The 288,358-nt window shown below is 44.7% G+C and overlaps 3 protein-coding genes across 13 annotated transcripts; 2 read left to right on the forward strand and 1 right to left on the reverse strand.

Moving 5' to 3' along the window:
* Positions 1–43,063: 43,063 nt before the first annotated feature.
* On the forward strand, positions 43,064–115,934 carry LOC116990119 (RNA-binding protein 4B-like). 3 transcript variants are annotated; one of them, XR_004416422.1, is made up of 5 exons: positions 43,064–43,346; positions 54,262–54,568; positions 89,613–89,735; positions 114,009–114,127; positions 115,742–115,934. XR_004416422.1 is itself a non-coding variant. In XM_033047651.1 (4 exons), exons 1-3 carry the CDS (start codon positions 43,242–43,244, stop codon positions 63,496–63,498), a joined length of 1,155 nt encoding a protein of 384 aa, XP_032903542.1. In that variant the 5' UTR covers positions 43,064–43,241; the 3' UTR covers positions 63,499–63,504; positions 67,302–67,614. The 3 variants fall into 3 exon arrangements, 2 of the variants coding, with proteins under 2 accessions (XP_032903542.1, XP_032903543.1); XM_033047651.1 differs by lacking the exons at positions 89,613–89,735; positions 114,009–114,127; positions 115,742–115,934 and adding exons at positions 62,756–63,504; positions 67,302–67,614; XM_033047652.1 differs by lacking the exons at positions 89,613–89,735; positions 114,009–114,127; positions 115,742–115,934 and adding an exon at positions 67,302–67,614.
* Positions 115,935–120,821: 4,887 nt separating this feature from the next.
* On the reverse strand, positions 120,822–185,030 carry LOC116990120 (signaling lymphocytic activation molecule-like). 6 transcript variants are annotated; one of them, XM_033047655.1, is made up of 6 exons: positions 184,935–185,030; positions 135,082–135,411; positions 134,161–134,451; positions 130,506–130,625; positions 126,679–126,752; positions 120,822–121,604 (listed from the first exon to the last, which is right to left on the reverse strand). In XM_033047655.1, exons 1-6 carry the CDS (start codon positions 184,999–185,001, stop codon positions 121,479–121,481), a joined length of 1,008 nt encoding a protein of 335 aa, XP_032903546.1. In that variant the 5' UTR covers positions 185,002–185,030; the 3' UTR covers positions 120,822–121,478. The 6 variants fall into 6 exon arrangements, 4 of the variants coding, with proteins under 4 accessions (XP_032903546.1, XP_032903545.1, XP_032903548.1 ...); XM_033047654.1 differs by having other exon boundaries at positions 120,822–121,610; XR_004416423.1 differs by having other exon boundaries at positions 121,546–121,610; positions 130,502–130,625.
* A 28,619-nt stretch (positions 185,031–213,649) lies between these two features.
* LOC116990121 (signaling lymphocytic activation molecule-like) lies at positions 213,650–236,299 on the forward strand. 4 transcript variants are annotated; one of them, XR_004416425.1, is made up of 6 exons: positions 213,650–213,803; positions 223,204–223,533; positions 224,162–224,452; positions 229,206–229,329; positions 233,962–234,035; positions 236,270–236,286. XR_004416425.1 is itself a non-coding variant. In XM_033047659.1 (6 exons), exons 1-6 carry the CDS (start codon positions 213,689–213,691, stop codon positions 236,273–236,275), a joined length of 936 nt encoding a protein of 311 aa, XP_032903550.1. In that variant the 5' UTR covers positions 213,650–213,688; the 3' UTR covers positions 236,276–236,299. The 4 variants fall into 4 exon arrangements, 3 of the variants coding, with proteins under 3 accessions (XP_032903550.1, XP_032903551.1, XP_032903549.1); XM_033047659.1 differs by having other exon boundaries at positions 229,206–229,325; positions 236,270–236,299; XM_033047660.1 differs by lacking the exon at positions 236,270–236,286 and having other exon boundaries at positions 233,962–234,063.
* Positions 236,300–288,358: the final 52,059 nt, after the last annotated feature.

Genomic DNA, 288,358 nt, shown 5'->3' on the forward strand with positions numbered 1-288,358 from the left:
TTGTGAAGAACGCGTCTGACACACTAAACGTAATCAGAGAGGGCAACAATAACGTGAGTTAGGCGGTTACTGTGCAACTGTAGAAGGTGTTGGTGGGCCACTTCCGAATAACGATTTAATACGTGAACAGGCTGCGAAAACAAAGGAATTGCGTTTCGATGATGCTGTTAACCCCAATTTACTTTCGATATTTGACCTTACAGAAGAAAAGTTACGTGAGTTGAAATCAGGTAAAATCACTCAACATTAATTTGACAATGTTCACTTGGAAATAAATTTCTGGAATAGGAGAAAAGGCAACTTATTTTAATTCTTTACAACGTAAATGAACAACTAATATTAATTGCCATCGCGGTCAGTGGATATTTCCGGACCTTGTGTTGTTTCTGTCATTTATTTCTAGTTACTGACACAAAAGATCCAGGATAACGCGATTCGTGACCTGTCTCCTTGCAGTTACATAGAAATATAGAAACATAGAAAATAGGTGCAGGAGGAGGTCATTCGGCCCTTCGAGCCAGCACCGCCGTTCATTGTGATCATGGCTGATCGTCCCCTATCAATAACCCGTGCCTGCCTTCTCCCCATATCTCTTGACTCCACTAGCCCCTAGAGCTTTATCTAACTCTCTCTTAAATCCATCCAGTGACTTGGCCTCCACTGCCCTCTGTGGCAGAGAATTCCATAAATTCACAACTCTCTGGGTGAAAACGTTTTTTTCTCACCTCAGTCTTAAATGACCTCCCCTTTATTCTAAGACTGTGGCCCCTGGTTCTGGACTCGCCCAGCATTGGGAACATTTTTCCCTGCATCTAGCTTGTCAGGTCCTTTTATAATTTTATATGTTTCTATAAGATCCCCCTCATCCTTCTAAACTCCAGTGAATACAAGCCTAGTCTTTTCAATCTTTCCTCATATGACAGTCCCGCCATTCCAGGGATCGATCTCGTGAAGCTACGCTGCACTGCCTCAATCACAAGGATGTCCTTCCTCAAATTAGTTCTCGCTATTGTTGCAGTCACTGTAGATAGCTCAGCGATATCATACATTTTTCAGCAATATCATACACTTTATGCTTTTGCTGCTGTTGAACCTGTCATTTTATTCGGATGGGGAGACTATTTGGAACATCACTCGTTTCAAAGCGTAGCAATATATTGTCGATATAATTTTCAAGCCGAAATTATGGCTATGGTCATGAAGGTCGCTATATCTGTAATGTTGTATGAAGGAACTGCAAATGCTGATTTAAACCGAAGAGAGACACAAAAAGCTGAAGTCACTCAGCGGGCCAGTCAGCATCTCTGGATAGAAGGAATGGGTGACGTTTCGGGTCGAGACCTGAAACATGGAAACATAGAAAATAGGTGCAGGAGTAGGCCATTCGACCCTTCGAGCCTGCACCGCCATTCAATATGATCATGGCTGATCATCCAACTCAGAAGAAGGGACTCGACCGGAAACGTCACTCATTCCTTCTCTGCAGAGTTGCTACCTGTCCCGTTGAGTTACTCCAGCTTTTTGTGTCTATCTTTAATGTTGTATATTTGCTTGAAGCCTATCAACATGGATTTGGATTTTTTATTTCGAGTTATTTAAATGCCACTAAACTAAAATATATTTACCCATTATGCAACACGGTCAGCCTAAATGTAAATCATGCATTCAAAAATGATAATTTAACGCAAGTTTTGGGAATTTTATTGTTCCGATTAATTTCGTTGATTTACGGGTTTTTTTTTAACGGGTTCGGGCTTAGTTAGTTCATCGGTCACAGAAGTCAAATGCCATCTTGACTGGCCACAATAATGAGTACATTTCAATGGGTCGACTGGGCTTGTATTCACTGGAATTTAGAAGAATGAGACGGGATCCTATATAGAAACATAGCAAATTCTTAAGGGATTGGACAGGGTAGATGTAGGGAAAACGTTCCCGACGTTGAGGGAGTCCAGAACCAGGGGTCACAGATTAAGAATAAGGTGCAGGCCATTTAGGATTGAGATGAGGATTTTTTTTTTCACCCAGAGAGTTGTGAATCTGTGCAATTCTCTGCCACAGAGGGCAGTGCAGACCAATCACTGGATGTTTTCAATACAGAGTTGGATTTATCTCTAATGCCACTGTCCCACTTCGGAAACCTGAACAGAAACCTCTGGAGACTTTGCGCCCCACCCAAGGTTTCCGTGCGGTTCCCGGAGGTTTTCGTCAGTCTCCCCACCTGCTTCCACTACCTGCAACCTCCGGCAACCACCTGCAACCTCCGGGAACCGCACGGAAACCTTGGGTGGGGCGTAAAGTCTCCAGAGGTTTCCGTTCAGGTTTCCGAAATGGGACAGGGGCATTAGGGCTAACGGAATCAAGAGATATGGGGGGAAAGCAGGAACGGGTTACTGATTTTGGATGATCAGCCATGATCATCGTGAATGGCGGTGCTGGCTCGAAGGGCCGAATGGCCTATTCCTGCACCTATTTTCTCTCTTTCTTTGCCTCTAATCTGTAACCACTTGGTTGTGCTTCGCACCATACAGAATATGATGTTCAACTGCCGCAGAGCATCCCTACCAGCGGTGCATTTTTCTCATCTGAAACCGAGTTATATTTTCCATTTTGTTTTATTATAAATACAAAATGTATACATTTCTATTTTCAAAAATTAAAAGTAATGAATCATCTCTAAGTAATGCGTATTCAGTGACATCAAATGTCAATGCCTCTATGTTTTCCATTATAGACGTGCCAAAAAGCGATATCTACATAATATGTGTATTTATTTTATCAAATCGGAATACTCCATATTCTGCTTGACAGGTGGAGATTAATTACAAGCCGCTGAAATAACAGGCGAATAATTTAAACATTAAATTTGATCAATTGTATAATTTCTGTTTAAAAGATTTTGAAATATTCAATGTGTAATATCTTTGTAGAGCACGAGACACTGCAAATTATTCGACAGGACCTTGGTAAGAAATTTATGGTGGCGTACGTGCGTACATTTTCACGTTAAATGTGATTTATTTTCATTTTTTGGCATCTCCTTTCTATTTTTGATGCAGGTAAAATTCAATCAAACCTGTAAACCGAGCTGTAGTTTATATCTTTGATGTGTTGGGAAACTAGTACTGAAATCAAGAGTCAACATTATGTCCTAAAACGTAACAACGCAATTCTTACTTGCAGCAGCACAACAGATACGTAAACTCTTCGTGCAGGAAAGAACTGCAGATTCTGGTTTCAATCGAAGATAGACACTAAATGCTGGAGCAACAGCGGGACAGGCAGCATCTCTGCGTTACTCTAGCAGTTTGTGTCTATCTTACGTAAACACAGTATTCTGTAAGCAACGTTTATCACGTAAACAAAAACAGGATGTTCAATAGATCTATGTTCAATTTATATATATATGGCTTTCTGGAGCGCTAGCATGGGTGTTGCGGGACGAAGGGATTGGTTTCCACATATACACACGCACTCACACACGCACTCACACAGACACACAGACACACAGACACACAGACACACTCAGCACCAATACTAAAATCCCAAGTAACTTCAGAACGTGATCAGCATACTGAATCCTGTTACTAACCATATACTCTATGTAAGAAGTTTGAAAATAAGAATACAGGTGTGTCTAAACCGAATGATTCAGTCGTTGAAAGCCATTTTTATTCTGAAACACTCCTCTACAGCTGCTGCTACAGCAAAAACGTGCTTTAAATAACTTTCAACAAACACACTCACCACATACATGGCACTAAGCTCTCTTGAATTACTCAAACGGTTCAGGGCTGCCTTTCTATTCACTCGACTCTCCTTGCGCATGTAAAGCAACTGACCCATGTGCATTGGTGCATCTGCCGTTAAAAATTAATTGTGCCACGCTGCATTCTTAAATTAAGCGGCATTTATCTCGGACTAGTGTCCTGCGATATTTGACAGTTATCTGACATTCGCATGATATATTATCGTTTAACTAACAAATGTATTTTCTTCGTTTTTCCTACTGTAAGCACAACTACTGCGTACATCAAATAAAGGTGATGTTATAGCGTATTCGCGTTTTATCACTTGTCTTCCGTACGTTCAAATTTATTTTAAACGAACGACAAAAATTGCGCTTTGTCACAAATTAGGCAAGTAAAGCAAAATACAGTTTGCAGTATCATATTTTACATTATAACGCGATGACTTACTATTTGAGCAATTCTGCAAACGGCAACCAGTTGCGGAAAAGGTTAGTGGCATCCTCACAGCCCTTGTGTTATCTTAATCTGACGGGAGGTTAAGTGCGGATAAACAAGGGCAGGAGAGGCAAATGACTAGAATTAATGGAGACCCAGTTGAAATATCGGAATGTAGTGAAGGGCCTGTCCCACGAGCATGCGACTCCGTGCGGCAAGCGCGACCTAGCGTGGTCGCTTGAGCAGTACGGCCTCGCGGGGCCGGTCGTACTTCGATCGCTGGAGCCGTATGGAGTTGTGCGGAGCAGGTCCCGACATCGCGCGGGGCTCCAGAAAACTGACCGTGTTGAAAGATTCCACGCGGCAAAGGCCTGTCGGCCCGCAGTCGCCCCGACGTCGTACGTCACGCGCGAACTTCCCGCGGACTTCGCTCGCACTTCACGTCACTCACTCGACCACCGCGCAACCCCCGCTTCTGGTTAGGTCGCGCTTGCCGCATGGAGTCGCATGCTCGTGGGACAGGCCCTTTAGGTCGCGCTTGCCGCATGCAGCCGCATGCTCGTGGGACAGGCCCTTTAGGTCGCGCTTGCCGCATGCAGTCCCATGCTCGTGGGACAGGCCCTTGAGGAAATGTCAGAACGCGTTTTGAGCACAGGAATGAACCTATAGACATAACATGATGTAAAACATTCCGCTTAGTAGGATGAGGAATTTCACTAAGCTTTTAGACGCATTTAATTGCGTTTAGCTGTATGCAATCATTTGCTGTCAAAGAACAACGATCTAAAGGTTCATTCAGTGTTGGGTAAAAATGATGCAGTATGTTTTTGTCATCACATATTTCAGGAGAATGACAGGACTCGATTACTGGTGCATTGTTATTTTTGATATTTACAAATCCCCGGTGTTCAACTTAACAATGGCCGACTGTATTTCTACACACACACACAGCGGGATCAACGTTCCCCACTGTGAGGGAAGGCAATAAAGGTCCAGCCCGCTTCCTCTTGCTCACCCGTGGTCGGGTGAATGGAGGACTATCAAACCAATTCATGTTTTAAACGTATTATGCCCCTGTCCCACTTAGGAAACCTGAACGGAAACCTCGGGATACTTTGCGCCCCACCTAATGTTTTCGTGCGGTTCCCGGAGGTTTTTGTCAGTCTCCCTGCCTGCTTCCACTACCTGCAACCGCCGGCAACCACCTGCAACCTCCGTGAACTGCACGGAAACCTTGGGTGGGGCGCAAAGCCTCCAGAGGTTTCCGTTCAGGTTTCCTAAGTGGGACAGGGGCACGCTTCTCGTAGTTTGCTTGCACACATGACTTAGTTCTGGCTTTTGTTTTAGAATTACAGCAAGGAAACAGGCCGTTCGGTCCACCGAATCCTCACCAACAAACCATTACACGTACACCAGTTCTATCCTACTGACGAGAGACACTTTGCACAAGCCAATTAATCCTCAAACCTATACGTCTTTTAAATGCCGGAGTAAATCCACACGGTCACAGGGAGGACATGCACACTCCGTACAGACAGCACTCAGAGTCAGGATCGAAGCCGTGTCTCTGGTGCTGGAAGGCTGCAATTCTACCCATGTACCACGGTTTCTATTCGTACTTTTAGCGTCGCTTAAAGAGTGATCGGAAATTTAGATTGATTTTCACTGCTGCTGTTAAATATACCAACCTAAATATATACCAACATAAATTTTTAGGTTGGTATAATATTCTGCTGAAATGAAAGATACGTGTTCTACTGATTAGGTTGTGTTATCAAACTTGGAACCGGAAAAAACTAAGCAAAGAGGAATAAAATCAAACGGCAAATAGCTAACTGTGAAACAACTAATTATAATCTCTGTGCTATGTGAATTCTCACTTGTGAAATTTAACAAAGATTCGTTACCTTTTTAAATATGATTTTTCATTTTTCCTGCATTGGACAGAGAACGACAAACTTCGCAGAGATATCGGTAAGCATTAATTTTAGAAGAGAAGTTGTTATATAATCCTGTTCTGAGATTAGTGTAACACGAAGGTCGTGAACAACACTGAAGGCTGCAATTAAAATCATTTGTTCATTGAATATATGTTTCTTGTTGAGCCGGTATTTACCATTTGCTTCAAGTCTCATATTATAGTCAGTCGGAGAAATGTCTAAACGTATGTGTTTTCCCTTGCACGTAGGAACAGCGATACTAAAGAACCTATCTGGCGGTACTGGTGAGTAACAAAAACAATATTTAACATGGACAGTGGTCTTTTGGTTGGGGTGTCTATCATATCGCTGAAAACAATCAGTATCCATGTACCTGTCCAAATGTTTTTTAAATGTTACTGCATCTGCCAGAACTACTACTTGGCAGCTCCTTCAAAATACCCTCCACCCCAGGTGAGAAAATGTTACCGCTCAGATTCCAACTTAATCTTTTCCCATCTGACTTTAACCCCCTGCGTTGAAAATCCAGATTTCCCGTCTCTGCCAAAAGGCTGTGCACATCATCCTATCTGTGCACTTCAAGCTGTGAGATCATCGCCCAGTCACCCGCTCTCTGAAGATTGAACTTCCAGTTAGTCAACCTTTCTCAACCTCAACCTAGCTCAGGCAGTTGAATCCTGGAACATACTGGTAAATGTTCTTGCAGCCTAGCGACCAAAACTAAACATAACACTCCAAGTGCAGCCTCACGAACGTCATGTAAAACTACATCTTGATGTCCTAACTTCTGTACCTATAATTCCTTGATTGATGAAGGCCAGCGTGCGAACGACCTCTTCATGCACTCATAGAAACATAGAAACATAGAAATTAGGTGCAGGAGTAGGCCAGTCGGCCCTTCGAGCCTGCACCGCCATTCAATATGATCATGGCTGATCATCCAACTCAGTATCCCGTACCTGCCTTCTCTCCATACCTTCTGATCCCCTTAGCCACAAGGGCCACATCTAACTCCCTCTTAAATATAGCCAATGCACTGGCCTCGACTACCCTCTGTGGCAGACAGTTCCAGAGATTCACCACTCTCTGTGTGAAAAAAGTTCTTCTCATCTCGGTTTTAAAGGATTTCCCCCTTATCCTTAAGCTGTGACCCCTTGTCCTGGACTTCCCCAACATCGGGAGCAATCTTCCTGCATCTAGCCTGTCCAACCCCTTAAGAATTTTGTAAGTTTCTATAAGATCCCCTCTCAATCTCCTAAATTCTAGAGAGTATAAACCAAGTCTATCCAGTCTTTCTTCATAAGACAGTCCTGACATCACAGGAATCAGTCCGGTGAACCTTCTCTGCACTCCCTCTATGGCAATAATGTCCTTCCTCAGATTTGGAGACCAAAACTGTACGCAATACTCCAGGTGTGGTCTCACCAAGACCCCGCACAACTGCAGTAGAACCTCCCTGCTCCTATACTCAAATCCTTTTGCTATGAAAGCTAACATACCATTCGCTTTCTTCACTGCCTGCTGCACCTGCATGCCCACTTTCAATGACTGGTGTACCATGACACCCAGGTCTCGCTGCATCTCCCCTTTTCCTAGTCGGCCACCATTTAGATAATAGTCTGCTTTCCTGTTTTTGCCACCAAAATGGATAACCTCACATTTATCCACATTATACTGCATCTGCCAAACATTTGCCCACTCACCCAGCCTATCCAAGTCACCTTGCAGTCTCCTAGCATCCTCCTCACAGCTAACACTGCCCCTCAGCTTAGTGTCATCCGCAAACTTGGAGATATTGCCGTCAATTCCCTCATCCAGATCATTAATATATATTGTAAATAGCTGGGGTCCCAGCACTGAGCCTTGCGGTACCCCACTAGTCACTGCCTGCCATTGTGAAAAGGACCCGTTTACTCCTACTCTTTGCTTCCTGTTTGCCAGCCAATTCTCTATCCACATCAATACTGAACCCCCAATGCCGTGTGCTTTAAGTTTGTATACTAATCTCTTATGTGGGACCTTGTCGAAAGCCTTCTGGAAGTCCAGATACACCACATCCACTGGTTCTCCCCTATCCACGCTACTAGTTACATCCTCGAAACATTCTATAAGATTCGTCAGACATGATTTACCTTTTGTAAATCCATGCTGACTTTGTCCAATGATTTCACCACTTTCCAAATGTGCTGCTATCCCATCTTTAATAACTGACTCTAGCAGTTTCCCCACTACCGATGTTAGACTAACTGGTCTGTAATTCCCCGTTTTCTCTCTCCCTCCCTTCTTAAAAAGTGGGGTTACGTTTGCTACCCGCCAATCCTCAGGAATTACTCCAGAATCTAAAGAGTTTTTGAAAGATTATTACTAATGCATCCACTATTTCTGGAGCTACTTCCTTAAGTACTCTGGGATGCAGCCTATCTGGCCCTGGGGATTTATCGGCCTTTAATCCATTCAATTTACCCAACACCACTTCCAGGCTAACCTGGATTTCACTCAATTCCTCCAACTCCTTTGACCCGCGGTCCCCTGCTATTTCCGGCAGATTATTTATGTCTTCCTTAGTGAAGACGGAACCAAAGTAGTTATTCAATTGGTACGCCATATCCTTGTTCCCCATGATCAACTCACCTGTTTCTGACTGCAAGGGACCTACATTTGTTTTAACTAATCACTTTCTTTTCACATATCTATAAAAACTTTTGCAGTCAGTTTTTATGTTCCCTGCCAGTTTTCTTTCATAATCTATTTTTCCTTTCCTAATTAAGCCCTTTGTCCTCCTCTGCTGGTCTCTGAATTTCTCCCAGTCCTCCGGTATGCTGCTTTTTCTGGCTAATTTGTACGCATCATCCTTCGCTTTGATACTATCCCTGATTTCCCTTGTTATCCACGGATGCACTACCTTCCCTGATTTATTCTTTTGCCAAACTGGGATGAACAATTTTTGTAGTTCATCCATGCAGTCTTTAAATGTCTTCCATTGCATATCCACCGTCAACCCTTTTAGAATTAATTGCCAGTCAATCTTGGCCAATTCACGTCTCATACCCTCAAAGTTACCTTTCTTTAAGTTCAGAACCATTGTTTCTGAATTAACAATGTCACTCTCCATCCTAATGAAGAACTCAACCATATTATGGTCACTCTTGCCCAAGGGGGCACGTACAACAAGACTGCTAACTAACCCTTCCTCATTACTCAATACCCAGTCTAAAATAGCCTGCTCTCTCGTTGGTTCCTCTACATGTTGATTTAGATAACTATCCCGCATACATTCCAAAAAATCCTCTTCCTCAGCACCCCTGCCAATTTGATTCACCCAATCTATATGTAGATTGAAGTCACCCATTATAACGGGTTTGCCTTTGTCGCACGCATTTCTAATTTCCTGTTTGATACCATCTCCAACTTCACTACTACTGTTAGGTGGCCTGTACACAACACCCACCAGCGTTTTCTGCCCCTTAGTGTTTCGCAGCTCTACCCATACCGATTCCACATCCTCCAAACTAATGTCCTTCCTTTCCATTGCGTTAATCTCCTCTCTAATCAGCAACGCTACCCCACCTCCTTTTCCTTTCTCTCTATCCCTCCTGAATATTGAATATCCCTGGATGTTCAGCTCCCAGCCTTGGTCATCCTGGAGCCATGTCTCCGTGATCCCAACTATATCATAGTCATTAAAGTCAAAATTTACCATTCCGGATACTCTCGATGACACTTTCACGGAGGTATGTGCTTGCACTCAGAGCTGGCGCTGCTCGAAATCGCTACCCAGTGCCCTGCTGTTCACTGTGAAGATCTCACCCTGGTTTGAATTTCCAACAGCATCACGTCATCCTCATCTGAATTAAACTCCATTTTCGATTCCTCGGCCAACTTGCCGAGCTGATCAAGATCCCGCTGTAAAATAGGGCTCCGGGTAGTATTGTATACAGGACTACAGGTAAATAGTTCCTTGCAAAGTACCTTCGCAGGTGGATAGGGTGGCCAAGCAGGCTTTTAGAACATTGGCCATCATCATTCAGCGAGTTGAGTTGAGACGTTGCGAGGTTATGTTGAAGTTATATCAGAAGTTGGAGGTCATATTTAGTGTAATGTGTTCAGGTTTTGGCACCGTATAATAAGAAATATGCTGCCAAGCTGGAAAGGGTGTACAGACAATTTACGAGGATGTTGCCAGGACTCAATTGACTAAGTTACAAGGAGAGCAAGTTAGGATTTTATTCTTTGGAGCGCATGGCGTATGATGTTGGTTTTGTAGAGGTGTACAAAATCATGCGAGGAATAGATCGAGTAGGCACATAATTTACCCAGAGTAGGAGTATTTCGAACCAGAGGATATACGTTTAAGATGGCCGGGGGGGAGGGGGGGTGGAGGGGGTGGGGGTGAACATTGTAGGAACCTGAGGGATAAGCATTTGGGGCGGCTAATCATTTAAACTGTTTTGGGAACGGATTATGTTTGAAATGGTCTTTGTATATTACAATCTTACGAGTGACAGTCACAGAGTATTGCTAGTTTGTTTATGAATATATTTTACTTTACTTGTAGGAATATATACGACTGGTGAGTACAAAAGCTTTCTTTAATAATTTTCCTGGGAACCAAATTTATTCCGTCAACTGTGAACTTGCGTTTCCCCCAACACGTGGTACAATTTCAGTAATCGACTAATAATCGGAATAAAATTGTCATCGGTATCGAATGCATATCGAGAGCCAGAAATGTCATGGTGTTTCAGAATAGACGGTAGGCAATAGAGAATAGATGCAGGAGTAGGCCATTCTAATTCTCTCTTGAAAGCATCCATAGAATCGACCCCCACTGCCTTCTGAGGTAGAGAATTCCACAGATTCACAACTCTCTGGGTGAAAAAGGTTTTCCTCATCTCCGTTCTAAATGGCGTACTCCTTATTCTTAAACTGTGTCCCCTGGTTCTGGACTCCCCAAACATCGGGAACATGTTTCCTACCTCTAGCGTGTCCAATCCGTGAATCCATTAATTAATTATTTATTTAATTATCTATCTATCTATCTATCTATCTATCTATCTATCTATCTATCTATCTATCTATCTATCTATCTATCTATCTATCTATCTATCTATCTATCTATCTATCTATCTATCTATCTATCTATCTATCTATCTATCTATCTATCTATCTGTCTGTTTGTCTGTCTGTCTGTCTGTCTGTCTGTCTGTCTGTCTGTCTATCTATCTATCTATCTATCTATCTATCTATCTATCTATCTATCTATCTATCTATCTATCTGTCTATCTGTCTATCGACCTATCTATCTATCTATCTATCTATCTATCTATCTATCTATCTATCTATCTATCTATCTATCTATCTATCTATCTATCTATCTATCTATCTATCTATCTATCTATCTATCTATCTTATATCTATCTATACATAAATAAAACTCTGATCATGTGCTCTTCCGGTTTTTCAACGAGAGAGTTGTGACTCTTTGGAATCCTCTAGATTGATGTCTGTGGAGGCCAATTCACTGGATATATTCAAGAGCGAGTTGGATATAGGTTTTAGGGCTAACGGAATCAAGGGACATCGGGAGAAAGCAGGAACGGGGTACCGATTCTGCATCATCAGCCATGATCATATTGAATGGCAGTGCTAGCTCGAAGACAGCCCTGTCATTTCCATTCTCTCTATCCTTCCCCACCCAAGTCGCACCAGCTTCTCGTTCTCACCCAACAATCAGCTAGCAATGGCCTGTTCCCTTATCAGCGTTACATTATTTTGCATATCTTTAATTTGTTCTTCGTTATCTCTCCACGTCATCGTCTATATCTCTCCTTTCCCTTATCACTAACCAGTCTGATGAAGGGTCTCGACACGAAACGTCACCCATTCCTTCTCTCCAGAGATGCTGCCTGTCCCGCTGAGTTACTCCAGCTTTTAAAAAAATCTATTTTTCGCTTTAAGCCAGCATCTGCAATTCCCTCCTACAAGTTACTTCCCATGCCGTCCGTTATTCATGACACGATATAGCCTTACACTTGCAAAACGAAGTATTAGGATTTTGTTTCCGCTGCATGGAAAATGATGGAAACTCACGACTCCCCCACTCTGACACTCAGCACAAGAGCTCCACAAGGCTGTGTGCTGACCCCCTCCTCTAATCTCTCTACACCTATGACTGTATACCGACCCACAGCATTAACACTATTATTAAATTTGCAGACGACGCGACGGTGGCGGGGCTGATCACTGCGGGTGCTGAGTCAGCTAACGGGGAGGGGTTATAGTGGTTAATAGGCTGTTGCTCATAAAACCACTTAGCATTCAAAGCCAAGAACACAAAAGAGCTCATCAGCGACCAGAAAGTAGCAGGGTGACCATCCCCCACTGCACATCAACGGAAAAAGAGTGGACAGAGACTCCAGTTTCATGTTCCTGGGTACCCACATCTCAGCAGTGGTCAACTAACATGAGCTACCTGGTAAAGAAGGCACAACAACGGCCTTCATCCCTACGGTCACTCAGGAAAGTCAACCTGCCACAACAGCTGCTGGTGCCATTCTACCGTTGCTCCATACAGCGCGGCCTGACACAAGGCATCAGTTCAGCGGCTGACAAGAAGGCTCTACAGACAGTCATCAACACAGTCCAGAATGTTTCCAACACACATCCGCCTGCCCGGGAAGAGACCTCTAGCTCTCGTTGCCTGCGAAAGGCATCACGCATCCTAATGGGCTCATCTCATCCAACACATCACTTGTTTGCCCATCTGCCCTCAGGAAAGCATCAAATTACAGGTCCATCAAATCACACACCACAAGGTTAATCAACTGTTTCTACTCCAAGGCCATCACAACTGAACTCTGCACTGAATACAAACCAACGCATAGCCAATATTTTTGTACGGCTATAACACGATACTGTGGAATGTTGCACATTATGACTTGACGACGTTTTTCATGCCGTTTTTCCTGTTTTCATTGACGTTATTTATTCATCTGATACGTTGGAGCTCCGCTCGGGTAGTGCGCCGGAATTTTCGTTGTATGTATTTACAAAGACAATAAAATGTATTGTAAAGTATTATTACAGAATCTACAATGAATTGGCTCGCATTCAGCAATCCTTAACAGACAAATGAATGTTATAATCCCAAGTCACTTCTACAATTGGGGAACAGCAGGTCGTGTATCTTGTAAACTAAATGATCATTTATTTGCCTAATCGCCTGAATTTAATGCAGGTGGATTTCTCAATTAACCATGAATTTTGGTCAAATGGACAGGGCTGTGCAGCGCTCGGCATCGTGTCTGATAGTACCCCACACTTTTCCTTATTTGCTACACACAAAATGCAATTGGTGTTTGTGACTGTCTCTGGGCTCAAATGTCCTGTGTCTTTTGATTGTATTAATGTGCTTCCTTACAAAAAAGAAACAGACAAACTCAAGGCAGAACAGGAGGAAACAGGTATGCATGCTTTCACGGATTTTACCATGAAGGGCGACACGGTGGCACAGCGGTAGAGTTGATGCCTGACAGCGCCAGTTATCCTGACGACGGGTTCTGTCTGTGTGGAGTTTGCAAGTTCTCACCCATGGTGAGTCATGACCGAGGGGGGGGGGTGCTTTATTATTATTATAAGCTCCGCCTACTACTACACCATTCATATTATCGCAACCCGACATGGTGTTGTTAGTTGGTGATGCAGCACGGTAGAATTGATATGCTGCTGAGTGTTGTAAATGTTACTCAATAAATACTCTTGTACCAGATCCGTGAGTATGTTTGATTCACTCAACAATTAAACCTCTAAGACGCCTAACGCGTTCTTGTTTATATAGAAACATAGAAACATAGAAAATAGGTGCAAGCGTAGGCCATTCGGCCCTTTGAGCCTGCACCGTCATTCAATATGATAATGGCTGATCACCCAACTCAGTATCCTGTACCTGCCTTCTCTCCATACCCCCTGATACTTTTAGCCACAAGGGTCACATCTAACTCCCTCTTAAATATAGCCAATGAACTGGCCTCAACTGCCTTCTGTGGCAGAGAGTTCCACAGATTCACCTGGAAGCTCGGCTTGCATGAAACATGACCAGGCAGAAAAATAGTCTTCTCTCCCCTCTTAGAAGTCTAAACCTAGGATGAAATAAAATCTTCACATTAAATAATCTGTGTGAAAACTGTTTTTCTCATCTCGGTCCTAAAAGATTTCCCCCTTATCCTTAAACTGTGACCCCTTGTTCTGGACTTCCCCAACATCGGGTACAATCTTCCTGCATCTAGTCTGTCCAACCCTTTAAGAATGCTGTAAATTTCTATAAGATCCCCCCCTCAATCTTCTAAATTCTAGCGAGTACAAGCCGAGTCTATCCAGTCTTTCTTCATATGAAAGTCCTGACATCCCAGTAATCAGTCTGGTGAACCTTCTCTGTACTCCCTCTATGGCAAGAATGCCTTTCCTCAGATTAGGAGACCAAAACTGTACGCAATACTCCAGGTGTGGTCTCATCAAGACCCTGTACAATTGTTTGAATTGTATACTGTTTAGGAAAGAACTGCAGATGCTGGTTCAAATCGAAGGTGGACACAAAAAGCTGGAGTGACTCAGCGGGACAGGCAGCGTCTCTGACGGTTCGTCTGACCCGAAACATCACCCATTCCTTCTCTCCAGAGATGCTGCCCGTCCCGCTGAGTTACTCCAGCATTTTGTGCCCACTTTGTTTTTATACTCGCTTCTCTATATCTACCAGGATTCTCTACGTAAATCAACCGCTCTTTTTTGTTTTGGCTACGTTGGCATTAAAAGGGAAAAACAAGTTTAATGTCAGCAATTGTTTACTAATTGTTTAAATCTATTCTATGGGGTGGAGAATGGGGATAGGAGTGAGAGAGAGCAGCCATGTTTGAATGACGGAGTAGACTGGATGGGCCGAGTGGCCTAATCGTTCCTGTCACATGAACTTATGACCCTATTTCCGTGTTTGCAGCTGAGAAGTTGGAGAGGAAAGAAGCAGGTAAGCTAGAATTAGATCGCGTCAAAGCCATTCTTCATCACTAGACTTTGGTAGAATTGTCTGCATGTTAGGTGCTTTCAATATTCATTTTCCAACAATAATTATAACTTAATGGTCATTAGAAATGCTGAAACATCTGGAAAAAGAGGGTGAGTAAAAGTAACCAGTTGGTTATATTGAGAAACAAAACATATTTCAAAGTGCCTGTCAACCTAATCGAGGTAAAGAGGTAAAGAATCGGGTTATGGAACTTTGCAGAGTTAATTTGAAAAAAAGTACAAGATCTATAAAAAAGGGCGCCTCGCCAAGGTTAATGCTTACGGCCCATGGTTATCTCCCACCAGGTTTGTTTTTGACACTGAAGAATCAAAATTGCTTGAAAATCGCGATTTGGAAAGCAGCCCATACAGCCGGGCAGGGTGACCAGAACACTCATTCAGCAGTAATCCCAACTTTATAATTCAAGCCGCCGGCAAGGAGTGGGGGAGATGCAGGGGATGCATTTGTAGTCTGGCAGAAGGATCCCTGAAGCGTGTCCCCAACTATGCATGGATGCCGCCTGGCTCACGGAGTTCCTATGGCATTTTGTGTCTTTCTATGAAGTGTCTTCATGTGCTCCGCTCTGTGCACATGAAGGAAATATTGCTTAATATGACAATCAATTTGACATATGGCAGTCACCACAAGACGAATTGTGAATCCGTTGGCTTCCCTGGAACTATTTGATTTATTTACATGCGAATGTCAGAAGTCTTGGAATGTCCTAACATTATACTCTATTAATTTTCAACATCTCGCTTCATTTCATTAATAAAAAATGTTGTTTCTTGACCATTGTGATTTGTCTAAACCGTGCTATTTTCTGTTTATCGTTTCAATTTTATATTTTGTCACATATTATTCAGAAACACGCTTAAAAGAATCAAATTCTGGTTAGTGCATTGGTCTAATTTATTTACGATCTTATTAGTTGAGGCCAGTTCATTGGCTATATTTAAGAGGGAGTTAGATGTGGCCCTTGTGGCTAGAGGGATCGGGGTATCGAGAGAAGGCAGGTACAGGATACTGAGTTGGATCATCAGCCATGATCATATTGAATGGCGGTGCAGGCTCGAAGGGCCGAATGGCCTCTACTCCTGCACCTATTTTCTATGTTTCTATGTTTTCCTCATCTCGGTCCTAAAAGATGTCCCCCTTATCCTTAAACTATGACCCCTTGTTCTGGACTTCCCCAACATCGGAAACAACCTTCCTGCATCTAGCCTGTCCAACCCCTTAAGAATTTGGTAAGTTTCTATAAGATCCCCCCTCAATCTTCTAAATTCTAGCGAGTACAAACCGATTTGTGTTTATTGTATGTTTTGTTATTTATTATTATTGTGTATGACTGCAGGCAACGAAATTTCGTTCAGACCGAAAGGTCTGAATGACAATAAAAGGAATCAAATCAAATCAAATCAAATTTTCATACTCGGGAATTGGCATCCTGTTCCCTATTGATTTTCCATTGACTTAACTGAAAAGCTGTGATCGAAGACAGTCTAAAGCCCATAACTTTCTTAAAAATTAAGAGAACTGTAATAAATCTCTACTCCTGCGCCTATTTTCTATGTTTCTAAAATCAAGTTTCTCCCCCAACAACTCAGGTAACATAAATCTGGATCTTGCAGTGAAGGACTCCTTCCTGATTCAATATATTGTTCGCTACTGTCTATGGCAAATGTTTGGCAATTTAGCAAAGTAAATATTGCGTAATCGTGCGCGCACACTTGCATTTGTACTCGCACGTTGAAGTGATTAAGGAGTGGAAACGTTTTTGTTCTTAATTATGCATAGCAAGAGGGATTTTTAAAGAAATCATCCCCTTGTAATGGGCTGGGATACAAAGCTGAAGAAACTATTAACGGTCACTGGTGATGGTTATGTGGAAAGATTGAAAAGATTAGGCTTATATTCACTGGAGTTTAGAAGGATGACGGGATATCTTATAGAAACATATAAAATTATAAAAGGACTGGTCAAGCTAGATGCAGGAAAAATGTTCCAATGTTGGGCGAGTCCAGAACCAGGGGCCACACAGTCTTAGAATAAAGGGGAGGTCATTTAAGACTGAGGTGAGAAAAAATGTTTTCACCCAGAGAGTTGTGAATTTATGGAATTCCCTGCCACAGAGGGCAATGGAGGCCAAGTCACTGGATGGGTTTAAGAGAGAGTTAGATAGAGTTCTAGGGGCTAGTGGAGTCAAGGGATATAGGGAGAAGGCAGGCACGGGTTATTGATAGGGGACAATCAGCCCTGATCACAATGAATGGCGGTGCTGGCTCGAAGGGCCGAATGGCCTCCTCCTGCACCTATTTTCTATGTTTCTGTGTTTCTAAAAGGGACTTTTAAAGAAATCATTCCCTCGTAATGCTCTGGGAAACAAAGCTGAATACATTATTAACGGTTACTGGTGATGGTATATAATGCTTTGTTACTTTTAGGGTGTGGGCTTTCTCGTGTAACAAAGTGAGGACTGAGATACAATTGCAAAATACTTTTGATCTTGGCTGCTATTGGCGTCTTTTTGAGTGTCTGTTTTCAGACGACAGAGAGATCTAAGACTAAATTACTTTTTAATTGCAGAAAATGATAAATTGGTACTAATTCGCACGAACGTCGGTAAGTAGTGAACAGTGTTTACTCGGGGGAAATACACGTGGAATGGTATTAATTGCGCAAAACTCAAAACGAAATAAAGCATTTCATGCTGTTCTCCAACGATGTGCTTCATTTAGGAATTTAAAAAAACACTAAATGCTTCTGTGTATTGTATATGTAACCTCTGCAAATAGCTACGCGTGAGAGTAATGCCCCTGTCCCACTTAGGAAATCTGAACGGAAACCTCTGGAGACTTTGCGCCCCACCCAAGATTTCCGTGCGGTTCCCGGAGGTTGCAGGTGGTTGCCGGAGGTTGCAGGTCGTGTAAGCAGGTAGGGAGACTGACAAAAAACCTCCGGGGAACGCACGGAAACCTTGGATGGGGCGCAAGGGCTCCAGAGGTTTCCGTTCAGGTTTCCTAAGTGGGACAGGGGAGAACCGACCAATATATATATAATGAAGGTAGACACAAATGGTGAGTCAACATCTATGGACGAAGGAATAGGCGACGTTTTGGGTCGAGACCCTTCTGTCGCCTATTCCTTCGCTCCATAGATGCTGCCTCACCCGCTGAGTTTCTTCAGCATTTTTGTCTACCTTCGATTTTTCCAGCATCTGCAGTACTTTCTTAAATATAAATAACGATGCACTTTAGAATGTAACACTGTCGCGATATCTAGGCGGGGACATCCATACAAGGCTGCAAAACGCCAGCCAGTCCTTCTGCCCAGAGATGCTGCTTGTCCCGCTGAGTTACTCCAGCATTTTGTGCCTATTCCCTCGTGGTAGCTTAGCTGAAATGATACGACTCAGCGCGTAGTCTGTGAAATCAGTATTTTCCACGATCTTTCACATTTCAATATCAAAGGAAGCCGAGGGGTGACTATTTTGCACGAAGTATGGTGGGTCTATTGAACGAGCTGCCGGAGGAGGTACTTGAGTCAAGTGCCGCCGCAACGTTTAAGAAACACATAGACAGTGACATGGATAGAATAGGTTTAGAGTGGATAGACTCGGCTTGTACTCGCTAGAATTTAGAAGATTGAGGGGTGATCTTATAGAAACGTACACAATTCTTAAGGGGTTGGACTGACTAGATGCAGGAAGATTGTTGCCGATGTTGGGGAAGTCCAGAACAAGGGGTCACAGTTTAAGGATAAGGTCTTTTGGGTCCGAGATGAGAAACACTTTTTTCACACAGAGAGTGGTGAATCTCTGGAATTCTCTGCCACAGAAGGTAGTTGAGGCCAGTTCATTGGCTATATTTAAGAGGGAGTTAGATGTGGCCCTTGTGGCTAAGGGGATCAGGGGGTATGGAGAGAAGGCAGGCACAGGATACTGAGTTGGATGATCAGCCATGATCATATTGAATGGCGGTGCAGGCTCGAAGGGCCGAATGGCCTACTCCTGCACCTATTTTCTATGTTTCTAGAGGGATGTGGGCCAAAAGCAAACAGGTGGGATGGCTGTAGATAGGACGCGTTCGGTGAGGGCAGTTTAGGACGAAGGGCCTGTTTCCACATTGTACGAATCTATGACTCTCAAACATTCATCTTCAACTTCGAAGCATTTTGGGCGGCTGGTCATTTAAACAGTTTTGGGAACAGCTTATGTTTGAAATGTTACAGCCACTGGATATGGCCAGTTTGTTTATGAATATATTTTAATTTATTTGTAGACATATGTACGACTGGTGAGTACAAAAGCTTTCTTTAACAATTTGCCTGGGAACCAAATTTATTCCGTCGGCTGTGAACGTGCGTTTCCCACAACACGTGGTCGGGATAAAATTGTCATCAGTATCGAATGCATATCGAGAGCCAGAAATGTTACAATGTTTAGAGTAGACAATAGACAATAGAGAATAGGTACAGGAGTAGGCCATTCAGCCCTTCGAGCCAGCACCGCCATTCACTGTGATCATGGCTGATCATTCACATTCAGATCCCCGTTCCTGCCTTCTATCGCTTGACTTATCTAGTGAGTCCGCTATCTTTAAGAGCTCTATCCAACTCTCTCTTGAAAGCATTCAGATAATCGGCCTCCACCGCCTTCTGAGGCAGAGAATTCCACAGATTCACAATTCTTTGGGTGAAAGCGGTTTTACTGATCTCCGTTCTATGTGGCCTACCACTTATTCTTAAACTGTGCTCCCTGGTTCCGGATTCCCCCAATATCGGGAGCATGCCTCCTGCCTCTAGCGTGTCCAATCCCTTAATAATCTTACATGTTTCAATAAGATCTCATTCTCCTAAATTCCAATGTATACAAGCCGAATCGCTCTATTCTCTCAGCATGTGACATTCCCAGCATCCCGGGAATTAACCTCGTGAACCTACGCTGCACTCCCTCAAAAGCAAGAATATCTTTCATCAAATTTGGAGACCAAAACTGCACACAATACTCCAGGTGTGGTCTCACCAGGGCCCTGTACAACTGCAGAAGGACCTCTTTGCTCCGATACTCAACTCCTCTTCTTATGAAGGCCAACATCCCATTAGCTTTCTTCACTGCCTGCTGTACCTGCATGCTTACTATCAATGACTGGTGTACAAGGACCCACAGATCTTGTTGTAATGTTGTAATTATCTACAATAATTTGGCTTGCACTCAATAATCCATAACAGATAAAGGATTATCGTTATAACCGTGTATCTTGTTCACCAAATGATCTTTAATTCCCTAATAGTCTGAATTTAATGCAGGTGGATTTATCAAATTGACGATGAATTTTGGTCAAATGAACAGGGCTGTGTAACGCTTGGCATGGTGTCTGATTATACCCTAATGCCGCTGTCCCACTTAGGAAACCTGAACGGAAACCTCTGGAGACTTTGCGCCCCACCCAAGGTTTCCATGCGGTTTCTGGAGGTTGCAGGTGGTTGCCGGAGGTTGCGGGTAGTGGAAGCAGTTAGGGAGACTGACAAAAACCTCCGGGAACCGCACGGAAACTTTGGGTGGGGCGCAAAGTCTCCAGAGGTTTCCATTCAGGTTTCCTAAGTGGGACAGGGGCATAACTTTTGCTGATTTGCAATATACAAAATTCAACTGGTGTTTGTGACTTTGTTTTTGGGCTCAGGCGTCCTATGCCTTTTGATTGTATTAATGTGCTTCCTTTTTTTTTAAATAAAAGAAACAAACAAACTCAAGGCAGAACTGGAGAAAACAGGTACGCATGATGTCACGGATTTTACCAGAATGGGCGACACGGTGGCACAGCGGTAGAGTTGCTGCCCGACAGCGCCAGAGATCCTGACGACGGGTTCTGTCTGTGCGGAGTTTGCACGTTCTGCACGTGGGATTTCTGCGGGTCCTCCAGTTTCCCACCGCACTCAAAACACGTGCAAATTTAGGTTATTTGGATTTGGTTAAAAAACAAATGTAAATTGTCCCTTGTGTGCAGGATAATGTTAGTGTGCAGGGATCATTAGTCGGCGCGGACTCGGTAGGCCGATAGGCCTGTTTCCACGTTGCACCTCTAAACTAAACAAATCAATGCCGCATGCATATGCTTTATCCCAATACAGGAATTAATGCCACACTCATAGGTGGAGAATGGCTTGCAGATGGAATGGAGCTTACATTTATTTAGCACTAGTGGCATACGAGCAAAGAGCGCTGCTTCTTTCCGAGCTGTATTTCTATATTGTTTATGGCATACCATTCTGGGGAGGGAAAATAACAGATAAGAAGGATTGGTGTTGGAACTGGCAGTACTTATTTTATTACTGTGCCAACGGGAGTCATGCGGCAATCTGTACTGAAGAACACAACACTAAATGTTTGAAAATTATCTCCTAAGCAGTTTGTGGTACTTTCCGTGAGCACATGACCAAAATTATTCTGCCTGGTCGATTAAACCTCCAAGACGCCTAACACGTTCTTGTTTTTTATACTGTTCAGGAAAGTACTGCAGATGCTGGTTTAACTCAGCGGGACAGGCAGCAACTCTGGAGAGAAGGAATGGGTGACGTTTCGTCTGATCAGTCTGAAGCAGGCTCTCGACCCGAAACGTCATCCATTCCTTCTCTCCGGAGATGCTGCCTGTCCTGCTGAGTTACTCCAGCATTTTGTGTCTACCTTGTTTTTATACTACTCGCTCCTCTATATCTATCAGGATTCTCTGCGTAAAGCAACAACTCTTTGCTTTGGCTATTATGGCATTAAAACGGAAAAACAAGTTAGTGTCGGCAGATTATTACGATGTTTTTGTTTAAATCTATCCTATTCTATGGGGTGGAGAATGGGGTTGGGAGGGAGAGTTAGATCAGCCATGAATGAATGACGGAGTAGACATGACGGGCCGAATGCTACATCTTGGCAGGCCAAATCAAAATAGGACGTACATGGTAAATTGTAGCGAATTGAGGAATGCAGTTGAACAGAGGGATCTAGGAATAACTGTGCATAATTCCCTGAAGTTGGAATCTCATGTAGATAGGGTGGTAAAGAAAGCTTTTGGTGTGCTGGCCTTTATAAATCAGAGCATTAAGTATAGAAGTTGGGATGTAATGTTAAAATTGTACAAGGCATTGGTGAGGCCAATTCTGGAGTATGGTGTACAATTTTGGTCGCCTAATTGTAGGAAGGATGTCAACGAAATAGAGAGAGTACAGAGGATATTTACTAGAATGTTGCCTGGGTTTCAGCAACTAAGTTACAGAGAAAGGTTGAACAAGTTAGGTCTTTATTCTTTGGAACGCAGAGGGTTAAGGGGGGACATGATAGAGGTCTTTAAAATGATGAGAGGGATAGACAGAGTTGACGTGAATAAGCTTTTCCCATTGAGAGTAGGGAAGATTCAAACAAGAGGACGTGACTTGAGAATTAAGGGACAGAAGTTCAGGGGTAATATGAGGGGGAACTTCTTTACTCAGGGAGTGGTAGCTGTGTGGAATGAGCTTCCAGTGAAAGTGGTGGAGGCAGGTTCGATTTTATAATTTAAAAATAAATTGGATAGGTATATGGACGGGAAAGGAATGGAGGGTTATGGTCTGAGTGCAAGTAGATGGGACTTGGGGAGAATAAGTGTTCGGCACGGTCTTGAAGGGCCGAGATGGCCTGTTTCCGTGCTGTAACTGTTATAGGGTTATATGGTTATATGGAATGGCCTAATCCTACCTCTGAAACATGACCTAATGACCTGCTTCCCGTTATTCTAGCTGAGAAGTTGCAGAAGAAAGAAGCAGGTAAGCTAGAATTAGATCGAATCAAACCATTCTTCATCATTATATTTTGGTAAACTTTTCTGCATGTTAAGCACTTTCAATATTCATTTTCCAACAATAATTATAACTTGGTGATCAATAGAAATGCTGAAACATCTGGAAAACGATGGTGAGTAAATGCAACCAGTTCGTCCTACTGAGAAAGAAAACACATTTTAAAGTGCCTGTCAACATAATCTAGGTAAAGAGGTGGAATCGGGTTATGAAACTTTTTGCAGAGTTTTTTTTTTAAAGTACAAGGTCTAGTCAAAGGGCGCCTCACCCAAGATTAATAAGTACGGTCCATGGTTACTTCCCACCAGGTTTGTTTTTGACACTGAAGAATCAAGGTTACTCGAAAACCGCGATTTGAAAAGCAGCCCAGGGTGACCAGAACTCTTATTCAGCAACATTCCCAACATTATAATTCATGCAGACGGCAAGGGAGGGGGGGGGGGGGGTTGCCTTTGTTGTCTGGCAGGCTACACCTGCGTCTGAAGAAGGAACCCCTGAAATGTGTCCCCAACTATGCATGCTCTCCACGGATGCCGCCTGACCATTGAGTTCCACTGGCATTCTGTATCTTTCTATAAAGTGGCTTCATGTGTTCCGTTCTGTGCACAAGAGGGAAAGACTGCTTAGCATGAAAATCAATTTGACATATGGCAGTCGCGACAAAGGCACGTCAAATTGTGAACCCGTTGGTTTCCCTAGGACAATGGTTCCCAACCTCTCTTAGCTCATGGCCCCCTTGGGATCTTTTAATTTTTCTGTGCCCCCCCCCTCCTGACATTATTAACGGAAAAAAAGTACTTCAATATTATAATACCTTCCATAAAAATATCAGTGTCTATTAATTGCACATATATTCTCTTTTATTCTATTCCACAAACATCACAAATATTTCAACTACATATATTTAAATTTATTAGAACTGAAATTTAGGAGGGAACGGGGTGGTAGCTCTGTGGCCCCCTTCATTGAACCTGTGGCCCCCTAAATCCCAATTGTTTTCTGCGCCCCCCCCCCCCCCCCCCCTACCTGAAATTTGCCATGGCCCCTTTTTGGCCATATGGCCCCAGGTTGGGAATCACTGCCCTAGGACTACTCGATTTATTTACAAGCGAACGTCAGTCGTCCTGGAATATCATAATTAACATAAGAGACAGTTCCTAACATTATAGTGTGTTAATTTTCAACATTTAATTACTAAAAACTGCAGGTTCATGATTATTGTGATTTTGCTGAACCTCGTGTTATTTTCTGGTGATCGTTTCAATTTTTATATCTTGTGACTTATAATATTCAGAAACCCGTTTAAAAGAATCGAAGTCTGGTTAGTCCATTCCTCTTTTTTTACGCTCCCCCCCCCCCCCAAAAAAGGACTGGACAAGCTAAAAGAAACAAACAAACCCAAGGCAGAACTGGAGAAAACAGGTACGCATGATGTCACGGATTTTACCAGAATGGGCGACACGGTGGCACAGCGGTAGAGTTGCTGCCCGACAGCGCCAGAGCTCCTGACGACGGGTTCTGTCTGTGCGGAGTTTGCACGTTCTGCGCGTGGGATTTCTGCGGGTCCTCCAGTTTCCCACCGCACTCAAAACACGTGCAAATTTAGGTTATTTGGATTTGGTTAAAAAACAAATGTAAATTGTCCCTTGTGTGCAGGATAATGTTAGTGTGCAGGGATCATTAGTCGGCGCGGACTCGGTAGGCCGATAGGCCTGTTTCCACGTTGCACCTCTAAACTAAACAAATCAATGCCGCATGCATATGCTTTATCCCAATACAGGAATTAATGCCACACTCATAGGTGGAGAATGGCTTGCAGATGGAATGGAGCTTACATTTATTTAGCACTAGTGGCATACGAGCAAAGAGCGCTGCTTCTTTCCGAGCTGTATTTCTATATTGTTTATGGCATACCATTCTGGGGAGGGAAAATAACAGATAAGAAGGATTGGTGTTGGAACTGGCAGTACTTATTTTATTACTGTACCAACGGGAGTCATGCGGCAATCTGTACTGAAGAACACAACACTAAATGTTTGAAAATTATCTCCTAAGCAGTTTGTGGTACTTTCCGTGAGCACATGACCAAAATTATTCTGCCTGGTCGATTAAACCTCCAAGACGCCTAACACGTTCTTGTTTTTTATACTGTTCAGGAAAGAACTGCAGATGCTGGTTTAACTCAGCGGGACAGGCAGCAACTCTGGAGAGAAGGAATGGGTGACGTTTCGTCTGATCAGTCTGAAGCAGGCTCTCGACCCGAAACGTCATCCATTCCTTCTCTCCGGAGATGCTGCCTGTCCTGCTGAGTTACTCCAGCATTTTGTGTCTACCTTGTTTTTATACTACTCGCTCCTCTATATCTATCAGGATTCTCTGCGTAAAGCAACAACTCTTTGCTTTGGCTATTATGGCATTAAAACGGAAAAACAAGTTAGTGTCGGCAGATTATTACGATGTTTTTGTTTAAATCTATCCTATTCTATGGGGTGGAGAATGGGGTTGGGAGGGAGAGTTAGATCAGTCATGAATGAATGACGGAGTAGACATGACGGGCCGAATGCTACATCTTGGCAGGCCAAATCAAAATAGGACGTACATGGTAAATTGTAGCGAATTGAGAAATGCAGTTGAACAGAGGGATCTAGGAATAACTGTGCATAATTCCCTGAAGTTGGAATCTCATGTAGATAGGGTGGTAAAGAAAGCGTTTGGTGTGCTGGCCTTTATAAATCAGAGCATTAAGTATAGAAGTTGGGATGTAATGTTAAAATTGTACAAGGCATTGGTGAGGCCAATTCTGGAGTATGGTGTACAATTTTGGTCGCCTAATTGTAGGAAGGATGTCAACGAAATAGAGAGAGTACAGAGGATATTTACTAGAATGTTGCCTGGGTTTCAGCAACTAAGTTACAGAGAAAGGTTGAACAAGTTAGGTCTTTATTCTTTGGAGCGCAGAGGGTTAAGGGGGGACATGATAGAGGTCTTTAAAATGATGAGAGGGATAGACAGAGTTGACGTGAATAAGCTTTTCCCATTGAGAGTAGGGAAGATTCAAACAAGAGGACATGACTTGAGAATTAAGGGACAGAAGTTTAGGTGTAATATGAGGGGGAACTTCTTTACTCATGGAGTGGTAGCTGTGTGGAATGAGCTTCCAGTGGAAGTGGTGGAGGCAGGTTCGATTTTATAATTTAAAAATAAATTGGATAGGTATATGGACGGGAAAGGAATGGAGGGTTATGGTCTGAGTGCGGGTAGATGGGACTAGGGGAGAATAAGTGTTCGGCACGGACTTGAAGGGCCGAGATGGCCTGTTTCCGTGCTGTAATTGTTATATGATTATATGGTTATATGGAATGGCCTAATCCTTCCTCTGAAACATGACCTAATGACCTGCTTTCCGTTATTCTAGCTGAGAAGTTGCAGAATAAAGAAGCTGGTAAGCTAGAATTAGATGGAGTCAAACCATTCTTCATCATTATATTTTGGTAAACTTTTCTGCATGTTAAGCACTTTCAATATTTATTTTCCAACAATAATTATAACTTGGTGATCAATAGAAATGCTGAAACATCTGGAAAACGATGGTGAGTAAATGCAACCAGTTCGTCCTACTGAGAAAGAAAACACATTTTAAAGTGCCTGTCAACATAATCTAGGTAAAGAGTTGGAATCGGGTTATGAAACTTTTTGCAGAGTTTTTTTTTTTAAAGTGCAAGGTCTATTCAAAGGGCGCCTCACCCAAGATTAATATTTACGGTCCATGGTTACTTCCCACCAGGTTTGTTTTTGACACTGAAGAATCAAGGTTACTCGAAAACCGCGATTTGAAAAGCAGCCCAGGGTGACCAGAACTCTTATTCAGCAACATTCCCAACATTATAATTCATGCAGACGGCAAGGGGGGGAGGGGGGGGGCTTGCCTTTGTTGTCTGGCAGGCTACACCTGCGTCTGAAGAAGGATCCCCTGAAATGTGTCCCCAACTATGCATGCTCTCCACGGATGCCGCCTGACCATTGAGTTCCACTGGCATTCTGTATCTTTCTATAAGGTGGCTTCATGTGTTCCGCTCTGTGCTCAAGAGGGAAAGACTGCTTAGCATGAAAATCAATTTGACATATGGCAGTCGCGACAAAGGCACGTCAAATTGTGAACCAGTTGGTTTCCCTAGGACAATGGTTCCCAACCTCTTTTAGCTCATGGCCCCCTTGGGATCTTTTAATTTTTCTGTGCCCCCCCCCCTGACATTATTAACGGAAAAAAGTACTTCAATATTATAATACCTTCCATAAAAATATCAGTGTCTATTAATTGCACATATATTCTCTTTTATTCTATTCCACAAACATCACAAATATTTCAACTACATATATTTAAATTTATTAGAACTGAAATTTAGGAGGGAACAGGGTGGTAGCTCTGTGGCCCCCTTCATTGAACCTGTGGCTACCTAAATCCCAATTGTTTTCTGCGCCCCCCCCCCCTGAAATTTGCCATGGCCCCAGGTTGGGAATCACTGCCCTAGGACTACTTGATTTATTTACAAGCGAACGTCAGTAGTCCTGGAATATCATAATTAACATAAGAGACAGTTCCTAACATTATAGTGTGTTAATTTTCAACATTTAGCGACATTTAATTACTAAAAACTGCAGGTTCATGATTATTGTGATTTGGCTGAACCTCGTGTTATTTTCTGGTGATCGTTTCAATTTTTATATCTTGTGACTTATAATATTCAGAAACACGTTTAAAAGAATCGAAGTCTGGTTAGTCCATTCCTCTTTTTTTACGCTCCCCCCCCCCCCCCCCCCCCCCCAAAGGGGCCACAGTCTTATAATAAAGGAGAGGTAATTTAAGACTGAGGTGAGAAAAAACTTTTTCACCCAGAGAGTTGTGAATTTGTGGAATTCCCTGCCACAGAGGGCAGTGGAGGCCAAATCACTGGATGGATTTAAGAGAGAGTTAGATAGAGCTCTAGGGGCTAGTGGAGTCAAGGGATATGGGGAGAAGGCAGGCACGGGTTATTGATAGGGGACGATCAGCCATGATCACAATGAATGGCGGTGCTGGCTCGAAGGGCCGACTGGCCTCCTCCTGCACCTGTTTTCTATGTTTCTATGACTCCTGATTCAAAATATTTATTTCGCTACTGTCTACTCCAGGGCAATTGTTTCGCAATTTCGCAGAGTAAATATTGCGTACATGCGCGCACACATACATATGTACTCGCACATTGAAGTAATTAAGGAGTGAAAAAGTACATTTAAATTATGAATAGCAAGGGGGAAGTTTTTCTTAAAAAATCATTGCCATTGTCCCTCTTAGTTTTACTATATGTTGTCACTTGCACAGGGACATTTATTAAACTTCGTCTTGTAATGCTCTGGGAAATAATTGTTGGCGAATTTATAACCTCTATGAACCATTTCAGTCCGGTTTTCGCCACAATCACAGCACTGAAACAGCCTTGGTAAAAATTACAAATGATCTCCTTCTCGCAGCTGACACCGGCCACTTATCCATCCTGATCCTCCTCGACCTCACAACAGCCTTTGACACCATCTCCCACACAATTCTTCTGGGACGTCTATCTGCCACCGGCATCAACAACAATGCACTGCTTTGGTTCAGGTCCTATCTACACAACAGAAAACAGTTCATCCAGGGAAATAAAGTCACATCCACAACTGCCACAGGTGTTCCTCGAGGATCGGTGCTGGGGCCACTGCTTTTTATCATCTATATTCAACCTCTTGGCAATATTCTCCGTCATTTTGGAATCAATTTTCACTGCTACGCCGATGATACACAACTTTACCTCTCCACAAAACCAAACACCTCCCTTCCCCCAACTGCCCTCACCACCTGTCTTCAAGCTATCAGCAACTGGATGTCACTCAACCTTCTAAAACTCAATCGAAATAAAACAGAAATCATGCTAATTGGCTCAAAGTCCACACTCTCCAAAACCCACCCGTTCACCATTTCAGTTGATGGCTCACCCATACCCACCTCCTCCCATGTCAAAAGTCTCGGCGTCATTCTGGACAGTACACTTTCCTTTGGCCCCCACATCAGCAATATCACACGCTCTGCATACTTTCATCTCCGCAACATCTCCAGACTCCGCCCCTCCCTCTCCAAAGACAATACAAAAGTCCTCATCCACGCTCTGGTCACATCCCGCATCGATTACTGCAACGCCCTCCTCACTTGCACCTCCAATAAACTTCTTCATCGCCTCCAATACATTCAGAACTCTGCAGCCCGGATCATCACCTGCACCAGATCATCGGATCACATCACACCCATCCTCACTCAGCTCCACTGGCTCCCTGTGCACCACCGGATTAACTACAAGATTTTACTGCTGACCTTCAAAGCCCTACACCACCTTGCTCCCCAATACCTCTCTGACCTGCTGCTACCATACACTTCTTCCCGGTCACTTCGTTCCTCCTCAGCTGCAATTTTAACTGTCCCTACATTTAGACTCAGCACCATGGGTGCCAGAGCCTTCAGCTGCTCTGCCCCACATCTCTGGAACACTCTCCCACCTCCCATCCGTCACCTGGACACTATCGATCAATTCAAATCACAACTCAAAACACACCTGTTTAGATTAGCATACCCGGCATAACTTCCACCATGTTCACCCTGATTTTAATGACTTAAAATGTTTTGTGTATTTTTTGTTTTTAATCAACTTGATTTTATTATTGATAAATGTATTGTGATTTTATGTCCTGTAAGGTGTCCTTGGGTGTCCAGAAAGGCGCCAGCAAATAAAATGCATTATTATTATTATCATTATTATTATTATTTATTAACGGTCAATGGTGATGTTATATCATGCTTTGTTACTGTAGGGGTGTGGGATTTCTCGTGTAATTAAGAGAAAACATAGAATCATAAAAATAGGTGCAGGAGTAGGCCATTCAGCCTTTCGAGCCTGCACCGCCATTCAATATAATCATGACTGATCATCCAACTCTCCATACCCCCTGATCCTTTAAGCCACAAGGGCCACTTCTAACTCCCTCTTAAATATAGCCAATGAACTGGCCTCAACTACCTTCTGTGGCAGAGAATTCCACAGACTCACCACTCTCTGTGTGAAAAATGTTTTTCTCATCTCGGTCCTAAAAGACTTCCCCCTTATCCTTAAACTGTGACCCCTTGTTCTGGACTTCCCCAACATCGGGAACAATCTTCCTGCATCTAGCCTGTCCAACCCCTTAAGAATTTTGTAAGTTTGTAAAAGATCCCCCCTCAATCTTCTAAATTCTACGAGTACAAGCCGAGTCTATCCGATCTGGGAGATAATCTCCAAACTAAGAGATAACTGCAAAATACCTTTGATCTTCGCTGCCGATGGTGTCTATTTGATGCAGCTGTCTGTGTTCAGACGACAGGGAGATCTGAGACGAAATTACTTTTTTAATTTCAGAATTAGAGAAATTTGTAGTAATTCGCACGGATGTCGGTAAGGTGTGAAACATGTTTACTTGGGATAATGCAAATGGAATTGTATTAACTGTGCAAAACGCAAAACGAAATAAAGGATTTCATGCTGTTCTCTAACGATGTGCTTCATTTAGGAATGCAAACAAATCGCTGAATACGTTTGTGTACTGTCTGCGTAACCTCTGCAAATAACTACGCGTGAGAGTAACCCTGTCCCACTTTGGAAACCTGAACGGAAACCTCAGGAGACTTTGCGCCCCACCCAAGGTTTCCGTGCGGTTCCCGGAGGTTCCGGGGTTTTTTGTCAGTCTCCCTACCTGCTTCCACTACCTGCAACTTCCGGCAACCATCTGCAACCTCCGGGAACCGCACGGAAACCTTGAGTGGTGCGCAAAGTCTCCAGGGGTTTCCGTTCAGGTTTCCTAGGCGGGAGAAAGATTAATATAAATAATGAAGGTAGACAAAAATGCTGGAGAAACTCAGCGGGTGAGGCAGCACCTATGAAGCGAAGGAAATAGGCAACGTTTCGGGTCGAGACCCTTCTTCAGACTGATGTGAGGGTGGGGGCGGGCAGAAGAATGGAAGGGGTGGAGACAGTGGGCTGAGGGAGAGCTGAGAAGGGGAGGAGAACGTGAGGACTACCTGAAATTAGAGAAGTCAATGTTCATACCGCTGGGGTGCAGACTGCCCAAGCGAAATATGAGGTGCTGCTCCTCCAATTTACGGTGGTCCTCACTCTGGCCATGGAGGAGGCCCAGGACAGAAAGGTCGGATTCGGAATGGGAGGGGGAGTTGAAGTGCTGAGCCACCGGGAGATCAGGTGTCACACACAAATCTGGGGTTCGAAGTGATCGCCAAGCCTACGCTTGGTCTCACCGATGTACTGCTCTACATAGAAAATACTGCTCTACGTTGATGAAACCAAGCGTCGGCCTGGCGATCGCCTCGCCCAGCACCTCCGCCCGGTTCGCAATGACCTGCTTCCTGTAAGGACTCTATCCCCCCCACTCTCAATTCCTCCGTCTACGCCGCATCTACGCACAGGATGAGGTGTTCCAAACCAGGGCATCTGAGATGTCCCCATTTTTTAGGCAACTGCGGTTCCCCTCTTCGACTATAGATGAGGTTCTCACCAGGGTCTCTTCTATATCCCGTAACTCCACTATCATTCCCCATCCCCACACTCGTATCAAGGGCAGAGTCTCCCTTGTCCTCACCTTCAACCCTACCAGCCGTCATATACAACAGATAATCCTCCGACATTTTCACCACCTCCAACGGGATCACACCATTGGCCACATCTTCCCATCTCCTCCTTCCCATCTCCTCCCCTTTCGTATTTCTACAGAGACCGCTCCCTCTGTAACTCCCTGGTCAATTCGTCCCTTCCCATCCAAACCACCCCCTCCCCTGGTACTTTCGCTTGCAACCGTAGGAAATGCTACACTTGTCGCTTTGCCTCCCCCCTTGACTCCACCCAAGGACCTAAGCAGTCTTTCCAGATGAATGGTTCGACTGCCCCAGCCACGGGATATTAAAGAGGGAAGAAGATTAGGCTTTATTGCCTTCCATCACATTGAGGAATGTGGGGAATCCGCTGTGGTGGATGTTTATGTTAACTTTTATGTTGTTGCGTGTCTTGTTGCTTGTTTTAGAATGGCTGCATGGTAATTTGAGTTCCACTGTACCTTAACTGGTACATGTGACAATAAACTAATCTTTGAACCCCAGATTTGTGTGTGACTCCAATTTCTCGCATAGCTGTGAAGAGATCAAAACATTCTTAACACAGAGCTTAATAATTGCCCAATACACGTCACCGTAGCCAAGACCTGACAAGCTCAACGTATTCTGCAGGAAGTAATGGTTTTATTGGTGTCAAATATTCAGCAAAACACGTGCAAATGTTGAATGCATTAAACATTGTTAGTAATCAAATTGAGACCTTGCCAAATGTTATGCGAAGAACCTTCAACTCCGTAGTAGAACAGAACAGGCATTATTGCTTATTTTATTTGTGAAAAGATTAATAAAATATTGTTAATTGTTTGTGAGCTCCTATTGCAGTAGGTTACATAAAAGTGAAAATATCACCCAGAGTTTTTAAGAAGGAACTGCAGATGCTGGAAAATTGAAGGTACACAAAAATGCTGGAGAAATTCAGCGGGTGCAGCAGCATCTATGGAGCGAAGGGAATAGGCAACGTTTCGGGCCGAAACCCTTCTTCAGACTGATGCGGGGTGTGGGGGGAGGGGGGTGGAGAAATTATAAAGGAGGAGGAGGAGCCCGAGGGCTGAGGGAGAGATAGGAAGGGGAGGAGACAGCAAGGGCTAACAAAATTGGGAGCATTCAATGTTCATGCCCCTATGATGCAGACTCCCCAAGCGGAATATGAGGATCTGGTTTCCAATTCAATATTTATCGAGAGCAGAGGGTAGAAATAGAATTTAACTTGCGTTAATAAAATCTGATAATTAAATATAGGCAGAGATTGTATTCTATAATATAAAAAGAATCGGGAAATATAAGTGTGATTCATACACTTTTGTGATTACAATTTGCAGCTATTCAAGGCACTTATCTGAATGGACGTGCATCAATCTTTATAGCCTTTACCTGCTTTAATAGTCTTTACCTGCTGGATGTGATGCAGATCAGCAACAAGAGATGGAAGAACAAAGAAGAAGTTAAGGGGGGGGGGGGGTGAAGCAAGAAGCAAAAAAGTGGAAATATGGATTGGGCAAAAGAAAGCGGAAAATGAATGGGAAAATGATGAATGTCAAAAGAGGGTCGTGAAAATGGTAACAGGTGGAATCATCCGATGCACCTCCTGAATGACAGATTTCCAGGGTATTTCCCTTCATCCTGTATATTTACACTGTGGGCTGCTTGACAGTAATCGTGTATAGACCTTCCGCTGATTGATAGCACGCAACAAAAAACTTTTCATTCTACATTGGTACACGTGACAATAAACTAAACTAACAGACTAACTAGAAACCAACCCTTCAAATAATGTCTTAAGGTGAATAATGTAAATTATAGTATTTTGCTCTAATGAGAAATACATGAAAGTTCCGGAACTCGACATCCACGTCCTGATAGATCAATAAGTATCTCTTCCTGGTGAATTTGGGTCGCGGGAGTTGAGTTAAATTAAGTTTGGTTTATTGCCACGTGTACAGAGGTACAGTGAAAAGCTTCACTGCCTGCTGTACCTGCATACTTACTTTCATAGACTGATGAACAAGGACCCTCAGATCCCATTGTACTTCCCCTTTTCCCAACTTGACGCCATTGAGATAGTAATCTGCCTTCCTGAGTGGATAACCAAAGTGGATAACCTCACATTTATCCAGAACCAGAATCAGAATCATATTTTATTCGCCAAGTATGTTTTGCAACATACGAGGAATTTCACTGGCCAGGTCAGTCATACAATTAAAAGCAACAGACTCAAAAACACATTTTAACATGAACATCTACCACAGTGACTCTTACACATTCCTCGCTGTGATGGAAGACAAAATAAAGTTCAAGTCACTTCCTTTGTTCTTCCTCGGTCTTGACTCCCGTAGCCGGCAGCGTTCGGGCCCTCCGCGTCGAGGCGTTCAGCTCCTGCATCGGGGGGATGTCAGCTCCCCCGCGCCGGGCGATCGCACCTCGCGTCGGGGCTGGTCGAACCTTCCGCGGCGTTGGAGCTCCCGACTAGCCTCTCCCGAGATTGCGAGCCCTTGATGGTAAATCCGCAGGTCGTGGTGGGAGCGATCCCAGGCAAGGGATCCGCTCCAATGTTAAGTCCGCGCCCAGCGGTGGGGCTCACGACAGATCCGAAAAATAATCACATCTCCGGGAAGGTAACAACTTGAAAAAAAGGTTTCCCCAAACCCCTCCCCCCACATAAAACAAACCGAAGAACATAAAAACAACATTTAAACAGATGCTATAAAGAACAGAAAGGTGAAAAAACGAACAGACTGCCGACAGGTCTCCCCGGCGCCCCTGGTGGTCTCCACATTAAACTCTATCTGCCATACAGCCCACTCCCCCAACCTGTCCAAGTCACCCTGCATTCTCATAGCATCCTCCTCACAGTTCTCACTGCCACCCAGCTTTGTGTCATCTGCAAATTTGCTAATATTAATTTGAATCCCTTAATCCAAATCAGAAATTTCTCCAGCATTTTTGTCTACGTCTGACACCATGTTTTGTAATCACTGCATTACAAAGTATTAGGTGAGCCGTAAGACTTTTATTAAAACGTATGCATAGAGAATAATACATAGTGCTGCATTGGTATCAACTTACAGAGTAACGAGCTTGGGACAAGCAGGGCTGATATCGGTAACTGCATTCCTTACTGAAGTTCCGGACTGGATTACATAGCGTGGTGGAATGTGTATCATGCATAGTGTTTGTGATGAAGATTATATTGGCAGAGATTAATATGGTTAATCTGCAGTAACTCAGCGGGACAGGCAGCATCTCTGGAGAGAAGGAATGCCCTGTCATTTTGTGCCTATCTTAGGTGTAGACTAGCAACTGAAGGGTGTCGACACGTCGCCCATTATTCCTCCAGAGATGCTGCCTGTCCCTCTGAGGTGACCCAGCACATTTTGTCTATGTATTCGGTAGAATTTAGAAGATTGAGGGGGGATCTTATAGAAACTTACAAAATTCTTAAGGGGTTGGACAGGCTAGATGCAGGAAGTTTGTTCCCGATGTTGGGGAAGTCCAGAACAAGGGGTCACCGTTTAAGGATAAGGGGGAAATCTTTTAGGACCGAGATGAGAAAAACATTTTTCACACAGAGAGTGGTGAATCTGTGGAATTATCTGCCACAGAAGGTAGTTGAGGCCAGTTCATTGGCAATATTTAAGAGGGAGTTAGATGTGGCCCTTGTGGCTAAAGGGATCAGGGGGTATGGAGAGAAGGCAGGTACAGGATACTGAGTTGGATGATCAGCAATGATCATATTGAATGGCGGTGCAGGTTCGAAGGGTAGAATGGCCTACTCCTGCACATATTTTCTATGTTTCTATGTTTCAATGACATCGGTCTCCCGGCAATTCAAAAGCAAACACTCGCTCATTTTAAAGGTTACCTCTGCACCCGAAAATGATGTCCAAAAAATGATTCCCGTTCCCTGCACCAGTCCCTCAGCGAAGCATCCTGCTGTCTTATCCTTTCATTTCTCCCTTATCAAAACTATCAATTTTCACTCATTTGGACCCCGTACTTCCTTTCGGTGTCAGAAAGAGCGAAAAACATGCCTACCGTTTTGTTATGGTCGTCACTCAGAGACTCACCATCGATTAGTAAATGCTTCTTCAAATCTGTTACGAAAGATATTTTAACACGACAATCACATATTGCATCGGAAATGTGTTACAACATGACATCGTTTTAAAATTAAATCCACGAAAAACACCAAATCACGAACTAACACATCAACATTTTGGAAGATAATATGAATTTGTTTAAACGTTTGTCTATATGATGCAGTTGCTCCACTGTGAAATGAAAACGTGGACAGTTCAATAAAAGCTATTTGCAACAATTCGGAAAGTACACGCAGAGGGTTAAGAGACGGCGGACCTCTCCACCTGAAGCAGTGGTGAAAAATAGATCATTACTATATTCCAAGAGAATACAGGGCGGTGACGCATCGTTATCTAAAGTATTGGTCTTTAGTAACTTGTCAGTTTCTTTGTTGAACTAAATTAAGGCGCATGTTGCAATCAAAATCGCTTGAACCATTGGTTGGGAAGAAATACAGTTTTGGTCTCCTGACCAACAACGTGGATCCTTGCGACACATTCCTATCTCCCATCCCCTTTCGTTGGCTCCTGCTGATTGGCTCCTGCACGAAAAAGGGGCGGGTTCGATATGGTGATTGACAATGCGCAGTCCAATCAACGCGTGGATACGCCAAGCCGCGTCCAATCAGCGCTCAGTGTGCTATGAGTGACACGGCCCTAGTCCAATCGGGGCCGCGCATCCAATCAGCGCACAGGGTGCTATGAGTGACACTGTCCTTATCGAATCAGCGCACAGTGTTATATGAATGGCACGAAATGGGGCGGGTTCAAAACGGTGATTGACAACGCGCAGTCCAATCAACGCGTGGATATGCCAAGCCACGCCCAATCATAGAAACATAGAAATTAGGTGCAGGAGTAGGCCATTCGGCCCTTCGAGCCTGCACCGCCATTCAATATGATCATGGCTGATCATCCAACTCAGTATCCCATACCTGCCTTCTCTCCATACCCCCTGATCCCTTTAGCCACAAGGGCCACATCTAACTCCCTCTTAAATATAGCCAATGAACTGGCCTCAACTACCTTCTGTGGCAGAGAGTTCCACAGATTCACCACTCTCTGTGTGAAAAAAGTTCTTCTCATCTCGGTTTTAAAGGATTTCCCCCTTATCCTTAAGCTGTGACCCCTTGTCCTGGACTTCCCCAACATCGGGAGCAATCTTCCTGCATCTAGCCTGTCCAACCCCTTAAGAATTTTGTAAGTTTCTATAAGATCCCCTCTCAATCTCCTAAATTCTAGAGAGTATAAACCAAGTCTATCCAGTCTTTCTTCATAAGACAGTCCTGACATCCCAGGAATCAGTCTGGTGAACCTTCTCTGCACTCCCTCTATGGCAATAATGTCCTTCCTCAGATTTGGAGACCAAAACTGTACGCAATACTCCAGGTGTGGTCTCACCAAGACCCTGTACAACTGCAGTAGAACCTCCCTGCTCCTATACTCAAATCCTTTTGCTATGAAAGCTAACATACCATTCGCTTTCTTCACTGCCTGCTGCACCTGCATGCCCACTTTCAATGACTGGTGTACCATGACACCCAGGTCTCGCTGCATCTCCCCTTTTCCTAGTCGGCCACCATTTAGATAATAGTCTGCTTTCCTGTTTTTGCCACCAAAATGGATAACCTCACATTTATCCACCTTATACTGCATCTGCCAAACATGTGCCCACTCACCCAGCCTATCCAAGTCACCTTGCAGTCTCCTAGCATCCTCCTCACAGCTAACACTGCCCCCCAGCTTAGTGTCATCCGCAAACTTGGAGATATTGCCTTCAATTCCCTCATCCAGATCATTAATATATATTGTAAATAGCTGGGGTCCCAGCACTGAGCCTTGCGGTACACCACTAGTCACTGCCTGCCATTGTGAAAAGGACCCGTTTACTCCTACTCTTTGTTTCCTGTTTGCCAGCCAGTTCTCTATCCACATCAATACTGCACCCCCAATGCCGTGTGCTTTAAGTTTGTAAACTAATCTCTTATGTGGGACCTTGTCGAAAGCCTTCTGGAAGTCCAGATACACCACATCCACTGGTTCTCCCCTATCCACGCTACTAGTTACATCCTCGAAAAATTCTATAAGATTCGTCAGACATGATTTACCTTTTGTAAATCCAAGCTGACTTTGTCCAATGATTTCACCACTTTCCAAATGTGCTGCTATCCCATCTTTAATAACTGACTCTAGCAGTTTCCCCACTACCGATGTTAGACTAACTGGTCTGTAATTCCCCGTTTTCTCTCTCCCTCCCGTCTTAAAAAGTTGGGTTACGTTTGCTACCCACCAATCCTCAGGAACTATTCCAGAATCTAAAGAGTTTTGAAAGATTATTACTAATGCATCCACTATTTCTGGAGCTACTTCCTTAAGTACTCTGGGATGCAGCCTATCTGGCCCTGGGGATTTATCGGCCTTTAATCCATTTAATTTACCCAATACCACTTCCCGGCTAACCTGGATTTCACTCAATTCCTCCAACTCCTTTGACCCGCGGTCCCCTGCTATTTCCGGCAGATTATTTATGTCTTCCTTAGTGAAGACGGAACCAAAGTAGTTATTCAATTGGTCCGCCATATCCTTGTTCCCCATGATCAACTCACCTGTTTCTGACTGCAAGGGACCTACATTTGTTTTAACTAATCTCTTTCTTTTCACATATCTATAAAAACTTTTGCAGTCAGTTTTTATGTTCCCTGCCAGTTTTCTTTCTTAATCTATTTTTCCTTTCCTAATTACGCCCTTTGTCCTCCTCTGCTGGTCTCTGAATTTCTCCCAGTCCTCCGGTATGCTGCTTTTTCTGGCTAATTTGTACGCATCATCCTTCGCTTTGATACTATCCCTGATGTCCCTTGTTATCCACGGATGCACTACCTTCCCTGATTTATTCTTTTGCCAAACTGGGATGAACAATTTTTGTAGTTCATCCATGCAGTCTTTAAATGTCTTCCATTGCATATCCACCGTCAACCCTTTTAGAATTAATTGCCAGTCAATCTTGGCCAATTGACGTCTCATACCCTCAAAGTTACCTTTCTTTAAGTTCAGAACCATTGTTTCTGAATTAACAATGTCACTCTCCATCCTAATGAAGAACTCAACCATATTATGGTCACTCTTGCCCAAGGGGGCACGTACAACAAGACTGCTAACTAACCCTTCCTCATTACTCAATACCCAGTCTAAAATAGCCTGCTCTCTCGTTGGTTCGTCTACATGTTGATTTAGATAACTATCCCGCATACATTCCAAGAAATCCTCTTCCTCAGCACCCCTGCCAATTTGATTCACCCAATCTATATGTAGATTGAAGTCACCCATTATAACTGTTTTGCCTTTGTCGCACGCATTTCTAATTTCCTGTTTGATATCATCTCCAACTTCACTACTACTGTTAGGTGGTCTGTACACAACACCCACCAGCGTTTTCTGCCCCTTAGTGTTTCGCAGCTCTACCCATACCGATTCCACATCCTCCAAACTAATGTCCTTCCTTTCCATTGCGTTAATCTCCTCTCTAACCAGCAACGCTACCCCACCTCCTTTTCCTTTCTCTCTATCCCTCCTGAATATTAAATATCCCTGGATGATCAGCTCCCAGCCTTGGTCACCCTGGAGCCATGTCTCCGTGATCCCAACTATATCATAGTCATTAATAGCTATCTGCACATTCAACTCATCCACCTTATTACGAATGCTCCTTGCATTGAGACACAAAGCCTTCAGGCTTGTTTTTACAACACTCTTACCCCTTATACAATTATGTTGAAAAGTGGCCCTTTTTGATTCTTGCCCTGGTTTTGTCTGCCTGCCACTTTTACTTTTCACCTTGCTACCTATTGCTTCTACCCTCATTTTACACCCCTCTGTCTCTATGCTCACACATTTAAGAAACCCTTTCCCTTTAACTCCATCCTCCACTATCCCATTCGACACCCCACCCCCCTTATTCAGTTTAAAACCACCCGTGTAGCAGTGGCAAACCTGCCTGCCAGAATGCTGGTCCCACACCTGTTAAGATGCAATCCGTCCCTTTTGTACAGTTCCCCCTTACCCCAAAACAGATCCCAGTGATCTAAGAATCTAAATCCCTGCCCCGTGCACCAGTTCCTCAGCCACACGTTCAGGTCCCGTATCTCCCTGTTCCTGCTCTCGCCAACACGAGGAACTGGAAGCACACCGGAGACAACAACCCTGGAGGTCCTGCTTTTCAGCATTTTTCCGAGCTCTCTAAAGTCACGCTGCAGAATATTCATCCCCTTCTTTCCGACATCGTTTGTGCCGACATGCACTGCCACTTCCGGATGTTCACCTTCGCCCTTGAGGATTTTCTGCACTCTGTCCGTGACATCCTGGATCCTGGCACCAGGAAAGCAGCACACCATCCTCGCATCCCGTCTGTTGCCGCAGAAACCCCTGTCCGTACCTCTCACAATGGAGTCTCACACTACAATGGCGTTGCCTGCCTTAGGCCTTTTTGGTTTTGGCTCAACAGCCCTATTCGCATCACAAGCCAGTCCGCCGCCCAGTGTAAACACCTCTTCTGTCCCGACAGCTTCTAAGTGGGTGAACCTGTTCACAAGAGGTACAACACCCGGGGACGTTGGCATTCCATGCTTCCCTCCTGTTCTCACTGTCTCCCACCTTCTCTCTTCCAGTACCTTAGGTGTAACAATCATACTGTAGGACTTGTCGAGGAACAACTCCGTTTCTCAGACGAACCGGAGGTCATCCACTTGCTTCTCAAGTTCCCCAACACGGCCCTTCAGGAGCTCTACCTGGATTCACTTCTCGCATTTGTAGCAGCCAGAGGCACCAGCGGTGTCCTTGACCTCACACATACTGCAAGCATTGCACTGAATCAGCTTGCCTGACATCTCCTCCTTTCGTCCCTACCTCTCAAGCATATTGCGTGGTCTCCTCTCCTCAGCCTCCTCCCCGAAGACTCACAGGGCACTTCCCTCACTAGGCCGCTCACTCACTGCCGCTCGCTAAGAGCCATCTTGCTTAAATTGACTGATAAAATGCCTGATTTACCAATTTACAACCAAATTTCTCAGTTTTCAACTGTTTTCCCGGCACGGACTCACTTCTCTCCTCCCACTTGGGCTAGAGCCAATCAGTCGTATCTCTTGCTAACCTCCTGCTGCTGTTGCTCCCAAATCTACAGCAGTTCTGAGTCAATTCTGCCTGTCCTTGGCCTCTACTTTAACTGTTTTCACTTCTCTCCTCCCACTTGGGCTAGAGCCAATCAGTCGTATCTCTTGCTAAACTCCTGCTGTTGTTGTTGCTCCCAAACCTACAGCAGTTCTGAGTCAAGTCTGCCTGTCCTTGGCCTCTACTTTAACTGTTTTCACTTCTCTCCTCCCACTTGGGCTAGAGCCAATCAGTCATATCTCTTGCTTAGCTCCTGCTGCTGTTGCTCCCAAAGCTACAGCAGTTCTGAATAAAGTCTGCCTGTCCTTGGCCTCTACTTTAACTGTTTTCACTTCTCTCCTCCCACTTGGGCTAGAGCCAATCAGTCGTATCTCTTGCTAAACTCCTGCAGCTGTTGCTCCCAAAACTACAGCAGTTCTGAGTATAGGAGCAGGGAGGTTCTACTGCAGTTGTACAGGGTCTTGGTGAGACCACACCTGGAGTATTGCGTACAGTTTTGGTCTCCAAATCTGAGGAAGGACATTATTGCCCTAGAGGGAGTGCAGAGAAGGTTCACCAGACTGATTCCTGGGATGTCAGGACTGTCTTATGAAGAAAGACTGGATAGACTTGGTTTATACTCTCTAGAATTTAGGAGATTGAGAGGGGATCTTATAGAAACTTATAAAATTCTTAAGGGGTTGGACAGGCTAGATGCAGGAAGATTGCTCCCGATGTTGGGGAAGTCCAGCACAAGGGGTCACAGCTTAAGCATAAGGGGGAAATCCTTTAAAACCGAGATGAGAAGAACTTTTTTCACACAGAGAGTGGTGAATCTCTTGAACTCCCTGCCACAGAGGGTAGTCGAGGCCAGTTCATTGGCTATATTTAAGAGGGAGTTAGATGTGGCCCTTGTGGCTAAGGGGATCAGAGGGTATGGAGAGAAGGCAGGTATGGGATACTGAGTTGGATGATCAGCCATGATCATATTGAATGGCGGTGCAGGCTCGAAGGGCCGAATGGCCTACTCCTGCACCTAATTTCTATGTTTCTATGTTTCTTAATGATGTTGAAGCAGGCTCTTCTGTCTGTACATGCTTTGTTTGATGATGTTATGACCAAAGATCCGCTATAGGATCTTTGGTTATGGCTGTGACTATTTATATGTTCTCTGTTGTTTTTAAATTATTGTCTGTAACTGTGGAACTGTGCTGCTGCCTGTCTTGGCCAGGACTCTCTTGTAAAAGAGATTTTTAATCTCAATGAGACTTGTCCTGGTTAAATAAAGGTTAATTAAAAATAAAATGTAAAAAATCAGCGCACAGGGTGCTATGAATGGCACGAAATGGGGCGGGTTCAACACGGTGATTGACAAAGAGCGCTCCAATCAACGCGTGGATCCGCCAAGCCGCGTCCAATCAGCGCTCAGTGTGCTATGAGTGCCACTGTCCTTGTCCAATCGGAGCCGCGCGGCCAATCAGCGCTCAGTGTGCTATGAGTGACACTGTCCTTGTCCAATCAGAGACGCCCAATGAGCGCACAGTGTGCAAAGAATGGCACGAAATGGGGGGGTTCTACGGTGATTGACAATGCGCGGTCCAATCACAGCGTGGATATGCCAAGCCGCGCCCAATCAGTGCTCAGTGTGCTATGAGTGACACTGTCCTTGTCCAATCAGCACACAGGATGCGATGAGTGACACTGCCGTTGTCCATTCAGAGGCGCAGCGCCCAATCAGCGCACAGTGTGCCATGAATGACTGTCCTTGTCCAATCAGAGGCGCAGCGCCCAATCAGCGCACAGGGTGCTATGAATGGCACGAAATGGGGCGGGTTCAGCACGGTGATTGACAACGCGCAGTCCAATCAGCGCACAGGGTGCTATGAGTGACACTGTCCTGGTCCAATCAGAGGCGCCTCGCCCAATCAACGCCCAGAATGGCACACACATGGGGCGGGTTTAAAACGGTGACTGACAGCGCGCCGTCCAATCAGGGCCAGGACCCGCCAAGCCGCGCCCAATCAGCGCACAGGGCGCTGTGAGTGACACTGTCCTCGCCCAATCGTGGCCGCGTCTGCGAGTCGAGGGCGGGGCCTGTTGAGGGAGCGTGGAAGACGAGCGCCGCCATTTTCCTCGCCGCCTCGCCTCGGTTTTTGTGGAAGTCGAGCGGGAGCCGCCGGTTGTTTCCCCTCCTCGCCCTGTCCCCCCCCTCGCCAGTCCGTGTCTCTCTCCCCTCTCCTCCTGCTTCACCCGTTCTCCGTTGTCCGGCCCCGCCCCGAGCAGCGAATAAAAGCGAGGAAGATGGTGAAGATATTCGTGGGCAACTTGTCGAGGCCTACTTCCGTGGAGGAGATCCGATCCCTGTTCGAGAAGTACGGGCCGGTCAGCGAGTGCGACCTGATCAAGGTGGGACAAGGGGGACGGCGACTCGGCGAACGGTAGCAATGTTACAAATTTCTAAAAATCAAGTCTGCAATTTATCCCATCAGATGAAGCATAAAAATAAGTTTAATTTGACACCTAATTCACTTTCATATCTTCAGTATTAAATAAGTTATGGCCAGAGACGAAGACTTTTGCCTCCATCACAGTGAGGAGGTGCTTGGTGAACTCACTGTGGTGGATGTTACATAGGAACATAGACAATAATAATAATAATAATAATAATAATAATAAAAACAAATATTTATGTTGAGGCAGCATCTATGGAGCGAAGGAATGGGTGACGTTTCGGGTCGAGACCCTTCTTGAGACTGATGTGGGGGGGAGGGCCTGAAGAAGAAAGGAAGTGGCGGAGACAGTAACAATAATAATAATACATTTTATTTATGGGCGCCTTTCAAGAGTCTCAAGGACACCTTACAAAAATTTAGCAGGTAGAGGAAAAACATGTAAGGGGAATTAAATAAATAGTAGAGACATGACTAGTACACAAAGTAAAGACAGAATTCAATTTAAAAAAACACAATATGAGGCAATTAATGCACAGATGAAAAGGGACGGCACGTGGGGCTAAGGATAGGCAGAGGTGAAGAGATGGGTCTTGAGACAATAGGTGCAACATAACTACAGAAGTGATATCTAAAAATTTGGCCATTCGGCCCGTCGAAAAGTGATGGGGGAGGTATTGAACAATTTATTTTCTTCGGTATTCACCAAGGAGAAAGATATTTAAATTATGTGAGGTAAGGGGAACAAGTAGAGTAGCTATGGAAACTATGAGATTCAAAGAAGAGGAAGTACTGACACTTTTGATAAATATAAAAGTGGTTAAGTCTCCAGGTCCTGACAGGATATTCCCTAGGACATTGAGGGAAGTTAGTGTAGAAATAGCAAGGGCTATGACAGAAATATTTCAAATGTCATTAGAAACATAGAAAATAGGTGCAGGAGTAGGCCATTCGGCCCTTCGAGCCTGCACTGCCATTCAATATGATCATGGCTGATCATCCAACTCAGTATCCTGTACCTGCCTTCTCTCCATACCCACTGATCCCTTTAGCCACAAGGGCCACATCTAAATATATATAGCCAACGAACTGTGGCCTCAACTACCCTCTGTGGCAGAGAATTCCACAGATTCATCACTCTCTGTGTAAAAAATGTTTTTCTACAATACAATACAATACAATACCTTTTATTTGTCATTTGAACCTCACATGAGGTTCAAACGAAATTTGGTTCTCATCTCGATCCTAAAAGATTTCCCCTTTATTCTTAAACTGTGACCCCTTGCCATAGAGGGAGTACAGAGAAGGTTCGCCATAGCTGATTCCTGGGATGTCAGGACTTTCATATGAAGAAAGACTGGATAGACTCGGTTTATACTCTCTAGAAATTAGGAGATTGAGAGAGGATCTTATAGAAACTTACAAAATTCTTAAAGGGTTGTTGGACAGGCTAGATGCAGGAAGATTGTTCCCGGTGTTGGGGAAGTCCAGGACAAGGGGTCACAGCTTAAGGATAAAGGGGAAATCCTTTAAAACCGAGATAAGAAAAACATTTTTCACACACAGAAAGTGGTGAATCTCTGGAACTCTCTGCCACAGAGGGTAGTTGAGGCCACAGTTCATTGGCTATATTTAAGAGGGAGTTAGATGTGGCCCTTGTGACTAAGGGGATCAGAGGGTGTGGAGAGAAGGCAGGTACGGTATACTGAGTTGGATGATCAGCCATAATCTTATTGAATGGCGATGCAGGCTCGAAGGGCCGAATGGCCTACTCCTGCACCTAATTTCTGTTTCTATGTTAAGAAAATATTAACATTTTTAAATAGCCTAAGTTTCCAAATAACATTCACAAAGAATTCAAAATAAAACATGATTTTTAAATCTCATTGACATTAATTTATAGGCCAAATGGAAGGAATTTAGTGTTCAATTGCTGTAAATTAATGGCCATTTAAATCAGCTTTCGAGTGCGATCCTGTGGAACTCTGTGGAACACGCTGGTTTGGAACATTCCCATTGCGGTAGATTTGTACCCCAAATGCCCAGAAAAATACTGTGGGATTTAATGGGGCCCCAAATTAGTTACTCGCAACATTAAACTTTGTATAAAGGGATCTTAAGAAGCCCTTTTTAATGTAAAAATAAACAACCTACCTTCCGTTATCCGCTGTATGAGATCCGCCCCGTTGTCGGCGGTCGCGGGTTTAGAAGATAATTTTTAACTTACTATAACAACTAAATTAACCAATATAGTTTTAAAATAGCTCCAGCGAACCAACGTTCCAGCGATTTTTCGTCAGCAACTAAGTAGGCTGAACAACCTCGATTTGAATAGCCTAGGTAAAATTGCGTTTTAAACCACCCCCCCTCAACGGCGCCAAAATCACGTACACGGGCTGGGACAGATCTGCAGCGACGCTGAAGGTAGGTTTTGCAACATACCTACAGAAGTGATATCTGTAAAATTAGGCCATTCAGCCCATCGAAAAGTGATGGGGGAGATATTGAACAATTTATTTTCTTCGGTATTCACCAAGGAGAAAGATATTTGAATTATGTGAGGTAAGGGAAACAAGTAGAGTAGCTATGGAAACTATGAGATTCAAAGAAGAGGAAGTACTGACACTTTTGATAAATATAAAAGTTGATAAGCCTCCAGGTCCTGACAGGATATTCCCTAGGACTTTGAGGGAAGTTAGTGTAGAAATAGCAAGGGCTGTGACAGAAATATTTCAAATGTCATTAGAAACATAGAAAATAGGTGCAGGAGTAGGCCATTCGGCCCTTCGAGCCTGCACCGCCATTCAATATGATCATGGCTGATCATCCAACTCAGTATCCTGTACCTGCCTTCTCTCCATACCCCCTGATCCCTTTAGCCACAAGGGCCACATCTAACTCCAGAGTGAATATTGCGTACATGCGCGCACACATACATATGTACGTAATTAAGGAGTGAAAAAGTGCATTTAAATTATGAATAGCAAGAGGGAAGTTTTTTTAAAGGAAATCATTGCCATTGTCACTTAGTTTTACAGTATGTTGTCACTTGCACAGGGACATTTATTAAACTTCGACTTGTAATGCTCTGGGAAACATTGCTGGCGAATTTTTTAACGGTCACTGGTGATGGAATATCATGCTTTGTTACTTTAGGGGTGTGGGATTTCTCGTATAATTAAGTGAAAACATAGAAACATAGAAAATGGGTGCAGGAGTAGGCCATCCGGCCCTTCGAGCCTGCACCGCCATTCAATATGATCATGGCTGATCATCCAACTCAGTATCCCATCCCTGCCTTCTCTCCATACCCCCTGATCCCTTTAGCCACAAGGGCCACATCTAACTCCCTCTTAAATATAGCCAACGAACTGGCCTCAACTACCTTCTGCGGCAGAGAATTCCAGAGATTCACCACTTTCTGTGTGTGAAAAATGTTTTCAGGACTTTCATATGAAGAAAGACTGGATAGACTCGGTTTGTACTCGCTAGAATTTAGAAGATTGAGGGGGGATCTTATAGAAACTTACAAAATTCTTAAGGGGTTGGACAGGCTAGATGCAGGAAGATTGTTTCCGATGTTGGGGAAGTCCAGAACAAGGGGTCACAGTTTAAGGATAAGGGGGAAATCTTTTAGGACCGAGATGAAGAAAACATTTTTCACACAAAGAGTGGTGAATCTCTGGAATTCTCTGCCACAGAAGGTAGTTGAGGCCAGTTCGTTGGCTATATTTAAGAGGGAGTTAGATGTGGCCCTTGTGGCTAGAGGGATCGGGGTATGGAGAGAAGGCAGGTACAGGATACTGAGTTGGATGATCAGCCATGATCATATTGAATGGCGGTGCAGGCTCGAAGGGCCGAATGGCCTACTCCTGCACCTATTTTCTATGTTTCTATGTTTTCCTCATCTCGGTCCTAAAAGATTTCCCCCTTATCCTTAAACTGTGACCCCTTGTTCTGGACTTCCCCAACATCGGAAACAATCTTCCTGCATCTAGCCTGTCCAACCCCTTAAGAATTTTGTAAGTTTCTATAAGATATTCCCTCAATCTTCTAAATTCTAGCGAGTACAAACCGATTTGTGTTTATTGTATGTTTTGTTATTTATTATTATTGTGTATGACTGCAGGCAACGAAATTTTGTTCAGACCGGAAGGTCTGAATGACAATAAAAGGAATCAAATCAAATCAAATTTTCATACTCGGGAATTGGCATCCTGTTCCCTATTGATTTTCCATTGACTTAACAGAAAAGCTGTGATCGAGGACAGTCTAAAGCCCATAACTTTCTTAAAAATTAAGAGAACTGAAATATAATTTCAGTTATTATAGATTGAAGCATTCTGAAACAAATGTGAAACAATCTTACTTGGATGACCTGAAATTAAAGCACATAATTAGTTAGTTACCCAATTGTAGCTAATTCCAAACTTCAATTACTAGATCTAAACATCTATCCATTTCTTAAGAAGAGATTAACATTTTTAAATAGCCTGTTTCCAAATAATATTCACAAAGAATTCACAATAAAACATGATTTTTAAATCTCATTGACATTAATTTATAGGCCAAATGGAAGGAATTTAGTGTTCAATTGCTGTAAATTAATGGCCATTTAAATCAGCTTTCGAGTGCGATCCTGTGGAACTCTGTGGAACGCGCTGGTTTGGAACGTTCCCATTGCGGTAGGTTTGTACCCCAAATGCCCAGAAAAATACTGTGGGATTTAATGGGGCCCCAAATTAGTTACTCGCAACATTAAACTTTGTATAAAGGGATCTTAAGAAGCCCTTTTTAATGTAAAAATAAACAACCTACCTTCCGTTATCCGCTGTATGAGATCCGTCCCGTTGTCGGCGGTCGCGGGTTTAGAAGATAATTTTTAACTTACTATAACAACTAAATTAACCAATATAGTTTTAAAATAGCTCCAGCGAACCAACGTCCCTGCGATTTTTCGTCAGCAACTAAGTAGGCTGAACAACCTCGATTTGAATAGCCTAGGTAAAATCGCGTTTTAAACCCGCCCCCCCCCCCCCCTCAACGGCGCCAAAATCACGCACACGGGCTGGGACGGATCTGCAGCGACGCTGAAGGTAGGTTTTGCAACATACCTACAGAAGTGATATCTGTAAAATTAGGCCATTCAGCCCATCGAAAAGTGATGGGGGAGATATTGAACAATTTATTTTCTTCGGTATTCACCAAGGAGAAAGATATTTGAATTATGTGAGGTAAGGGAAACAAGTAGAGTAGCTATGGAAACTATGAGATTCAAAGAAGAGGAAGTACTGACACTTTTGATAAATATAAAAGTGGATAAATCTCCAGGTCCTGACAGGATATTCCCTAGGACATTGAGGGAAGTTAGTGTAGAAATAGCAAGGGCTGTGACAGAAATATTTCAAATGTCATTAGAAACATAGAAAATAGGTGCAGGAGTAGGCCATTCGGCCCTTCGAGCCTGCACCGCCATTCAATATCATGGCTGATCATCCAACTCAGTATCCTGTACCTGCCTTCTCTCCATACCTCTTAAATATAGCCAATGACCTGTGGCCTCAACTACCTTCTGTGGCAGAGAATTCCACAGATTCACCTCTCTTTGTGTGAAAAATGATTTTCTCATCTCAGTTCTAAAAGTCTTCTCTCTTATCCTTAAACTGTGTGTGGCTTAAACTTGTTCTGGACTTCCCCAACATCGGGAATAATCTTCCTGCATCTAACCCCTTAAGAATTTTGTAAGTTTCTATAAGATCCCCCCTCAATCTTCTAAATTCTAGCGTGTACGAGCCGAGTCTATCCAGTGTTTCTTCATATGAAAGTCCTGCCATCCCAGGAATCAGTCTGGTGAACCTTCTCTGTACTCCCTCTATGGCAAGAATGTCTTTCCTCAGATTAGGAGACCAAAACTGTACGCAATACTCCAGGTGTGGTCTCACCAAGACCCTGTACAACTGCATTAGAACCTCCCTGCTCTTATACTCAAATCCTCCTAACCCCATTCTCCCATTCTCCCGCTGCTCCCCATCATCCCTGATACCCGCACTCAACAAGAATGTGGAGGCCAAGTCAGGCTATCTCTGCCTTAAATACATCCACTGACTTGTGGCCTCCACAACCTTCTGTGGCAATGAATTCCACAGATTCACCACCCTCTGGCAAAATAAACTCCTCCTCATCTCCTTTAACGTCCTTTAATTCTGAGGCTGTGACCTCTGGTCCTAGACTCTCCCACTAGTGGAAACATCCTCTCTACATCCACTCTATGCAGGCCTTTCGCTATTCTGTACATTTCAATGAGCTCCCCCCCTCATTCTTCTAAACTCCAGCGAGTTTAAACCCTTCTAGACCCCAGTGCCGTTAATGTTAATGTGCTGGGAGTGCAGGTGGTGTAGATGGGAACTAACGAGAGAGCTATGGGCATTGAGCCGAGAGTCGGCCTGAGTGTTCAGAGGCCTTGAATCTGAGAGCATAGTTGACTGCAGAGAGGCCTCTATTGTCTACAGGAGCAGGGAGGTTTGGAATACAGAATAACTGTTTGTAGTTTGTAAGGGGTCTATTTAGCTGAGAGCCTTCCTTTCAGATACATACTGAAAGCCTTCCTTTCAGATACAACTTCAGATTTCTGAATGTTGTAATTTAATTATACTGTTTGTATGCCTCGTTGTCACCTTCCCCTCAGCCAACAATGAACCATTCTACGTTTCCTTCATCATTGTCTACGTTGATCTGTCGTCTTCGCACTTTGCCATTCCATATTTCTTGTTGCTCCTCGACTGTCAGCCTGAAGAAGAGTCTCGGCCCAAAATTTCACCAATTCCTTCTCTCCAGAGATGCTTCTTTTCCCTTGTACTCTGGAATTTGGAAGGATGAAAGGGTATCTTATTGAAACTTATGTTTAAGAAGGAACTGCAGATGCTGGAAAATCGAAGGTAGACAAAAATGCTGAAGAAACTCAGCGGGTGAGGCAGCATCTATGGAGCGAAGGAAATGGGCAACGTTTCGGGTCGAGACCCTTCTGCAGACATATAAGATTATTAAGGGTTTGGACACGCCAGAGGCAGGAAACATGTTCCCGATGTTGGGGGAGTCCAGAACCAGGGCCCACAGTTTAAGAATAAGGGGTAAGCCATTTAGAACGGAGATGTGTAAACACTTTTTCACACAGAGACTGTGAGTCTGTGGAATTCTCTGCCTCAGAGGGTGGTGGAGGCCGGTTATCTGGATGCTTTCAAGAGAGAGCTAGATAGGGCTCAAAGATAGCGGAATCAGGGGATATATCACAATGAATGGCGGAGCTGGCTCAAAAGGCCGAATGGCCTACCCCTGCACCTATTGTCTATCCTGCTGAGTTATTTGTGTCTATCTTCAATGTAAACCAGCATCTGAAGTTCCTTCCTACATGTAAATTAATCTGCTTTCATTTTTGCCCTGGCAGTTTAATCCACAACCTAAGCACTTTAAATATATATCCTTGAGTCACTTTAGTTTAGTATATTGTCACGTGTACTAAGGTATAGTGAAAAACCTTTCGTGCTTTCCTTTGCCGTTCACCTTCATTCTTTTATAGATTGAAAGTGTTAAGCAGTACAGAAGCAGACCCTCTGTCCCTGCCTATGGACAACCATGCCTATCTATACCACTCCCACTTGCCTGCAGGGATTTCACATCTATCTGTGTCCCTGAGTAAACAACAAAATGCTGTGGAACTCAGTGGGTCAGGCAGCATCTTTTGAGGGAAAGGACAGATAAGGTTTCTGTTCCCTTGCCAGATGCTGTCCTACCCAATGAGTTCCTCCAGGACTTTGTTTTCCTCAAGTTTCCAGCATCTGAAGTCTCTTATTTCTTCTTGTGTTCATTCAAGTAAATGTTGGCCTAGTTCCTTCCTCCACTACCATCCATGTCATACCACTTTCTCATCCGCTCTTTACACATTATGGGCAATGTTAGAGGCCAATTAACCATCATTTGGACATGGGAGGTAAACGGAGGACCTGAAGGAAACCCACAAGGTCACAGGGGGAACATGCAAACTCAACATAGACAAGCTCCCAAGGTCAGGATCAAAACCCGGGTCTGGCACTGAGAGGCAGCAGCTCTACCATCTGTGCCACCGTGCTGCCCCTTTGAACGTACAAACCCGTTCAAAAGATGTACAGGTTTGTAGCTTAATTGGCTTCGGTAAAATTGTAAAATACAATACAATACAATACAATTTATTGTCATTTGAGCCTCAGTGAGGCTCAAACGAAATTCTGTTTCCACAGCCATACAAACAAAGCCAATTTCCTAGACATACACACAATTTGATTCACACAAACATCATGTGTCCCTGAGTAAACAACAAAATGCTGTGGAACTCAGTGGGTCAGGCAGCATCTTTTGAGGGAAAGGACAGATAAGGTTTCTGTTCCCTTGCCAGATGCTGTCCTACCCAATGAGTTCCTCCAGGAGGCAAAGGCAAAGTCTTTTATCTCCCCTGTTCTCCATGTCTCTCCCGATATCCAAGCCCCAGGCGGGCGTTGCTAAGTCCCACGGCCATTTTAGGCCGTGCCGGGCGATTTTTCGGCCCCGCTCCCTGTCTAAAAGTCACAGTGTTGGAGCCCCCGGTGGGCGCTGGAATGTCCCACGGCCATGAAGCCGTGCTGGGCGATGTACGTCCCCGCTCCAGGTCATTCCAACCCCGCGACACGGGCTGGAGAAGTCGCGTTGCGGGAGCTCCGGGAAGCGGTCTCTCTCTCCCCCCGGACCCGCGAGCTCCCGATGTCCCAGTCCACCGGACCTGCGGCTGCGTTGCTGGAGCCTCCGAGCATGTGTTTAGGATTGGGTAAGTTTACGGGGTGATCGCTGATTGGCATGGACTTGGTGGGCCAAAGGGCCTGTTTCTGCACTGTATCTCAATTCTAGTTTGCCAACTTAGGAACATAACTTCAATATTCTTATCAGAATCACTAATGCGAATGACAAACAGCAAATGTGCTAGCACCAATCCCACTGCTCACAAGCCTCTAATCTTAAAAGCACCCCTCCACTATTGCAATGTGGAACTGTTAAGGTTCATGGATGAATGGGCCTTTTACTTGTAGGTAAAGATGTCCATGGTTTAATTGACCAATGTTTCCAATCCAGATGTCATATTAATCAATTTCCGTGATAGACAGCCTGTCCCATAAAGTGGGAAGCAATCATCCAGAATTGCTCTGACTCCGATATACGTAGCCCTCATCGCGAATATATAACAGTTAGATGTTACACAGCTCACATGTGAGGGACAACAAAGGCCAAATAACAGCATCTCCTTCAGTTTCATGTTAGCCTGATCAACCTTTCCCAGTTCTTCTCATCCCCAGGTGCACGCCCATAATCCACATATAAAATACGTCCTATTTATTGGACTCAGCGGCCAGTAACACTAACCTTGGTGCAGTATACTATGCTTAAGACGGAGTATACTTAAGGCTGTTCCTTAAGTATACTCCGTTGCTTCGTTTATCATAATAACAGGTTAACTGGGTGGGCTCTGGGGCAATTCACTAATTTAAGCCATGGTATTTCCCAAATCCTGGTCTAATTTACCTTCCATCCTAGCTTAAAAGATGCCGTATACCATCCTTTAAATATGGGTCCCTGAGTTTGCCATTATGAAGGCACCCATTAGTTGCTGTTTTATTGCGAAAATAGTGTACGGCCTGAATCTCAGTAAGGTTAAGGGGTATTGTCAAGAGGGATGTACATACACAACCAGTATATACTTATTATCACAAAGGGCAAATTCAAAACTCATAATAAAAAAATTATTTCACTAAGTTCAGTCCATTTCGGCCAACCCCAGAATAAAAAAGAAGGGTCATTAGCCCCTTGTCCTTTCTTGGTTCTCTGATCTGTTTATAGTCGATCAGATGTATCCTCCTCATGGCAGTTGATGTTATTGGTAGCACCTGCTACAGTCCCTTTCAGCACTGTCCCAATTTCTTCTGATCCCAGTACCATATCAGTTCGTAGTCTGATAGTATGGACTGATAGTATGAAGGCAGGGATGGGATACTGAGTTGGATGATCAGCCATGATCATATCGAATGGCGGTGCAGGCTCGAAGGTCCGAATGGCCTACTCCTGCACCTATTTTCTATGGTTCTATGTTTTGACTCCTCCCTGTGTTCAACAGATAGTGGCTTCATTGACTCTCATACCTGGGAATAACCCCGTCTCTAACTGGGGTTGTTCTAAACCACCAAAATAGCTGAATACCTGAACTGGTGAAAGAAACGAACCATTGATCATGAGACGAGCATTCCTTCTACCCCTTGTTTCTCCCCCAGGTCCCCAATCATTTGCTCTTTAAAATCCATCCCTATCAGTCAGTTTGTATTAACAAGAAACTGCAGCTGCTGGTTTACACCAAAGCAAGACACAATGCTGGAATAACTCAGCAGGTAAGGCAGCATTTCTGGAGAATGCTAATAGGTGATGTTTTGGTCTGGACTGAAGAAGGGTCCCAACCCGAAATGTCACCAATCCATGTTCTCCAGAGATGCTTCCTGGCCCGCAGAGTTACTCCAGCATTTTATGTCTTTCCATCAGTCTCTTACTTGCGTACCCTCATTTGACAACTCTCTAGTGCTGATTTTCACCTGTGCCAAGTGCACCGAAACATTCTGCTTTGATAAAGGTGTGTTAGAATTGAAGTTATTTGCACGCATACAAGTTTTCTGTAAGGCAATTTGTTTTTGGAAGTCTGAATCTTGATTTCCTTGCCCCATTTTGTTGCTATTTTCCAACAATGTAAAATGCAAACACGTGCAATTGTTTGTGTATAGGAGGAAGAGATTTCATTGATTTATAACCTGTACTTCCTTATCCTTCAACAGAATTATGGCTTTGTGCACATGAAGGACAGGGAGGCAGCAAAGGAGGCAATTGAGAACCTGCATCACTATAAGCTGCATGGCGTCTGCATCAATGTCGAGGCCAGCAAGGGTGGGTCCAAGTCATCCACCAAACTTCACGTAGGTAACTTAAGCAGTGGTTGCACCAGCCAGGAACTGCAGGCCAAATTCGAGGAGTACGGGACGGTCCTGGAGTGCGATATCGTTAAGGACTACGCCTTTGTGCATTTGGAGAGGAGTGAGGATGCCATGGAAGCCATCAGGGGACTCGATGGCACAGAATTCAAAGGTGAAATTCCTAGAAGTGGATTAATTACAATGCTTTATTTTATAGAGATGCACCAATTGGGTGCATATGTATGCACTGCTGCTTAAATCTGTCTAAGTACTTGGCATATCTGTGGCATGTTCTTTTGAGCCCTGTAGTGCTTCCTTTAATTACTACAGTGATGTGAAGTCTTGACTAATGCTCTTTGCTGACACAATGAAGAACAGTCTACTTTTCATTCATGTTTGAGGGCTTTCAATTTCTGCATGACGTGCTTATTCAGTAGGATTTCTTGCAGTTTTAACCTTAATTTCGATCAGAACTACAGGCTGTTGGAATATTTTGAAGCTTGTGAGTACCTCTCTCTGTGGACTTTGATAGTGTTGCTTTGTTTCAACAGCACCTATATCAGAAAGCATCATAGTCAGGTTTTCCAGTAGGAAGCATCTCTAGATTCATTGGATGTTAATATATAGCTCCCAGGGCTACACTGAATCAAGGGATATGGGGAGAAAGCAGGAACGGGCACTGATTTGGGATTATCAACCTTGATCGTATGGAATGGTGCAGGCTCAAAGAGCCAAATGGCCTACTCCACCTATTTTCTATGTTTCTCTGAAGCAGGCAGAAAATAGTTTGGTTAATTTAAGAGTGGCACGCATCCTGAAAGTTCACAACAATATATCACTGCCCAGCCCACTGCATGGTATCTCTATGTACTTTGCATTAGTTGGCTTAGTTTCCCCACTACCTTGTTGGGTCATGTCTACTCAGTGACGACTTACTGCAAGTGTGATATTTTGTGAATGTAGTGCACACGGATATTGAGAGCAAGTTAGGAGATTATTACTTTCTGAGTCCATTCGGCATAACTAATAATGCTATAGCTAAATTTGCACGGTGTAGGTTATTCCTGAATTGGGAATATTGTACTGCTTCCCACATTAACTCCTAATAGCGTCATTTAAGATTGTTAAAGATCTCAAGAAGTTATTATGTGTTGAATTCATGCAGCTGTCGTGGAAGTGATTGTATCAGTCAGATCTTTGTAGCTAGCCATGATACTCTTAATTCCCTCCTAACTGCCTGGTTGTAAGTATGCCTCTTTGCTGGTTAAATTATTCTGGCAGTTCATTGGCAAGTTAAATACATGCGCCTCTCGACCTGCCTGTGGCCAATCAGAGGTTTCAGGTGGTCTCTGCGTTTAATAGCAAATTTACGCGTGTGCAGTAGCACTTCTGTGTTTTCGATTTGTGTAATATCTGATTTGCGCAAGTGTCAGTGGGTCATAACCATTGCGTAAGTCGGGGGGCGTATGTATTGAATTATTTTCAGTAATCCTTTCCTGTGATTTTTCTCTCTTTTCATGTGTGTGCACCCCTGATTTTGTAACATTTAGACAACAGGTTGTAATTATGTTCCAGTCTTCCCCATAAACGGTTAGGAGAGGTTCTTCCACCTGAAGACACCTGTGGCAAATGGAGAAGTTTCACCTTGACTAAATAACTAAGTTCCAGAACAATAGAGGTCTCTTGTGTCACCAGAGTTCAAGAGAGAGCCATGTCTTTGCTTTTTACCAGTTTACTGAATTGAAAATTTTCCATTGGGTACCCAAGGGCGAGCAGAATGTGTTTTTTTGTGAGAATAGGAAATGGTGCTGAGGGGGTCTTTTTGAAGGATGTGAGGGGGTCTTTTTGAAATATATAAAATTCTTAAGGGATTGGACAGACTTGATGAAGGAAAACATTTCCCGATGTTGGGGGAGTCACAGTTTAAGAATAAGGGGTCGGCCATTTAGGACTGAGGAGGAAAATCTTTTTCACCCAGAAAGTTGTGAATCTGTGGTATTCTCTGCCACAGCAGGCAGTGGAGGCCAATTCACTGGCTGTTTTTAAGAGAGTTAGATTTTGCTCTTAGGGCTAACAAAATCTAGGGATTTGGGGAGAAAGCAGGAACGGGGTACTGATTTTAGATGAAAAGCCATGATCATATTGAATGGTGGTGCTGGTTCGAAGGACCGAATGGTTTACTCCTGCACCTATTTTCTGTTTTTTTAATGTAATGACTTCTCATTTCAAGTCCTTATCGCCAAAGAGCTCTTATGGGTCAGTTATGTTGCTGACTTACTTGGGAAAAGCTTGCATGCCCACCAATGATTTCACATGAATGGGTTTGAACTGGCCTGGACAACCCTCAGAAAGGTTATTTAGGTCCACCAGTGTAGAAATTGACAGGCATTTCTCTAGTTGATGCTTAATTTATACTAATTTTAGGTGGAAATTATAGCACCCATTCATAAATAGTGCGTTGATTATAGATTATATACTGTGCCCCTTAGTGTTTATCTACTTATTGTTAAGGGTCTACATGTTACCAGTGCTGTCACCATTTGTTGCTCTACCTAATTGCTCAAGAATGCTGCCTCTTTTAACTACTCCAGTACTTTCATCATGTGGTTGTTAGAAATTCTAGAATTTGTATCCAGCAATTGTATTTCCAAGTCAGGATCATATGTCGTCTGGTTCCTTATATTCTCCATGCTGGTAGAGGTCACGGGATAGGAATCAACTACTAGTTGCGTAACTGCAACGCATATTGTAGATCGTGACACATCAAAGCTTCTGTGAGCTTACAGTGGAGTGAATAAATATTAAGGGTGAGGCGGACTGGTTTTTGATCATGCAGGCTGCTCATTGTAATTATGATGGACAGTTGTTACACTTTAACATGTTGTCAGCTTGTCAGCCGAGAATGGTTCAAAGTGGTAACAGTTTATATCCCGACTAGCTTTATAAATTCCATTGGACTGGATGTAACCTGGTTTTTGGGGTTAGGACATTGTCTTACAATGTGGAAAATTGACCAGTAGATGTCAGTGTTGCAACTGTTCTGGGACAATAGGCTGCAAATATAGTTTAGTTTATTGTCACATGTACTGAGCTATAATGAAAAGCTTTTGCTACATGCTCATCAGTCAGTGGAAAGACAATACATTATTACAATTGAGCTATCCACAGTGTCCAGATACAAGATACAGGGAATAATGTTTTTGTTCAAGATAAAGTCCAGTCAAGTCCCATTAAAGATAGTCTGAGGGTCTCCATTGAGTTCAGGACTGCTCTCTGGTTGTTGTTGATAGGATGGTTCAGTTGCCTGATAACAGCTGGTAATTCCTGAATCTGGAGGTATACTTTTTCACAGCTCTGTACCTCTTGACTGATGGGAGAGGGGAGAAGAGGGAGTGACTGGGGTAAGACTCGTCCTTGATTATGCTGGTGGTCTTGCCGAGACAGCAGATGTGTAAATGGAGTTGGAGATTGGTTTGTGTGATGATCTAGGCTGCGCCCACATTTCTCTGCAATTTATTGTGGTGTTTGGATGGAGGTGTTTCAAAACATCCTGAGAAAATGCTTTCTATGGCACATCCGTACAAGTTGCTGAAAGTTGTTGGGGACATGACGAACTTCCTAATTCTGAGGTGTCATGGTGACAAGAGGATCAAAAGCAAAAGTCAAGAACAGATTATTACAGCAGAGGGGGAGGAAACATGAAAGGTAAAGTAGTTAGTCCCTGCACTAAGAGAATGTAACAATGATCCAGTTCATTTTTTCCCTCGATCAATAAAACTGATCATTATAATTATGATGGACAGTTGTTACAATCAATCAATCAACCTTTTTTGTCATCTTGCAAAGCAACAATTGTACAGTGCAAAATGAGAAGACGTTTCCCAGGGAATACCGGAGCATCGCACATAAAACTTTTAACACATAATAAAAACAATCCAGTCCCTGATAAAAGAGTACGAATAGTTAAAAAGTGCAGGTAAAAACAGTAACGTTAAAATCCAGTAAAAACAGTCATAAAATGTCCAGGGCAGCTGATTTAAGTGGCCAGTGCCAGAGTTATTAAATTGTCAGTGCAAAGCAGCAGAATCAGGTGGAGTGACTGGTTAGCAGCCTCACAGCCTGTGGAAGGAAGCTGGTTGTCCGGGCTTTGATGCTACGGTATCTCTTGCCTGATAGTAAGAGTTTTTATAGCTATATAAAAAGAAAAAGGGTGGCTAAGGTGAACGTTGGTCCATTGGAGGGTGAGACTGGAGAGTTGTTGGTGGGGAACATGGAAATGGCAAAGGCATTAAACGAGTATTTTGTATCAGTCTTCACCATAGAAGACACAAAAAATATTCCAACGCTGGATAAACAGGGGGCGGTAGGAATGGAGGAGCTAAATACTATTAAGATCACCAAGGAGGTGGTATTAGGGAAATTAATGAGACTGAAGGAGGATAAATCCCCTGGGCCTGATGGATTACATCCAAGGGTTTTGAGGGAGATAGCGGTGGGGATTGTGGATGCATTGGTGATAATTTTCCAAAACTCCCTGGAGGCAGGAACGGTCCCAGTGGATTGGAAAATGGCCAATGTAACACCTATATTTAAAAAAGGAAGTAACCAGAAGGCGGGTAACTATAGACCGGTTAATCTAACATCGGTGGTGGGTAAAATGTTAGAGACAATTATTAAAGAAACACTAACGGGGCACTTGGATAAACATGACTTCATCGGACAGAACCAGCATGGTTTTGTGAAGGGGAAGTCCTGTTTAACGAATCTGCTCGAATTCTTTGAGGAAGTAACAACCCGGGTGGATAAAGGGGAACCGGTGGATGTGGTATACTTGGACTTCCAAAAGGCTTTTGACAAGGTGCCACATAAGAGACTATTGCTAAAAATAAAAAATTATGGGATTGGGGGTAATATATTAGCATGGGTAGAGGATTGGCTAACAAATAGGAAGCAGAGAGTGGGGATAAATGGTTCATACTCGGGATGGCAACCGGTAACTAGCGGGGTTCCGCAAGGGTCGGTGCTGGGACCCCAGTTGTTCACAATTTATATAAATGATTTGGAGGAGGGAACCAAGTGTAATATATCAAAATTTGCGGACGATACAAAAATGGGAGGAAAAGTAGGGGATGAGGAGGATAGGAAGAGTCTGCAAAAGGATATAGATAAGCTAGGTGAGTGGGCAACAACTTGGCAGATGAAATTTAATACTAATAAATGTGAAGTCATTCACTTTGGGAAAAAAAATGATAGGGCAAGTTATTTTCTAAATGAGGAGGAGCTGCGTTGTAATGCAACGCAAAGGGATCTAGGGGTATTAGTACATGAATCACTAAAAGTTAGTATGCAGGTGCAGCAAGCAATCAGGAAGGCCAATGGAGTTTTGGCCTTTATTGCTAGGGGGATTGAGTATAAAAACACGGAGGTCTTGCTGCAGCTGTACACAGTATTAGTGAGACCACATTTGGAATACTGTGTACAGTTCTGGGGTCCATACTTAAGAAAGGATGTACTAGCCCTGGAGGCAGTGCAGCGAAGGTTTACAAGATTAATTCCTGCAATGAGGGGATTGACATATGAGGAAAGGTTAAGTAGGCTGGAACTCTACTCTTTGGAGTTTAGAAGAATGAGAGGCGATCTCATTGAAACATATAAGATCGTGAGGGGCCTTGATCGGGTGGATGCACCGAGGATGTTCCCAATGATCGGGGAAACTAGAACTAGAGGACATAGTTGCAGAATAAGGGGGGGCTCTTTTAAAACTGAGATGAGGAAGAACTTCTTCACCCAGAGGGTGGTTAATTTATGGAATTCACTGCCCCAGGGAGCAGTGGAAGCAGAAACTTTAAATATATTTAAGACTAAAATAGATGGTTTTTTAGCTGCCAAGGGGATAAGGGGCTACGGGGAGAGGGCAGGGATATGGACCTAGGTATGGTTAGTATAGTAAGACCTGAGTGATCTCCTGGACAAGTGTCGATCGCCTGGATTGGGGTCGGAGAGGAATTTCCCGGATTTTTTTCCCGAATTGGACCTGGGTTTTTATCCGGTTTTTTGCCTCCCCCAGGAGATCACGAGGTTCTTGGGGTGGAGAGGGGTGATAGCGGTATAAAGGGGAGGGTAGTGTCTTGTGTTCTGTGTCTTGTGTCTACTGTTTGTGGGTAAGTGTGTCTGTTTAGTGTTCAGCCATGAGCGAATGGCGGTGCGGGCTCGACGGACCTGGTGGTCTACTCTCGCACCTACTTTCTATGTTTCTATGTTTTCTATGATCCAGATGTGTGTGGAGGGGGTGCAGTTTGTATACACTTTAACATGTTGTCAAGCGGTATGGAGAGAAGGCAGGGATGGGATACTGAGTTGGATGATCAGCCATGATCATATTGAATGGCGGTGCAGGCTCGAAGGGCCGAATGGCCTACTCCTGCACCTATTTTCAATGTTTCTATGTCAGCAGAGAATGGTTGAAAGTGGTAACAGTTTAAATCCCGACGAGCTTTATAAATTCCATGCAGTACTCTTGAATAGATCTAGAAGGGTCCCAATCCAAAACGTCACCTAATCCATGTTCACCAGAGTTGCTGCCCGATCTACTGAATTACTCTAGCACTTTTTTTGAAAACTGGCATCTGCAATTCCCTGTGTCTAAAGACTGATCTGTTTGGGTACAAGACGTGATCCTTTGATTTATAGGGCTTTTTATTACCAGAGCTTAGTTACATTGCAACATAATATGGGAGTGTAAAATGTTTTTAGTATATTTTTGACCAGAACATAAAGAACGGGATGTACGATGTGAATTTTTTTTTAATGAGAATGACTTTAATGGCCTGGTCTTCTCACTTACTTTAACCCTATCAATTGCTTATCTGTACAGAGTTTGTACATTCTCCCCGTGACCTGCGTGGGTTTTCTCTTAAGATCTTCGGTTTCCTCCCACACTCTAAAGACGTACAGGTTTGTAGGTTAATTGGCTTGGTATAAATGTAGAATTATTATCCCTCAAGTGTGGGGTAGTGTTACTGTGGGGGGATTGCTGGTCTCAGTTGGCCGAAGGACCTGGTGTCGCGCTGTATCTCTGAACTAAACTAAGCTTCCACTCTGCATCCGCAGTTTTTGAATTATTCTTCTTAGATGTGTCTCCTTTTTGGAGCAACAAAAACTGGAATTGTATCTGCTTTATTATCTAGGGCAGGGGTCGGCAACCTTGTTCTGCATAGGGACCGGGACGCATGTCTGAGCTGATGGCGGGCCACATCTATCACGTGTACACATGGATCCCTCCCCAGATGGCAGGCATCAAATCATGTGTTCACAGAAGGTAGACAAAAATGCTGGAGAAACTCAGCGGGTGAGGCAGCCTCATGCAATCCTTGTATGTCTCACCTGCTGAGTTTCTCCAGCATTTTTATCTACCTTCGATTTTTCCAGCATCTGCAGTTCTTTCTTAAATGTATTCACAGAAGGTGCGCGGCCGTGCCAGCAGCTTTGCGCAGGATGCGGTACAGCCAGCTCTCGGGGAAAAGCTGGGCACACTCGGCGGACCGGATGATTGCGGGGGAAAAAATCTGTCTGCGGGCCGGATGATTTCGGCCTGGGGGCTATAGGTTGCCGACCCCTGATCTCGGGGGACAGGGCATGGAAAATACAAACAGGCAGTAGGCTCAGAAGTTCACCTGGATATTGTTAGAACTGTTTCTGTGGCGGATTGCATCTCTCTACAACTGTGATAAGCTGCCAGCAATATTTTGTTGGCTTATCTTCCAATCCACAATAATTATGTCGACAACAATGTAATTTAGGCAGCTAGTTGACTTTACTTGGTAATAAATGTGGTCAGTTAGCAAAAAACATTGAGCTGCATTAACTCCAACTAACACTATAATTTCAATATTGATAATTGATTTCATATTTTGTATCTGTTGTAATAAGTGATGCGTTACATTTTAATTGTGCTTTACCTTGTTGCAAAAAAGTTAAATCAAGACCATTGCTCATTTACAATTAGACATAATTGCATTTGGATCATATATTCTATCGTCGTTTCCTCACATGCAAGTAAGTGTATGTTTTCACACTAATTGTGATTTTTGCATTTGCTAGTTCGGAGCTATGACGGCAGCTAGTAATGTGGAAAAGCTGTGGCTAACGAAAACTAAGTCATCCCTGCTCTAGAAATAAGCTTTGCACATCCTGGCGTGGTTCAGATAGACGATGAATTTGTCCTGTGCTGTTAGTTAAGCTGTAATTTGTTTTTATTGTTTGACTAGCAAAGCAAAGATCCTCACTGAAGCTGATGTGTCAGCCAGTGCATCCGGTTAATGTTCTTCATACTGATATTGTATTGCATCTCCTTTTAAAGGCAAACGGCTGCAAGTTGAACTGTCCAAGAGTCGGCTGCGGATGCAACCTGGGATGGGCGAAAAAAACGGCTGTTTCCGGTGTGGTAAAGAAGGCCACTGGTCTAAAGAGTGTCCCAAAGATCAAGGCGGTCTCGAAAGCAGTTTTGATGGCAACTTCTCACGCGATTACCTAGATCCCTTTTCGATGACCGCGCGCCCCATAGCTGGGTATGGAGACCGCCCTCTATACGATGAGCGATACGGGGCCGCCGACTACTACGACAAGTATCGGGCAGGAGCGTACGGAGCGGTCGGCGATTCTTATGAGAGAACGGCGCAATATACGGCAATTGGCACTTCCCTGCGAGATCGTATCTCCGGTGCGGGAAGCCTATACGAGCGGCGGCCATTGTCGACTCCCACTACCTATTACGGTCGCGACAGGAGCCCTATACGACGGCAAGCGTCCATGTCTGCTGTGGGCAGTGGATATGGGTTTGAGCGCGGTGGGCTTTCTCCATCTGCGTATGACCATACGAGCACTGCCGCGAGGGATGCGTACTCTGCAGCCCGGTACTCTGCAGCCCAGTACCCTCCAGCCCAGTACCCTGCAGCCCATTACTCTGCTGCACAGTACTCTGCTGCGCAGTATTCTGCTGCTCAATACTCGGCTGCCCAGTACTCGGCTGCTCAGTACTCTGCCGCGCAGTCCTCTGCTGCTGCCGCCGCCCAGTACCCTAATGCCCAGTACCCCACATACTAACTTCAGGTGAGGATCATTTAACTTTGATAATGTCTCTGTACTTTCATTAGCTTGTGTTAAAGAGGGTTCAGAGGAGGTTTTCGAGAATGATCCCCTGGGGCGGGGGGGAGGGGTTGTGGGGTGGTTGATTGGGTTAATGTATCATGAGCATTTGGTTGCTCTGGGCCTGTCCTCGCTGGATTTTAGAGAGATGGGAGTGGGGGATCTCATCGAAACCTGCCGAATAATGAAAGACTCAAATGGAGAGGATATTTCTACTAGCGGGAGAGTCTAAGACCAGATGGCACTGACTCAAAATAAAAGGATGTGCCTTTTAGAAAGGAGAATCGGTGGAAATCACTGCCAAAGGTGATGATGGAGCTCCAGTCTTTAGATATTTGAAAACATAATTACTAATTAATAAGAGTGTCAACGGTTATGGGGAGAAAGCAGGAGAATGGGGTTGAGAAGAATAGATTGATCCAGTATGACTGAATGGCGGAGTAACCTCAATCGGCCGAATGGCCTAATTCAGCTCCTATGTCTTATGCACTTATGAAACATTACCCTCCTTTGGTAGTCCATATACATGAGTTATGATGCAATTGGTGCACACAGTCACCATGCTGCTGTTTCACAGGCTCTTGGTTTACATATTATGGCACATGCAAAGGCTGCCACCATTGTGCATGGACTGTTAAAAAGTCGGTGCGGTTTTGGTTTAGGCTGGCCTGGTGCCTTGTTTACCTTGCAAGTTCAGAGCCAGTAAGCAAAATGTTGAGAGCTGGTAATTGAGATTCCACACGTCCACAGAGGTGTTGCTGAGCACTAATTTACTGTAACTGTACGGATGACCACATTATTTACTTCCCATTGCAAGTCTGTGTTTAAAAGCATAGACCTGCTTGGTTATGTGCAGCTCTGGTATTCTCTCCATGCTGTAATCTTGGTTGATACACTGGGCTGGATTAATCAAACATGGTCACTGCAGCACTGAAGTCTAACAAACTGGATTTGGCTGTTTGGTGCCAAGTACATTCTGGTGAGAATGTCATCCGTACAGGCATAGTTAGCCATTTTATTTTGTCCAGTCCCACATTTTTACTTCTTGTCTTGACAAGAAATATTAAAGAGCATTGGCTCATTATGTAGGATGCCATGGGATTAGAAGGTGCAACATTTGGTTGTGGTAGACTGATGATAAATGCTCTGTTTTAGAAATGAAATGTGGGAGAGAAGGTAGACAGAAAAGGTTAGAGTAACTCAGTGGGACAGGCAGCATATCCGGAGAGAAGGAATGGGTGACATTTTGGGTCAAGACCCTTCCTCAGACTCAGGATTCAGGAGAGAAGGGATTGATGGGAGGAGAGGATCCAGCCTGATGTGAACTGAAGAGTTGGGGAGTGCACCAGAAAGACAGGAGTCGGGAGGCCAAACGTAAGATTTGGGGTCTGAGAAATAGAGCCATGCATTTGTGTTGTGCTACTCCAGCAACACGCTTTGATTCTAAGTTGAAGTGCTTTCTGGCGCTACCCTAGATCAGTGCAATTCACTACTTTCTCTGATTCCTTTAAAGGATTGCAGAGAATGAGAGCCAGTTAAAATATTCTGACTTTATTGCAACTGAAACTCTCATTCCAACAGTTACGGGATTGTGATTTGTTGTATTGTTGTTTAATTGTGTTTCTTCCCTCACTAGCAGAGATGTTCCAAGCCCAGTTGTAATGTTTGATTCTCTCAGGAATAAGATTAACTAACAGCATCGAAGCTGACCCTTCCCATATCTGTATGGTTCCATGCCACAGTAAAATACTCATTATTAAATATTAAAGAGAGAAATCAAGGAAACCTTTGGTGCAGTTTGGATGAGGTAGTGAAGCAAATGCCAACTGTTTTCCAAGGCAGTTTTGTTGTTGTGAAGCACGTGCGGTAAACTGCACCTCCCAAAAGCAAACAAAACGTGCTACCTTTCTAGGAATAGGGTTATGAATGATCAAGACAGTTTCCTGGAAATTTGAAATTAGATTTGGCAAAGAATGTTCACAATCTTAGTGGGGGGGGGGGGGGAGAAATCAAGTTCATTGTTTTGGTAGATTACGGTTGATGAGTCTACTTTAGTCTTTACACCAATGAGAGCAGTTGGCATCTTAACCAGTCATAATGTAAATACCCTTCAAGAGCTCATTGTACCTCGGCTTCATTCTAGCTCTTTGTGTAAAGTAATATCCTTTATAGTCATGGGTAGTTTTTAATGCATGCTGTGGTTACATTATGTATGGACATGTACATTTAGACTGGTGCATGCGAAACTGATCAGGGGGTGAATAGTGGATTAGCATCCATAATCTGTGCAACAGAGGATACACACTGTCAAATAGCATCCCAGTTTGCTCCCTGGTACAATGGTTGTGGTGGCGTCAAAGAATAAGCCCTTGAAGGTATATCTGGCAGACGGTGCTATTGTTGAATCCATTGAGTATATTGTCAGTGCTTCCATTCTCTGTATCCAGGGGCTAGGTGTTTGGCTAAGTGTCTGTGGACATGGGCAAGAAATATGTCCCACATGATTTTGTTATCATTTAGTACCTGATAACAAAATGAGTGTTCATAGTACTGTGAAGTTTCGGCTCTCCTTTCTGCTGATTAAGTGGACTTAAATTTCAGAGTGGTAGCTGATGTTAGTTAGTCCAATGTTGAATATTGTACCGAAGTAGTGCCATAACCATATAACCATATAACAATTACAGCACGGAAAAAGGTCATCTCGGCCCTTCTAGTCCGTGCCGAACACTTACTCTCACCTAGTCCCATCTACCTGGACTCAGACCATAACCCTCCATTCCTTTCCCGTCCATATACCTATCCAATTTATTTTTAAATGATAAAATCAAACCTGCATCCACCACTTCCACTGGAAGCTCATTCCACACAGCTTCCACTCTCTGAGTAAAGAAGTTCCCCCTCATGTTACCCCTAAACTTTTGTCCCTCTTGTTTGAATCTTCCCTACTCTCAATGGTAAAAGCTTATCAACGTCAACTCTGTCTATCCCTCTCATAATTTTAAAGACCTCTATCAAGTATCCCCTTAATCTTCTGCGCTCCAAAGAATAAAGACCTATTTTGTTCAATCTGCGCTCCAAAGAATAAAGACCTATCTTGTTCAAAGATAGGTCTTTGAACAAGATATTCGGTAGTGCAAAAAAATTGCGGAAATCGGCAAAATCTACGCCGAGCCTTGGCCTTATTTTTCCACTGAATGAACAAACCCTGCTCTGGAGTGGCTTTTTTCTCTACTGTTTTCTGGTGTGCAGGTATCAAGTGTTTAATAACCTTAAATTGGGAGATTGGACACTGTCTCTCACTGTACTACCTTATGACAATTTGCCCACACCCTTGGTTAGGTTTTCTAAAAAAAAAATTATTACTTTTCTGTGCAAATTATTGAACCGTTTAGTCGAAGATCTAAACAGGAAGGCATGTTGCTCAGTTAAAACAAAGTGGTTTTCCTTTTCCATACACTGGGAGGGGTGATCGTTGATGTGCTACGCAGGCCTTGAGCCTTTGGATAGCGGGTATTCGGACCGTTTTCTGGCCGTGACTGAACAGTGGTGTATGCGTACCGCACGACTGATCAAATGTCGGTAACAAGAATCAAGATGGGGTTGTGTCCCACTTGCAGTTGCCACTTGGGTATCACGAGGTTCAGACTATATTTGTTGGCAGGATTATAGAGTCTCAGTAATGTATTGTGAGTGGTATGCACCTGTGGCGGCAAGTTGAAAGGCTTGTTTTTAATCAATCTGCACTGTCCCTTCTTTCGCAGGTTTGCTTTGCATCGTGACGAGAGCCGCGGTCCCGCAGAAACTCGGGTCATATATTTTGCTTGTTGGTATTAGTGTGGAAAAATGTTAGTGCGACACTAAATCTTAAAATATCGGTGTTAATTAGCTGCTGACTCAACTGCTCGACAAATTGTGGCCAAGTTATTTTTTGAAATATTTTTAGTTTTAATTTTTCTCTCTGGGTTTCTTTTTGCGTTCAGCGGAAATTACTCTCGTAATTGTCAAGAATTTAAATCTGAAGCATTTGGATTTCCTGTAACACGATTTACAATAAACAATCAGTATTCAGCCTGAGCGTGTTGCGTCCGTGTTAATCTTTAAAACCAACTTCTAAAGGTACTCTGGTACCTTTGTCAGGTTTATTAACGCATAGCCTCAATGGATGGCATGTACGTAAGGGCCTTCCATCTGTACAAGCCTTTACGATCAATTTCTCTGGTGGTGTGCTGTTCTGTTGTCAGATTTCCATAGGTAAAGTCATGGACGATTGAGGGAGTGCAGCGTAGGTTCACGAGGTTAATTCCCGGGATGGCAGGACTGTTGTATGTTGATAGACTGGAGCGGTGGGCTTGTATACTCTTGAATTTAGAAGGATGAGATGGGATCTTATTGAAACATATAAAATTATTATGGGTTTGGACACACTAGAGGCAGGAAACATGTTCCCGATGTTGGGGGAGTCCAGAACCAGTTTAAGAATAAGGGGTAAGCCATTTAGAACGGAGATGAGGAAAACCCTTTTCACACAGGGTTGTGAACCTGTGGAGTTCTCTGCCTCAGTGGAGGCCATTCTCTGGATGCTTTCAAGAGAGAGTTGGATAGAGCTCTTAAAGATAGCCGGAGTCAAGGGATATGGGGAGAAAGCTGGAACAGGCTAGATTGTGGATGATCAGCGATGATCACAGTGAATGGCTCAAAGGGCTAAATGGCCTACTCTTGCACCTATTGTCTATTGATTAAGCCTCTATTATAGTGAATTAGACCGCTCTCTGCACCTTTCCAACCCGTTGTGCACAGCAGCATGTACCCGTTGAATTGTTGTCTGCTCTGCTTTAGCAGATTCGAGAATAATTTGCTGTAGTTCCTGCTCCTCGTCACTAGGCTGTAACCTTGAGCGTGTGTGTGACTGTTTGCCTTGTGAAGAATGGTTATAGGCAGATATGCGAGATGGAATCCATCTAGGGAAGTGAGGGCAGCGCAATTTTTTTGTTGATGATTTATAGTGTGGCTCTCATTAATTAACACAACAGGGCACTTCACTGGGTTATTCCTGAGATTACAATTAATGCTTTTTTAAGATTATTAAAAGCAAAATATGACAGATTCTAGAAATCTGCAATAAAAACAAGCCTGCTATATCGAGTAAGACAGGGAGGTTACACTTGATGGCTGGCAAACGCGCATGGTCCAAAGACTTTCAGTGGGAGGAATCTGCGCTATTTATGACAATAGACAATAGGTGCAGGAGCAGGCCATTTGGCCCGTCGAGCCAGCACCGCCATTCAATGTGATCATGGCTGATCATCCCCAATCAGTACCCCGTTCCTGCCTTCTCCCCATATCCCCTGACTCCTCTATTTTTAAGAGCCCCATCTAGCTCTCTCTTGAAAGCATCCGGAGAGCCTGCCTCCACTGTCCTCTGAGGCGGTGGAGGCAGGTTTCTTTTCCATTGTGTGGATTTCTTTTTCTTGAGTGCTTTTTTACATATTTGTAGCACGTGTGTGAAGCATGCTTGCTAGTCCTAGAACTGCAGTTGGAGTTTGGAAAATGAACGGTGGGGCATTGGGAAAGTTGCTGCCTTATTGTGTCCGATATCCGGGTTCAATTCCTGACTGTGGGTGCTGTCTGTATGGAGTTTGTACATTCTCTCCGTGACCGCTTGGGTTATCCCTGGGTGCTCGGGTTTCTTCCCATATTCCAAAGACGTACGGATTTGTAGGTTAATTGGCTTTGGTAAAGATTGAAAATTGTCCCTAGTGTGTAGCATGCTGCTAGTGTGCGGGAATTACTGGTCGGCACAGACTCAGTGTGCCAAAGGGCCTGTTTCCTCACTGTATCTCTAAACTGAACTACAATACATACAATTTATTTGTTGTTATTTGAACCTCATTGAGGTTCAAACGAAATTTGGTTTCTGCAGTCATACACACAAGTAGAAAAAACCAAGACACAGCACAATTTACACAAACATCCATCACAGCGCATCTCCTCTGCAAATGGAAGACAAAGTCTTATCTCTCCCCTGCACTCCCCATTCTCCTCCCGATGTCAGAGTCAAAGCCCCGGGCGGGCGATGGTAAATAAGTCCCGCGGCCATTAAAGCCGCGCCGGTCGATGCAAGGCCGCGCTCCGGGTCTTGATGTTGGAGCCCCCCGGCGGGCGCTAGCAAGTCCCGCTGCCATTTAAAGCCGCGCCGGGCAATGTAAGGCCCCGCTCCAGGTCATTTTCAACCCCGCAATTCGGGCGGGAGAAGACGCCGTTGCGGAAGTCCCGAAAAGCGGTCTTCCACCAGCGACCCGCGGGCTCCCGGTGTCACCGTCCACCAGACCTGCGGCTGGAGCCTCCGAATCTCCGGGGTCGGGCCGCAGCAGCGCGCCACCACAGCTCTCCAAACTCCGAACTCGGCCAGCTCCGCGATGGTGAGTAGTCCGCAGGCTCCGCGACTGGAGGCCGCTCCACGTTGCTAGGCCCCAACGACAACGGAGACCCGACAGGGAAAAGGTCGGGTCCTCCGTACAGGGAAAAGATTTTAAAAGTTTCCCCCGCCCCCGCCCCCCACACACACATACCCAGTTTTAAAAAACCCCACTATAAGCTACATTCAAAACGAGACAAAAAAAAAGACAGACAGACTGCAGAGGCCGCTGCGACGTGAGTCGTGCCGCCCACCCTGATAACGTATATCAGCTGAACCCACTAACACATTTTACACAAATTTAGCTACTTGAATGAATAAGATATGAAATATAGAACAGTGCAACACAGGAAACACAATGTTTGTACTGAACATGATGCCTGGTTGAACTGATCTCATCTGCCTTCACATTATCTATATCCCTATATTCCCCGCACTTCCATGTGCCTTTCTAAAACCCTTAAATGCCATTTGAGAAGCCCCTGCCGGTTCTGTTCCTAAAGTAGATACAAGGAACTGCTGATACTGTATTATAACAAAAAGATAGTGCTGTAGTAACTCAGCGGGTCAGGCAGCATCTTTGGAGAACGTGGACAGGCAACGTTTTGGATTGGGGCTCTTCTTGAGACTGATTGTAGTAGGAGGGGAAAGCTGGGAGATGGGTCGGAGCAGGACTGAACCTGGCAAGTGATTTGTGGACAGGCTGGTGAGGGGGATTTTGATTGGCAGATAGTTAAGGTAAAGGGGGATTGGGGAGGGGGGGGGGGAAGGGGGGAAGTTAGATTCCTAAAGTTGGAGAATGTTCGTTGCATTGTGTTGTAGGATACTCAAGTGGAATATGAGATGCTGTACTTCCAGTCTGCGTGTGCACTCACGGTAAAAATGGAAGAAAGGTTAGTATGGGATTAGGAAGGGGAGTTAAAATGGTAGCAAAAGGATGATTCAACAGGCCTTGGATCAAGCACAGGTTTTTGGCTAAGTGTTGACCTCGTCTACTCTTGGTCTTGCCAATATTAATAAGTTGCAAAGTGCAGGAAGGAAATGCAGCTGCTGGTTTACACCGAAGATAGACACAAAATACAGGAGTAACCGAGCAGGACAGGCAGCCTGGTCCTCCATTGTTCAGTGTCCTTCCCCATCCCTTACAGCGGTTCCCCCACACCGGGTCATCCTTTGTTCCTTCCCCGGCAATCTCATTCACAAGTGATCCATCCTTGTCCGCCACACCAACCTCTCCACTAACACCACCGGGTCCTCTCTGGACGCCTCCATGGTGCCGACCCAGGCCCCAGCCGTCTGCTCTGTCGACCGAGCCTTGTTCTCGAGCTAAGCTTTTTATTAAGTACAAGACGAAGTGGGACCCGTCGGGTCCTGGTCACACGGGAGGCCTGGTCCCCCAACGCAACCCATTCCCCGACGCAATATTCCACCACTCACCCGTTCCGCAACGCAATATTCTACCACATCATAGCCCCCAACTGCGCAGGAGCGGCTGATGTTTGTAAAGTTTAAAATGGCAATATAACATGTAAAATATAATTAATGCGAACACATTTCACTCTCTCTCTTTAGTCACCTATTCCCTCCTTCCCTCTCCCTCCATCCCACTCCCCCCCCCCTCTCTTCCTCTCTTTCTTTCTCCCTCTCTCTCTCTCTCTCTTTGCCTCTCTCTCTCTCGGTCTCTCTCTGTCTCTGTCTCTCCGTCTCTCTCTCTCTCTCTCTCTTTCTGTGTCTTTTTCTTTTCTCTCTCTCTCTCTATCTCTCTCTCTCTCCCTCTCCCCATCTCTCTTCCTCTCACTCTTCCCTCCTCTTTCTCTCTCTCTCTCTCTCTCTCTCTCTCTCTCTCTCGCTCTCTCCGCGACCCGGTCAAATGCCGCATGCCGGAGAGCCATTCGTGGCCGTGCCCGGTGACTGACAGCGGATGTGGCGGTGGCGGCGATGGTGCAGGAAGGGGCGTCGGCGTCTCGGCCGTGGCGATGACTGACAGGAGAGGAGACCAATCTGCGTGGCGGTGACCGACAGGAGAGGAGACCAATCAGTGCATCCGCGGTTTTTAAGGTTTTTAAACCTTAATCACTTTTAAAATATACCATCGATCTGATTCGGTCCAGGGCCTGACTTTATCTCCGGCGGCTTCTTTTGAATAATAGCGGGGGGGGGTTGACGTCACTCGCAGCGCGTGGTACAAGGTGCAAGCCGCGCGGAGCAGACCCATTGTGACATCATCAGCGAGACCATCTCATCTCATTTAGATTCAGTTTTGTCAGATTTTTGAACATAATAGCAATAACTCGAGAAATAAAGCATGAAAATTTCAGATAAGATGATTTTGAGCTCCACGGGGAAAATCTCTACCGGAATATGTTAATATTTTATCGTTACGCATCGATTTTTCGAGAAGATGTGATTATACACACAGACATCCTAGATCAGAATCGGGACGGAGCAGCCAGACTTCCGCCCAGTAGCTACCCGCCAACCACCACCTCTACCAGTTGCGCCTGCGCGGAAGGACATCGTGGCGGGCGGGCGGGGCCGGCAGAAGGAGCTGAGGTGGCGGCCTGTTTCGCTGTCCGATCCCGGCGGCCGCTCGCAGCCACCCGAGTTACTTCTGTCCTCGGCAACAATGCGGTGGCTCCGCACCCGGAGCACCGCGGCAGCGGTGAGTGAGTGAGTTGCTGGTTTGATCCCTGGCCCCCTCCTTATCAACGCTCCTGCCCTCCCCGCAACTTTATCCCTGGCGGCCCAGCCAATTTGTGCAGCCCAGGCTATGCTGACCTGGGCCAGGCTCCCCACACGCTATGAAATGAACTCTTCCCTCCCCCAGCAGCTCTGTCCTTTTACAGCTGCTTCCCACTTTACAGACGCTTCCCATCAGCTGCCAGCAATGAGGGATAGACTTGGCTATGCTTCAGTACAGCAATATCCTTCTTGATGTTGCTGTACTGAGGGATAGCCTAGTCTATCTTTCTTGGCTAACAACCTAACCTTCGGCATCCAAGACGCAGGTAAATTTCCATCCATTATTTTTGGGTAGAAAAATAGGGTCTTCATTGCCGGGAAATATGGTATGTATGTAAATGCGCACTCACAGTCTAACTAGACCCCGTCCCCCATCACGCGGGGGGAGCGGCATCACGGGAGGGCTGGTTCCCGAACGCGGCCTCATCGCTCACCTCGGAGACAGGCACCCACCGGAGAAAATCACTCGTTCCCCCAACATAACCCGTTAGCCCAAGGCAATATTCCACCACTCGCCTATAGCCCCCTCATTCCTCAACACTCACCCGTTTCCCCACAGCAACCCTTCCACCACTCACCTGTTTCCCCATGGCAACCCATTCCCCCAACGCAATCAATCCGCAAATCAATCCTTCCCACGGGTGGGTGGGGGGAGGCGGAGCAATCGCCACTTCCTGGAACCAATGAATTTACTTAACTTTTGGGCCAGCATCGGCGCTCCCTTGAGACAACCAATCCTTCCCACGTGGGGTTAGGGGGAAGCAAAAATCACTTTCTCCTTACTCCCTTTGAAGCTGCAGATCCCATTGTCTCTCTGTCTCCCTCCCTCTCCTTTTCCCCACCCCCCCCCCCCCACCCCCACCATCTCCCTCCCTCACCTATCCCCTTTCGCACTCCCCTACTAAAGACAATGATTAAATAACATTTCTCCTCCCATTCCGCACTCCGTCAACTCTCATCTCTTGTGTGTTGGCAGCAGAGATCACATTGTGGCGTCCAATTCGGTTTACGGAATCTTCACGGCAGCTTATGTAAATGAGATCCCATTGTGATTGGAGGAGTGTGAGATGCCATTGTGACATCATCACTGGAAGCTGCTAGAAAAGCCTCCCTCTCACAGTCAGTTATTCTCAAAGGTGGACAAAATTGCTGGAGAAACTCAGCGGGTGAGGCAGCATCTACGGAGCGAAGGAAATCTGCATCTGCAGTTCCTTCTTGAAATATAACATCAAATCTGAAGGGACCTTTTTACATCAACGACGGGGAAAATAGCTGAGTAAGGTTCTGCAAAAATGTTCACGCTAGCGTTTTGATGAAAACACACACACACACACACACACACACACACAGAAAAAAGACAAGACTTTTATAAGTATATTAGACCAAGTGCAGACCCTTTGGGTCTGCTCCCCAAACGCAGCCGTTCCCTACCCGTAGCCCCCAACGGGAGACGTGGTCCTCCAAATTAAGCGGCTCAGGAATCAGCAGTGCGGCTCTTTTTAAATGGCGTCTTTGAGGCGAGATGCGGGCGCCAGCAGCCGTTATGGTCGCTGGCCAGCAGGAGGCAACGAAATTTAATGAGGAGTGGATACTTGGAATGAAAAGTGAAATCTCTACCGAAATGGAAAAAATCAGGGCGTTTGTCAGGGTCGGGTGTTGTCGTGGCAACGAATCAAAGGCTGGTAGCCACAAGTCAGGCAGAAACACACAGCCAGCCGGCAGCCACAGACTTTTATATTATAATATAGAATAGATATATAGATGAAAGGCCATTGTATTAAGTTACACAGTAAGCACTGCACTAACACCAATCCCTGTTTCTTTGAAGTAAGAATTATAAATAGCCTTAATGATTTGGAGATGGACATGCATTGTTGACTTAGTATTGTGTGATAATGCGGTGGTGTTGGGTGAGATTTTCCTCCTTCAGGCTTCAACTAAATTATTGTTACCTCCCGTCAATTTAAAACACTTCAACTAGTTCACAACCCCTTCATCAATTGCCTCTGTTAGTTGATGTATTTTTAACTCTTTATGCTGCCCTCATGCTTTTTTTATTAAGAGGATCCTGTTTTTATCTGCAAGCAAGGTTAAATTTAAGATGCAAATGTTTTTTTTGGCCCATCCAACAACTGTCCATTTCCGACACTTCCCTACCATTCCTTGACCTCACCATTTCCATCGCAGGGGACATACTTCTGACCGACATACACTACAAACCAACTGACTCGCATGGCTATCTGAACTACACGTCTTCCCACCCTGCCCCCCGTAAAGACTCCATCCCCTACTCCCAATTCCTCCGCATACGCCGCATCTGCTCCCAGGATGAGACGTTCCACACCAGGGCATCGGAAATGTCGTAGTTCTTCAGGGAACGGGGATTCCCCTCCGCCACCATAGATGAGGCTCGCACCAGGGTCTCATCCATACCCCGCAACACTGCTCTCTCTCCCCATCCCTGCACTCGCAACAAGGGCAGAGTCCCACTAGTCCTCGCCTTTCACCCCACCAGCCGGCAAATACAACAAATAATCCTCCGCCACCTCCAACGTGACCCCACCACTCGCCACATCTTCCCATCTCCCCTTATGTCTGCCTTCCGCAAAGACCGCTCCCTCCGCAACTCCCTTGTCAATTCTTCCCTTCCTTCCCGTACCACCCCCTCCCCGGGCACTTTCCGTTGCAACCGCAAGAAATGCAACACCTGTCCGTTCACCTCCCCCCTCGACTCCATTCCAGGACCCAAGCAGTCGTTCCAGGTGCGACAAAGGTTCACCTGTATCTCCTCCAACCTCATCTACTGCATCCGCTGCTCTAGATGTCAGCTGATTTACATCGGGGAGACTAAGCGGAGGTTGGGCGATCGTTTCGCCGAACACCTCCGCTCAGTCCGCAATAACCTACCTGAACTCCCGGTGGCTCAGCACTTCAACTCCCCCTCCCATTCCCAATCCGACCTCTCTGTCCTGGGTCTCCTCCATTGCCAGAGTGAGCAACACCGGAAATTGGAGGAACAGCACCTCATATTCCGCCTGGGTTGCTTGCGTCCGGATGGCATGAACGTTGAATTCTCCCAGTTTTGCTAGCCCTTGCTGTCTCCTCCCCTTCCTTAACCCTCGAGCTGTCTCCTCCCATCCCCCCGCCCTCAGGCTCCTCCTCCTCCCTTTTTCCTTCCTTCTCCCCCCCACCCCCCATCAGTCTGAAGAAGGGTTTTGGCCCGAAACGTCGCCTATTTCCTTCGCTCCATAGATGCTGCTGCACCCGCTGAGTTTCTCCAGCATTTTTGTGTACCTTCGATTCTCCGGCATCTGCAGTTCCTTCTTGAACACTGTTGGATTATGCATTTTCCTTTGCTAAATGTGCATGCGTCTAAGAGCAGTTCACGATTTCTAGTGAATCAAAAGTGAAATAGAAAAGGAATAATCGTGCAAAGGAAAACACTATAATTTTGCAGGTCATTATAGTTTGCTTATTTTTCAAATCCAAAGGTGACACCCTAGTCCCCAACCCTGTTGTACAAAATCTGCCAAAAAAATATTTTTCTCCTCCAAATATATGCTGGGAATGTGTATATTCAAATTTTTTTTTCATCGTGTACTGCACAGGCACTGCCCCGTACAATTTAATTCCTGATATTTATTTTACTTTAGCCTCCATAAGTGGTATCAGCCTTGACTAGAATTTGAAAACCTAGAATTTTAAAGTAATTGTGACTCGGGAGCCAGTGGAAGTTGCTGAATGCAGAGGAGGTAGATTTAGCACAAGTGATAAAATGGCAGGACTTCTTTTTTTTTACTGTGTTCCTGCTCAAAAGATGACAGATGGCAAAGCAGAGTTGCGGGTAATGTCAAGTATGGAGGCAGAACAGAACAGATTACCATTTCCACACCAGATGAGCAGGGGCGATGTTTAGGAGATCATACTTAAAATCAAGGTAAATGATGCCTGGTGATGTTTCAGATATCGTGCTTAAAATAGCGGGGGGGGGGGGGTTGACGTCACTCGCAGCGCGTGGAACAAGGTGCAGGCCGCACGGAGCAGACCCATTGTGACATCATCAGCGAGACCATCTCATTTAGATTCAGTTTTGTCAGATTTTTTAACATAATAGCAATAACTCGAGAAATAAAGCATGAAAATTTCAGATAAGATGAATTTGAGCTCCACGGGAAAATCTCTACCGGAATATGTTAATATTTTATCGTTACGCATCGATTTTTCGAGAAGATGTGATTATACACACAGACATCCTAGATCAGAATCGGGACGGAGCAGCCAGACTTCCGCCCAGTAGCTACCCGCCAACCACCACCTCTACCAGTTGCGCCTGTGCGGAAGGACATCGTGGCGGGCGGGCGGGGCCGGCAGAAGGCGCTGAGGTGGCGGCCGGTTTCGCTGTCCGATCCCGGCGGCCGCTCGCAGCCACCCGAGTTACTTCTGTCCTCGGCAACAATGCGGTGGCTCCGCACCCGGAGCACCGCGGCAGCGGTGAGTGAGTGAGTTGCTGGTTTGATCCCTGGCCCCCTCCTTATCAACGCTCCTGCCCTCCCCGCAACTTTATCCCTGGCGGCCCAGCCAATTTGTGCAGCCCAGGCTATGCTGACCTGGGCCAGGCTCCCCACACGCTATGAAATGAACTCTTCCCTCCCCCAGCGGCGCTGTCCTTTTACAGCTGCTTCCCACTTTACAGACGCTTCCCATCAGCTGCCAGCAATGAGGGATAGACTTGGCTATGCTTCAGTACAGCAACATCGTTCTTGATGTTGCTGTGCTGAGGGATAGCCTAGTCTATCTTTCTTGGCTAACAACCTAACCTTCGGCATCCAAGACGCAGGTAAATTTCCATCCATTATTTTTGGGTAGAAAAATAGGGTCTTCATTGCCGGGAAATATGGTATATATGTAAATGCGCACTCACAGTCTAACTAGACCCCGTCCCCCATCACGCGGGGGGGGGGGGGGGGGGGAGCGGCAGCACGGGAGGGCTGGTTCCCGAACGCGGCCTCATCGCTCACCTCGGAGACAGGCGCCCACCGGAGAAAATCACTCGTTCCCCCAACATAACCCGTTAGCCCAAGGCAATATTCCACCACTCGCCTATAGCCCCCTCATTCCTCAACACTCACCCATTTCCCCACAGCAACCCTTCCACCACTCACCTGTTTCCCCATGGCAACCCATTCCCCCAACGCAATCAATCCGCAAATCAATCCTTCCCACTTGGGTGGGTGGGGGGGGAGGCGGAGCAATCGCCACTTCCTGGAACCAATTAATTGACTTAACTTTTGGGCCAGCATCGGCGCTCCCTTGAGACAACCAATCCTTCCCACGTGGGGTTGGGCGGAAGCAAAAATCACTTTCTCCTTACTCCCTTTGAAGCTGCAGATCCAATTGTCTCTCTGTCTCCCTCCCTCTCCTTTTCCCTACCCCCCCCCCCGCCCACCATCTCCATCCCTCATCTATCCTCTTTCGCACTCCCCTACTAAAGACAATGATTAAATAACATTTCTCCTCCCATTCCGCACTCCGTCATCTCTCATCTCTTGTGCGTTGGCAGCAGAGATCACATTGTGACGGCCTATTCGGTTTACGGAATCTTCACGGCAGCTTATGTAAATGAGATCCCATTGTGATTGGAGGAGTGTGAGATGCCATTGAGACATCATCACTGGAAGCTGCTAGAAAAGCCTCCCTCTCACAGTCAGTTATTCTCAAAGGTGGACAAAAATGCTGGAGAAACTCAGCGGGTGAGGCAGCATCTACGGAGCAAAGGAAATAGGCAACGTTTCGGGTCGAAACACTTCTTCAGACATCTGCAGTTCCTTCTTGAAATATAACATCAAATCTGAAGGGACCTTTTTACATCGACGACGGGGAAAATAGCTGAGTAAGGTTCTGCAAAAATGTTCACGCTAGCGTTTTGATGAAAACACACACACACACACACACACACACACACACACAGAAACAAGACAAGACTTTTATAAGTATACTAGACCAAGTGCAGACCCGTTGGGTCTGCTCCTCAAACGCAGCCGTTCCCTACCCGTAGCCCCCACGGGAGACGTGGTCCTCCAAATCAAGCGGCTCAGGAATCAGCAGTGCGGCTCTTTTTAAATGGCGTTTTTTAGGCGAGATGCGGGCGCCAGCAGCCCTTATGGTCGCTGGCCAGCAGGAGGCGACAAAATGAGTGAGTGGGGGGAGAAGGATTTGATTAAAAATGTGTACATAAACGCGACGAAATTTAATACTTGGAATGAAAAGTGAAATCTACCGAAATGGAAAAAATCAGGGCGTTTGTCAGGGTCGGGTGTTGTCGTGGCAACGAATCAAAGGCTGGTAGCCACAAGTCAGGCAGAAACACACACAGCCAGCCGGCAGCCACAGACTTTTATATTATAATATAATAGAATAGATATATAGATGAAAGGCCATTGTATTAAGTTACACAGTAAGCACTGCACTAACACCAATCCCTGTTTCTTTGAAGTAAGAATTATAAATAGCCTTAATGATTTGGAGATGGACATGCATTGTTGACTTAGTATTGTGTGATAATGCGGTGGTGTTGGGTGAGATTTTCCTCCTTCAGGCTTCAACTAAATTATTGTTACCTCCCGTCAATTTAAAACACTTCAACTAGTTCACAACCCCTTCATCAGTTGCCTCTGTTAGTTGATGTATTTTTAACTCTTTATGCTGCCCTCATGCTTTTTTTATTAAGAGGATCCTGTTTTTATCTGCAAGCAAGGTTAAATTTAAGATGCAAATTTTTTTTTTGGCCCATCCAACTGTCCATTTCCGACACTTCCCTACCATTCCTTGACCTCACCATTTCCATCGCAGGGGACATACTTCTGACCGACATACACTACAAACCAACTGACTCGCATGGCTATCTGAACTACACGTCTTCCCACCCTGCCCCCCGTAAAGACTCCATCCCCTACTCCCAATTCCTCTGCATACGCCGCATCTGCTCCCAGGATGAGACGTTCCACACCAGGGCATCGGAAATGTCGTAGTTCTTCAGGGAACGGGGATTCCCCTCCGCCACCATAGATGAGGCTCGCACCAGGGTCTCATCCATACCCCGCAACACTGCTCTCTCTCCCCATCCCTGCACTCGCAACAAGGGCAGAGTCCCACTAGTCCTCGCCTTTCACCCCACCAGCCGGCAAATACAACAAATAATCCTCCGCCACCTCCAACGTGACCCCACCACTCGCCACATCTTCCCATCTCCCCTTATGTCTGCCTTCCGCAAAGACCGCTCCCTCCGCAACTCCCTTGTCAATTCTTCCCTTCCTTCCCGTACCACCCCCTCCCCGGGCACTTTCCGTTGCAACCGCAAGAAATGCAACACCTGTCCGTTCACCTCCCCCCTCGACTCCATTCAAGGACCCAAGCAGTCGTTCCAGGTGCGACAATGGTTCACCTGCATCTCCTCCAACCTCATCTACTGCATCCGCTGCTCTAGATGTCAGCTGATTTACATCGGGGAGACTAAGCGGAGGTTGGGCGATCGTTTCGCCGAACACGTCCGCTCAGTCCGCAATAACCTACCTGAACTCCCGGTGGCTCAGCATTTCAACTCCCCCTCCCATTCCCAATCCGACCTCTCTGTCCTGGGTCTCCTCCATTGCCAGAGTGAGCAACATCGGAAATTGGAGGAACATCACCTCATATGCCGCCTGGGTTGCTTGCGTCCTGATGGCATGAACGTTGAATTCTCCCAGTTTTGCTAGCCCTTGCTGTCTCCTCCCCTTCCTTAACCCTCGATCTGTCTCCTCCCATCCCCCCGCCCTCGGGCTGCTCCTCCTCCCTTTTTCCTTCCTTCTCCCCCCCCCACCCCCCATCAGTCTGAAGAAGGGTTTCGGCCCAAAACGTCGCCTATTTCCTTCGCTCCATAGATGCTGCTGCACCCGCTGAGTTTCTCCAGCATTTTTGTGTACCTTCGATTCTCCGGCATCTGCAGTTCCTTCTTGAACACTGTTGGATTATGCATTTTCCTTTGCTAAATGTGCATGCGTCTAAGAGCAGTTCCCGATTTCTAGTGAATCAAAAGTGAAATAGAAAAGGAATGATCGTGCAAAGGAAAACACTATAATTTTGCAGGTCATTATAGTTTGCTTATTTTTCAAATCCAAAGGTGACACCCTAGTCCCCAACCCTGTTGTACAAAATCTGCCAAAATATTTTTCTCCTCCAAATATATGCTGGGAATGTGTATATTCAAAAATTTTTTCCATCGTGTACTGCACAGGCACTGCCCCTTACAATTTAATTCCTGATATTTATTTTACTTTAGCCTCCATAAGTGGTATCAGCCTTGACTAGAATTTGAAAACCTAGAATTTTAAAGTAATTGTGACTCGGGAGCCAGTGGAAGTTGCTGAATGCAGAGGAGGTAGCTTTAGCACAAGTGATAAAATGGCAGGACTTCTTTTTTTTACTGTGTTCCTGCTCAAAAGATGACAGATGGCAAAGCAGAGTTGCGGGTAATGTCAAGTATGGAGGCAGAACAGAACAGATTACCATTTCCACACCAGATAAGCAGGGGCGATGTTTAGGAGATCATACTTAAAATCAAGGTAAATGATGCCTGGTGCTGTTTCAGATATCGTGCTTAAAAACGAGATGCATTTAAGTAAAAATGTCACACAGCGTGGAAACAGGCCCTTCGGCCCAACCAAGCTGCCTCATCTACACTAGTCCCATTTGCCCCTGTTTGGCCCGTCTCTCTCTTCCCTTTGTTCTTAACATTTGAAATGTCTGTGTGATCCGGGGTTGTGTTGGCTTTCTTTTAACCTCCTTAATTTGTACCTTCTTCCAAACGCTTGGCCACAGCCTTCCCATTTTCACACATGCTACTCACATTTTCTCAGCTGACAGAATAAATATATCTTCCCGTCGCATTTGAACCTATATTTAACAAGTTATTAACTTTTTTAAAACAGCTTCAAAATATTAAACGTTTTTCAACGTTCTAAGTTTGAAGAACAAAATGCGGACTGACGTCACAATACATTCACACGCTCTGGCGTGAGGGGCACTCCAGCATTGTAACCCGCTCGAGCCAAGGTCAGGGTCGTCGATGCACGGTGGGGAGGCTGCTGCCACGGGCCAAGCCAGGCGGCTGGGTCTGAGCTTGGGCTGGAGCACAGCGAGGGCCGAGCTCGGGGCTTGGAATAGGGCCGAGACCAGTGGCGAAAAAGAAGCCGTCGGTGGAGTCCGCTGCGTTAACTCATCCTCATGGCCCTCTCGGAGGAGATCTTCTCCACCAGCTCGTCGAAACTCGTGGTGCCCAACGTGACAAACACCGTCTCCATCTCCCCCCCCCCCCCCCCCCCCCCGCGGCCCGGCCAGACGGCAGCGGCAGGCAGGTAGGCGGGCGAGCAGGACGGGGACGGGCTAAGCGGCAGGTAGGCGGGCGAGCAGGGCGGGGACGGGCTGAGCGGCAGCAGTGGGCACCGGGGCAGGGCGGGAACGGGCCTAGTGGCGGCTGAACCGGAGTGGGCAGAGGGAGGGAGAGTCGGGTTTCAGGGTGGCCGGGCGGTTTGCGCGGTGTTTGAGTAACATCACACAGCCACGATGCAAACTTGTCCAATCGTCAACGGGATCTAAACCACAGCTAGCAATGAATGACCTGTGGAGGAAGGAAATGCAGCTGCTGCTTTTTATGGAGAAGGGGAGAGGTGAGGGGGGGAATTGGGGAGGGGAGGGGAGGAGGAGAGGGGAAAGTGGGGGGATGGCCAAGGGGGCGAGTGCAGGAGCGGAGGCGAAGAGGGGGATGAGGGGAAGGGGGGGCATCAGTGGCAGCACAACGGGAACCCGCCAGTCGCGTCGGGAGTGGGGGAAGGAGGGAATGGGCAAGCGGGATCAGTGCAGGAGCGGAGGCGAAGAGGGGGATCAGTGGCATCACAATGGAAACCCGTCAGCTTCTCACTCGGCCTCTCTCTCTCGGCCTCTGCCTCTCTCTCTCTCTCTGCCTCTCTCCCTCTGCCTCTCTCCCTCTGCCTCTCTCCCTCTGCCTCTCTCCCTCTGCCTCTCTCTCTGTCTGCCTCTCTCTCTGCCTCTCTCTCTCTCTCTGCCTCTCTCTCTCTCTGTCTCTCTCTGCCTCTCTCTCTCTCTGCCTCTCTCTCTCTCTGCCTCTCTCTGTCTCTCCCCTCTCTCCCTCTCCAGGGAGTGGTGAGCATTGGGACCTATAGGTGAGTGGTGATTGTGCTCGGGGACCAGCCATCCCCTCTGACGACGCTCGCCCCCTACCCCCTACCCCCTACCCCTCCCTCTCTGCCCATCTTCCCCTCCTTCTCCCTCCCCCTCCCTCTCTGCCCTCTACCCCCTCTCCCTTTCTACCCCCTCCCTTTCTACCCCCTACCTTTCTACCCATTCCCTCTCTACCCATTCCCTCTCTACCCATTCCCTCTCTGCCCCCTCCCTCTCTGCCCCCTCCCTCTCTGCCCCCTCCCTCTCTGCCCCCTCCCTCTCTGCCTCCTCCCTCTCTGCCTCCTCCCTCTCTGCCCCCTCCCTCTCTACCCATTCCCTCTCTACCCCCTCCCTCTCTGCCCCCTCCCTCTCTGCCCCCTCCCTCTCTGCCCCCTCCCTCTCTGCCCCCTCCCTCTCTACCCATTCCCTCTCTGCCCCCTCCCTCTCTGCCCCCTCCCTCTCTGCCCCCTCCCTCTCTGCCCCCTCCTCTCTACCCCCTCCTCTCTTCCCCCTCTTCCTCTTCCCCCTTCCCCCTCTTCCTCCTTCTCCCTCCCCTTCCTCTCTAACCCCCTTCCCCTCTAACCCCACCCCCTCCCTCTCTAACCCCACTCCCTCTTTACCCCCCTCCTTCTCAAGCTGTGCCTGCGCAGTTGGGGGCTATGCGTAAGTGGATAGGGCGGGGGTTGGGGAAAAGGAGCGAATGAATAATATTAATATAATATCAAGGGGGGGGTAGTGTGTGTGTGTGTGACGCTTCAGGCCACACCCCGCAACCGTGCGTTGAGGGGACGGCACCCGACGGGTCCCACTGTCGAGTAGCGCGCTGAGACTTTCCTGCCCATTTACCTGTCCAATGTGTTGTTGGTAATTATTTAATTTGACCAGTGCTTTTCAATAAATCTTTTTTGACTTTGGGCAAGGCCACACACATTACCTCTACCTAATTTCTGCTGAAAATGGAGGAAGCAAAACGCCTGTTTGAACTGCGAAAATCTGCGGGTGAAAGTGGAAGCACGAGGAACTGCCGATGCTGGTTTACAAAAAAACAAGCACACCGAGTGCTAGAGTAACTCAACGGGTCAGGCAGCACCTCTGGAGAACATGGATAGATGACGTTTCGGTCAGGATCTTCAGACGCCTCTGAAAGGGCTCTCAAAGTTGCTGCGACGTTGTTGTTGTTGTTTGTCTGCGGTGTTACACGTATAGCTTAAACTTCATGTCCAATCCTAGATTCTCTGAGTACGTTGCGGATCTTCTGTTTGGTTTTTCGGGAAGATTTAGGAGTCAACCACGTTGCGTCATCGGAGTCAACCTAGCACACGTTGGGTAAGGACAGTGCTTTTACTTATCACAATGGTAAAATTTGTTTTGATTGAATGGCTGTAATAGTGATAATGCTATTCCCAGCTACATTAGTTTTGATTTGGGAAATTCCTCTGTCAGGGTGACTGAACTGTTGCAATTAACTGGGTTTCATTTTTAGCACATTTTACCCACATCTTTCACTCGCTGGAGTTTCTGGGGAAATTAATTTTATTTCTTAAAAATATCCTTTGACATATGTTCAGTTCCCTTCACTCTTCGTATGCTTCTGAGTAAACTGGCTGCTAATTGAGGATTATTGTAGGTTCTGCCCTGCCACTGTATGGTTGATGCAGTGTTGTCTATAAGGTTCCTTGCTGAAAGTCCAACCATCGCTTGACCCTGATGTCAGTGTTCATTTCCAGAATCTTCTCTGTACCACTTAGGAAACCTAAATGGAAACCTCTGGAGACTTTGCGCCCCACCCAAGGTTTCCGTGCAGTTCCCGGAGGTTTTTGTCAGTCTTCCTACCTGCTTCCACTACCTGCAACCTCCAGGAACCGCACGGAAACCTTGGGTGGGGCGCAAAGTCTCCAGAGATTTCCGTTCAGGTTTCCTAAGTGGGACGGGATTTTTAAGTTAAACTTAAATAATCAGTTGCCATAAGTGAAATCTAAAGTAGATCTATTCGAACTACAATCACTGCAGTAATGTGGTTCTAGACATTTATCCCACAGTAAGAAAGCAAATCGAAATGTTGTTCCAAGGCAGAGTGGCACATGACTTGGAAATGAATGTGGACATGATGGGTGTTCTTCTGCACTAGCTCCCTTGTCCTTCCAGACAGTGCCCACCAAGATTTGGAAGGTTTTGTGGGCGACATCTTTGCAAGTTGCGGCAGTCCACTCTATATGTACTAAACGCTGCAGGCTTGGTGTATGGTGAGTGAAGAGTTAAGCCACTGAATTGCACACAAGTGAGGCAAACTAGGATGATACAAGCCACACATGTTTATCTCTGCGGACATTCAACAAGTGGAGATTATTCCACCACAAAGCTAACTTGCGGCTAGGCTTTTGGTGAGATAAACGATTTCAATATAGTAAAACTCAAAGCCGGAATAACTTGTAACTTGACGCCTGCATCTCTGGGAGAAGATACATAGATACATAGAAAATAGGTGTAGGCCAAAATCCTGTAGGCCATTCGGCCCTTTGAGCCTGCACCGCCATTCAATATGATCATGGCTGATTATCCAACTCAGTATCCCGTACCTGCCTTCTCTCCATACCCCCTGATCCCTTTAGCCACAAGGGCCACATCTAACTCCCTCTTAAATATAGCCAATGAACTGGCCTCAACTACCTTCTGTGGCAGAGAGTTCCACAGATTCACCTGGAAGCTCGGCTTGCATGAAACATGGCCAGGCAGAAAAATAGTCTTCTCTCCCCTCTTGGAAGTCTAAACCTAGGATTAAATAAAATCTTCACATTAAATAATCAGTCGGATCTTTACATTTTAGTGATTGTTTTTTGGGGGGGTTTTTGCCAAGAAATCAAGCAACCTGGATTGATGGAACTGTTGGCCAAACTGATCAATATTAATCACCTAGCCTAATATTAATCACCTAATCCTGGGCCTCCTCCATTGCCAGAGTGAGGCCCAGCACAAATTGGAGGAACAACACCTCATATTTTGCTTAGGTAGTTTATACCCCAGCGGTATGAACTTTGGCTTCTCTAATTTTAGATAATCCTTGCTTTCTCCCTCCTTCCCCTCCCCTTCCCAGCTCTCCCACAAAGCCTACTGTCTCCGCCTCTTCTTTTTCCTGCCCCTCCCCCCCCCCCACATCAGCCTGAAGCTGAAGAAGGGTCTCGACCCGAAACGTTGCCTATTCCTTCTCTCCATAGATGCTGCCTCACCCGCTGAGTCTCTCCAGCATTTTTTGTCTACCTTTAATTTTTCCAGCATCTGCAGTTCTTTCTTAAATATTAATATTAATCATGGCTTATTTTGGATTGTTATCTCTTTCAAGGTTGTCCCTTCTCACTAGTCCCAGCACGCATAATTGGTTTCTGCTGCTGACTAGCGAGTGGGGAAATGCATCCTTTTTAGAGACGTTATTGTTAATTTGATTTTGATTAACAGCTTTATAGGAAGAAAAGCTAATGTTATTCATGGTCACAAGCCTCTAATTGATCGTGGGCTGTCTCAACTCGGGTGTGAGTCTAAATCCAACAGCTACATCTGGCCCTGTGATACCAGGAACATCCAATTTAGTGATTGATTTGAAGAATAGATGCACTTGTATAGGATGATGGAGGAGAACAGCTTGCTTCACCATTTCAAGGAAGTGGAGAGCCTCCAATGGTGACCGAGGAAAAATGCTTATCGGATCTGTGCAATTAATGCTATATTAAAACATTGAACGGTAGTGTGCAGGAACGGGCCCTTCACACCACAATGGTTGCAATGAACATAATGCCAAATTAAATTGATATCATCAAAAGATACTTTATTGTCACATGTGGCAAGTCACAGTGATATTCTTTGTTTTGCATCATACCCGAGGTATGCAAAGAGTCGCTACATAAAGGACGCTGACAAAATTCAGAACATATTCCATTTTAACACAAAACATTTTAACACAATCCATTTGTGGTCCCCCATGGTTCTCGGTGGTCCTCCAACGCCGGGTCTTCCTCTGTTCTCCCTCTGGGCGGTTCCGCCATGCTGGGTCCTTTGTTATAACAATGTTATACATTATCAATTGTTAATTCAACATCACCCTACAGCAGTTGATGGTTTCTCCCCACCAAGAAGGTTATAAATTCTAATCTTGGATCTGGAATATCAAGGTCAAGACTGGTATGTGGATACATCCTGAGTCAGTCTTTCGGATGAAATAACTAAAACACGGGCACCATCTGGTATCTCAATTACAGTTTAAGAATCCAATGGCATGACTTCAAAGATACATCCTGAGGCAGTCTTTCGGATGAAATAACTAAAACTCAGGCACCATCTGGTATCTCAATTACAGTTTAAGAATCCAATGGCATGACTTCAAAGATACATCCTGAGTCAGTCTTTCGGATGAAATAACTAAAACACGGGCACCATCTGCTATCTCAATTACAGTTTAAGCATCCAATGGCATGACTTCAAAGAAAAGCTTTTAGTTGGTCCCATTCTCCTGGTTTCTCCACCAGTGGCCATTCAGAATTCTCGCTGAATAGCTTTTGTACTTCAATCCAATGCATAAACTGCAATTAGCTGCTTGAAAAAGGTGGTGCAGAGGTAGATTAGCTACCTTACAGCACCAGAGACCCGGGTTCGATCCTGATTACGGGTGCTTGTCTGTATGGAGTTTGTACATTATCCCCGTGACCGCATGGGTTTTCTCCGAGATCTTCAGTTTCCTCCCGCACTCCGTAGATGTACAGATTTATAGGTTAATTAGCTTGGTATAAATGTAAGTTATCGCTATTGTGTGCATTATAGTGTTAGTGTGCGGGGATTGCTGGTCGGTGTGGAATCAGTGGGCCAAAGGACCTGTTTCAGTGCGGTATTTCTGAACTAAACTAAGTCAAAACTACTTTTAGCTTACATAATCTCTCTGCGAATCAATAATGGTTTGGCTCCATAATATGAAGGTATAGGCATTGTCCTTTTAGGAAAGTTAATGTGGGTTGGTACTGACTTAAAGGTGTGTAAGAGGAAAGGATTAGTCACGTAGACTTAATACCAGTTTAGAAACTTCTAAGCTGCTTTAAAAAAAAAAGGTGTTTTTGTTTAAAAATAAATTGCTGCTATGAATGGGGAGGGAAAAGCGACCAAAGCATAAATTTGAGCTATATCTGCAAATATTTAGTTCTAGTGGTCTATGTTGGACCTTTCATTATGCTTGTGACAAGTACTTTTCTTTCATGAAGACTGGAGCTCCATCAGGCGATGGTGTTAACCACACGGAGATTTCAATCGTTTTAGGGTTTTAGAAACCTCACCGCTCTTCCTATGCATACGTGGTGCAGCCACTTGGTTTAAAGAATTAGTCCTTTGAAGCCTAACTAGCTCTATGTAGTATGATGGAAATGGTCATAGAAACCGATGAGACTCTATTGAGTAAACGTTTCCAGGTCTGTGCAAGAGGACGGCCTCGTGCGCAGCTAGCAGAGCAAATGTGCCTTAGCTCCAATGACCTACTTTTCATTCTGACCTTCTGTACTTGGTGTAGGAAGGAACTGCAGATGCTGGTTTAACCCGAAGGTGGACGCAAAAAGCTGGAGTAACTCAGCGTGTCGGGCAGCATCTCCGGAGACTAGGAATAGGTGATGTTTCGGGTTGAGACACTTCTTCAGACTGACTCAAACTAAAACGTCACCTATTCCTTTTCTCCGGAAATGCTGCGTGATCCGCTGAGTTACTCCGCCTTTTTGTGTCTACCTTTTGTATTTGGTTTTGTTTCAGCGCTCCTGTTTCTTTACCCCTTCCCTCCCACCTGACTCCCATTTCACTGAAATGTGTGAGTCTGTAGGTTAATTGTCTGCTCTAAGTTACTGTAGAGTTTGAATGATAGGAGGTGCAGAATAAAGTGGGGTTAATGTAGAATTTATTTAAAGTGTGGATTCTGAGTTAAAGGACGTAACTGTGCTGAATAACTCTATGCACAAGTCTTGGAGAAAAGCCTGAATGCTAGTAACCTATTCTCCGTTACCTGCTCTCCTACTGATTCCTGTCTGGGGAGGTTTTTAGTTGATCTCTCTTCTATCATTAGCTAATTTTACTTGCATTCAGTCGCATGAATTGCTAATGTTATGAACTAACCTGAAACACTTTTCATGAAGAAAATAATTCATTCCTTGGTGCAGATTGAGTATAAATTAATTGGGGTAGGTGGGTGGGTGGGGGGCAGAGGAGAGAGGGGAGTTGAGGAGGTGAAAGGGGAGGGGGGTTGTTAGAGATTCCATAAAATTGGAGAGTTCAGTGTTCATACCAAACCAAACCAATGCGTGCATTGTCACTATTAGTTTAGTTCAGTTTAGGAATGTAACGCAGAAACAGGCCCTTCGGCCCACTGAGTCCGCATCGATCAGCGATCTCCGCACATTAACACTCCTACACACACACACACACACGAGGGACAATTTACACTTATTCCAATCCAATTAACCTGCAAACCGGTATGTCTTTGGAGTATGGGAGGAAACCAAAGAACACAGAGGAATCCGGCGCGAACACGGGGAGAATGTACAAAGTCTGTACAGACGCCACCCGTAGTCGGGATGGAACCCGGGTCTTCGGAGCTGTAAGGCACAACTCTACCACTGTGCCACCGTGCTTGATATGCATTATTGTCGTACGAGGTATGGGTTTGACGCTTTTTTTCATTCTCTCTCAGGACATGGGTATCACTGGCATTTAAAGGCCTTCTCTCATTGTTCTTGAGGAGAAGGAGGTGGACAGACATCTGCCTAGAGTCGCTGTGGTCCTTGTGATGAAGATTCTACCCATATGCTGTTAGGTAAGGAATTACAGGGTTTAGACCATGTGATGGTCAAAGAATGTCAATGCATTACCATGTTTAGGTGAAGTAGGACTTGGGGGATGTGGGATTCTCTTCCTTTGCTTGGGTAGTGGATGTTACTTTATATGTTGCAGTACATTTTGCAGATGACGCATGCTCTTTTTCACTTTTCCCATCATATGCCAGAGGAGGCTGGGACTATCCCAACATTTAAGAAACAGTTAGACAGGTACACGGATAGGACAGGTTTGGAAGGATATGGACCAAACGTGGGCTGGCGGGACTAGTGTTGCAGGAACATGTTGGCCAGTGTGGGCAAGTTGGACCGAAGGGCCTGTTTCCACACTGTGTCACTCTATGACTCTATCCACGATGGCAGGCCCCAATTCATTCAACCAACTTGGTGTCCAATGAGGCTGCTTTTTCACATCTGACATTAAATATAGCCTGTGTAATATGCGAGTCATTATACGCGCCATCTTGCTGTAATTTGCTATTTATATCATGGTACAAAATTCAAACATTCACGAAATTCCATTTGAAATGTTGGCTCATTCACTCACTTGACCCTTTGCAGTTGCAAATTTGGGTTTTGTCCAGTTTACTAATGCAGTTGCTTTTGCTAGCTTTAAACATTGCCAATGAAATTAGGTTTTGAAACTTGAGCTGCTCGTTCGTTCGGGGCAAAGTCTTGCATGGCAGCTGAGTGTACTTGGTTTGATAATAATGTTGACAGTACAACTGAAATGCAAACCTAGTCAAATTAACGTGGCTAACTGAATTGGCGCATTTGCTTGGCAGCTGGCAGCAGTAAAAAGCAGATGTTGTAAATCACACAATAAAACAGATAATGCTGGAAGTATTGCAGAACGGCTGCCTCACAGCGTCAGAGATCCGGGTTTGACCTGACCACGGGTGCTGTCTGTATGGTGTTTGTATGTTCTCCATGTGACAGCATGGGTTTTCGCTGGGTGCTCCGGTTTCTCCCATATTACAAATACGTACAGGTTTGTAGGTTAATTGGCTTCTGTAAATTGCCCCGTGTGTGTAGGACATAGAACTAGTACAAGGGCGATCGATGCGCTCATTGGGCCGAAGAACCTGTTTCCATCATGTGTCTCTGAACAAAAATGAACTATTCAGCAGGTCAGGCAGCATCGGTGGGGCCAGATAGTACAGAGAACAATGCAGCACAGGAACAGGCCCTTCAGCCCACAGTGTCCATGTCTAACATGTCTAACAATCTCCATTGCCTGCACTTGGATCATATACATGAATTCCCTACATATCGATGTGCCTATCCAAAAGTCTCAATGCCACAATAGTATCTGCCTACACCACCACTCCTGACAGCGCATTCCACGCACTCGCCACCTTTTTATTTTTATTTTTTATTTTTGTTAGAAGTAAGTACAATAATGTGGTACCACAGTACCTAATACCTATTGACATATCAGGAGAAGGAGCCATCTTGAGGAACTAGCCAGCAGCCGTCCGTTTTAATTCATTTTTTTAAAAAGTTTTTAGTGAGTCCTGTTTAGTGATGTCTGGAGATATGGACTTTTTAATGTGGGGGGTAGGGGTCAATTTTACTTCTAGGTCCCTACCTGGTCGGTGAGGCAGCTTTTTCTCCGGGCTGCCCGTCGACCCGTCCTCGTGGCCTACCAGCGGGCTTGGAGTGCCGTTTCCTGGCGGGGACCGCCTAGCACCTCGGCCTCGGTGGCGGCACAGCGCTGGAGCGCCATCGTGGAGCGGAGCGGGCGATGCCTTGCCTGGGTCGACGAGCTGGAGCTCCGGTGAGCTGGACCGCCGTGTTCAACACCTCCGGGCTGCGGGTCTGCGGAGCGGAGCGGGCGGCGCCGATTTCAGCATCGGGAGCGTGGGAGCTCCAAACCGGCGCGGCCTTGCCGGCTTCGGAAGCCGCGGTCTCCAGCTAGAAAGCGGCCGTTCCAGGTGGCCCAGCCGCTGAGAGGACTCTCCCAACGCCGGGGCAAGACCACCCGGTGAGAACGGCCAGGAACATCAGGCCTCCGTAGAGGCAATTGCGCTGGCCTCAATAGGCCTGACTTTGGGGTGAACTTGGGGTGGGGACTGGACGTTGTGCCTTCCCCCACAGTGGTATCCATTGTGGGGGGATGATTTATTTTGTCTGTAATGTAATCCTGTTAGTCTTTGTCCAAGATGGCTGTCGGAAGGGAGAGTGGACGCTGGCGCGCTTTAGCTGCCGCTGCTCTCTCTTCACATTGTGTTTTTGATTTTTTGTTTTTGGACTGAATTCTGTTTTTAATTTGTGTTTCTGTGATGTCTTTATTATTTATTTTCTGATTATATGTTTATATTCCTCTTAATCTATGTAAGGTGTCCTTGAGATGCCTGAAAGGCGCCCAATAAATAAATTTTATTATTATTATTATATTACATTTCATATACAACTTCTTATTTTTAATTTAATAATAAAACAGGAGTAAGGAATAAAAGAGAGATTATCATAGAGATTGGTGCGTGAGATAGTAAGGTAGCCCAAAAGAAGAGAGAACTACACGAAAATGTACCGAAGAATGGAGAAAAGAAAGAGATAGAAAAGAAGAAATAGAGAGAGAAAGAGAGAGAAACGAAGTAGAAAAAAAGGAGGTACACAAAAAAGCTGGAGAAACTCAGCGGGTGCAGCAGCATCTATGGAGCGAAGGAAATAGGCAACGTTTCGGGCCGAAACCCTTCTTCAGAAAAAAAGATGATTGAGGGAGATGTACCTATTTAATGTTCTTAGCCACCCGTCACCTGATTCTGAAACATTTGATTTCTACGGTTGTATTGAAATAATTGAAATAATTTAATTGCCACACAACCAAGGTCGGTGGTATTTGGGTTGCCAGCAGCGGTACAATAATAAATAATAATATTGCACCATATGCTTGTAAAAAGTCGATAAAAGGAGACCAAATCACTAAGAATTGGTCTGCTTTACCTGCTAGGACTCACCACTCTCTGTGTATATTTAAAAACAATTGTCCTGCACATCTATTTTAAACTTTGCACCCTTCACCTTCCAACAATAGCCTCTAGTCTGGCATTTTCACCAAGTGTAAAAGGCTCTGACTGTCAACCCTATCTATGCCTCTCGACTGGAAAAGTTAGAAAGCCAGGCGTCATGGTTTAAATGCAGATTGGGAGAGGTGGATTGGTAATTGGTTTATTATTGTCAAATATAGCGAGGAGAAATGTTTGTTTTGTGTGCTTTTTAAGCAATTCATACCGTTCACTAGTACCTCTGGTGGTCCAGAAGAGTAATTAACAGTAAAGAATACAATGTTATTTGATACTTAGTCAACTTGAAACTCAAATCGGATCAAAGTCGGAGGGGAAGCCGCAGAGAACAAAACAGGTTCGTCAGGACTATAGTGAGTACTTTGTCGGCACCGGATACATGACGACTCTTTGCGTACTTTGTGCATTGTATGCAAAAATGGAGAATTTCACTTTACCTCGGTACATGTGACAATAGATTATCATTGAATTGTTGCAAGGCTTTAATGTTGATGTTAGAGCAACATAGAACAAACTTGTTTAAATCAGAGCCATATTTTAGCGAGTCCAGAGGAGTTTCATGGACACAGCAAACATTTGCCTTGAATTACACCTAACCTGGTGTGTTTCAATTGTAAAAAGGCATTGAACATGCAATTTGCCTGATGTGGAAGTCGTTTGTGGAATATCTTGTAATATCTTACGTGCATCAATTCCTTCCAACTCTAGTTTTCTGTGGTTCTGAACACATCTACTGTCCTTAACTCAGTGAAGATCATAAGACATAAGAGTAGAATTAGGCCATTTCGCCCATCAAGTCTGCTTCTCCATTTGATCATGGCTGATGTAGTTTCCCCCCTTCAACGCCATTCTCCTGCCTTCTCTCTGTAACCTTTAACGCCTTTGCTAATCAAGAACCCATCAATCTCCGCTTTAAAAATACCCAATGATACCCGCTGTCTATGGCAACAAATTCCTCCAATCCACTAAAATTCCACTTCATCTCCATTCTAAAGATACACCATTTGATTCTGAAGCTGTGCTGTCTGGTCCGAGAATCGTACTACTGGAAGCATCCACTCTATCTAGACCTTTGTATCCTGATGTTTGTAGACTTGCCTGGTTATCAACTTGGTGAAGGCAGAGAAAACAGACAAACGGATATGTAAAGCTGTGATATGTGGGGTCAGTGCCCTTGTCACAACCTGACAAAGCAACTTGGGTTCACAACCCAAGATGGTGCCCAAGCCAGACACACTGCATGCTGGTCCCAAAAGTTACAGTGCCCCCCTAGAATGTTTGGGACAAAGACCCATCATTTATTTATTTGCCTCTGCCCTCCAAAATTTGAGATTTGTAATAGGAAAAAAAACACATGTCGCAGACTTCAAGTAGTCATTGCATGCAAAGGAGATGCAACAAAATACTAAACATGACTCCTTTCATTTGTGTGTCCCAAACATTATGGTGCCCTGAAATGGGGGGTCTATGTATAAACACTGCTGTAATTTCTACATGGTGAAACCAAAATGTATAAAAATGGCCTTTATTAAAATCTCACAATGTGTACTTTAACCACATGTGATTTGTTTCTATTACGAATCTCAAATTGTGGATTACAGAGGCAAATAAATAAATGATGGGCCTTTGTCCCAAATATTATGGAGGGCCCTGTATGTACCTGCACTCCTTAGTTTTTCTGTTCCAAAGATTGCCCAGCAGCCTACCGTTTCCAGCGAAAGTCCTGCCCTAATTTGACCTACCAAACTACAACGGCTCGCATTTCCCTGAATTAAACCCACTCCGTGGCCCATTGATCAAGATCCTATTGTAATCTTAAAACTTTGGCACTGCCCACATTCACACCACTTGAATTCACACCATCATCCAAATCATTAAGATAAATAACAAACAATAGCGGACCTAGCACCCCACTTACAGGTGTCCAGCCTAGAAAACAACCCACCATTAACACCTTCTTGTCTTCCACCTTCAACCCAATTTACTGTCCAGTTGATGTGCTTGCCATTGATCCTACATGATCTCTTCTTCCAGACCAACCTACGATGTGGTACATTGTCAAAGGCTGTGCTAATGTCCACGTAGACACTGCCCTCTTCACTGTTCACCTCTTAAAAATTCAGAACAGGTTCTGGAGACATAATTTCCGATGCGTAAAGAATGTTCTGTATTTTCCCCAAAACATGATTCATTGGAACCTATATTTTGACACAGCTGTACCCTTTATATTGAGCACATGAGGAGAAATTTAACAATGCGAGAAGACATTAAGTCGAGAGAAGAAGGGTGAAGGAGGAGCACTGAAAGAGCCTCTTTACAGAGATACAACCATTGACTTTCATCCAGACCACTGGTGGTGGTGTGGAGAAATTAGACACTCGTGAAAAAGTCTATTGGTGGAAGAGGGGATTGAAAATGCAGTTGTTGTGGATAGAAAGAGACTGGACATGGGTGATGTAAAGATATGTTCACATTGAAAACACGGATATACAATGATTAAAGCAGCAGCTTTGCTAGATTAGGGATCTTTGACATTCAAGAAAACTGACACAAAATACTGGAGTAACTCATCGGGTCAGGCAGCATCCCTGAGGAACATGGATAGATGATGTTTCAGGTCGGTACCCTTCTTAACATTGATTCTGAAAACTGAATTTGCGTCATATGAATTGACTTAATTCTTAACTTAAGTCAATGTAAATATTATCTTTGTGATGACAAAATTATCAATACAGGTTATCAGATTATTCTACATCCTGGAGATGGTTACAATCCTAAAGATATTATTTAAAACATTTATTATTTTTATGGAGCAGCAGGAAGCAATTAGACAAACATTGCAAAGGAATTGATTGAATTAGGTTGTGTGCAGTGCATGTCGGAACAAAGTACAATTTGAGTCGTTCCAGGCCCCAGGCAGACTAATTCCACAAGATTTGTAATGAGACATGTATTTTGCATGAAAACAACTTCTTCACAAATTTAGATCTCTCTTCCATTGTTCCAGTGCGTTGTTGATGTGCAATGTGGAATAAACTTAAACCTGTGAGCCATGTTAACTGTCTTGACGGTACTTTCAGAGATCAGTATTATTTTTGTCTTCAGTTTTCATGTTTGGACTCGCTTCTCTGCTGCACTGGGTTGTTGCCATTCAGCTGTGGACTGTTCTTGCATCCGATATGCCAACTTCTGTCGGTTAGACAGTTCGAATCTTTTTCCTGCATGGAAATGTCGAAGCAGAAGGTCAGAGGAGGAAAGAAAAATAGAGATAGAAAATAGGTGCCGGAGGAGGCCATTTGGCCCTTCGTGCCTCCACTGCCATTCATTGTAATAATGGCTGATCATCCACAATCAGTAATCCGTGCCTGCCTTCTCCCCATATCCCTTGATTCTGCGAGCCCCTAGAGCTCTATCTAACTCTCTCTTAAATCCATCCAGTGAATTAGCCTCCACTGCCTTCTGAGGCAGAGAATTCCATAAATTCACAACTCTCTGGGTGTAAAAGTTTTTTCTCATCTCAGTTTTAAATGGCCTTCCCTTTATTATTAGACCGTGGCCCCTGGCCTGGTCTCCCCCAACATTGGGAACATTTTTCCTGCATCGAGCTTGACCAGTCCTTTTATAATTTTATACGTTTCTATAAGATACCCTCTCATCCTCCTAAATTCCAGGGAATACAAGTCCAGTCTTTCCAATCTTTCCTTATATGACTGTCCCGCCATCCCGGGGATTGACCTCGGGAACCTACGCTGCACTGCCTCAATAGCAAGGATGTCCTTCCTCAAATTATGAGACCAAAACTACACACAATACTCCAGATGAGGCCTCATCAGGGCCCTGTACAACTGCAGAAGGACCTCTTTACTCTGTACTCAAATCACTGCAGAAGGACATCTTTACTCCTATACTCAAATCCTGCAGAAGGACCTCTTTACTCAAATCCGTGGGTCTTTTTATTACACAGTGGTGAGGGCCTGGAACGCATTGCCAGGGATGGTGATGGGGTGAGATACGATAGTGGTGTTTAAGAGGCTTTTAGATGGGCAGATGGATGGAAGTGCAGGGATCAGGGGATATTGATCATGTAGTCGGAAGTAGTGGACCAAGCGCAGTTGTCTAAACACTTTAACTCCCCCTCCCCGCACTGATCTTTCTGTCCTGGGCTTCCTCCATTGTCAGAGTGATGCCCAGTGCAAAGTGTACTATGTTTACATATTCTGTTGTGCTGCAGCAAGTAAGAATTTCATTGTTCTATCTGGAACAGGGAGATACGGGACCTGAACGTGTGGCTGAGGAACTGGTGCACGGGGCAGGGATTTAGATTCTTAGATCACTGGAATCTGTTTTGGGGTAAGGGGGAACTGTACAAAAGGGACGAATTGCATCTTAACAGGTGTGGGACCAGCATTCTGGCAGGCAGGTTGGCAACTGCTACACGGGTGGTTTTAAACTGAATAAGGGGGGTGGGGTGTCGAATGGGATAGTGGAGGACGGAGTTAAAGGGAAAGGGTTTCTTAAATGTGTGAGCGTAGAGACAGAGGGGTGTAAAATGAGGGTAGAAGCAATAGGTAGCAAGGTGAAAAGTAAAAGTGGCAGGCAGGCAAATCCAGGGCAAAAATCAAAAAGGGCCACTTTTCAGCATAATAGTATAAGGGGTAAGAGTGTTGTAAAAACAAGCCTGAAGGCTTTGTGTCTCAATGCAAGGAGCATTCGTAATAAGGTGGATGAGTTAAATGTGCAGATAGCTATTAACGACTATGATATAGTTGGGATCACGGAGACATGGCTCCAGGGAGACCAAGGCTGGGAGCTCAACATCCAGGGATATTCAATATTCAGGAGGGATAGACAGAAAGGGAAAGGAGGTGGGGTAGCGTTGCTGGTTAGAGAGCAGATTAACGCAATAGAAAGGAAGGACATTAGCTTTGAGGATGTGGAATCGATATGGGTAGAGCTGCGAAACACTAAGGGGCAGAAAACGTTAGTAGGAGTTGTGTACAGGCCACCTAACAGTAGTAGTGGAGTTGGGGATGGCATCAAACAGGAAATTAGAAATGCGTGCAACAAAGGTAAAACAGTTATAATGGGTGACTTCAATCTACATATAGATTGGGTGAATCAAATTGGCAAGGGTGCTGAGGAAGAGGATTTCTTGGAATGTATGCGGGATAGTTTTCTAAACCAACATGTAGAGGAACCAACGAGAGAGCAGGCTATTCTAGACTGGGTATTGAGTAATGAGGAAGGGTTAGTTAGCAGTCTTGTTGTGCGTGGCCCCTTGGGCAAGAGTGACCATAATATGGTTGAGTTCTTCATTAGGATGGAGAGTGACATCGTTAATTCAGAAACAAGGGTCATGAACTTAAAGAAAAGTAACTTTGAGGGTATGAGACGTGAATTGGCCAAGATAGACTGGCGATTGATTCTTAATGGGTTGACGGTGGATATGCAATGGATGGCATTTAAAGACTCCATGGATGAACTACAACAATTGTTCATCCCAGTTTGGCAAAAAAATAAATCGGGGAAGGTAGTGCATCCGTGGATAACAAGGGAAATCAGGGATAGTATCAAAACAAAAGATGAAGCGTACAAATTAGCCAGAAAAAGCAGCCTACCAGAGGACTGGGAGAAATTCAGAGACCAGCAGAGGAGGACAAAGGGCTTAATTAGGAAAGGGAAAATAGATTATGAAAGAAAACTGGCAGGGAACATAAAAACTGACTGCAAAAGCTTTTATAGATATGTGAAGAGAAAAAGATTAGTTAAAACAAATGTAGGCCCCTTGCAGTCAGAAACGGGTGAATTGATCATGGGGAACAAGGACATGGCAGACCAATTGAATAACTACTTTGGTCCTGTCTTCACTAAGGAAGACATAAATAATCTGCCGGAAATAGCAGGGGACCGGGGGTCAAATGAGATGGAGGAACTAAGTGAAATCCAGGTTAGCCGGGAAGTGGTGTTAGGTAAATTGAATGGATTAAAGGCCGATAAATCCCCAGGGCCAGATAGGCTGCATCCTAGAGTACTTAAGGAAGTAGCCCCAGAAATAGTGGATGCATTAGTGATAATTTTTCAAAACTCTTTAGATTCTGGAGTAGTTCCTGAGGATTGGAGGGTAGCTAATGTAACACCACTTTTTAAAAAGGGAGGGAGAGAGAAAACGGGGAATTACAGACATGTTAGTCTAACGTCAGTAGTGGGGAAACTGCTAGAATCAGTTATTAAAGATGGGATAGCAGCACATTTGGAAAGTGGTGAAATCATTGGACAAAGTCAGCATGGATTTATGAAGGGTAAATCATGTCTGACGAATCTTATAGAATTTTTCGAGGATGTAACTAGTAGAGTGGATAAAGGAGAACCAGTGGATGTGTTATATCTGGACTTTCAGAAGGCTTTCGACAAGGTCCCACATAAGAGATTAGTATACAAACTTAAAGCATAGGGTATTGGGGGTTCAGTATTGATGTGGATATAGAACTGGCTGGCAGACAGGAAGCAAAGAGTAGGAGTAAACGGGTCCTTTTCACAATGGCAGGCAGTGACTAGTGGGGTACCACAAGGCTCAGTTCTGGGACCCCAGCTATTTACGATATATATTAATGATTTGGACGAGGGAATTGAATGCAACATCTCCAAGTTTGCGGATGACACGAAGCTGGGGGGCAGTGTTAGCTGTGAGGAGGATGCTAGGAGGCTGCAAGGTGACTTGGATAGGCTGGGTGAGTGGGCAAATGCATGGCAGATGCAGTATAATGTGGATAAATGTGAGGTTATCCACTTTGGTGGCAAAAACAGGAAAGTAGATTATTATCTGAATGGTGGCCGATTAGGAAAGGGGGAGATGCAACGAGACCTGGGTGTCATGGTACACCAGTCATTAAAAGTAGGCATGCAGGTGCAGCAGGCAGTGAAGAAGGCGAATGGTATGTTAGCATTCATAGCAAAAGGATTTGAGTATAGGAGCAGGGAGGTTCTACTGCAGTTGTACCATGCTTGTACTTGGTGAGACCAAACCTGGAGTATTGCGTACAGTTTTGGTCTCCTAATCTGAGGAAAGACACTCTTGCCATAGAGGGAGTACAGAGAAGGTTCACCAGACTGATTCCTGGGATGTCAGGACTTTCATATGAAGAAAGACTGGATAGACTCGGTTTGTACTCGCTAGAATTTAGAAGATTGAGGGGGGATCTTATAGAAACGTACAAAATTCTTAAGGGGTTGCACAGGCTAGATGCAGTAAGATTGTTCCCGATGTTGGGGTAGTCCAGAACAAGGGGTCACAGTTTAAGGATAAAGGGGAAATCTTTTAGGGCCGAGATGAGGAAAACTTTTTTCACACAGATGAATCTGTGGAATTCTCTCCCGCAGAAGGTAGTTGAGGCCAGTTCATTGGCTATATTTAAGAGGGAGTTAGATGTGGCCCTTGTGGCTAAAGGGATCAGGGGGTATGGAGAGAAGGCAGGTACAGGATACTGAGTTGGATGATCAGCCATGATCATATTGAATGGCGGTGCAGGCTCAAAGGGCCGAATGGCCTACTCCTGCACCTATTTTCTATGTTTCTATGGAACACATGACAATAAAACACTCTTGACACCTCATATTTCCCTTTGGCAACTTGCATCCCAGCGGTATGAATATTAACTTCTCTAACTTCAAGTAACCCTTGCCTTCCCTCTCTCTCTCTCTCTCTATCCCTCCCCCTTTCCCAGTTCTCTGACTAGTCTAACTGTCCTCATTTACTTTCATCTCTGTTTCATTTGTTACCTTCTCCAAGCTAACAATGATCTGTTCTACATTATCCTTGATCTTCATCCCCTTTGTCTCATTTTTACACGTACCTCCTTATCTCTATCCCCTTCTCCCCTGACTCGGTCTGAAGAAGGGTCTCGACCCAAAACGTCACTCATTCCTTCTCTCCAGAAATGCTGCCTGTCCCGCCAAGTTTCTGCAGCATTTTCTGTCTATCTTCGGTTAAAACCAATATCTGCAGTTCCTTCCAGCAGCCTGGAGTCAGATGAGATCAGTTTAACATGACATCATGTTTGGCACAAACATTGTGTGCTGAAAGATCCGTTCCCTGTGTTGTACTGTTCTATGTTCAGTCATGGTGGTCTCAATCATGATAACAAATTGCACCTTGAAGAGTCAATATCCATGCAGAATGCAAACCTTTGTCTCTTCCACAAAATGAACAATAGTTCTATCTGCTTTCAACCTTTTGTTGCAGTTTCATTAATCAAGTTTAATAATGATATTGCAAACGTTTTGCGTGTGTGGGGTAGAGTTCTAACTCGCTGCAGGCATCACATTGTGTTAAGAGACCCTCTGTTTTACATTAATATTTTCAGGGTTGTATTTAAAAAGTGATAACCTGTACTGTCAAGTTGACGTTTTCTTAGCCAGTCACTCTAACGGGGCAATTATGGAACATGCCCTTTCAACACCCTGCTTTATGTGGGTCTATTGTCTTCAGTAGATCCAAATATCAGTGGGACTTGCTGTTAAATTTGTAATGCCCGGTTCACAAATTTACCCAAGCCAGTTTTCTGCACGTCTCTCATGCACGCATGCACAAGTTTGTTTAATATTCATTTCGCGTTGAATTTTGTAAAAGCAAGTCAGTTAAGGATGGCAGCTTGCAGTGAAATGTGAAGTGTTGCATTTTTGGAAGTCTTTCATGGGCAGGACCTCCACAGTGATTGGTAGGGCTCTGGGGAATGTTGTGGAGTGGAGGGATCTAGGAGTGCAGGTGCATGGTTTCTTGAAGGTGGAGTCGCAGGTAGATAAGGTGGTCAAAAAAGGGTTTTAGCACGTTGGCCTTCATCAGTCAGAGCATTGAACATAACAGTTGGGAGGTCATGTTGCAGTTGTATAAGATGTTGGTGAGGCTGCACTTAGAGTATTGTGTTCAGTTCTGGGCACCATGTTGTAGGAAAGATGTTGTCAAGCTGGAAAGGGTAGAGAGAAGATTTACAAAGATGTTGCCAGGACTAGAGGGTCTGAGCTTTCGGGAGAGGTTGAGTAGGCAGGGACTCTATTCCTTGGAGTGCAGGAGGATGAGGAGTGATCTTATTGAGATGTATAAAATCATGAGAGGAATAGATCAGGTAGATGCACAGTCTCTTGCCCAGATTACAGGGATCGAGGACCAAAGGACATAGGTTTAAGGCAAGGGTTCCGAACCTGGGGTAAATTTCACCTACGTTTGATAATTGTTTCAAATTTTCATAAAATTTCAGTTATACTTTATATATTTCATCTTGTATCTTAACCTCTGCGTGGATGTCCTAGTCTTTGTGCCACGTTTAGTCAAATCTTATAAAGAGAATGATAAAACATTCTTGTACCTCCCCATCTTTTATTGTCTGCAAAAGCTCTCTGAAGCAATTGAAGCCTTTAAAAGGCTAAACAGCCAGCATTGGATGCCAGGCATCCCAATGAGCTCATTCCCAATGTAAAACCGTGTAGTAAACTATGAAAGCTGTGCTACAGAGATCCCCAGATGTCTTTGCCATCAAAGCTGACTAAAACATGAAATGTTCATCATCCTACACTCCTGTCTGTTACATGTGATGTTTTTCCCTTTTCTGGTAAATATTCAATTCCCTTTTGAAATTTGCAAACTCTGCTCTGTGAAATAAGGCTTCCTTATTTATTTCTGGTGATAAGGATGCATCAAGCTGTCTAGCAATAAGAAGGGATCATTGTTCACAATTCTGCCTCTGAGTTCTTATCAGTTGCAACCTCGAGTTCACAGCTGCTCTTTATCACTGATCAGCAGACATGTTTACGGGCTATGTTAATAACCAACCCGCTCCATAGTTGCTGCTGCACCCGCTGAGTTTCTCCAGCATTTTTGTGTACCTTCGAACTTCCAGCATCTGCAGTTCTTTCTTGAACCCATTAGTTCTCTGCAGGCCCCTGCAAAACTCCAGCCTCTGTCTTTGCCTGCGGTCCTGAACTCTTGGAGAGTGGTCCTGCCCTCCCATCTACCCCTTAGACCTTCGAACTATCTTACATTTGACTTTATCTTGCACTAAATGTTATACCCTTTTATCCTGTGTCTCTGCACTGTAGACCACTTGATTGCGGACTGTGACCGAGTACATTACATTACTATAGGGTGATTTCACGAAAGGTCACTTGAGCGTAGATCCGCACCCACGTGACCGAAATTTTTAACTGGAGTACATGCGTCACTTCCGGTACATGTTAGTGAATGGGAAAACACGCACTTTCACACCCGTTAAAAACATCGAAAACGGCCCGTTTTTGAGCTGCAATTTACTGAATATGGGGGTGACCGTGAGGCACAGCTACCTAAATTTACAGTCCAAAAAAAAGATAGAAACTAAGGTAAATTCAAGAGTGAGCTGAAGGTGTAAATACAGCGGAAGTTGTTATCGGACATTTGCCGTGGAGATTTAAAGATCCAAAATATCGGGAATTATCGCGTTTGCTCGCTGCATTTCATCAAAAGTAAGGCATTATTGACTTTTTATCTTTATTCATTTGTTATATGAAAAGTATTAAAAGTTAAAAATCCGTCAGTAAAATTGCAAAATCGCCCATGGTTCTCAGGTGGGTTTTAACATGCAAAATGAAAACGCTTCTGAAGCTCCATTTACCATTTAAATAATCGTAAACTATCAATGCGTTTTGAAATAAATTGATAAATGGGATAATTGTCAGCTGTTAGTTGGACAAAAGCAGGACATTTTATTATTTGCCAAAATATATTTCTCAATGTTTCTTGTTTAAAGCCTGCACAATCACCCAAACTACTTATTTATTTATTTATCATCTAATAACAGACAAGCCTGCAGCATGGAATGATGTCAACAATCCTGCTTGGGCACTCTCTGTGAGCAGGATAGACAATGTGCACAAGAATGCCATCAACTTGCAGAGCTATAGATGCTTATAATAATAATAATAATAATAATAATAATATAATATATCTTTTATTGTCATTGCACGTCAGTGCAACGAGATTTAGTGTGCAGCTCCACTGATGTACAAGAAAGGTAAATAAATACAATACATAAATAAGCAAGCTGAATTGATTGACGTGACCAATTGACGTGACGTGAGCTGCAACCAAATCTGCTTTAATACTCTCTTCTTGTTGCACGTTTGCTTGCATCTCAGTAAAATTTATTTCAAAACGCATTGATAGTTTACGATTATTTAAATGGTAAATGGAGCTTCAGAAGCGTTTTCATTTTGCATGTTAAAACCCACCTGAGAACCATGGGCGATTTTGCAATTTTACTGACGGATTTCTAACTTTTAATACTTTTCATATAACAAATGAATAAAGATAAAACGTCAATAATGCCTTACTTTTGATGAAATGCAGCGAGCAAACGCGATAATTCCCGATATTTTGGATCTTTAAATCTCCACGGCAAATGTCCGCTAGCACTTCCGCTGTATTTACACCTTCAGCTCCCTCTTGAATTTACCTTAGTCTCTAGCTTTTTTTTGGACTGTAAATTTAGGTAGCTGTGCCTCACGGTCACCCCGACTGGCACAGTAAATTGCAGCTCAAAATCGGGCCGTTTTCGATGTTTTTAACGGGTGTGAAAGTGCGTGTTTTCCCATTCACTAACATGTACCGGAAGTGACGCATGTACTCCAGTTAAAATTTTCGGTCACGTGGGTGCGGATCTACGCTCCAGTGACCTTTCGTGAAATCACCCTATAATAAAATTAACTTCCTCCACTAACTGGTTCTATCTGCCCATTGTTTTTTTTAACCTGTTTGTAGCTATGACCCACTAACCTCTGTATGTTAAGTCCCCAACTTTCCTTCTCCCACCTCACCTGATTCCACTTCACACATACCCGCCCCTGTCTCGCTGCTCCCTCTCACCTCTATATACTGGCTAATCTTCCCTCCACACACACTCTTGATGCAGGCTGACAACGTGAAAAATGTCTTTACCTCCACGAATGCTGCTTAATCTACTGAAGTAGAAACATAGAAAATAGGTGCAGGAGTAGGCCATTCGGCCATTCAATATGATCATGACTGATCACCCGGGATCAGTACCCCGTTCCTGCTTTCTTCCCACATCTTTTGATTCCCTGAGAGCTATATCAAACTCTCTCTTGAATACATCTTCCTACAGTTCCTTCAGCAGTTTGTTAAACTGTACAATCTCAACTTGTTTATCTGATCCGTAGAAAGAATCATAGACACCATTTATTAGGACTCTGCTTCACTCATTTGTTTACCAGTCGTTATTGACTTGTTGTCTTTAATTTGGCCTTCAAATTCCTTGTGGTTCTAATTGCCAAGCCTACAACCCCATGCGTTGTTTGTGCACTTCTATTTCTGGCTATTTTCCAACGAAAAATCCCTTGTTTTCACTCATTGTCCCATTGTAGATCTTTCCACTGGTAAAGCAGTGGACTTTCCCACGGTAAATCGCTGTACGTCCATTACAGTATCAGCTTTTGACCTTCTGCTCGAATCGAGGAACAGAGGACATAGGTTTAAGGTGAAAGTGAAAAGATTTAATCGGAATCTGAGGGGTACATTTTTCACATAATGTGGGTGTAATGGAACATAAGGTGGGTGTATGGAACAAGTTGCCATTGGGCTTTGTTGAGGCAGGGACTATCCCAACATTTAAGAAAGAGTTAGACAGACACATGGATGGAACAGGTTTGGAGAGATTTGGACCAAACGCGTGTCGGTGGAACAAGTGTAGCTGGGACATGTTGGCCAGTGTGGGCAAGTCGGGCCGAAGTGCCTGTTTCAACACTGTATCACACTGTGACTATCTGTTCATCGCACATTGACGTGATGCTAACATGAAGGGCCTTGAATTTACTTAGGGTCTTACAATACAATACAATACAATATTTATTGTCATTTGAACCTCAGTGAGGCTCAAACGAAACTCTGTTTCTGCAGCCATACAAACAAAACCGATTCCTACTAGACACACAACCAATTTAATTCACACAAACATCCATCACAGTGAACCTCCTCCTCACTGTGATGGAAGGCAAAGTCTTTTTTCTCCCCTGCTCTCCATTTTTCTCCCGATGTTGAAGCTCCAGGTGGGCGATGGTAAGGCCCAAGGCCATTTTAGGCCGCGCCGGGCAATGTATGGCCCCGCTCCAGGTCTAAATGTCACAAGTTGGAGCCCCCGGCGGTCGCTGGAATGTCCCGCGGCCATTGAAGCCGTGCCGGGCGATGTACGGCCCCGCTCCGGGTCGCTCCAACACCGTGACACGGGCTGGAGAGTCGCTTTGCGGGAGCTCCAGAAAGCGGTCTCCCACCCGGACCCGCAAGCTCCCGATGTCCCAGTCCACCGGACCTGCGGTTGCAGCTGGAGCCTCCTAGCTCCGTGGTCGTCCCGCAGCACCGAGCCACCACCGCTCCCCACGCTCCGAGGCCGGCCAGCCCCACGATGGTAAGTCCGCAGCTCCGCAGGCTCCGCGACTGGAGCCCCCAGGTCGTCCCGGTTGGAGGCCGCTCCACAGTGCCAGGCCCCAACGACAACGGAGACCCGACAGAGAAAAGGTCGGGTCTCCCGTGCAGGGAAGAGATTTTTTTAAGTTTCCCCCCCCCCACATAAACACAGTTAAAAACAGTATTAAAAAAAACACAACTACAGTTAACTAGACAAAAAAATAAAAATAATAGGGTTGCTATTTTAAAAATAATACATTTAACTAGACAAAAAAATAAAAAATAGGGTTACTATTTTAACAAAGCTCTATAATTGTAATCTGCGGTATTAGCATTGAGAACTTCCTCCATTTTTGCCACTAATGCCTATCGTTAACCATTTGTTGGTTCATGGATTTTGCTGCCTTTATTTGTACATGGGAAGGCCAGTGTCAAAGGCAAAGATTGCATTGAAAAAGAAAATACTTAAGTGCAAAAAATGTCATTGACTTGGTGAGCTACAAGCATTAATATTCCCCAAGGATCAGTGCCAGGACTTTTATGACCACAATTTGAAATGCAGAAAAAGAATTCTAATTTAACTTTGATATCAAAATAGGAGGTATGGGAAAGAGTCGTCGACTGGAAAAAATGCTGTCATGGTTATTATCATCTGCATAAATATGGTGAGTTATGGAGCCAATGAAAATCTTGCCTGTGGCAGAATTGCAGACATATTGACTTGGGCAGCACATCAAAACATAAATTATTTATACAATTCTACAAGACCGTGGGGAAGAAGACTGCGAAACAAAGCATTAATGTACAAAAACAATTTGAAAACAACCCCATGTTAGTACAGAGGTGGACTTATGTTCCATTGCAGAGGTGGGATTAGGGTTGTGTACAGTGTAAATCGGTATGAAAATATGGGGGACACAATTCCTTGTTGGCCACACACACACACACACGCAAGGATTCGGAGGCTTCGGCCTTGGGCCCTGTGGACGATAGTATCGGGAACTGACCTGGTTGGTGACCGACTCCAAACTCCATCTTCGGCCGCCCCGAAGCATGGGCCTTCAATCGGCCCGTTCGCGAGGCTTTTCATCGCCTGACGCGGCTTAAAACCGGTCGCGGGATCTTCCATCGCCTGGGGGGGGGGGGGCTTCAACATCGGGGGCCTCGATCGCCTCGATGCAGCAAATTGACCGCAGGGCGATCCTGTGGCCGATTTTAAGCCGCGCCGGGCGATGAAAGGCCCCGCGAACGGGCCGATTCAAGCTCCGATCTATGATCTTTGCTCCACCAGGACGTCTCCTTCCTCTAATCACCGCGCTTTATCCTCAGTCCCACTCCCCTACTTCCGCCTCTGACCGACACCTCCCTCCTCCAATCATTGCGCTGAATCATCATGTGTGTCTCCCCCCCTCTGCCTGCTGACCGACGCCTCTCTTGCCCAATCGACGCCCTAGATCATCAGTCCCATCCCCACTGTCTCGTGGAAAGCGGAGATTTTAAATAGTTTTTTCACCGAATTTCAAAATCTGGATTACAAAACATGGCGGGGGGGGGGGTTGTCTAAAGACTGCCAGAGACGCAGGTTCGATCCTGACTACGGGGGGTGCTTGTACGGAGTTTGTACGTTCTTCCCGCGACCTGCGTGGGGTTTTTCGGGACCTCCGGTTTCCTCCCACACTCTAAAGACATACAGGTTTGGAGGCCAATTGGCTTAGAAAAATTGTAAATTGCCTCTAGTGTGTGTAGGAAAGTATTAGTATGCAGGGATCACTGGTCGTTCAGGTCCTTCAGCCTACGGAGAATGTGCTGACCAGCGATCCCCGCATACTAACACTTTCCTACACACACTAGAGGCAATTTACAATTTTTCTAAGTCAATTAGCCTCCAAACCTGTATGTCTTTAGAGTGTGGGAGGAAATCGGAGATCCCGGAGAAAACCCACGCAGGTCACGGGAAGAACGTACAAACTCCGTACAGGCACCACACGTAGTCAGGATCGAACCTGCGTCTCTGGCGCTGTAAGGCAGCAGAACTACTGCTGCGCCTGTGTGTGTGACCGCAACAACCGGAAGAGGGCATGATGAGGATGGTGGGGAACCTTGATAATTAATGCTGATTTCTTGAGGCAGTACCTCATGTAGATGCTGTCCATGATAGCGTGAGCTGTACCAGTAGTGGACCAGGCTGCTTCTGTACAGTCTCTTGCATTTCAGTGCGTTGGAATTGCCATACCAAGCCACGATGCAACCAGCAAGATGCATTCTACAGTGCATCTGTGGAAGTCTGCTGATTCTTTGTAAACGTTGAAGAAATTAGGGATGCTAGCATGCCTTCTTTGCGATTCCATCTATGAGCTGGGCCCAGAACACGACATCTGAGATGTTACCACCCAAGAATTTGAAGCTGCTAAGGATAGGATAGTTGAATAGATAGAATTTAATATAGAAACGTATGAGATAATGTGTATGGGATGGAACTGCAGATTCTAGTTTGCACTGAAGATGGACACAAAATGTTGGAGTAATTCAATCAATCAATCAATCAATCAGCCTTTATTGTCATCTTGTAAAGCAACAGTTGTACAGTGCAAAATGAGAAGACGTTTCCCAGGGAATACCGGAGCATCGCACATGAAACTTAAAACATTTCACACATAATAACAGTAAAAACAATCCAGTCCCTGATGAAACTGTATAAATAGTTAAAATGCTTCCATACTTTGCAACTACGTCATTAAGCTGTTGCGGCATAATTCATTTACTAAAATGGATGATCTCAGAGACGATAGACACAAAATGTTGGAATAATTCAGCGGGACAGGCAGCATGTCTGGAGAGAAGGAATGGGTGATGTTTCAGGTTGAGACCCTTCTTATCTGAGGAAGGATCTCGACCTGAAATGCCACCCACTCGCTCTAGATGCTGCCTGTCCCGCTGAATTCTGCGGCTTTGCACTGACATTTTAATAACTCTGGCACTGGCCACTCAAATCAGCTGCCCTGGACATTTTAATGATTGTTTTTACTGTACCCCCCCCCCCAGGCCTTGCCTGAAGTGAACATTAAAGATATGGTGGTGAAACTTTAAAGCTAATACAAAACTATTCTGGTATTTGGCTCGTGATATGGGGATTTCTACTGTCGGTGCGGTTGCTTTGTTTAAAATTTGCTTCACAAATGCTCCATTGGATTTGTGAAGTGAAATCCTCTGGGTTTTTTGGGGTTTTTTTTATGTTGGAATAAAATTTATGTTTGTTCTATAAATGCATACAAATTTCCCATGGCGTTGTTAGGTTGCAAAAGGGGCCTGGCGGTGAAGTACAATAAAAACTGCTGATCAGCAATAATGCAATTAACAATTGCTGGAAAGGGGCTGGAAAGTCTACTATCCCTGTGTGCACGCATTGGAACAAGATTCATTTGCGTCATAAATGATGCATTAAACATTAGATATAAACCTGAGAGACCAGCTTTCATCAGCCAGGCATGAAAGGCTGTACCACAACGTCAATTGTTTTTCCACACCGCTGTAAGCACTCTATATTTACACCACACAAATTGACCATTTTCTCTGAGGCTGAGATCTTGAGCAAGGACAGCAGAGCACTCATCGCTACCACAGTGTACGTGACCATGACGTTTGAATCCATCAATAAGATCTAAGTGAATACAACAGCCATCTCTTTATTCCCAATTATTCATATCCCAGACTTGCCGTCTCTGGCATCTGTGCTCGCTTTGTCTAATCTTTTAAGATCATAAGTCATACGAGCAGAATTAGGCCATTCATCCCATCCAGCCTACACTGGCTTTCAATCATCATCATTCTTTATTGTCATCGTGCAAAGCAACAAATTGTACAATGCAAAATGAGAAGACATTTCTCAGGGAATACCGGAGCATCGCACATAAAAACTTCAACATTTCACACATAAATAAAAACAATCCAGTTCCTGATAAAAACAGTACGAATAGTTTTTAAAAAGTGCAGATAGAAAAGCAACATTAAAACACAATTTTAAAAAAAAGTCGTAAAATGTCCAGGGCAGCTGATTTAAGTGACCTGAGCCAGTGCCAGAGTTATTACTCAGTGCCAGTTATTAAACTGTCAGTGCAAAAGCAGCAGAATCAGGTGGAGTGACTGTTTAGCAGCCTCACAGCCTGTGGAAGGAAGCTGTTTAGCAGTCTGGTTGTCCGGGCTTTGATGCTGCGGTATGTATCTCTTTCCTGGTGGCAGGAGATCTAGATGTGTGTGGAGTGGGTGCAAGCTGTCATGGCTGACCTGTCTTTCCCTCGCAACCGCATTCTCCTACCTTCTCCCCATAACATTTCACTCCCTTACTAATCAAGAAATTGTCAATCTCAGTTTTAAAAATACCCAATGTCTGGCAGTGAATCCACAGATTCACCATAGAGAAATTCATAAAGAAATTTCTCCTCGCCTCCTTTCTAAAGGCACGTCCTTTTATTCTGAGTAATCTTTAATTTTTTTAAGTATAAAAACCTTTCCTGTACATTTCTGGTTTGCTTCATCTAATACTTTCCTTTTTCTTTCCTTTTCATACTGTTTTGCTGTGTTATATATTGTTTGATCATCTGCTGACCATCTTTATACAGAAGATAAACACAAAAAGCTGGAGTAACTCGACGGGACAGGCCGCATCTCTGGAGAGAAGGAATGGGTGACCTTTCAGGTCGAGATCCTTCTTCAGATCCTTCTTCGGGTCTCGAACCAAAACATCACCATTCCTTCTCTCCAGAGATGTTGCCTGTCCCGATACGTTACTCCAGCTTTTTGAGTCTATCTATGGTTTAAATCAGCATCTGCAGTTCCTTCCGACATGACCATCTTTGTCCGGTTGTATTCTTTTCCAACGTGACCCCACCACTCGCCACATCTTCCCATCTCCCCCCATGTCTGCCTTCCGCAAAGACCGCTCCCTCCATAACTCCCTTGTCAATTCTTCCCTTCCCTCCCGTACCAACCCCTCCCCAGGCAATTTCCCTTGCAACCGCAAGAGATGCAACACTTGTCCCTTTACCTCCCCCCTCGACTCCATTCAAGGACCCAAGCAGTCGTTCCAGGTGCGACAGAGGTTTACCTGCATCTCCTCCAACCTCATCTATTGCATCTGCTGCTCTAGATGTCAGCAGATCTATATCGGTGAGACCAAGCGTAGGTTGGGCGATCGTTTCGCCGAACACCTCCGCTCGGTCCGCAATAACCAACCTGACCTCCCGGTGGCTCAGCACTTCAACTCCCCCTCCCATTCCCCGTCCGACCTCTCTGCCCTGGGTCTCCTCCATTGCCAGAGTGAGCAACACCGGAAATTGGAGGAACAGCACCTCATATTCCGCTTGGCTAGTCTGCATCCTGGGGGCATGAACATTGAATTCTCCCAATTTTGTTAGTCCTTGCTGTCTCCTCCCCTTCCTCAGCCCTCCTGCTATCTCCTCCCATCCCCTCATCCTTTTTCCTTTCTTATCCCTGCCCCCGTACCCCCCCCCATCAGTCTGAAGAAGGGTTTCGGCCCGAAACGTTGCCTATTTCCTTCGCTCCATAGATGCTGCTGCACCCGCTGAGTTTCTCCAGCTTTTTTGTGTACCTTGTATTCTTTTTCATCCTGTTCCATAGGATCTTTGTCGTCTGGCATCATTCAGAATGGATATTGTGGGCTGAAAGGCCTGTTATAGTGATTTAATGTGTTATATTCCTCCATGTGCTGCACTATGTCCTTTCCACCTATCACCGCCAGTCTTTGTTACTGTTTCCATTCTTCTCTTTCCTCCTCCTATTCCCCACATCTGATATATTTACCAACCAACCCCGCCATACCTGTAGTCGCATGGAACAAGAATCTTGCACAGAACACCAAGTGCTGGAGTAATTCAGTACATCAGGTGGCATTGCTGTGTGATGAGGGAAACACTTTTTCTCACAGAGAGTGGTGAGTGTGGAATTCTCTGCCTCAGGGGGCGGTGGAGGCCGGTTCTCTGGATGCTTTCAAGAGAGAGCTAGATAGGGCTCTTAAAGATAGCGGTCAGGGGATATGGGGAGAAGGCAGGAACGGGGTACTGATTGGGGATGATCAGCCATGATCACATTGAACGGCGCTGCTGGTATGAATGGCCTACTCCTGCACCTATTGTCTATTGTCTATTGACATGAGGACATCTCTGCCGGTCCTCTCTGGAGAACCCTCCTTGCCTAAACCCACCTATGATCTCCAAACTCTTGTCCCATGCCTTCTCAGTCATTTCCCCTCTACCAGTAAGAAGTAGGATCCCGACCTGAAACGTCATTTGTCCATTTCCCTCCACAAATTCTGCCTGGCCTGCTGAGTTCCTCCCGCACTTTGTTTTTCTTTGCTCAAGGTTCTAGCATCTGCAGTCTCTTGTGTCACCTTACGTAAATCTGGAACTGTTGCACAGCTTCAAGGGTGGTATAGAGGCACAGAGGGCTGCACAGTGTTGTCGCGGTAGAGTTGCTTCCTTACAGCACCAGAAACCCAGGTTTGACCCTGACTAGTGGTGCTGTCTGTATAGAGTTTGTACGTTCCTCCTCAGACTGCATTGGTTTTCTCCGGGTGTTCTGTTTTCCTCCCACACTCCAAAGACGTACAGGTTTGTAGGTTAATTGGCTTCTGTAAATTGTAAATTGTCCCTAGTGTGTAGGATAGTGCTAGTGTATGGGGTGATCACTGATCATCGTGGCCTAGATGAGCCAAAGGGCCTGTTTCCACACGGTATCTTGAGTCTTCAGTCTACTCTTGAGCCTGAGAATGTTTGAAGCAAGGAGACGTAGTTACAAGTAGATAGCCATTTAAAATTAAAGTCCGTAGGAATTTCTTCTCGCAGAGGGCAGTGAATCTCTGAAATTCTGTACCCGACAGTCTTGCAGAGTTATGCCACTGTCCCACTTAGGAAGCCTGAACGGAAACCTCTGGACACTTTGCGCCCCAACCAAGGTTTCCGTGCGGTTCCCGGAGGTTTTTGTCAGTCTCCCTACCTGCTTCCACTACCTGCAACCTCCGGCAACCACCTGCAACCTCCGGGAACTGCACGGAAACCTTGGGTGGGGCGAAAGTCTCCAGAGGTTTCCGTTCAGGTTTCCTAAGTGGGACAGGGGCATAAAAACAAACTGCTGGAAGACCTCAGCAGGTCTGGCAACATCTGTGGAGGGAAATGGATGGACTACGGTTCAGATTGGGACCTTTCTTCAGATTGCTTCAGGTCCATAGAGGGTAGATCACTGGAGGTATTAAAAGAGGCCAATTAAATTTTGGAATTATTTGGGAATTGAGGGCTTGGGTTATGAATAGTCAAGGAAATTAATTCCAGGGTACATATATTCAATAGCTGGGTAGTCGTGAAGGGCCAGATGGCTTATTTGTACTATATTATTGTGTTGTGATCTTGAGTCCATCTGTTATACCATGAGGTCCCTGCAAGTGGTGTCATTGGTGTGAAAGTCCGATGCCTTAAAAGATGATCTCAATGTGTTAATTCTTGACTGGTGCAACAAAAGCTGTTCACTGTACCCCGGTAGACATGACCATAAACTGATCCAACTAAAATAAAATGTGCAGGGAATGGCGGCATATGGATCACATGCCGGCTGATGAGATTAGTTTGACTTGGGCATTGTGTTCAGCACTGATATTGTGGGCCGAAAGGCCTGGTCCTGTCCTGTAGTCTCAGTCAAAGGATAAAATATTTTAATCAACCCAATTATAGAGAATATAGCACGCTATATTTAAAAAAAAATGTTTTGCCCTACAGACTTGCTTCATCGCATGTGGTGTTTAACTTCCCGATGAGGATCAGCACCGTGCATTGGGCGGTGTTTAATCCAGTCAATCGAGTTTGGAGGGTGGTAAACCACAATATACTCCTGACAGGTAAGAATGCATCTTGATGTATTATATTTCCATACGGGCCGAGGAGGCCAATCCTCCCACAGAGTCTCAGCTGGGCAATCCCGTCAACTTAGTTAGCTTGCAACCAATGTTCTCACGAGCACCCCCGATTCTCCGCACAGCCACCTACTGTATGGGGAATATACAGTGGCCAATTAATCTACAGATGCAGTTGTTGCATCAACAGTCACAAAGGCAGAAAGGTCCATTCTTGTGTTCATTGTGGGATCGATCTGTGGCCTTGCCAGTTGGTACCTTTTGGACTTTAGACTTTCGAGATACAACATGGAAACTGGCCATTCGGCCCACAAAGTGCGAGCTGACCAGTGATCACCCTTATACACTAGCAGTAGGGACAATTTACAGGAGCCAATTAATCTACAAACCTGTACATCTTTGGAATGTAGAGGGAAACCGGAGCACCTGGAGAAAACCCAAGTGGTCACACGGAGAATGTACACACTCCGTACAAACATAGTCACAATCGAATAGCGGATCTCTGGTGCTTTAGGGGCCTGTCCCACCAGCATGAGATTGCATGCGTCTAGCGCGACCAAACGTGGTGGCTTGAGGCGTATGGCCTCGCGGGGCTGGTCCCACTTCCAACTGCGGAGCCGTCTGCATGCTCGTGGAACAGGCCCTTTAAGGCAGCAACTCTACTGATGCGTTCCTGTTATACCTTGGCATTGAGCTGTCCTTCAAATATTTTATGATGCTGCCATCTTGCTGAATCTGGTCCTGACTAGTCTTGCCTGCAGCTTACTTCACACCTTGATTATATGTAAACTTAACAGCTTTTGATTTCGGCCTTGGTTTTGTTTTTCACCGATACAACTGTGAGGTAATTGAAAATAAAAACAGCAGAAATAAAAACAGGAATGAGGCTATTCAATCCCTTGTTCCTCCTCCACGGCACAATAAGACCCTGACTGATGTTTCACTTCACTTCCACAATGGCAATCTCTTGTTTCACTTTTTTGACCATTTCTGCAAATAAATATTAACTTCCTTTGTGAAAGTAGCAATGTGGATGGATGCTTTGATTTTTGTGGTAAATGAAACGAGAATCTAGTGCTCCAAATAAGAACAAAATCTTCATACCCAGAAAGGGACATAATGAATTCTGCTCATTTAGTTGCATTAAAACAGTGTATTTTGTCTGAATTAAAAATGGAGATGGACAGTCTGAGAAACGAAAATGTCACCCAACCATGTTCTCCAGAAGTGCTGTCTCACTGGCTGAGTTACTCCAGCACTTTGTGTCTTTTTTTGGACGGAAATAATATTACCCATCTGCAAAATGAACTCTGTTTTCTCCCTGCATTGGCAGTCTCATCTGCTGTACATTTCTTACAGCTCTGATGGTATTCGCAGCTATTACATGTCCCTTTGGAGTTTTTTTCTGCTCTCTCCAAAGATTCTCATTAACCTACCAACCAGTGGTTTAAGCAGAAGGTTATCCCCACAAAAATACCCTGGGCTCACCGTAACATCCCTTTGTCCTATTCATCCCATTCCCTCACCCTCTTTGAAACCTAAAACAAGCTTACTTTCTCAAGAAGGAATTTCACCTGAAACCTCTTTCCCTTTCCATAGATGCTGCCTGACCCACTGAGGGTTTCCTGTATTTCCTGTATTCACCTATTATGACACTGGATTATAAATGGATTCAGGTGGACGTTGAAGATTGCCAATAACTGTATTTCAAAGAACATCATTGGATTCTTTTTGGACCGAGAATTATTGTTCAACCAGCATCACTCAAAATAAATTGCCAGTTTTCTCTTTACTATGTTTGTGACTTTGCTATCTGCTAATTCGCAGCTGTGTTTCCCATGTTTCAGGGATGACATGTTCCTGAGGAGTTTTTCATAGATGGATTTGTAGAGAATTTCTCCTCTTGTAGGAGAGCAATGGGTCATTCTTTCCAAGTAAGGGGTCATTTACTTTAGACAAAGACCAGGTGTTTTTTTTGAAGTAGACACAAAAAGCTGGACAGTAACGCAGTGGGGCAGGCAGCATCTCTGGAGAGAAAGAATGGGTGACGTTTTGGGTTAAGACCTTACTTCAGAGGTCTCTGAACTTTTGTTCCTCAGATTCAAGAGCTTATGATTATTTTTAAGACGGAGATAGATAGATTCGTGGTAAATTGGGGTTGGGGAAAGATTTGGGGTAGGAGTTGAGGTTAGTCTGGACTACTGCAACTCGCTTCTCCTTGGCATCAGCTCCACCTACATCAACCGACTCCAACTGGTCCAGAACGCAGCTGCCCGACTCATCACCCACACCAAATCCTGGCATCACATCACTCCAGTCCTCAAACAACTTCACTGGCTTCCCATCTCCCACCGGATCACCTACAAAATCCTGGTCCTCACCTACAAAGCCCTCCACCATCTGGCCCCCCCATATCTCACTGACCTCCTCTCCCCCTACCAACCCTCACGGTCCCTCAGATCCACATCAGCCGGTCTCCTCTCCATCCACAAGTCCAACCTCTGCAGTTTTGGGGACAGAGCCTTCTCCAGGGCAGCTCCCAGGCTCTGGAACTCCCTCCCCCAACTGATCCGCAATTCCGTGTCCCTCACCATATTCCAGCCCCGTCTCAAGACCCATCTCTTCACCTCTGCCTATCCTTAGCCCCACGTCCCCCTCCCTTTTCATCTGTGCTTGAATTGCCTCATATTGTGTTTTGAATTGAATTCTGTCTGTACTTTGTGTACTAGTCATGTCTCTACTATTTATTTCATTCCGCTTACATGTTTTTACTCTTACTTGCTAAATTTTTGTACAGTGTCCTTGAGACTCTTGAAAGACGCCCATAAATAAAATTTATTATTATTAGTCAGATCAACAGCAGAGCCGGTTCAGGGCCTGATGTCGTGGAGAGAGAAGAAAGCTGGATTTATCTCTAATAGATGCGTTTACCTGTTCGACCACATGTCAGGGCCATGTGTGTACAGCTTAATGAGTACCTATTGATCTGCCTTTTGATTGAATTCAGTGACTGAACGTCCACATAGAAGAATTCCAACATCTCAGCAAATAAATCTTTTCTTATCTCAATGAGATTGTTGATAAATGATAAATATTTTCTTATCTCAATCCATGATTCTGAAACAGTTCCAGATTCATCTGTGAATCTACATTGCAGATCACATAAGAATTTTGTAAATTTCAACGAGATCACCCCTCATTCTATTCAATTCTAAATAACATTGGCCTATTCTGCTCAACCTTGCCTTATACTGAAGCAGTCTACCAAAGCTTCGCTGCAATCTACGGATCCATGCGGTATCTCACTCGCTGCAGTGTGCAATCTGAGAAAGATCAGTTTGTTTTTCTCACTTTCTGCTTTTTATCCATTAACTGATTGTCTGTCCATATAACCTTCAATTCCTTGTGTGAAATTGTTGACCAGTTTTCTGTACGGGGCCTTGTTCAAAGCCTTCTGTAAACCAAATAAGCCACATTCATTGATTCCCCATCATCTATTGTGCCAGTCACATTCTCAATAGGTTAGTCAAGTGTAATTTTCCATGTGTATATGTGTTTACTCTGCTCAAGCATATTCCATGATGTCCTGATATATCATTATAAACTGCATTTCGTTGTCTCCACTGCATTTCGTTGTCTCTGTACTGTACACTGACAATGACAATTAAAGTTGAATCTGAATCTGAATCTAAATCCTTGCAATTTTTCAGCTATTAACACCAAGTTAATAGGTGGTCAGTTTCTCTCTCTCCTTTCTTAAATAATGGATTCATAATCAGCAGGATTCCATTCACAGAAAATCTCAATCTATAGAATTTAGAAGAACGGTAAGTGGAGCATCCGCTATTTATAGGTCACCTATTTCAAAACTTTGTGGCTCAGATTCTTAGAATTTATTGGTGGTCAGGCACGTCTAAAAGGACGGACCTACAGGAAGAGATGAGAAAGAATTACTTTAATCAGAGGATGATGAATCTGTAATTCATTGCCGCAGAAGACATGGAGGCCACGTCAATGTTTAAGCTGGAGATTGATAGGTTGATTAGTATGGGTGTCGGGTTATGGGGAGAAGGCAGGAGAATGGGGTTGAGAGGGAAAGATAGATCAACCACGATTGAATGCCAGAGTAGACCCGATGGGCCGAATGGCCTAATTATGCTCCTATGACTAATGAACACTCCTTCCGTATATGTTTTTATGAACACAATATCCTCCTTTCTCACTTGACATGGTTCGTTGGTATTTCTAGCATGCTTACCTCCGCGAAAGGATTCGCAATGTATTTGCTTTATTTCACTCAATAAATTCCACTCTCGGCTGGTGTGAGGGGACCCTATCTACCTTGACCTTTCTTTACACAAGAGTAGAAGATAGAAGAAGATCAGAGAGAGGCATTGTGATGCATGGTTGCTACTTCTTTCTGCATTTGAGTTTAGTTTATTGTCACGTGTACAGTGAAAAGCTATTTTGCGTGCGAACCAGCCAGCGAATAGACCACATTAAGATAATCAAGCCATCCGCAGTATACAGATACATGATATAAAGGGGATAACGTTTAGTGCAACATAAAGTCTGATTAAAGATCATGGGTCTTCAATGAGGTAGATGGTAACTCAGGATCGCCTGTTGGGAGGATAGTTCGGTTGCCTGATAACATTTCTTTAATCCATGGCTAACAATGCAGATGCCTAAAACTTTTTTCAATGTTCCATCATTTTTTTTTCACTGTATTGCTATATACACAGTTGCTGTATTTTGGTATTAAATCATGCCAATACTGACATTTGGCGAGGTTGTACCATTCAGGATTTAGCCTCAGACCCAATTTGATTTTGGGAATATGTATGATGATATAATTTCCTGTGCATTGTGTAGAGTTGCTCTGAAGACAATTTGGTGCTGGGAGAGCCTCCTTCTCCAAATCTGAAGGCTCAAATTTGCTACCATGGCTTTGGCTCTAAGTCGCAGACAAAATTTGACCAAACAGTCTGAAGAAGGATCTCGACCCGAAACGTCACGCATTCCTTCTCTCCAGTGATGCTGCATGTCCTGCTGAGTTACTCCAGCATTTTGTCCAAACAGTAGTTGTTCCACTAGTATTCCATCACTCCAGAGCAGTATACCGTGAAGAATTCACAGAACAGTGTTGTTTCTGGGTGCTCTTTGTACAATCGACTGAGGCACATTTTATTGAAAGCCACACTGAACTAAAATGCTTTGTTGACAGAATGAGAACACATTTGGGTTAGCAAAGAAACAGCCTCGCACAGTTAAATAGCTTTGTTTAAAAAAAAGTTTACTTCAAAATTAAATAAAATCTAACTTCATGCACATAGGCACGATAGTTGAAACAAACAGGAAATGGTGGAAATACACAGCAGTTGACAGCTTTTAATCAACACAACCACAAGACTTAACTGTAGCAGTGGTTTGCTTCACGGTGCTGTTGCTTGCTCGGTGTTCAGTGAGATCATGGCCCATCTGATTTTACCTTTACCTCTACTCTCCTTAGTTTGGAGATACAGCGTGGAAACCATTCCTTCAGCCCACTGAGTTTGAATTCAAGTTCAAGTTCACATTTATTGTCACATGCACTAATTAAGGTGCAGTGATATTTGAGTTACCCTACATAGAATATAGGTGCAGGAGGAGGCCATTCGGCCCTTCGAGCCAACACCGCCATTCATTGTGATCATAGCTGATCGTCCCCCATCAATAACCTGTGCCTGCCTTCTCCCCATATCCCTTGACTCCACTAGCCCCTAGAGCTCTATCTAACTCTCTCTTAAATCCATCCAGTGACTTAGCCTCCACTGCCCTCCGGCAGGGAATTCCATATATTCACAACTCTGGGTGAAAATGTTTTTTCTCACCTCAACCTTAAATGACCTCCCCTTTATTCTATGACTGTGGCCCTTGGTTCTGGACTCGCCCAACATTGGGAACATTTTTCCTGCATCTAGCTTGTCCAGTTCTTTTATAATTTTATATGTTTCTATAAGAAACCTCCTCATCCTAAATTCCAGTGAATACAAGCCTAGTCTTTTCAATCTTTCCTCATATGACAGTCCCGCCATCCCGGGGATCAATCTTGTGAACCTACGCTGCACTGCCTCAATCACAAGGATGTCCTTCCTCAAATTAGGAGACCAAAACTGTACACAATACTCTAGATGTGGTCTCACCAGAGCCCTATACAACTGCAGAAGAACCTCTTTACTCCTATACTGAAATCATCTTGTATGAAGGCCAACATTCCATTAGCTTTCTTCACTGCCTGCTGTACCTGCACGCCAACTTTCAGTGACCGGTGTACAAGGACGCCCAGGTCTCGCTGCACCTCCCCCTTACCTAACCTAACCCCATTGAGATAATAATCTGCCCCCTTGGTTTTGCTGCCAAAGTGGATAACCTCACATTTATCTATATTATTTCTATATTATACTTAACTATATTTATCTATATTATACTGCATCTGCCACGCATCTGCCCACTCACTCAACCTGTCCAGGTCACCCTGCAACCTCCTAACATCCTCTTCACAGTTCGCACTGCCACCCAGCTTTGTGTCAGCCGCAAACTTGCTAGTGTTGCTCCTAATTCCCTCTTCCAAATCCTAATTCTCTCTTCCAATACAGCCATACCAAGTGAAAAGCAACAATACACACAGTCACATAAAATAAAATTGAACATAATCATTCACCACAGCATAAGCCACATTCCTCACTGTGATGGAAGGTAATAAAGTTCATTCATCTTCCTCCTTTCTTCACCCGTGGTCGGGGCTGTTGAACCCTCCGCACTCGCCACTGCCGACGGTCTGATGTCCGAACCCCTCGCGTCGGGATGATCACAACTCCGGGGTCGGCACGGATTGGAACACTCCACGGCATGCTGCTCCCGAGTCGATCTCTGCTTACTGGAGACCGCAAGCTTCATGGTGTTAAAATCCACAGGCCCCGCGGTTGGAGCTCCTTCACAGGCGATCCTCAGCAATGGATCACAGGCTCCTTTGATGTTAAAGTCCACGACGGAAGCCACGGCATCACCTCCATGTCTCTATTTCACTGAGTTCCCTCCTTAGAAATTATGGTCTTGTTGTGTATTCCCAACATTTCCTACTTGAATTTCTCCCATTTGCCTTGGACTTTCAAACAATGATCTGGTTGTAAACAAGTTCCAGGTCTCTCCCCCCAACAAACAAGCCATTCGGGTCGGCTATAGGTATTGCAGCAAGCAGTTCAGCACAAAAGGCAGAGGTGCAATTCAAGGCGTAATTCAAGCTGGGGGTTAAATTTCATGTATCAGATGATAAACGGTGGGCAGAGCGCGCCTTTCACTCATTCGGTCTTGCCCCTGCAATGTCCAGATTGGGGTTGAATTTTATCTCATCGTATATCGTGGTAAGCTGTGCCTTTCGATTTTGCTCTCCTCCACTGGCATCCAGTTCACGTAAATGTCTCTGTGGCTTGAAAGGAAAGATTGTCAATGGACCGTGTGTTTAGATCTGGTGTTTATGTGACTCGGGCTTGTTACGCATGGTGCAGGGAATAGTGCAGAGGAGTACAAGGCAGTTTATAGACATGAAGAGAGATCTTGGCACTGGGAGAAAGAGTTTTGTGCTGTATACATTCTGAAATGCCTGGTAAAAGAGATGATGTGTTCTGAAGTAACATAGAAGGAATTTTCTCATGTTTAGAAACATAGAAAATAGGTGCAGGAGTAGGCCATTCGGCCCTTCGAGCCTGCACCGCCATTCAATATGATCATGGCTTTAGTGGCCTTTGTACCACAAGACATGCAGAGCAAGGGCCGCAGACTTCTGAGTGTTATGGTCATCTCTGTCTTGTGAACTCTGCAGGGAGAGCACTTTACGGTAATACAGAGTTCGCTATCATGGCTGAAGCTTTGTGCTGGAGGACGTGCCGTGGGAGAGCTGCTGTCTCAGGGTCATCGACAGCAACTACCGTCTGGTAAAACGGGCTGCTCTATACAATGTCTTGGTTAAATTTCTGAGAATCACTCGCGCACATTTTTATTCACACCAAGTGTTGCATGGAACCGCAATGGACACAGAATGCTATCGCATCTACAGCCATGGTCCAAACCACATTGAATCGAAAGATCTAAAGCTCGCCTCGCTAAATGGACAAAGCACTTTGAGCATTTTTTTAAGTACTTTTATGTTCCATGACGACTTAGCCCCTGCTTGCCTGCAGTTTCTATCAGCCCTATAAACCCTCCAGAAACCGTCATCCTTGGCCTTGCGAACACCCACAATTTAATCTTCAATCTTGGCGCATTCTATCCACTGTCAAATCAACAACTTCTGGAATTCCTTCCCTCCCTTATTGAAACACTCGCTAAAATCGAACCATCTAAGCTTTCGTTATCTTTCTTAGCTTCACCTTCAGTGACACAGTGACAGTTTTAGGTTATTAACACTATGATATTTCTTTGGACATTTCGCTACATTTCGGTTTTTAATTTTCCATACTCCACTCATCTTTTAAAGGTCTTTCTGGTAACTCTTTCATTCAGCTTGGGTAATAAAGCCTCGTATTCAGATGTTAGTGCGGTAGTAGTAATGCCCAAATAATTAGATGAGATTGAAACGGGCGCGGTTAGATTCTTGAGATCACGAACCCAGCCGAAACACTCAACGTGCAACAGAGAGAGAGAGAGTGAGAATTATGAGAGAACAATTCCCAGGGAAGCAGAAGCAGAACTAGGAGCAAACTGTCAGGAAAGTTGAACTGCAACAGAAGCTAAATAAAGAAGTGAAAAAACACATAAAAACAAATGGGGAAAGCCACAAAATGGGGAAAGCCACAGAAAGACAAATAGGAACACAACAGGGGTTAAACATTTGTGAAATGTGAGAACAATGGAGACAAAGGTAGAGCCACAAAGAATTGCGGATGTTGGAATCTTGAACAAAGCGCAAAAGTACTGGAGGAACTGGAGTGACAAAGGTATATATGCAGCAATCTCATGGGATTGGATGGAATCTTTTCTGCTGATCATAATGACGAGCAGAATCAAACTGTATAAGAGTATCTCTGGAGAAGGGTCTCAACCCGAAACGTCACCTATTCCTTTTCTCTACAGATGCTGCTTGACCCGCTGAGTTACTCCAGCATTTTGTATCCATCTTCAGTATAAAACAAACCTCTCTTGCACCCCATCTAATCTGGCCTCCAGGGATTTGTGAAATTGCTAATGAGGCTCTTCGTGAATCAGGGATGAAACAACCCTTAATGGCTTAATCACCCAAAAACTCAACAAGAACAAAAATGCCTTATTGGCTCAATCAATGGATTCTGGGATCACATCATTTTTTTCTGGATCTGGGCCTCACTGACAAAGCCACCATTCAATGCCCATCATTAATTGCCCTTGAGAAGGTAGTGGTGAACTGCCTTATTGTACAACAAATTGTCATTCGGAAACCTGCTTAAAAATTATCCACATAAAGTGAGTCGGGAATCACGGATTGCTTGGACCAGAGAAGGGCAGGAGATTTCCATCTCAACAGGGTTTTTTTGGACCAGAATGTTTTTTTATGACAATCATTACCAGCATTAGTTAGTTTTTGTTAAATATAAATTCCAGAATTTGTTCTTCCGGGACAATAATTAATTGAAAGAAAGGCAATAATCATTTTATGTCCCAACTATGTAAACTGGTTTCCCTGGTTTGCCTGTGTAGCACAATGGTTATCAATTAGTATGAAGGCAATGGATTGATGGAATAGGCTAGAGGGACTGAATGGCCCTTTGTCATTCTTATATTGCTTTAGTCATTTTATCTGCTGCAGCACGCAGTCAGAACCTGGACGTTAATATAACAATTACATCACGGAAACAAGCCATCTCGGCCCTTCTAGTCCGTGCCGAACACTTATTCTCCCCTAGTCCCATCTACCTGCACGCAGACCATAAACCTCCATTCCTTTCCCGTCCATATAACTATCCAATTTATTTTTAAATGATAAAATCGAACCTGCCTTCACCACTTCCACTGGAAGCTCATTCCACACAGCTACCACTCTCTGAGTAAAGAAGTTCCCCCTCATGTTACCCCTAAACTTCTGTCCCTTAATTCTCAAGTCATGTCCTCTTGTTTGAATCGTCCCTACTCTCAGTGGGAAAAGCTTATCCACGTCAACTCTGTCTATCCTTCTCATCATTTTAAAGACCTCTATTAAGTCCCCCCTTAACCTTCTGCGCTCCAAAGAATAAAGACCTAACTTGTTCAACCTTTCTCTGTAACTTAGTTGCTGAAACCCAGGCAACATTCTAGTAAATCTCCTCTGTAATATCTCTATTTTGTTGACATCCTTCCTATAATTAGGTGACCAAAATTGTACACCATACTCCAGAAATGGCCTCACCAATGCCTTGTACATTACATCCCAACTTCTATACTCAATGCTCTGATTTATAAAGGCCAGCACACCAAAAGCTTTCTTTACCACCCTATCTACATGAGATTCCACCTTCAGGGAACTGTGCACAGTTATTCCTAGATCCCTCTGTTCAACTGCATTCCTCAATTCACTACCATGCTCCTGTACCTTCTTCCCAATGGCAGTGGTGAGATGAGTGAGTGGCCAGGAATATGTGGGTCTTTGATAATGTTGGCTGCCTTTTTGAGGCAATGACTATGATAAATCCCTTCGATGGTGGGGAGATCAGAGCCGGTGATGGCATGGGCAGTGTTTTGCAACTTTTTGCCTGTGCTACAGCACGCAGTCAGAGCCAGTGGAACAGACCTCACAAAGGTTACGGGGGCCTCTTTACTTTAGTTACTTTAGAGATACAGCGTGGAAACAGGCCCTTCGGCCCACCGAGTCTACGCCGACAAGCGACCCCCCCATACATTAGCTCTATCCTACACACAGGAAACAATTTACAATTAGCCAGAAGCTAATAGCCGACATAACCGACAAACCTCTACGTCTATGGAGCATGGGAAGAAACCGGAGAACCTGGAAAAAACCCACGCAGTCACAGGGAGAATATGTCAACTTTATGCAGACAGCACCCATTGTCAGCGGGAGCTCTGGCGCTGTAAGGCAACAACTCTACCGCTGTGCTACCCATGTCACTCTTATGCCGGCTTTCAACAAAGACTGATCTTGGTCGGGGAACCAGTGCCAACATTAGGAAGCGAGGCTTGTGCAATGCATTGCTTTTAAAAGAAGAAACGTAAATAGATAGCATCATCCCACTATGATTTTGAAAAAGTGGACAATTGACATAATTGCAACGCCAACCCTTACTGAGACAGTGATGGTGAACCAGTAAATGCTGGTGAAATTATAGAAACGAATTGAAGGTCATCAGCAAGGCAGCTTTAAGTCAATGTACGAACAAAACATAGGGGTGGTTTAAACTCAGGAAGCAGCAGTAATCCAATACTAATGCAGCCAATAGAATAATGCAGAGACATCAGGAAAACGTACTTTGTAAAATTTACACATCAGTTCTCAGTGTAAGAAAAGATAAATAAAACAACAAATTTAGAATTATATTTCAGTGACGATGCCTGGTGCCTTCAACTTTATATACACAGCTTCAATGTGTGGATCCCAAACTCAGATTACAATTTGACTGCATCTTGTGTTTTCCGAACATGGCTCTACGTGGAACTTGTCAGCGCCTTATTTCTACATGCATATTTGTTGCTGGCAGCTGCACCAAGCATCTCTCTGTCCAGTGCCATCGATGGACTGGCAGGTCTAGGATGGCAGTCAAAGTGGAGTCATCTATAGGCTCCCTCCCAAGACGCACATCACGCTGAACTGGAAACATGTCCCTCCTCTTCCACCTTTACTGGATCTAAATCCTGCACTTACTTCCTCAACAGCACAAAGGTGCCACCTTCCGAAAGATTCTAGCAGTTAAAGGAAGCTCGCCACCAACATCTCAAGAGCACTCGGGGATGGCCAATAAACACTGGGTGGACAAAGGCTATAGATCAAAAGGAGAGAAACCAGGATTGGGGGGAAGAAGAGGCCGGATAATGGGAGAATTGGTGCGAACTGGGGTGGGAGGAAGAAAGAGAAAGAAGGGTAACCAGGATGTTATTTAAAATTAAGAGATTTCAATGTCCATGCGTTTAAGAAGGAACTGCAGATGCTGGAAAATCGAATACACAAAAATGCTGGAGAAACTCAGCGGGTGCAGCAGCAGCATCTATGGAGCGAAGGAAATAGGCAACCCTTCTTCAGACTGGTTTCGGCCCGAAACGTTGCCCATTTCCTTCGCTCCATAGATGCTTCTGCACCCGCTGAGTTTCTCCAGCATTTTTGTGTACCTTCAATGTTCATGCGTTGGGTTGTAAGCTACCCGAGTGGAATATGAGGTGCTGTTACTCCAGTTTGTGTTTGGCCTCAATCTGGCAATAGAGGAGGTCCAGGACAGAAAGGTCAGTGTGAGGATGGGTAGGGTAGGGGAGTTGAAATGGTTAGCAGACAGGAGAACCAGCAAGCTTTGTTCGGCGAAGCGCTCTTTGCAGCTTGTACCAACCTGCTCCCTGGCCTGGTTTGCTCTCCCGATCACAGCATACAGCGGTGGTTCACTTCTCCTTTCAGTGTTAGGAGCTTTAAATAAAAACAATTGCTATTGGAACCATGCTCCTTTTCCCTTTTACTAAATATTTTCTCAATACACTCTTCCCCTTGTGCTCAATTCGTCCACCTTCTGCCTTCTGTGTTCAGAATGGCATAGATGGAGTGGATGGAGAAAGGATGTTTCCACTGGTGGGTGAGTCTTGGACCTGAGGTCATAGCCTCAGAATTAAAGGAGGTGAGGGGGAACTTCTTTAGTCAGAGGGTGGTGAATCTGTGGAACTCATTGCCACAGAGGGCTGTGGAGGCCAAGTCAGTGGATATTTTTAAGGCAGATATAGACACATTTTTGATTAGAATGGGTGTCAAGGGTTGTGAGAAGGTAGGAAAATGGGATTAGGAGGCACAGATCAGCCCCGATTGAATGGTGGAGTAGTCTCGATGGGCCGAATGGCCTAATTCTACTCCTAAAACTTGTGAAAAGTCTGACTGACGAGACAGCCACAATGGGCATCCCTGCCAAGGTTCACCATATCCTCAGGCAATCATTGCCCCACCCATTGGTATTGTCATCTCGGTCCATCCATAGACCACCAGGGGAGAGGTATCCAGTTTCTGTCATTACAATCAAAGTTGCACATTGGATATTGGACAGACAGAGAATCATTTTCTCTCAACAGTGTTTATTTCTCATACGAATCAGAAGCAATAATATTCTTAAGCTGCAGCTTGACAAACACATTAGATGTAACAACACAAATAAATACCGGTATATAAAAAAATATTATTTACTTTAAGTAAACTAGTAAAAGCCTGTCTGAAACACATGTCTGAAGAAGGGTCTCGATTCAAAACGTCATCTATTCCTTTTCTCTATAGATGCTGTCTGACTGCTTAATTACTCCAGCTTTTTGCGTCTAACTTTAGTAAAAAAAACAAAGTATGTCGAGGGTCCATAGTAGTGCAAATTCCTGGTGTCGGGTGCTGAGGTCGGGTCATGCAAGGTGGTTCTTGTTCTTGGTTTCTTGGTTCTTGGTTTCTTGGTCCTCCAAAATATTCCAAATGGAATTTAAACTGGAGGTGGTGAAGGGAGGGATTAAGCCAGAAAGGGTTGAAAGGGTTCAAGAACCTGATGGTTGATGAGAAGAAGCTGTCCTTGAAACTGGAGGTAATGGTTCCCAGGCCTCTGCACCTCACATCATCAGAAATAAGCTAAGCATGGCGGAGTTCTGTTAGTCAAGGGAAAACAAAAGTGGGATTACTCTTTGCACCAGAGTCACCTCTGGGGAACATGCCAACCCAATCTAGTGAATTGACATTTACGCCACTTTGTTTGAAACTCCAGAATCTTCGCTCCAAAGGATTTGTTCATCATCCTCAATCACAATCTAAGCCCTCAGGTTCCACAGTTCGAAGAAAGCGCGGCTGGTGACGGGTACAAAACTGCCCAAAGGCGGGAATTATCTGTGATAAGACACAAAATGTTGGAGTAACTCAGCGGGTCAGGGAGGATCTCCGGCAAGAAGGAATAGGTGATGTTTCAGGTCAAGACCCTTCTTGGGCTTGTACATGCTAGAATTTAGAAGATTCTTATAGAAACTTACAAAATTCTTAAAGGGTTGGACAGGCTAGATGCAGGAAGAGTATTCCCGATGTTGGGAAAGCCCAGAACAAGGGGTCACAGTTTAAGGATAAGAGGGAAGTCTTTTAGGACCGAGATGAGAAAATAATTTTTTACACAAAGAATGATGAATCTGTGGAATTCTCTGCTACAGAAGGTAGTTGAGGCCAGTTCATTGACTATATTTAAGAGGGAGTTAGATGTGGCCCTTGTGGCTAAAGGGATCAGGGGGTATGGAGAGAAGGCAGGTATGGGATACTGAGTTGGATGATCATATTGAATGGCGGTGCAGGCTCGAAGGGCCGACTGGCCTACTCCTGCACCTATTTTCTATGTTTCTATGTTTACTCTGAAGAGGGATCTCAACCCAAAACATCAACTATTCCTTTTCTCCAGAGATGCTGCCTGGCCCGCTGAGTTACTCAAGCATTTTGTGTCCATCTCCATTGTCGACTAGCATCTGCAGTTCCTTCCTACACACCAGTGAATTATCTGTGCTGGATGTAGAGGGAGAGTTACAGCAGTGTTGTAGCAGAGAAACTAGATCAAGCGTCACACCTTTCAGCTTAGACAGCAAGAACAACAGGGAGGAAAGCAGATTTGATCAGTTGTAAAAGGTACATTCTGTTAGTGTCAACTATTGCAGAAAGAGCAGGAGATAAAACATGAAAGAGTTACTCTGAGCGTGGAAAAGAATGGTTTCACAGACCACGCGTTGAGTCTTTATACAATTTCACCCAAGCTACCATGAGACAATCGGCAGAAAATGCTGGAGAAACTCAGCGGGACAGGCAGCATCTCTGGACAAAAGGAACCCAGTCTGAAGAAGGATCTCAACCCATTCCTTCTCTCCAGAGATGCTGCCTGTCCCGCTGAGTTACTCCAGCATTTTGTGCCTCTCTTTGGTTTAAACCAGCAGCTGCAGTTCCTTCCTACACAAGAGAGCATCTCTGGAGAAAAAGGATAGATGACATTTCGAATTAGGGTCCTATCCCGAAACGTCTTCTCCAGAGATGCTGCCTGACACGCTGAGTTACTCCAGCATTTTGTGTCTATCAGCAACAGCTTACCTGGGCTTGCATTAGGTGGTATGTAAAGGAATAATCTTTCCTCATGTCCTATCCAACACGTGGGATATAGATTTTCCCGCTGAGTTGCTCCAGCACTTTGTGACTATCTTTAGTATAAACCAGCATCTGCAGTTCCTTCCTACACATTAATGCCCCTGTCCCACTTAGGAAACCTGAACGGAGACCTCTGGAGACTTTGTGCCCCACCCAAGGTTTCCGTGCAGTTTCCGGAGGTTTTTGTCAGTCTCCCTACCTGCTTCCACTACCTGCAACCACCTGTAACCTCCGGGAACCGCACGGAAACCTTGGGTGGGACGCAAAGTCTCCAGAGGTTTCCGTTCAGGTTTCCTAAGTGGGACAGGGGCATTAGGCTGCTGTTGATATGTGTGGAGCAGGCATTTGGGATCACTCAGTGGGAGAGAGGGTGCTGGGTTGGGAGATCGATGGGTAACTCAAGTAAGGTAGGGGGTAGAGAGCTTGTTCAGTGTTCAGGGTTGGTACCTGGGGAATAAAGGGGGTGAGCTGCAAGGTGAAGAAAGGGCTGAATATCAGCACCTGAAAAGGGATCCACCTGCGTTTGAACCTATACAGGAAGGTACAGTTGAAGTCAATCAGAAGAAAGACGGGCAGGTAACGTGAAAGCCTCTTGAAATGCAGCTGAAGATAGACTGGTGAAGCTGAATTATGAAGGAGATCTCAAAGACTGCAAACCATTCTAAAGTGAGTCAACATGCCAGGAATGGTGTACATTGGATGCCATAGGTATGCACATACCTGGGGTTCTTTGTGCATCACACGGAAGATCGCCTAAGGAACTGGAAGAAGAAGCACAAACTTTGCAAAGCACCATTTTGAGGTCACAGAATAACATGAAAACCACAGCACACACAATGGAACTTGTAGGCGTCTCCCTTCAAAGGCTTTCTTTGAAGATTTGTTTTGCACAGAAGGTTGGTCGGTCTCTCCGTTTGTGTTTACCAGCGGACAAGGAGCTAAAGCCAAAATACGGTGACTAACATGAGCCGCCTTGTTGTGAGGTGGCATAACCTGGGATTAGACTGCATGGTTTAAGAAGAAGAATAGTCGAGTACCTGCCTTCATCGTGGTTTGCTTCTTTCTTGCAAGACATGTAGCCAACGCCAGCTAAGATGATAGCTCCCAACCCAATTCCCGCAATAATCAAGCCAATATGGAGTGCTTGCTGTTGCTTGACACCTGAAAAAGAATCGACATTCAACTGTGTTTGCATTAGTACGTTAATGCAGAGAAATATAAAATGTACTTTGCTCAAAAATGAGAAATGCAGCTGAATGCACTGAATGAATGTTGTTATTTTTAGTGTGCTTTAAAAGTATGTGTTAATGTTCTCTGGTTTGTTTTATGTGCGGATGAGGGAGGTGGTCGGGGAATTTTTTTTTCAATCTCTTACCTTGCTGGAGATGTGATTGTTTTCCGGATCGTATCTCCGGTCGCTCTGCGGCCCAACATCATGGAGTTGGCGGCCTTGCTCGAGTGACTTTGACTTTGAGCCCCAATGCGGGGCCGTGGACTTACCATCGGAGCCTGCGATCCCTTGCGTGGAGGAGCATCGAGGAGCTCGCAGTCTCGGGTAGAGACTGATGTCAGGAAGCTCCAAAGTCGCAAGAGGTTCGACCAGCCCCGACCCAGGGTCCGATCGCCCGGCGCGGGGAAGCTGAGATCCCCCCGATGTGGGAGCTTGATCGCCCCGATGCGGAGTGCCCGACCACCAGCTACGGGAGGCAAGGTCGTCCCGACAACGGAAGGCTCGAGGCCCCCGACCGCAGGAGAACAAAGAATGGAAGAGATTGAACTTTTTTTTGCCTTCCATCACAGTGAGGAATGTGGAGGAGTCAATGTGGTGGATGTTTATGTTAAAATGGATTTTGTGTGTTTTGTTGCTTTTTATTTATATGACTGTATGGCAAATCAAATTCCTCATATGTTGCAAAACATACTTGGCTAATAAAGTATGATTATTATGATTATGATGATTACTATGAAGAAACTGTTCTTAAGGAGATCTGCAAGACAAAGATTGCAGCCTGAAGGGTCCCCACACTAAACGTCACCTATCTATGTTCTACACGGATGCTGCCTGACCCACTGGGTTTAGTTTAGTTTAGACATACAGCGGGGAAACAGGCCCTTCGACCCAATGAGTCCGCACTGACCAGCGATCCCCGCACACTAACGCTATCCCACACACACTAGGAACAATTTACAATTATACCAAGCCAATTAACCTACAAATCAATGCGTCTTTGGAATGTGGGAGGAAACTGGAGATCCTGGAGAAAACGCACTCAGGTCACAGGGAGAACATACAAACTGTGTACAGATAAGCACCCCTAGTCAGGATCGAACCTGGGTCTCTGGGGCTGTGAGGCAGCAACTCTGCTGCTAGGCCATCGTGTCGTTCCAGCATTTTGTGTCTTTCTTTGTAAACCAGAATCTGCAGCTCTTTGCTTCTACATTTTGTCTGTCAGATTATAACTGGTTTAAACAGTGTATTGAATAATTCCATATCAAAGATTCGGAAAATCCGTCCCATCACTGCTTTTATTTGTGATTATTTTTACTAATTCACCCTCCGGCTGAATAAATCCAAAAGTTTGAATTTCATTTAGACTTTACATTGGACTTTAGACATACAGCATGGAAACAGGCCCTTTGGCCCAGCAAATCAATGCAGTCCCATACACTAGCACGATCCTACACACTAAGGTTAATTTACAATTGCCATAGAGGGAGTACAGAGAAGGTTCACCAGACTGATTCCTGGGATGGCAGGACTTTCATATGAAGAAAGACTGGATAGACTCGGCTTGTACTCGCTAGAATTTAGAAGATTGAGGGGGGATCTTATAGAAACTTACAAAATTCTTAAGGCGTTGGACAGGCTAGATGCAGGAAGATTGTTCCCGATGTTGGGGAAGTCCAGAACAAGGGGTCACAGTTTAAGGATAAGGGGGAAATCTTTTAGGACCGAGATGAGAAAAACATTTTTCACACAGAGAGTGGTGAATCTGTGGAATTCTCGGCCACAGAAGGTAGTTGAGGCCAGTTCATTGGCTATATTTAAGAGGGAGTTAGATGTGGCCCTTGTGGCTAAAGGGATCAGGGGGTATGGAGAGAAGGCAGGTACGGGATACTGAGTTGGATGATCAGCCATGATCATATCGAATGGTGGTGCAGGCTCGAAGGGCCGAATGGCCTACTCCTGCACCTATTTTCTATGTTTCTATGTTACTAGCACGATCCTACACACTAGGGACAATTTACAATTAACTTAAGCCATTTAACCTATAAACTTGCACGTCTTGGGAGTGTGGGAGGAAGCCAGATCACCCAATGAAAACCCATGCGGACACAGTGAGAACGTGCAAACTCCATACAGACAGCACCGTAGTCAGGATTGAATCCGGCTCTCTGGCGCTGTAAGGCAGCAACTTACCGCTGCGCCACTGTGCCGCCATCTTTGTCCTCTTAGTTAATTTCACATGAGTTTTTTTGGTCGAGTTTAAGGCACGCGGAATTAAAATTCTGCATTTGAAGATGCACGCATTGGAAAAAGTCAGTTGGTGAATTACAGAGATACTATTTCAACCCCAGCACTGAACCCAGGAAATGATAAAGCCACTAATTTGAAAGCATGAAGTCAGTAAAAAGCAGTTCTTGATAAATTCTGCAAGCTAGCGTGACTGATTCTCATTACCAGATCTCTGAGTCTGATTGGGATATAGTCAATCCAGTGTCACCAACAATTCACCCTTCTCAGAAGCAAGACCAGGGATCGCTGGTCGATACGGACACAGTGGGCCGAAGGGCCTTTTCCGTGCTGTATCTCTAAACTAAATTAAATTAAAAATTTATTAGTTCCAAATGATAATAATTTTGTACAAAAAAATGTTCTCTCCCATCACTTGTGCCTTATGCCCAGTATCTATCCTCTAGCCATGGAAACATCTGCCAATGGTAAAATCATCTTAAAGGCTGCTGACATTTTGCCCAGTGGCATAAAATATTCAGTGCTCTTCCCAACAACGCTTTGAGCTTCATATACATTAGAGAAATTTAGTTTAGAGATACAGTGCCCTTCGGTGCACCGAGTCTGTGCCAACCAATAATCTCCGTACACTAGCACTATCCTACACTCCAGGGACAATTTACAATTTTTACCGAAGCCAAATTAACATACGAACAGGCTTTGCAGTATGAGAGGAAGCTAGAGTACCCTGGGAAAAGATACATGGTCACGGAGAAAACGTACAAACTCCATACAGACAGTGCCCGTAGTCAGGACCGAACCTGAGTCTCTAGCACTGTAAGGCAACAACTCTTCCGCTGTGCCACCAAACCACCCTGGTTGCACCAGGTTGTGAGAACCAGTTTAATTAAACATTCAACAATGGTACAATCAAGAGACAATGGTGGTAGAGAGAGGTTTCCTCAAATATAAATAGTAATTCTAGTGACATCAGTGTTGTTGAACTTGAATGATTCCTGTCCCTTACAGCCAAACACTGACTAATTCACAGATAGGATCAGTTGGAATGAAATAGCAAAGGAAACATTGTAGGTTTACACTCAAGACTTCACATTCCTGTAAACCATTGACACATTTATGACCTGACCTGATCCATCAGGAGTTTGACTTGGAAAGAAAGGAAATTAAAACCTTGAATATTACTGAATGGTGTGCTCAATGTGAAACGATAAAGCCACAAACCTTCATGGGCAGGACAGAGCTGTGTTAGATCCACGCTCCGCGTCTCCTCACTAACAGGGTTCCCCACGGTGCAGTTGTACACGCTGTTGTTGTTGGGTAGAGGTATGGATAGTGCCAGCCTTCTCTCTTCGTCAGTCAGTATGTGCGACCCATCTGCCGTGACCTTGCCATCTCCTGACCACCAAGTGTAGACTGGCTTGGTGCCGTGCTCCAGTGAACACACCAAGCTAACGTTACACACCCCGTCACTGAAGGCTTCACTGATAGTTATTATAGGTAATGACACTCGTTCTGTTTCAAAGAAAAGCACAAATACAAGCCATGGAATAATAACAACCAGAAGGTGCTAGCCATGAGTTTCCCACAAGAACATTAAGCGTAGAAGATTCTTTAGTTTAGAGATACAGTGTAGAATCAAGCTCTTCGGCCCACAGACTCTGCGCCGACCAGCGATCCCCGCACACTAGCCCTATCCCACACACACTAGGACAATTTACAAACTCTGTACAGACAAGCACCTGTAGTTTTAGTGCAAAATCCTTCCCGTGAGTTTACAAAAATGGATAGTCCAGGTTACACTTTGCCACCAAAACTAGATCACAAGTAAACTCGTTATTAGCAGAGAAAGTTTAATGTCTGTGGACCCATCATCTTACAGAGAAGTCAGATGCCTTGGAGAGACCTCCCTTAAAGAACCCATCCTAGTGCACCTCCATTAATATTTAAACAGCAATTACTGAGGATGGGTTCCCAAATAAGCAAGGACTCCAACCCATGTAATGTTTCAGTATTCACCCTGTCCGTATAACCCGCAGACTTGGGCTCACGTCGTAAGCCTTATCTTGATCTCCCCTTATATCTTTAAGTTCTTAAAGATTGTTAGTTGGAAAATGCACCGTTTATAAAATTGAAATAGATTACCATAAATCTTCAGTTCTGTCACTTGTTCATCGACAGCCTGATTCGTCCTGAAGTTCATTTCATATAGACCTTGATCGTGTTCTGTTAGGTTCTGTATTTCCAGACTACAGTCCTTCAGGTTTAACCTGATTCGCTGTTTATTACATTGTATTGGATTGTTTTGATATTTTATACATAATTGAACCTTGTCTGATGTTGGTGAACTTTGGTAATCCCAAATAAGAATTGAAATGTTTTCTCCTGAGATACATCCTGGTAACGTGACTGACTGTCCCAGTGTCCCATTCACCAAGCGACGAGTGCCTGGTTTCCCAGCAGTCTGTCCCAGACCTGAAACACAAGGACAAGATATTAGTGCCATCAGCTCTGGGGTGTTGGTGTCCATAGTTTCCCAGCCCAGCAGTGAGTTGTCCCAACCCTAATGGAGAAGGGCAGCAGGCACATGAGTATTCCACCACCCATACAGATGAGGCTCTGAATGAATAATCTTAGAAACATAGAATGTAGGTGCAGGAGTAGGCCATTCGGCCCTTCGAGCCAGCATCGCCATTGAATATGATCATGGCTGATCATCCAGAATCAGTACCTTATACCTGCTTTTTCTCCATATCCCTTGATTCCATTAGCCCTAAGAGTTGTATCTAACTCTCTTGAATACATCCATTGAATTGGCCTCCACTGCCTCTGTGGCAGAGAATTCCACTGACATACAACTCTCTGGGTGAAAATGTTTTTCCTCATCTCAGTCCTAAATGGCCTACCCCTTATTCTTAAACTGTGAACCCTGGTTTTGGACTCCCCCAACATCAGGAACATTTTTCCCGCATCCAGCCTGTCCAATCCTTTAAGAATTTTATAAGTATCTTGCATTTATCTTGCAAGGGAGAAAGCAGGCTGTCAATTCATTCTTGCCCATTCTACATTATCAAAGGGACCCCAGTTTACAGCAGACCAGTCTGGTTGGAGTGGTGGTAGATATGATAGTGGCATCTAAGGGGCTTTGAGATAGGCACATGGTGCAGGAAATGGGGGGATATGGATTACGTGCAGGCAGATGAGATTGGTTTTAACTTGGCATTATGTTCAACATGCACATAGTCGCTGAAGGGTCTGTTCCTGCTCTGCACCGTTCCATGTGGAATGATGGAGGCCTCGCAAATTTCCTACCCTCTGTAGCCCTTGTAACAAGCCATTTCTTTATCCAGATCAGAGGCAATGAAGGGCTAAGTATAAGCAGACTGGGGCCAGTGCAGAGGAAGGAACTCCAGATGCTGGTTTATACCCAAGAGACACAAAATACTGGAAGAACTGAGCGGGTCAGGCAGCATCTCCGGAGAAACGGAATAGGTGATGTTTCGGGTCAAGACTCTTCTTCGGACTGAGAGTCGGGGAGAGGCAAACTAGAGATTTGAAACGATACAAAGAATATGTGAATGAATGAAAGGCATGGAAAGAACAAATCAAAGCCATCAATGATGATCAAGGAAAGGTGGAGCCCACAGTGGTCCATTGTTGGCTGTGGAAAAGATGATAACGAGTGGATGCAAACAATGTAACTAGTAAGAGGACGAGGTTGGGGGAGAGATGAAGAGAGAGGGAATGCAAGGGTTACATGAAATTAGAGAAATCAATATATTGATACAGCTGGGATGTAAGCTGCCCAAGCGAAATACAGAGTACTTTGCCCGGAAGGATGTGTATGTTTAATCTTTATTTATTGATGAACTGAATATAGATTTCCCAGTAGCTGGGGCGGGCTTTGAATTCCCATCTCCGGATGCTAATATTAGTTTTAGAATGATAAATCACACTGCACAATCATAAGCATATGTGCAGAACACAGGGAGAGATAAAGGATAGGCTTTATGGCGTACAGAAAGGTTCACCAGACTGATTCATATGAAGAAAGACTGGATAGACTCGGCTTGTACTCGCTAGAATTTAGAAGTTTGAGGGGGGATCTTATAGAAACTTACAAAATTCTTAAGGGGTTGGACAGGTTAGATGCAGGAAGATTATACCCGATGTTGGGGAAGTCCAGAACTAGGGGTCACAGTTTAAGGATAAGAGGGAAGTCTTTTAGGACCGAGATGAGAAAATCATTTTTTACGCAGAGAGTGATGAATCTGTGGAATTCTCTGCCACAGAAGGTAGTTGAGGCCAGTTCATTGGCTATAATTAAGAGTGAGTTAGATGTGGCCCTTGTGGCTAAAGGGATCAGGGGGTATGGAGAAAAGGCAGGTACAGGATACTGAGTTGGATTATCAGCCATGATAATATTGAATGGCGGTGCAGGCTCGAAGGGCCGAATAGCCTACTCCTGCACCTATTTCCTATGTTTCCATGTTTCTATGTTTCATGACGTGGCTTCTGTTAACCCAAAAAAAAATGAAGAGGCTTTATCCAAGTTTGCTCTTGTCATCAATCCCAGGTCCTGTCAGTTTCTTTAGACTTTAGATAGACACAAAATGCTGGAATAACTCAGTGGGACAGGCAGCATCCCTGGAGAGAAGGAATGGGTGACATTTCGGGTCAATTCTACATTTTCCATGATCTTCATTCCCTTTGACCTGTTTTCACACCTTCCCGATTCCTTATCTATGTATCTCCCTCCCCTCTGACGTCAGACTGACCCGAAATGTCACCCATTCCTTCGCTCCAGGGATGCTGCCTGTCCTGCTGAGTTCCTCCAGCATTTTGTGTCTATCTTCAGTCTAAACCAGCATCTGCAGTTCCTTTCTACATCTTTAGACTGTACTTTAGACTTTAGGGATACAATGTCGAAACAAGCCCTTCTGCCCACCGAGTCTGTGCCAACCAGCAATCACCCCATACACTTGCACTATCCCACACACTAGGGACAATTTACAAATGCCAATTAACCTACAGATACATCTTTGACATGTGGGAGGAAACTGGCGCACCTGGAGAAGACCCACATGGTCACAGGAAGAACCTACAAACTCTGTAGATTTTTTAGATTCAAAACTTTATTGTCATTGTGCAGTGTACAAGTACAGAGACAACAAAATGCAGTTAGCATCTCATCCAGAAGTGCGAACACAGAATAATGGAACAGTAATATATATATATATATGTATATACAGTAGCAGTAGTGCAAATTTCGGGGGGGGGAAGATCAGTCACTGGGGGAAGGAGTGGCCGGGGAGGGGGGGGGGGGGGGGGGGGGGGGGGGGTGACTGGCAATCACCAAGGTACAGAGTTAAGTAGGGTAACAGCTGCAGGGAAGAAGCTGTTCCTGAACCTGATCTCCTAGACTGTGGAACAGCATCCTCCTTCCCATCAGAACTGCCCCCGCCCTCGACTCCTTTAAGTCAAGGCTAAAATCGTATCTATACTCCCAAGCCTTTCCTGACGTCCACTGAGTGAGGGCTACATGTATATATGTATGTAGTTTGTTTTGTTGTGCTATTCTTATAACAAATGTAAAGCACTTTGGCCAACGAGAGTTGTTTTTTAAATGTGCTATATAAATAAATGTGACTTGACTTGACTTGAACCTGCTGGTCCAGCAACGGAGAGACCTGTAGCGACTCCCGGATGGGAGGAGGGTAAACAGTCTGTGGCTGGGGTGAGAGCAGTCCTTGACGATGCTGCGCGCCCAATCGCAGACATCGCTTGCTTTGGACAGACTCAATAGAGGGGAGTGAGGAAGCGGTGATGCATTGGGCAGTTTTCACCACCCTCTGCAGTGCTTTCCGGTCGGAGACAGAGCAGTTGCCATACCATACTGTGATACAGTACAGTACAGTACATACTGTACAGGGAGCACCCCGATCAACATTTGAGGCAGCAGCTCTACCACTGTGCCAGATTTGCTTAGACGGGGAATAACATGTGAAAAGTACAGATGGGTGCTTGATGAGTCAGCGTGGACTTGGTGGGTCAAATGGCCTGTTTCCAAACTGCATGACACTATAAGGAGGAATTGCCACGGTGGTTTCTTGAGGAAACACCCTCAATTAGTAGACATTGACTAATGCAGTAAAACTGCTCCAGATGCCGAAACACTTAGCAGGGAGAGGGATAATAAGAATGTAGTCGTTATAGTTACGAAACAGGCCTTTAGAAAACGTAGACATAGAAAACATAGAAAATAGGTGCAGGATGAGGCCATTTGGCCCTTCGAGCCTGCACCGCCATTCATTGTAATCATGGCTGATCATCCACAATCAGTAACCCGTGCCTGCCTTCTCCCCATATTCCTTGATTTCGCTAGCCCATAGAGCTCTATCTTATGCCCCTGTCCTACTTAGGAAACCTGAACGGAAACCTCTGGAGACTTTGCGCCCCACCCAAGGTTTCCGTGCGGTTCCCGGAGGTTTTTGTCAGTCTCCCTGCCTGCTTCCACTACCTGCAACCTCCGGCAACCACCTGCAACCTCCAGGAACCGCACGCAAACCTTGGGTGGGGCGCAAAGTCTCCAGAGGTTTCCGTTCAGGTTTCCTAAGTGGGACAGGGGCATAAAACTCTCTTTTAAATTCATCCACTGTATTGGGCCTCTAAGAAAATTCCCCCGATTCACAAATCTCTGAGTGAAGATGTCTCATCTCAGTTTTAAACGGCCTCCGCTTTATTCTTAGACTGTGTGGCCCCTGGTTCTGGACTACCCCAACATTCGGAACATTTTTCCTGCATTTAGCTTGTCCAGTCCTTTTATAATTTTATATGTCTCTATAAGATATCCTCTCATCCTTCTAAATTCCAGTGAATACAAGCCCAGTCTTTCCAATCTTTCCTCACATGACAGTCCCGCCATCCCGGGGATTAACCTCGTGAACCTACGCTGCACTGCCTCAATAGCAAGGATGTCCTTCCTCAAATTAGGAGATCAAAACTGCACACAATACTCCAGATGTGGTCCCACCAGGGCCCTGTACAACTGCACAAGGACCTCTTTACTCCAATATACAAATCCTCTCGTTGTGAAGGCCAACATGCCATTAGCTTTCTTCACTGCAACCCTTAGGTCCAACTCGTCCATGCCGATCAAGATACCGCATCTAAGCCAGTTCCCTTGGCCCATGTCAATACAGTTATAAAGTGATACAGCGTGGAAACAGGACCTTCGACCAACTTGCCCACACCGGCCAGCGTGCCCCAGCTGCATTAGTTCCACCTGCCCGCGTTTGGCCTGTATACCTCCAAGTGTCTTTTAAATATTGTTAATAGTACCTGCCTCCTCTGATAGCTCGTTCCATACACCCTCCACCTTCTGAGTGACAAGCACCTATTAAATCTTTCCCCTCTCTCCTTAAACCTACATCCCCTGGTTCTCGATTCCCCTAGCATGGTCAGTCACAGCTTTCTCCCTCCATTCACTGCATATGAGGAGGAAAGGTTTAGAGGGACATGAGCCAAACCCAACCAGGTGGGACTAGCTTAGTGGTTGGAATTGGCTGGGTGGGCAGAAGGGCCTGCTTCCTCGCTGGATGGGGAAATGGCTCCCAGGCTCCAAGCAGTTCATGTTTCAGTTGGTAGACTGACAGACAGTATTGCAAACACTGTCGATTTGTCCACTAGTGAAGCTTTGCAGCCAAACACTTGTTTATTTTGGCCTCAAGAGGTAGAGCACACAGCACGGTGACTGGAGGGAGGAGACTGTGACTGACCAGAGGATCAAGAACCAGAGGAGATAGGTTTTGCAGGTGGACAAAGAAGGGAGAGATTGAACTTTTTTTCGCCTTCCATCACAGTGAGGAATGTGGAGGAGTCACTGTGGTGGATGTTTATGTTGAAATGCATTTTGTGTGTTCTGTTGCTTTTTATTGGTATGACTATGGCTAATCATATTCCTCGTATGTTGCAAATAAAATATGATTATGATTATGATCGTGATTAAGGTCAGAGGGGCATGATTTGACAGATACCTGTACTAGATGAGTAACATTTTCACTCAGAGACGGAGGGTGTAAGGAATTTAGATGAGAGGGTGAAACTACTGTAGTGAAACTAACAAGGGAGTTCAAATCAGATTACATTTCTTGGTATGGTTAAAGTTTGACTAACGTTGTCTATTCTGTGTCCTTTTGTATAGTCTGACCTACGGGAATGAACACATAAACAGATTGCAGGCAAAAATGTCAAGTTCTAACACAAGCAGTGACTTATCTTACTTAGAGTCCAGGCATCAAGTTTAGTTTAATTTACAAACACTGCGTGGACACAGGCCCTTCGGCCCACGGAGTCTGTGCCGACCAGCGATCACCCGTATGCTGGTTCTATCCTACACACCATATAACCATATAACACTTGGGACAATTTTATTACGGAATGTCACCCATTCCTTCGCTCCAGGGATGCTGCCTGTCCTGCTGAGTTATTTTACAAGTAACCTATAAACATCCTCTCCACTCACCCTATCCTGGTCAAATTAGTTGAGGATGGCACAGTGGCGCAGCGGTAGAGTAGCTGCCTCACACACCGCCAGAGACCCGAGTTCGATCCTGACTACGGCTGCTGTCTGTGGGGAGTTTGCACGTTCTCCCAGTGACCGTGTGGGTTTTCTCCGGGTGCTCTAGTTTCCTCCCATATTCCAAAGAGCTGAATTGTAGCTGAATTGGCTCTATAAATTGTCCCAAGTTGGTAGCATAGAACTCATGTGAGCGGGTGATTACTGGTTGGTGTGAACTCGGAGTGCAATGATGTTTAGTCATCCCTATAAAGGATATAAATTCTCATGCTTGCAGATCATTTTCATTAGTCAATTCAAAACCTTCGCTTGTGGACCCTAGTCATATTGTTAACCAGCAGATTTTACCAAAGTAGGCTCTCAGCAAGGCCGTTCTCAGGCTCTCAGCCCTGCCATAGCGAACATATCAAACGTCGAATATGCTGAACTTTGAATGCTGTTTTTCCTCTTCAGCTCATTGCAATAGTGCTAACTACTCTCCCCGTCCCACTCAAAAACACGTACTCCCACAATCCCATTAATGCCAGGGATATTACGTTACTTGGCATGCTTGCTCGGAGCTGCCTAAGTCACAGAAGGATAGGATTTCACGTTCCTTACGGGTTGGAATTAATATCAAGCTTCTTCCTGGAAATTATAGATATGTTTGTGCAGCACAGTGGCGCAGTTGCTGCCAGAGGCCCAGGTTCAATCTTGGGCAGAGACAGGTTGGGTGAGTGACTTGGACAGGTTGGGTGAGTGACTTGGACAGATTGGGTGAGTGCATGGCAGATGCAATTCAATGTGGATAAATGTGAGACTATCCACTTTGGTAGCAGAAAAAGGAAGGCAGATTATTATCTAAATGGTGTCAAGTGGGGAAAAAGGGAGCTGGGGGTCCTTGTTCATCAGTCAATGAAAGTTGATTCAAACAAGGGGACATGACTTGAGAATTAAGGGACAGAAGTTTAGGGGTAACATGAGGGGGAACTTCTTTACTCAGAGAGTGGTAGCTGTGTGGAATGAGCTTCCAGTGAAGGTGGTGGAGGCAGGTTCGATTTTATCATTTAAAAATAAATTGGATAGTTATATGGACGGGAAAGGAATGGAGGGTTATGGTCTGAGTGCAGGTAGATGGGACTAGGGGAGAATACGTGTTCGGCACGCCCTAGAAGGGCCGATATGGCTTGTTTCCTTGCTGTAATTGTTATATGGATATAAGCATGCATGTGCAGCAGGCAGTGAAGAAAGCGAATGGCATATTGGCTTTCATAACAAGAGGAGTTGAGTATAGGAGCAAAGAGGTCCTTCTGCAGTTGTATAGGGCCCTAGTGGGACAACACCTGGAGTAGTGTGTGCAGTTTTGGTCCCCTAATTTGAGGAAGGACATTCTTGCTATTGAGGGAGTGCAGTGTAGGTGTAAAGGTTTTCTGTCGGAGGCAAGGCTCTGTTGTGACTAGCACAAGAGGACACGTCCGAGTTTTGTATTATTCTGCAATCACTACCTTTTATCTTGAAGGTCAATTAACGTCAGTCGCGAGGCTCAGGTACGAGTTTCCGTTACATATATTACATTACAAAGACATCACATCTCCCTCTTTACTTTATAGACTTTACAGGCACTGGTATTTACACTATATACATATTACATGTATTACATAACGTACAAAGGCATCACATCTCCCTCTTTACTTTATATCTCCCTCTTCATTTTACAGATCTTACATCTCCCCCATTTCACTTTGTTTATCATCTCCCCTGATATCCATTTTAAACGTAAACTCTAGCAAAGGGCCTCTCTCAATTGCCTTCTGCTGCGACTGGGAGACTGGCTCCCACCTCTCGCTCTAGCTAGGCTACTGGGGACTTAGTCTGCCTATCCTTAGCCCCACGTCCTCCTCCCTTTTCATCTGTGCATTAATTGCCTCATATTGTGTTTTGAATTGAATTCTGTCTTTACTTTGAGTACTAGTCATGTCTCTACTATTTATTTCATTCCCCTTACATGTTTTTCCTCTACCTGCTAAATTTTTGTAAGGTGTCCTTGAGACTCTTGAAAGGCGCCCATAAATAAAATTTATTATTATTATTATTATTCTGGCTTCTGGGAGACGGGCTCCTCTGGCCATTTCTCACCCCTGGGAGACTGGCTCCTCTGACTAGGTTTCTCCTACTTAAAGACCCTTCTGGGAGACTACTACTGGCTTCTGGAAGACAGGCTCCCCTGTCCAGGTTTCTCCCATCTGGCCGTCTGACTACGGTCCATCCACGGCTATCCAGGGATCTTTCACACTGCTACACGGGGGTCCACAGGTCTCTATCCTGGATCAGATGCTTCGACCGTTGTACGTTCTCCCCGTGACTGCGTGGGTTTTCTCCGAGATCTTTGGTTTCCCCCACACTCCAGGTATGTAGGTAAATTGGTTTGGTAAATGTAAAAATTGTCCCTAGTGTGTGTAGGATAGTGTTAATATGCGGGGATCACTGCTCGGTGTGGACCCGGTGGGCCGAAGGGCCTGTTTCCGCGCTGTATCTCTTAACTAACCGAAAGGTCTGAATGACAAATAAAGGATTCAATTCAATTAAACTAAAAAGACCCCCGTACTAATCAAGAACCTGTCAACCTCCTCGTTAAATACACCCAATTATTTGGCCTCCACAGCCACCTGTGGCAAAGAATTCCACAGATTCACTACCCTCTGACTGAAGAACTTCCTCCTCATCCCAACAGTTGTGCAATCTAAAGTATGTAGTTTAAAAGGCACGGATAGGAAACGTTTAGAGGGAGATGGGCCACATGCAGGAAATGGGACGAGCTTAGCTCGGTATTTCAGTCAGCATGAACAGGTTGGACCGATAGGTCTGTTTCCATGCAGTATAACTCTGACCATCTATATAATATTAAAACTCTGTGTGTGTGTGTGTGTGTGTGTGTGTGTTTCTGCCTGACGTGGGTACCAGCCTTTGATTCATTGCTACGCCAACACCAGAAGCAGAAACGCCGAGATTTTCTCCATTTCGGTAGAGATTTCACTTTTCATTACAAGTATCCACTCCTGATTAAATTTTGTCGTGTTTATGTACACATTGTTAATAAAATCCTTCCCCCCCCCACTCACTCATTTTGTCGCCTCCTGCTGGCCAGCGACCATAACGGTTGCTGGCGCCCGCCTCTTGCCTCAAAGACGATATTGAAAAACAGCCGCACTGCTGAGTGCTGGAATCTTATGTTTGGGAATGGCTTGAGTTGGAGGACCACGTCTCCTGTGGGGGCTACGGGTAGGGAACGGCTGCGTTGGGGAAGCCGACCAAACGGGTCTGCACTTGGTCTAGTTCTCTATAAAACTCCACACAGAAATCGCCTGTGGTCAGCATGGAACCTGGGTAACTGGAGCTTTGAAGCAGCAGCTGTAGCTGCGGTGCTGCCAGTTCAGCATTAGCCACTGGTCATGAATGCAGAGGGAATGAGACAGACAGCTGCCTGGGGTCTGTTTTACATCAAACTGTGCTTGATCTGCTTCCTAAACAGGAAAGACTTTGATGTGATTACCTTTTAATTAAAACCAGTCTCCTGTGAAAGTGGGAGGAAGGTACTGCAGACGCTGGTTTAAACCGAATATTGACATAAAATGCTGGCGATGTTTCGGGGCGAGAACACCAATCTGAAGAAGGGTCTCGAGCCGACACGTCACCCATTCATAGAAACATAGAAACATAGAAAATAGGTGCAGGAGTAGAGGCCATTGGGCCCTTCGAGCCTGCACCGCCATTCAATATGATCATGGCTGATCATCCAACTCAGTATCCTGTACCTGCCTTCTCTCCATACCCCCTGATCCCTTTAGCCACAAGGGCCACATCTAACTCCCTCTTAAATATAGTCAATGAACTGTGTCCTCGACTACCTTCTGTGGCAGAGAATTCCACAGATTCACCACTCTCTGTGTGCAAAATGTTTTTCTCATCTCGGTCCTAAAAGATTTCCCCCTTATCCTTAAACTGTGACCCCTTGTTATGGACTTCCCAAATATCGGGAACAATCTTCCTGCATCTAGCCTGTCCAACCCCTTAAGAATTTTGTTCAAAAGGGAACTGCAGATGCTGGAATATCGAAGGTACACAAAATTGCTGGGGAAACTCAGCGGGTGCAGCAGCATCTATGGAGCGAAGGAAATAGGCGACGTTTCAGCCGTCTGAAGAAGGGTTTCGGCCCGAAACGTCGCCTATTTCCTTCGCTCCATAGATGCTGCTGCACCCGCTGAGTTTCCCCAGCAATTTTGTGTACCTTAAGAATTTTGTAAGTTTCTATAAGATCCCCCCTCAATCTTCTAAATTTTAGCGAGTACAACCAATTTCTTCTCTCCGGAGATACTGCCTGTCCTGCTGAGTTACTCCAGCATTTTGTGTCTATCTTCGGATTAAACCAGCATCTGCAGTTGCTTCTGACCAATTTCGCAGGAGACAGGTTTCACACACACTACACACTAGAGACAAACGGGAATGTGGTTCCGATACTTTGAAATACTCTCTCATTATAGCTACTGCAATTGAAAATGATGCCTCGTAAGGGAGCCAAGAGCAACGCACAAGCACAATTGTTCTCATCAGTTTTCCAGCCATCAATAATTCAAACCTCAGAAGCTAACAACACAAAAGGAGGCCATTCGGCCCATCGTACCACTGCGGATTATTAAACTCTCTTACAAGTTTTTTTAATGTAAGTTGAAGAGGTTAATCAGATAAGAAGGGGCCCAGAGGAGGCTATTGGGATGACTGGCTTTTGGGAAAGAGTGAAAAACAACTCCATATTGGGAGGTGGATGATAGTTTTTGTACATTACATCATGCAATTGGTTTTATATCTGTACGTATATAAACTCGTGGTTTCTGGTATGTCTTTGGGTGTTTCTATGTTTCTATGTTTCTATGTACTGCTGGAGATTCAGACGCCTCTGGGTCTCTAAGTCCACACCCATCAGACGTTAAATTAAAGCTTTTTATGGCCTTAAGAATTTGTACTTTATCTTTCATTTTAAGTCAACTTTTTCATTGTCTGTACATGGTTTACAGAATTGACATATAAATTGTTCCTAGTGTGTAGGATAGAACGTACGGATGTGTAAGGATGATCGCTGGTTGGCACGGACATGGTTGGCCGAAGTACCTGTTTCCATGCTGCCCCATCTAAAAACTAAAAAGTTCTAGTATCAGTTCCTTGCATCTGTAAGTGAAGGTCACTTCTGTGCAGTCACCAACCACTCCCATGCTCTTTTACCACATTACGACTAACATGGAAATCATCAGGCATTCATTTGCACATTGATTTGCATTTGTGTATAGGGGGGTTGCACGTAAGGTCACTGAGTCATAGGGCTTGACGCACGGAGCCACTCATCTGGAGGACATCCGTAACTTCCAGTATATGTTATTAATGCAAGAAACGCGAACTTTCCTACCTGTTAAAAACCACCAAAATGTTGAATGTTTGCACAATAAAAAATTGTGGGAGTCGGGGTAAGTGTGAGAGACATGTACCCAACTTTAGAATTCCTAACGTGAAGCGAAATGAAGGTATAGAGAAGCGAGAACTGAAGGGACAACAGCAGCTAAAGTGCTTGGTGAACATTGGCCCTGCAGATATCGGAATTGAAAATATTGGGAATTATCGCGTTTGCTCCCTGCATTTCATCAACAGTAAGGCATTATTTGTGCTTTTTCTTGATTCCTTTGGTATCTAAAAAGTCTCAGAAGTGATAAATCTGGCTGTAAATTTTGCTTCAGAAACTTTTTCATTTTGTATGTAAAAACCCACTTGAGAACCATGGGCGATTTAAAAAATTTACAGCCAGATTTATCACTTCTGAAACTTTTTAGATGCCAAAGGAATCTAGAAAAAACACAAATAATGCCTTAGTTGATGAAATGCAGTGAGCAAACGGCCAATGTTCACCAAGCACTCTGGCTGTTGTTGTCCCTTCAGCTCTCGCTTCTATCTACCGTAATTTCTCCTCACTTTTGGAATTGTGAAGTAGGCTAAATGTCTCACACGCTTATCCCCATTTCTATAATTATTTACAGCGCAAAAATTGACAATTTCAGCGGGTTTTAACGGGCCCGCTACGCTGGAAACAATGGTAAGTGCCTACCTGCGGTTCATCGCGTGTACTCCACTTGGAGTAGCGTAGCAACAGTACGGGTCATGGGTCGTGACCCGACTGCCGTGAAACCTCCCTATATAAAATGTTAGGCATTTCCTGCTGTGTATATCCTCCTTTAGTTTAGTTTAGTTTAAAGATACAGCGCGGAAGCAGGCCCTTCGTCCCACCGAGTCCGTGCCGTCCACGATCCCCGCACAATAACACTATCCTACACACACTAGGGACAATTTTTTATTTTTTTTTACCAAGCCAATTAACCTACAAATTAACTGTACGTCTTTGGAGTGTGGAATGAAACCGAAGATCTCAGAGAACACCCACGCATGTCAAGGGGAGAACGTACATACTCCGTACAGACAGCACCCGTAGTCAGGATCGAACCCAGGTCTCCGGCGCTGCGTTCGCTGTAAGGCAGCAATTCTACCGCTGCGCCACCATGACTGCCCATGTCCGATGCAAATGAGATATGATCTCTTAGCGGGTCAGGCAGCATCTTTGGAGAAAAAAAGGATGGGTGACGTTTCGGGTTGGAACTCTTCTGCAGAACCACCCATCCTTTTCACCTATCCTTTTTCTCCACAGATGCTACCTGACCCGCTGAGTTACTCGAGCACTTTGTGGCGAGTTTCGGTATAAACCAGCATCTGCAGTTCCTTCCGACACAGATGATATCGTGCTGCATATTAAACCGCAAAATAGAAAACAAACAGCAATGAATCTCATTGGATTTCCGAGTGCATCTAAATGGGCAACTTTAGTAGTCTCAAGAGAGGGATATGGGTCAAACACAGGCATGTGGGACTAATGTAGAAGGGCCATCTTGGTTGGCATGGGCAGGTTAGGCCAAAGGGTCTGTTTCCATGCTGTGAGACTAAGTGGCTTGTTTAAGTTTGAAACAATGACGTACTTGTACCAATAATAAAACTTGTTGCAAAAACATTGATTTTAATATCCTGCTCTGCATTCTGCGGAAGTATTTTACAAATACAGCTTGTTTTTAACTAAATAAAGGATCGGGAAACAGCTGCTGAATACTCAAACCCAACTTCAGGGCTGAATCTCTACTTCCTTAGTTGGGCATGTCCCCTACAACTCTCACCAACTTCTACAGGTGCATCATCAAAGGCATTGTGTTAGGATGCATCACAGCTTGGTTTGGCAACAGCCCCATCCAAGACGGCAAGAAAATGTAGCGAATTGTGGACGCAGCCCAGACCGTCACACAAACCAACCTCCCTTCCATTAACTGCATTTATACCTCACGCTGCCTCAGCAAAGCCAGCAGCATAATCTAGGCCAACTCGTACCCTGTCCACTCCCTCCTCCCCTCTCCCATCAGGCAAAAGGTACAGAAGTGTTAAAATGTACACCTCCAGATTCCGGGACAGTTTCTTCCCAGTTGTCATCAGGCAACTGAATCATAAAATTATAAAAGGACTGGACACGCTAGATGCAGGAAAAATGTTCCCAATGTTGGGCGAGTCCAGAACCAGGGGCCACACAGGCTTAGAATTATAATTAAGACTGAGGTAAGAAAAAACTTTTTCACCCAGAGAGTTGTGAATTTATGGAAAAATGTGGTTTAGTTTAGTTTATTGTCACGTGTACCAAAGTACAGAGAAAAGCTTTTTTTTTGGTGCTATCCAGACAGTGAATGATAACACATGATTACAATCGAGTCAGTTACAGTGTGTGGATACATAAAGGAAAAACGTTTAGTGCAAGGTAAAACCAGCAAATTCCGCTCATGGATAGTCCCAGGGTCACCAATGAGGTAGATAGGACTGAATGAATGAATGAATAAGTTTATTGGCCAAGTATTCACATACAAGGAATTTGCCTTAGTGCTCCGCTCGCAAGTGACAGTGACAGTGACAGAGAAGGCAGGGATGAGATACTAAGTTGGATGATCAGCCATGATCATATCAAACGGCGGTGCAGGCTCGAAGGGCCGAATGGCCTACTCCTGCACCTATTGTCTATGTTTCTATACAGTGACAGTTTGGAATGACACATAAAACATTAAACATTAATAATAAAACATTATTGATTAAACATGTGAATTAAATAAAATACCAGAGCAGAGTAAAATACTAGTTCAGCACTGCACTCTAGTTGTGCTAGGATAGAAACATAGAAAATAGGTGGAGGAGGCCATTCAGCCCTTTGAGCCAGCACCGCCATTCATTGTGATCATGGCTGATCGTCCCCATTCAAAAACCCGTGCCTGCCTTCTCCCCATATCCCTTGACTCCACTAGCCCCTAGAGCTCTATCTAACTCTCTCTTAAATCCCTTCCAACCCTTTCCCTTCCAGCACTGCCTGCTGTACACCAAATGCACTCTCTCCATCTGACCATTAACATCTGCCATAATGTCAATGCTGCCTTCCTGTATCATATCCCAGTCCACCCAGGAACAAAGGAGATTGTAAAAAGTGGTGGACACCGCCCAGATCAGAACATGGTCATTACTGACCTCCCCACCATGGACAAGATCTATACAAAGTGCTGCTTCATGAAGACAGCTAATTTCAAGGACTCACACCACCCTGGCAACGTTCTCACTTCACTCCTGCCATCAGGAAGAAGCTGCATGAGTCTGAAAGCCGTGACCTGCGGGATCAAGAACAGCCACTTCCCAACAACCATCAGGCTCTTGAATACAACAAATACTAATTAAACTATGAGCTGCCTTGCTTGCTCTGAGGATTTTGGCCTTTTTGCACTATGAGTCTTTAATTTATTGATTTTTTTTGTCTATTATGTGTGAGTGGTGTGCTGCGAGAATTTCATCCATCCATTTTTGGTACTTTTGACAATTAAATAGTGTTGACTCTCTTTATTTAATTTTCTTTTTCACTGGACTCAGGCACTTTGCTATTTTTGATCATTTGTTCATCTTCAGTCTTGATCTTCCAAAACTACCTTACTTAGAAACATTGAAACCCTTATCATCTATCTAAACACCAATTGACTCAGTTGTAATCCTGTTTTGTCTTTCTAATAGATACATAGATACATAGAAAATAGGTGCAGGAGTAGGCCATTCGGCCCTTCGAGCCTGCACCGCCATTCGATATGATCATGGCTGATCATCCAACTCAGTATCCCGTACCTGCCTTCTCTCCATACGCCCTGATCCCTTTAGCCACAAGGGCCACATCTAACTCCCTCTTAAATATAGCCAATGAACTGTGGCCTCAACTACCTTCTGTGGCAGAGAGTTCCAGAGATTCACCACTCTCTGTCTGAAGAAGGATCTCGGCCCAAAATGACTGGATAGCATGCAACAAAAGCTTTTCACTGTACCTTGGTAGATGTGACAATAAACTAAACAGAAACTGAAGCAGTGAAAAGCTTTTGTTGCGTGCTATTCAGTCAGCGGAAAGACAATACATGATTACAATCGAGCCATTTATTGTGTATAAGGGAATAACGTTTAGTGCAAGGTAAAGCCAGGAAAGTCCCATCAAAGATAGTCCGAGGGTCACCAATGAAGCAGATAGCAGTTTGGGACTGCTCTCTGGTTGTGGTCCTGAACTAGTGAATGAATAAATGAGAATGAATAAGAATGAATTAATCTGAATGGTTTCACATCTGGCGCACCAAGTAATGTGTATACTGTACCATCTCTTACCTCTAGTTTCCCCCTCCCTGGCTTTCAATCTGATGAAGGGTCTCATGAAGGGAGTTAGATGTGGCCCTTGTGGCTAAAGGGATCAGGGGGTATGGAGAGAAGGCAGGTACAGGATACTGAGTTGGATGATCAGCCATGATCATATTGAATGGCGGTGCAGGCTCGAAGGGCCGAATGGCCTACTCCTGCACCTATTTTCTATGTTTCTAAGTGGATACATTTAAGGTAGAGATAGATAGATTCGTGATTAGTACAGGTCTCAGAGGTTATGGGGAGAATGCTGGATAATGGGGTTAGGAGGGAGAGATAGATCAGCCATGATTGACTGGCAGAGTAGACTTGCGGGGCTGAATGGCCTTTCTGCTCCTATCACTTATGATCTTATGAAAAATGTGAGTTAATCCGGCGCTGATATTGACATTGAATAACATTCAACAGTCCAGAAAAATTGATTGATCTACCACCAGTGTGCCCGAACATCAGTTGTACTGTCCCAGAAATAAAAGCAAAGTAACACCATTCAGCTCCTCATTGAACAATACAGCACAAGAACATGCCCATGGGCCCACAATGTCCATGCCGAATATGATCTGATAACTAATCTCTAAAGGCACATGATCCATTGCAACTGAATCATCCTTTCATCAACTAGAGACTTCCCATCTGCTCCATTGAACTATCTTTAATCAGGCTTTACTAGACTTTATCTTGCAGTAAACATCGTTCCCTTTATCCTCTATCAGTACACTGTTGACAGCTTGATTGTAATCATGTACAATCTTCTCTTTGACTGGATAGCATTCACTTTACATTGGTATACGTCACAACAATAATGAACAAAAGTTTGACTTGTAAACTAACATCCGTGAGAAAAGTTAAGCAAAGCCAGATCGAATTCCTGATGCGTGGGAAAGGAAACAAGAAACAAGCAACATTTGTTTGTGTAATTCAAAAAAGCAAATGGGTCGAAGGCTGTTCTATAGGGGCGACACAGAGCCAGAGACGATTAGGGGAGATAGATCAGTCGTGAATGGCAGACAGACTTGATGGGCCGAATGGCTTATTTCTGCTTCTATCACTTATGACCTTTGGACTTCAAGTTCATATTTATTGTCACATGCACCAATTAAGGTTCAGTGATATTTGAGTTACCATATAGCCATACAAGTCAAAAGAACACAATCTATATTACTAAATCAGTCTGAAGAAGGGTTTCGGCCCGAAACGTCGCCTATTTCCTTCGCTCCATAGATGCTGCTGCACCCGCTGAGTTTCTCCAGCATTTTTGTGTACCCTATATTACTAAAAGTTTGATCTTGTCCGCATTTGGCTCATTGTGCTGTGATTTCTGAGAGAACGCCGCCACCTACGCCCGTCATTTTTGGCCACCTCGCTCAGAGCCTCCCTCCGCCTTCCTGGACCAGAAGACTTTTCCCATTGATGAAAAATCAGAGGGATAATAATGTTTTTTTTTTTAAATGCCATTCTCTCTGCTGCCCCTGCTGGAGGGAGGGGGAGGGACTATAAAACCAGGAAGTGGTGTGCCTCACTCAGTCTCTGCAAGATGGAGGAAGCCAGAGGGTCACGTCTCTCTGAGCTCTGAATAACACTGAACACTTGTCTACTCAACTGTGAGTGCCCTTAATGTGGTTTGAAAATGAAAATATGGTTGATTTGAAGTAAAAAGGCACTGCCTGCAAATGGTTGTTTGGGGGGTTTGGTTTGAAGTAAAAAGGCACTGCCTGCAAATAGTTGTTTGGGGGGGGGGGGGGGTTTGGGTTGAAGTAAAAAGACACTGCCTGCAAATGGTTGTTTGGGGGGTTTGGGTTGAAGTAAAAAGGCACTGCAGGTACCAGCCCTCCTGTGTGAACATGGGACCCAATGGATCCCACTTAGTCTAGTACACAATATAATTTAACATTAACATCCGCCACAGGGGAATCAGCATTCTTCACTGTGATGGAAGACAATACAATTCAGTCATCTTCTTCCTCTGTTCACCCGTGGTTGGGGCCTTGAACCCTCCACAGTCGCCGCTAGAGATGTGCAGGCCCTCCCGTCCGGATGATCGAAACACCGGCGTCGGGACAGATCGGACACGCTCCGCGGCTTGAAGTTCCCGAATTGGCCGCTTCGTACCGGAGACCGCGGCTTCACGATGTTAATGTCCACGGGCCCCACGGTCAGAATCCGTGCCACGCCCATGACTAGAGGCTCCACAATGTTAAAGTCGACAAGCACCCACGGTCAGAGCTCCAACACTGGTGATCCTCAGCAAAGGATCCCAGGCCCCGCGATGGTAAGTCCGCCGCGCCTGTTGCTTGAAGTTCTGGGCCGCACTAAACCAGTTGTTAGGCCACGAGTGGGCCGAATATGCGACATGGAAAAAAGTCACATCTCTGCCAAGGCAAATGACTGATAGGGTTTCCCCCTAAGCTCCCTCACCCTCCACATTAGACATACCGAGAAACATTAAAACATAGATTTAGTCACTCTAAAAATAACAAAAAATTTGGGGAAAAAACACACCAGCTGCTGCTGAGGCTGAGGTTCCCTTTCCCGTGACTTTCTGTCTGAAAAAGGGTCTCGACCCGAAATGTCATCCATTCGTTCACTCCAGAGATGCTGCCTTTCCCGCTGAGTTGCTCCAGCTTTTTGGCTCAATCTTGTGGGGGGGTCTTTACTTTCCGCAACGTTGGTTGCGGGAGGAGCCTCCCCCCCACGCGGGGAATTAGGGCTGAAGAGGGCCGGGCGAGGAGAGGGACGACGGCTCGCGGGACGACGGCTGCAACAGGGCCTTTGTGACCAACTGCAGCTGGGATTGTCAAATGGCACCTCTTGTATAGAGACTCAGTGGGCTTGTTCTGTACTTAGACACAGAATGCTGGAGTAACTCAGCGGGACAAGCAGCAACTCTGGAGAGAAGGAATGGGGGACGTTTCGGGTCTAGACCCTTCTTCAGACTAGATGGTACATGCATTCTGTACTATCCGGGAGTTTGTGCTTAAGTACGGGGATATTTTTGCTGAGCTGTATGCAAAAACTGTATGCCACTGTATCTGGTACATGTGACAATAAGGAAACCATTGAACCATGTGCAATATATGAAGAAAGAATTTCACTGTGCAGTGGCACATGTGACAAATAAAACACCGTTGAATCATTGAGGTGACGTTTTGCCTCGAGAACCTTCTGCAGACTGATTGTAGGAAGGGGGGGGGGGGGGTGGGGGAGAGGAGGAAACTCGCTTTAATCAACGCTCACATCAGCAAGCCAGGAAGTCACTCAACTGCCCTTACTACAGAAACATCAACATCCCTCTCACCGCCCCACCTCGTTGTCAACTTCCCAATCTGTTACAACAAGGTATAGAGTGATACAGTGTGGAAATTGGCCCAACTTGCCCACACCGGCCAACGTGTCCCAGCTACACAAGCCCCCCCTGCCTGCGTTTGGTCCATATCCCTCCAAACCTGTCCTATCCATGTACCTGTCTAACTATTTCTTAAACATAGGGACAGTCACAGCCTCAACTACCTCCTCTGGCAGCTCAGCTCGTTCCATACACCCACCACCCTTTGGTTGAAAATGTTACCCCTCAGATTCCTGTTAAACCTTCTCCCCTTCACCGTAAAGCAATGTCCTCTGGTCCTCAGTCTGTTACTCTGGTGAAATGTGACTCAGCTCCACCCGCTGCATTATCTTTGATAGGCAATCACCATCATTCCCACATCATCTGGCAACCATTGAGCATCACACGCTCCACACATGGAAACCATCACATGGGAACCATCACATGGGAACCATCACATGAGAACCATCACATGAGAACCATACACGTATTCTAGCCCATGGGCTTATGAGAGAGAGAGTTGCAAAATGTGGCATGGATCAGTCAGGAGGTAACGGAGTGGAGGACAGCAAATTTGAGGAACCACAGGTGGTGGGAGGAGAGAGTGAGACGGTGTCGTTTAGGCTTGTATTCAGTGAAATGGGTCGACTGGGCTTGTATTCACTGGAATTTAGAAGGATGAGAGGGTATCTTATAGAAACATATAACATTCTTAAGTGATTGGACAGGCTAGATGCAGGAAAAATGTTCCCGATTTTGGTGGAGGGAGGGGTCAGAACGAGGGGTCACAGCTTAAGTATAAGGAGTAGGCACTTTAGGACTGAGATGAGGTAAAACATCTTCCTGCAGAGAGTGGCGAATCTGTGGAATTCTCTGCCACAGAAGGTAGTTGAGGCCAGTTCATTGGCTATATTTAAGAGGGAGTTAGATGTGGCCCTTGTGGCTAAAGGGATCAGGGGGTATGGAGAGAAGGCAGGCACAGGATACTGAGTTGGATGATCAGCCATGATCATATTGAATGGCGGTGCAGGCTCGAAGGGCCGAATGGCCTACTCCTGCACCTATTTTCTATGTTTCTATGTTTCGGGCAGAGACACTTCAGACCTTATCATTGCCCCTCTTACTACTTTGAACGAGTTTAACTAATTAGGAGAATCTCCACCCTTCCCCCTCTTCCCTCCCCCAGCTGCCCCAGAATTAAGATAGCGTGTGTATGCGCTGAAAGATTGGGGGGGAAGTGCTCTGTTAAGTATGTTCAAATTACAACGATTCACTTCAACACCTGTGCAACATTGTCCCTCGCATGCCAACAAAGGATTCAGAATGCGAATGTATCTCAGCGAGTCAGGCAGCATCTCAGGGCAACATGGATAGGTTACGTTTCTGGTCGGCTTACACTATATGAGGGTATGGGACAGACAGGAGCATGAATAAAAGACCACTCAGACCTAATGTCTGCTCCATCATTTAGTAAGATTACTGTCGTTCTGTGTGAGGACCCTTCACGACCCAAAACTCACCTATCCTTTTTCTCCAGAGATGCTGCCTGACCTACTGACCCAACCGAACACCTGCTGGGCTTAATCCTGCCCTCCTCCACAATCAGCATTGGCAGTTCCTCGTTTCACTAACCCATGCAAATAATAGTTTCCGTTTTGCATATAGTTTGCTGATGGAAGGTTTGGTTAAATCAACTATTTTTATAGTCATACAGCATTGAAACAGACCCTTCGGCCCAATTTGCCCCTGCAGACCAACATTCCCCATCTACACTAGCCCCACCTACCTGGATTTGGACCATATCCCTCTAAACCTATCCTATCCATGCACCTGTCTAAATGTTTCTTAAACATTGCGATAGTGCCTGCCTCAACTCCCTCCTATGGCAGCTCGTTCCATACACACACCCCCCTTTGTGTAAAATCATTACTCCTTAGGTTACTATAAAATCTGGACATTTGGTGCTTTCCCTCACAGTGAAAAGTATTGATTCTGCTGTGTGGGGGGGTGGGGGTGGGGGGACGGACATTCATGTTGAATCCTAGTGTATTGTGTATTTTTTTATTTTTTTATTTTATATGGATGTATGGTAATCGAATTTCTTCTCTGTAAAGCACTTTGACTTCAACGTGATTTGATTTAAAAGTGCTACATAAATAAAAATTACTTACTTACTTACTAAATCTTTCCCCCCTCACCTTAAACCATGTCCTCTGGTGCTCAGTTCCCCTACTCTTGGCAAAAGACTGCGTTTATCCAATCTAATCCTCTCCTGACTTTGTACCCCTCTATAAGATCACCCCTCATCCTCCTGCACTCCAAGGAATAGAGTCCCAGCCCACTCAGGCCCTTGAGTCCTGACAACATCCTCGTAAATCATCTCTGCACCTTTGCTAGCTTGACCATAATAATAATAATAATAATATATTTTATTGTCATTGCACATAACGCAACGAGATTTGGTTTGCAGCTTCCATCCGATGTCATAACTTAAATAACTAATAACATTTAGATTTAGATACCCCGAGAACATGGTGGCCAAAACTGAAACAATACTCTAAATGTGGCCTCACCAACGTTCTATGTAACTGTAACATGACCTCCCAACTTACACGTGTAAGAACAAGCTGCAGATGGTTTTGTACTGTAGATAGACACATGGTGGAATAAGGCAGCATGTGTAGAAAATGAATAGGTGACGTTTCAAGTCTGATGAAGGGTCTCGACCCGGAACTTCACCTATTCCTTTTCTCCAGAGATGCTGTCTGACCCGCTGAGTTACTCCAGAATTTTGTGTTTATCTCCCAACTTCGATACTCACCACTCTGGCTGCCACAGAACCAAGACACTGTTTGGCAGTGCCAAGACACAAGAGTTACACAGCACGCACACACGCCTACTCAACACAGTGTACTGCCAAAGGATGTTTTGCATTTCCTTTGTAAAGTTTTATTTAAGGTAATATAATTCTTGTAAAATGGAAATGAGCAGTCTAGAAACTGTTTATTCTGTTCCTGTAATCAGTCAATGTCTGATATTCACCATGTGTCTGGTATATTGCAAATAGTTCAGTTTTGATGAGGTAAAACTGTGGTAATCCAATCCAAATCACAAAAGGCTGCAGGAACTCAGTGGGTCAGACAACATTTGTGGAGGGAATGGTCAGACAGGACCGTTCTTCAGACCGATTGGAATCGGGGAGAGAAAGTTGCCAAAGTGAGGTCGGGTGTAGCAAAAACTGGCACGTGATAGGTCTATGAAGGACAGTCCTGACCCGAAACACCACCCATGCTTTTTCACCAGAGAGGCTGCCTCACCCACTGACTTATTCCAGCACTTTGTGTCTATCTGCGGTATAAAGCAGCATCGACAGTTCCTTTCCACACGAGTGATAGGTGCATACAGGACTTTATTCCTTGGAGTGCAGGAGGATGGGGGGTGATATTATAGAGGTGTGTAAGGTCATGAGGAGAATAGATCGGTAAATGTACAGTCTTTTACCCAGAGTAGGGGAATCAAGAACCAGCGGACAAAGGTTTAAGGTGAGAAGGAAAGATTTAACAGGAACGTGAGACAACTTTTTCACACAAAAGCTGGTGGGCGTATGGAACAAGTTGCCAGAGGAGATAGTTGAGGCAGGTAACATAGAAACATAGAAAATAGGTGCAGGAGTAGGCCATTCGACCCTTTGAGCCTGCACCACCATTCAATATGATCATGGCTGATCATCCAACTCAGTATCCTGTACCTGCCTTCTCTCCATACCCCCTGATCCCTTTAGCCACAAGGGCAACATCTAACTCCCTCTTAAACATAGCCAATGAACTGTGGCCTCAACTACCTTGTGTAGCAAAGAATTCCACAGATTCACCGCTCTCTGTGTGAAAAATGTTTTTCTCATCTCGGTCCTAAAAGATTTCCCCCTTATCCTTAAACTGCGACCCCTTGGTCTGGACTTCCCCAACATCGGGAACAATCTTCCTGCATCTAGCCTGTCCAACCCCTTAAGAATTTTGTAAGTTTCTATAAGGTACTATCACATTTAAAAGTTCATAAGTGATAGCAGCAGAATTAGGCCATTCTGCCCATCAAGTCTATTCCGCCATTCAATCATGGCTGATCTATCTCTCCCTCCTAACCCATTCTCCTGCCTTCTCCCCATAACCCCTGACACCCATACTAATCAAGAATTTATCTATCTCTTCCTTGAAAATATCCATTGACTTGGCCTCCACAGCCTTCTGTGGCAATGATTCACCACACTCTGACTAAATAAATTCCTTCCCATGTAGGCAATTCTGAAAGTCACACAGGAGATGAGTAGTTAGTAATACATTTAACCTCAGAGTTGACATACCGGGAAAGCATGATAGGAAAATAGGCCAACATAACAGAGGGAAATTAAAGGGAACCTCACCGAAATCTTATGTGGGGCACAAGGTCTCCAGAGGTTTCCGTTCAGGTTTCCCATTATTACTGAGAGCGGGATGTTATTACTGAGACGGGATGTAGACCGCAGACAAGGTGACAACAGGAAACTCCCCTGGTAGATTAAACAGTCACATCTTAATTCCCAGATGCCACGTCTGGTATTCATGAATTGAGCAAGCCTGCCACATCTAAGCATCACAATTGAGTTCATCACCAAGTAAATGCCACTGTCACTTCCTTTTCCGAACATCATCATCCAGTCAATTATGGCTGGAGTTCTGTGTCCGGAGAGGTGGGGGTGAGTCATGTAGGGGGGGCAGAGTGGCGTAACGGTAGGGCTGCTGCCTTCCAGTGCATTACAGTGCCACAGACTCGGGTTCCATCCTGAGTACGAATGCGTGAGGTGGAGGAGCCATCTTGGGGAACGGCTGCTAACCGTGGCCTACCAGCGGGCTTGGAGCGCCGTTTCCTGGCGGGGACCGCCTAGCACCTGGGCCTCGGTGGCGGCACAGCGCTGGAGCACTATTGCGGAGCGGAGCGGGCGATGCCTTGCCTGGGTCGCCGCGCTGGATCGACGCGCTGGAGCTCCGGTGAGCTGTGACCGCCAAGTTCAACACCTCCGGGCTGCGGGTCTGCGGAGCGGAGCGGGCGGCGCCGATTTCAACATTGGGAGCCTGGGAGCTCCAAACCGGCGCGGCCTTGTCGGCTTCGGAAGCCGCGGTCTCCTGCTAGGAAGCGGACGTTCCAGGTGGCCCAGCCGCTGAGAGGACTCTCCCGACGCCGGGGCAAGACCACCCGGCCAGAAGGGCCAGGAACATCGGGCCTCCGTAGAGGCAATTGCGGTGGCCTCAATAGGCCTGACTTTGGGTGAACTTGGGGTTGGGGACTGGACATTGTGCCTTCCCCCACAGTGGTAACCATTGTGGGGGGATGATTTTTTTGTCTGTAATGTAATCCTGTTAGTCTTTGTCCAAGATGGCTGCCGGAAGGGAGAGTGGACGCTGGCGCGCTTTAGCTGCCGCTGCTCTCTCTTCACATTGTGTTTTTGATTTTTTGTTTTAGGACTGAATTCTGTTTTTAATTTGTGTTTCTGTGATGTCTTTATTATTTATTTTATTCTGATTATATGTTTTTTATTCCTGTTAATCTCTGTAAAGTGTCCTTGAGATTTCTGAAAGACGCCCAAAAATAAAATGTATTATTATTATTATTATTAATATTTGCCTTAACATAAGAGACAGGCCTCTGTGTGTGTGTGCGGTTTGGCCTCCCGTTCTACTTTATAACCAGGTCTCTGTAGCCCATGACACCCCTTTAGATCCAAATCCTGTCAGCCTCCACCTTGGGATTCATGCAATGATTCCACCTTCATGGCTCTCTGCGGGTGAAAATGACGAAAGGTTTGGCCCTGGGGGAGAGGAGGCTCCCAGTAACACCACCCCCTCTTCCATCTGCACCTAAACTGTGTGTCAGTGAGTGAGGTGAGTGGTTGTGGAGTGAAGGGGGGGGGGGGGGGGGAGTGCTGATAACAAAGGGGGGTCCTGGTGTGGGGGTGGGAGGAGGGGGGGGTCAGCAACTGTAGATGGGACTGTTCAGTGAACTTTGGCAACTTTCTCGGTACCAAAATGTGGCGACTCTTGTGTGCTGCCTAGGTGTGGTCTGCTGTATCATTTTACTGGGTTGTATGCAAAAACAAAGCATTTCGCTGCACCTAGGTACACGTGACAAGGTCGTTGAATCATTGAGGTTCTGGAGTGTCCACAGGAGGACAATTCTCAGGCTCATGCCCCTCTTCAGCAGCCAGTGTTGCTAGCCCAAGCATTGTAACTCCACAGGGTGTTAGGGACAAACAGGTCTCACTTCCCACCAACATCCGCAGGACTTTTTACAGGGGCACGGTGGAGTCTGTACTCATGTACTGCATGAACACGTGGTACCCCAACTGCAACTGCTCAGACAGGAAGTCTCTGCAGAGGGTAGTGAGGGGAGCAGAGAGGATCATTGGCGTCTCCCTACCCTCGGTACAAGAACTGTTCCAGAGCCGCTGCCTGGAAAAAGCACTGAGCATAGCAAAGGACAGACTGCACCCCCTCCACATACATCTAGATCTCCTGCCATCAGGAAAGAGATACTGCAACATCAAAGCCCGGACAACCAGACTGCTAAACAGCTTCCTGCCACAGGCTGTGAGGCTGCAAAACAGTCACCCCACCTGATTCTGCTGCTTTTGCACTGACAATTTAATAACTGGCACTGAGTAATAACTCTGGCACTGGCTCAGGCCACTTATATCAGCTGCCATGGACATTTTATGGCTGTTTTTACTTGTATTTTAATGTTGCTGTTTTTATCTGCACTTTTTTAAACTATTCGTACTGTTTTATCAGGAACTGGATTTTTTTGATTTTTTTAATCGTTTTTATTTTATGCGTGAAATGTTGAAGTTTTTTTATGTGCGATGCTCCGGTATTCCCTGCGAAACGTCTTCTCATTTTGCACTGTACAACTGTTGCTTTGCAAGATGACAATATAGGATGATAATAATGATAAACAAATAATGATAATAAACAAGAGGGATCTAGGAATAACTGTGCACAGTTCCCTGAAGGTGGAATCTCATGTAGATAGGGTGGTAAAAAAAGCTTTTGGTGTGCTGGCCTTTATAAATCAGAGCATTGAGTATAGAAGTTTGGATGTAATGTTAAAACTGTACAAGGCATTGGTGAGGCCAATTCTGGAGTATGGTGTACAATTTTGGTCACCTAATTATAGGGAGGATGTCAACAGGATGTCAACAAAATAGAGAGATTACAGAGGAGATTTACTAGAATGTTGCCTGGGTTTCAGCAACTAAGTTACAGAGAAAGGTTGAACAAGTTAGGTCTTTATTCTTTGGAGCGCAGAAGGTTAAGGGGGGGACTTGATAGAGGTCTTTAAAATGATGAGAGGGATAGACAGAGTTGATGTGGATAAGCTTTTCCCACTGAGAGTAGGGAAGATTCAAACAAGAGGACATGACTTGAGAATTAAGGGACAGGAGTTTGGGGGTAACATGAGGGGGATCGTCTTTACTCAGAGAGTGGTAGCTGTGTGGAATGAGCTTCCAGTGAAGGTGGTGGAGGCAGGTTCGATTTTATCATTTAAAAATAATTGGATAGGTATATGGATGGGAAAGGAATGGAGGGTTATGGTCTGAGTGCAGGTAGATGGGACTAGGGGAGAATACGTGTTTGGCACGGACTAGAAGGGCCGAGATGGCCTGTTTCCGTGCAGTAATTGTTATATGGTTACATTATAAGGAGGCAATGACTCCACCAAAGGCACTGATGTTTTCAGAGTGAAGTTTCTGTGGCACATCATCTCCAACACAGTGCATTTGACCAGCGCCACAGACAGCCAGTGCTGTCATTGATTGAATGAAGGATACAACGTGGAAACAGCCCCTTCGGCCTTCCTGTGTCTATGCCGACCATCGATCACACACTAGTTCAACGTTAACCCACTGTCACTTACGATCCCAACACACTAGGGGGCAATTAACCTACAAACCCGCACCTCTCTCTGATGAGGGAGAAACCTAATGCCCCTGTCCCACTTAGGAAACCTGAACGGAAACCTCTGGAGACTTTGCGCCCCGCCCAACCCTCGTCCAGTCCTGAAACAGTTAGTCTTTACAATTGTGTTGCACCATATGATTCCAAAAAAACGACAAATGGAGACCAACTCGTTATTAATTGGTCTGATTTATCCATTAGGAGGAATCGCATTTCCTCAAGATGAGCGGTGTCCAACATACTTGCAATCCACATTTTAAGTGTTGGTATTGATGTACCCTTCCAAAATTTAAGTATTCATTTTTTTGCTATTATTAAACCATAGTTAAAGAATAGATTTTGAGATGTGTTCAATTTATTCCCATCGTCCATTACGCCAAATATGATCATTTCAGTATTAGGTTCCATTCTTGTCTTGAATAATTTTGTAAATATTTCAAAAATATAATTCCAAAATCTATAAAGTTTTATGCAGGAAACTAAGGAGTGTGTTATAGTTGCATTTTGGGCTAGACATTTATCACAAGTGGCGAATATATTTGTATAAAATTTGTTCAATCTTGTTTATTGAATAATATAATCTAAGTACAATTTTAAATTGAATTAGATTATGTCTTACATTAATTGAACATATCAAGTATTTTCCCCATGTAACGGACTTTGCTGGCTTTACCATGCACTAAACGTTATTCCCTTATCATGCATCTATACACTGTAACTGGATCGATTGTAATCATGTGTTGTCTTTCTGCTGACTGGTTAGCGCACAACAAAAAGCGTTTCACTGTACCTCGGTACACGTGACAATAAGCATAATTAACTAAGGACACACACACACACACACACACACACACACACACACACACACACACACACACACACACACACACACACACACACACACACACACACACACACACAGAGCGTCCAAGGTCAGGATCAAACACAGGTCTCGGTCACTGTGAGGCACTGAGCGGCCTTCAACACCTTCCCTGGCAGGTCATGCTATTGCGTGCTTGGAAGGGCGTTGAGGGCAGGAAGGTGTGTGGGCGAGAAAGACAGCCGTTGATCTATCATTTAATCTGTTGATGAAGATGATTGATTATGGAGTGGTTTAGACTTTAGAGAAACCACACGAAAACAGGCCCGTCGGCCAACCGAGACTGCTCCGACCTGCGATCTCTGTACATTGGCACTATCCTACACACTACAATTTTACCACCAACAATTAACCCACAAACATGTACATCTTTGGAGAGTGGAAGGATGATGAATCTGTGGAATTCATTGCCACAGAAAGCTGCGGAGGCCAAGTCAATGGATATTGCCAACGCCCTTTGAGCCTGCACCGCCATTCAATATGATCATGGCTGATCATCCAACTCAGTATCCTGTACCAGAGAAGGCAGGTACGAGATACTGAGTTGGATGATCAGCCATGATCATATTGAATGGCGGTGCAGGCTCGAAGGGCCGAATGGCCTACTCCTGCACCTATTTTCTATGTTTCTATATTTTTCTTTCTTTTATTAATTTATTGAACATGTTAAAAAATACAAACACAAATAAACTTGTAAGCAATAAAAAAAGAAAAGAAAACACAAAGGAAAACAAACAAATAAGTAACTCAAATAATACAAATAATATCGTTCATGTTCAAAAGGGGTAAGAAGATGTTCGAAAACTTTTCTGGTCCTACCCCCTCTTATTTTCTATACATTTTCATGGAAAAACAGAATAATGGGAACAAATGGACCCAAAATGTTGAACAGTCCACAAACAAGAAATAACCAAACAGAAAAGAAAATCACTGGTCCAGCTCATAACCATTCAATCTTTTGTTTCTGAAGCGTGTTTTTAGTTTGAATAGAGTCTTACATTTTTTCAGCTCATCATGGCAGTTATTCCAGAGACTAACACCCTTTGCTGTAACACAATGGAGTTTTGCATTAGTTCTTATTGCCGGTTTTTCAAATAGATAGGTTCCTCTCAGGTTGTGTTTGCTTTCTCTCCGTTGGAACAACCCCTGGATATTACAAGGCAATTGCTGATTAGCTGCTTTGAACATAATTTGGATAGTTTTATAATCTGTCAGATCTTGACATTTTAATGTTTTTAGTCTGATAAACAATGGTTTTGTTGATTGTCTGTAGGTGGTTTTATGTATAATTCGTATTGCTCTTTTTTGGAGGATAAAGATTGGATGTGTATTTGTTTTGTGTTTCCCCCATACCTCCACACAGTAGATCATGTATGGGAGTATGAGGGAGCAGTACAACATATACAGGGAGGCTTGATTTAGTAGGTATCTGGCTTTATTCAGTATTGCAATTGATGTTGATATTTTGGCTTTAATAGAATTTATGTGAGGTTTCCAAGTTAATAGTAAGATTAAACGAGAACTTACCAGTTTGAAGTTTGATCTGTATTTTATGAGGAGTTACGATGAGGGATTACGTGAAGAAGCCTGCCAGGCGCATGCGTGTCATTCTTCAAAGCAGCGGTGTGGAATCACAGATAACTGTAATGACTAAACATAGTAAGATTAGAGAAGAGGTACCAGTTAAGTATATGATCTGGGTGGGAGCGGAGGGCACGTAATCCCTCATCGTAACTCTTCATAAAATACAGATCAAACTTCAAACTGGTAAGTTCTCGTTTAATCTTACTATTTTACTTCGGAGTCACGTGAGTGACTACGTGAAGATTTTAAAGCTCTGTGATTTCATGCCGTGGAACGAGTCCATGCATCACGTCTGCCTTGACTGTTGGGAGGATTGTGTTAACATAATTTGGACATGAATTCGACATTGAAATCATAAAATTTTTAACACAAGTTTATAACCCCTTTATATGGGTTTAAATTAATTTACAGAACTTAAATTGTTTCTGCAAATGTTCCAGGTTTCATTCCTGGTTTTACAAATAATTGGAATGTTTTTCCCCTCCAGACCATCCTGCTGCCTTGAGGATTTGGTCCATTGGTACATCCAACTGTATCGCTGCCGATGTAGCTGCAGCCCTGGTGGAAAGAGATTTTTTAAATTTTAGTATCCACCCCAGCCTGTGTTTAGCAACTGTTTCAGCCATCTTGAGATGGTCTGGACCGTCACTCTTGGTGTGGTTGCTAGTGGCTGATAAAAAATGTGCCTTTTCATTGCGTCTTAGGATATTCGTTTTCTCCATGTGTAACGACAGATGTTTTATTATACACAGACGGTCATCTGTTGGGTATGACCTAATTGTATATAGAGGCCTGCTGATCCCTTTTTCTGATCTGCTTACTATCTCATAAATATGAAACGTAATATTTTCCGTTGAGAAAGTCATGTTGTCCAGTCTTGTTTTGCAGTGACTGTATCCTCTGTGCCGTGACCAATACCATTAGCATGACCGTTTTAATGTCAGTCTGTGTAAAGACAGAACTGTTGCTGGAGACCACTCCTGAGCATCTTCAGGATTATACTCACATCCCATATGTGGGAGTATCTGGTACTCCTCATAGGCTTTGTACCAGTGGGTCAGTCCCAACAGTGTAATGGTCTGTCCCCTGTCATAGGTAAGTCGATAGGGCACTTCTGGCACAGTTGATGGCACTGTAACTGAGCCCCTCATCGTAGTGGAGGCCTGCCAGATATTCCAGAACAGATGGGATGTTCATGTCTCTGATTCCATGTTTGATACCACTGGGAACCATGGTTGTGTAGGCCAATCGGGTACTACCAATACCAGATGCAGAGTCTGTTGTATTTCCTTAATACCCGACTGATGAGGCAGGAAAGGAGGGAATGCGTAAATAAACAATTTCCCCTCCCCTCCAATGCAGAGAAAATGCATCTGTCGCCGCTGCCCCAGGGTCTGGTTCCTGTGTAACATAACTTGATAACTGGGACCTGATGTCTGCCACTGAATTTAGTCTTCCTGGTAGATAAGTGGTTGATATCCAAATATCTTTCTGGAGACACCATTGCCAATTTGTATGGCCAGATTGTCACATGATGTCGATTTGTTTCCACCCTGTGGTTAATGTATGCTACCACGGTGGTATTGGTATTGGTGGCTCCGCACCAATTGTACTGGCATCAGTTTGTAGTACCATGGAAAAGGTTACTGACAATGCTTGGATAAAAACAAGGCTAGAGTTATCTATCCACCATTTTAGTTCCATTTTAGCCTGATTGGTAGTTTCACAGATCTGTCAAAGTGACCTGCATAATTTAGAGTGCTTGTTGTTTGCTCTCTGTATGTTTTGGTAATGTAGAGGTCCAAATTGTGTGGCTGGAAAGGCAGCCATCATTATGCCAATTACTTTGGCTACCAATCTGATGGATGGTTTGCTGATGTCAGTGAGGTTTTTATAAGCCTCTATTAAATCTGTAGCCTTTCCCTTAGGCAGAGTCACCGACATGTGAACTGAGTCAATGGTGAAACCCCAGGTAGTCCATAGTAGTGGAAGACGTTAGTTTAGATTTAACTGGATGAAATCCCAGTTCCCCAAATAACATTTTTGTGGCTGTTACAGTTTGTTTGGCCAATTCCAAAGTTTTTGCACATAATGAGTATGCCATGACCATGTGTATACGTTTCCGTAGAAACGCTTGGGCTGGTGATAACCCATTTGGCAGTGCTTTATACTGCTAGAGTTGTCCCATCCAGTTGAATTTAAGTAACATCTGTGGTCACCTCGTATAGGCACTGAATAGTAAGCATCTTTTAAAATGATGCTGGCCATTGAAGTAACCTTTGGGAATTAATTGTTAAGCAGTAACAAAGGTATCTATTTTGTTAGATCTATGATGATGCGATGACCATCATCTTTTTGTTTATATCTCGGACACGAATTTTAATGGTTCGTGTTGAGTATTCTCAATTACACCTTTTATGTAAAGCTGCTTCAGTTCAGCTTGCGCTTTTGATTTCTTTCATCAGAAAGCACGAACATTCGGTTCAGTATATGTTGAACTGGAGGGCTGTACCTGTGTATAAACTCTATTGTATATCCCTGGATACTGCTTAAGATGTAGATATTGGTTGTTATCATGCTCCATGCATTCAGAAGAGAGTGTTATCTCCACCCAATCTCCGTGCCCACTGTTTGTAAGGAACCAGACCCACCTACCTCCATAGTTAGCAGTGGCAGGTTTACCTTTTTGTAGGTTCTTCGCTGTTGTAGCGCTGGGGTCTGGATTTACGGTTGGTTGGCGTTGGAGGTCCCGCATCTTCCGAGAAGGCCGGTCTGGGCCATGGCCTAAAAGACCCATGTTTTTGAGTACCGGTCCTTCGAGCTTTCACCAGTTTTGCTGGTGGGTGCGTGGGGGTGCTGGTCCTCCACACCGGCCATATCCGTGGAGTGGATATGGCCGGTGTGGAGGACATCTGGCACAGCTGATTCCATCTAGCCCACCAGCTTTGTCGCAGCCCGTTGTTTCTGCACCTGCAATCAGCATAGAAATGCAAAAAAGACCGCAGCTCTTACCTGCAGGTCCAAGTTTAAATCGTTGCTATGGGTGAGCGTCATTCTACCCCGTCTGCTGCCGTTAATGACTGGTCAAAGTCGACGGCCCATTTGAATGGTCTCCCGCCCGGCCGTGGTGTTCTGGCCGGCGCGGGACCAAAAGTCGGCACTGCTCTCCTTATAACGGGAGATAAACGTGCCTTTGGCTGCGGCTGCCGGCTGCCTGTGACTCCGCTGTCTTCCCCAGCCAGCTTCACTAGCAGCACTTGTGGACACTCCTTTGTCCAGCTTCCCCTCCTGTACAGACCTAGCGCGGGGAAACATTAGTTTTGCTCCCTCTCCCGCCCGGCCCGGTGCGGGAGCGAGTCGGGAGCGAAAGTCGGGTACAGCTAATCCCATTACGGGTGCCGATTCCGGCCGCAGCTGCTGTCCCCTGTTGCGCTTACTCCACCTGGCTTATCTCCTTTTGTCCCCTAATTTTAAAAAAGGGGACAGAGCACAAATACAACCCACTGTCTTTGTGGGTTGTTGGCTCCCATTTCGTCCACCCGTTTGGGGTGAAGTTTGGCACTCGCTCCCGTTATGGGAGATAGTGGTGCCGACGTCCGTTGCTGGCTGCCTGTTGCTTTTCAGCGGCAGCTCGGCAGCCTTCCTGCAATCAAGAAAAAGGTAAGGAAATATCTTACCTGTGTTGCTGGTTCTCAACCTGTCATTTCGGGAGGAACGTCCTTCCTCCCGCTGTGATTTCCGCAGCTCCACGGACCCATGTAGCGTCCTCGGGGCTGTTGTCCGAGTTTGTCAGACTGACGGCTCCGGAGTTGGAGCTGAAGACGCACGGACTCCCGCTAAGGGACTGTCGTGCCACTGGCCGCTGCTGGCTGTCTGCTGCTTGCAGACTCCTCCCCCGCCAGCTTTCAACAGCCTTCTGTAGAAAAAAAGGTAAGTATGGAACGAAGTTCCCTTACCTTACTGTTGCAGGTTCGAAATCCTGCCGTTCGGGAGGAACGTCCTTCCTCCCGACAATGACGAGTTGCAATGCGTGTAGCGCAATGACACGCATGTGCCTGGCGGGCTTCTTCACATAGTCACTCACGTGATTCCGAAGTAACATTTGTTGTCAATTAATACTCCAAGAAATTTTATTTCAGATACTCTTTCTATTTCTGTGCCATTTATCATGAGCTTTATCTCTGTGTTGGTTGAACGATTTCCAAATATTATGAATTTTGTTTTACTTAAATTCAATGTGAGTTTATTTTCGTCAAACCAGATCTTCATCCTGCTCAATTCCTTTTCCATACTATCCTGGAGCTGTTCCAAGTTGTCTCCACAGCAGAGTAAGTTAGTATCATCAGCGAAGAGAATAGTTTCAAGAGTTTTTGACACTTCACATATATTATTGATATACAAAATGAATAATAATATTTATTAGAATTTAGAAGATTGAGGGGGGCTCTTATAAAAACTTACAAAATTCTTAAGGGGTTGGACAGGCTAGATTCATTATATTTAAGGCAGAGATAGATGGATTCTTGATTAGTACGGGTGTCAGGGGTTAAGGGGAGAAGGCAGAGAATGGGGTTGGGAGGGAAAGATAGATCAGCCACGATTGAATGGCAGAGTAGACACGATGGGCCGAATGGCCTAATTCTGGTCCTATCACTAATGACCCTATGAACCAGAGCAGACAGAGAGACCTGGGTTCAATCCTGACTATGGCTGCTGTCTGTACGGAGTTTGTACGTTCTCCCCGTGATGGCGTTGGCTTTCTGCATGTGCTCTGGCTTCCTCCTACACTCCAAAGATGTACAGGCTTGTTGGTTGGAAATTGAAGCCATGTCATGTTATTACCCACCCAACTGTGACCATTTTATTTTATCCATGTGCAGAACAGAATGACTCTTTGTTACTTGAATTTGAATGAAATGGATATCGGTTCCACTTCCTTTGGGCTAAAGACACATGATCATTGTCAGATGATCTAAATATTTATGCTGGTGTATCATGTGGTGCAGTCAAGGGTCTTGGTCAGTTGCCAATAGTTAATTCAGTTACTAATGGGTGGGATCATACATTGCTGAGACATTGATGTACAGAGAAGGCACACAAGCTTCAGTCTGATTGATACCAGACCATGAAAGTGTGCAATGAAGATGCCTTACAGCGCCAGAGACCGGCATTCAATCCCGACTATGGGCCAGTGTGCAAACAGGCCCTTTGGCCCACCAGTCTGTGGCGACCAGCATTAATCCCGTACACTAGCACTATCCTACACACTAGGGACAGTTTACAATTAACACAAACCAATTAACCTACAATCCCGCACGTCTTCAGAGTGTGGGAGGAAACCAAAGCACCCGGAGAAAACCCACGCAGGTCACAGGGAGAACATACAAAATGACGTACAGACAGCTCCCGTAGTCAGGATCGAACCCGGGTCTCTGGTGTGGTAAAGCAGCATAGCAAAAGGATTTGAGTATAGGAGCAGCGAGGTTCTACTGCAGTTGTACAGGGTCTTGGTGAGACCACACCTGGAGTATTGCGTACAGTTTTGGTCTCCTAATCTGAGGAAAGACATTCTTGCCATAGAGGAAGTACAGAGAAGGTTCACCAGACTGATTCCTGGGATGTCAGGACTTTCATATGAAGAAAGACTGGATAGACTCGGCTTGTACACGCTAGAATTTAGAAGATTGAGGGAGGATCTTATAGAAACTTACAAAATTCTTAAGGGGTTGGACAGGCTAGATGCAGGAAGATTGTTCCCGATGTTGGGGAAGTCCAGAACAAGGGGTCACAGTTTAAGGATAAGGGGGAAATCTTTTAGGACCGAGATGAGGAAAACATTTTTTCACACAGAGAGTGGTGAATCTGTGGAATTCTCTGCCACAGGTGGTAGTTGAGGCCAGTTCATTGGCTATATTTAAGAGGGAGTTAGATGTGGCTAAAGGGATCAGGGGGTATGGAGAGAAGGCAGGTACAGGATACTGAGTTGGATGATCAGCCATGATCATATTGAATGGCGGTGCAGGCTTGAAGGGCCGAATGGCCTACTCCTGCACCTATTTTCTATGTTTCTAACTCCTACTGATGCACCTGTAGGTGATGGGGGAGTGGGTTTATGTAGTTGACAGGAGGACATAGGCCAGAGATGTAAAGAAGTCAAAAGGCTGTAAGGTAAGGAGTGAAGAGTGAAGCCAGAGGAAGGGATAGAGGTGGAAGGTGGAAGGGGTGGAGGAAGGGGTGGGATGGTGTGAGAAATGGGTACGCATCTAGTTGGAGCACAGTAAAGATAAGGAGTTACCTAAAATTGGAGAATTCAAGGTTCACACCAATGGAGTATAAGCTACACAAGCGGAATACAAGTTGCTGTTCCTCCCTTTTGCATGTGGCCTCATCCTGGCAATGGAGGAGGCCCAGGACAGACATGTGATGGAAAGAACTGCAGATGCTGGTTTTCAACCAAAGGTAGATACAAAATGTTGGAGTAGCTATAATGGGACAGGAGGCATGTCTGGAATGAAGAAGGGTCTCAACCCGAAACGTCACCCATTCCTTCTGTGGAGTTAATCCTTTTTATAAATGAATTGGGGAGATGCAGTAACAGCCGGTGGAAGCAGTGAGGGACCTTGTGAATATGTGCCTGGATATTTGAAAGAGACGGATCAAATCCACAGAAGCTGCCAAAGTACATGAGATATGAGTACATGAGGTCATGTACATGAGTACAAGAGTACGTGAGGTCTGAAGAAGGATGTTTGACCCGAAACATCATCCACTCCTTCTCTCCAGAGATGCTGCCTGTCCCGCTGAGTTATGTCCCTGTCCCACTTAGGAAACCTGAACGGAAACCTCTGGAGACTTTGTGCCCCACCCAAGGTATCCTTGCGGTTCCCGCAGGTTTTTGTCAGTCTCCCTACCTGCTTCCACTACCTGCAACCTCCGGCAACCACCTGCAACCTCCGGGAACCGCACGGAAACCTTGGGTGGGGCGCAAAGTCTCCAGAGGTTTCCGTTTTGGTTTCCTAAGCGAGACAGGGGCTTAACTCCAGCATTTTGTGTCCAGCCCAGGACAGAATGGGAATATGTAGGTTTTAAAGAGTTAAAATGGTTAGCAACAGGGAATTCGAGCAGGCAAACACTGGCTGCTGTGTGACCTACAGTGCATTAGCGACTACAGTTAGATAGTTATGAATCATCTCCAAAGCACTCAAGGCTGCTGTGAGAATCCAATTTAATACCGTTAGCTGTACTTTCCGTCTCTGAAGCTTGCTCACTGTATGAAGTACCCTGCAGTCTGGCCCGCTCAGTTACTCCAGCATTTTGTGTCTATCTTCAGTTTAAACCAACATCCGTAGTTCCTTCCTTGGTGCATTGATTAGTAAGGGTCTCAGGGGTTATGGGGAGAAGGCAGGAGAATGGGGTTGAGAGGGAAAGATAGATCGTGAAAGATTGAATGGCGGAGTAGACCTGATGGGCCAGACAGCCTAATTCTGCTCCTAGGACATAGAAACATAGGAAATAGATGCAGGAGGAGGCCATTTGGCCCTTCGAGCCAGCACCGCCATTCATTGTTCAAACAAGAGGACATGACTTAAGAATTAAGGGACAGACGTTTAGGGGTAACATGAGGGGGAACTTCTTTACTCAGAGAGTGGTAGCTGTGTGGAATGAGCTTCCAGTGGAGGTGGTGGAGGCAGGTTCGATATTATCATTTAAAAATAAATTGGATAGTTATATGGACGGGAAAGGAATGGAGGGTTATGGCCTGAGTGCAGGTAGATGGGACTAGGGGAGAATAAGTGTTCAGCATGGACTAGAAGGGCCGAGATGGCCTGTTTCCGTGCTGTATTTGTTATATGGTTATTGTGATCATGGCTGATCGTCCCCTATCAATAATCCGCGCCTGCCTTCTCCCCATATCCCTTGACTCCACTAGCCCCTAGAGCTCTATAACTCTCTCTTAAATCCATTTAAGAGAGAGTTACATGGAACGTATGAACAAAGACATCTGGTAAAGCAAACACCAAACACCATCTGTTCAGTGTGTGATTACATTGTATTTGTAGAATTCTTTGTAGGTTCATGGAGGTGTAACGATAGCCTGTGAGTCGGTTGCAAGGGAAAACATCTGCTCACAAACGGTCAGGATGTTGAGGGTGGTTTATATGACATTATATGACTGATTAACAAACGTTCATTAAATATGCAGATGGCAGGTGGTAACGATCGGCAGTGGGTAAAAACAGGGGCACGAAAGACTGAGAATGCTGGAATTTAAAAAAAGGAGATTTCCCTCAGTTGCCAACCATTTTAATTCCCTTCCCAATTCCCCAGGTTAGAGTCATTCAGTGTGGAAACAGGCCCTTCGGCCCAACTCGGCCACAGTTTAAGAATAAGGGGTAAGCCATTCAGAACGGAGGCAAGGAAACACTTCTTCACACAGAGAGTTGTGAGTCTGTGGAATTCTCTGCCTCAGAGGGCTGTGGAGGCCAGTTCTCTGGATACTTTCAAGAGAGAGCTAGATAGGGCTCTTAAAGATAGCAGAGTCAGGGGATATGGGGAGAAGGCAGGAACGGGGTACTGATTGGGGATGATCAACCGTGATCACATTGAATGGCGGTGCTGGCTCGAAGGGCCGAATGGCCTACTCCTGCACCTGTTGTCTATTTAGACTATAGAGAGATACAGCATGGAAACAGGCCATTCGGCGCACCGAGTCCACACTGACCAGTGATCACCCTGTACACCAGCACTATCCCACACACAAGGGACAATATTACAACTGACCGAATCCAATTAACCGACAAACCTGCTCATCTTTGGAGTGTGCGAGGAAACCGGAGCGCCCGGAGGAAACCCACGCGGTGTCGGGGAGAACGTGCAAACTCCGTACAGACAGCACCCAAGGTCAGGATGGTTTAGAGGTAATTTAATCTCTAGATTATCTACTGTTATTTTTCTTGCTAGGAGTTACATCCACCTTGAGACATCATACAAACTGTGAACATTAGAAACTGCAGATGGTTTACAAAGAAAAGACACAAAGTGCTGGAGTAACTAGCGGGCCAGGCAGCATCTCTGGAGAACATGGATAGGCGATATTTAGGGTCAGGACCCTTCTTCAGACGAATTATGGAGTGGGGTGTGGGGGAACGCAAGCTAGATGGGAAGAATCATAGTGTAGGAACAGGCCCTTCGGCCCAACTCGCCCACACCAGCCTCATATCCCATCTAAACTAGTTAAATCTGCATGAGTTTGGCCCATATCCCTCTAAACCTGTCCTATCCATGTACCTGTCTGTTTCTTAAACATTGCGATAGTACCAGCCTCAACTACCTCCTCCAACAGCTCCTTCCATACACCCACCATCCCTTGTGTAAAAAAGGTACCCTTCAGGTTCCTATTAAATGTTTCTCCCTCACCTTAAAAGGAGGGCCAGGATGAAACAGGGCAGTAAATAGGTGAATGGGGGGAGGTGCATTTTGATGGGCAGATGCTTGGACAACGGCCAGACGTGACCAAACAGAAGGTGTGAGACAAAAGGATTGAAGATTGCGAATTATGAAGCTAGAGGGGGGAATGTAGGTAGAGGGGAAGGGGAGAATAGTTGTGAGTTCAGGTGGGGCAATGGGGGGGGAGGGGAGAAAGGGGAGGGTGGTATGGCAGAGAAAGGGGATGAGGGTTTTATAGAGGTTACCTAAGATTGGAGAATTCAGTGCTCATACAGAATATGTGGATTTCAAATGTCGGAAACCTCACATCTTGAAGAAATGAAACTCCTCCTAACAGACAAAGCAGACCAATTCTTAATGATTTGGTCTCCATTTATCGACTTCTTACAAGCATATGATGCAACATAATCCTGGGATGTCAGGACTTTCATACGAAGAAAGACTGGATAGACTCGGTTTGTACTCGCTAGAATTTAGAAGAATGAGGGGGGATCTTATAGAAACTTACAAAATTCTTAATGGGTTGGACAGGCTAGATGCAGGAAGATTGTTCCCGATGTTGGGGAAGTCCAGAACAAGGGGTCACACAGTTTAAGGATAAGGGGGAAATCTTTTAGGATCGAGATGAGGAAAACATTTTTCACACAGAGAGTGGTGAATCTCTGGAATTCTCTGCCACAGAAGGTAATTGAGGCCAGTTCATTGGCTATATTTAAGAGGGAGTTAGATGAGGCCCTTGTGGCTAAAAGGATCAGGGGGTATGGAGAGAAGGCAGGTACAGGATACTGAGGTGGATGATCAGCCATGATCATATTGAATGGCGGTGCAGGCTCGAAGGGCCGAATGGCCTACTCCTGCACCTATTTTCTATGTATCTATGTTTCTATAACCGTAGAAATTAACTGTTTCAGGATCAGGTGAAGGGTGGTCAAGAATAATAAATAGTTCCTTCAGTCCCCTATTTTCTATCTCCTCTTTTTCTCTCTCTATTTTCTCTCTTTTCTTCTTTCCTTCACCTCACTGTCCGATATCACGCGCTTCTACTATTCTCTTTCTTTTCTTCCTTTTACTGCTAAAAAAAAAAAAAGTTGACCATAAAATGTAACATGTCAATATATATTAGGTATCTACAAGGTACCACATTATTGTACTTACTTCTAATAAAATAAAATAAAAATAAAAATATATAGCATACGAGATGGTGTTCCCCCAGTTTGCATGTGGCCTCACTCTGGTAATGGAGGAGGGACAGGACAGAAAGGTAGGTAGGGGAATGGGAAGGGGAGTTAAAATGGTTAGCAATGGGAGATCCAGGAAGCCTTAGCAGACCGAGCTCATTATTCAGAAAAACAGCGAACAAGCAGACGCTTGTTCCCGACGCTTGTTCCCGAAGCAGACGCTTGATCTCACTGATGTTCTTGGTTCTTGGTTCTTGGTTTCTTGGTCCTCCAAAATATTCCAAATGGAATTTAAACTGGAGGTGGTGAAGGGAGGGGTTAAGCCAGAAAGGGTTATTGGGAAGAAAGAGCTACTTTAAATTTAGTTGCATCTGGTTGGGTAACTATAGTTGGGTGGAGATTATTCCATGCTTTAATTGTGCGGGGGAAGAACGAATTGCTGTACACATCTGCCTTTGTAGCTGGGATCACAAATTGGATCGAATGCCCTCGTCTGCTCCTAATTGGTTTGGGTTTGGTGTAGGTCTTGTAGTCTATGTCGAGCTGACCATTTAACATTTTGTAAAAACAGGTCAAACAGTGAGCTTCACGTCTGTCTTGGAGAGGGTTCCACCCCAGAGAATTCAGAAGTTTGGTGACACTCGCTTCTCTCTCATAGGTGTTAGTAACAAATCGAGCTGCCTGTCTTTGGATTTGTTCGACGTGGCCACAATGGGATCACCGGATGCTGCAGATGAGTTGTTAGGAGGTGCACGTGAATCTCCGGAATGACTGGTGTCCCCGGATGAAATGAAAGGGAGGAGGTATAGGGACAGGTATTACATCTCCTAGGGTCTCAAGTGTAAGTACCTGAGGAGGGGGTGGGAAGGGATGAGTGAGCAAAGGAGTTGCAAAGGGAGTGGTCTCTGAGGGAGGCAGAAAGGGGTGGAGATGGGAAGATGTACTGGTGGTGGGATCACCTTGGTGGTGACGGAAATGTCAGAGGATGAAGTGCTGGATGCGGGGGCTGGTGGGGTGAAAGGCGAATACCCAGGGGAACGCAATCCTTGGTCAATCGGGGAGAGCAGAATTACGGGAGTCAGCGGATATGCGGGTGAGGGAACAATCCATGCCAGCGGAAGGGAAACCTCTTTCACTACAGAAAGAAGACTTCTCAGATGGCCAAGAATGGAAAACCTCATCTCAGGAGCAGATGGGGCAGAGACAGAGCTATTGAGAATAGGGGATTAGTGTTTTTGCAAGAGGCAGGGTGAAAAGTAGCGCAGAAACAAAGAACTGTGGATTGTAGTTTATACCAAAGATAGACACAAAGTTCTGAGCTAACACTTCAGGGCGGCCACGGTGGCACAACGGTAGAGTTTCTGCCGTACAACACTTGCAGCGCCGGAGACCTGGGTTCGATCCCGACCATGAGTGCTGTCTTACGGAGTTTTACGTTTTCTCTGAGATCCTCTGCTTTCTTTCCACACTCCAAAGACGTCTTGGTAAATGGAAAATTTGTCCTGAGTGTGTTCAGGACAGCGTTTATTGCGAGGATCACACGACCCGGTGGGCCGTGCTGTATCTCTAAACTAAACGAGAGATCAAGAAAGGGAGGCGAGGTGTCAGAGTTAGTCCAGCTGCATTAGAACGCAGGGTGGAGCTCAATGGTGACGTGAATGCAATTAACAAGTTCTCCAACACATTTCTTTTACAATGGTAGGAACAGGATACGGGTCCCGTTCCAAAAACCACCTCATCACTGTGGGAGGCTGCTATTTTTCCTGGTATTGTTCCTCATTGTTCCTCCGGAGGAGGGTGTAGGAGCCAAAAACAGTGACGTTCAGATTCAGGAGCGGACACTTCCCCACAACCCTCAGGCTATTGCACACTACAAATTCCAATAAGCTCCAAACTATTTAAATTTCTGGGCATTGCTTTTGCCTTTGCATTATTATTGTATGTGTGTGTGTGTGTGTGTGTGTGTGTGTGTGTGTGTGTGTGTGTGTGTGTGTGTGTGTGTGTGTGTGTATGTGTGTGTGTGTGTGTGTGTGTGTGTGTGTGTGTGTGTGTGTGTGTGTGTGTGTGTGTGTGTGTGTGTACATTTTATACATATATATAATATACACAAACATACCATAAATATATATCTATATATATCATAAAGATATGTATTATATATATATCATAAAGATATATATTATATAACTATATATATAACTATATATAACTATAACTATATATATATCTATATATATCTATATCTATATATATCTATATATACACATATATATATATACATACACACACACACGGAATATGAGGTGCTGTTCCTCCAATGTCCGACCTCTCTGTCCTGGGTCTCCTCCATGGCCAGAGCGAGCAACACCGGAAATTGGAGGAACAGTACCTCATATTCCGCTTGGGGAGTCTGCATCCTGGGGGCATGAACCAAAGATCTTTGGCATGAACATTGAATTCTCCCAATTTTGTTAGTCCTTGCTGTCTCCTCCCCTTCTCCAGCCCTCCTGCTGTCTCCTCCCACCCCCCAGCCTTCGGGCTCCTCCTCCTTTTTCCTTTCTTCTCCCCACCCTCCCCCCTCCACGAGAGTGCTCGTCTACAGCAGAGCGGAGGTGAAAAAATGACTGTGTGTCGGGGGATGGCTGGGGGAGGTGGGTGGCGACATGACTCGTGGAAAACTGTGTCCCTGCCTGTTGACAGCAGCTGCTTTAACCCAGAGCCGGTGGGAGGAGGTGGGGGGGGGGGGGGGGCACGAGCAACGTCATCAGCTGGCCAGCGGTTAGATTTGGGGGGAAAAAGTCAGATTTGTGAACGATTTTTGTAAAAAGACTCAGGGAATTATTTAACCAAATTTACAGATGTGGGGATTTTTGAAATCACGAGGCTAATCTCAACCGGAATGTGTAAAAAATGTGACTATTTCTGTTATGACAAGTAGAACAGGCAGTGTTATAACCACTGGGTAAAATCCCCTCACCCACGTAGCCTGTAAGCTTGTGAAATCCCCACCACAACCATCAAAGTCAGCACCCTGAAAGTGCTACAGAGTTCATCTCTTTGCTGAAACCTTCCTTGTCAATGAGACAAAAATGAAGGGCAGACACTGTCATCTTGAGCAATACACAACTGTCATCTTGAGCAATACACAAAGTGCTGGTGGAACTCAGTGGGTCAGGCAGCATCTGTGGAGAGATGTTTCGAATTTGGACCCGTCTTCAGTCTGATTGTAGTAGGGAGGAGGGGAAGTGAAAGGTGTATAAAACAGGTGGGGGCAGGACAAAGCCTGGAAGAATTGACAGGTGGATAAACACAAAATGCTGGAGTAACTGAACGGGACTGGCAGCATCTCTGAAGAGAAGGAATGTGTCTGAAAAAGGGTCTCGATCCGAAACGTCACCCATTCTTTCTCTCCTGAGATGCTGCGGCTCCACTGAGTTACTCCAGCATTTTCCGTCTGTCTTCAGTTTAAACCAGCATCTGCAGTTTCTTCCTACATGAGTGATAGGTGGATACAGGTAAAGGAGGGGTTTCTGTAGGAAGGAACTGTAGATGTGTAGGAAAGAACTGCAGATGCTGGTTTAAAACGAAGGTAGACACAAAAATGCTGGTGTAACTCAGTGGGTCAGGCAGCATCTCTGGAGAGAAGGAAGGGGTGACGTTTTGGGTCGACACTCTATTTCAGACTGACACCAGGAGAACTTCTACAAGTAACCCTTGCTGTCCCTCTCTCTTCGTCCCTCCCCATCCCAGTTCTCTGACCAGCCTTACTGTCCCTGACTATATTCCTTCTCTCCAGAGATGCTGCCTGTCCCTCTGAGTTACTCCAGCATTTTGTGTCTTTCTTTGGTTTACACCAGTATCTGCAGTTCCTTCCTACACAAGTGATAGGTGGATACAGGTGAAGGTGGGGGTTGATGGGTGGAGGTTAAAAGATTAAAAGGGGGCAAAAGTCTGTCAGTTAATGAGAGAATTTGGGTGAAATGTAAAGCCTGGGGGAATGGTGTGGGGATGGGAGATGATTGGGGAAGAGATGTGGGGACATCAGCCATTCATTTGAGGGCAGCACGGCAACGCAGGAATAGCGTTGCTACCTCACAGCGCCAGAGACCCGGGTCCGGTCCTGACCACGGGTGCTGGCAGTATGTACGAGTGTGTACTTTCTCCCCGTGACTTGCGTGGGTCACCTCCTCCAGAGGTTAATTAGTTTCTGTTTTAAAAAAAAATGTTCATTGTACCTTTATGGGTTGGGACACGATAGAGGCTGGGGGTTAATTAACAAGGTTAATTCCCGGGATGGCGGGACTGTCATATGCTGAGAGAATGGACCAGCTAGGCTTGTACACTCTGGAGGCAGGCCCGTACGAAGCTTTTCAAAAAGGGGGGTGGCATGATAGGCTTTGCGGAACCGGGGGGGGGGGATAAGCGGGGGGGGGGGGGGGGGGGGGGGGGGTGAGCGGGGTGGTGGTGGCGGGGATGAGTGGTGGGGGGGGCTGGCGGGGATGAGCAGGGGGGGTGAGCGGTAGGGATAAGCGGGGGTTGGTGGCGGGGATGAGGGGGGGGGTGGAGGGGATGAGCGGAGAGGGTGGTGGTGGAGGGGATGTGCGGAACCATGGGGGGGAGGTGGCGGGGATGAGCGGGGAGGGGGGGGGGAGAAAGCGGGGGGGGTGAGCGGGGTGGTGGGTGGCGGGGATGAGTGGTGGAGGGGATGAGCGGGGGGGGGGGTGTGGTGGAGGGGATGAGGGGGGGGTGTGGTGGCGGGGATGGGATGAGCGGGGGGGTAAGCGGGGGGGTTGTGGCGGAGGGGATGAGCGGGGGGGGGTGGTGGTGGAGGGGATGAGCGGGAGGATGGTGGTGGAGGGGATGAGCGGGGGGGGTGGTGGAGCGGATGAGCGGGGGGGGGGGGGTGGTGGAGGGAATGAGCGGGGGTTGGTGTGGTGGCGGGGATGGGATGAGCGGGGGGGGTAAGCGGGGGGGTTGTGGCAGAGGGGATGAGCGGGCGGGGTGGTGGTGGAGGGGATGAGCGGGGGTTGGTGTGGTGGCGGGGATGGGATGAGCGGGGGGGGTAAGCGGGGGGGTTGTGGCAGAGGGGATGAGCGGGGGGGGGGGGGGTGGTGGAGGGGATGAGCGGGGCGGGGGAGGGGGGGGGATGAAGGTTTGGGCCCCGCCACAGCAGCGTCTGGTGTTGGGTTACAGCCGCTCCCGCCCGGCTACGGGAGGAAGGTCTCCTGGTCGCCAGTACAATACAATTTATGAATTACCTATACTGCACTGTAACTTCTATTCCTGGTTTTATTCTATTTTAAATATTTTATTTGATTGCTTTTAATTTTGTAATTATTTTATCTGAATAATCTAATAATCGTTTTACATCTAAATGTCATTTTATATGTGTTTCTTTCCAATGCTTTTAATGTTTTACTAGACCAAGTGCAGACCCGTTGGGTCTGTTTCCCCAACGGCGTTTGCGGGGGGGGGAGGGGGGGCTGCGGCATCACACTCACATTAACCACCCCCCAAACACACAGGTGGGGGGAGGGGCGGTGAGAAGAGGGGAGGGAGGGGAGAGGAGGAGGAGGAGGAGGAAACGGGACCGATTTGGGAGGGAAAGGAGAGCGGGGTAGGGGGCGAGAGAGAGGGATGGGGAGAGAGATATGGGGAGGGGGGGTTGGGGGAGAGGGAGGGAGGGAGGGAGGGGGAGAGGGGTGGGTGGAGAGAGGGGAAAGAGTGGGGAGGGAGAGTGGAGGGGGAAGGGGAGAGGTGGAAGAGTGGGGAGGGAGGAGGAGAGGGGTAGGGGGAGTGATGGAAGAGGGACAGAGGGGTAGGAGGAAGGGGGCGGGTGGAGAGAGGGAAGGGGTGGAGTAGAGAGGGAAGGGGGGTGGGAGAGGGAGAGGGCTGAGGAGAGGGAAACATAGAAACATAGAAATTAAGTGCAGGAGTAGGCCATTCGGCCCTTCGAGCCTGCACCACCATTCAATATGATCATGGCTGATCATCCAACTCAGTATCCTGTACCTGCCTTCTCTCCATACCCCCTGATCCCTTTAGCCACAAGGTCCACATCTAACTCCCTCTTAAATATAGCCAATGAACTGTGGCCTCAACTACCTTCTGTGGCAGAGAATTCCACAGATTCACCACTCTCTGTGTAAAAAATATTTTCCTCATCTCGGTCCTAAAAGATTTCCCCCTTATCCTTAAGCTGTGACCCCTTGTTCTGGACTTCCCCAACATCTGGAACAAGGGATGGAAACGTTGGACCGGGGCGGGCAGACAACGCAATGTGCACCCTCCCCGCCCCTTCCACTGGAGTAGACGCGAGGCATCAACATCGCGCTCAATGGGTGAAGCACATATGGCAGGCTGATCCCGCCCTGGCCCACTGCGCACGCGCGGAATGACGTGTCATTTTGTGTCGCTTCCCCCACTGCGCAGGCGCATTTTGTTTATCCCCATCGGCCGGAGCCAGAGTTTGCTCCGATTTAAAAAAAACTATTTCTGGGGATTTTTTCTTACTCTGGGGGAAAAAAAGGGGGGGGGGGGTAGTGCGGGCGCACCGAGCGCACCCCCCCCCCCCCCCCCCATTCGGACGGCCATGTGAGAGTATAGAAGGATGAGGGGGATCTCATTGAAACAAGGTGCAAAGCACTTATGAAAGCATGGAACTACCAGGCAGAAGACACATGTAGCTGTGGAGCAGTACAGGCAATGTCCCACCTACTGGAGTGTGACGACGCCCCCCAGTGCAGCCCCCAGGACCTGGTTTAACCGACCCGACCAGCTGTGACCTGCGCCAGATACTGGCAGAACGACATCTGAGATTGCAACGGACTCGAAGAAGAAAGATTGAAACATATGAGATTGTTCAGGGCTTGGACACGCTAGAGGCAGGAAACATGTTCCCGATGTTGGGGGATCCCAGAACCAGGGTCCACACAGTTTAAGAATAAGGGGTAAGCCATTTAGAACGGAGATGAGGAAAAAACGTTTTCACACATAGTGTAGGTATGTTGCAAAGCCTACCTGAAGCGTCGTTGAAGATCTGCTGCTGAGGGTGTGCGCGATTTTGGCGCCGTTTAGAGGGGGCGGGTTTAAAACGCGATTTTCTCTAAGCTGTTCCAATCGAAAATGTTCAGCCTAGTTAATTATTAACGAAAAATCGCTGGAAGACCCCGTCGCAAAAGCTATTATTAGGTTTAAAGGCCTTGAATAATAGTTATAGTAGTTTAAAAATCAATCTCTAAACCCGCCACCGCCAGCAACCGCAGGGTCTCATAAAGCAAATAGCAGAAGTTAGGTTGTATATTTTTACATTAAAAAGGGCTTCTAAAGATCCATTTATACTAAGTTTAATATTGCGAGTAGCTCAATTTGGGCCCATTATATCGCGCAGTATTTTTCTCGGCATTTGGGGCACAAATCTACCGCAATGTGAACGTTCTAAACCAGCGCGTTCCACAGGGACCCACTGGAAAGCTGATTTAAATGGGCATTTATTTACAGCAATTAAACACTAAATTCCTTCCATTTGGCCTATAAATTAATGTAAATGAGATTTAAAAATCATGTTTTATTGTGAATTATTTGTGAATATTATTTGGACATTTAGGCTATTTAAAAATGTTAATCATTTATTAAGAAATGGATAGATGTTTAGATCTAGTAATTGAAGTCTGAAATTAGCTACAATTAGGTAACTAACTAATTATATGCTTTAATTTCAGGTCATCCAAGTAAGATTATTTTATATTTGTTTCAGAATGCTTCAATCTATGATAACTGAAAATTTCATTCAGTTCTCTTAATTTTTAAGAAAGTTATGGGCTTTTGACTGTTCACGATCACAGCTTTTTTGTTATGTCCATAGAAAATCAATAGGGAACAAGATGCTCATTTCCCAGTATGAAAATGGCCATAACTTTTTAAATACTTGAGATATGAAAGTGAATTAGGTGTCAAATTAAACTTATTTTTATGCTTTATCTGATGGGATAAATTACAGACTTGATTTTTAAAATCTCAAAATTTTGTAACATTGCTACATAGAGTTGTGAGTCTGTGGAATTCTCTGCCTCGGAGGGCGGTGGAGGACGGTTCTCTGGATATTTTCAAAACAGAGCTAGATAGGGCTCTTAAAGATAGTGGAGTCGTGGGATATGGGGAGAAGACAGGAACGGGGTACTGATTGAGGATGATCAGCTATGATCACATTGAATGGCGGTGCTGGCTCAGTGCTCTACTCCTGCACCTATTTGTCTATTGTGTATGGTGTGTGTGTGTGTGGGATAGCGCTGTATCTCTAAAGTCTAATGTAATCTATATAACCATATAACCATTACAGCACGGAAACAGGCCATCTCGGCCCTTCTAGTCCGTGCCGAACACTTACTCTCACCTAGTCCCATCTACCTGCAATCAGACCATAACCCTCCATTCCTTTCCCGTCCATATGCCCATCCAATTTATTTTTAAATGATAAAAATCGAACCTGCCTTCACCTTTCCACTGGAAGCTCATTCCACACAGCTACCACTCCCTGAGTAAAGAAGTTCCCCCTCATGTTACCCCTAAACCTTTGTCCCTAATTCTCAAATCATGTCCCCTTGTTTGAATCTTCCCTACTCTCAATGGGAAAAGCTTATCCACGTCAACTCTGTCTATCCCTCTCATCATTTTAAAGACCTCTATTATGTCCCCCCTTAACCTTCTGCGCCCCACCCCACCCCACACCACACCCGCATCGTCCCCTCCGCACATGTTCCGCTGAGTTTCTGAAGAAGGGTCCTGATCCGAAACGTCCATTTTATACCCAAATTCCTTTGTCTGAAGATAAGACACAAAATGCTGGAGTAACTCAGCGGGTTTCCGAAGAATGTCCCGACCCGAAACGGCACCGATCCGATTTCCCCCCAAAGTTCTCTGACCAGTCTACTGTCTGTGACTACATTCCTCTGTCTGCCTGTCCCCGCTGAGTTCATTTCGTGCCGACCGTCGTATTAAACCAACATCAGCAGTTCCTTTCTCGGCATCCTTTGTTTGAAAGAGGGAAAAAATCTCGGCCAGCCAACAACCCAGCGGAAATCAACACGTACTTAAAACACACGTCCCTCAAAGATGCGATCGGCAGCTCAAAGTATAATATCTTGATGCAGTAAAGATCCGCGATATTGCAAGTCCGGACAGAAAGCAGACATACACCAAACAGTTCAGGGTGTGAACTCACCTCCTGTGTCGCTCAACAGACAAATAATCCCGATGCCGAAGACTATTCCCAAATCCGACCTGATCATCTCTAAAAAGGTTGAAAAGGCATCGGTGCTTCTGCCCAAAGATCCTATAGCAGAGTATAAGATCTTTGCTTTTGCCAAAGATGCTACAGAGGGGCGGATCTTTGACTTTTGCAACTCTCTCTCATGCAAAGATCTGGACAAACTGAAGCCCAGGGCGTCGATATCTAGGGGGGGCTCCGCTCGCTCAGCTGCTGCGGTCGGCACGTCCTCCCCCCTGCACATGCGCGCTGCCACCGCAACTGGTCGGCGCTGGGCACTTTCTCCCTCGCTTTGAATTGTGGGGGATTTAGCCGCCATTGCTGTCCGGTCGCTGCCTAGCTGCAGCCGCTGAAAACCAACGCAGAATCACTCCCTGACCCTGGATCAGGAGTTACTCCCTGAAGTAACTCTTGCTTCTGGTTTCCTGGGCCTCCATAAATATTCTAAATGGAATTTAAACGAGGTGGTAGAGGGATGCAGAAAAATAATAAAACACAATAACAACCAATTGCATTTTATCTGTTTATGTATTGTGTATATATATATATATACACACACGCACGCACACACGCACGCACGCACGCACGCACACACACGCACACGCGCGCACGCACACGCGCGCACACGCACACGCACGCACACGCACACACACGCACACACACACGCACGCACACACACACACACGCACACACACGCACACACACACACGCACACACACACACACACACACACTCTCTCTCTTCTATACTTCCGCACTGACCAGCGATCCCCGCACACTAAAACTATCACTACCCTACACACACACTAGGGACAATTTTACATTAAGTACAAGCCAATTAACCTACAAACCTGCATTTCTTTCGGGTGTGGGAGGAAACCGAAGGTCTCGGATTTAACCCACACAGGTCACGGGGAGAACATAAAACTCCCATAGACAGAATCCCAAACAGACAGCGCCAGTAGTCGGTCTCTGGCTCTGTGAGGGGGTGTGGTTGGGTTAGGCTCAGGAATTCATAGCGGGAATCTGACTGTGATCATATTGTCACCAACAAATGCATCATGAAATTGAGATGAAAAATTAGGCAGGATAAATAGTAGGATGGGCAGGGTGTAGTCTGGACACCCAAAACACAAAATGTGATCAACATGTTAATTGTGAAATAACAACAGCAATAATAACAGAGATTTGCCAACATCACTGCTTAATTATAGGGAGCACAGATTGTTCAAATGCAGCCATTGAAGACTTTTTAACGAGTACATAGCAAATCCGCTGAGGCAGAATTCTGGTTCCGGGGAGCAGAGGCGTGCAGCCAAAACCTGCTGAGGTGGAGAGGGAAGATTTGACATTTTGAAAGCATTAAAATCCGGGATTCTCGGAGCGGGGTTTCCTCGAGAATGGCTGACCAGAACTTCTCATCAGCTGTGAACTCTGATCCCAGCGTTTAGTTTACAGATGCCATGAATAGTTAATAATGGGGATACTGTGGATAGAGTGAGCTGTTTTAAATATCTGGGAGTCCACATCTGTGAGGATCTGACATGGACATCACACGCCGCAGCACTCGTGAGTAAGGCCTTTACCACCTCAGGCAATTGAGGAAATTCAGAGTGTCTCCGTGGATCCTCCAGTGCTTCTAATCAGCGGTGGTGGAAAGCATCTTATCCGGAAATATGACAATCTGGTTTGGGAATTGCTCTGCCCAGGACACGAAGGCTCTGCAGAGAGTAGTGCGTTCGGCCGAACGCACTATGGGAACTTCACTCACCCCCCTGCAGGAACTATACATCAGGAGATGCAACTCCAGAGCCAATAAAATCATGGGAGACCCCTTCCACCCCTGCAACGGACTGTTCCAGCTGCTACGGTCAGGCAAACGCCTCCGTTGTCATGCTGTGAGAACGGAGAGGTTGAGAAGGAGTTTCTTCCCAGAGGCCATTCGGACTGTAAACTCCTATGAAAAAGTTACTTTTATAACTACTAAACAGGTTCGCTTCTTATCGGCCGATGGAAGGGAGGGAGAACTCCAGTCAAGTGAACAATGTAGACACTTGACCGTCCTCAGTCCACTTCCCTGAACAACAGAATTACATCGCATTAAATAGGTTTTTTTTGTCCTCTTAACACATTCCACAGACATTAGTCATTGTCAGAGGTACAGGAAAAGGTTTCCACAGAATGCATCACATCAAAGGCATTTTGTCACATGGTACAAGATAACATTGGCCATTTGGTTGACGACATTTTATCTTCAAAGAGATCACCCTAGCTCTTTCGCTGCTTCCTCTCCCTCGTCCCTCATAAACATTGGCCATTTGGTTTATGACATCTTACATCAAAGAGATCTCTCTAGCTCCTTCTCTGCTTGTCACTTGGAGACAATGTTATAGTATTTATTATCTCACACACCGCAACCTGAGGCAAGCCTAATTTGAGTCTAAATATAAGCTGTAAGCTAGCCCAGAAGATAATTTCATATCTTCTTATATTTTTTACAAAAATTCGGCTTCATCACCTATCTCACCAGGGACTAACTTTACTGAACGTTTTTCCTTCCGCCCACAATATTTAATATGTAAAAGAATATGTGATTCTGTATGTAGTTTGTTTGGTTGTTTGTTTGTTTGTCTTTTTGCACAAAGTCCGCGAGCATTGCCACTTTTCATTTCACTGCACATCTCGTATGTGTATGTGACGAATAAACTTGGCTTGACTTGACTTGATAAAACACAGGAGAAGAATTAGGTCACTGGACCCCAAGAAAGGGAGTTTGTGGAGTGCCTCTGAAATGAACTCTTAGAGCAAGCAGCTCATATTGAAGCCAAACAGGGAGAAGGCAATTCTGGATTTAGTGTTGTGTAATGAACCGGATTTACACAACTGGGTTTCCGGGAACACAGCATGTGTCCAGCTCAGTTAGTTTTTTTTAAATAGGAAGGAACTGCAGGTGCTGGTTTAGACCAAAGATAGACACAAAAAGCTGGAGAAACTCAGCGGGACAGGCAGAGAGAAGGAATGGGTGGATACCCTGCTTCAGACTGAGGAGATGCTGACTGTCCCGCTGAGTTACTCCAACTTTTTGTGTCTATCTTCAGTTAGTATATTGTCACTTCTACCGAGGTACAGTGAAAAGCTTTTGATGTCAAGCTGGAAAGGTACACAGAATATTTACAATGAGGCTGCTGGGACTAGATGGTCAAGTCCAGTCAAGTCAAGAGAGTTTATTGTCATGTGTCCCAGATAGGACAATGAAATTCTTGCATTGAGCTGTAGGCTGGGATTCTATTCATTGGCGCGCAGGAGGATGAGTGGTGATCTTATTGAGATGTATAGAATCATGAGAGGAATAGATCGGGTAGAAGCACAGAGACTCTTGTCAAGGGTAGGTGAATCGAGGACCAGAGGACATAGGTTTAAGGTGAAGGGGAAAAGATGAGGGGCAACATTTTCACACGAGCAGTGGTGGGTGTATGGAACAAGCTGAAAGAGGAGGTAGTTGAGGCAGGGACTATCACAACATTTAAGAAACAGACAGGTACACGGATAGGACAGGTTTGGAGGTATGTGGACCAAACGCGGGCAGGTGGGACTAGTGTAGCTGGGACAAGTTGGCCGGTGTGGGCAAGTTGGGCTGAAGGGCCTGTTTCCACATTATCACTCTATGATGCTTTGTGTGATATCCAGTCAGCAAAAAGACAATACAATGATTCCAATCGATCCATTTATAGTTTACAGATGCATGAAAAGGGAATAACGTTTAGTTAATAAAGTTAAGCCAGCAAAGTATGTTCAAGGGTAGTCCTAGGGTCAACAACGATGTAGATAGTAGTTCAGCACTGCTCTCTGATGGTGGTGGGATGGATCTGTTGTCTGATACCGCGTCTAGTCTCCAGAGAACCCCGAAGATAGACACAAAAATGCTGGAGTAACAGCGGGATAGGCAGTATCTCTGGAGAGAAGGAATGGGTGATGCTTCAGGTCGAGACCTTTCTTTGGACTCACTGTCTTCCAGCGAATACCCGGAGGCTCAATTTGGATCCATGCCTGGTGTCAAGAAGGGTGTGAGTATATATATATATACTAGACCAAGTGCAGACCCGTTGGGTCTGTTTCCCCAACGGCGTTTGCGGGGGGGGGGGGGGAAGGGGGCTGAGGCATCACACTCACATTAACCACCCCCCAAACACACAGGTGGGTGGAGGGGGGTGAGAAGAGGGGAGGGAGGGGAGAGGAGGAGGAGGAAACGGGACAGATTTGGGAGAGAAAGGAGAGCGGGGGTAGGGGGTGAGAGAGGGGGATGGGGAGAGAGATGTGGGGGAGGGGGGTATGGGGAGGGAGGGGAAGAGGGAGGGAGGGGTGGGGGAGAGAGGGGAAAGTGTGGGGAGGGAGAGTGGAGAGGGCGGGGGGAGTTTTTGAGGGGTGGGGGTGGGGGAGGGAGGGGGGTGAGGAGAGGGAAACATAGAAACATAGAAATTAAGTGCAGGGAGTAGGCCATTCGGCCCTTTGAGCCTGCACCACCATTCAATATGATCATGGCTGATCATCCAACTCAGTATCCTGTACCTGCCTTCTCTCCATACCCCCTGATCCCTTTAGCCACAAGAGCCACATCTAACTCCCTCTTAAGTTCCGATTGGACATATGTGAACATTGGGCATTGTGACATCACACGATGGAACGTTCACCAGGGGCTGGGGCTGCTTCTATGGGTGAGAAGCCAGTTTATTTTTGAAATGTTGGAGGGGGGGGGGGGAGGGATTTGATTAAAAACGTGCACTTAAACACGACGAAATGTAATGAAGAGCGGATACTTAGAAAGAAAAGTGAAATATCTACCGAAATGTAAAAGATGTCGGCGATTCTGCGTCTGGTTTCGGAGTTGCAGGAGAGAGGGGGGAGAGGAGAGATGGGGGAGGAGAGAGGGAGGGAGGAGAGGGTGGGAGAGGAGAGGGGAGAGGAGAGGGGGGGGGGAGAGGGGTGGAGAGAGGAGAGGGGGGGAGAGGAGAGGGGGAGGGGAGTGAGGAGAGGGGGGAGAGAGGAGAGGTGGGGGAGAGGGGGGGGATGGGAGGGAGAGGTGGGGAGAGAGAGGAGGAGATAGAGAGAGAGAAAGGGAGAGAGACAGGGGGGGAGAGAGCAAAAGTGAGAGATAGGGAGAGAGAGAGAGAGTTGCCTTTTTACTCAACCCAAACCCCCCAAACAACCATTTGCAGGCAGTGTTTTTTTCCTTCAAACTAACCATAACCATATTTTAATTTTCAAACCAAATTAAGGGTACTTACTCACAGCTGTGTAGACATTTGTTCAGTCATTCAGAGCTCAGACCTCCATCTTGTAGAGACTGATTGGGGCACACCACTTCCTGGTTTTATAGTCCCTCCCCCTCCCACCAGCAGGAGCAGCAGAGAGAATGGGGAATTTTGTAAAAACATCAATATATCTGTCTTTTTTCATCGACGGGAAAAATCCTCGGCACACATATGGCGGAGGGGGGCTCTGAGCAAGCAGGCCCAAAATGACGGCCGTAGGAAATCTCGGAAATCGCAGCACAGATGGCCAAACCGATCAAGAACAGACTTTTAGTAATATAGATAGATAACACACACAATTATATTTCTTCTTTTTTTTAATTTTTTTAAATTTTATTAGAAGTTAATACAGTACAAAACAGTTCAGTGGAAGCTAATTTTAGGTGCCAACTATGTCATACCATAATCCATTCTATGTACAACCTCTAGTTTTATGTTTTGAGAAGGAAGTAAGCAAGACAAGAAAAAGAAAACAATAGAAAGGGGAAAAAGAGGAAAAATAGATGGTAGAGAATAGAAAAACGTGAAGTGTGTATATAAAAAAAAGAAAAAGTAGAAAGTAGAAATAGGAGAGAAGGCCCCTTAAAAGAGAAATCTTCAAAGCTTTATTCGGAGATGTAGATCTATCCACGGCATGAACTGAAATCAGCAATCTTTACGTGATTCCAAAAAGTCGATGAAAGGAGACCAACCCCTTAAGAATTGGTCATATTTATCTATTAGTCGGAGTCTCATTTCTTCAAGGCGTGCTATGTCCATCATATTCCTAATCCACATTTTAACAGTTGGTATGGTTGTATTTTTCCAAAATTTAAGTATCAATTTCTTTCCAATTATTAACCCATAATTAAAAAAATGTTTTGGTCTTTATTTAAATTGATATCTTCTACTATTATTCCAAATATAATCCATTCCGTTTTAGGTTCTATTGTGGACTTGAAAAGCTTTGTAAATATATCAAATATATCGCTCCAGAATTTATTCAACTTTGTACATCCTACAAATGAATGTGTTATATTAGCGTTTTGAAACAAACATTTATCGCATCTGGGAGAGACGTTTGGATAAAATTTATTCAACCTCGTTTTTGAATAATATAGTCTATGTAATAATTTGAATTGAATTAAATTATGTCTTGCATTAATAGAACAATTATGTGTGTTCATCAGATACTTTTCCCATCTATCCTTCGAGATCTTTATCATTAGCTCATGTTCCCAATCTTCTCTTAGTGCTTCTGTTGAGGGTGATTCTCTATTTAATATATTATTATAAAAGTATGATATTAGTTTTTGTGAATCAGCCTTAATATTCATTGCTTCTTCTAAAGGGTCTAAAAATATAGTTTGAAATCTATGTATATATTTCTTCATAAAGTCACATATCTGTATATATTTAAAATATTGATTATCCTTCAGTTTAAATTTTAATTTTAAATGTTGAAATGATAACAGTTTGCCCAATTCATACATATCCCCTACTTTCCTAATCCCCAGTCTATCCCATTGATGATATGTTTTGTCGATGAGAGATGGTTTGAATGCGGGGTTGTTCAATAGTGGGGTTAGTACTGATAGATTATTTAATTTCAAGGATACTTTTATTTGTTTCCAAATTCTTATTGTATTGTGAATAATTGGGTTCTTCTTATATATTATACTATTCAATTTTATCGGTGAGAGCAAGATCGTTCCTATATCGTGCGGATAGCACTCCTCTTTCTCCATTCTTATCCACTCCAACTGCTGAGTGGAACTATCCAACCAGTACATTATGTTCTTAATATGCACTGCCCAGTAGTAATACATAAAGTTAGGTAATGATAAACCCACAACTTCTTTAGGTTTACACAAATGCTTTTGTTGAATTCTGTGTGCTCTGTAATCCCATATAAAATTAGTGATAGTAGAATCTAGTTTTTTGAAAAAGTATTTTGGAATATATATTGGGATCGCTTAAAACACATATATTAATTGTGGTAAGAAAGTCATTTTTGTAGCGTTAATTCCACCTATCAATGAGAGCGGGAACGTCTTCCAAAATTTAATCATATCATTCAGTTTATTTAATAGTGGCATAAAATTGGCACTAAATAATGATCTGTGTCTTCTCGTAATTTGAATACCCAGATACTTGAATTTTTCTGTTGCAATTTTGAAGGGGAATTTTAGTAAGTGTCTCGAATCCTGTGGTTTTAAAGACATAATTTCGCTTTTATTCCAATTTATTCTATATCCTGAAAAAGAGCCGAATTCCTCAATTAATGTTAATAATGTGGGTATACTCGTTTGTGTATTAAACAAATTGTGTTTAAAGTCGACTCCCATGCCAGGATCGATTTAAAAACTCTTACTGCTGAACGTCGAGGGTACTGATTCCATCAAACGGTGCCGGTGGATTCGGGATTTAAAACGATTTTATCGGTAAAAATCGGATGAAAAAGAGAAGAGGTCAGAGAGGACCCAAGAAGACTACAATCAGTCTCCAGCTCCAAAAAGCTCTGGATGAGCTTGAAACCACCCCTGAACCCCACTTTTGAAAGTTTGGAAGAGGAGCTGGAGCCTCAACAACCAACAAGCGATATGGCTGCGAGAAGTGATACAAAGGAGAAAGAAATGAAAAGCTGGGAAGAAACAGTAAGAGCTAATATTATTAAAGACATTACTAAAGATCTTCAGAAGCAATTTGCCAAAATGAACTCTACAATTCAGAACAACTTCTGCACTATGGAGGGCAATCTTTCTAAGAAAATTGATAATAGCTGCGGCGAAGTAAAAGAGCTTTATGTAGCCCTGAACCAGCAGTTTAAAGATTTGGAGTCGAGGACTGCGAAGGAATTGGAAAGTATGCAGAGAGATTATAACAACAAACATGACATCCTGCTGAAGCAATTTATTTATTTATCTATCTATTTATTTATTTATTTATTTATTTATTTATTTATTTATTTATTTATTCCGAACAAGTAAAGACATTAACGACATTAATATTAACAAAATCGAAATTATCAAACAATTGGACATTACAATCAATATTTACAAAGCAATGAGAAGAACAAAATCAAAGTTCCAATGTCCAACTCTGTGTCTGTACAAGCTCGAAAAGGAGTGAGAAGAAGAATAACTTATTAAATCTCACCCCTTTTCCCCAACACTTCTACCATATTTAAAAATCAATTCATTACTAATAATAATACTACCCTAGGCAATTTCCCGTAATACCTACAGACATATATATACATACAACTATTATGTACATACAAACTTCATAACTGAAGTACCCAAACATAAGTAAACAATAGTAAAGCAATAGATAAACACTAACCCCCACTTGTCAACCATCCCCTCCATCCCTGTACCCCTTGAGAATTATTTTTTTATATATCATTTTAAAATGATTCATGTTTGTGCATTGCTTCAATTCCCCGTTCAATTTATTCCACACTCCTACTCCACAAACCGAAATACAAAAGGTTTTTCTAGTCGTACGGACTTTTTGTTTCTTAAAGTTAAATATTCCTCTTAAATTGTAACCCCCCACACGCTCGTTAAATAATTTTTGAATGTTTCCAGGTAAATTTTTATTTTTGGCCCTAAACATTATCTGAGCTGTTTTGAATGTAACCAAATCTTCTAATTTTAATAATTTTGACTCTAAAAATAATGGATTCGTATGACCCAGATACTTAGCATTATGCATAATACGAATTGCTCTTTTTTTGCATCATGGTTAATGAGTGTATCGAATTTTTATAGTTATTACCCCAGACTTCTGCACAATAATTTAAGTAGGGTAAAATCAATGAACAATAAAGAATACGGAGTGATTTGTAATCCAGAGCTTGCTTGGCTTTGTATAATACAGAGATACTTTTTGACAATTTTAATTTACATGTTTAATATGTGATTTCCAGCTTATTTTATCGTCAATTATAACCCCAAGAAATTTATTTTCATGCACTCTTTCAACTTCCACCCCATTTATCTTTATACTTACTAGTGTATTTATTCTACAATTACCAAATAACATTATTTTAGTTTTACTCAGATTTAATGAAATTTTATTCCTATCAAACCATATTTTCAATTTACCCATTTCTTTTATTATTTTATCCAATAGCTGTTTTAAATTTTCCCCAGAACAAAAAATATTTGTATCATCTGCAAACAAAACCAGCCTCAAGACATTGGACACATTACAAATATCATTTATGTACATGATAAATAATTTTGGGCCCAGCACTGACCCCTGTGGTACACCACACACAATGTCCAAGCATGTAGAATTATGACTACCCAGATTTACAAACTGTTGCCTGTTCCTTAAGTAGCTTTTAATCCAGTCCAGTACTATTCCTCTAATTCCATACCTCTCCAATTTTTTAAATAAAATATCATGATTAATTGTATCAAATGCTTTTTTTATGTCAATAAATATCCCAGCTGCATATAATTTCTTATCAATGGCGTTTGTGATGTCTTCAATTAATTCTAGTATTGCAAGTGATGTTGATCTATTTGTTCTGAATCCATATTGACTTTCTGTGATTAATTTATTCTTTTCTACAAATTTGTCTAATCTATTATTAAACATTTTTTCTAATATTTTGGAAAATTGTGGGAGTAAGGAAACAGGTCTATAGTTTGTAAAATGATGCTTGTTCCCAGTTTTGTATATTGGTATTATTTTTGCTATTTTCATTTGAATTGGGAAAGTACCGGTTTGGAAGGATAAATTACAGATGAATGTTAAACGTTTGGAGATCCCCTCAATGACCATCTTAACTAGCGACATGTCAATGTCGTTGAAATCGGTAGACTTTTTATTTTTACATGTTTTGACAATATCCAACAGTTCTTTTTCTTCTACTGCCGTAAGAAACATAGAGCAGGGATTTCTCGCCATTAAATTCTCAGGAGTTTCTCCAGATGTCCCTGAATCGGGGATTTGTTTAGCCAGGTCTGGTCCAATATTTACAAAAAAATTATTAAAACTATTAGCTATATCTTCCATATTGTAATTTTCCTTATCCTTATCAATAAAATACTTCGGGTAATTTGTTCTCCCCGGACCATTTCTGATAATGCTATTAAGTATGCTCCATATTCTTTTTATATTGTCTTTATTGTCATCTAATTTCTTCTTATAATAATCTTTCTTGCTTTCTCTTATGATGTAAGTTAATTTATTTTTATACTTTTTATATTTATTTTCTGTATCTTTAGTTCTCTCTCTTATAAAATCTCTGTATAGGGCATTTTTTTTTTTACAAGCATTTTGTAATCCCTTTGTAATCCATGGACATTTAGTATATTTTGATTTTCTATTATATTCTTTAATTGGACAATTTTTATCATATAATGACTTAAATATTGCAATAAATGTTTCATAAACACTATCAATGTCTCTTTTTTGGTATATTATATCCCAGTTTTGTGCCAATAGATCCTTTTTTAGTGCATTGATAGCTTCCTCCGATCTCACTCGTCTATATTCTATTAATTTGTTTGGTTTGTTGTTCCTGTGGATATTATCATAAACTATAAAAACTGGCAGATGGTCACTTATATCATTAATTAATAATCCACTTACTATTTTATTTTCCACATCATTATTAAATATATTGTCAATGAGTGTAGCGCAATGGGAAGTAATTCTACTCATTCTAGTGATTTTAGGAAATAGACTCATGCTGTACATAGTATTAATAAAATCTTCTGTAAGGTTGTGTTGATTAGGATTTAGTAGGTCAATATTGAAATCTCCACATAAAAACACTGATTTACTGCTTGTTGTTGAAAACATACTCTCCATCCAGCCCCTGAAGATTTCAATATTTGACCCCGGTGCCCTATATATACAACTAATGATTACATTTTTATTTCCACCATTAATTATTTCTATAGTTATACATTCGTGCAGATTGTCAACCACAGTTGTCATATTTTCTACTACAGGTGCACAACCTTTTATCCGAAGATCCAAATAACGAAAACCTCCGAATAGCGGCCATTTTTTCGGTCCTTGAAGAAAGGTCCTTGAAAACGTTCACCGAGGGCGGCCCGCAGAGGTGACAGCGGAACCTCCGGTCGGTCCTCGAAGAAAGGGGAACTAAATCCCCATTCATAAAAGAGAAGGTGAGGGTATATTGCGCGGGAGGGTTAATAATTGACAATATGCTGCTGCCTGCCCGCTGAGTTAAAACGTTCCCACGGTAGACTCACGATACACAGTGCAGATTGTCGCTCCCTTCAGTTTCACCCCACCTACGCCCCTCTGCTTCCCGGCCATGTGTGTGACCCCTTCCCTCTCCAGCTCCCCGCCCATTGCACCGGCGCGGGGGCTTTGCACGGTCTTCACGTCGGCGATTACAGCAGGACCATGCCAGTCACCGGAGACGTCAGGACCAATTGGACACCGACCCCCAGGCCCACCGCAAGCACGGAGAACCCAGAGACCCACAGCCAGCAGCAACCCAACCCAGCCCAGCCCCACTCCAACTACAGAGGAACCTGGGTTACGGATGACGGGGCGCAGCTCGGGGCGTCGTAGGGGCCCATCGGGGAGCGGGTTCCTGTTGGTCATGACGTCTCCGGCCACCTGCCATCCTCCGGGAACTGTACCGCCCTTGCAGGAGAGTGGGGTTGTTTGCAGTTGCAGCGGGAGGGGGCAATTCACATAAACATCCATCACAGTGAGTCTCCTCCTCACTGTGATGGAAGGCAAAGACTTGTCTCTCCCCTGCTCTCCATTCCTCTCCCGAAGTCGAGGTCAAAGCCCCCGGCGGGCGCTAGCAAGTCCGCGGCAATTTACAGCCGCGCCGGGCGTTGTAAGCCCCCCCTCCAGGTCACTCTCAACCAAAGATCATAGAGGATGGTCCTCTATGATCTTTGCTCTCAACCCCGTAATTCGGGCGGGAGAAGTCGCCGTTGCCGGTGCCCCGCAAAGCAGTCTCCCACCGGGGACCCGCGAGCTCCCGGTGTCACCATCCACCGGAGTCGGGTCGCAGCAGCTCGCCCCCGCAGCTCTCCACGCTCCGAAGCTAGCTAGCTCCACGGAGGTAGGTCCGTAGGTCCACAGGCTCCACAGCTCCCACCGCCGCCCACCGACCCCCAGGCCCACTGCAAGCACGGAGATCCCAGAGACCCACAGCCAGCAGCAACTCCAGCCCAGCCCCGCTCCAACTCCAGAGGAACACGTAGGGGCAGAAGCTGATGGTGTGCAAGGTACGTCTTGTTCTTGGGGTGGCGGATGAGGTGACGCAGCTCGGGCTGTGGGCAAACTGCCACTTGTCGCCGTAGCGGCCCATCGGGGAGCGGATTCCTCTGGAGTTGGAGGGGGAGGGGGGTATTGTGCTGTTTGATCGCCCCCTGCTATCCCAGGGACAGGGAGACACAGCGGCTTTTTGGACTGGTGGGCAATCACTTCCAAAGTTCTGCCCACACAGTCAGTACACCTCTCCTACACTGCATTTCATACAAACATTTATTCTGCAAGAAAAAACGACATTGAAGACTCATACTCGCGATCGAGTAACTGCCAGGATCAAGGCGCAAACTCGCGACCTTGCGGATATGAGCCGAGCACTCTACCACTGAGCCAGCCATTAAAATCTACGCAAAAAAAATTCCATTCCGAAGACCGACAAATTCTGAATTACGAAAAGTGTCTGGTCCCAAGGCTTTCGGATAAAAGGTTGTGCACCTGTACCTTATAATTCAGAGTTGTATCCACATATAGTGCTACCCCTCCTCCCGCCTTATTTTTTCTATTGATGTAATTGAAATCATATCCGTCCATCTCAAAATCAATTCCCTTTTCCTGATTAATCCATGTTTCAGATATTGCGATGACATTGAATGGCTGTAAAAAATTTTGTAAATACTCTTTAATACTATTAAAATTCGCATAGAGGCTCCTACTATTAAAGTGTATAATCGATAATTTGCCTTTTACATTAATATTCTGATTATACTGTTCCTCTGTGTAGTAGCAGCAGATATTTTTGTCGTTGGAATTAAAGTAAAAATTATTGTCCGGGTCTATATCGTATTCCAAATCCTGTAAATTGTGATCGGTATATTCAAATGGTTGTAACTTCAGTTGTTTCTTTTCACTTATTATTTTAATTACTTGACTACCATTTCCAGATGTAAATGACTGAATTCCTTCAGTGTATGCCATAATTGCGTGTGTAACTAAATTTCACCTCACAATCCCGTTTTATGATCATTGGTATTTGTCCAGTTCTGCAATATCTCTAATAACCAGCACTTTGGCTTCCTCTGGTGTTCCATTTAATTTAATAAAGATTTTACAGTTTGCAGTCCAGGTATTTAGTATTTGTTTCTGTTTCTTAAGGTTTCGTGCTTGTCGGGCTATATCGGCATTTCGTTTTGTTAGGTGTTCATTCATAAATACTTTTGTTCCCTTCAACTGTCTTCCTTGTTTTAGGAGACTAACTTTATATTTTCTGTTGACAAACCTTATTATGATGGCTGGTTTGTCATCGCTATTTTTATCCTCTTTGGATTTTCTCCTGGGCAGGGGGTGACAAGCCTCGATGTTATCGCAGTCCAAGTGTATTCCTTTTGACTGCAGGAAGGCCGCCACCTGTTGCTCCGTGGAGCTTGTATCCATTGCCCCGGGCTCCCCCCGCTGTCGTCAGTCACCGCCCGTGCGTATGACCGGGGCTTTATACTGAGCCCGGTAATGATAACATTATTCGCTCTGGTGTACTGCTCCAGGTCCGCAACTCTGTCTCCAGGAACACCAGTCGCCGGTCCTTTTCGGCGCTCTGGATCCGGAGAGCCTTTACCTCCGCCACCAGGTCGAGGATGGCTTTCTGCTGTTGTTTGACAGCAGAAATCTCCACCGTCATAAAATCCAGCGCTCTTTTTATTTCTTCGCCTTCCTCCGTTGTTATTGCCTTCTTCGGAGGCATGGCTGCCACTGGTTAGTCCTCCTACAAATATTACACAAAACTACGAAATGCTCAGGTCCGTCGGCAGCGTTGCCACACAGCTACCGCTTCCCTGCCGCCATTTTGTCTCCCAATTAACAGACATGGAAAAATTGATGGAAGAGATGGAGGGTGAAATGGAACAGATGAGCCACAAAATAACAGGTTTAAAAAAACAACACAATATGAATTGGGAGCTAACGAATAAACTGAATGAGAAATGTCAAGATTTAGAGGCCACATCAAGAAGGCAAAACCTGAGAATAATAGGAGTTAAAGAGGGTGCGGAACACGGCTTTCAAATGCGTTATTTTATCATTAATCTACTTAAAGATGTTTTCAAACTGCCAGAAACCCCAAAGATAGATGTGGCACATCGAGTGGGTCGCTTCCAAAAACATGTTAGTGCTTCGCCAAGGCAAATTGTCGTAAAGTTCCTAGACATTTCAACTTTGGAAAATCTATTAAAGAAGAGACCCTATGGAGAAAATCTTACATTCGCTGATAATATCGTAAGATTCTACAGGGATTATCCTCGGGAAATTCTGGCAAAAAGACGCGAGTTTAAAAGGGCAAGCAGTATTTTATATGGACATTCTGAAGTTCGTTATGGCGTGATCTATCCAGCGAAAATGCTAATTACGTTTAATGCTAAGCAACGCTCATTCACGGACCCGGACTCTGCTTGCAAATATGCCCAGGAGATTTTAAACATAATTCAAGGGGGAACAGAATAATAGCCATTTTATCTGTGGAACTTGTTTTCTCTGTTTCAATTAAGACACTCGAACTGTTCAGACGCTTACCAGACAGGCTTATCTGGCAAGAATGTGTTGTTCAATAACACAGCCGGAATTAAATTTCTGAACTGAAAGCACAGATGGAGGCTCAAGGTCGCAGGCTCGTTGCCAAGTCCTTCAGCCCTGACAACTATGAGACTGTCCCCTTTTGAAATGGCCATGATATGATGCATCTGTCTGACACTATATGACCTATTATTTACAGGGTACTTAAGGAGGTGGCTCTAGAAATCGTGGAAGCATTGGTGATCATTTTCCAATGTCAAGTCAAGTCAAGTCAAGTTTATTCGTCACATACACATACGAGATGTGGAGTGAAATGAAAAGTGGCAATGCTCGCGGACTTTGTGCAAAAAGACAAACAAACAAACAACCAAACAAACTACAAACAGAATCACATATTCGTTTACATATTAAATATTGTGGGCGGAAGGAAAAACGTTCAGTAAAGTTAGTCCCTGGTGAGATAGGAGTTTACAGTCCGAATGGCCTCTGGGAAGAAACTCCTTCTCAACCTCTCTGTTCTCACATCATGGCAATGGAGGCGTTTGCCTGACCGTAGCAGCTGGAACAGTCGGTTGCAGGGGTGGAAGGGGTCTCCCATGATTTTATTGGCTCTGGAGTTGCACCTCCTGATGTATAGTTCCTGCAGGGGGGTGAGTGAAATTCCCATAGTGCATTCGGCCGAACGCACTACTCTCTGCAGAGCCTTCTTGTCCTGGGCAGAGCAATTCCCAAACCAGATGGTAATATTTCCGGACAAGATGCTTTCCACAGCCGCTGAGTAGAAGCACTGGAGGATCCTCGGAGACACTCTGAATTTCCTCAATTGCCTGAGATGGTAAAGGCGCTGCCTTGCCTTACTCACGAGTGCTGCGGCGTGTGATGTCCATGTCATATCCTCAGAGATGTGGACTCCCAGATATTTAAAACAGCTCTATAGATTCAGGATCAGTTCCTGTAGATTGAAGGGTAGCTAATGTTATCCCACTTTTGAAGAAAGGAGGGAGAGAGAAAACATGGAATTATAGACCAGTTAGCCTGACATTGGTGGTGGGGAAGTTGCTGGAGTCAATTATAAAAGATGCAATTGCAGCACATTCAGATAGCAGTAACAGGATCAGTCTGAGTCAGCATGGATTTACGAAGGGGAAATCATGCTTGACTAATCTTCTGGAAGTTTTTGAGGATGAAACGAGAAAAATGGACAAGGGAGAGGCAGTGGATGTAGTATTCCTGGACTACCAGAAAGCATTGGATAAGGTCCCACATACGAGATTTGTGGGCAAAATTAGAGCACATGGTATTGGGAGTAGAGTGCTGACATGGATAGAAAATTGGTTGGCAAACAAAGAGTAGGGATTAACGGGTCCCTTTCAGAATGGCAGGCAGTGACTAGTGGGGTACCGCAAGGCTCCGTGCTGGGACCGCAGCTATTTACAATATACATCAATGATTTGGATGAAGGGATTCAAAGTAACATGAGCAAATTTTCAGATGACACGAAGTTGGGTGGCAGTGTAAGGAGGATGCTATGAGAATGCAGGGTGACTTGGACAGGTTGGGGAGTGGGCAGATGCATGGCAGATGAAGTTTAATGCGGATAAATGTGAGGTTATCCACTTTGGTAGCAAACACAAGAAGGCAGATTATTATCTAAATGGTGTGAAGTTGGGAAAAGGAGAAGTACAACGGGATCTGGGTGTCCTTGTACATCAGTCTATGAAAGTAAGCATGCAGGTACAGCAGGCAGTGAAGAAAACGAATGGCATGTTGGCCTTTATAACAAGAGAAATCGAATATAGGAGAAAATAGCTCCTTCTGCAGTTGTACAGAGCCCTAGTGAGACCACACCTGGAGTATTGTGTGCAGTTTTGGCCCCCTAATTTGAGGAAGGACATTCTTGCTATTGAGGGAGTGCAGCTTAGGTTTACAAGGTTAATTCCTGGGATATGCTGAGATAATGGAGCAGCTGGGCTTGTACACTCTGTAGTTTAGAAGGATGAGAGGTTATCTCATTGAAACATATAAGATTGTTAAGGGCTTGGACCCACTAGAGGCAGGAAACAGGTTCCTGATGTTGGTGGAGTCCAGAACCAGGGGCCACAGTTTAAGAATAAGGAGTAAGCCATTTAGAACGGAGACAAGGTAACACTTTTTCTCTAAGAGAGTGGTGAGTCTGTGGAATTATCTGCCTCAGAGGGTGGTGGAGGCAGGTTCTCTGGCTGCTTTCAAGAGAAAGCTAGATAGGGCTCTTAAATATAGCGGAGTCAGGGGATATGGGGAGAAGGCAGGAACGGGGTACTGATTGGTGATGATCAGTCATGATCACATTGAATGGCAATGCTGGCTCGAAGGGCCAAATGGCCTACTCCTGCACCGATTGTCTATAGATAGTGTCTGCATACTCATAGAGGCTTGTGATTGCTTCCCTGAACACATTCCAATCCATGCAGTCAAAGCAGGATTGTAGGTTCTCAATGCCCTTGCTTGTTGAGGAGCACCTGTTAGGAGCAGTCAAATACGGGACAAGGACTGTCCTGTATGGGACAAACCAATTTAGCCCAATATACGGGATGTCCCGGCCAATACGGGACAGTTGGCAACCCTACTTACAACGCCAAGGACCCGGGTTGGATCCTGACCTCGGGTGCTTGTCTGTAAGGAGCTTGTACTTTCTCCTTGTGGCCACGTGGGTTGCCTGCGGGCGTTCCGGTTCCCTTCCACAGTCCAAAGATGTACAGGGTTGTATGTTAATCGGCTTCGGTAGAAAAGTGTAAATTGTCCTGTGTGTGTAGGATAGTGTTAGTGTTAGCCAGATCGCTGGCTGGCATGGACTTGGTGGGCCGAAGCAGGGCTGGCCTTAAGCCGTTGGACCAATTGCTCCTAATTTGGCCCCGCGCCTAAGGGGGGCCCTGCACTAATGTCCTGTATTTAGTACGGAAATACAGATTCTCTTTGTTAAATAAAGATCTTTTTTTTAAATTCGCCATCCGCCATCCGGATTTTTTTTTTTTAAACGAACATGGATAACAACCGCTGCACGGCAAACGATTTGTTAACTAGTACTGTTAGCACTTCTTAACAGCAAGTAGTTAACAAGTAGTTATACAATGGCAAGAGGAGGAGCCATCTTGGGGAACGGCTGCTAACCAGCAGCCGTCCGTTTAATTCACTTTTTTGTTGAAGTTTTTAGTAAGTCCTGTGCTCTGTCTGTTGGAGAAATTGACTTTTTAATGTGGGGGGTAGGGGGTAATTATACTTCTAGGTCCCTACCTGGTCGGTGAGACAGCTTTTTCTCCGGGCTGCCCCGTCGACCCATCCTCATGGCCTACCAGCGGGCGTGGAGTGCCATTTCCTGGCGGGGACCGCCCAGCACCTCGGCCTCGGTGGCGGCACAGCTTTGGAGCGCTATCGCGGAGCGGAGCGGGCGATGCCTTGCCTGGATCGCCGCGCTGGATCGACGCGCTGGAGCTCCAGTGAGCTGTGACCGCCGAGTTCAACACCTCCGGGCTGCGGGACTGCGGAGCGGAGCGGGAGGCGCCGACTTCAACATCGGGAGCCTGGGAGCTCCAAACCGGCGCGGCCTTGTCGGCTTCGGAAGCCGCGGTCTCCGGTAAGGAAGCGGCCGATCCAGGTGGCCCAGCCGCTGAGAGGACTCTCCCGACGCCGGGGCAAAACCACCCGGCCAGAACGGCCAGGAACATCGGGCCTCCGTAGAGGCAATAGCGGTGGCCTCAATAGGCCTGACTTTGGGAGAACTGGGGATGGGGACTGGACGTTGTGCCTTCCCCCACAGTGGTAACCATTGTGGGGGGATGATTTTTTTGTGTGTAAGTAAATATGTTAGTCTGTGTCCAAGATGGCTGTCGGAAGGGAGAGTGGACGCTGGCGCGCTTTAGCTGCCGCTGCTCTCTCTTCACATTGTTTTTGATTTTTTGTCTTTGGATCGAATTCTGTTTTTAATTTGTGTATTGGTGATGTCTTTATTATTTATTTTATTCCGATTATATGTTTTATTACTCTTGTTAATCTCTGTAAGGTGTCCTTGAGACTTTTGAAAGGCGCCCACAAATAAAATGTATTATTATTATTATTATTATTATTATCAATGCATCGATCAACATTCCTCAGTAAATGTAATTGTGTTTTGAATGAGTATTAATGACGCCATGTTCCTTTGAATAAAATTCACGCGGCGTCAATAATACTTGTTCAAAACACAACTACATTTACTGAGGAATGTAGATCGATGACACATTGAGAATTTCTTAAAACTCACCATCATGAGTGAGGGCCCCGGACCACGAGAAGGGGCTTCTTCCTGGTGTGCAGGTTCGTCATTCACCTACCGACCCACGTTGTGTCTCTCTGTGTTTTGCTCTCTCCCTCCCTCTCTCTCGCGCGCTCCCTCTCCCCCGCTCCCCATCTCGTCTCTCTCTAGCTCTCCCACTCCCTCTCTCTCACCCTGTCGCCTCGGCATTCCCGGAATCATAGACGTTTGGCGGTAGACAAAAATGCTGTAGAAACCCAGCGGGTGAGGCAGCCGCCTTGCCCGCTGAGTTCCTCCAACACTGTGTTTTTTTGTTTGGCTTTGAAGTTGAAGGTGGCTCAGCGGGACGGGCAGCGGCTCTGGGGAGAGAATTGCGTTTCTGGTCGAGACCCTTCTTCAGCCAATCACAAGTACTCTCACCGACGAGAGTTCAGTTCAGTCTGAAGAAGGGTCTTCCCTCCAGAGTCGCAGCGCTCCCTGTCCTGCTGAGTTACTCCAGCTTTATGTCTATCTTCAATTTCAGAGAAATACAATTTCTCACGGGGGGCTTATAACGTCTACCCCCCCCCCCCCCCCTTCCTTCCTAATCTCAGCCTCATGGACCTTAGCGTACCCCAAGTTCCTAAAACCCATTTCCACAATTGTTCATGTTGCACTTATAATGCAAAGATGTGCTTGAGGTGATTCTGTGAAACAAAAAGATAAATAGCTGGTTTCAATCCAACAGCAGCCTGAAGCACTTCAGCCTCTTAGCCCTATAACCAGCTGTTTCAGGTTTTGTGCTGCTGTTGGACTGAAACCAGCTCTTTATCTTTTTGTTTCACCCCCTGTCTATCCACATTCATTTCCCTCTCCCCACCTTCCTCCCACGGTGTCTGCTGCTTTGGTGGCAGGCACACCATCACTTTTACATTGCCAGTTAACCACTGATTTGTTTTCAAGTGGTCAGTGCAAAGTCTGCCTTCTTTAATAACTGGTATCGTTGCCAAAAGTGACTTGCTTCGTGAAAATGGGCATTTGTAAAATTAAACCCCAGTGTCCTCTGAGCTCCATGTTGCTGTATTGTTCAATATTCTTGCTAATTGTCGTATTAGCATTTCAATGTACTTCAGCATGGGCCATCCATTAGTTAGATCGCAGCGGAACATAGTATTAAATCGCAAGCGACTGCAGATGCTGCAGATCTTGAACAAAAAAAACAGACTGCTGGAGGAATGTTGAGTCACACCATTTAGTGAAGCCACCTAACAAAGGGTTGCTCTTTGGAGGCGAATAGTCGCTTCCTGAGTAACTGTGTACTCTTTTTAACTTGGCGCAGAGTTCAATGGTTACCCGTTTTCTATTGCACAAATGCATGAGTGAAGAGTCAAGTCAAGAATGGATAATTGTCATATGTACCCACAACAGAACAATTAAATTCTTATTTGCAACAGCAAAAAGGCGTGTAAACACAATACTCATAGATTGCATGAGAACGTATGAGAAACGACTAAAATCAATAACATATCCCTAATACTCGTGCAAAAAAGCTCAAGGTGCCCCATCAAATCTTATCAATCACTTGCGAATCGCATGACTGCGTCCAACTGCTGTCTGGTTCGTTGATCGGTTTGCTAGACATGAACTAGCACCTCCAGTTTAAATTCCATTTGGAATATTTTGGAGGACCAAGAAACCAAGAACTGTTTTGGGAGAGAAAAATGCTCACGGCAGACCAAACGTGTTGAACAGAAATTGGTCAGATACTGAGCTTTAAACAGTGAGAAATCATGTGAAATAATCACTGGATTTAATTTTAAATGAATGTGCCTGTTTAGTTTGGAGAAACAACCAGATTGTCCATTGAGTTCGCACCGACCAGCGATTTTTGTTTTCCTATTTAACAATTTATTTGGCGGCCAATCAATCGCTGTTTCTAAGGGGGTTACATCCAATCACCAACCAGCTTGCCTTAAAATTCCCGTCCAATCAACATATAGGTCTCCTCCCGTCCAATCAGCCGCTGTCTCCAAGGGCGTTGTGTCCAATCACATAATGCAGTTTAATGGTAATTAGTAGCTGCAGTAAAGGTTGGAAGCCAGCGGAGCTACTGACATAGAAACATAGAAAATAGGTGCAGGAGTAGAGGCCATTCGGCCCTTCGAGCCTGCACCGCCATTCAATATGATCATGGCTGATCATCCAAATCAATATCCCATCCCTGCCTTCTCTCCATACCCTCTGATCCCTTTAGCCACGCGGGCCACATCTAACTCCCTCTTAAATCTAGCCAATGAACTGGCCTCAACTACCTTCTGTGGCAGAGAATTCCACCAATTTCTGTGTAAAAAATGATTTCCTCATCTCGGTCCTAAAAGACTTCCCTCTTATCCTTAAACTAGGACCCCTTGTTCTGGACTTCCCCCAACATCGGGAACAACCTTCCTGCATCTAGCCTGTCCAACCCCTTAAGAATTTTGTAAATTTCTATAAGATCCCCCCTCAATCTTCTAAATTCTAGCGAGTACAAGCCGAGTCTATCCAGTCATTCTTCATATGAAAGTCCTGACATCCCAGGAATCAGTCTGGTGAACCTTCTCTGTACTCCCTCTATGGCAAGAATGTCTTTCCTCTGATTAGGAGACCAAAACTGTACGCGATAACTCCAAGTGTGGTCTCACCAAGACCCTGTACAACTGCAGTAGAACCTCCCTGCTCCTATACTCAAATCCTTTTGCTATGAATGCTAACATACCATTCGCTTTCTGACAGTAAAACGGGAACAGGAGAGATTCACACAGTGTATAATCCATTGCACCTTAGTGTAAAATTTCATAATATATACTAAATAAATGGGCTGGGAACCTGGGGCTCACCAAGTTTGTTCCCAATTGGGCCCCCGCACCCTCTAAGGCCGGTTAACCCCGCCCCTTCCTATCAAAGATCTTTGCTACCTATGCGCATGAACGAGAGTTGCAAAAGCCAACGATCCGCTGCACTGTAGGATCTTTGGCAAAAACACCGATGCCTTTTCAACCTTTTTTAAGATGATCAGGTCGGATTTGGGAATAGTCTTCGGCATCGGGTTTATTTGTCTGTTGAGCGACACAGGAGGTGAGTTTACACCCTGAACTGTTTGGTGTCTGTCTGCTTTCTGTCCGGACTTGCAATATCGCGGATTGTTACTGCATCAAGATATTTTACTTTGAGCTGCCGATCGCATCTTTGGGGACGTGTGTTTTAAGTGCGTGTTGATTTCCGCTGGGTTGTTGGCTGGCCGAGAATTTTTCCCTCTTTCAAACAAAGGATGCCGAGAAAGGAACTGCTGATGTTGGTTTAATAAGAAGGTCGGCACGAAATTGAATTGAATTGAATTGAATTGAATCCCTTTATTGTCGGGAAATCGGATCGGTGCCGTTTCGGGTCGGGACATTCTTCGGAAACCCGCTGAGAAACCCACAGAGGAGCCTGTCTTCCAGAAGCCAGTAGTAGTCTCCCAGAAGGGTCTTTAAGTAGGAGAAACCTAGTCAGAGGAGCCAGTCTCCCAGGGGTGAGAAATGGCCAGAGGAGCCCGTCTCCCAGAAGCCAGAATAAGTCCCCAGAAGCCTAGCTAGAGCGAGAGGTGGGAGCCAGTCTCCCAGTCGCAGCAGATGGCAATTGAGAGAGGCCCATATTATTTCTGCTTCAAATAAAGCCACAAACTAAACACATTCACCAATCAAGACATGATATATACCGCAATGACATGCAGCAAAATTATAATACAGTATCTCAACTCTTTTTACACATTGCAATGAATGCAATTTCTATTATTTCTTTCCACTTCCAGACGAAAATGTGGTTGGATTATTCAGCGTATGATCAACCTTGGTGAGACCAAGTGCAGGCTTGGTGATCGCTTCGCACAACACCTCCACTCAATTTGCAATAACCAACCTGATCTCCCGGTGGCTCAACACTTCAACTCCCCTTCCCATTCTGAATCCGACCTTTCTGTCCTGGGCCTCCCCCATGGCCAGAGTGAGGCCTACCACATATTGGAGGAGCAGCACCTCATATTTGCTTGGGTAGTTGACACCCCAGCGGTATGCACATTGGCTTCTCTAATTTCAGGTAGTCTTTGCTTTCTCCCTCCTTCCCCTCCCATTCCCAGCTCTCCCACAGCCTGCTGTCTCCGCATCTTCCTTTCTTTTTCATGTCACCCCCCTTGCCACACTTGTCGTTTTAATGAAGTTCAAGACTATGGGACTGTGCATTGTCCATAAAGTTGCTGCCTAAAAGTGCCAAAGACCCGGAATTGATCCTGAATATGGGTGCTATCAGTATGGAGTTTGCTCCTTTTCGTTGTCTCTGTACTGTACACTGACAATGACAATTAAAGTTGAATCTGAATCTGATTCCCTTTGATCACATGGGTTTTCTCCGTGTGCTCTTGTTTCCTTCCACATTGCAAAGGTGTGCAGGAACCTATTTTAGACCCAACCCAAAACGTAATTTTCTGCTTTTGTCTAGAGATTCTGTCTGACCTGTTGAGTTACTCCAGTTACTTTATTAATCCCAGGAGGGAAATTGTGTGTGTGTGGGTATATATCGCGCGCGCACACACACACACACACACACACACACACACACACACACACACACACACACACACACACACACACACACACACACCACACCCCACACACACACACACACACACACACACACACACACACACACACACACACACACACACACACACACACACACACACACACACACACCTCCCCCTCTTAAATATAGGCTATTCCACTGATTCACGACTCTGTGTAAAAAATATGCTCTCATCTCGGTCCTACAAGACTTCCCTCGTATCCTTAAACTGTGACCCCTTGTTCTGGACTTCCCCAACATCGTGAATAATCTTCCTGCATTTAGCCTGTCCAACCCCTTAAGAATTTTGTAAGTTTCTATAAGATTCCCCCTCAAACTTCTAAATTCTAGCGTGTACAAGCCGAGTCTATCCAGTCTTTCTTCATATGAAAGTCCTGACATCCCAGTAATCAGTCTGGTGAACCTTCTCTGTACTCCCTCTATGGCAAGAATGTCTTTCCTCAGATTAGGAGACCAAAACTGTACACAATACTCCAGGTGTGGTCCCACCAAGACCCTGTACAACTGCAGTAGAACCTCCCTGCTCTTATACTCAAATCCTTTTGCTATGAATGCTAACATAGCATTCGCTTTCTTCACTGCCTGCTGCACCTGCATGCCTACTTTCAATGACTGATGTACCATGACACTCAGGTCTCGTTGCATCTCCCCTTTTCCTAATCGGCCACCATTCAGATAATAGTCTACTTTCCTGTATATAAATGTACACCGTTTTGTTTTCTCGTTTATAACATTGTTTACAGAGTACTATGTTTACATATTCTGTTGTGCTGCTTCAAGTAAGGATTTCATTGTTCTAACTGGGATGTGAGAGAATAAAACACTCTTGACTCTTGACTTACTCCGCTAATGTGTGGGAAAGAACTAGTGTACGGGTGATCAGTGGTCCGCGTGGACTCGGTGGGCTGAAGGGCCTGTTTCCACACTGTATCTTTAAATTAAACTAAAAACATTAATCCAATCCAATCCAACTTTATTTGTTAAGCACTTTAAGACAACCAATGTTGACCAAAGTGCTGTACAGAAGAAAAAACAAGACATCATAAACAGACAACATAACAGAACATAACATAACAGCTCACATAAGGCGCATAAATCACATATGAAATACAACAATAAATCAAAAGACATAAAACATGAGTAAAAATAATAGCCATGCAATAAACAATCAAAATAAGAAACCAATCAAGCAAATAAAGTCGACATCTTACTGGGTATCAAAGGCCACGGAGAAGAGATGATATTTTAAGAAGAGATTTAAAAACAGACAGAGAAGAGGCCTGTTTAATGTGGAGAGGCAGATCGTTCCATAATTTGGGTGCCGACACAGCAAAGGCACGGTCCCCTCTGAGCTTCAGCTTAGTTTTAGGCCCACTCAGGAGCAGCTGATTATCTGACCTGAGAGAGTGGGCGGGTGTATAAGGGTGTAGAAGCTCAGATAGGTAGGGCGGGGCAAGACCATTTATGGATTTAAAAGCAAATAAAAGAATTTTAAAATGGATCCTAAACTGAATAGGCAACCAGTGGAGTGAGGCTAAAATGTGCGAAATGTGCTCATGTTTACGTGTGCCAGTTAAAAGACGTACAGCTGCATTCTGTACCATCTGGAGACGGGCGATGGAGGACCCACTAACCCCCACATACAGTGCATTGCAGTAATCCAGCCGAGTGGTAACAAAGGCATGGATTACCGTCTCAAAGTGCTGCCTTGACAGAATTGGCTTTATTTTGGCCAGCTGCCTCAAATGGAAAAAGCTTGATTTAACAACAGCCTTGATCTGACTGTCAAATTTAAGCTCAGGGTCCAATTTAACCCCTAGGTTTGTGATGCTTGGTTTGATATACTGGGCCAGGGAGCCCAGATCTACAGGGGGGGCCCCAGTGGTGCCATCAAAAACCATTACTTCCATCTTTTTATCATTAAATTTTAAAAGGTTCAGAGCCATCCAGGCCTTTATGTCGTTGAGACACTCAAGTAACAGTCCGACAGAGTGTTCATCCTTCTTTTTAAGAGGCACATAAATCTGACTGTCGTCTGCATAAAAGTGGAATGAAATTTCATGTTTCCTAAGTATGGAACCAAGTGGGAGCAAATAGAGAGAAAAGAGGAGAGGGCCAAGAACTGAGCCCTGTGGGACCCCACACGAGAGAGGAGCAGAGGAGGATACAGAGTCCCCAAGGCTGACACAGAAAGTTCGATCAGCCAGGTACGACCTGAACCACTCCAGTGCTATGCCCCTGATACCCACCCACTGCTTCAAACGTGAGATCAATATTTCATGGTCCACTGTTTTTTAAAACCAGAGGGAGTCTAAAGAAGGGTCTTTACACGAAACATCACCCAATTCCTTCTATCCAGAGTTGCTGGCTGCTCCATAGAGTTCCCCAGCACAATTAAAGCATGGAATAGTCTTCACCCTACCATAGTTACCCAACCAGACGCAACTCAATTTAAGGTAGCTCTTTTTTCTCCAATAACCCTTTTTTGCTAAAGTCCAAGTCAAGAGTCAAGAGTTTTATTGTCATTAGTCCCAGATAGGACAGTGAAATTCTTGCTTGCTGCAGCACAATAGAATATGTAAACATAATACAGAACAGGAGATAAAAGTTCAGTGTGTTTATTTACCATAGACCATATATACAGTGGCTTGCAAAAGTTTTCATACCCCTTGAACATTTCCACATTTTGTCACGTTACAACCACAAACGTAAATGTATTTTATTGGGATTGTATGTGATAGACCAACACAAAGTGGTGCATAATTGTGAAGTGGAAGGAAAATGATACATGGTTTTCAAATCTTTTTACAAATAAAAAACTGAAAAGTGTGGCGTGCAAAAGTATTCAGCCCCCTTTACTCTGATACCCCTAAATAAAATCCAGTGCAACCAATTGCTTTCAGAAGTCACCTAATTAGTAAATAGAGTCTACTTGTGTGTAATCTAATCTCAGTATAAATACAGCTGTTCTGTGAAGGCCTCAGAGGTTTATTAGAGAACATTAGTGAACAAACAGCACCATGAAGCCCAAGGAACACACCAGACAGGTCAGGGATAAAGTTGTGGAGAAGTTTAAAGCAGGGTTAGGTTATAAAAAATATCCCAAGCTTTGAACATCTCACGGAGCACTGTTCAATCCATCATCCGATAATGGAAAAAGTATGGCACAACTGCAAACCTACCAAGACATGGCCGTCTACCTAAACTGACAGGCCGGGCAAGGAGAGCATTGATCAGAGAAGCAGCCAAGAGGCCCATGATAACTCTGGAGGAGCTGCAGAGATCCACAGCTCAGGTGGGAGAATCTGTCCACAGGACAACTAATAGTCGTGCACTCCACAAATCGGGCCTTTATGGAAGAGTGGCAAGAAGAAAGCCATTGTTGAAAAAAAGCCATAAGAAGTCCTGTTTGCAGTTTGCCACAAGCCATGTGGGGGACACAGCAAACATGTGGAGGAAGGTGCTCTGGTCAGATGAGACCAAAATTGAAGTTTTTGGGTTAAATGCAAAACGCTATGTGTGGCGGAAAACTAACACTGCACATCACCCTGAACACACCATCCCCACTGTGAAACATGGTGGTGGCAGCATCATGCTGTGGGGATGCTTTTCTTCAGCAGGGACAGGGAAGCTGGTCAGAGTTGATGGGAAGATTGGTGGAGCCAAATACAGGGCAATCTTGGAAGAAAACCTGTTAGAGTCTGCAAAAGACTTGAGACTGGGGCGGAGGTTCACCTACTAGCAGAACAACGACCCTAAATACAGCCAGAGCTACAATGGAATGGTTTAGATCAAAGCATATTCATGTGTTAGAATGGCCCAGTCAAAGTCCAGACCTAAATCCAATTGAGAATCTCTGGCAAGACTTGAAAATTGCTGTTCACAGGCACTCTCCCTCCAATCTACTGAGCTTGAGCTATTTTGCAAAGAAGAATGGGCAAACATTTCAGTCTCTAGATGTGCAAAACTGGTAGAGACATACCCCAAAAGACTTATATAATTGCAGCTGTAATTGCAGCGAAAGGTGGTTCTACAAAGTATTGACTCAGGGGTGCTGAATACTTTTGCACGCCACACTTTTCAGTTTTTTATTTGTAAAAAAATTTGAAAACCATGTATCATTTTCCTTCCACTTCACAATTATGCACCACTTTGTGTTGGTCTATCACATAAAATCCCAATAAAATACATTTACGTTTGTGGTTGTAACGTGACAAAATGTGGAAAAGTTCAAGGGGTATGAATACTTTTGCAAGCCACTGTATATACACAATAAATAAACAGATAAAATGCAATGGCCTGTTAGTGTTCAGCCCTCTACCACCTCCAGTTTAAATTCCATTTAGAATATTTATGGAGGCCCAGGAAACCAGAAGTAAGAGTTACTTCAGGGAGTTACTCCTGATCCTGGGTCAGGATGTGATTCTGCGTTGGTTTTCAGCGGTTGCGACCGGACAGCAATGGTGGCCAGATCTCCCACAATGCAAAGGGAGGGGGAAAGTGCTCAGCGCCGACCAGATGATGTGCGGGCCGTGGTTGTGCGCATGTGCAGGGGGGGAGGGAGGTACTTGTTGGAGTTGGCGGGAGGAAGGAAATGCCGGCGGTTGTGTTGATGTGGCCGGGCCGGGTCTGGGTATCGGGGCCCTGGGCTCCGGCTTGTCCAGTTTACACCGACTCGGTTAACCCCGCCGCTTCCTAGGAGCATGAGAGCAAAGGCTCTAAGATCTTTGCATGAGAGTGAGTTGCAGAAGCACTGATGCCACAAACACCTTTGTGGAGATGATCAGGGCGGATTTGGGAATAGTCTTCGGCATCGGGTTTATTTGTCTGTTCAGCGACACAGAAAGTGAGTTCACACCCTGAACTGTTTGGTGTCTGTAGGGTTTGGGGTTGGGGTTAGGGTTGTGCCTTCCTCTACAGTGCTATCCACTGTGGGGGGATGATTTTTTTGTCTAATTGTAGTCCTGTAGGTCTGTGTCCAAGATGGCTGCGGTGAAGAGAGAGTGGACGCTGGCGAGCTTTAGCTGCCGCTGCTCCATCTCCACACTGTGTTTTTGATTTTCTGTTTTTGGATTGAATTCTGTTTTTAATTTGTGTCACTGTGATGTCTTTAATTACTTGTTTTATTCCGATTATATGTTTTTATTCCGATTACTATGTAAGGTGTCCTTGAGATGTATGAATGAAAGGCGCCCATTAAATAAAATTTATTATTATTATTATAAGGTTGGGGTTAAGGTTGGGGTTGGGGTAGGTGTAGGGGTGGGGTTGGGGTTAAGGTTGGGGTTAGGTTTAAGGTTGGGGTTAGGGTTGGGGTAGGGGTGAGGTTGGGGTAGGTGTAGGGGTGGGGTTAAGGTTGGGGTTGGGGTTAAGGTTGTGGTTAGGTTTAAGGTTGGGGTTGGGGTAGGTGTAGGGGTGGGGTTAAGGTTGGGGTTAGGGTTAAGGTTGGGGGTTAGGGTTATCGCGGATCTTTACTGCTTCAAGATATTTAAAAGTTCAGATATTTTACTTTGAGCTGCCGATCGCTTGCTTGGTTGAGCCTCTCTCTCTCTCTCTCTTTCTCTTTTTTTCACCAAACGGTTTGGAAATGAGAAAAGTCCTGCCATCCCAGGAATCAGTCTGGTGAACCTTCTCTGTACTCCCTCTATGGCAAGAATGTCATATTCAGATTAGGAGACCAAAACTGTACGCAATACTCCAGGTGTGGTCTCACCAAGACCCTGTACAACTGCAGTAGAACCTCCCTGCTCTTATATTCTTCACTGCCTGCTGCACCTGCATGCCTACTTTCAATGACTGGTGTACAATGACAGCCAGGTCTCGTTGAAAAAGCTACTTTCTTAACTACTAAACCAGGTTCGCTTCTTAATAAACAGACACCACACAAACTGTTTGGTAGACCAGTTCAAAACTTTACTTAACATCGGCCGATGGAAGGGAGGGAGAACTCCAGTCAAGTGACCAATGTAGACACTTAACTGTGCTCAGCCACCTTCTCTGAACAACAGAATTACATTGCCTTAAATAGGGCTTTTTTGTCCCCTTAGCACATTTCACAGACATTAGTCATGGTCAGAGGTACAGGAAAAGGTTTCCACAGAATGCATCACATCAAAGGCCTTTTGTTTACATGTTACAAGATAACATTGGCCATTTGGTTTACGACATTTTATCTTCCTACTTCCCTGGTTTCCTCTCGTCCTTCATAAACATTGGCCATTTGGATAATGCCATTTTATCTTCACAGAGATCACCCTAGCTCTTTCGCTGCTTCCTCGTTGTCATTTGGTCCCTCATAAACATAGGCCATTTGGTTTATGGCATCTTACTTCAAAGATGTGACTAGCTGTTTCTTTCTCTGTCATTTCCTCACTTGGGAGACAATGTTATAGGATTTATTATCTCACACACTCCTCCAACCTGGGAATGTAGATCTGGCAAGACATGGGTTAATTGCCGTCCATACATAATTAGTTAATTGCCCAGGGCCTGTAAGTGGCTTCCCCCCACTCTCCAGGGGGTGGACACAGCAGCTTTTCCTGTATCAATCTTGTTCCCAGCTGAGTTTCTCCAGCACTTTTGTCTTCCTTTGATCTGCCAGCATCTCCAGTTCCTTCCTAACACTTCCCTTTGAATTTATTCTTTAATTCGATAATATTTTTTTTTTTTTTTTTTTTAAATATCCGAAGAGGCTCTCTCCACCTGAATATTAAATTCTCCAAATATGTTCTCTTCCCCAATCTACTTTATCATCTCACCTTTCATCCCTCATTGATAGTTCCCTCAAACCCCCTTTTGTAAGTCATAAGACAAATTTTCATCTACCTAATTTCCCTCACACAGCACATGCTTCAACATCTTTTTGTTTGCTTGAAAACAGTAATCTTGCTTCATTTGCATTTTAAAAGACAACCTCTGTTATCATATCAAAACAATCTTTCCCAAAATAACTCTCAGAATCAGTAATCAATAATACATTTTCTTTTTCTCTGTAATTTTGACATTTCCAATCTCATTTTGAAAAAGCTACTTTTATAACTACTAAACCAGGTTCGCTTCTTAATAAACAGACACCACACAAACTGTTTGGTAGACCAGTTCACAACTTTACTTATTATCGGCCGATGGAAGGGAGGGAGAACTCCAGTCAAGTGACCATTACAGACACTTGACCGTCCTCCGTTCACCTCACTGAACAACAGAATTACATTGCCTTAAATAGGGTTTTTTTTGTCCCCTTAGCACATTTCACAGACATTAGTCATGGTCAGAGGTACAGGATAAGGTTTCCACAGAATGCATCACATCAAAGGCCTTTTGTTTACATAGTACAAGATAACATTGGCCATTTGGTTTACGACATTTTATCTTCACAGAGATCACCCTAGCTCTCGCTGCTTCCTCTCTGTCATTTGGTCCTTCATAAACATAGGCCATTTGGTTTATGGCATCTTACTTCAAAGATGTGACTAGCTGTTTCTTTCTCTGTCACTTCCTCACTTGGGAGACAATGTTATAGGATTTATTATCCCACACACCCGCAACCTGAGGCAAGCCTAATTTGAGACTAAATATAAGCTGTAAGCTAGCCCAGAAGCCAATTTAATATCTTCTTATATTTTAACTAAAATTCAGCTTCATCAATTTAACACTTTAATCGGGATGAGTTTTTTTTAAACTTGGTTCAAAAGATTTATAATCAACCAACATATTTATCATTCGAGTATAGCTCCGCCCCCCATTCATGCCTGTTTCTTAACGGAGCACACCATAAACTGTCCATTTGCATTTTAAAGGACAAACTTCTTAAAGCGACACACAACTTTGCTCATTGCTTCGAATTTCACACATTCCACATACAAAAAACATTGCTTTACAATCAGTACATATACAAAAACATTGTTTTACCAGCAGTATATAATTTCATCTTCAAAGACGTCTCTTTGTAATTTCCCTTTTTCTGACAAGACTTCTGTTTACCAAAATCCTGGTTACCTAACCCTAATTGGACATTGATCCAGATCATGATTAGTCAGACTCCCCGTGACTTTTCAGTCTCCCTACCTTATCCTCATTTCTCCATCAAATTTTCCTTCATCCCCAAATTTTTTTATAACAGTTGCCTGTCAGAAAAAGGATTTACCTCCGGGGTAATTTTGTTTTGCAATCCCCATTGACTCTTTCCGCCATCCCAGATGCCTGTGGGTGGTGTACACAGTGAAATTGCAGTTGAATATTAAAATGTGCACATTTTTCCTTATTAATAGTGGTTAAAATGAGGACCATTGTCTGAACTTATGACAGTAGGTAGGCCAAACCTGGGAATAACTTCTCTTAAGAACAATGTCACCATAGTTTCAGCAGTATTATTAGTGGTTGGTAGAGCTTCACTCCACCTGCTAAATAAATCTAAAATCACTAAGCAATATTTATAACACTGGGCCCTTGGCATTTCAATAAAATCAATCTGTATGCATTCAAACGATCGTGATAGCATTGGCGTCACCCCTGAGGGTATCTTAAATTTTTTTGCCTGGATTACTTTGTTGGCAAATTTTACATTCAGAGGCCTGCCACCACGTTTCCTTTGTTATCCTATCATTCCCTCCTTACCAGCATGGGTAAGACGAGTAAAAATGTCAGTAAAACAGATAAAAATGCATCAGATACACAAACTTTCCCAAGCGGGGTGAGCCAAAGACCTGCGGTGGAGTCAATGGCACAGCCCTCTTGTTTCCATAGTTGTTTTTGGTTATCAGAGGCGTCCCTCTGTAATGTACATACCTCCCTCATATCTGGCAGGACCGTTCTATTTGCTAGCATCTGTTTACCTGCTGTCACTACGCATTTGGATGTACAGGCTGCACTGTTTGGATACACTATCGGCAACTCATTGCCTTTTGCTATAGGGTCCCCAGCACCAGTGTGTGCAGTACATTTAATAATGACCAGCTGTTCTGGTAGCATCAATGCCTTAAACAAATTACGCACAGAAAGGCATTCCCGTGCTCCCAATCCTGGGGAGCTTTGTAAGGTCAGAACTTCAAGGTATAGGGATGTTACTGATGGAACTGTCCCAGGTAAAGATGCCATTGCTACTGGTAGGGCATAGTGAGGTGGACATCTCCCAAGATTATCTAACTCCTCATCTTCATTACCAAATAGGGTCGCCGTGCCAGACATGACGTCTCCTCCAGAGGATTTACCAGTACTGGGTATATTTTTTACTAACCATCACCTGTTTCTCACCTCCTGTCTGTCTTTTAATTATTTCCTCTTGTTCCTCTGCCCACTGGCATTCTAGTTGCAATACGTTCCATCCTTTCCGAGTGCTATCCTTGTTTCTTAACTATACCCCCTTCTTACATACAGCATCCATCCAACTTCAAACTCTATACTCTCCTCATGCTTCTTCACTGCTTCTGCTTCCCATGTTTTAATTCCTTTCTTCCATTTCTTTCCTGCCTTCCTTTCCCATATAAATGTCTCTACATTCCATGTTCCCCCTACTGGCCAGGCTTCATCCCCTAACCGTTTGGTCAACTTGTAACTTAACATTCTAAATTTCTTATTATACCTAGGATTCAAATAACACATATGTTGGACTGTTATCCAGAGCATTCCCCATAGATAGATAGAAAGAGAGAGAAAACAGACTTCTTAATTCCGAATCGTTCCAAATATATCAACCAGGCCGACTCGCTACTTGAGACCCCAGTCTCTCAATTTGGCTGACTTTTTAACCCTTTAATATACGACCCAAGTGTCTCAACGAAGCAGACCCGCTAACCGGGACCCCTGTTTCTCAACCTGGCAGACTTTTTAAACTTAATATACAACCCCACTTATTTCTGAACCCGACAACTCTTCAGATGTCTCAATAAGCCAGACGCACACCTCAACCACCGTATCTCAACCCGACAAATCACGGATGTCTCAACGAGGCCGATGAGCCCTTAGTAGAGAGATAAAAAAAGAGACAAAGAGAGATAGAAAGAGAAACCGCTCAAGTCCTTCTTAAAAATACATGCACAATTCTGTCTTAAAAATACATACACAATCCCTTCTCAAAAATACATACACAATTCTGTCTTAAAAATACATACACAATCCCTTCTTAAAAATACATGCACAATACTGTCTTAAAAATACATACACAATCCCTTCTTAAAAATACATGCACAATTCTGTCTTAAAAATACATACACAATCCCTTCTTAAAAAAAACATATAAAGCCCAACTGGTCTTACCTGTGTCTGTTTCGAAGAACCTCGGCAGGGAACCAATTCAATGTCTGATGAAGGATCAAAGAACTAGTGTACGGGTGATCAGTGGTCGGCGTGGGCTGAAGGGACTGTTTCCACGCTGTATATTTAAATGAAACTAAAGACACTAAAACCAGAGGGAGTCTAAAGAAGGGTCTCTACCCTTCCCTGGCCGATTAGGAAATGGGGAGATGCAACGAGACCTGCTCAGTGAAATTCTATGTTCTTATATTGCACATGGTTCAATGGTTTCCTTATTGTCACATGTACCAGATACAGTGAAATACATTTTTTGCATACGGCTCAGCAAAATATCCCAGTACTTAAGCCCAATTTCCTGGTTAGTACAGGATGTGTGTACCATCTAGTCTGAAGAAGGGTCTCGACCCTAAACGTCACCCATTCCTTCTCAGCTGACAGGCAGCATCTCTGGAGAGAAGGTTGTTGGCTGCAACGTCCCCCCCCCCCCCCCCCCTCCATTGATGAACTGTACACTGCAAGGGCCAGGAAGCGAGCGGGTAAGATCATCTCTGACCCCTCTCACCCTGGCCACAAACTCTTTGAATCACTTCCCTCTGGATGGCAACTCCGGACCGCAAAGCCGCCACAGCCAACCATAAAAACAGTTTTTTCCCACGAGCAGTCTGAAGAGGGGTTGTGACCACAGGAAAATTATGTTCATGTGGAAGGCTAGCCATAAACTTGAGTAATTGAGTAAGAAGGAAATTAATGAACCACTTTTTAATATCCTTTTTTAATATCAGCCAGATATAAAAACAGCTTTTTTTCCATGAGCAGTATCTACTCAATAACCAAAGCCTGTATCCTCCTTTTGCTCTAGTATTTGATTTCATTCACATATTTAACTATAATGTTTTATTCGTAATGTTTTAAGGTTTTATGTTTTTTTCTTAATGGTTTACTATGTCGTGTTGTTACTTGGAAGCGGAGCACCAAGCAAATTCCTTGTATGAGTAGGTACTTGGCCAATAAACCTATTCATTTATTTGGTCATTCATTCATTCCACTTTTACGCCAAAATATTGTCCAGTTGACGAGCTTGCCATTGATCCTACATGATCTCTTCTTCCAGACCAGCCTACGATGTGGTGTGTTGTCAAAGGCTCTGCTAATGTCCACGTAGACACTGCCCTCTTCACTGTTCACCTCTTAAAAACTCAGAACAAGTTCCGGAGACATAATTTCCGATGCCTAAAGAATGTTTTGTATTTTCCCCAAAAGATGATTCATTTGAACCTATATTTTGACACAGTTGTACCCTTTATATGGAGTACATGAGCAGACATTTCCCAATGTAAGAACACATTGTCGAGAGAAGAAGGGTGATGGAGGAGGACTGACAGGGCCTCTTTTCAGGAATGCAACCATTGGCTTTCATCCAGACCACTGGTGGTGGTGTGGAGAAATTAGACACTCGTGAAAAAGTCTATTGGTGGAAGAGGGGATTGGAAATGCAGTTGTTGTGGAGAGAAAGAGACTGGACATGGGTGATGTAAAGATATGTTAACATTGAAAACACGGATATACAGTGGCTTGCAAAAGTATTCATACCCCTTGAACCTTTCCACATTTTGTCACGTTACAACCACAAACGTAAATGTATTTTATTGGGATTTTATGTGATAGACCAACACAAAGTGGCGCATAATTGTGAAGTGGAAGGAAAATGATACATGGTTTTCAAATCTTTTTACAAATAAAAAAACTGAAAAGTGTGGCGTGCAAAAGTATTCAGCCCCCCTGAGTCAATACTTTGTAGAACCACCTTTCGCTGCAATTACAGCTGCAAGTCTTTTGGGGTATGTCTTTACCAGCTTTGCACATCTAGAGACTGAAATTTTTGCCCATTCTTCTTTGCAAAATAGCTCAAGCTCAGTCAGATCGGATGGAGAGCGTCTGTGAACAGCAATTTTCAAGTCTTGCCAGAGATTCTCAATTGGATTTAGGTCTGGACTTTGACTAGGCCATTCTAACACATGAATATGCTTTGATCTAAACCATTCCATTGTAGCTCTGGCTGTATATTTAGAGTCGTTGTCCTGCTGGAAGGTGAACCTCCGCCCCAGTATCAAGTCTTTTGCAGACTCTAACAGGTTTTCTTCCAAGATTGCCCTGTATTTGGCTCCATCCATCTTCCCATCAACTCTGACCAACTTCCCTGTCCCTGCTGAAGAAAAGCATCCCCACAGCATGATGCTGCCACCACCATGTTTCACAGTGGGGATGGTGTGTTCAGGGTGATGTGCAGTGTTAGTTTTCCGCCACACATAGCGTTTTGCATTTAGGCCAAAAACTTCAATTTTGGTCTCATCTGACCAGAGCACCTTCCTCCAAATGTTTGCTGTGTCCCCCACATGGCTTGTGGAAAACTGCAAACGGGACTTCTTATGGCTTTTTTTCAACAATGGCTTTCTTCTTGCCACTCTTCCATAAAGGCCCGATTTGTGGAGTGCACGACTAATAGTTGTCCTGTGGACAGATTCTCCCACCTGAGCTGTGGATCTCTGCAGCTCCTCCAGAGTTACCATGGGCCTCTTGGCTGCTTCTCTGATCAATGCTCTCCTGCCTGGCCTGTCAGTTTAGGTGGATGGCCATGTCTTGGTAGGTTTGCAGTTATGCCATACTCTTTCCATTTTCGGATGATGGATTGAACAGTGCTCCGTGAGATGTTCAAAGCTTGGGATATTTTTTTATAACCTAACCCTGCTTTAAACTTCTCCACAACTTTATCCCTGACCTGTCTGGTGTGTTCCTTGGGCTTCATGGTGCTGTTTGTTCACTAATGTTCTCTAACAAACCTCTGAGGCCTTCACAGAACAGCTGTATTTATACTGAGATTAGATTGCACACCAGTGGACTCTATTTACTAATTAGGTGACTTCTGAAGGCAATTGGTTGCACTGGATTTTATTTAGGGGTATCAGAGTAAAGGGGGCTGAATACTTTTGCACGCCACACTTTTCAGTTTTTTATTTGTAAAAAAATTTGAAAACCATGTAGCATTTTCCTTCCACTTCACAACTTTGTGTTGGTCTATCACATAAAATCCCAATAAAATACATTTACGTTTGTGGTAGTAACGTGACAAAATGTGGAAAAGTTCAAGGGGTATGAATACTTTTGCAAGCCACTGTACAATGATTAAAGCAACAGCTTTGCTGGATTAGGGATCTTGGACATTCAAGAAAACTGACACAAAATACTGGAGTAACTCATCGGGTCAGGCAGCATCCCTGGGGATCATGGATAGATGATGTTTCAGGTCGGTACCCTTCTTAACATTGATTCTGAAAACTGAATTTGCGTTATATGAATTGACTTAATTCATATCTTAAGTCAATGTAAATATCTTTGTGACTACAAAATTATCAATACAGGTTATCAAATTATTCTATATCCTGAAGATGGCTACAATCCTAAAGATAGTAGATGAATGCAAGATACATATAAAATTCTTAAAGGATTTGATGGCTAGATGCACGAAAAATGTTCCAGATGTTGGGGGAGTCCAGAACCAGGGGTCACAGTTTTAGAATAAGGGATAGGCCATTTAGGACTGTGATGAGGAAAAACCTTTTCACCTACAGAGTTGTGAGTCTGAGGAATTCTCTGCCACAGAAGGCAGTGGATTCCAATTCAATGGCTGAATTCAAGAGAGAGTTAGATATGGAATCAAGGAATATGGAGAAAAAGCAGGAACAGGGTACTGATTCTAGATGATCAGCCATGATCATATTCAATGGCGATGCTGGCTCGAAGGGCCGAATGGCCTACTTCTGCATCTAATTTCTACGTTTTTAAGATTATTCATTCAGAGCCTCATCTGTATAGGTGGTGGAATATTCATGTGCCTGCTGCCCTTGTCCATTAGGGTTGGGACAACTCACTGCTGGGCTGGGAAACTATGGACACCAACACCCCAGAGCTGATGGCACTAATATCTTGTCCTTGTGTTTCAGGTCTGGGACAGACTGCTGGGAAACCAGGCACTCGTCGCTTGGTGAATGGGACACTGGGACAGTCAGTCACGTTACCAGGATGTATCTCAGGAGAAAACCTTTCAATCCTCACTTGGGATTACCGCAGTTCACCAACAACAGGAAAGGTTCAATTATGTTCAAAAACTCAAAACAACCCAATACAATGTAACAAACAGCGAATCGGGTTAAACCTGAAGGACTGTAGTCTGGAAATACAGAACCTAACAGAACACGATCAAGGTCTGTATGAAATGAACTTCAGGACGAATCTGACTGTCCATGTACAAGTGACAGAACTGAAGATTTATGGTAATCTATTTCAATTTTATAAACGGTGCACTTTACAATCTAACAACCTGTAAGAACTTAAAGATGTACGAGGAAATGCTTACGACGTGAGCCCAAGTCTGTGGGTTATACGGGCAGGGTGATTACTGAAACATCACATGGGTTGGAGTCCTTGCTTATTTAGGAACCCATCCTCAGTATTTGCTGTTTGAATATTAATGGCAGAGCATTAGGATGGGTCCTTGAAGGGAGATCTCTCCAAGCCATCTGACGCTCCTGTAACATGAAAGGGGCACAGTCATTAAACTTTCTCTGCTCATAACGAGTTTACTTGTGATCTAGGTTTGGTGGCAAAGTGTAACCTGGACTATTCGTTTTTGTAAACTCACGGGAAGGATTTTGCACTAAAACTATAGGTACTTGTCTGTATATAGTTTGTAAATTGTCCGTAGTGTGTGTAGGATAGGGCTAGTGTGCGGGGATCGCTGGTGGGCGCGGACTCTGGGGGCCGAAGGGCTTGTTTCTACACTGTATCTCTAAACTAAACTAAATAATCTTCTACTCTTAATGTTCTTGTGGGAAACTCATGGCTAGCAGCTTCTGGTTGTTATTATTCCATGGCTTGTATTTGTGCTTTTCTTTGAAACAGAACGAGTGTCATTACCTATAATAACTATCAGTGAAGCCTTCAGTGACGGGGTGTGTAACATTAGCTTGGTGTGTTCACTGGAGCACGGCACCGAGCCAGTCTACACTTGGTGGTCAGGAGATGGCAAGGTCACGGCAGATGGGTCGCACATACTGACTGACGAAGGGAGAAGGCTGGCACTATCCATACCTCTACCCAACATCAACAGTGTGTACTACTGCACCGTGGGGAACCCTGTTAGTGAGGAGACGCGGAGCGTGGATCTAACACAGCTCTGTCCTGCCCATGAAGGTTTGTGGCTTTATGTTTTCATTCTAAACACACTATTCAGTAACAGTCAAGGCTTTTAATTTCCTTTCTTTCCGAGTCAAACTCCAGATAGATCAGGTCTGGTCATAAATGGGTCAATGGTTTACAGGAATGTGAAGTCTTGAGTGTAAACCTATGTTTCCTTTGCTATTTCATTCCAACTGATCCTATCTGTGAATTAGTCAGTGTTTGGCTCTAAGGGACGGGAATCATTCAAGTTCAACAACACTGATGTCACTCTAGAATTACTATTTATATTTGAGGAAACCTCTCTCTACCACCATTATCTCTTCATTGTACCATTGATGAATGTTTAATTAAACTGATTCTCACAACCTGGTGCAACCAGGGTGGTTTGGTGCCACAGCAGAAGAGTTGTTGCCTTAATAATAATAATAATACATTTTATCTATGGGCGCCTTTCATGAGTCAAGGACACCTTACAAAAATTTAGCAAGTAGAGGAAAAACATGTAAGCGGAATGAAATAAATAGTAGAGACCTGACTAGTACACAAATTAAAGACAGAATTCAATACAAAACACAATATGAGGCAATTCAAGCACAGATGAAAAGGGAGGGGGGACGTGTGGCTAAGGACAGGCAGAGGTGAAGAGATGGGTCTTGAGGCGGGACTGGAAGATGGTGAGGGACACGGAATAGCGGATCAGTTGGGGGAGGGAGTTCCAGAGCCTGGGAGCTGCCCTGGAGAAGGCTCTGTCCCCAAAACTGCGGAGGTTGGATTTGTGGATGGAGAGGAGACCGGCTGATGTGGATCTGAGGGACCGTGAGGGTTGGTAGGGGGAGAGGAGGTCAGTGAGATATGGGGGGGGGGGCAGATGGTGGAGGGCTTTGTAGGTGAGGACCAGGATTTTGTAGGTGATCCGGTGGGAGATGGGAAGCCAGTGAAGTTGTTTGAGGACTGGAGTGATGTGATGCCAGGATTTGGTGTGGGTGATGAGTCGGGCGGCTGCGTTCTGGACCAGTTGGAGTCGGATGATGTAGGTGGAGCTGATGCCAAGGAGAAGTGAGTTGCAGTAGTCCAGTCGGGAGGAGAGGAAGGCATGGATGAGTCTTTCAGCAGCGGGAGGTGTGAGAGAGGTGTTAGTGCTCAGTGGCTCAGGTTCGGTCCTGACTACGAGTATTGTCTGTACGGAGTTTGTACTTTTTCTCCGTGACCGTGTATCTTTTCCCCGGGTACTCTAGTTTCCTCTCATACTGTAAAGATGAACAGGGTTGTAGGTTAATTTTGCTTCGGTAAAAATTATAAATTGTCCCTGGAGTGTAGGATAGTGCTGGTGTATCGATATCATTGGTCGGCTCAGACTCGATGCGCCGAAGGGCTTGTTTCCGTGCTGTATCTCTAAACTAAACTACACTAATGTATATGAAGCTCAAAGTGTTGTTGGGAAGAGCACTAAATATTTGATGCCACTGTACAAAATGTCGGTAGCATTCATTATGATTATTTCATTGGCAGATGTTTCCAGGGCTAGAGGATAGATACTGGGCATAAGGCACAAGTGATGGGAGAGAACAAATGATTATCATTTGGAACTAATAGCTTTTTAATTTAATTTAGTTTAGAGATACAGCATGGAAAAGGCCCTTCGGCCCACTGTGTCCGCATCGACCAGCGATCCCTAGTCTTGCTTCTGAGAAGGGTGAATTGTTGGTGACACTGGATTGGCTATATCACAATCAGACTCAGAGATCTGGTAATGAGAATCTGTCATGCTAGCTTGCAGGATAGTTTCCCTTATCAAGAACTGCTTTTTACTGACTTTATGCTTTGAAATTAGTGACTTTATCATTTCCCGGGTTCAGAGCTGGGGTTGAAATAATATCTCTGTAATTCGCCAACTGACTTTTCCACCTTCAAATGCAGAATTTTAATTCCGCTTGCCTCTAACTGGAACAAAAAAACTCTCGTGAAATTAACTAAGAGGACACAGAGGGCGGCACAGTGGCGCAGCGGTAGAGTTGCTGCCTTACAGCGCCAGAGAGCCGGATTCAATTCTGACTACAGTGCTGTCTGTATGGAGTTTGCACGTTCTCACTGTGACCACATGGGTTTTCTTTGGGTGATCTGGTTTCCTCCCACACTCCCAAGTTTATGTTAAATGGCTTTAAGTTATTTGTAAATTGTCCCTAGTGTGTAGGATAATGCTAGTGTATGTGGTGATCGCTGATTGGCACAGGTTTGGTTGGCCAAAGGGCCTGTTTCCATGCTGTATGTCTAAAGTCCAATGTAAAGTCTAAATTACATTTTCTTTTGGATTTATTCAGCCGGAGGGTGAATTTGTAAAAATAATCACAAATAAAACCAGTGATGGGACGGATTTGCCGAATCTTTGATATGGAATTATTCAATATACTGTTTAAACCAGTTATTATCTGACAGACAAAATGTAGAAGCAAAGAGCTGCAGATTCTGGTTTACAAAGAAAGATACAAAGTGCTGGAACGGCACAGTGGGTGGCACGGTGGCCTAGCAGCAGAGTTGCTGCCTCACAGCCCCAGAGACCCAGGTTCGATCCTGACTACGGGTGCTTATCTGTACACAGTTTGTATGTTCTCCCTGTGACCTGAGTGCGTTTTCTCCAGGATCTCCGGTTTCCTCCCACATTCCAAAGACGCATTGGTTTGTAGGTAATTGGCTTGGTATAATTGTAACGTGTGTGGGATAGTGTTAGTGTGCGGGGGTCGCTGGTCAGTGCGGACTCATTGGGTCGAAGGGCATGTTTCCCCGCTGTATGTCTAAACTAAACTAAACCCAGTGGGTCAGGCAGCATCCGTGTAGAACATAGATAGGTGACGTTTAGTGTGGGGACCCTTCAGGCTGCAATCTTGATCTTGCAGGTCTCCTTAGGAACAGTTTCTGTCATCAAATTTCATAATCATAATAATCATACTTTATCAACCAAGTATGTTTTGCAACAAATGAGGAATTTGATTTGCCATAGAGTCATATAAATAAAAAGCAACAAAACACACAATATACATCTTAACATAAACATCCACTAGCAATGGTACAAAATTTTGAGATTTGAAAAATCAAGTCTGCAATTTATCCCATCAGATAAAGCACAGAAATAAGTTTAATTTGACACCTAATTAACTTTCATATCTTCAGTATTAAAGAAGTTATGGACATTTTCATACTCGGAAATTAGCATCTTGTTCCCTATTGATTTTCCATTGACTTAACACAAAAGCTGCGATCGAGGACAGTCAAATGGCCATAACTTTCTTAAAAATTGAGAATTGAAAGAACATTTCAGTTATTATAGATTGAAGCATTCTGAAACAAATATGAAACAATCTTACTTGGATGACCTGAAATTAAAGCATATAATTAGTTAGTTACCTAATTGTAGCTAATTACAAACTTCAATTACTAGATCTAAACATCTATCCATATCTTAAGAAAAGATTAACATTTTTAAATAGCCTAAGTGTCCAAATAACATTCACAAAGAATTCACAATAAAACATGATTTTTAAATCTAATTTACATTAATTTATAGGCCAAGTGGAAGGAATTTAGTGTTCAATTGCTGTAAATTAATGGCCATTTAAATCAGCTTTCGAGTGGGATCCTGTGGAACTCGCTGGTTTGGAACATTCCCATTGCGGTAGATTTGTACCCCCATATGCCCAGAAAAATACTGCGGGATTTAATGGGGCTATTCGCAACATAAAATTTTGTATAAAGGGATCTTAAGAAACGCTTTTTAATGTAAAAATAAACAAACTACTTTCCGTTGTCCCCTGTATAAGATCCGTCCCGTTGTCGGCGTTTAGAGGATAATTTTTAACCTACTATAATAATTAAATTAACCAATTAAGTTTAAAAATAGCTCCGGCGAAAGAATCTCCCAGCAATTTTTCATCAGCAACTAAGTAGGCTGAACAACCTCAATTTGAATAGCCTAGGGAAAATCGCGTTTTAAACCCGCCCCCCTCTCAACGGCGCCAAAATCACGCATACGGGCTGGGACAGATCTGCAGCCCCGCTCAAGGTAGGTTTTGCAACATACCTATATCCACCACAGTGACTCCTCCACATTCGTCACTTTGATGGAAGACGAAAAATAAATTAATTCTCTTCCCTTCTTTGTTCTATTGTGGTCGGGGGGCCTTAAGACTTCCGTTGTCGGGGCGATCTTGGCTCCCGTAACCAGTGGTCGGGCACTCCGTGTCGGGATGATCGAGATCCCACATCGGGGGGATCTCAGCTTCCCCGCGCCGGGCGATCGGACCCTGGGTCGTGGCTGGTCGTACCTCTTGCGACTTTGGAGCTTCCCGACATCAGTCTCTACCCGAGACTGCGAGCTCCTCGATGCTCCTCCACGCAAGGGATCGCAGGCTCCGATGGTAAGTCCACGGCCCCGCGTTGGGGCTCAAAGTCAAAGTCACTCGAGCAAGGCCGCCAGCTCCATGATGTTGGGCCGCAGAGCGAACGGAGATACGATCCGGAAAACAATCGCATCTCCGGCAAGATAAGAGATTGAAAAAAAAATTTCCCCGACCCCCTCCCTCATCCGCACATAAAACAAACCAGAGAACATTAATACATACTTTGAAAACACACTAAAAATAAGAAAAAATAGACAAAAATACAGCACACCAGTGCATTCAGCTGCATTTCTCATTTTTGAGCAAAGTACATTTTATATTTCTCTGCATTAACGTACTAATGCAAACACAGTTGAATGTTGATCCTTTTTCAGGTGTCAAGCAACAGCAAGCACTCCATATTGGCTTGATTATTGCAGGAATTGGGTTGGGAGCTATCATCTTAGCTAGCGTTGGCTACATGTGTTGGAAGAAAGAAACAAACCACGATGAAGGCAGGTACTCGACTATTCTTCTTCTTAAACCATGCAGTCTAATCCCAGGTTATGCCCCTTCACAACAAGGCGGCTCATGTTAGTCACCGTATTTTGGCTTTAGCTCCTTGTCCGCTGGTAAACACAAACGGAGAGACCGACCAACTTTCTGTGCAGATCAAATCTTCAAAGAAAGCCTTTGACGGGAGACGCCTACATGTTCCATCATGTGTGCTGGACATCATGTTATTCTGTGACCTCAAAATGGTGCTTTGCACAGTTTGTGCTTCTTCATCCAGTTCCTTAGGCGATCTTCCGTGTGATGCACAAAGTACCCCAGGTATGTGCATACCTATGGCGTCCAACGTACACCATTCCTGGTATGTTGACTCACTTTAGAATGGTTTGCAGTCTTTGAGATCTCCTTCAGAATTCAGCTTCACCAGTCTATCTTCAGCTGCATTTCAAGAGGCTTTCACATTACCTGTCCGTCTTTCTTCTGATTGACTTCAACTATACCTTCCTGTATAGGTTCAAACGCTGGTGGATCCCTTTTCAGGTGCTGATATTCAGCCCTTTCTTCAGGCCTTGCAACTCACCCCCTTTATTCTCCAGGTACCAACCCTGAACACTGAACAAGCTCTCTACCCCCCACCTTACTTGAGTTATCCATCGATCTCCCGACCCAGCACCCTCTCTCCCACTGAGTGATCCCAAATGCCCTGCTCCACACATATCAACAGCAGCCTTAATGTGTAGGAAGGAACTGCAGATACTGGTTTATACTAAAGATAGTTACAAAGTGGTGGAGCAACTCAGCGGGAAAATCTACATCCCACGTGTTGGATAGGACATGAGGAAAGATTGTTCCATTACGTACCACCCAATGCAAGCCCAGGTAAGCTGCTGCTGATAGACACAAAATGCTGGGGTAACTCAGCGGGTCAGGCAGCATCTCTGGAGAAGACGTTTCGGGATAGGACCCTAATTCGAAATGTCATCTATCCTTTTTCTCCAGAGATGCTCTCTTGTGTAGGAAGGAACCGCAGCTGCCGATTTAAACCAAAGAGAGGCACAAAATGCTGGAGAAACTCAGCGGGACAGGCAGCATCTCTGGAGAGAAGGAATGGGTTGAGGTCTTTCTTCACCCACTGACTCACATGGCTATCTGGACTACACGTCTTCCCACCCTGCCCCCTGTAAAGACTCCATCCCCTACTCCCAATTCCTCCGCCTACTCCGCATCTGCTCCCAGGATGAGACGTTCCACACCAGGGTATCGGAAATGTCCTCGTTCTTCAGGGAACGGGGATTCCCCTCCGCCACCATAGATGAGGCTCGCACCAGGATCTCATCCATACCAAGCAACACTGCTCTCTCTCCCCATCCCCGCACTCGCAACAAGGGCAGAGTCCCCCTGGTCCTCACCTTTCACCCCACCAGCCGGCAAATACAACACACAATCCTCCGCCATTTCCGCCACCTCCAACGTGACCCCACCACTCGCCACATCTTCCCAACTCCCCCCATGTCTGCCTTCCGCAAAGACCGCTCCCTCCGCAACTCCCTTGTCAATTCTTCCCTTCCCTCCCGTACCACCCCCTCCCCGGGCACTTTCCGTTGCAACCGCAAGAAATGCAACACCTGTCCCTTCACCTCCCCCCTCGACTCCATTGAAGGACCCAAGCAGTCGTTCCAGGTGCGACAAAGGTTCACCTGTATCCCCTCCAACCTCATCTACTGCATCCGCTGCTCTAGATGTCAGCTGATTTACATCGGGGAGACTAAGCGGAGGTTGGGCGATCGTTTCGCCGAATACCTCCGCTCAATCCGCAATAACCTACCTGACCTCCCGGTGGCTCAGCACTTCAACTCCCCTCCCATTCCCAATCCGACCTCTCTGTCCTGGGTCTCCTCCATTGCCGGAGTGAGCAACACCGGAAATTGGAGGAACAGCACCTCATATTCCGCCTGGGGAGTTGCGTCCGGATGGCATGAACATTGAATTCTCCCAATTTTGCTAGCCCTTGCTGTCTCCTCCTCTTCCTTAACCCTCGAGCTGTCTCCTCCCACCCTCCCATCCGCCCGCCCTCGGGCTCCTCCTCCCTTTTTCCTTCCTTCTCCCCCCCCACCCCCCATCAGTCTGAAGAAGGGTTTCGGCCCGAAACGTCGCCTATTTCCTTCGCTCCATAGATGCTGCTGCACCCGCTGAGTTTCTCCAGCAATTTTGTGTACCTGGGGTCTTTCTTCAGACTGGGTTCCTTTTGTCCAGAGATGCTGCCTGTCCCGCTGAGTTTCTCCAGCATTTTCTGCCTATTGTCTCATGGTAGCTTGGGTGAAATTGTATAAAGGCTCAACGCGTGGTCTGTGAAACCATTCTTTTCCACGCTCAGAGTAACTCTTTCATGTTTATCTCCTGCTCTTTCTGCAATAGTTGACACTAACAGAATGTACATTTTACAACTGACCAAATCTGCTTTCCTCTCTGTTGTTCTTGCTGTCTAAGCTGAAAGGTGTGACGCTTGATCTAGTTTCTCTGCTACAACACTGCTGTACCTCTCCCTCTACATCCAGCACAGATAATTCACTGGTGTGTAGGAAGGAACTGCAGATGCTAGTCGACAACGGAGATGGACACAAAATGCTTGAGTAACTCAGCGGGCCAGGCAGCATCTCTGGAAAAAAGGAATAGGTGACATTTTGGGTCGAGATTCCTCTTTAGAGTAAACATAGAAAATAGGTGCCATTCGGCCCTTCGAGCCTGCACCGCCATTCAATATGATCATGGCTGATCATCCAACTCAGTATCCCATACCTGCCTTCTCTCCATACCCCCTGATCCCTTTAGCCACAAGGGCCACATCTAACTCCCTCGTAAATATAGCCAATGAACTGGCCTCAACTACCTTCTGTAGCAGAGAATTCCACAGATTCACCACTCTGTGTGTAAAAAATGATTTTCTCATCTCGGTCCTAAAAACCCTCTTATCCTTAAACTGTGACCCCTTGTTCTGGACTTCCCCAACATCGGGAATAATCTTCCTGCATCTAGCCTGTCCAACCCTTTAAGAATTTTGTAAGTTTCTATAAGATTCCCCCTCAATCTTCTAAATTCTAGCGTGTACAAGCCCAAGAAGGGTCTTGACCTGAAATATCACCTATTCCTTCTTGCCGGAGATCATCCCTGACCCGCTGAGTTACTCCAACATTTTGTGTCTTATCACAGATAATTCCCGCCTTTGGGCAGTTTTGTACCCGTCACCAGCCGCGCTTTCTTCGAACTATGGAATCTGAGGGCTTAGATTGTGATTGAGGATGATGAACAAATCCTTTGGAGCGAAGATTCTGGAGTTTCAAACAAAATGGCGTAAATGTCAATTCACTAGATTGGGTTGGCATGTTGCCCGGAGGTGACTCTGGGTGCAAAGAGTAATCCCACTTTTGTTTTCCCTTGACTAACAGAACTCCGTCATGCTGAGCTTATTTCTGATGATGTGAGGTGCAGAGGCCTGGGAACCATTACCTCCAGTTTCAAGGACAGCTTCTTCTCATCAACCATCAAGTTCTTGAACCCTTTCAACCCTTTCTGGCTTAATCCCTTCCTTCACCACCTCCAGTTTAAATTCCATTTGGAATATTTTGGAGGACCAAGAAACCAAGAACCAAGAAACCAAGAGCAAGAAGCACCTTACATGACCCGACCTCTGCACCCGACACCAGGAATTTGCTCTACTATGGACCCTCGACATACTTTGTTTTTTTACTAAAGTTAGACGCAAAAAGCTGGAGTAACTAAGCAGTCAGACAGCATCTTTAGAGAAAAGGAATAGATGACGTTTTGAATCGAGACCCTACTTCAGACATGTGTTTCAGACAGGCTTTTACTAGTTTACTTAAAGTAAATAATATTTTTTTATATACCGGTATTTATTTGTGTTGTTACATCTAATGTGTTTGGCAAGCTGCAGCATAAGAATATTATTGCTTCTGATTCATATGAGAAATAAACACTCTTGAGAGAAAATGATTCTCTGTCTGTCCAATATCCAATGTGCAACTTTGATTGTAATGACAGAAACTGGATACCTCTCCCCTGGTGGTCTATGGATGGACCGAGATGACAATACCAATGGGTGGGGTAATGATTGCCTGAGGATATGGTGAACCTTGGCAGGGATGCCCATTGCGGCTGTCTCGTCAGTCAGACTTTTCACAAGTTTTAGGAGTAGAATTAGGCCATTTGGCCCATCGAGACTACTCCGCAATTCAATCGGGGCTGATCTGTGCCTCCTAATCCCATTTTCCTGCCTTCTCACAACCCTTGACACCCATTCTAATCAAAAATGTGTCTATATCTGCCTTAAAATTATCCATTGACTTGGCCTCCACAGCTGTCTGTGGCAATGAGTTCCACAGATTCACCACCCTCTGACTAAAGAAGTTCCCCCTCACCTCCTTTAATTCTGAGGCTATGACCTCGGGTCCAAGACACCCACCAGTGGAAACATCCTTTCTGCATCCACTCTATCTATGTCATTTTGAACAAAGAAGGCATGCCTGGTGGAAGAATTGAGCACAAGGGGAAGAGTGTATTGAGAAAATATTTAGTAAAAGGGAAAAGGAGCATGGTTCCAATAGCAATTGTTTTTATTTAAAGCTCCTAACACTGAAAGGAGAAGTGAACCACCGCTGTATGCTGTGATCGGGAGAGCAAACCAGGCCAGGGAGCAGGTTGGTACAAGCTGCAAAGACCGCTTCGCCGAACAAAGTTTGCTGGTTCTCCTGTCTGCTAACCATTTCAACTCCCTACCCTACCCATTCTCACACTGACCTTTCTGTCCTGGACCTCCTCTATTGCCAGATTGAGGCCAAACACAAACTGGAGTAACAGCACCTCATATTCCACTTGGGTAGCTTACAACCCAACGCATGAACATTGAAGGTACACACAAATGCTGGAGAAACTCAGCGGGTGCAGCAGCATCTATGGAGCGAAGGAAATAGGCAACGTTTCGGGCCGAAACCAGTCTGAAGAAAGGTTGCCTATTTCCTTCGCTCCATAGATGCTGCTGCACCCGCTGAGTTTTTCCAGCATTTTTGTGTATTCGATTTTCCAGCATCTGCAGTTCCTTCTTAAACGCATGGACATTGAAATCTCTTAATTTTAAATAACATCCTGGTTTCCCTTCTTTCTCTTTCTTGCTCCCACCCCAGTTCGCACCAATTTCTCCCATTATCCGGCCTCTTCTCCCCCCCCCCCCCCCCCCCCCCCAATCCTGGTTTCTCTCCTTTTGATCTATATATATATATAACCATATAACAATTACAGCACGGAAACAGGCCATCTTGGCCCTTCTAGTCCGTGCCGAACACGTATTCTCCCCTAGTCCCATCTACCTGCACTCAGACCATAACCCTCCATTCCTTTCCCGTCCATATACCTATCCAATTTATTTTTAAATTATAAAATCGAACCTGGCACCACCATCACTGGAAGCTCATTCCACACCGCTACCACTCTCTGAGTAAAGAAGTTCCCCTTCATGTTACCCCGAAACTTCTGTCCCTTAATTCTCAAGTCATGTCGTCTTGTTTGAATTGTCCCTACTCTCAGTGGGACAAGCTTATCCACATCAACTCTGTCTATCCCTCTCATCACTTTAAAGACCTCTATCAAGTCCCCCCTTTAACCTTCTGCGCTCCAAAGAATAAAGACCTAACTTGTTCAACCTTTCTCTGTAACTTAGTTGCTGAAACCCAGGCAACATTCTAGTAAATCTCCTCTGCACTCCAAATCTCCTCTGTATCTCTAGCCTTTGTCCACCCAGTGTTTAATGGCCATCCCCGAGTGTTCTTGAGATGTTGGTGGCGAGCTTCCTTTAACTGCTAGAATCTTTCGGAAGGTGGCCCCTTTGTGCTGTTGAGGAAGTAAGTGCAGGATTTAGATCCAGTAAAGGTGGAAGAGGAGGGACATGTTTCTAGTTCAGCGTGATGTGCGTCTTGGGAGGGAGTCTATAAATGACTCCCCTTTGACTGCCATCCTAGACCTGCCATTCCATCGATGGCACTGGACAGAGAGATGCTTGGTGCAGCTGTCTCCTTGGCTTGTACTCGCTAGAATTTAGAAGATTGAGGGGGGATCTTATAGAAACTTACAAAATTCTTAAGGGGTTGGACAGGCTAGATGCAGGAAGATCGTTCCCGATGTTGGGGAAGTCCAGAACAAGAGGTCACAGTTTAAGGGTAAAGGGGAAATCTTTTAGGACTGAGATGAGAAAAACATTTTTTACACGGTGAATCTGTGGAATTCTCTGCCGCAGAAGGTAGTTGAGGCCAGTTAATTGGCTATATTTAAGAGGGAGTTAGATGTGGCCCTTGTGGCTAAAGGGATCAGGGGGTATGGAGAGAAGGCAGGTACAGGATACTGAGTTGGATGATCAGCCATGATCATATTGAATGGTGGTGCAGGCTCGAAGGGCCGAATGCCCTACTCCTGCACCTACTTTCTATGTTTCTATGGTAGTTGCTGTCGATAACCCTGAGAAAGCAGCCCTCCCACAGATAGTCCTCCAGCACAAAGCTTCAGCTATGATAGCGAATTCTGTTTTACCGTAAAGTACTCTCCCTGCAGAGTTGAATCTATACAATTCCACAAGACAGGGATGACCATAACACTCAGAAGCCTGCAGCCCTTGCTCTGCATGTTTTGTGGTGCAAAGGCCACTAAACATGAGAAAATTCCTTCAATGTTACTTCAGAACACATCATCCCTTTTACCAGGCATTTCAGAATTTATAACCGCACAAAACTCTATCTCCCAGTGCCAAGATCTCTCTTCATGTCTATAAACTGCCTTGTACTCCAAAACTATCCTCTGCACTATTCCCTGCACCATGCGTTACAAGCTTGAGTCACATAAACACCAGATCTAAACACACGGTCCATTGACAATCTTTCCTTTCAAGCCATAGAGACATTTACGTGAACTGGATGCCAGAGGAGAGCAAAATGGAAAGGCACAACTCACCACGATATACGATGAGATAAAATTCAACCCCAATCTGGACTCTGCAGCGGCAAGACCGAATGAGGGAAAGGCGCTCTCTGCCTACGATTTATCGTCTGATGCATGAAATTTCCGTCGTGGACTTTAACATCAAAGGAGCCTGCGATCCATTACCGAGGATCGCCTGTGAAGGAGCTCCAACCACGAGGCCTGCGGACTTTAACACCATGAAGCTTGTGGTCTCCAGTATTGGAAGAGGGAATTAGGATTTGGAAGAGGGAATTAAGAGCAACACTAGCAAGTTTGCGGCTGACACAAAGCTGGGTGGCAGTGCGAACTGTGAAGAGGATGTTAGGAGGTTGCAGGGTGACCTGGACAGGTTATGTGAGTGGGCAGATGCGTGGCAGATGCAGTATAATATAGATAAATATAGATAAGTATAATATAGATATAATATAGATAAATGTGAGGTTATCCACTTTGGTGGCAAAAACAAGGGGGCAGATTATTATCTCAATGGGGTTAGGTTAGGTAAGGGGGAGGTGCAGCGAGACCTGGGTGTCCTTGTACACCGGTCACTGAAAGTTGGCGTGCAGGTACAGCAGGCAGTGAAGAAAGCTAATGGAATGTTGGCCTTCATACAAGATGATTTCAGTATAGGAGTAAAGAGGTTCTTCTGCAGTTGTATAGGGCTCTGGTGAAACCACATCTAGAGTATTGTGTACAGTTTTGGTCTCCTAATTTGAGGAAGGACATCCTTGTGATTGAGGCAGTTTACGTGGTTTACGAGATTGATCCCTGGGATGGCGGGACTGTCATATGAGGAAAGATTGAAAAGACTAGGCTTGTATTCACTGGAGTTTAGAAGGATGAGGGGGAATCTTATAGAAACATATAAAATTATAAAAGGACTGGACAAGCTAGATGCAGGAAAAATGTTCCCAATGTTGGGCGAGTCCAGAACCAGGGGCCACAGTCATAGAATAAAGGGGAGGTCATTTAAGACTGAGGTGAGAAAAAACGTTTACACCCAGAGAGTTGTGAATTTATGGAATTCCCTGCCACAGAGGGCAGTGGAGGCCAAGTCACTGGATGGATTTAAGAGAGAGTTAGATAGAGCTCTAGGGGCTAGTGGAGTCAAGGGATATGGGGAGAAGGCAGGCACGGGTTATTGATAGGGGACGATCAGCCATGATCACAATGAATGGCGGTGTTGGCTCGAAGGGCCAATGGCTTCCTGCTGCACCTATTTTCTATGTATGGTAACTCAAATATCACAGCACCTTAATTAGTGCATGGGACAATAAATGTGAACTTGAACTTGAATTCAAACTCAGTGGGCTGAAGGAATGGATGAACTACAAAAATTGTTCATCCCAGTTTGGCAAAAGAATAAATCAGGGAAGGTAGTGCATCCGTGGATAACAAGGGAAATCAGGGATAGTATCAAAGCGAAGGATGATGCGTACAAATTAGCCAGAAAAAGCAGCATACCGGAGGACTGGGAGAAATTCAGAGACCAGCAGAGGAGGACAAAGGGCTTAATTAGGAAAGGAAAAATAGATTATGAAAGAAAACTGGCAGGGAACATAAAAACTGACTGCAAAAGTTTTTATAGATATGTGAAAAGAAAGAGATTAGTTAAAACAAATGTAGGTCCCTTGCAGTCAGAAACAGGTGAGTTGATCATGGGGAACAAGGATATGGCGGACCAATTGAATAACTACTTTGGTTCCGTCTTCACTAAGGAAGACATAAATAATCTGCCGGAAATAGCAGGGGTCTTGGTGAGACCACACCTGGAGTATTGCGTACAGTTTTGGTCTCCAAATCTGAGGAAGGACATTATTGCCATAGAGGGAGTGCAGAGAAGGTTCACCAGACTGATTCCTGGGATGTCAGGACTGTCTTATGAAGAAAGACTGGATAGACTTGGTTTATACTCGCTAGAATTTAGGAGATTGAGAGGGGATCTTATAGAAACTTACAAAATTCTTAAGGGGTTGGACAGGCTAGATGCAGGAAGATTGCTCCCGATGTTGGGGAAGTCCAGGACAAGGGGTCACAGCTTAAGGATAAGGGGGAAATCCTTTAAAACCGAGGTGAGAAGAACTTTTTTCACACAGAGAGTGGTGAATCTCTGGAACTCCCTGCCACAGAGGGTAGTCGAGGCCAGTTCATTGGCTATATTTAAGAGGGAGTTAGATGTGGCTAAGGGGATCAGAGGGTATGGAGAGAAGGCAGGTACGGGATACTGAGTTGGATGATCAGCCATGATCATATTGAATGGCGGTGCAGGCTCGAAGGGCCGAATGGCCTACTCCTGCACCTAATTTCTATGTTTCTATGTATGGTAACTCAAATATCACTGCACCTTAATTAGTGCATGTGACAATAAATGGGAACTTGAACTTGAATTCAAACTCAGTGGGCTGAAGGAATGGTTTCCACGCTGTATCTCCAAACTAAGGAGAGTAGAGGTGAAGGTAAATTCAGATGGGCCATGATCTTACTGAACACCGAGCAAGCAACAGCACCGTGAAGCAAACCACTGCTACAGTTAAGTCTTGTGGTTGTGTTGGTTAAAAGCTGTCAACTGCTGTGTATTTCCACCATTTCCTGTTTGTTTCAACTATCGTGCCTATGTGCATGAAGTTAGATTTTATTTAAAAATTAAGTAAACTTTATTTAAAACAAAGCGATTTAACTGTGCGAGGCTGTTTCTTTGCCAACCCAAATGTGTTCTCATTCTGTCAACAAAGCATTTTAGTTCAGTGTGGCTTTCAATAAAATGTGCCTCAGTCGATTGTACAAAGAGCACCCAGAAACAACACTGTTCTGGGAATTCTTCACGGTATACTGCTCTGGAGTGATGGAATACCAGTGGAACAACTACTGTTTGGACAAAATGCTGGAGTAACTCAGCAGGACATCCAGCATCACTGGAGAGAAGGAATGCGTGACATTTCGGGCCGCTATCCTTCTTCAGACTGTTTACTCAAATTTAGTGTTTGGTCAAATTTTGTCTGCGACTTAGAGCCAAAGTCAAAGTAGCAAATTGTAGCCTTCAGATTTGGAGAAGGAGACTCTCCCAGCACCAAATTGTCTTCAGAGCAACTCTACACAATGCACAGGAAATTATATCATCATACATATTCCCAAAATCAAATTGGATCTGTGAGGCTAAATCTTGAATGGTACAACCTAATCAAATGTCAGTATTGGCATGATTTAACACCAAAATACAGCAACTGCATATATAACAATACAGTGAAAAATATATATATATTAAAAGAAAATCATGGAACATTGGAAAAACCATTGAAGTTTTAGGCATCTGCATTGTTAACCATGGATTAAAGAAATGTTATCAGGCAACTGAACTATCCTCCCAACAGGCGATCTTGAGCTACCATCTACCTCATTGGAGACCCATGGACTATCTTTAATCGGACTTTATGTTGCATTAAACGTTATCCCCTTTAGTCACTGAATTCAATCAAAAGGCAGATCATTAAGCTGTACAAACAAGGCCCTGACATGTGGTCGAACATGTAAACGCATCTATTAGAGATAAATCCAGCTTTCTTCTCTCCACGACACCAGGCCCTGAACCGGCTCTGCTGTTGATCTGACTAACCTCAACTTCTTCCCCAAATCTTTCCCCAACCCCAATTTACATGTATGGAAATATAAACCATGAAGATGCACTCTTACCTGTCAGGAGTATATTGTGGTTTATCACCCACCAAACTCGATTGTATGGATTAAACACCGCTCAATGCACAGTGCATTAGGAAGTTAAACACCACATGCGATGAAGCAAGTCTGTAGGGCAAAACATTTTCTAAAATATCCATATTACTAAAAGTAAGATCTTGACCGCTTTTGACTCACTGCGATGTGATTTCCGAGAGAACACCGCCACTTACGGCCGTCATTTTTGGCCATCTCGCTCAGAGCCCCCCTCTGCCGGACTGGAGCAGAGGATTTTTCCTATCGATGGAAAACCAGAGAAATATTAATGTTTTAAAACATTTTGCATGTAGTTAAAGTACACATTGTGAGATTTTAATGAAGGCCATTTTTATTCATTTTGGTTTCACCATGTAGAAATTACAGCAGTGTTTATACATAGGCCCCCCATTTCAGGGCACCATAATGTTTGGGACACACAAATGAAAGGAGTTATGTTTAGTATTTTGTTGCAAATCCTTTGCATGCAATGACTATTTGAAGTCTGCGACGTGTTTTTTTTCTATTACAAATCTCAAATTGTGGAGTGCAGAGAGAGGCAAATAAATAAATGATGAGTCTTTGTCCCAAATATTATAGGGGGGGGGGGGGGGGGGGGGGCACTGTAACTTTTGGGACCAGCATGTAGAGTGTCGGCTGGCTTGGGCACCATCTTGGGTTGTGAACCCAAGTTGCTTTGTCAGGTTGTGAAAAGGGCACTGACCCCACATATCACAGCTTTACATATCTCTTTGTCAGTTTTCTCTGCCTTCACCAAGCTGATAACCAGGCAGGTCTACAAACATTAGGATACAAAGGTCTAGATAGAGTGGATGCTTCCAGTAGTAGTAGTCTCGGACCAGACAGCACAGCCTCAGAATCAAATGGTGTATCTTTAGAATGGAGGTGAAGTGGAATTTTAGTGGATGGGAGGAATTTGTTGACATCATTGGGTATTTTTGATGCGGAGATTGATGTGTTCTTGATTAGCAAAGGCGTTAAAGGTTACAGAGAGAAGGCAGGAGAATGGCGTTGAGGGGGGGAAACCACATCAGCCATGATGAAATGGAGAAGCAGACTTGATGGGCAAAATGGCCTAATACTACTCCTATGTCTTATGATCTTCACTGAGTTAAGGACAGTAGATGTGTTCAGACTCGCATCAAACTAGAGTTGGAAGGAATTAATGCAGGTAAGATATTCCACAAACGACTTCCACGTCACGCATATTGCACGTTCAATGCCTTTTTACAATTGAAACACACCAGGTTAGGTGTAATTCAAGGCTGTGTCCATGAAACTCTGGACTCGGAAAAATAAGGCTCTGATTTAAACAAGTCAAGTCAAGTCAAGTCAAGTTTATTCGTCACATACACATACGAGATGTGCAGTGAAATGAAAAGTGGCAAATGACAAGTTAATTCAACCGTGCAACAATTCAATGGTAGTTTATTGTCACATGTAAAGTGAAATTCTTCATTGTTGCATACAATGCACAAAAAACCCAAAGAGTCGCCAAAACTCTTTAGATTCTGGAGTAGTTCCTGAGGACTGGAGGGTAGCTAATGTAACCCCACTTTTCAAAAAGGGAGGGAGAGAGAAAACAGGGAATTACAGACCAGTTAGTCTAACATCGGCGGTGGGGAAAATTCTGGAGTCAGTTATTAAAGATGGGATAGCAGCACATTTGGAAAGTGGTGAATTCATTGGACAGTCAGCATGGATTTATGAAAGGTAAATCATGTCTGACGAATCTTATAGAATTTTTCGAGGATGTAACTAGTAGATTGGATAAGGGAGAACCAGTGGATGTGTTAAATCTGGACTCTCAGAAGGCTTTCGACAAGGTCCCACATAAGAGATTAGTATACAAACTTAAAGCACATGGTATTGGGGGTTCAGTATTGATGTGGATAGAGAATGGCTGGCAGACAGGAAGCAAAGAGTAGGAGCAAATGGGTCCTTTTCAGAATGGCAGGCAGTGACTAGTGGGGTACCGCAAGGCTCAGTGCTGGGACCCCAGCTATTCACAATATATATTAATGATCTGGATGAGGGAATTGAATGCAACATCTCCACGTTTGCGGATGACACGAAGCTGGGGGGCAGTGTTAGTTGTGAAGAGGATGCTAGGAGGCTGCAAGGTGACTTGGATAGGTTGGGCGAGTGGGCAAATGCACGGCAGATGCAGTATAATGTGGATAAATGTGAGGTTATCCACGTTGGTGGCAAAAACAGGAAAGTAGACTATTATCTGAATGGTGGCCGATTAGGAAAAGGAGATGCAACGAGACCTGGGTGTCATGGTACACCAGTCATTGAAAGTAGGAATGCAGGTGCAGCAGGCAGTGAAGAAAGCAAATGGTATGTTAGCGTTCATAGCAAAAGAATTTGAGTATAGGAGCAGGGAGGTTCTACTGCAGTTGTACAGGGTCTTGGTAAGACCACGTCTGGAGTATTGCGTACAGTTTTGTTCTCCTAAACTGAGGAAAGACATTCTTGCCATAGAGGGGGTACAGAGAAGGTTCACCAGACTGATTCCTGGGATAGCAGGACTTTCATATGAAGAAAGACTGGACAGACTCGGCTTGTACACGCTAGAATTCAGAAGATTGAGGGGGGATCTTACAGGAACTTACAAAATTCTTAAGGGGTTGGACAGGCTAGATGAAGGAAGACTATTCCCGATGTTGGGGAAGTCCAGAACTAGGGGTCACAGTTTAAGGATAAGAGGGAAGTCTTTTAGGACCGAGATGAGAAAAACATTTTTTACACAGAGAGTGGTGAATCTGTGGAATTCTCTGCCACAGAAAGTAGTTGAGGCCACAGTTCATTGGCTATATTTAAGAGGGAGTTAGATGTGGCCCTTGTGGCTAAAGGGATCAGGGGGTATGGAGAGAAGGCAGGTACAGGATACTGAGTTGAATGATCAGCCATGATCATATTGAATGGCGGTGCAGGCTCGAAGGGCCGAATGGCCTACTCCTGCACCTATTTTCTATGTTTCTATGTTTCTATGTATCCGGTGCCGACAACGTACTCACTACAGTCCTGACGAAACTGATTTGTTCTCTGCGGCTTCCCCTCCGACTTTGATCCGATTTGAGTTTCAAGTTGACTAAGTATCAAATAACACTGTATTCTTTACTGTTAATTACTCTTCTGGACCACCAGAGGTACTCATGAACGGTATGAATTGCTTAAAAAGCACGCAAAACAAAAAATTTTCCTCGCTATATTTGACAATAATAAACCAATTACCAATCCACCTCTCCCAATCTGCATTTAAACCATGACGCCTGGCCTTCTAACTGTTCCAGTCGAGAGGCATAGATAGGGTTGACAGTCAGAGCCTTTTACACTTGGTGAAAATGCCAAAGACTAGAGGCCATTGTTGGAAGGTGAGAGGGGCAAAGTTTAAAGTAGATGTGCAGGACAATTGTTTTTAAATATACACAGAGGGTGGCGAGTGCGTGGAATGCGCTGCCTGGTGTGGTGATGTAGGCAGATACAATTGTGGCATTGAGACTTTTGGATAGGCACATCGATATGTAGGGAATTCATGTATATGAACCAAGTGCAGGCAATGGACATTGTTAGACATGTTAGACATGGACACTGTGGGCTGAAGGGCCTGTTCCTGTGCTGCACTGTTCTCTGTACTATCTGTCCCCACCGATGCTGCCTGACCTGCTGAATAGTTCATTTTCGTTCAGAGATACATCATGGAAACAGGTTCTTCGGCCCAATGAGCGCATCGATTGCCCTTGCACTGGTTCTATGTCCCACACACACGGGGCAATTTACAGAAGCCAATTAACCTACAAACCTGCACGTATTTGGAATATGGGTGAAACTGGAGCACCCGGAGAAAACCCACGCGGTCACATGGAGAACATACAGACAGCATACAGACAGCACCCGTGGTCAGGTCAAACCCGGGTCTCTGACGCTGTGAGGCAGTCGTTCTGCAATACATTATCTGTTATATTGTGTGATTTACAACATCTGCTTTTTACTGCCAAGCAAATGCGACAATTCAGTTAGCCACGTTAATTTGACTAGATTTGCATTTCATTTGTACTGTCAACATTATTATCAAACCAAGTACACAAACAGCCGAAGACCCGGGTTCCATCCCGACTACGGGTGGTGTCTGTACAGACTTTGTACATTCTCCCCGTGTTCGCGTGGGGTTTCTCCGCGACGTTTGGTTTCCTCCCATTCTCCAAAGACATACAGGTTTGCAGGTTAATTGGATTGGAATAAGTGTAAATTGTCCCTCGTGTGTGTGTGTGTGTGTGTGTGTGTGTGTGTGTGTGTGTGTGTGTGTAGGAGAGTGTTAATGTGCGGAGATCGCTGATCGATGCGGACTCAGTGGGCCGAAAGGCCTGTTTCTGCGTTACATTCCTAAACTGAACTAAACTAATAGTGACCATGCGTGTCAAGTGGTTTGGTTTGGTATGAACACTGAACTCTCCAATTTTATAGAACCTCTAACAACCCCCTCCCCTTTCACCTCTACAACCCCCCTCTCTCCTCTGCCCCCCACCCACCCACCCACCTAACCCCAATTAATTTATACTCAATCTGCACCAAGGAATGAATTATTTTCTTCATGAAAAGTGTTCCAGGTTAGTTCATAACATTAGCAATCCGTGGGACTGAATGTAAGTAAAATTAGCTAATGATAGAAGAGAGATCAACTAAAAACCTCCCCAGACAGGAATCAGGAGGAAGAGAGCAGGTAACGGAGAATAGGTTACTAGCATTCAGGCTTTTCTCCAAGACTTGTGCATAGAGTTATTCAGCACAGTTACGTCCTTTAACTCAGAATCCGGACTTTAAATAAATTCTACATTAACCCCACTTTATTCTGCACCTCCTATCCTTCAAACTCTACAGTAACTTAGAGCAGACAATTAACCTACACACTCACACATTTCAGTGAAATGGGAATCAGGTGGGTGGGTAAAGAAACAGGAGCGCTGAAACAAAACCAAATACAAAAGGTAGACACAAAAAGGCGGAGTAACTCAGCGGATCAGGCAGCATCTCCGGAGAAAAGGAATAGGTGGCGTTTCAGTATCTTTGGTTGGTACTGACTTAAGGGTGTGTAAGAGGAAAGGATTTGTCACGTAGAATTAATACCTATTTAGAAGCTTCTTAAAAAGCTGCTTAAAAAAAAAGGTATCTTTGTTTAAAAATAAATTGGGGGGGGGGGGGGGGGGGTGAGGGGGAAAGTGATCAAAGCATAAATTTGAGTTATATCTGCAAATATTTAGTTCTAGTGATCTATGTTGAACCTTTCATTATGCCTGTGCCAAGTACTTTTCTTTCATGATGACTGGAGCTCCATCAGGGGATGGTGTTAACCACACGGAGATTTCAATCGTTTTAGGGTTTTAGAAACCTCGCCGCTCTTCCTATGCATACGTGGTGCAGCCACTTGGTTTAAATAATTAGTCATTTGCAGCCTAACCAGCTCTATGTAGTATGATGGAAATGGCCATAGAAACCGATGAGACTTAATTGAGTAAACCTTTCCAGCTCTGTGCAAGAGGGCAGCATCGTGCGCAGCTAGACAAAAGTGCTGGAGAAACTCAGCGAGTGCAGCAGCATCTAGGGGTCGCAGCTTGCAGAGCGAATGTTCCTTAGCTCCAATGATCTACTTTTCATTCTGACCTTCTGTACTTGGTGTAGGAAGGAACTGCAGATGCTGGTTTAACCCGAAGGTCGACGCTGAAAGTTGGAGTAACTCAGCATGTCGGGCAGCATGTCAAGTCAAGTCAAGTCAAGTCAAGTTTATTTGTCACATACACATACGAGATGTGCAGTGAAATGAAAATGGCAATGCTCGCGGACTTTTGTGCAAAAGACAAACAAACAAACAAATTATAAACACAATCATAACACACATATTCTTTTACATAATAAATAATGGAAGGAAAAACGTTCAATAGAGTCAGTCCCTGGTGAGATAGGCGTTTACAGTCCGAATGGCCTCTGGGAAGAAACTCCTTCTCAACCTCTCCGTTCTCACCGCATGGCAACGGAGGCGTTTGCCTGACCGTAGCAGCTGGAACAGTCCGTCGCAGGGGTGGAAGGGGTCTCTCATGATATTGTTGGCTCTGGAGTTGCACCTCCTGATGTATAGTTCCTGCAGGGGGGCAAGTGAAGTTCCCATAGTGCGTTCGGCCGAACGCACTACTCTCTGCAGAGCCTTCTTGTCCTTGGCAGAGCAATTCCCAAACCAGATGGTAATGTTCCCGGACAAGATGCTTTCCACCATGTCCGGAGACCTCTATAATCTTTGGTACCAACCCACATTATCTTTCCTAAAAGGACAATGCCTCTACCTTCTTATTATGGGGCCAAACCATTATTGATTCGGAGAGACACTATGCAAGCTACAAGTAATTTGACTTGGGTTTTTTTTAGAGATACTGTGCCGAAACAGGCCCTTTCCCCCACCGATTCCGCACCAACCAGCAATCCCCGCACACCAACACTATCCTGCACACAATAGTGACAATTTACACTTATACCAAGCTAATTAACCTATAAACCTGGACGTCTATGGAGTGTGGGAGGAAACCGAAGATCTCGGGGAAAACGCGGTCACATTGGCAGAGTGGGGACCCGTTATTTCTTACTCTCTGCTTCCCGTCTACCAACCAGCTCCAATTACCATGTGGTCTAATATTGCACACTAATCTCTTGTGTGGGATCGGAATGGAACTGAAACACAAGCGAACTATTTAAAATTAACCATGCTGGACATTCATATATCAGGGCAGCACGGCTGCTCAGCGGTAGATTTGCTGCTGACAGCGTCAGACACGGGGGTTCGATCCTGACTACGGGTGCTGTTTGTATGGAGTGTGTAAGTTCTCCCCGTGAGCTGTGTGGGTTTTCTCCGGGCGTTCCAGTTTCCTCCCACACTACAAAGACCTACAGGTTTGTTGGATAATTGGCTTCGAATAATTGTAACTTACCCCTAGTGCGTTGGATGATGCTAGTGTACGAAGGATCGCTTGTCGGCGCGGACTCAATGGGCCGAAGGGCATGTGTTCGCGTTATATCTCTAAACTAAATTTCCAATGAAATAAAATTCAGACTGCGATTCGTGAAGCAAGTCTGCATGTAATCAGAGAAAATTATGTGGTAATTAAATAGCGATTAGACGCCCCATTCGTTTTAGATGAAATACTGGCAATTAGAGTCAAATTTAAGCAGGCAGGGGGTTGTGCGGGGCAGGATGGTAGATTTCATTTAAACAGTTAAAATCCCGATAATTCAGAATGTTATATGGGACACGAGTCATACAGCATGGAAACAGGCCCTTCGGCCCAACTTGCCCACACAGATCAACATGCCCCATCTACACTGGACACACCTTCCTGCATTTGCCCCCTATACTCAGTCTGAAGAAGGGTCTCGACCCGAAACATCACCCATCCCTTCTATCCAGAGTTGCTGCCTGTTGCTCACTGAGTTACTCCAACATTTCATGTCCCTCTAAACCAATCCTATCCATGTACATGTCTAAATGTTCCTTAAAATGTTCCTTAAACTTTGCGATCGTACCTTTGGAGGTACGCGGGGCAATTTGCATTTATACCAAGCCATTTAACCTACAAACCTGTACGTCTTCTGAGTGTGGGAGGAAACCCACGCGGCCACGGGGAGAAGGTACAAACTCCGTACAGACAGCACCCGTGGTGGGGATTTGTATAAGACGTTGGTGAGGCCGCATTTAGAGTATCGCGTTCAGTTCTGGCCACCATGTTATACAAAATATATTGTCAATCTAGAAAAGGCACAGAGAAGATTTACAAGGATTTTGCCAGGACTAGAGGGTGTGAGCTACAGGGAGAGGTTGAGCAGGCTGGGTCTCTATTCCTTGGAGCACAGGAGGATGTGGGGTGATCTTATAGAGGTGTATAAAATCATGAGAGTAATAGATCGGGTCGATGCACAGAGTCGCTTGCCCAGAATAGGGGAATTGAGGACCAGAGGACACAGGTCTCAGGAGAAGGGGGAAACGATTTAATAGAAATCTGAGGGGTAACTTTATCACATTAAGGGTGGTGGGTGTATGGTACAAGCTGCCAGAGGTGGTAGTTGAGGCAGGTACTATCTCAACGTTTAAGAAACAGTTAGACAGGTCATTGGATTTGACAGGTGTGGAGGGATGTGGATCAAACGCGAGTAGATGGGGCATGTTGGCCGGTGTGGACAAGTTGGGCCGAAGGGCCTGTTTCCACTTCTATCAAGTCTCCCCTCAAACTCCGGTGTTCCAGGAAATATTCTTGAGAGAACTCAACTCGCACGGTGCGCTGGCATCTGAAAACCCCGGCTAGTTACCAATCCTCGAGTAATCCTTTGACCTGCCCCTTGCCCGATATCTAAGGAACACCCCTGATTTTTAACCAGGTATAGACAGGACAACGCGGCGATCCCGAACACAAGTCCAAACGCGGCGGCGATCAAAATGTCACTTCCAGAGACCGAGGGGGCAATTCGCTCCGCTGTCACCGTCTGTCAGAAAGAGTTGCCGGTAAACCTCTACATTTGGTCTTTTGACCGTTGGCCAGCGTTCATATGTGTGAAACATGCCCAGAGTATTGTGAGCGGCTGGGGGGCCCTACTGGAAAATTAACTCCGTGGCGTATCGATAGAGTTGCTGCCTCACAGAGCCAGAACTAGTGATCGCTGGTCGGTGTAGACTCGACACGGGGAAAGGATGCAATAGGAATCTGGGGGGTATCTTTTTCACACAAAGGATGGTGGATGTATGGAACAAGCTGCCGGAGGAGGTAGTTGAGGTTGGAACTATCGCAACGTTTAAGAAACATTTGGACAGGTACGCGATAGGATAGGTTTAAAGGGATATGGGCCAAACGCAGGCAGGTAGGACATATTGGCCGGTGTGGGCAAGTTGGGCCGAAGGGCTTGTTTCCCAACTGGGTGATTATGACTTTGACAATCTCCTTTGAACTTTGCTCCTCTGAATGAAAAGCTGGGCCCTATAGTCTTTGACATTTCCACCCTGAAAAAATGGTTCTGACTGTCCACCTATGCCTATCATAATGTTGCATACTTCGATTAGGTCTGGTCGAATGTAGAGCGATGGACACGATTTAGTAGCGAGGACGGTGGGTGAAGGCTACACTTTGTCTCACGAAACCGCAGCGAGAGCATGAGACCTGCATGAGACCTGCACACTTGCCAGCGAGACTCACAACTAGAGAGTCAAAGATAGGTCATCTACCCACAGACAGCCCACGGGCTCAGCTTAATGCGAGTTGGTGACTTGGTCAGAGGTGAAATGCATGTGAGAGTGGGCGACCTGCCGGCGCCCGCACCTCCCCCATACACCGCCAAGCCCAGTGTCACACGGCATCGGCCTGAATGTGAGACCTCTGTTGTTTCCTCCCCAAACTTACTGCAGCCGTGCAGGCGGCCATTTGGCCCACAGGGCCGCTGCTGGCCCGTGAGGTGATGGAATCAATTAGTCGCTCTACGCGCCCACAATCTCTGGGGCGCGGGAGTTTCCCGAAACGAGAAGATGATAATGAGAACACAAAGTGCTGGAGTACCTCAACTGGTCAGGCAGCATCGCTGGAGAACATGGATAGATGAGGTCCAGCGGTTGAGTTGCTGCCTTATGTCCCTGTCCCACTCAGGATACCTGAACGGAAACCTCTGGAGACTTTGCGCCCCACCCAAGGTTTCCCAAGGTTTCCGTGCGGTTCCCGGTGGTTTTTGTCAGTCTCCCTACCTGCTTCCACTACCTGCAACCTCCGGCAACCACCTGCAACCTCCGGGACATTGAGGTATGGGAAGGTATAGAACAAAGCAGTGCCGGCATAGATCACTCGGGAAAGGTGGAGCCCACAATGGTCCATTGTTGGCTGGGGACGAGGTGATAGCGAAGGAATACAGACGGTGAAATTAGCAAGAGAAGCAGGGTGGGGGAGTGACGTTGACACAGGGAATGCAAGGCTTACCAACGCAAGTTGCATTTAAACAAGAGGAATTGAGTCGGGTCGGGATGGGTTAGGACGGGATTCTAATACCTGTTGACAAGGTCATAATGTCATGTGATAGAAAAAGAATAAGGCCATTCAGCCCATCAGGTCTACTTCGCCACTCAAACTATCTCTCCCTCCTAACACAATTCTCCTGCCTTCTCCCCATAAACCCTGACACCCGTACTAGTCAAGAATCTCTGCCTTAAAAAATATCAATTGACTTGGCCTCCACAGCCTTCTGTGGCAAAGAATTCCACAGATTCACCACCCCCTGATGAAAGAAATACCTCCTCATCTGGGTCTCTATTCCTTGGAGAGCAGGAATATGAGGGGTGATCTTATTGATGTGTGTAAAATCATGAGAGGAATAGATCGGGTAGATGTACAGAGTCTCTTGCCCAGAGTAGGGGAATCGAGGACCAGAGGAAATAGGTTTAAGGTGAAGGGGAAAAGGTTTAATAGGAATCTGAGGGGTAACTTTTTCACACAAAGGATGGTGGGTGTATGGAACAAGCTGCCAGAGGAGGCAGTTGAGGCTGGGACTATCCCAATGTGTAATAAACCCCAATGTAAAACGTGCATTGATTGGACAATTACTACTCGGAAAATTTGAGGTTTTTCCTCATATTTTAAAAATATGTGCAGGTTTTGTTCTTGACGCCGACCAACTTATAGAAATTTACAAAATTCTTAAGGGGTTGGACAGGCTAGATGCAGGAAGATTGTTCCCGATGTTGGGGAAGTCCACGACAAGGGGAGGATAAAGAGGAAATCCTTTAGGACCGAGATGAGAAAAACATTTTTCACACTGAGAGTGGTGAATCTGTGGAATTCTCTGCCGCAGAAGGTAGTTGAGGCCAGTTCATTGGCTATATTTAAGAGGGAGTTAGATGTGGCCCTTGTGGCTAAAGTGATCAGGGGGTATGGAGAGAAGGCAGGGATGGGATACTGAGTTGGATGATCAGCCATGATCATATTGAATGGCGGTGCAGGCTCGAAGGGCCGAATGGCCTACTCCTGCATCTATTTTCTATGTTTCTATGTTTCTATCTACACTAGTCCCACCTGCTTGCGTTTGACCCATGTCCCTCTGAACCTATCTAATTTTTCTTAAACGTTGGAATGATACTTATCTCATTCCATACACCTACCACAGTTTGCGTTGATAGTTGCACCCCAGGTTCCTATTAAATAATCCCCCCCCCCCCCCGAACGTCAGCCTATATCTCACCTTCTCCAAAATAAACAAAAAATCTTCTGCCCACCATCCGTCATGGCACTTACAAGGTACACGGGAGGCATGTTCTGCTGTCCAAACCCAATGCCAATTCAGGCTCACTATTCCTGGCATTAAGATGAGTTTATCTGGCGGATCTCTCTCTTGATATTCTTGTCCAGTGGCCGACAGATATACAATATAAATAATTTTGACGTCGGGGCATGGGTGTGAATTTAAATTTAAATGGGCCGTGCTGCTTTCCCCACCCACATCGCACCTCCAATTAGAGATAGAACACATACAACTGTCTCTGTTAACCTTGTCCAGCGCAGCGGTTGAGTTGCAGCGGCAGAGACCTGGGTTTGATCCTGACCTCGGGTGCTGTCTGGAGTTTGTACGTTCTCCCCGTGACATGCGTGGGTTTTCTCCGAGATCTTCAATTTACTCCCACATGCAGGTTTGTACGTGAATTGGGTTGGCATAAGTGTAAATTGTCCCTGGTATGTTTAGGATAGTGTAAATGTGCGAGGATCGCTGGTTGGTGCGGGCTGGGTGGGCCGAAGGGCCAGTTTCTGCGTTGTATCACTAAACTAATCTAAACTAAGCCGTTTATATTCGTGTTTTTTTTGTTAGACACACATCATTCCTTGATATTGGTGAATACAGTGACAGGTACTGGTTATTGGAATTCAAATATATATTTTTTAATGTTTATTTTATTAGAAGCCATTGTACAAGAATAAAGCAATCGGCATGACAATTATACAAATTTTGTACAGCTTCAGTTTTAACATTTTATAAGCTGATAAATGAATCGGAGAAAAAAAGTAAAAAGGAAAGAATGAAGAAAAAGAAGAAAGTTACAAAAAAGAGAGAGGAAAAGACCCCTGAACTGCCAAAGAAGTGAGAGGAAAAATAAAAATAAAAGGAAAAAAAACGGAGATATGTCCCACTATCCTTCCCTTCCCCCCGCTCACCCATCGGTTTAAAATGTGTCTTCAACCATTCTATTGTTGAAGAAATTCAGTGAAAGGAGACCATGTTTTGGAGAATTGATCTGATTTATCAGCCAAAACAAGTCTTATTTTTTGTAAATGTAGTGTCTCGGTCATTTCCGTGATCCACATCTTCACTGTGGGAACTGTTGTCTTTTTCCAGAATTTGAGTATTAGTTTTTTCGCAGTTATTAAGTCATAGTCAAGGAAACGTCTTTGGAATATCATTATCTTAGAGCAGCCCTCTGACATTCCTAAAATTATTAGTTTTGCATCTGACTCCAGTTTAATTTTATGTGTTTTAGAAATGATATCGAATATTCCCATCCAGAAATTTTGTATTTTTATACAGGATGCAAAGGAATGGGTTAAGGTAGCTTCTTGGAGGTGACATTTATCGCAGATAGGGGAGACAGTTGGAAAAATCTTTTTCAATTTGGCCTTTGAATAGTATAACGTATACAATATTTTGAATTGCATCAGGCAATGCCTGGCATTTAAAGAACAGTAATGTATGTATCGTAGGCTTTCCTCCCATATATCTTTTGAAATAGGTAAACCCAACTCGTCTTCCCATGCTTGCCTATAAATCTCAGAAGGTGGGGTATCAACATTTAATAGAGTGTTATAAATGTAAGATATCAACTTATTTGTATCGGCATGTCTATTCAAACTATCATCTAATATATCTGGACCCATAAAAGGACAATCTTGTGTGTACGTTTTCACATAATCTCGGATTTGAAGGTATCTAAAAAGATTGTTTGCGTTCAAGTGGTATTTCTCCTGTAGTTCTTGAAAAGAAGAGAGAGTCCCCTTCTTATAGAGGTCTCCCGCAGTGTTAATTCCCAGTTTTTTCCATTGAACAAACACCATATCTAAAGTAGACGGTTTAAACATAGAAACATAGAACATAGAAATTAGGTGCAGGAGTAGGCCATTCGGCCCTTCGAGCCTGCACCGCCATTCAATATGATCATGGCTGATCATCCAACTCAGTATCCCGTACCTGCCTTTTCTCCATACCCTCTGATCCCCTTAGCCACAAGGGCCACATAGAAACATAGAAACATAGAAATTAGGTGCAGGAGTAGGCCAGTCGGCCCTTCGAGCCTGCACCAACATTCAATATGATCATGGCTGATCATCCAACTCAGTATCCCGTACCTGCCTTCTCTCCATACCCTCTGATCCCCTTAGCCACAAGGGCCACATCTAACTCCCTCTTAAATATAGCCAATGAACTGGCCTCGACTACCCTCTGTGGCAGGGAGTTCCAGAGATTCACCACTCTCTGTGTGAAAAAAGATCTTCTCATCTCGGTTTTAAAGGATTTCCCCCTTATCCTTAAACTGTGACCCCTTGTCCTGGACTTCCCCAACATCGGGAGCAATCTTCCTGCATCTAGCCTGTCCAACCCCTTAAGAATTTTGTGAGTTTCTATAAGATCCCCTCTCAATCTCCTAAATTCTAGAGAGTATAAACCAAGTCTATCCAGTCTTTCTTCATAAGACAGTCCTGACATCCCAGGAATCAGTCTGGTGAACCTTCTCTGCACTCCCTCTATGGCAATAATGTCCTTCCTCAGATTTGGAGACCAAAACTGTACGCAATACTCCAGGTATGGTCTCACCAAGACCCTGTAACTTGGCATCATGTTAGACATGGACACTGTGGGCTGAAGGGCCTGTTCCTGTGCTGCATTGTTCTCTGTACTATCTGTCCCCACCGATGCTGCCTGACCTGCTGAATAGTTCATTTTTGTTCAGAGATACATCATGGAAACAGGTTCTTCGGCCCAATGAGTGCATCGATCGCCCTTGCACTGGTTCTATGTCCCACACACACGGGGCAATTTACAGAAGCCAATTAACATACAAACCTGCACGTATTTGGAATATGGGTGAAACTGGAGCACCCAGAGAAAACCCACGCGGTCACATGGAGAACATACAGACAGCATACAGACAGCACCCGTGGTCAGGTCAAACCCGGGTCTCTGACGCTGTGAGGCAGCCGTTCTGCAATACATTATCTGTTATATTGTGTGATTTACAACATCTGCTTTTTACTGCCAAGCAAATGCGACAATTCAGTTAGCCACGTTAATTTGACTAGATTTGCATTTCATTTGTACTGTCAACATTATTATCAAACCAAGTACACAAACAGCCGAAGATCCGGGTTCCATCCCGACTACGGGTGGTGTCTGTACAGACTTTGTACATTCTCCCCGTGTTCGCGTGGGGTTTCTCCGCGACCTTTGGTTTCCTCCCATTCTCCAAAAACGTACTGGTTTGCAGGTTAATTGGATTGGAATAAGTGTAAATTGTCCCTCGTGTGTGTGTGTGTGTGTGTGTGTGTGTGTGTGTAGGAGAGTGTTAATGTGCGGAGATCGCTGATCGATGCGGACTCAGTGGGCCGAAGGGCCTGTTTCTGCGTTACATTCCTAAACTGAACTAAACTAATAGTGACCATGCGTGTCAAGTGGTTTGGTTTGGTATGAACACTGAACTCTCCAATTTTATAGAACCTCTAACAACCCCCTCCCCTTTCACCTCTACAACTCCCCTCTCTCCTCTGCCCCACACCCACCCACCTACCCCCAATTAATTTATACTCAATCTGCACCAAGGAATGAATTATTTTCTTCATGAAAAGTGTTCCAGGTTTGTTCATAACATTAGCAATCCGTGGGACTGAATGCAAGTAAAATTAGCTAATGATAGAAGAGAGTAAACTAAAACCTCCCCAGACAGGAATCAGGAGGAAGAGAGCAGGTAACGGAGAATAGGTTACTAGCATTCAGGCTTTTCTCCAAGACTTGTGCACAGAGTTATTCAGCACAGTTACGTCCTTTAACTCAGAATCCGGACTTTAAATAAATTCTACATTAACCCCACTTTATTCTGCACCTCCTATCATTCAAACTCTACAGTAACTTAGAGCCGACAATTACCCTACAGACTCACACATTTCAGTGAAATGGGAATCAGGTGGGTGGGGGGTGGGGGGGGGGGGGGGAGGCGGGGGGGGGGGGGGGGGGGGGGGGGGGGGGGGGGGGGGGGGGTAAAGAAACAGGAGCGCTGAAACAAAACCAAATACAAAAGGTAGACACAAAAAGGCGGAGTAACTCAGCGGATCAGGCAGCATCTCCGGAGAAAAGGAATAGGTGGCGTTTCAGTATCTTTGGTTGGTACTGACTTAAGGGTGTGTAAGAGGAAAGGATTTGTCACGTAGAATTAATACCTATGTAGAAGCTTCATAAAAAGCTGCTTAAAAAAAAGTTTTTTTTGTTTTAAAATAAATTGGGGGGGGGGGGGGGGGGTGAGGGGGAAAGTTAAAAAAGCATAAATTTGAGCTATATCTGCAAATATTTAGTTCTAGTGGTCTATGTTGAACCTTTCATATGCTTGTGCCAAGTACTTTTCTTTCATGAAGACTGGAGCTCCACCAGGGGATGGTGTTAACCACACGGAGATTTCAATCGTTTTCGGGTTTTAGAAACCTCGCCGCTCTTCCTATGCATACGTGGTGCAGCCACTTGGTTTAAATAATTAGTCATTTGCAGCCTAACCAGCTCTATGTAGTATGATGGAAATGGCCATCGAAATCGATGAGACTCTATTGAGTAAACGTTTCCAGCTCTGTGCAAGAGGGCGGCATCGTGCGCAGCTAGACAAAAGTGCTGGAGAAACTCAGCGAGTGCAGCAGCATCTAGGGGCCGCAGCTTGCAGAGCGAATGTTCCTTAGCTCCAATGATCTACTTTTCATTCTGACCTTCTGTACTTGGTGTAGGAAGGAACTGCAGATGCTGGTTTAACCCGAAGGTCGGCGCAAAAAGTTGGAGTAACTCAGCATGTCGGGCAGCATGTCAAGTCAAGTCAAGTCAAGTCAAGTTTATTTGTCACATACACATACGAGATGTGCAGTGAAATGAAAATGGCAATGCTCGCGGACTTTTGTGCAAAAGACAAACAAACAAACAAATTATAAACACAATCATAACACACATATTCTTTTACATAATAAATAATGGAAGGAAAAACGTTCAGTAGAGTCAGTCCCTGGTGAGATAGGCGTTTACAGTCCGAATGGCCTCTGGGAAGAAACTCCTTCTCAACCTCTCCGTTCTCACCGCATGGCAACGGAGGCGTTTGCCTGACCGTAGCAGCTGGAATAGTCCGTTGCAGGGGTGGAAGGGGTCTCTCATGATATTGTTGGCTCTGGAGTTACACCTCCTGATGTATAGTTCCTGCAGGGGGGCAAGTGAAGTTCCCATAGTGCGTTCGGCCGAACGCACTACTCTCTGCAGAGCCTTCTTGTCCTTGGCAGAGCAATTCCCAAACCAGATGGTAATGTTCCCGGACAAGATGCTTTCCACCATGTCCGGAGACCTCTATAATCTTTCGTACCAACCCACATTATCTTTCCTAAAAGGACAATGCCTCTACCTTCTTATTATGGGGCCAAACCATTATTGATTCGGAGGGACACTATGCAAGCTACAAGTAATTTGACGGGGTTTTTTTAGAGATACTGTGCCGAAACAGGCCCTTTCCCCCACCGATTTAGCACCAACCAGCAATCCCCGCACACCAACACTATCCTGCACACAATAGTGACAATTTACACTTATACCAAGCTAATTAACCTATAAACCTGGACGTCTATGGAGTGTGGGAGGAAACCGAAGATCTCGGGGAAAACGCGGTCACATTGGCAGAGTGGGGACCCGTTATTTCTTACTCTCTGCTTCCCGTCTACCAACCAGCCCTCTATCCATGTCAATACCCTACTCCCAATTACCATGTGCTCTAATTTTGCACACTATCGGAATGGAACTGAAACACAAGTGAACTATTTAAAATTAACCATGCTGGACATTCATATATCAGGGCAGCACGGTTGCTCAGCGGTAGATTTGCTGCTGACAGCGCCAGACACGCGGGTTCGATCCTGACTACGGGTGCTGTTTGTATGGAGTTTGTAAGTTCTCCCCGTGAGCTGCGTGGGTTTTCTCCGGGCGTTCCAGTTTCCTTCCACACTCCAAACACTGGAAGGGTTGTTGGATAATTGGCTTGGAATAATTGTAACTTACCCCTAGTGCGTTGGATGATGCTAGTGTACGAAGGATCGCTTGTCGGCGCGGACTCAGTGGGCCGAAGGGCATGTGTTCGCGTTATATCTCTAAACTAAATTTCCAATGAAATAAAATTCAGACTGCGATTCGTGAAGCAAGTCTGCATGTAATCAGAGAAAATTATGTGGTAATTAAATAGCGATTAGACGCCCCATTCGTTTTAGATGAAATACTGGCAATTAGAGTCAAATTTAAGCAGGCAGGGGGTTGTGCGGGGCAGGATGGTAGATTTCATTTAAACAGTTAAAATCCCGATAATTCAGAATGTTATTTGGGACACGAGTCATACAGCATGGAAACAGGCCGTTCATTCCCAACTTGCCCACACAGATCAACATGCCCCATCTACACTAGACACACATTCATGCGTTTGCCCCCTATACTCAGTCTGAAGAAGGGTCTCGACCAGAAACATCACCCATCCCTTCTATCCAGAGCTGCTGCCTGTTACTCACTGAGTTACTCCAACATTTCATGTCCCTCTAAACCAATCCTATCCATGTACATGTCTAAATGTTTCTTAAAATGTTCCTTAAACTTTGCGATCGTACCTTTGGAGGTACAGCGCGGAAAGAGGCCCTCCGAGTCTGCACCGACCAGCGATCCCCGCACACGCGGGGCAATTTGCATTTATACCAAGCCAGTTAACCTACAAACCTGTACGTCTTCTGAGTGTGGGAGGAAACCCACGCGGCCACGGGGAGAAGGTACAAACTCCGTACAGACAGCACCCGTAGCGGGGGTTTGTATAAGACGTTGGTGAGGCCGCATTTAGAGTATCGCGTTCAGTTCTGGCCACCGTGTTATACAAAATATATTGTCAATCTAGAAAAGGCACAGAGAAGATTTACAAGGATGTTGCCAGGACTAGAGGGTGTGAGCTACGGGGAGAGGCTGAGCAGGCTGGGTCTCTATTCCTTGGAGCACAGGAGGATGTGGGGTGATCTTATAGAGGTGTATAAAATCATGAGAGTAATAGATCGGGTCGATGCAGAGTCGCTTGCCCAGAGTAGGGGAATCGAGGACCAGAGGACACAGGTCTAAGGAGAAGGGGGGAAAGATTTAATAAAAATCTGAGGGGTAACTTTATCACATTAAGGGTGGTAAATGTTTGGAAAAAAGCTGCCAGAGGTGGTAGTTGAGGCAGGGACTATCTCAACGTTTAAGAAACAGTTAGACAGGTAATTGGATTTGACAGGTGTGGAGGGATGTGGATCAAACGCGAGCAGATGGGACTAGTGTAGATGGGGCATGTTGGCCGGTGTGGACAAGTTGGGCCGAAAGGCCTGTTTCCACTTCTATCAAGTCTCCCCTCAAACTCCGGTGTTCCAGGGAATATTCTTGAGAGAACTCAACTCGCACGGTGCGCTGGCATCTGAAAACCCCGGCTAGTTACTAATCCTCGAGTAATCCTTTGACCGCCCCCTTGCCTGATATCTGAAGAACACATCTGGAAGGCGCTCTGTCACTCACCGATCCGATTTTTAACCAGGTATAGACAGGACAACGCGGCGATCTCGAACACAAGTCCAAGCGCGGCGGCGATCAAAATGTCACTTCCAGAGACCGAGGGGGCAATTCGCTCCGCTGTCACCGTCTGTCAGAAAGAGTTGCCGATAAACCTCTACATTTGGTCTGTTGACCGTTAGCTATGGTTCATATGTGTGAAACATGCCCAGAGTATTGTGAGCGGCTGGGGGGCCCTACTGGAAAATTAACTCCGTGGCGTATCGGTAGAGTTGCTGCCTCACAGACCCAGAACTAGTGATCGCTGGTCGGTGTAGACTCGACACGGGGAAAGGATGCAATAGGAATCTGGGGGGTATCTTTTTCACACAAAGGATGGTGGATGTATGGAACAAGCTGCCGGAGGAGGTAGTTGAGGTTGGGACTATCGCAACGTTTAAGAAACATTTGGACAGGTACGTGATAGGATAGGTTTAAAGGGATATGGGCCAAACGCAGGCAGGTAGGACATATTGGCTCGTATGGGCAAGTTGGGCCGAAGGGCTTGTTTCCCCACTGGGTGACTATGACTCTTTGACAAACTCCTTAGAACTTTGCTCCTCTGAATGAAAAGCTGGGCCCTATAGTCTTTGACAAAAATGGTTCTGACTGTCCACCTATGCCTATCACAATGTTGCATACTTCGATTAGGTCTGATCGAATGTAGAGCGATGGACACGATTTAGTAGCGAGGACGGTGGGTGAAGGCTACACTTTGTCTCACGAAACCGCAGCGAGAGCATGAGACCTGCACACCTGCATGAGACCTGCACACTTGCCAGCGAGACTCACAACTAGAGAGTCAAAGATAGGTCATCTACCCACAGACAGCCCACGGGCTCAGCTTAATGCAAGTTGGTGACTTGGTCAGAGGTGAAATGCCTGTGAGAGTGGGCGACCTGCCGGCGCCCGCACCTCCCCCATACACCTCCAAGCCCAGTGTCACACGGCATCGGCCTGAATGTGAGACATCTGTTGTTTCCTCCCCAAACTTACTGCAGCCGTGCAGGCGGCCATTTAGCCCACAGGGCCGTTGCTGGCCCGTGGGGTGATGGAATCAATTAGTCGCTCTACGCGCCCCCAATCTCTGGGGCGCGGGAGTTTCCCGAAACGAGAAGATGATAATGAGAACACAAAGTGCTGGAGTACCTCAACTGGTCAGGCAGCATCGCTGGAGAACATGGATAGATGAGGTGCAGCGGTAGAGTTGCTGCCTTATGTCCCTGTCCCACTTAGGAAACCTGAACGGAAACCTCTGGAGACTTTGCGCCCCCCCCCCCCCCCCCCCCCCCCCCCCCCCACCCAAGGTTTCCGTGCGGTTCCCGGAGGTTTTTGTCAGTCTCCCTACCTGCTTCCACTACCTGCAACCTCCGGCAACCACCTGCAACCTCCGGGACATTGAGGTATGGGAAGGTATAGAACAAAGCAGTGCCGGCATAGATCACTCGGGAAAGGTGGAGCCCACAATGGTCCATTGTTGGCTGGGGACGAGGTGATAGCGAAGGAATACAGACGGTGAAATTAGCAAGAGAAGCAGGGTGGGGGAGTGACGTTGACACAGGGAATGCAAGGCTTACCAACGCAGGTTGCATTTAAACAAGAGGAATTGAGTCGGGTCGGGATGGGTTAGGACGGGATTCTAATACCTGTTGACAAGGTCATAATGTCATGTGATAGAAACAGAATAAGGCCATTCAGCCCATCAGGTCTACTTCGCCACTCAAACTATCTCTCCCTCCTAATACAATTCTCCTGCCTTCTCCCCATAAACCCTGACACCCGTACTAGTCAAGAATCTCTGCCTTAAAAAATATCAATTGACTTGGCCTCCACAGCCTTCTGTGGCAAAGAATTCCACAGATTCACCACCCCCTGATGAAAGAAATACCTCCTCATCTGGGTCTCTATTCCTTGGAGAGCAGGAATATGAGGGGTGATCTTATTGATGTGTGTAAAATCATGAGAGGAATAGATCGGGTAGATGTACAGAGTCTCTTGCCCAGAGTAGGGGAATCGAGGACCAGAGGACATAGGTTTAAGGTGAAGGGGAAAAGGTTTAATAGGAATCTGAGGGGTAACTTTTTCACACAAAGGATGGTGGGTGTATGGAACAAGCTGCCAGAGGAGGCAGTTGAGGCTGGGACTATCCCAACGTTTAATAAACCCCAATGTAAAACGTGCATTGATTGGACAATTACTACTCGGAAAATTTGAGGTTTTTCTCATATTTTAAAAATATGTGCAGGTTTTGTACTTGACGCCGACCAACTTATAGAAATTTACAAAATTCTTAAGGGGTTGGACAGGCTAGATGCAGGAAGATTGTTCCCGATGTTGGGGAAGTCCAGGACAAGGGGAGGATAAAGAGGAAATCCTTTAGGACCGAGATGAGAAAAACATTTTTCACACTGAGAGTGGTGAATCTGTGGAATTCTCTGCCGCAGAAGGTAGTTGAGGCCAGTTCATTGGCTATATTTAAGAGGGAGTTAGATGTGGCCCTTGTGGCTAAAGTGATCAGGGGGTATGGAGAGAAGGCAGGGATGGGATACTGAGTTGGATGATCAGCCATGATCATATTGAATGGCGGTGCAGGCTCGAGGGGCCGAATGGCCTACTCCTGCATCTATTTTCTATGTTTCTATGTTTCTATCTACACCAGTCTCACCTGCTTGCGTTTGACCCATGTCCCTCTGAACCTATCTAATTTTTCTTAAACGTTGGAATGATACCTATCTCGTCTGGAAGCTCATTCCATACACCTACCACACTTTGCGTTAATAGTTGCACCCCAGGTTCCTATTAAATAATCCCCCCCCCCTCCCCCCCACCCGAACGTCAGCCTATATCTCACCTTCTCCAAAAATAAACAAAAAATCTTCTGCCCACCATCCGTCATGGCACTTACAAGATACACGGGAGGCATGTTCTGCTGTCCAAACCCAATGCCAATTCAGGCTCACTTTTCCTGGCATTAAGATGAGTTTATCTGGTGGATCTCTCTCTTGATATTCTTGTCCAGTGGCCGACAGATATACAATATAAATAATTTTGACGTCGGGGCATGGGTGTGAATTTAAATTTAAATGGACCGTGCTCCTTTCCCCACCCACATCGCACCTCCAATTAGAGACGGAACACATACAACTGTCTCTGTTAACCTTGTCCAGCGCAGCGGTTGAGTTGCAGCGGCAGAGACCTGGGTTTGATCCTGACCTCGGGTGCTGTCTGGAGTTTGTACGTTCTCCCCGTGACATGCGTGGGTTTTCTCCGAGATCTTCAATTTACTCCCACATGCAGGTTTGTACGTGAATTGGGTTGGCATAAGTGTAAATTGTCCCTGGTATGTTTAGGATAGTGTAAATGTGCGAGGATCGCTGGTTGGTGCGGGCTCGGTGGTCCGAAGGGCCAGTTTCTGCGTTGTATCACTAAACTAATCTAAACTAAGCCGTTTATATTCGTGTTTTTTTTGTTAGACACACATCATTCCTTGATGTTGGTGAATACAGTGACAGGTACTAACACACTCCTGGTTATTGGAATTCAACGTTTTTTTTAAATGTTTATTTTATTAGAAGCAATTGTACAAGAATAAAGCAATCGGCGTGACAATTATACACATTTTGTACAGCTTCAGTTTTAACATTTTATAAGCTGATAAATGAATCGGAGAAAAAAAGTAAAAAGGAAAGAATGAAGAAAAAGAAGAAAGTTACAAAAAAGAGAGAGGAAAAGACCCCTGAACTGCCAAAGAAGTGAGAGGAAAAATAAAAATAAAAGGAAAAAAAACGGAGATATGTCCCACTATCCTTCCCTTCCCCCCCGCTCACCCATCGGTTTAAAATTTGTCTTCAACCATTCTATTGTTGAAGAAATTCAGTGAAAGGCGACCATGTTTTGGAGAATTGATCTGATTTATCAGCCAAAACAAGCCTTATTTTTTGTAAATGTAGTGTCTCGGTCATTTCCGTGATCCACATCTTCACTGTGGGAACTGTTGTCTTTTTCCAGAATTTGAGTATTAGTTTTTTCGCAGTTATTAAGTCATAGTCAAGGAAACGTCTTTGGAATATCATTATCTTAGAGCAGCCCTCTGACATTCCTAAAATTATTAGTTTTGCATCTGACTCCAGTTTAATTTTATGTGTTTTAGAAATGATATCGAATATTCCCATCCAGAAATTTTGTATTTTTATACAGGATGCAAAGGAATGGGTTAAGGTAGCTTCTTGGAGGCGACATTTATCGCAGATAGGGGAGACAGTTGGAGAAATCTTTTTCAATTTGGCCTTTGAATAGTATAACCTATGCAATATTTTGAATTGTATCAGGCAATGCCTGGCATTTAAAGAACAGTAATGTATGTATCGTAGGCTTTCCTCCCATATATCTTTTGAAATAGGTAAACCCAACTCGTCTTCCCATGCTCGCCTCTAAATCTCAGAAGGTGGGGTATCAACATTTAATAGAGTGTTATAAATGTAAGATATCAACTTATTTGTATCGGCATGTCTATTCAAACTATCGTCTAATATATCTGGACCCATAAAAGGACAATCTTGTGCGTATGTTTTCACATAATCTCGGATTTGAAGGTATCTAAAAAGATTGTTTGCGTTCAAGTGGTATTTCTCCTGTAGTTCTTGAAAAGAAGAGAGAGTCCCCTTCTTATAGAGGTCTCCCGCAGTGTTAATTCCCAGTTTTTTCCATTGAACAAACACCATATCTAAAGTAGACGGTTTAAACATAGAAACATAGAACATAGAAATTAGGTGCAGGAGTAGGCCATTCGGCCCTTCGAGCCTGCACCGCCATTCAATATGATCATGGCTGATCATCCAACTCAGTATCCCATACCTGCCTTCTCTCCATACCCCCTGATCCCTTTAGCCACAAGGGCCACATCTAACTCCCTCTTAAATATAGCCAATGAACTGGCCTCAACTACCCTCTGGCAGAGAGTTCCAGAGATTCACCACTCTCTGTGTGAAAAAAGTTTTTCTCATCTCAGTTTTAAAGGATTTCCCCCTTATCCTTAAGCTGTGACCCCTTGTCCTGGACTTCCCCAACATCGGGAACGAGGGATTGTTTGCAATAGGCAGAAGGATAGGCAGAAGGAGCAACAAGTTTCTCAGTTTAAGACTTAATTTCAACTGTTTCCAGATACGTCGAGTACTGTGTATTATCGGATTTTGCTCATGTATTCAAATGTATTGGAGATAGGAGAATCGAGCCTATATTAAAAGGCAAACAATCTTCCCTCTCCATTTTTAACCAATTTACCTGTTGACATGTATCGTCCAACCAGATGGTTTTATTTTTTATGTTAGTCACCCAGTAGTAAAAAAGAAAATTAGGAAGAGCTAATCCTCCATTTTCTTTAGATTTGCACAAATGTCTTTTGTGTATTCTATGGGTTTTGTAATCGAAAATAAAATTTGTGATAGTAGAATCAATTTAAAACCAACTTTTAGAGAGATGTATCGGTATTGATTGAAATAAATATTGGAGTTGCGGAAGGAAGATCATCTTTATGGCATTTACTCTACCCTATAATGGAGATAGGAAGTGTTTTCCAAAATTGAATGTAGGCATTTAGTTTAGTAATTAGTGGTGGGAAGTTTGTTTTAAATAGAGAGGGGTGTTTTCTAGTCACGTAAACTCCGAGATATCTAAACTTTTCGGTGACAATTCTGAAAGGAAATTTTTGGAGTTGAGAAGGGTCTTGAGCTTTTATTGGCAACATTTCACCTTTATTCCAGTTTATTCTGTACCCTGAGAAGGAACCAAATTGTTCCATAGTGTTTAGTACGTTTGGGATACTAATTTGGGAATTAGTAATGTATAAAAGTACATCGTCTGCATATAACAAAATCTTATTAGTGGTATATTTAGTATTATATCCGTGAATGCCCTAATACTCTCAGCAAGGGGTTCTATGGCTAAAGCAAATAACAGTGGTGAAAGGGCGCATCCTTGAATGTTACCCGTGGATAAGTGAAATTTAGGTGAAAGCATTATCCTGGCTGTCGGATTAGTATATAACAGCTTCACCCATGAAATGAAGTTTTCTTCTAATTGGAATTTTTCCAACACTGTGAAAAGATAAGCCCATTCCACTTGGTCGAAAGCTTTTTCTGCATCTAGAGAAATAGTTGTTAGATCCTCGATTGTCGTTCTATGTGTACTAGTGTACTATGTGTACTAGTCATGTCTCTACTATTTATTTCATTCCCCTTACATTCAGATTCAGATTCAGATTCAGATTCAATTTTAATTGTCATTGTCAGTGTACAGTACAGAGACAACGAAATGCATTTAGCATCTCCCTGGAAGAGCGACATAGCAAATGATTTGAATAAATAATAATAAGTGATAATAAGTGTCCGGGGGGTGGGGGGGTGATTGGCAGTCACCGAGGTACGTTGTTGAGTAGAGTGACAGCCGCCGGGAAGAAGCTGTTCCTGGACCTGCTGGTTCGGCAACGGAGAGACCTGTAGCGCCTCCCGGATGGTAGGAGGGTAAACAGTCCATGGTTGGGGTGAGATCAGTCCTTGGCGATGCTGAGCGCCCTCCGCAGACAACGCTTGCTTTGGACAGACTCAATGGAGGGGAGCGAGGAACTGGTGATGCGTGGGGCAATTTTCACCACCCTCTGCAATGCCTTCCGGTCGGAGACAGAGCAGTTGCCATACCATACTGTGATGCAGTTGGTAAGGATGCTCTCGATGGTGCAGCGGTAGAAGTTCACCAGGATCTGAGGAGACAGATGGACCTTCTTCAGTCTCCTCAGGAAGAAGAGACGCTGGTGAGCCTTCTTGATCAGAGTTGAGGTATTGTGGGTCCAAGAGAGGTCATCGGAGATGTTGACTCCCAGGAACCTGAAGCTAGAAACACGTTCCACCTCCGTCCCGTTAATGTGGATGGGGGTGTGCATGCCGCCCCTGGACTTCCTGAAGTCTACAATGAGCTCCTTGGTCTTCTTGGAGTTAAGTGCCAGGTTTTTCCTCTACCTGCTAAATTTTTGTAAGGTGTCCTTGAGACTCTTGAAAGGTGCCCATAAATAAAATTTATTATTATTATTATTATTATGCGAATATATTATATCAAACAAACGTCTCAAATTATAAAAACGAATGTCGATTAGGTATAAACCCAGTTTACACCTGGAAGATATGAGACTCCACCTTGCAGGCAAATCAGACCACTTCCAAAAGACGTGGTCTGCATTTATCGACTTATTACAAGTATAAGGTGCAACAATACTTTAAAAAAGAAATGGTATCAGGTTCTGGTAAGGGGGGATGAAAAATATGATGTTGGTATATCCCTTTTGCGCGGTTTTCATAACAGAGCTTGTATTTCTATTTCTTTTTTTCTTTTCTATGGCCTATTTCTTAACTTTCTTCTCTAATTCTTTATTTAATGGGTTTTTCTTTTTGATCACTCTTTCACACTAACATGACTATCTCTCTTGCTTTACTTTCTTTATTTCTATCTTTCCTTAAAGCTTAAAAAATGAAGGGGTACAATAAATGTAATAAGATATATGTGGCTTGTACTACTGTAACTTACTGTACTTATAATAAATAAAAATATATTTTTAAAAAAAAACCCCAGTTTGGTCTGGATGTATTAGTTTACTAATAACCAAGCTTAATCTGTGTGCCAAAGTCTTAGCTAATACCTCCTGGTCTGTATATAAAAGGGCTATTGCCCTTTATGATCCAGGCTCCTCAAGGTTTTTATCTTTTTTTGGAATCAATGTAATAGTTGATTCGGCAAGAGTTTGTGGTAAAGTCCGTTCTTTAAATGCTTGAATATTTATTTATTTATTTATTTATTTGTTTATTTGTTCCGAACAAGTAAAGACATAAATAGGAATAAATAACAACAACAAAATCGAAATAGTCAAACAATTGGACATTCCAGGCAATATTTGCAAAGCAATGAAAAGCATAAAGCAAAATTTAAATGTCCAACACTTTTTCTTTACAAGCTCGAAAAGGAGTGAGAAGAAGAATAACTTATTTAATCTCACCCCTTCTCCCTAAACCCTTCTTCCATATTTAATAATTAATTAGTTAATAATAATAATACCCCAGACAATTTTTAGAGATGCATACAAACATATATATACATACAACTGATATACACTTACAAGCAATATGTATGAAGTAACCAAAAAACATAAATAAATAATAAACAAAATAATAAACAAACACTAACCCCTGTTTGTCAACCCACCCCTTCATCCCTGTACCTTGTGTAAAAAAGTTTTTTGTATGTCATTTTGAACTGGTTCATGTTTGGACATTGCTTTAACTCCACATTCAAACTGTTCCACAATCCCACTCCACAGACCGAAATACAAAAAGTTTTTCTGGTCATGCAGACTCTTTGAACCTTAAAATTAAATATTCTTCTTAAGGCCCGGGACCGTTGGAGACAGTGGAGGAGGGTCAGGGCTTTTTTACCAAATCCCGTAACGTTCCACACTCCATAGGGAGGGTTTCTGGTGGAAGCCGCTGATTGGTGGAAGCAGACTAGAGGAAGCAACTGATTGGGCGCAACCTCAGGTTAGCATTTCTGCTTTCTGGCTAAGGGTACAGTGGTTTAGTAAAGATACAGTGAGCTAAGGGTACAGTGGGTACAGTGGGCTAAAGGTACAGTGAGCTAAGGGTACAGTGGGCTAAAGGTACAGTGGGCTAAAGGTACAGTGAGCTAAGGGTACAGTGGGCTAAAGGTACAGTGGGCTAAAGGTACAGTGAGCTAAGGGTACAGTGGGCTAAAGGTACAGTGGGCTAAAGGTACAGTGCTTTAGTAAAGGTACAGTGAGCTAAGGGTACAGTGGGCTAAAGGTACAGTGGGCTAAGGGTACAGTGGGCTAAAGGTACAGTGCTTTAGTAAAGGTACAGTGGGCTAAAGGTACAGTGCTTTTTGATTATATAATAAAGGTGCAGTTTAAAGGGCAAGAGGGAGCAGCTGTTTGTGTCAGATACCTGCTGATTTCTGCCAGCGGTTTCTATTGGATTATACTGGTATCGGATCCAGGGTAAGGCGAGAGAATGACAGTCAGAGCAGTGTACTGTTCTGGATGTCAGATGTGGGAGTTCATGGTGGTGGATGGCCCTCCAGACGTCCACATCTGCACCAGGTGCAGAGAGATGGGGCTCCTAAGGGACCGTATTAGGTTCCTGGAGCAGCAGCTCGATGACCTCTGTCTGGTCAGGGAGAGTGACGAGGTCATAGAGGGGAGTTATAGGGAGGTGGTCACTCCAAAACCACGGGAGAGAGACATGTGGGTCACGCTAAGGAAGGGGAAGGGGCAGAGGCAGGAATGAGGGAGTACTCCAATGTCGGTACACCTTGCAAATAAGTACTCCTGTTTGAGTACGGATGAGGATGACAGCCTACCCGGGGGTAGCAACAGCGGACGGGCCTCCAGCACAGAGACCGGCCCTGTTGCTCCGAAAGGTAGGGAAAAAAAGAAGAGGGCGATAGTAATTGGGGACTCTATTGTTAGGGGGTCGGATAGGCGTTTCTGTGGACGCAGTCGGGAGACCAGGATGGTGGTCTGCCTCCCTGGTGCCAAGGTCTCGGACGTGTCTCAACGCATCCAAGATATCCTGAAATCAGAGGGAGAGGAGCCTGAGGTCGTGGTACATATTGGTACAAATGACATAGGTAAAAAAAGTGAAGAGGTCCTGAAGGGAGGATTTAGAGAGTTGGGAGGAGAGTTAAGGAAAAGGACCAAAAAGGTAACAATCTCAGAATTACTGCCTGTACCACGCGACAGTGAGAGTAGGAATGGAGCGAGGTGGAGGATAAATGCGTGGCTGAAAGACTGGTGCAGAGGGCAGGGATTCAAGTTTCTGGATCATTGGGACTTCTTTTGGGGAAGGTGGGACCTGTACAGAAAGGATGGGTTGCACTTGAACCCGAGGGGGACCAATATCCTGGCGGGGAAATTTGCAAAGGTCACTGGGGAGACTTTAAACTAGAATGGTTGGGGCGAGGGACTCAAATAGAGAAAGCTAGTAGACAGAATGGGAGGCAGGAAGCAGAAAAGGGAAGCACTCGGACACAAGAGGAGAAAGAAAAAAAAGGAAATAAACAGAGAAGAAGAGACGGGGGGTTTCTTAAATGTGCATATTTTAATGCTAGGAGCATTGTAAGAAAGGTGGATGAGCTTAGAGTCTGGATAGACACCTGGAAGTATGATGTTGTGGCGATCAGTGAAACATGGTTGCAGGAGGGCTGTGATTGGAAACTAAATATTCCAGGATTTCGTTGCTTCAGGATGTGATAGAATTGGAGGGGCAAGAGGTGGAGGTGTTGCATTGCTAGTCAGGGAAGATATTACAGCAGTGCTTTGGCAGGATAGATTGGAGGGCTCATCTAGGGAGGCTATTTGGGTGGAACTGAGAAGTGGGAAAGGTGTAGCAACACTTATAGGGGTGTATTATAGACCGCCAAATGGGGAACGAGAATTGGAAGAGCAAATATGTAAGGAGATAGCAGATATTAGTAGTAAGCACAAGGTAGTGATTGTGGGAGATTTCAACTTTCCACACATAGACTGGGAAACACATTCTGTAAATGGGCTGGATGGTTTGGAGTTTGTAAAATGTGTGCAGGATAGTTTTTTGCAACAATACATAGAGGTACCTACTAGAGGAGGGGCAGTGCTGGACCTCCTGTTAGGAAATGAGATGGGACAGGTGGCGGAAGTATGCGTTGGGGAGCACTTCGGGCCCAGTGATCACAATACCATTAGTTTCAATATAATTATGGAGAAGGTCAGAACTGGACCTAGGGTTGAGATTTTTGATTGGAGAAAGGCTAACTTTGATGAGATGCGAGATGATTTAAAAGGAGTGGACTGGGACATTTTGTTTTATGGGAAAGATGCAGAAGAGAAATGGTGGACATTTAAAGGGGAAATTTTAAGAGTACAGAATCTTTATGTTCCTGTTCGGTTGAAAGGAAACAGTAAAAATTGGAAAGAGCCCTGGTTTTCAAGGGAAATTGGACCTTGTTCGGAAAAAGAGGGAGTTCTACAATAATTATAGGCAGCATGGAGTAAATGAGGTGCTTGTGGAGTATAAGGAATGTAAAAAGAATCTTAAGAATCTCAAAGACCCACACCATCCTGGCCACACACTGATCTCCCTGCTACCTTCAGGTAGAAGGTACAGGAGCCTGAAGACTGCAACAACCAAGTTCAGGAATAGCTACTTCCCCTCAGCCATCAGGTTATTAAACCTGGCTCGGACAAAACTCTGATTATTAGCAACCACTTTCTGTTATTTGCACTACCAGTTTATTTATTCATGTGTGTATATATTTATATCATGGTATATGGACACATTTATCTGTTTTGTAGTAAATGCCTACTATTTTCTGTGTGCTTAAGCAAAGCAAGAATTTCATTGTCCTATACAGGGACACATGACAATAAACTCACTTGAACTTGAAGAAAGAAATTAGAAAAGCTAAAAGAAGATATGAGGTTGCTTTGGCAAGTAAGGTGAAAGTAAATCCAAAGGGTTTCTACAGCTATATTAATAGCAAAAGGATAACGAGGGATAAAATTGGTCCATTGGAGAAACAGAGGGGGCAGCTATCTGCAGAGCCAAAAGAGATGGGGGAGATATTGAACAATTTCTTTTCTTCGGTATTCACCAAGGAGAAGGATATTGAATTATGTGAGGTAAGGGAAACGAGTAAAGTAGTTATGGATACTATGAGTTTCAAAGTAAAGGAAGTACTGACACTTTTGAAAAATATAAAAGTGGATAAGTCTCCAGGTCCTGACAGGATATTCCCTAGGACATTGAGGGAAGTTAGTGTAGAAATAGCCGGGGCTATGACAGAAATATTTCAAATGTCATTAGAAACGGGAATAGTCCCCGAGGATTGGCGTACTGCGCATGTTGTTCCATTGTTTAAAAAGGGTTCTAAGAGTAAACCTAGCAATTATAGACCCTTTTAGTTTGACTTCAGTGGTGGGCAAATTAATGGAAAAGATACTTAGAGATAATATATATAAGCATCTGGATAAACAGGGTCTGATTAGGAACAGTCAACATGGATTTGTGCCTGGAAGGTCATGTTTGACTAATCTTCTTGAATTTTTTGAAGAGGTTACTAGGGAAATTGACGAGGGTAAAGCAGTGGATGTTGTCTATATGGACTTTAGTAAGGCCTTTGACAAGGTTCCTCATGGAAGGTTGGTTAAGAAGGTTAAACTGTTGGGTATAAATGCAGGAATAGCAAGATGGATTCAGCAGTGGCTGAATGGGAGAAGCCAGAGGGTAATGGTGGATGGCTGTTTGTCGGGTTGGAGGCAGGTGACTAGTGGGGTGCCTCAGGGGTCTGTGTTGGGTCCTTTGTTGTTTGTCATGTACATCAATGATCTGGATGAAGGGGTGGTAAATTGGATTAGTAAGTATGCAGATGATACCAAGATAGGGGGTGTTGTGGATAATGAAGAGGACTTCCAAAGTCTACAGAGTGATTTAGGCCATTTGGAAAAATGGGCTGAAAGATGGCAGATGGAGTTTAATGCTGATAAATGTGAGGTGTTACACCTTGGCAGGACAAATCGAAATAGGACGTACATGATAAATGGTAGGGAATTGAAGAATACAGTTGAACAGAGGGATCTGGGAATAACCGTGCATAGTTCCTTGAAGGTGGAATCTCATATAGATAGGGTGGTAAAGAAAGCTTTTGGTATGCTAGCCTTTATAAATCAGAGCATTGAGTATAGAAGCTGGGATGTAATGTTAAAATTGTACAAGGCATTGGTGAGACCAAATCTGGAGTATGGTGTACAATTTTGGTCGCCCAATTATAGGAAGGATGTCAACAAAATAGAGAGAGTACAGAGGAGATTTACTAGAATGTTGCCTGGGTTTCAACAACTAAGTTACAGAGATAGGTTGAATAAGTTAGGTCTTTATTCTCTGGAGCGCAGAAGGTTAAGGGGGGACTTGATAGAGGTCTTTAAAATGATGAGAGGGATAGACAGAGTTGATGTGATCAAGCTTTTCCCTTTGAGAATAGGGAAGATTCAAACAAGAGGACATGACTTCAGAATTAAGGGACAGAAGTTTAGGGGTAACATGAGGGGGAACTTCTTTACTCAGAGAGTGGTAGCGGTGTGGAATGAGCTTCCAGTGGAAGTGGTGGCGGCAGGTTCGTAGGTATCATTTAAAAATAAATTGGATAGGCATATGGATGAGAAGGGAATGGAGGGTTATGGTATGAGTGCAGGCACGTGGGACTAAGGGAAAAAAGTTGTTCGGCACGGACTTGTAGGGCCGAGATGGCCTGTTTCCGTGCTGTAATTGTTATATGGTTATATGTTATATGGTTAAATTATAACCCCCCACTCGCTCATTGAATAATTTTTGTATATTTCCAGGTAAGTTTTTATTTTTGGCCCTAAACATTATCTGTGCTGTTTTAAATGCAACCACATCTGCTAATTTTAATAATTTTGACTGTAAGAATAATGGATTAGTGTGATCCAGATACCTGACATTGTGAATAATACGTATTGCTCTTTTTTGCAGAATAGTTAATGAATGTAGCTAAACCCATCCGGACCCGGCATTTTCCCACTTTTCAATTATTTAATAGTCTCTACAATGTCTTTTGTTGTTATATCTGCACCTAATTCATCCCGTTCCTCCTCATTAAGGGATGGGGAGGGAGATTGCAATTCTCAAGAAAGCTTTTCATCTTTGCAGGATCGGCTGTTGTTTTTGATGAATATAGTGTTGATAGAATTTTAAGAATCTTTCATTAATATCTTTAGGCAGGGTAAGCAGCTCTCCTTTTTCTGATCTAATTTTTTGAATAGTGTGATCCTTCTCTAACATACGGAGCTGATGTGCCAGTAGTTTGTGTGGTTTATCGCCAAATTCAAATTTTTTTTGCTTAGTGTAATGAAATACCCTAATAATTTTTGCAGAAAGGATCTGGTTTAATTTAAATTTTAATGCGGCTATATTATTATGTTTTGCAGTGGTTGGGTCAATCGCATTTTCTGAGTCTAGCTGTTTAATCTGTTTTTCTAATTCCAATTGGTCAGTCCTATTTTTCTTGTTTTGAAAAGCTTGGTATGCAATAATACAGCCTCTGATATAGGCCTTGAAAGTTTCCCACAATAATGTTGCAGAAATACCACGTGTGTCGTTTGTCTCAAAGAATATTTTCATCTGTAGCTTCAGAAAGTCACAACAACTTGCCTCAGTTAGTATTTGTGGGTGGAATCTCCAAAACGATTTTTTATTATACATTCCTTCCAATTTTCAGGTGAAAGTTAACTGACAATGGTCCGAAATGATATTATTGTGATCTTTTGGGTTATAGGTGAAAGGCATAAGTTTTGCATCTATCAGGAAATAATCAATTCATGTATACGTTTTGTGAAAACCTGAATCCGGATGGATTGACAATCCTCCTTACTGAATTCAAAGATTTAGATCAGTTTAGAGATACAGCGCCGAATCTGGCCCTTCGGAGAAGTATTCAGTATTCAGTATTCAGTATTTATTTAATATCATTTTCACTGAGTACTTGCATACACAGAGGAAACGAAAAAACGTTACTCGATCAGTTTCCATTCAGTGTAGTTAATAAAAAAAAGGATACATACATAGAGCTTTAAAAACAAATTAAAATTACCATGTCTAAAAACAGAAAGTAGGCCTAGAATTTACAATAGAATAAAAACAGACATTCCGACCGACAGTGACTTTGCTTTGACAGGTGCCTAGCTGTCAAAGTATGGACGAGGTGGAATGTGTTGGTGAACGATATATGGGGAGGGGACACAGTCCGTTAACCAGTCTTATTGCCTGTGGGAAGAAGCTGTGGAGCATCCTGCTGGTTTTGCAGCTGATGCTCCTATACCTCTTCCCAGATGGCAGAATGGAGAAGATGTGGTGTGATGGGTGGTAGGGGTCTTTGATGATGGAAATGGCTCTACTGATGCTCTGCTTCTTGTATATCTCCAACAGGAAAGGGAGTGGGGCACCAATGATCCTGCTGGCTGTCTTCACTGTCCTGTTGAGTTGATTTTGTTTGTAAGCCTTGCAGCTCCCAAACCAGGAAGTGATGCCGTAGGTCAGTATGCTTTCGATGGTGCCCCTGTAGAAGGTCCTTAGATGAGCAGTAGGGAGACCTGCTTTCCTTAGTCTCCGGAGAGGGTGGAGCCGCTGCTGAGCTCTTTTGATCACTGCTGTGGTGTTGGTCGTAGAGGTCAGGTCATCCGCCAGGTGAAGTCCCAAGAACTTCACACTGCTGACCCTCTCCACAGCAGCTCCATCAATATGCAGCGGAGTGTGATGTTGTTTTCCATCCCTATTATTAAAACCACTTGCTGATCCTCCAAGTTCTGAATTTGAGTATAAATTCTACAGCCACTGTAGCGAGCATTGAACTTATGCTGCCACATCGTTGAACTATTAACTTGATGGGCTCCATTCCCAGATTCCTATTAGCCTATTAAACAATACAACAGCCTCCAAATAAGCTCTGACCAACGTTGACTAATGAGGTCGGCACGATGGCGCAGCGGTAGAGTTGCTGCCTTGCAGCGCTAGAGGCCCGCGTTCGATCCTGACCACCTGGTGCTGTCTGTAGTTCTCCCCGTGACCTGCGTGGGTTTTCCCCGGGCGCTCTGGTTCTCTTCCACATTCCAAAAACATACAGATTTGTAGGTCAATTGACTTCGGTAAAATTATAAATTGTCCCGTGTGTGTGTAGGATAGTGTTAATGTGTGGGGATCGCTGGTCGGCACGGACTTGGTGGGCCGAAGGGCCTGTTTCCGCACTGTATCTCTAAACTATACTAAACTATTATTGTTATTATTGCATTATTTTTGTTTCTTTCTATTTACATATATGCGTATTATATATGAATATGAAAAAGTAGATACAAAATACTGGACTAACTCAACGGGACAGGCAGCATCGCTGGAAAGAAGGAATGGGTGACGTTTCAGGTCAAGACCTTTCTTCAGATTGTCCTGCTGAGTTACTCCAGCATTTTGTGTTTATATTCGGTTTAAACCAGCACCTGCGGTTCCTTCATATTCACATATTCACACACACACATATAATACGCATACGTACATAAAAACAAACAATAGCAATGCAATAATAGTGTGTGTGTGTGTGTGTGTGTGTGTGTGTGTGTGTGTGTGTGTGTGTGTGTGTGTGTGTGTGTGTGTGTGTGTGTGTGTGTGTGTGTGTGTGTGTGTGTGTTTATTATATTGTTTACAGTGTACTATATTTACATATTCTGTTGTACTGCTGCAAGTAAGAATTTCATTGGTCCATCTGGGACATTTGACAATAAAACTCTCTTGGCTTTTGATTCTTGACTCTTGAGATAATGCCTGAGGGAGCAGGAAACATGAATTGTTGGTTGGTTGGTTGGTTGAAATGAAAGGTTAGATTCCATGAAAAGGAATCATACATTTGAGTTCAGAAATAACAGCATTTAAAAGATATTTTAATAGAATGATCCCGGGGATGAATGGGTCAACATATGATAGCGTTTGATGGCATTGGGCCTATACTCGCTGCAGGTTAGAAGGATGAGGGGGATATTACTGAAACTTAACGGATAGTGAAAGACCTTGATAGAGTGGATGTGGAGAGGATGTTTTCACGAGTGGGAGAGTCTAGGATCAGAGTGCGGGTGTCAGGGTCTATGGGGAGAAGGCAGGAGACCGGGCTTGAGAGGGAAAGATAGTTCGGCCAAGATTGAATGGGGGAGTAGACTCGATGGGCTGAATGGCCTAATTCTGCTCCTATGACATATGAACATGAACTATCTTTCCTCTGCCCTCTGAGTTCCGATGCGGGTCTTGTCCAGCATGTCTTTGCCTCCACAAACGCTGCACGAACTGCTGAGATCCTCTAACAGGTTATTTTTTTCTTTCTACAGATTCCAGTATCTGCTGTCTCTTGTGTCTCAATAACAACCTGCTCTTCAGAGAAGACATGGACAGGAGAGTCCCTGGGATTCACTCCCTCATCGGGATACTTTGGCTGCCGTTGAGCAACTCTGGAGGTGAGTCCATGCCTTGAGCTCGGGGTGGGGGTGGCGGTAGGTTGGAAGAAGGTGGCTACATAGAATAGTACAGCACATGAACAGGCCATTCAGCCCACAACATCCATGCTGAACATGATGCCAAATTAATGTCAACTCCTCTGCCACACATAATCCATATCTATGCATTCTTTGCATAAACCATGCCCCTTTCTAAAAGCCACTTAAACCCCACTATCGTATGTGCCTTCCACCCGCCACTTCTGGCAGCGCATTGCAGACACCCACCACCCTTGGTGTAAACATGTGGTGCCCCAGCCACCTCCCACATCCTCAAGACGTGCAGGGTTGGAGGTTAATTGCCCGCAGGGCGTATGGAGCGGATGCGAAAGTGGAATAATGTAGAACTGGTATGATCGGTTGAGTCGGTGGGCTGAGTAGCCTGTTTGCAAGCTCTGTCTGTCTGTCTGTCTGTCTGTCTGTCTGTCTGTCTGTCTGTCTGTCTGTCTTGATCCATCTACCTATCCAAGGAGTACAAAAACCTGGGAGTGCACCTGAACAGTAAACTGGATTGGTCCAGGAACGCTGAGGCACTGTACAAGAAGGGGCAGAGCCGCCTGTACTGTTTGAGAAGGCTCTGCTCCTTCAATGTCTGCAGTGAGATGCTGCAGATGTTTTACCAATCGGTGGTAGCCAGTGCCATCTTCTTCGCTGCCGTGTGCGGATGGCAACAGGATCAACAAACTCATCAGGAAGGCTGGCTCCATCGTCGGGGCGGAGTTGGAGTTGGATTCATGGAAGGTGGGCTTGGAGGGTAGGATGCACCTCAAACTGCGGAGCACCCTGGGCAATAACAGCTCACCTGCTCCGTCACACACTGGTCAACATGAGGAGCACCTTCAGCAACAGACTGGTTCCACCAAGATGCGGCACAGAACGCCACAGGAGATCCTTCTTCCCTGTCGCTATCAAACTGTACGACTCCTCCCCTTCTGTCGTGGGTAGACTGAGACTGACGACCCCCTCCCTCCCCAATCTTTGCACATCCCGAAAGCCTTTCATTTGTCACTTTATTTTCATGTTTTATGAAATTATTTTATGACTGTTGGCAAATTAATTTCCCTCCTGGGATAAATAAACTTGTATCGTTTTGTATTGTATCTATCAAAAAGCTTTTCACTGTACCTCGGTACATGTGACAATAAACTTGTCTGTCTGCATGCCTGTCTGTCTGTCTGTCTGTCTGTCTGTCTGTCTGTCTGTCTGTCTGTCTGTCTGTCTGTCTGTCTGTCTGTCTGTCTGTCTGTCTACCTGTCTATCATTCTATTTATTTAATTTATCAATCTCATCTACCCATCAAGACTGCGTTCAATCACAACCTCCAGAGATGTCTGTGTGGAGTTTGCATATCTCCCTGTGACTGACCCTTGCTAACTCCAAATTGAAGATGTCATGTGCTGCCATGGGTAGACCTGCTGCCCTTGTCCATCAGTCCAGGGGGCACCGTCGAGTATGGCTGCTCTGCCTGCAGCTGTCTGTCCTGTTCATCCAAATTTGTTTTTACTGTCCTAATAGTTTTGTTTTGGAGGTGTAATCTTTTGTGTGGGGGGTGGGGGGGGGAGGGGAGGGGGAAACTGTATTCTCGGTCTCTACCTGGTAGGAGTTGCGGGTTTCCTCTGAGCCGCATCTTCGCCCCTTCCTCGCGGCCTGGCAGCGGGCCTGGAGCGGCGTTTCCTGCCTGGACCGGTGGGCCAGAACTTCAGCTTCGGCGGCGGCAATGCCTTACCCGAGTCGCCGTGCGGTGAGCTCCGGGGCGCTGAGACCGCCGACTCTAACATCTCGGAGCTGTGGTCTGCGGAGCGTCCAGCTGCGGGCTGTGCTGACTCTGAACGCCACGGAGCCTGGGATCCATCGCCGAGATCACCAGTGTCGGAGCTCCGACCAGCGCGGCCTGCGGACTCCGGGAGCCGCGGTCTCCGGGGAGGAAGCGGCCGTTGCAGACACTCCAAACCGCGGAGAGTGTTCTCCCTCGACGCTGGAGTTCCATCGGTCCTGTTGCGGCGACTGCGGAGGCCTCAATAGGCCCAACCATGGGTGAACAGGAGGGAGATGACTGAACTTTGCTGCCTTCCCTCACAGTGGGAACCATTGTGGGGGGATGTTTTCATGTTTTATGTTCAATTCTTTAATGGTATGTTTTATTTTTGGTGTGTTGCAGGTGGCTCGGAAAACATGGCTGCTGGAGGTGAGGGTGAACGCTGGCGCGAATGGCTGTCGCTGCTCTCTCTCCGAATTACGTATCGTTGCTGTATATGTTGCTTTTGTTTCATGCTTGTTTTAACTGTAAGGTGTCCTTGAGAGTCCTGAAAGGCGCCCTATAAATAAAATGTATTATTATTATTATTATTATTATTATTATTATTATTATTATTATTATTATTATTATTATTATTATTATTATTATTATGATTATGATTATGATTATTATTATTATTATTATTATTATTATTATTATTATTATTATTATTATTATTATTATTATTATTATTATTAGGGTTGGGACAACTCACTGCTGGGCTGGGAAACTATGGACACCAACACCCCAGAGCTGATGGCACTAATATCTTGTCCTTGTGTTTCAGGTCTGGGACAGGCTGCTGGGAAACCAGGCACTCGTCGCTTGGTGAATGGGACACTGGGACAGTCAGTCACGTTACCAGGATGTATCTCAGGAGAAAACATTTCAATCCTCACTTGGGATTACCAAAGCTCACCAAAAACAGAAAAGATTCAATTATGTACGAAAACTCAAAACAATCCAATACAATGTAACAAACAGGGAATCAGGTTAAATCTGAAGGACTGTAGTCTGGAAATACAGAACCTAACAAAACATGATCAAGGTCTATATGAAATGAACTTAAGGATGACTCTAGCTGTCCACGAACATGTGACAGAACTGAAGATTTATGGTAATCTATTTCAATTTTAAAAATGATACATTTTCTATTCTAACAACCTTTAAGAACATAAAGATGTACGGGGAGCTGCTTTCAATGTGAGTCCAAGTCTATGGGTTATACGGGCAGGGTGAATACTGAAACATTACATGGGTTGGAGTCCTTGCTTGTTAAGGAACCCATCCCCAGTATTTGCTGTTTGAATATTAATGGAGGTGCATTTGGATGGGTCCTTGAATGGAGGTCTCTCCAATCCATCTGACTTTTGTGTAAGATGATAGGTCCACAGACAATAAACTTTCTCTGTTAATAACGAGTTTACTTGTGATCTAGTTTTGGTGGCAAAGTGTAACCTGGACGATTCATTTTTGTAAACTCACGGGATGGAGTTTGCACTAAAACTACAGGTGCTTGTCTGTACAGAGTTTGCAAATTGTCCGTAGTGTGTGTAGGATAGGGCTAGTGTGCGGGGATCGCTGGTGGGCGAGGACTCAGTGGGCCGAAGGGCTTGTTTCCATGCAGTATCTCTAAACTAAACTAAAGAATCTTCTACGCTTAATGTTCTTGTGGGGAAACTCATGGCTAGCAGCTTCTGGTTGTTATTATTCCATGGCTTGTATTTGTGCTTTTCTTGGAAACAGAACGAGTGTCATTACCTATAATAAATATCAGTGAAGCCTTCAGTGACGGTGTGTGTAACGTTAGCTTGGTGTGTTCACTGGAGCACGGCACTGAGCCAGTCTACACTTGGTGGTCAGGAGATGGCAAGGTCACGGCAGATGGGTCGCACATACTGACTGACGAAGGGAGAAGGCTGGCACTCTCCATACCTCTACCCAACAACAACAGTGTGTACAACTGCACTGTGAGGAACCCTGTTAGTGAGGAGACGCGGAGCGTGGATCTAACACAGCTCTGTCCTGCCCATGAAGGTTTGTGGCTTTATCTTTTCATTGTAAGCACATTTCTCAAATAAAATAATGGCTATTTATTTTGTTCCTATCCAAATCCCCAAATCCTTCCGATGGAAGAAACCAGGTAATAGATGTAGTATAAACAGGCACAAAGTGTTGGAGGAAATTTCTCAGCGGGCCAGGCAGCATCTCTGGAGAGAATGAATGGGTGGCGTTTCAGGTCGAGAAGGGCAGTACTTCCTTCTTGCATTACCCGTGGACGCAGCCCAGACCGTCACACAAACCAATCTCCCTTCTATCGATTTCATTTATGCCTCACGCTGCCTCGGCAAGACCAGCAGCATAATCAAGGACGAGTCGCACCCCGACCACTCACTCTTCTCCCCTCTCCCTTCAGGCAAAATGTATAGCAGTGTGAAAACGCACACCTCCAGATTCAGGGACAGTTTCTTCCCAGCTGTTATCAGGCAACTGAATCATCCTACCACAACCAGAGAGCAGTCCTGAACTACTATCAACCTCATTGGTCCAGAACGCAGCCGCCCGACTCATCACCCACACCAAATCCTGGCATCACATCTCTCCAGTCCTCAAACAACTTCACTGGCTTCCCATCTCCCACCGGATCACCTACAAAATCCTGATCCTCACCTACAAAGCCCTCCACCATCTGGCCCCCCCCCATATCTTACTGACCTCCTCTCCCCCTACCAACCCTCACGGTCCCTCAGATCCACATCAGCCGGTCTCCTCTCCATCCACAAGTCCAATCTCCACAGTTTTGGGGACAGAGCCTTCTCCAGGGCAGCTCCCAGGCTCTGGAACTCCCTCCCCCAACTGATCCGCAATTCCGTGTCCATCACCATCTTCCAGTCCCGCCTCAAGACCCATCTCTTCACCTCTGCCTATCCTTAGCCCCACGTCCCCCTCCCTTTTCATCTGTGCATTAATTGCCTCATATTGTGTTTTGTATTGAATTCTGTCTTTACTTTGTGTACTAGTCATGTCTCTACTATTTATTTCATTCCGCTTACATGTTTTTCCTCTACCTGCTAAATGTTTGTAAGGTGTCCTTGAGATTCTTGAAAGGCGCCCATAAATAAAATGTATTATTATTATTATTGATGTCCCAAAGGCAATCCATGACCGGAATGTACCTTGCATTAAACGTTATTCCCTCATTATGAATCTATGCTATAAACGCATTGATTGTAATCATGTATTGTCTTTCTGCTGACTCGATAGCACGCAACAAAAAAGCTTTTCACTGTAGCTCGGTACACGTGACAATAAACTAAACTGACCTGAACTGAACTCCCTGATCCTGTTCCTGTTCATCAACAAATCAATAGATTGGCAACTGAAATATTGATCTCTCCTCAGGTTATAAGCCACTGAGAGTCTCAAGCCGTTTACTTTTTACAGCCGCCACAATCATCTTCATCTTAGCTACAGTTTGCTACATGTATTACAAGAGGACAAGCTTAGTACAGGTCAGTAACTTGGAATATTTTTCTTTGTCCAATTCAAGGTCATGCCACAGAAGGTAGTTGAGGCCACAGTTCATTGGCTATATTTAAGAGGGAGTTAGATGTGGCCCTTGTGGCTAAAGGGATCAGGGGGTATGGAGAGAAGGCAGGTACAGGATACTGAGTTGGATGATCAGCCATGATCATATTGAATGGCGGTGCAGGCTCGAAGGGCAGAATGGCCTACTCCTGCACCTATTTTCTATGTTTCTATGTTTCTAATAGGCAGGCAGGGATTAGATTGGGATGGGGCATTAAAGTGATTTTAAAATACACCAAGTAAACTTTGTCCCATTAGCGAGGCGAGCTGCAGATAGTTTAACTCGTGTGGTTTGGACCCTGGCTGCAGATGCTGTCGTGTTCGATCGCCCACTGCGGTCCCAGACCACACGTAGCGTGAACAAAAATACGCGTGAGTGATCAGATAAACAGATGGGACTGGAACAAGATGCAGCAGAGAGGGCAGTCAATGCTGAAAGGTGCCAACCACATCATATTTAAGTTGACAAACCCCCAGTAACATCCTGTGACAACACCATTCTGCCTTTTTTCTGTCTGTAATTCTCTAAAGGGAAAGGTCGTGGCGGTGACAGATAAGGCATAATCAGAAAATGACACAAAGTGCTGGAGTAAACACAGTGGGTCTGGCAGCATCTCTGGAGAGCACGGAAAGGCGACACAGCTTCGAGTCACAGCTCCATCTAAGACCGCAAGAAATTGCAGCGAATTGTGGACGCAGCCCAGACCATCACACAAACCAACCTCCCTTCCATTGATTCCATCTACACCTCACGCTGCCTCGGCAAGGCCAGCAGCACAATCAAAGAGGAGTTACACCCTGTCCACTATCCCTTCACCTCTCCAACCAGGCAAAAGGTACAAAAGTGTGAAAACGCACATATCCAGATTCGGGGACAGTTTCTTCCCAGCTGTTATCGGGCAACTGAATCATCCTACCACAACCAGAGAGCAGTCCTGAACTACTATCTACCTCATTGGCGACCCTTGGTCTATCCTTGATCGGACTCTGCTGGTTTTACCTGGCGCTGAATGTTATTTCCTTGTCACTCGATTGTAATCATGTATTGTCTTTCCGCTGACTGGTTAGCACGCAACAATAGCTTTTCACTGTACCTCAGTTCAGATGACAATAAACAAAACTGTAAACCAAACTGTATTGCACTGGGTCGAGACCTTTCTTGAGACTAATTTAGTGGGGGTGGGGGGGAGAATACGGATGGAAAAGGGGGAGATGCACAACAAAGCATGGCTGGTAATAGTGAGACACAGGTGAGTGGGGAGCTTGATAGGCAGGTAGAGTCAAAGAGACATACAGCGTTGAAACAGGCCCTTCGGCCCAACTTGCCCACACCGCCCAACATGACCCATCTACACTAGTCCGACCTGCCTGCATTTGGCCCATATCCTTCCAAGCCTGCCATATCCATGTTCCTGTCTAATTGTTTCTTGAATGTTGCAATGTTCCCTGCCTCAACGTTCATGACTGGAAATATGTATTTGAAGGAACTGCAGATGCTGGTATAAGCCACACATAGACACAAAATGCTGGTGTAACTCAGCAGGACAGGCAACATCTCTGGAGAGAAGGAATTGGTGACGTTTCCAGTCGAGACCCTTCCTCTACTGAAAATATCCTCTTCGCGTCCGGTTTTTCTCGACCTTTCATTGTCTGGTAAGTTTCAATGCAATCCTCCCCTCATCCTTCTAAACTCCAGCGAGTACAGGGTCTTCAAATGCTCCTCAAACATTAACCCAATCATCCCGGGGATCATTCTCGTAAACCTCCTCTAGACCCTCTGTAATGCCAGCACATCCTGCACATCCTTCCTCAGTTGTGAGACCCAGACCTGCACACAGTATTGCAAATGTGGCCTCACCAAACCGGAGCACCTGGAGAAAACCCACAGGTTCAAAGGGAGAACTTGCAAACTTAGTAAACTTAGAGAACTGGCTGGCAGACAGGAAGCAAAGAGTAGGAGTAAACGGGTTCTTTTCACAATGGCAGGCAGTGACTAATGGGGTACCGCAAGGCTCAGTGCTGGGACCCCAGCTATTTACAATATATATTAATGATTTGGACGAGGGAATTGAATGCAACATCTCCAAGTTTGCGGATGACACAACGCTGGGGGGCAGCGTTAGCTGTGAGGAGGATGCTAGGAGGCTGCAAGGTGACTTGGATAGACTGGGTGAGTGGGCAAATGCATGGCAGATGCAGTATAATGTGGATAAATGTGAGGTTATCCACTTTGATGGCAAAAATGGAAAGTAGACTATTATCTGAATGGTGGCCGATTAGGAAAAGGGGAGATGCAACCTGACCTGGGTGTCATGGTACACCAGTCATTGAAAGTAGACATGCAGGTGCAGCAGGCAGTGAAGAAAGCGAATGGTATGTTAGCATTCATAGCAAAAGGATTTGAGTATAGGAGCAGGGAGGTTCTACTGCAGTTGTACAGGGTCTTGGTGAGACCACACCTGGAGTATTGCATACAGTTTTGGTCTCCTAATCTGAGGAAAGACATTCTTGCCATACAGAGAAGGTTCAGCAGACTGAGTCCTGGGATGTCAAGGACATTCATATGAAGAAAGACTGGATAGACTCGGCTTATACTCGCTAGAATTTAGAAGATTGAGGGGGGATCTTATAGAAACTTACAAAATTCTTAAGGGGTTGGACAGGCTAGATGCAGGAAGATTGTTCCCGATGTTGGGGAAGTCCAGAACAAGGGGTTACAGTTTAAGGATAAGGGGGAAATCTTTTAGGACCGAGATGAGGAAAACATTTTTCACACAGAGAGTGGTGAATCTCTGGAATTCTCTGCCACAGAAGGTAGTTGAGGCCAGTTCATTGGCTATATTTAAGAGGGAGTTAGATGTGGCCCTTGTGGCTAAAGGGATCAGGGGGTATGGAAAGAAGGCAGGTACAGGATACTGAGTTGGACGATCAGCCATGATCATATTGAATGGCAGTGCAGGCTCGAAGGGCGGAATGGCCTACTCCTGCACCTATTTTCTATGTTTCTATGTTTCTATTCTATGTAAGCTTTGACCTACCTATTCCGCTCCAGGTTTAAACAGCGCTGTCAGTGTTCCATGTGGGAATTTAAATGTAGAGCTGCCGGCTGCAGCTCTATGGGTTCTAAATTATGCGCTACTGGCTGGAGCGCTATGGGCTTTACACATAGCGCAATGGCCACAGCGCTATGGGTCACAGACTGTTTGGGGAGGGAGAAGGAGGGAGAGAGAGAGTAAGATGGAGGTAGGGTATAAGAGAGGGAGGGAGAAAAAAGGAAGTTGAGAGAAAAGGGGGAGAGGGAGAGAGGGAGGGACAGAGGGGGGGGGGGGGAGGGAAAGAGATGAAGGAGGGAGAGAGAGTAAGAGAGGGAGAGAGAGACTTCCGAAGTGGCTTCTACATAATCATCTGGTGCTAAAAGCAGGAAGCAACCATTCAAACAGCAGTATACAAAGAGTTGGCAATGAATGCACTGTCTAGTAAGGTGCGTAGAAGACATGTCAATTGGTAGCAAAGTTATGTAATCTTGTACTCTTACATGGGTATGACCGCACATAAAAACTAAAGATATTTCAGCAAAATGGCACAGCGTTTAAATACTGATTTCTTCAGCAAAATACTGATTTTCAGGTACAAGAATACTGAAATGCTCTGACAAAACTTGGCAGCTGTGCCAAGTGAGCTTGCCTGCCCCGGGACTGGCTGTAGTGCCCAGGTTGGCGGGCAGGTCTGGCTGTAGCGCCCAGGTCACCTGCGTGCCCCGGGGCTGGCTCTAGCCCCCATGTTGTCTCGCCTGCCCCACACTCCAAAGACATGCAGGTTTGTAGGTTAAGTCCTCCGGTAACTTGTAAATTGTCCCTAGTGTGTCGGATGGTGCTGGTGTATCGGGTGATTCCTGGTTGGTGTGGACACGGTGGGCCAAAGGACCTGCAGTTCCCAGGTCGCCTGCATGACCCGGGACTGGTCGTAGATCCCAGGCCGCGAAAACAAATTGAAAAAAATTACGCCTATGATATGATTTCGGTTTAAGGGCCAGATCCGCGACCTGACACGTAGGTTGAAGATCCCGGCCCTAGATGTTAGGCCTCATTGTGTCATGTGTGGTCCCCCTCCCAATGTCCTTGCAACGAGTTGACAGTAGTGGCATTCTGAAAATGTATGTTTTAGTACCGACTTAATTCCAAGTGCCTGTTTGACACATAGGGTGGGCAGTATTCACCTTGCAACTTAGCATCGTAGCCTTTGATCACCCCACAATAAGTCATGCCTATTGGATTTTGGCTTGGATAAAGACGAAAGGCAGGAGGAGGATTGACTTTTTTCCCCCCATTTTTCAGATATAAAAGTATAAATTATAAATCATCTCTCCAAAATGTATTCTCACAAATCAGGAGCCAAGAAAAGAAAAGACAATAAAGAACGAGAGGAAAATTAACAAATGGGTAAACACACACTCTTTCAATTTGGAATAAGTGCGGCCTCAAAATTTTTTCATTGAACTCAAGAAAGAAGAAAGTGTTGGAATCCTCATCCCCAAACAAGCAGTTGATTTGGGCAATCATGCACAGGATTAAAAAAAAGTTTTTTTAATGATTTTATTTATTAGAAGTTGTGTACATTACAATCATATCAGCCAAAAATAACAGAATACATTTCTTGTACCACTTCATATTTTAAACTTTAAAAAGAAGAACAGTAAAGAAAGTGAGCTGGGATAGTGAGTGTGTGAAAGAGTGATCAAAAAAAGATCCTTAGACACGAAAAATCCGAAATAAAAGTTAAGAGGTAAGCCATCGAAAAGGAAAAAGAGAAAAGGAAAACAGAAGATATGTTAAAAGTTAAAAAAAGAGCTAAAAGGGATATATCAACTTCGTATTTTTCCTCCCCCCTCACCAGGTCCTGAAACCATTTATTTTCAGAATTCTGTTGCACTTGTAGTAAGTCGACAAATGAAGACCAAATCTTTTGGAAGTGGTCTGCTTTGCCTGCTAGAAGGAATCTCATATCTGCCAGGTGTAGCATTTCGGACATATTTGAAATCCACATATTTATTGTTGGTGTTGGGGCGTTTTTCCAGAATTTAAATATGAGTTTTTTTCTCATTATTAAACCGTAACTAAGTAGGTTCTTTTGGGACGTAGTTAGCTCAGGGCTCATCATTTTAAAGACCTCTATCAAGTCCCCCCTTAACCTTCTGCGCTCCAAAGAATAAAGACCTAACTTGTTCAACATTGTATTGTACACTGCACAATGACAATAAAGTTTGAATCTGAATCTGAATCTGACGCCATCTTAGAAGCGTCAATCAAAACTGAAGCTGTGAAATGGTACAGTCTTTTAAAGTGCATCATCGATGTTGTACTCTTCTTGGGAGAATGTGGTCTGGCATTTACTAGTTCATCCCATCGAATTGCTAATTCAAACAATGGAAACATTATAGGACATTGAACTGCTCTCCAGGTGGGACCCCATCTTTCAGGAACATGTACCAAATGTAGAGGAGTCATAGAAAAGGAGTTGGCGGCTTCAAGTTCATTATCTGTCCCCTGACTCACAAAATGAATTAATTGCAGAATGCTTGAATCTTGTGAAACAACACATTTTGCTTGAGAGGGAATCTCCAAAGTACTTTGCAGTAATAGTAGATGCCACACCAGATTCCTCCCATATTGAACAAACAGCATTTATTTTGAGATACGTACTTTCAAAAGAAACGCAGTATGAGATTCAAGAAAGCTTTCTCAAGTTTGCAGATTGCAGCAACAAAAGAGGGGCAGAAGTTGCTCAGTTGCTAACTGATACATTGAAAGAACATGCTATTCCTCTCAGTGAATGTAGAGCTCAAGCCTATGATAATGGGGCAAATATGGCAGGAAAATACAACAGCATGTAGATAGGGTGGTAAAGAATGCTTTTGGTATGCTAGCCTTTATAAATCAGAGCATTGAGTATAGAAGTTGGGATGTAATGTTAAAATTGTACAAGTCAAGTCAAGTCAAGTCATGTTTATTTGTCACATACACATACGAGATGTGCAGTGAAATGAAAGTGGCAATGCTCGCGGACTTTTGTGCAAAAGACAAACAACCAAACACCCAAACAAACTATAAACACAATCATAACACATATTATTTTACATAATCAATAATGGAAGGAAAAACATTCAGTAGAGTTAGTCCCTGGTATACAAGGCATTGCTGAGGCCAATTCTGGAGTATGATGTACAATTTTGGTCGCCAAATTATAGGTAGGATGTCAACAAAATAGAGAGAGTACAGAGGAGATTTACTAGAATGTTGCCTGAGTTTCAACAACTAAGTTACAGAGAAAGGTTGAATAAGTTAGGTCTTTATTCTCTGGAGCGCAGAAGGTTAAGGGGGGACTTGATAGAGGTCTTTAAAATGATGAGAGGGATAGACAGAGTTGACTTGGACAAGCTTTTCCCATTGAGAGTAGGGAAGTTTCAAACAAGAGGACATGATTTGAGAATTAAGGGACAGAAGTTTAGGGGTAACATGAGGGGGAACTTCTTTACTCAGAGAGTGGTAGCTGTGTGGAATGAGCTTCCAGTGGAGGTGGTGGAGGCAGGTTCGATTTTATCATTTAAAAATAAATTGGATAGTTATATGGACGGGAAAGGAATGGAGGGTTATGGTCTGAGTGCAGGTAGATGGGACTAGGGGAAAATAATTGTTCGGCACGGACTTATAGGGCCGAGATGGCCTATTTCCGTGCTGTAATTGTTATATGGTTATATGGTTAACAGCACACAAGCAAAAATACAAGAACAATGCTCAACAGCAATTTTCTCACCTTGCTGTTGTCACACACTCAACTTGTGTGGAAATGATGCTGCTGAATACATACCTGAAGCAATAACCTTTTACAGAACA

This window comes from Amblyraja radiata, chromosome 30 (genome assembly GCF_010909765.2).
Source record: "Amblyraja radiata isolate CabotCenter1 chromosome 30, sAmbRad1.1.pri, whole genome shotgun sequence".
Classification (NCBI taxonomy): Eukaryota; Metazoa; Chordata; class Chondrichthyes; order Rajiformes; family Rajidae; genus Amblyraja; species Amblyraja radiata.

Bases quoted from the DNA above. Each gene is read 5' to 3' on its own strand.
- LOC116990119 (XM_033047651.1), top strand. From the start codon at position 43,242: ATGGTGAAGATATTCGTGGGCAACTTGTCGAGGCCTACTTCCGTGGAG. The intron at 43,347-54,261 runs GTGGGACAAGGG...ATCCTTCAACAG, and splicing joins GCGAGTGCGACCTGATCAAG to AATTATGGCTTTGTGCACAT. The intron at 54,569-62,755 runs GTGAAATTCCTA...CTCCTTTTAAAG, and splicing joins CGATGGCACAGAATTCAAAG to GCAAACGGCTGCAAGTTGAA.
- LOC116990120 (XM_033047654.1), bottom strand. From the start codon at position 185,001: ATGATCAGGTCGGATTTGGGAATAGTCTTCGGCATCGGGATTATTTGT. The intron at 135,412-184,934 runs GTGAGTTCACAC...CTTGTGTTTCAG, and splicing joins TCTGTTGAGCGACACAGGAG to GTCTGGGACAGACTGCTGGG. The intron at 134,452-135,081 runs GTAATCTATTTC...TCTTTGAAACAG, and splicing joins GACAGAACTGAAGATTTATG to AACGAGTGTCATTACCTATA.
- LOC116990121 (XM_033047658.1), top strand. From the start codon at position 213,689: ATGAGAGTGAGTTGCAGAAGCACTGATGCCACAAACACCTTTGTGGAG. The intron at 213,804-223,203 runs GTGAGTTCACAC...CTTGTGTTTCAG, and splicing joins TCTGTTCAGCGACACAGAAA to GTCTGGGACAGACTGCTGGG. The intron at 223,534-224,161 runs GTAATCTATTTC...TCTTTGAAACAG, and splicing joins GACAGAACTGAAGATTTATG to AACGAGTGTCATTACCTATA.